This window comes from Podarcis cretensis (assembly GCF_951804945.1).
Source record: "Podarcis cretensis genome assembly, chromosome: 14".
NCBI lineage: Eukaryota > Metazoa > Chordata > Lepidosauria > Squamata > Lacertidae > Podarcis > Podarcis cretensis.
Window position 1 is genome coordinate 52,565,738 of NC_137183.1, and position 265,146 is coordinate 52,830,883.

The 265,146-nt window shown below is 45.5% G+C and overlaps 5 protein-coding genes, 1 long non-coding RNA gene and 1 pseudogene across 14 annotated transcripts; 4 read left to right on the plus strand and 3 right to left on the minus strand.

Annotated features, from left to right (window-relative positions):
• Positions 1 to 5,202: 5,202 nt before the first annotated feature.
• On the minus strand, positions 5,203 to 9,029 carry LOC307203374. Its single transcript, XR_013833204.1, has 3 exons — positions 8,700 to 9,029; positions 7,618 to 7,731; positions 5,203 to 6,443 (listed from the first exon to the last, which is right to left on the minus strand). It is a non-coding gene; the product is annotated as an uncharacterized lncRNA (long non-coding RNA).
• A 12,765-nt stretch (positions 9,030 to 21,794) lies between these two features.
• On the plus strand, positions 21,795 to 54,607 carry LFNG (LFNG O-fucosylpeptide 3-beta-N-acetylglucosaminyltransferase). Its single transcript, XM_079953949.1, has 8 exons — positions 21,795 to 22,387; positions 44,132 to 44,180; positions 45,600 to 45,699; positions 47,224 to 47,377; positions 48,615 to 48,700; positions 49,478 to 49,643; positions 52,349 to 52,434; positions 53,466 to 54,607. The coding sequence occupies exons 1-8, from the start codon at positions 21,959 to 21,961 to the stop codon at positions 53,530 to 53,532; spliced, it is 1,137 nt and encodes a 378-aa protein (XP_079810075.1). The 5' UTR covers positions 21,795 to 21,958; the 3' UTR covers positions 53,533 to 54,607.
• An 11,245-nt stretch (positions 54,608 to 65,852) lies between these two features.
• LOC307202387 (large ribosomal subunit protein eL27 pseudogene) lies at positions 65,853 to 66,307 on the plus strand (annotated as a pseudogene). Its single transcript has one exon. The product of its transcript is annotated as a large ribosomal subunit protein eL27 pseudogene (transcript).
• Positions 66,308 to 68,506: 2,199 nt separating this feature from the next.
• Positions 68,507 to 151,680, minus strand: TTYH3 (tweety family member 3). 3 transcript variants are annotated; one of them, XR_013833147.1, is made up of 16 exons: positions 151,329 to 151,680; positions 117,284 to 117,453; positions 109,730 to 109,841; positions 108,085 to 108,305; positions 107,601 to 107,696; positions 102,964 to 103,036; positions 101,449 to 101,524; positions 92,381 to 92,436; positions 91,186 to 91,278; positions 91,001 to 91,093; positions 89,502 to 89,638; positions 85,801 to 85,977; positions 84,568 to 84,643; positions 82,522 to 82,625; positions 69,085 to 76,173; positions 68,507 to 69,047 (listed from the first exon to the last, which is right to left on the minus strand). XR_013833147.1 is itself a non-coding variant. In XM_079953843.1 (15 exons), exons 1-14 carry the CDS (start codon positions 151,467 to 151,469, stop codon positions 82,545 to 82,547), a joined length of 1,602 nt encoding a protein of 533 aa, XP_079809969.1. In that variant the 5' UTR covers positions 151,470 to 151,680; the 3' UTR covers positions 68,507 to 76,173; positions 82,522 to 82,544. The 3 variants fall into 3 exon arrangements, 2 of the variants coding, with proteins under 2 accessions (XP_079809969.1, XP_079809970.1); XM_079953843.1 differs by having other exon boundaries at positions 68,507 to 76,173; XM_079953844.1 differs by lacking the exon at positions 82,522 to 82,625 and having other exon boundaries at positions 68,507 to 76,173; positions 151,329 to 151,677.
• A 13,266-nt stretch (positions 151,681 to 164,946) lies between these two features.
• On the minus strand, positions 164,947 to 201,858 carry IQCE (IQ motif containing E). 2 transcript variants are annotated; one of them, XM_079953804.1, is made up of 21 exons: positions 201,692 to 201,858; positions 197,165 to 197,212; positions 196,054 to 196,096; positions 195,499 to 195,639; positions 194,623 to 194,757; positions 194,036 to 194,106; positions 192,698 to 192,811; positions 191,749 to 191,799; positions 190,319 to 190,389; positions 188,668 to 188,740; positions 188,055 to 188,104; positions 181,513 to 181,664; positions 178,589 to 178,644; positions 177,450 to 177,631; positions 176,156 to 176,258; positions 174,094 to 174,258; positions 173,334 to 173,357; positions 172,657 to 172,779; positions 170,842 to 170,969; positions 168,087 to 168,208; positions 164,947 to 166,824 (listed from the first exon to the last, which is right to left on the minus strand). In XM_079953804.1, the coding sequence occupies exons 1-21, from the start codon at positions 201,731 to 201,733 to the stop codon at positions 166,661 to 166,663; spliced, it is 2,058 nt and encodes a 685-aa protein (XP_079809930.1). In that variant the 5' UTR covers positions 201,734 to 201,858; the 3' UTR covers positions 164,947 to 166,660. The 2 variants fall into 2 exon arrangements, with proteins under 2 accessions (XP_079809930.1, XP_079809931.1); XM_079953805.1 differs by lacking the exons at positions 173,334 to 173,357; positions 174,094 to 174,258 and having other exon boundaries at positions 176,132 to 176,258.
• A 2,464-nt stretch (positions 201,859 to 204,322) lies between these two features.
• Positions 204,323 to 228,992, plus strand: BRAT1 (BRCA1 associated ATM activator 1). Of its 3 annotated transcripts, none has more exons than XM_079953766.1 (14): positions 204,323 to 204,345; positions 205,002 to 205,192; positions 206,774 to 206,928; positions 207,786 to 207,933; positions 209,649 to 210,021; positions 211,915 to 212,034; positions 213,185 to 213,276; positions 214,070 to 214,176; positions 214,618 to 214,804; positions 216,636 to 216,715; positions 218,074 to 218,176; positions 223,336 to 223,434; positions 225,584 to 225,765; positions 227,283 to 228,992. In XM_079953766.1, exons 2-14 carry the CDS (start codon positions 205,066 to 205,068, stop codon positions 227,994 to 227,996), a joined length of 2,487 nt encoding a protein of 828 aa, XP_079809892.1. In that variant the 5' UTR covers positions 204,323 to 204,345; positions 205,002 to 205,065; the 3' UTR covers positions 227,997 to 228,992. The 3 variants fall into 3 exon arrangements, with proteins under 3 accessions (XP_079809892.1, XP_079809891.1, XP_079809890.1); XM_079953765.1 differs by lacking the exon at positions 204,323 to 204,345 and adding an exon at positions 204,352 to 204,726; XM_079953764.1 differs by lacking the exon at positions 204,323 to 204,345 and adding an exon at positions 204,352 to 204,653.
• Positions 228,993 to 236,183: 7,191 nt separating this feature from the next.
• Positions 236,184 to 257,678, plus strand: AMZ1 (archaelysin family metallopeptidase 1). 3 transcript variants are annotated; one of them, XM_079953870.1, is made up of 7 exons: positions 236,184 to 236,261; positions 242,348 to 242,687; positions 243,815 to 243,982; positions 245,738 to 245,866; positions 253,961 to 254,127; positions 255,151 to 255,327; positions 256,942 to 257,678. In XM_079953870.1, exons 2-7 carry the CDS (start codon positions 242,384 to 242,386, stop codon positions 257,509 to 257,511), a joined length of 1,515 nt encoding a protein of 504 aa, XP_079809996.1. In that variant the 5' UTR covers positions 236,184 to 236,261; positions 242,348 to 242,383; the 3' UTR covers positions 257,512 to 257,678. The 3 variants fall into 3 exon arrangements, with proteins under 3 accessions (XP_079809996.1, XP_079809997.1, XP_079809998.1); XM_079953871.1 differs by lacking the exon at positions 236,184 to 236,261 and adding an exon at positions 236,324 to 236,459; XM_079953872.1 differs by lacking the exon at positions 236,184 to 236,261 and adding an exon at positions 236,587 to 236,719.
• Positions 257,679 to 265,146: the final 7,468 nt, after the last annotated feature.

Below are 265,146 nucleotides of genomic sequence, written 5' to 3' on the forward strand. Positions count from 1 at the left end.
ATGACTTGAAGGAGAAGATTCCACCAAGGATTTCTGCTTCTCGAAAGCCCTTAAAAAACGTTGAAGGTTAGCATGATTAAGGGAGAACGCAAATGTCAGCCCTCCAGTGTAATCAGGGCCCAAGTATCTGCCAGGAACTGACTAAGCCCCTCTTGAAGGCAACAGTTAAAGTGGCCCGTTGCCCACATTCCAGTGTTAATTGCTCCCTTTGCTTAACTGCGCAGGCGAAATGTGCTCCGTGGGCTGGGCTGGGTCCCAAACAAGGGCTTCCTCATGGAACTGGAGAAATGCAATCAGAGCAACGGATCCAGGCTTGGGCAAGGAAGAAGCCAGTAGATCTGAAAATGACCTGGAGGTCCATCCAGCATGGAACACATTCTTAGTCAATGATGGTGCAGACAACTAAAGGCTGCACCTATCAAATTTCCTGCATGTGTTGGGAGTTTGGGTGCAACTCAGATCGTTGAGATGGGTTTGCAGATAGAGCACGGAGCCTTCAATTTTCCAGATTATCCCTGTACCTTTATTGCTATGCTGTCTTCTCTTTATCTCTTTGGTGTTTAGACTGATATGTCTTGTTTCTGAAAAATTGGGGGAGAAATTCATATATACCGTACTTTTCCGTGTATAAGACTAGGTTTTTTTATTTAAAAATAATGCTAAAAAATGGGGGTCGTCTTATACACGGGTAGTGCATAGGGCGGATGTTTGATTGGTTGCTGCCACAGCTGTTAGCGGCCATTGTGCATGTGATTGGTTGCTGCGTGAATGGCTGGTGTTGATTGGCTGAAGCTGCAGTAATTGGGTGGTTGGTTGGCAGCTTGTGTTGGCGAGGGGACAGACAAGAGGTGGATTTTGCAACATGTGTGGGTGAGCTCAACAACTCAGGGCAATCCTCCGCAAGAAAAGATCAACAACTCTGTGCCACCTCCCTCCATTTTCTTAAATTTGAGTCCCCCAAAATAGGGGGCGTCTTATACACGGAAAAGTAGGGTAAATATCTGGACAAGAGGAGAGAGGTCATTGTGGATCTGCCTTCTGAGAACAAAGGGGCAAGCATGGAACTCTTTCCTATCAAGAATGAACTTCCTTTAGTCATGTTGTTGTTTAGCCATGTCCGACTCTTCGTGACCCCATGGACACCAGACACTCCTGTCTTCCACTGCCTCCCGCAGTTTGGTCAAACTCATGCTGGTAGCTTCAAGAACACTGTCCAACCACTTCGTCCTCCGTCCCCTTCTCCTTCGTCGTCCTCTTTCCCAACGTCAGGGTCTTTTCCAGGGAGTCTTCTCTTCTCATAAGGTGGCCAAAGTATTGGAGCCTCAGCTTCAGGATCTGTCCTTCCAGTGGGCATTCAGGGCTGATTTCCATAAGAATGGAGAGGTTTGATCTTCTTGCAGTCCATGGGACTCTCAAGAGTCTCCTCCAGCACCAGAATTCAAAAGCATCCATTCTTTGGCGATCAGCCTTCTTTATGGTCCAGCTCTCACTTCCATACATCACTACTGGGGAAACCATGGCTTTAACTATACGGACCTTTGTCAGCAAGGTGATGTCTCTGCTTTTTAAGATAGAATCATACAATTGTAGAGTTGGAAGGGACCCTGAGGGTCATCTAGTCCAACCCCTGCAATGAAGGAATCTTTTGCCCAACCTGGGGCTCGAATCCATGTTCCTGATATTAAGAGCCTCCTGCTCTACTGTCTGAGCTATCAATGGCTACTAATAAACATACGCTTTCTTGTTTTATGGGAGGGACGCAGGTGGCGCTGTGGGTTAAAGCCTCAGCGCCTAGGGCTTGCCGATCGAAAGGTCGGCGGTTCGAATCCCTGCGGCGGGGTGCGCTCCCGCTGCTCGGTCCCAGCGCCTGCCAACCTAGCAGTTCGAAAGCACCTCCGGGTGCAAGTAGATAAATAGGGACCGCTTACCAGCGGGAAGGTAAACGGCGTTTCCGTGTGCGGCTCTGGCTCGCCAGAGCAGCGATGTCACGCTGGCCACGTGACCCGGAAGTGTCTCCGGACAGCGCTGGCCCCTGGCCTCTTAAGTGAGATGGGCGCACAACCCCAGAGTCTGTCAAGACTGGCCCGTACGGGCAGGGGTACCTTTTCTTGTTTTATATTAAGCCTGAGTCTGAATACTTTTCAACCTAAGGTGCGCTCCGAGCATTTAACTGAAGTTAACTTCTGCCCTTGCATTTAAATGCTAACAGTTTATGTTTTGTGTGATCTGTACTGTAATTCAAGGCTCACCCATTCATCCAACTTTCATGCTTTGAAGTAGCCCCCTGCCCCTCCAGCTTTTTCACCTCATCAACACCTGGAAAAGCGAAAGTTATCCAAAGACTCTTCAGATTAAAACATTATTACCTCTGGGGAAGATTTTAATCATGCTGTAGTGTATATCAACCTTCTTACTATTTACAGCCTACAAAGATTTGTTTATTTCATTTCTAACATTTCGATCCCTGATAATAGCCTCCAGCCCCCAAAATTAAATAAGATGGAAAGCGTTTATATGAAACGTGCTAATTTATGTATTGGAATTATTTTAGCTGTGAAGTACAAATCGCACACCTTTTCATATTAAATATGTTCACTGAACTATATAGCATTGTATTATAATAATAACAAGTTGTAAATCAAAGGAAATGTGAAAAGTTAATTGGAGCGGAGGAGGATTTCAAAGAAGCTCGCAACATGTGTGCTGTACAATGCAAACATTCCAAGAACCATTGAAGACCATAAATGTACAGGGAACCCTTTGTTGCTGAAGGTCCGGGGTGTAAATATTTGTTTTGTTTATTTAACGCATATACATACAACCTTTCCTCTGAGGAGCTTGGAGCGGTGCACAAAGTTGTTGGGTCTGCTAATCAGACCTTTTTATTGTCCCAGGCGCTGCTAATGCCAACAAGAGCCTGTAGACAGGAGATCCAATATACTTTTGTTTATTCAATTGAATAAAGCGCACAAACATCTCCAAAGAAAGGGGAGGAAAACAGAGACAGCAAGCACAATTTCCAGCAGGGAAACAGAGACAGCAAGCACAATTTTATACAGAAGCGAATATATCTGGTTATTTTATATAAAAACAGGATCGCTAATAATTTCTGACCCCACATAGTTCTCCTCCTGCCCTGTTTATCCTCACGACAACCCTGTGAAGTAGGTTAGGCTGAGACTGAGTGACTGGCCCCCATGGTCACCCAGCTTCATGGTTGACATGTGGATTTGAACCCTGTTCTGCCAGGTCCTAGTCCAACGCTCCAACCAGTAAACAAATCAACAAATTTATAGAGAAACATACATTCACAAAACTCTCAGCAGAACTCACACTCGACTCCTTCCAAGGCACAACAACAAAAGGAAGGCTGCCCGGTCCTCAGCCACACTATTCTTTTAAAGCAATATCATTCCACTTTAAAAACTCATAGAATCATAGAATCATAGAGTTGGAAGAGACCACAAGGGCCATCGAGTCCAACCCCCTGCCAAGCAGGAAACACCATCAGAGCACTCCTGACATATGGTTGTCAAGCCTCTGCTTAAAGACCTCCAAAGAAGGAGACTCCACCACACTCCTTGGCAGCAAATTCCACTGTCAAACAGCTCTTACTGTCAGGAAGTTCTTCATAATGTTTAGGTGGAATCTTCTTTCTTGTAGTTTGGAACCATTGCTCCGTGTCTGCTTCTCTGGAGCAGCAGAAAACAACCTTTCTCCCTCCTCTATGTGACATCCTTTTATATATTTGAACATGGCTATCATATCACCCCTTAACCTCCTCTTCTCCAGGCTAAACATGCCCAGCTCCCTTAGCCGTTCCTCATAAGGCATCGTTTCCAGGCCTTTGACCATTTTGGTTGCCCTCCTCTGGACACGTTCCAGTTTGTCAGTGTCCTTCTTGAACTGTGGTGCCCAGAACTGGACACAGTACTCCAGGTGAGGTCTGACCAGAGCAGAATACAGTGGCACTATTACTTCCCTTGATCTAGATGCTATACTCCTATTGATGCAGCCCAGAATTGCATTGGCTTTTTTATTTTTATTTTTTTATAATATTTATTAAATTTTAGTTTAACAATAAAATACATAGATAATAACACAATCTTTTCCAATATCCACATTTCATATTCATCTTTGGACTTCCTCACAACCCTTGTTCCTGCTTTCTAAACTCATAAATTTTACCAGCAAATTATTAACTTGGTTTAATTCATATAATATAATTTTCCAATATTAATATCTCAAATTTTGGGATTTAACATACTCTTATTGAAACTTAATCATAAAATGTTACTTATCCAAAATTTATCTTTTCGTCTTCCAATTAAATTTAAATTTATATTCTTTATACCTAGTTTGTTGAAGCCATGTTTTTGCTAATCTTACATCTTTCTTAGCATTCATACAATTTACAATATTTTTGTAGATAGTCCTTAAATTTCTTCCAGTCTTCCTCCACCAGTTCTTCTCCCAGGTCTCGGATTCTGCCAGTCATCTCCGCCAATTCCATATAGTCTATCAGTTGCATCTGCCATTCTTCCAGTGTGGGTAATTCTTGAGTTTTCCAGCTTTTAGCGATGAGTATCCTTGCTGCTGTTGTAGCATACATAAAAAAGATTCGATCCTTCTTTTGCACGCTCTGATCAACAATGCCTAAGAGAAAGGCCTCTGGTTTCTTAAGGAAGGTATACTTAAATACCTTTTTCAGTTCATTATAAATCATTTCCCAGAAAACCTTCACTCTAGGGCAAGTCCACCAGAGGTGAAAGAATGTTCCTTCAGCTTCTTTACACTTCCAACATTTATTATCAAACACATGGTATATCTTTGCAAGCTTGACTGGAGTCATGTACCACCTATATATCATTTTCATAATGTTTTCTTTCAAGGCATTACATGCCGTAAATCTCAAACCTGTGGTCCATAACTTTTCCCAGTCAGCAAACATGATGTTTTTTTGCTTATTAAGTTTAAATCCCGCCACTCGACCAAACTCATAAATCAGTTGCAACACCCTTTTAGTACTAGGCTCTGGCTCCTGTAGGGTTAAAACTAGGTCATCTGCAAATGCTTTCAGTGCATTGGCTTTTTTAGCTGCCGCGTCACACTGTTGGCTCATGTCAAGTTTGTGGTCAACCAAGACTCATGACTTCCCCCAAAGAATCTTGGGGAGTGTAGTTGTTAGGAGCACTGAAGGGTGTTCAGGAGACCCCTAATCCCTTCCCAGAACTACAATTCCCAGAGTTCCCTGGGAAGAGGGATTAGTTGTTAAACTAAATCTGAATAGGCATATGTTTAAAGGTTAATTTGCCACCGGAATGATTTTGAAGAAAGCTTTTTTTTCCTTTTTTTTAATTGTAAAATTGGCTTGGGGAGATTTCCTGCTGACATCACAGCAGACAGCCAATCGGCACTGGGCACAGCTGGTGGAGGCTTCAGACTTGCAGAACTGTGACTTGTTGTTATTCCAAACTTGACCCTGGAGAGGTCAGACACATCTGGCTTGACTACAGCTTCTAAGTTCGCCCCCCACCCTATAAAAACATTATACATCTCCTTTCACACTGTGGCAAAATGGAGATAGGAAATCGTCAGGAGAAGGCCGACTATTCTGTCTCTTGGAAACAGAGTGGTATTTGGGCTGCCTATCAAGTGTAGCCGGCAGGCTCTGGATGCAAAAATAAAACTATGAAAGAGCCTTTATCTGCTTGCAAGACAGAAAAAGGAAATATCTTTTCTTAAGGAGAAGCAGGCCTAAGGATTAGGCATGTCTTCCCAGATGTTCTGTTCATCCCTGTGAGTGTGATACAGGATTCGGCCCCCTTTGGGAGCCCTTGGACCCATTTGCAACAGAATTAATTAATGGGCTGGGGGGAGGGGACCCTGCGGGTGGCACATTAGCAAATGCTGGCATACATCAGCCTAGAGTAAAAGGTTTATTCTGCAGAGTAAATACAGAATTTGAGTGTGTTCAAAAAAAGGCTTTAGGACAGGCTGTTCCAGTGGAAACATTATACAAAGGAGAGTCAGGAAATGGCTTTTGTTGAAAAAGACCTATATTTCCTAATGGGGGAAAAATTCACCTCATTCATTTGCTGGAACAAGGGGCGGTCCATTGAATACTCTGGCAAATGGCATCACTGCTATTGCCCTATTTTTTTTTAAAAGCCCTGAATCTGCATTCCCTCCTCCTGTACAGCACTGATACTGCGGCTCAATGGACTGGTGATTTGCCAGTATAATGCAGCTTTGTTGTTCCTAAGCAGGCAGCTTCCCCAGAAATCTGAGCTTCCTTTGAAAAGCACAACTTTCTAGTCCTTATGGATGCTCGCTGAAAGCACTGCCGTTTTCTTCTATGTTGGGGGAGCCATCGTGCCACAGATGCAAGCTGCATGTGTGGACAAGGCCACCGGTATCTCCCACTTGGCAACAACAGAAAGCTAAACAAGTTAATTAAGGCAAAGAATGAAGGACAGAGAGCGTTTCCTTCTAAGCAACGTGCTGCCTTTGGATTTTGCTGCATGTCCCAGCAGGGCTGGGAGCATGCCTTGGGATCATTTCAAGAAGGCGGTCACTGTTGGCTGAGTTCTTTGCTGTCATTCTTTGCTGGGTGAAAACACTCATTTCCAAAAGGAAACTGTTGGCAAAAGGCGCAGCTGGATTAACCCCCAATAAACACGGGCACTGGGTTCTTAAGAAACTCTGCTACAGCAGCGCAGACTGCCATGGCATTGCCCCTCCACCCAACCCCAGATGGGAAGAGGAATTTGCCTTCTACCAAATGTGGCCCCTGGGAGTCTCTTGAGGTGGCCCTCAGATCTCTCTCCAGCCCACACCCCTCACTGGCCCATGTTTTTGCTTAGAGCATGCACCACTCTGGCAAGACAGTCTGCGGGCAGGTAGGGTCTCATCCTGCGTACCAGATGGAGCTGATAGACAGCTGCCCTGGACACAGAATTAACCTGCACCTCCATGGACAGCTGTGAGTCCAGAATGACTCCTAGGCTGCACTCCTCATCCTTCAGGGGCACAGTTACCCCATTCAGGACCAGGGAGTCCCCCACACCTGCCCACCCCTGTCCCCCAAAAACAGTACTTCTGTCTTGTCAGGATTCAACCTCAATCCATTAGCTGCCATCCATCCTCCAACCGCCTCCAGGACCTTCACTGCCTTCACTGGTTCCGATTTAAAAGAGAGGTAGAGCTGGGTATCACCCGCATATTGCTGGACACCTAGCCAGCTCTACTCCCTAGTGGAAGCTCAGATGGCCTCTGAGACAAAGCCAATATTCCCACAGCATGCTGGTTAAATAAATTGTTGATTCCAAACCAGTTATCTGAGAGTGCCAAGCCTTATGTTCTCGTGAGCAAAAAATGAATGGCTGTAGCTCAGTGGCAGATCACTTGCTCTGACAGCAGAAAGGACACGAGATTCAACCATTGGCTTCTTCAGGTAGGGTTGGGGAAGTCTTCTAAAACTGTGATGTCATGAGAAAAATTATAACAGTGACTAGAGCTGTCAGCCAGCATAGAACAGGAACAGGGGAACCTCTGGCCCCTCCAGATGTTGCTGGATTATAAACAGGGGTCAGAAATCTATCTGGGAAAGGATACATCAAAATGGTGTGCTCAACACACAATTTTTTAGCTTATAGCTAAAACTGCATTCTGTTGGTTTCACTGTGACATTCCTCTGCTATCTCTCCTTTCCGCAACACTTCATGCTCCCTTTGGAAGGTTGAGTTGGGAGTGCAAATGCATTATGAAATAAAACTGTCTTATTGGACAAAACCCTTAAAGGGATGAAGCATAAGCTGAGCCTGCTTGACTAGGAGCCAAATCGCATGGGACGTTCCAGTAAGGGCACTGCTTCTGACACAGGGCAGGTGATGGCACAGTGATGGCACTGGAGGTCCCCACCATATTGCAGAAGCACACAAGAGTGTCAGAAGAAGCAGGGGAAAATTCTGGAGCCAGCACTGGCTGGCGGCAGTTGTCTCTTGATAGCACCCAGCTACGAAAGTGTTAAGGCAGAGCAAGCGAAGCCTTTGAGATACCAGGCCAGAGCATCTGACAGCCACCATCTCCCTCCTCTTCCCCCCGCTTGCCTATTTATTTTTCCACTTCTGATGTGAAAAGTCACCCTGAATGACATGCATGAGAAACCAGGCAGGGCGGGGGACCCCCACCTTACGCCACCCGCTTTCAGGCGGGCTCAAAAGCTTTCGTGGGCCGATTTGCGCCCCTCCGACCCACCTCTCCCCCGCCCCACGGCAACAATGGCGGCCGCAATGGCAGCTCTGCGAGGGGCTTGTTTGCCGTTGCCGGGGAGAGAAGAATGTGCTGGGCCAGGGGGCTGACCCACTCCTGCCACCAAAGAGAGAGAAATCTTAGCCTTGAAGGAGTCACCACTGAATTCCATTCAAGGGACAGAAAAGAAGCGAAATCCTTTTAAAGAGAGACCAAGAATGCTTCTCTCTGGCTTTTGTCTCGCTCTGCTTGGCTTTCATGCAAGGATGCTAAGGAAGCCGCCCCAATACATTAACCAGTTTAACTTGTTGGTGACCCTTTTTTTGTGCTGAGGACACAATGGGGATCCTCTCCAGCTTTTTCTTCTTCTCCTTTTTCAATAGACTGCCCCCCCCCCGTTGTTCCCTCTCCCTCCTGCCTCCCTTTCTCTGGGTCTCCTCACCAACCTTTCTCAGGCTCCTCTTTGAGGGGCCTATTCAATGCCACCACTCTGCGTTTCCGTAGAGAATTTTCCCCCTCCAGGAACCTTCCCTTCATACAAGGACGGATTGTTCCATTCACTGCTGCCCGTTGGGACATCGCCTCCCATTGACATGAAGGAAGTTTAGCGGCAGGATCGAAATTTGTAAGTTTATAAAATGACACCTGGCATGGAGAAAGCAGGTGGAGAAAGGTTTTCCTCCCTCTCTTCCAACACTAGAATTTGTTGGCATCCAATCATGCTGAATGTTGGAAGACTCAGGAAAGATAAAAGAAATGGCTTCTTTTCTTTTCTTTTCTTTTCTTTTCTTTTCTTTTCTTTTCTTTTTTCTTTCTTTCTTTCTTTCTTTCTTTCTTTCTTTCTTTCTTTCTTTCTTTCTTTCTTCCTTCCTTCCTTCCTTCCTTCCTTCCTTCCTTCCTTCCCTTACTTACTTACTCTCTCTTTTTTTCTACCTACCTTTCTTTCTCTCTTTCTTTTAAAATACAGTCGAACCTTGGAAGTCGAACGGAATCCGTTCCGGAAGTCCGTTCGACTTCCAAAATGTTCGAAAACCAAATCATGGCTTCTGATTGGCTGTAGGAAGCTCCTGCAACCAATCAGAAGCCTTGTTGAACGTCGGGTTCCAAAAGAACATTCGCAAACAATCACTTCCGGGTTTGCGGCGTTCAGGAGCCAAAACGTCCAAGTTTCTGGGCATTCGGGATCCAAGGTACAACTGTAAAGTTATATCAACACTTTTCACAACACGAAAAAGGCAAGCTAATCTACATGGAAAATAACAAAGAAAAGAAATAGGAGAATACAGGAAGGATCCTATCTCGCAAATGTTTCTTAACTTTTGTCCCATACAGAAAAGGTGTGTCCTAGCTGTTACCTGGGAGCCTCCCTCTCTTCTCCCAGCCTCTCACCCTGAGAGATCTCCCCTTCCCTATGTCTCACACAGCCTCCTTCAGACTGAGAGCCAGTGTGGTGTAGTGGTTAAGAGCTGTGGACTCGTAATCTGGTGAAGTGGGTTTGATTCCCCGCTCCTCCACATGCAGCTGCTGGGTGACCTTGGGCCAGTCACACTTCTGTGAAGTCTCTCAGCCCCACTCACCTCACAGAGTGTCTGTTGTCGGGGAGGAAGGAAAAGGAGATTGTTGGCCGCTTTGAGACTCCTTAGGGTAGTGATAAAGCGGGATATCAAATCCAAACTCTTCTTCTTCTTCTGTACATCCCCTTCATGCAGTTCTTACCTAAATACAACAAGAAAAAAATGATGAATGTTGGAAGACTCAGGACAGGTAAAAGAAACGATTTCTTCATGTAGGCCAGAGTTGGCCTGTGGAATCTGTGGAATAGGAGGCACTGAGGACCACCAACCTAGATGGCTCTCAAAGAGGATTGGACAAATTCATGGAGGTCTGTTGATGGCTCCTAGCCATCATGGCTGTGCTTTGCCTCCATGGTTGGAGGCAATATTGATTCTGAATGCCAGGTGCTGGAGACCCCAGGAGGGGAGCGGGCTTCTGTGCTCAAGTCTCGCTTGCGGGTTTCCCACAGGCATCTGGTTGGCCACTGTGAGAACAGGATGCTGGACTAGATGGGCCCTTGGCCTGATCCAGCCAGCAGGCTCTTCTAATGTTCCTCCTTGGAAAAACCCCAAAGGCCCATTAATGATGGGATTGCAAGGGAATGTTTGAGTTCTGGCTCTTCCCGAGCATCTAATGCAACACAGAAGGGTTCTTAAGAGGCCAAGCTAAGCACGATCCTTTTGATAAGGTCTGGTTCCCATGTATCTTGCTATGTAAACAGAAGTGATGTCAGTGTCGGACCTCCAGACTCTCACACTTAATTAGGCCATCAATAGCAGAAGCCTTGGTGCTGTATTCAACGGTTCAGTTCTTTGGCAGTGCCCCTGATCAGGTTTCTTTCTTGTATATGTGATTGGCAATAAGCATGTCACACTCCACAGGTCTTGATCGATGACATTTTATTGTAAAACCATATATATATGGATTGTTTGGAATCCAGTTGTGCTTCCAAGTTCACATCTGACCTCATCTCTGGTTCGCTAGCTGTTTTGTCTTTATTACCTGCTCAGCAGTTTAGAAACAACCACCACCAAATTGAATTATTTGTTGTTATACAGTGGTACCTCAGGTTGTTATACAGCGGTACCTCTGGCTATACAGTGGTAACTTGGGTTAAGTACTTAATTCGTTCCGGAGGTCCGTTCTTAACCTGAAACTGTTCTTAACCTGAAGCACCACTTTAGCTAATGGGGCCTCCCGCTGCTGCTGCGCTGCCGCCGCACGATTTCTGTTCTCATCCTGAAGCAAAGTTCTTCACCCAAGGTACTATTTCTGGGTTAGCGGAGTCTGTAACCTGAAGCGCCTGTAACCCGAGGTACCACTGTATTTTAATTCCATGCAAGCCGGTGGATGGGGTTCTCTCCTTGCCTCACACACACACAAAAAGCGACTCTGTGAGGCAGGTCAGACCAGGGGGGCCAACTTGAATAAAATATTGGAGGGCCCAGGTAAGCCCTGTCACAAATAGTCAGTCACATGATGTGGCACACATAAACCATTTGAATGGCCATGCTGAATCAATTTGGGGGAGCCCAGCCCCTTGAAATATTTTATTGGGGGAGTGAAGGGGCCCTGGTCCCTAGAAGTTAGCTCCTATGGGTCAGACTGAGAAACCGGCCTAAGGGCACCCAGTGAGCTTCATGGTGGAGGGGGAATTTCAGCCCAGCTCCCAAAGTCTCTCTCCCATATGTCTTAGTTGCTTAACAATCCATCCCTCTTCACAGGGTATTCTGGGAAATTGTAGCTCTGGGAGGGCAATAGGAAGGTCTCCTAACAACACTCAGCACCCTTAACAGACTACAACTCCCAATATGCTTTGGCGGGGGGGGGGGGACCATGACTGCTTAAAGTGGAATTGGAGAGTTTTCAATATACGGTCATACCTTGGTTGTCAAACAGAATCTGTTCCCGAAGTCCATTCAACTTCCGAAAACATTTGACAACCAAGGTGTGGCTTCTGATTGGCTGCAGGAGCTTCCTGCACTCAATCGGAAGCCGCGTTGGACGTTTGGGTTCCAAAGAGCGTTTGCAAACCAAAACACTCCCTTCCGGGTTTGTGGCATTCGGGAGCCAAAATGTTTGAGTCGCAAGGCGTTCGGGACCCAAGGTATGACTGTATGGTATAAATGTGGCCTCTAAGATACGCAGCCACAATCTGTGCATCGTTCTCCACCCCAAACGAGAAGGCAAAACTCTAGGAAGGCAGAAATAAATATATAAAAATGTCCTTCCAGATAAAACGCACACAAACATTGCACATGCATTCAAAATCCATTGTTCTCTTTTACTCTCCTTTCCTTTCCCAACCAGGCCAGCCACATCCACCTGTTCTTTTCTAATCCTGCACTGAGCCACAAACCCCTTTTGAAGCAGGACAGGTGGCAAGGAGGCAGCAGGCAGGGTGGGGCAGGTGGGGGCCATTTGCGTTCCTTTGTCTCGTGTCCTGCGTGCGGCTCCACACAGAGAGACCCATGTCTCCAGCCGCCCCGTGTGGGCAAACAAACAATCCCAACTAAAATAACAACAAAGTGAGCAGCATATTTGGGTGTTCGGATACGGAGTAGAGAACCAAGTGGCTTCATTTGCGACGTTTTTGCCTTTCGTGTGTAAGGTACAGGATGAGACTCCACTTACAATCCAGGCAGCTGGTGTGCAGGGAGGAGAAGCCTTATCCCTGCGTGGGCCACGAAATAAACATTTTTGCTACAGGGAAGGGCTGTCACCCAGTAAACAGAGTATCTCCTTTGCATGCAGAACATCCCAGGTGGAAGGCACCATGCTGGCTTTTCCTCCAATAGCGCAGAACAATAGAGTTGGAAGGGACCATGAAGGACATCTAGCCCAACCCGCTGCGATGCAGGAATGTTTTGCCCAAACCCATGACCCTGAGATTCAGAGTCTCATGCTCTACCAATGGAGCTATGCATAGTTCCCTGCTGCTTATGTATGTCAAGCGGTGGCCTGCATCATTTACGAAATGCTTTAAAATGGGATTAAGCCAGACTTTACCAATTCGGTGCCCTCCAGATGTTTGGCACTACAACTTCCATCACCCTGACCATTGTCTGTTGTGGCTGAGGCTGATGGGAGTTGTAGTTCAAACCATCACAAGGGCACCAGGTTGGTGAAAGAGGTTCAGCCTACTAACTGTTATTACCTGTGGTGGCTATATGGACCCCCCTCCCCACATTTTTAAAGGCAGTGTACCTGGAAAGTAGCCTCAAACCCTACTTGCAATTGCGCTGCCGCATCAGGTCGAACCTTGGGTACCGAAATCAGATTTCACACAGGTGCCTCTTGCTAGATTTACAAGGTTATATACAGATCCCTGGCAGGGCTCCTAATACAGGCCTGCCTCAGGTTTTCTGCTAGGCCAGGGATGGTGAATCTAAGGAGCTGTTGGCCTTCCAATGCCCATCACTCCCATGTTGGCTGGGGCTGATGGGATTTGGAGTCCAACAGCACCTGGAAGGCAACAAGTTCCCCAGCTGAAGGAAGAGAGGCAGCAGAGGAATCTGGAACCTGGGTCATTGTTCAAGGTACAGTGCACAGTTATCTCACAGTAAAGGTAAAGGGACCCCTGACCATTAGGTCCGGTCATGACTGACTCTGGGGTTGCGGCACTCATCTCGCTTTACTGGCTGAGCGAGCCGGCATACAGCTTCCGGGTCATGTGGCCAGCATGATGAAGCCACTTCTGGCAAACCAGAGCAGCGCACGGAAATGCCGTTTACCTTCCCGCTGGAGCGGTACCTATTTATCTACTTGCACTTTGACATGCTTTCGAAATGCTAGGTTGGCAGGAGCAGGGACCGAGCAACGGGAGCTTACCCCGTCGTGGGGATTCGAACCGCCGACCTTATGATCAGCAAGTCCTAGGCTCTGTGGTTTAACCCATAGTGCCACCCGCATCCCTTATCTCACAGTACCTGAATGCAAAGTGTTATCTCTGTGGCTGGTTTGGGTCCTGAATTTCGTGCTGAAGAAGATGTTCTGCAGGGAGAAGAGGCAACGGCCTTTGCTGCATGCATTCATCTGCTCTGGGTTCAGCAGACAGTCACATTTTCAGCCCAAGCCAAAAACCAGAGCCGACGCCTGGAGGGGAAGTCTGGGGAGGGGACGTGCGCCTGGAGTCCACCGTATTCTCTAGGGAGCTGCCCTCTGGTGAAACAATTAGTCAGAGATGAAAGGGGGTGTCTCCTGCCCTCCAGAAGGGCCTGCTGCTGCTGGCATGCGTGCTCTCCAGAGCCAGCGCAGTAAAAATACGGTCTGCACACCAACCGCAATCACTGTCTTTTGCCTGCAGCCAAAGGGGGAAACTTTTGGTAATTCATTTATGTGGGGCCTTGAAGACTGGAAGGCTTTGTGGAGCTGACAGCCCACAGACCGTGGACATGCCAAGCTGGACAGACAGGGCATTGTGGCTGACACTGTGTAGCAACGGCAAGGAGCAGGTTGGCAATGTGGCGAAAGCAGCAGCTGGCCTGACAGGGACCCAAACATCTGTCTGATGTTTCTCCAGTCATTTGGGAGATTTCCAGAGGGCTGTTGCCAAGGCACTGGGAGAGAGGACGTCCTTTTGGTCTGGTGTCCTTTTGAAAAGGGTCTTTGATTTGTATCTGCGTTCCTATTTCAGCATCTCTGCAGATAAGGCTCCATGCAGTGTGTTTCCTCCAGGGATTTTAAGCATTCTGAATACAGAATCCCTAAAAATTAAGATTGCACCCGTCTCTCTCTCTCTCTCTCTCTCTCTCTCTCTCTCTCTCTCTCTCTCTCTCCTTGACCCCAGCTTGCTAAAAGAACCAGCATTTTGCCACAATGAGTTTAGATTAAGTGAAAGGTTAATGGCTTTTAAAATTCCACATGGAACCACCTTGTGTTAAAATCTCTTACCAAAAAAAAAAGCACTTCTGTTTCATATGTGAAAATTCCCACACCCTTATTAACTGGACAACATTGGTTTCCAGATCTAAGCAGCCCAAACCTTCATGTGGACATGAACTTTTCGTCCAATATATTGTTGCAGGCATTGTATGAGAGAATCTAGGCTTTTGTTTAGCACATTGATTTGTTTGATACACCGTTAAGATTGAATCTGCTTGCCTAAATGAGCAGCGATGGCCTTGGACGGCTGATAGTAATTCTCATTTGCTTTGATGAGGGCTAGAAAGGAGTTTGGAATGCAGCCACCCAAGGAAACATTAAATATTGTTAGAAGCGTGCTACATATTGTTAAGGCACTTGGGATATTTTGTGGATTTTTTCCCAGAGAAATAAATAAGTCTGGGCTTTATTTCCCTAACTGGTTGGCAAGAAGCCTGCTTGGGAATAGAAACCTCAAAAGCATGCTTTTTGCTTTTGAGAAACTGATGCTGTTTCCAAAACAGCTTGTCTGCTTGACTACACTCTTCAGCTTATCGGCATGCATCCTCAGGACATGCACTCATTTATAACAATCATCATTCAGTGTGCAGAATCAGCAGTAGATAATGTAGTGTCTAGATGATACCCTGGCTGGGTCCCTTCCAGACCTCCTTAGAATCTAGTAGAAGAGGCTGCTGAACAAGTTCCTTTGTTACGATAATGGCTTTGGCTGGCCAGTTAAGTATTGTGATTTGACATATCCAAAGAACTTGCTCTGTTGCCATAGAGACAAAGGGGTGGGCCTTTTCCCACCTCACCTAACTGGATGCCACACCATCCTAGGATGGAGAACAAGAGGCCAAGAGACCTGTGTATAGGAGAGTTGGGTGTGAGTTTTGAGCAAGGCTGGAAGCTGGGGACATAGAGACATGTCTGCTCCGTGCTGAACCCAAGCTTCTAGCTTGGGGTTCCCTTGGAACCCTTATGGGGAAGCAGGATCTTTTTGGGTGTTAATGCTGTGAGCCCTTCCATCCTACACTCAGGCTGTATATATGTATAAAGAAAACCATGTATCCTAAAGACTCCACAGTCTCCATTGACCTTCATTCCAAGGAAACCAAAACTGCAGTAATCGTAGGCACTGCTGGAGTCTCTTGCTGCCTGGAGATTGGGGATGAACACAACAGTAGATTACCAAACACAAGCACACTCACCCACATGGTGCCGTGTTTGTGCTTTCCCTCAGGAGCTGTCTCTTATCCCAATGTTGCTGGACTCCAACTCCCATCAGCTGCATCTACCACAGCCAACTGTCAGGGATGATGGGAGTTGTGGTCTAAAGCACAGAGATGGCACCAGCTCAGGGAAGGGCTGCCTTATAAGAACACAACTGGTTCTGTGCTATTTCTGAGCTTGAGGCCGAACCAAAATGTGTTTGGCAGCACAGCTCATTCTCCTGCGTGAATTATCTCCGAGCCTCCCCACTTGAAATGTGCGTCCAGCTCATTCCAGGAATAGAGTCCACACTTGTGACTTGGCTCGTCATGAAATGTTCAACTCCCAGGGCTATCAACAGACAGTGTGCTTCTAGCTAGCAAACAGCCCTGCCTTGAAAGGATTTATCAAGGAATTAACCCAGTTAACAATGCAGTACTATGGATTTTTACCCAGATGTGCATCCCACTGAGTCTAATGGAGCCTACCTCATTTATTACAACATTTTGACAGAGGTAGCGTTTGGCTAAAGGTCTTCAGAACACGGCAGTTTCTTTCCGCTCAATAACAAAACACAAAGCTTTTTATGCATAGATTGAGAGATAATCTTAAAAACATTTCTCCAATCAGAAGATACACCAAGATTCTTACAGGGGGAAGTTTGGCAATCCAACATCCTTTGGGGGCTTCCTATAAAGGGTAGTCGCTTAGGCATCACTTAAGAAGAGACGAAAGGACGCAAACTTGCAGAACATTAGTGTGTGATTGTGTGCACGCATGCACACAAAATTTAGAATACTCACTGCCTTTTAAATAGAAATGCATGACATCTTGCCATAGTGGGGAACTGTGTGCCATAGAATCATAGAATCTTAGAGCTGCACCTACATGGGTGGAAATGATCAGGAAGATAAAGAAGCCTCTGACTCAGATGATGAAGTAGATGGCGTTGATGTTTAGTCGTGTCCGCCTCTTCGTGACCCCCTGGACCAGAGCACGCCGGGCACTCCTGTCTTCCACTGCCTCCCGCAGTTTGGTCAAACTCACTTTCATAGCTTCGAGAACACTGTCCAACTACCTTGTCCTCTGTCATCCTCTTCTCCTTGCGCCCTCCATCTTTCCCAACATCAAGGTCTTTTCCAGGGAGTCGTCTCTTCTCATGAGGTGGCCAAAGTCTTGGAGCCTCAGCTTCAGGATCTGTCCTTCCAGTGAGCACTCAGAGCTGATTTCCTTCAGAATGGAGAGGTTGGATCTTCTTGCAGTCCATGGGACTCTCAAGAGTCTCCTCCAGCACCAGAATTCAAAAGCATCAATTCTTCGGCGATCTTCCTTCTTTATGGTCCAGCTCTCACTTCCATACATCACTACTGGGAAAACCAGAGCTTGAACTAAACAGATCATGAGTGAGGAAGCTGTGGCCCAAGATGCTGCTGGACTCCAGCTCCCATAAGCCCCAGCCAGCACAGCTAATGAAATAACACGATACCCTCACATTTTATTTGCTTATTTGGATATCTAAACTGCTTAAAGAGTACATAATTTTATAGCTTGGAACAACAAACCTATTGAGAAAAGAAGGATACATCAAATAGAAGGCTGTCCTCTGTAAAGTAGGATACAGGGCCATCCTAGGCACACCTCTGGCCGTCTTTAGTCCGAATCAATGCTGTTCTTACATCATAGTATTTTAATGAGTTTGGCAGGGTCAGTTTGGATGATGCCATGGGGTCCCTTCCAAACTTGCTATCCTGAATCTGTGAGGGCAGGGCCTATAAGAGGAAACCTGTCAGACCAGTTCCTTTGTCTAAGTACTGACATCTGCATCTTAAAAGAGTGAGTTCTGTTGCCATAGAGACAGATCTGTGGGCATTTCCCCACCTCACCTGGCTAGATGCCACAGTCATCCTAGGATGGAGAACAATGGGGGGGGTGGAGTTGTTGTTGTGTGTGAGCTTGACTGATGCTGGAGACACAGAGGCCTTGCTCCCTGCTGGGCAGTGGTCTCCTCTGGAAACTTGAGGGAGAAGCAAGATCTACTGAGGGGATAATGCTCTGTGCCCCCCCCCCCCCCCCGGAGCCTCTTGGAACTTGGAGATTGAGGTCTGCACAACAGTATTTTAGCCAATGGCAGGTGGCAAAAAAGATAGTAAACATTTGGAAAACTAGTTACAGGTAGGTAGCCGTGTTGGTCTGCCGTAGTCGAAACAAAATAAAAAAATTCCTTCCAGTAGCACCTTAGAGACCAACTAAGTTTGTTATTGGTATGAGCTTTCATGTGCACACACACTTCTTCAGATACTGGGCATGTGGCAGGTGGAATGGGAGTAATTATGGGTCTAAAAACAGCCAGTTCATCAACATGCCATATGTCTACCACATTGCTGCAGCTTAATATATTTTTTTTTCATTCATCACAAAGTGACTGTGCTCATTATATCTATCTCCATTTCCACTGAGAAATGATCTTCGTATAACACTGGGATGCATTAAGGAAGAGACATCTGTTTGCCAGGCTGGTAAACGCAAATGTTTGGTTTACACTGTGCCTGCAGATTTCTTCTTTTTAACTTAAAATGGCACAAGTCCCTTGCAAAGTGCCCAGCAAGTCGTTTAAGTAACAGAGTCCTGGTCAGTTCAAGGAGGACTATCAGGGTCTGCCTTTGGAGAGATGATCAATATAAGGTTGGTGTCTTATGCCAACTGCAAGCAGCTCCAGTCACTAGGGTCAAGCCTGATAAAAACTGTGGTCCAAAAACATCTGGGTAGCCACATGTTCCCTTATGCAAAAGGGGCTGAGGTTCAACCACTGACATCTCCAGGCATGTCCCAAATGAAACTCTGGAGAATCAGTGTAAACAACACACAGGGATGGATTAAGACCTTTAGAGGCCCCAAGTACCTAAAATATTTTGGTGCACCCATATATATATCTATTTCAAATTGTAAACAATAAGAAACTGAAATATACTCAGAGTCGCAAAGTGATTTCATGCTCTTTATTCAGCTCATGGTGTGAGGAGGAATGAATGAATGTCCCCTCAAAGTATCTGCTTCATATACATTATTTACACAATGGGCTGCACATGATTGGCCAATTTCGGAATTCTACTGTAAGCCAATCAGGTTGTGGATTCACTTATATCTGGAGCATGATTGGGTGGTTCCTGCCAACCAATCATACTGCTGCATTGTTCTAGGACCAATCAGACTGCTGCATTCTGAATCCTATTGTTCTAGGACCAATCAGACTGCTGCAATTTGGATCCTATTGTTCTAGGACCAATCAGACTGCTGCAGTTTGGATCCTATTCAACTCAGTACATAACAGAAACCATAAAATAAAATTTTATTTTTTGAAATGAAATGAAACCTACAGTAAGATGGAAAATGTTTGGTTTTATATACTTCCACTTTATTTATATTTAATAATTTTTCTCCTACTTTCTCTAATTGCAAAGTCTTTGATTAGATTCTCAAAACTTATGTAACACATCTGCTTCTATGCTTGGTAGAGATAAGGCACCCAGCCTGCCTTGTTGCATAGTTGTTCTGTTGGGATTTTTAATAGACTTCAACTGAGAAAATGAACGCTCAGCTGAGCAACTTGTGACCATTAACGTTAAAAATCTGGCAATGGGAAATTTCTTTGGTGCCCCCGCCCTTCCCTTGATGCCCTAAGCATGTGCTTATTTTGCTTAATGGTTAATCCAACCTTTGCAACACTTAGTTAGGTGAACCAATGGGTCTGACCGCATGCAGTTCTGGTCGCCTCACTTGAAAATGGATATTGTAGAGTTGGAAAAGGACAATGAAAATGATCAAGGGGAGGGCGTGACTGCCTTTTGTGGGAGCCAGTTCCATAGTTTAACTCTGCACTATGTGACATCATACATTTGTATCTTGCTTTTCCACCCAGCTGTTCAAGGTTGTGAACATTATCCTCTTCTATCCCCGCTTTTATATTTGCAGCAGTCCTGCAAGGCAGGCTTCACTACAGTTGATGCATGTACATTTGTTGTTGTTTAGTCGTGTCCGACTCTTCGTGACCCCCTCCCTGGACCAGAGCACGCCAGGCACTTCTGTCTTCCGCTGCCTCCCGCAGTTTGGTCAAACTCATCCTGGTAGCTTCGAGAACACTGTCCCACCATCTCGTCCTCTGACGTCCCCTTCTCCTTGCACCCTCCATCTTTCCCAACATCAAGGTCTTTTCCAGGGAGTCTTCCCTTCTCATGAGGTGGCCAAAGTATTGGAGTCTCAGCTTCAGGATCTGTCCTCCCAGTGAGCACTCAGGGCTGATTTCCTTTAGAATGGATAGGTTTTATCTTCTTGCAGTCCATGGGACTCTCAAGAGTCTCCTCCAGCACCAGAATTCAAAAGCATCAATTCTTCAGTGATCAGCCTTCTTTGTGGTCCAGCTTTTACTTCCATACATCACTACTGGGAAAACCATAGCTTTAACTATACAGACCTTTGTCGGGAAGGTGATGTCTCTGCTTTTTAAGATGCATGTACAGAAGCAGCAGTTATTCTCAATAGGGTGGGATGGGGAGTGCAGGGGCCCTAATCCACATACAGCGTCTGACGCCCAGGAAATCCTGTTGGCAGCCTTGGAAAGACCTCCTTGGGTGACCTAATCACACCTTGTTTGCCTCTTATGCTGAATCCTCACTCCGCTATGAAACTCACTGGGTGACTTACACCAGTCACATCTCCCAGACGAATTTACCTCGCAGGGTCATGGAGCGGGAATAAAATGAAGGCGGAGGAAAACCATGCAGCCATCCATGGTGACCATCATCCAGCCAGAATCTGACCCTCTAGCCCCAGAGTATGGCCTACTACTCTTTCCAGAGGGATGTTTTCCAACCTGCTGAGCTTCAGAACATCTGGACTGCCTCTTCCTCACCTCCCCAGAAGGACTTTTTGGGCAAGGAAATTGAGGCATCCTTTCCCCCCAAAGCTCCTGACCCTTAACACGCAGTCACACCATTTGCAACAGCTATCCAAAAGGGCACAATAATAATACACTGCACATCTGGCTGGGTTTCCCCAGCCACTCCAGGCAGCTTACACATAGCTGTCAACTTTCAGATTTGAAAATAAGGGATCAGCAGCCTCACCTGTCCCGGGGACAGTCTATGGGATCTCTAACAATCCAGGATAGCAGTGGGAAAAGGCGCTGGAATAAGGGAATTTCCTGCAAAAAAGAGGAAGGTTGACAGCTATGGGCTTACAGTACATATAAAAGCAAAGTAAAACGTCAAACATTAACAACTTCCTGATACAGGGCTGCCTTCAGACCAAGCTAATCTTCTCTGTGTCCTTCCAATTTTAGTGTATGTGCTGCCAAAGGGAGCACATTTTACACATGCTCAGAGAACCGCTCTCCACCGAGTCCAGCACAGAGAACGGGCTTTTAGCTTGCAGGGTGTGCGTGTGTGTCTGTTTTCCCTGTTTCAAAGCAGACAAAAAAATAAATAAAAATAAAAATTCTAGTGGCTGTTTTGCGAATGGAAGGCGCGAGGAAGAATGCCTTTCCAAGACGTTTTTTAAAAGCACGATTTATCTCCAAACGTGGGCTGGTCCCTTTCCGCATAAAAGCCCACCGCGTCGTTTTGCCTTGTTGCAAGCCGAGCTTTACGACCAGGGAGACCCTCCCTCACTTTAATAGCCTCCGTCCCCCCCCCCGCCCCCCCCGCCCCGCTTTTCCAGGCTAAGCCACGTGGGAGACCCGCCGCTACCTTCCAGCCCGGGGGCCCCGCGTCCCGCAATGTTGCAACGTTCTGAGCCCGCCCCCTCCCTCGGTGGGCGCGGCCTAAGCCAGCCACTCAGAGCAAAGGGGCGGGGCCGCGGAGAGAGGAGTTTTTAAATCGCGGCTGAGTCGCTGCCTCGAAGCGATCGGCGCTGAGCTTGAGGAAGGGGAGACCCGGGGCGGGGTGGCTGGTGCTGTTTCTGCTGGAGCGAGGCAGGGGAAGTCTTGGCAGGGCTGGTGTGCCTCGCGCGCACCTGGGCAGCGCTTGTCCCCCTCCCCCCGCTCTTTGCACTTAAATCTGCAAAACCTCCTAAATCCGCGATGCTGAAAAGCTGCGGGAAGAAGCTTCTGCTATCCCTGGTGGGCTCCATGCTGACCTGCTTCCTGGTGCTGGTGGTGGACCAGCAGAAGGGGCAGGTGCTGAGCCTGGGGGGCGGCGGCGCCGGCCTCCTCCTGCAGCCCTTCGAGGGCTCCCGCGGCGACGCGGCGGGCTTGCGAGCTGCATTGCCCTCGGGGCAGAGCCACCACGACGTGCGGAGCTTCAGCGCGTACTTCTCCAAGCTGGCCCGGGGGAAGGCGGATGCGGCCCCGCCGGTGGGAGGCGGCCCGGAGGAAGGGAAGGCGGCCAGGCCGCAGCTGGAGGACATTTCGCCCCAGGATGTCTTCATCGGCGTCAAGACCACCAAGAAGTTCCACAAGTCGAGGCTGGAGCTGCTGCTGGATACGTGGATCTCGCGCAACAAGGACATGGTAAGGAGATGGGGCCGCGGGTGCGGGTCTCTTCCCACCTCCCAGTTATGGGATGGATGCTGTGCGTTTATTTTTAAATAAGATGACTGCCAACAAAACAAAACAAAAACCCGATCCCCTGTTGCTGGAAGACTTGTGGTGGTGTTGGATGAATGCACTCTGTGCATGCTCAAGGGTACACTCGGCTTCGAGCATTGCTGGCGGTGCCAAAGCTGAGCTTTGGGTCGGGAAATAGGTTGAGGGGTTGTGCTGTGGAAACTCCCTCTTTTGGGGGTGCTGTGTTCCCGGGCAGCGTATCTTCCAGGCTGAGCCTTGACCTGGAAACGAGTTTGTGGTGGTGGCAAGGAAGCCCCGGGGAACCCGCTTCCGCGCGCGCAGAGGCCCCTCGGATCGCTAGCGCCCATCCAGAAAGCGCGGGTTGCCTGCAGCGAGTGGGCGGCTGCTGCACGGTGCCAGCCCGTGCCAACGGCGTGCTAATGAGCAGGAAGGATGCGGGCTGGCGAGTAACTGCAAGCCCAGCGCCTTGATCTGTGCCGTCTCCGCCCTTGCCCCCCAGGGAGGGAAAGTGAGGCACGCTCCTCTGCCACAAGCCCACACAGCCAGCCAGCCAGCCTCCCTCCCTCCCTCTTTTGCTGCCCCTCCTATAAATGGTTTCCGTCAAGGGAGGCTTATTTCGCTTGCTTGAGTGCACACACACACAGGTTTTTGTTTTGTTGCTTTCATTGTTTCCACGCGTTGCAGCAGTGCTTGCTTAAAAAGAGAGGTGTGTATCTGAAACTTGACATGCAATCCCTACTCTGAAATAGGCAGAACTGCTCTGTGGTTGATGCAATGGTGAGAGAAAGGCACTCTGCACATGCTCAAGTGGTCCCTTCCTCCCCGACTAACCCTTTTCAGAGTGTGGATGCCCTGTCAGTTACTCTAAATGCATTTCCCCCCTGCAAATGGAGGCAAAGGGGCAACATAATGTTATCAGTTGAGATTCTCTGATAAATTGAAAAGGGTGTTGGACGGGGTGAGAGATGCCATGTTCTCCCTTCGAGTCTAGTTTGCTCTAGGCAATTGCTACAAAGTTGGTCAAGGGGAAGTGTATGCACCCAAACACCCATATTGGATACCTGTTAGGGCAGACAGGTGTGCAAGGTTTTGAGCAGAAGAGGTTTCTATTCAAAACTTTGCATGCCTGTCTTTTCTCCCAGCAAGAAAGCATTGCACCGCACCACTGCAAGCAAATGTGCATGCAATTGCCCCACCTGAGCCTTACGAGGTTCTTGCCACTGTGGCTGTGAATGCTACCCTTGAACTGCTTTGCTAGTTTTCCAGCAGCAGCAGATTGAAGTGCCTCCTGTCCTAGTACAGACCAGATGTGATAATAGCACTTCAGAGACAGTGTGTGTCGCTGCCAGGGCCAGTCCAAGACATTTTGGCACCCAAGGTGGACCCCAAACTGGTTCCTCCCCCCTCCCCACCAGAGAAGAAGGGGTGAGGGAAGATCTACATCAGGATCTGCTGTCCCTGTGGATCCTGCCACCTGAGATGGTCACCTAAATTGTCTCATGGGTGGATCAGCCCTGGTTTCTGCTACATTTTAAAAACCACTTTCAGGCTTGATTGAGGGAATTCTAGGGGACTGTCTGTCCTTCTGTCAAACAAGGCTTCTCAGCATGAAAGGGCAATTCTAAGGGGAATGGCTAACAGTTTGAATCTGGTGTCAGACCACAAGGTGGAAAGTAGAATGATGATGATGATGATCATGATTTTATTTAACACATTGGCTTGTGTAGCTGAGCATTCCTGTGATTGTTAGGTTACGTGGAGCTGGCCTCATGTCCCTTAGTTCAGGCTTTGCAACGTGGTGGTGCCATCCAGATGTTTTGGACCACAGCTCCCATCAGCATCACCAAAACATCTGGAAAAGGCCAGGTTGGCAAAGCATCTCTGCAACGGGTTCCCCCTTGGTGTGACTGCTGGAGAGCAGCTTTATTATTTAAATCGGCTCCCTAACAAACTGATGGCTTTAATGATTCCCTCTTCTCAGGTTCTGGTGCCTGTTTATTCCCTCCTCCCCAAATCTTTCCCTCCCTCTTTCTCTTCTCTGTGTTCTCTCTCTCAGGAAGATTGGAGACTGAGGAGCATGAAATGCAATTTGTGTCGCTGCACTGGGCTTTGTCAGATGTAAAGCAGAGACTTAAGACCAGCCTCATTTGCATAAAGAAAAAGGGGAGGGAGGGGAAAAAAAGAATTCTCAGGCTTGTTTTAGAGCCAAGAGGGGGGGGATGTCTTCAGTCACCAAGTGCCCCCCTTTCCTAAACTGTGACTGGAATTCCAGGATGCCCCCAAAACAATTGGAGATGAATAATTGGGAAGTTTCGTGGCTTAAAAAATTAGCATTAAAGTGCTAGCGATTCTCAAAAATTATTATTTATACAACCATCTTAATTCTCCAAATGCGGGTTCTTTTTTCATTCTGCCCCTGTACACCAACACAGGATGGGTTTTCTTTTTACAGGTGGAGAAACTAAGGCAGGACAGAGAGAATGACTAAGCCCATTGCTAATGGTGAATTTTAGCACTGGTTTGATCCACTTTTGTCCTGTGGATCAAATTAGTGCCTGATGTTGCATCTATACAAATGATAGCCTGGGAACCTGAAGTGTGCATGTAAACTACTTGGTAGCTTGCACACGTCGGCCACAACTCCAGAAAAATCTTACTGCTGCCCTATTTTTTTTAAAGAAACCAGGTGCAAAAGAGACACGGAGGCAGTCACTTGCGCAGTACTTTGTAAACCCCCAGTTTTACAGTTTCCCCCGAACTCAGAGGAGTGCAAAAGCCAAAGGACAACTGCTTTCTGCTCCATGTATTATCCTGGAGAAAGCATCTATCATTGACCACAATCCACAGTATCTATGATCTCCCTCTGCTGTTGGAGGCTGGGAATCCAAGGTGAGCAGAAGCACAGAGCTGTCGCTCCTTCTTTCTGACTTCCCACAGGCACCTGATTAGCTACTGAGAGAGCAGAATGCTGGCCTTGATGGGCATTTGATCTGGCAGGGCTCTCCTTATGCCCTTGCGCAGGGAGTAGGAATTGGGTCTGTTTGCTTCAAACTGAGGAACGAGCAAAACATCCCTAGTGGTTCAAGCATCCCTAGTGATAACTCCCTTAGCCTGTGGCAGCAGTGCCTTGCTATTGCTGAGCCATTGGTGACCCAGCTGGGTACCTGGGTCTTTAGAGCATCCTCCCATCTCTCTCATGGGCCATTTCTCATGGTCACTTTGCGTCTTGGCCACACAGCAGAGACGGTCCAGCATGGATCTCTAGCCGCTACACATGTGTGGGAGCCCAGAGGTGGGCGATGCCCCAAACACCTACCGACAATCCTGGGAAAGGCTGGCCCCCTTTCCCCCCTTCACGGATTCCGTCTTTCTTCTGGGTTTTTTGTTCCGCCTTGTTTGTCCTCTCGGCCTTCCCAGAGCCTAGCGGCTCTGCTCTCACGCTGTCTCCCCAGGCAAGCTAACAAAGCCCCTTTTCTCCCGGGGGCTGAGAAAAGACTCGGCAGAAAGACTCTGCAGCCGCTTGTGTGGTGCTTTTCCGTGGGAACGGAGCGGAGGAGCTCGCCGGAGCTCACAGTGGCCAGGTCAGGTTGCCTAGAGATGTTGTGGGGTGGGGGTGTCGGGGCGAAGTGGGGCAAAAATCCAGATTGCCTCTTCTTGGCGGGGTGTCTGAGTGACACCTCTCTCCTCCAGTGCTTGAGGGGTAGGCAAACTGAATTTCCCAAAGCCCGTCTTGCATCACAGCAGAGAGGGAGGGGAATTGGTGATATGTTCCAACCTCTCCGTGCAGATTTGCATTCTCAGGTTCAAACGCTGAGTGACCTTCAGAATCCTGAAAGTTTTGCATAATACAGTGGCCTCTGGGGAAGACGGTAAACTCGCCTTGCCCACCCTCCAGATTATTTTTGAGGCTACAGCTCCCATTAGCCCCAGGCAGCATGACCAAAATATCCAAAATATCTGAAGGGCACCAGGATGAGGAAAGTGCTGTAAGCCAAAGCTTTGTTCAAAGGAACTCCTTTGATGGATGGCGCTGGGCTGTGAAGGGTCAGCAAATCTTGGCCTTGCTACAGTGCAGACTTAGACTAGTTTAGGGGTGATTGGCACTGTAGTTTTGTGCAGGGGGGGGGGGGAGGACCAGAGCTAGGGACCTCTAATAGAACGATCAGCTGGCTGCCTTGTCAAAATGCCCGGCATTCTCTGGGATAAACTCTTACAGTTAAAAACTAGCCTGTAAGCTCCACTGATTTGTAGCGTAGATCAGTGTTTCCCAACCTTGGGCCTCCAGATGTTTTTGGCCTACAATTCCCATCATCCCTGACCATTGGTCTTGCTAGCTAGGGATGATGGGAGTTGTAGTCCAAAAACAGCTGGAGGCCCAAGGTTGGGAAACACTGGCGTAGATAGCAGCTGACTCTTTGCTCGGAGGTAGCCTAAGTTTGCAACAGTGTTTTCTCTCTGCACCCCAATATGTGTTCTGTTTTTAAGTGGATCGGGGCTCCCACACTTCCAGATCAGTGCTGATGTGCTGCAACAGTAGCAGGTGATGGTCCTTTGTGGATATATCTAAAACTTGAGCATGTCACATTGTGAACTGGATCAGACAAGCGGCCAGGCTCACAGACTTTTCTTCCTCCTTTTTCCTGGAAGAGGTTCAGAAAAGGGAAAGCCAAATGAATCAGGTTGGGGAGCAAACTCTGCTGGGGGGAAAGGTTACAACATCTTGGGCTTCCTGGTTGCTGGGGGGAAATGAGGTGAATAAGGGAACATGGTGGCAGAGGTACGTAGAATGAGGCGTGTCGTGGTGAAAGTGGATTGGGAGAAGCTTTTCTCTGCATTGGAGGACAACCTGAACACTGGGAGATTCAGCACAGACCAAAGGAAGTTCTTCACAGAATGCTATTTTGTTGTTGTTTAGTCGTTTAATTGTGTCCGACTCTTTGTGACCCCCTGGACCAGAGCCCGCCAGGCACTCCTGTCTTCCACTGCCTCCTGCAGCTTGGTCAAACTCATGTTGGTAGCTTCGAGAACACTATCCAACCATCTCGTCCTCTGTCGTCCCCTTCTCCTTGTGCCCTCCATCTTTCCCAATGTCAGGGTCTTTTCCAGGGAGTCTTCTCTTCTCATGACGTGGCTATGGAATCTGCCAACACCACATGTAGGGATGGTCGCCCACATGGATGGCTTTGGAAAAGAGTATTAGAGCAATTCATGAAGGATAATCAGTGGCCATTGGCCATGATTGCATCCTGCCTCGTCGGTCTCAGGCTGAATGCCAGTTGCGGGAAATCTCAGGTGGGGAGACATTGTGCTCCGGTCTCACTTGTGGGCTTCCAAGAGGCACCTGGTTGGGCCCCCGGGAGAACAGGAAGCAGGGCTATGTGGGCCTTTGGCTGGATCCAGCAGCCAAGCTCTTCCTACAACCTTTTAACAGTTGATCTCTTGCTAATCATGATGTACCCTCTTTCTCGGGGGGGGGGGGAATCGAGTTGACTGTAGCCGTGGGGCCTCTCTTCCTCCTCCTTGTCTTCTCTGTTCCACATTCGCACAGCTTCTCTGTGGCATGGAGCCTTTTACAGGCTTCAAGCAGAGCGGGGAAATTCCTTGGGAATTGCCACAATTGCATCTTGCCATTGACATGTGGGTGGAATCCCTTTTCACGTTCTGTAATGATGAGGGGTGTCTCCCCTGGACTCAAGACACGCTTCAGTTCACGTACGTTGCCATTGTACACATGTTCTGCTTCAAAAGTCAACTCTGCCATCATAAGAGCATGAGAAGAAGGTCCATCCGGTTCTCACAGTGGCCAACCAGATGCCTTTGGGACACCAGCAAAGCCAGACCTGAGCACAAAGCAACTCTCGTCTCCTGTGACTTCCAGCAACTAGGATTCAGAAGCATCACAGCTTCTCACCATGGAGGCAGAGCACGGCAGCCCAAGACATTTGGGTATCTGAGGCGAACCACAGAATGGCAGCCCCTTTCCCTCCAGGGATGGTGGGGTGAGTGAAGATCTACTTCAGAGCATGGAAGGAATGGCTGGCTAAATGCCCCCTGTGAGAGGCAGGGAAGGAAAGATCTCCCAGGGGGAAGGAAGAAAGGGAAGCTCTCTTTCTGCGTGAGACGAGGGTCTCAGACACTGAAGTCCAGCTCTGAGGGCCTTCTGGCGGTTCCCTCGCTGCGAGAAGCCAAGTTACAGGGAACCAGGCAGACGGCCTTCTCAGTAGTGGCACCCGCCCTGTGGAACACCCTCCCACCAGATGTCAAAGAGAAGAACAACTACCAGACTTTTAGAAGACATCTGAAGGCAGCCCTGTTTAGGGAAGCTTTTAATGTTTAATAGGCTTATTGTATTTTAGTGTTCTGTTGGAACTCGTCCAGAGTGGCTGGGTATAAATAATAAAATATTATTATTGTTGTTGTTATTATTATTATTATTAAGATTTACCATTGGGAGAGGGCAGAGCCTAGTCTAGTAGCAATTGATAGCCTTCTCCCTCTTGAGTTTGCTCAATCCTCTTCTAAAGTTATCCAGTTTGGTGACCCGTCGTTGCTTCCTGCGGGAGTGAGTTCCACAGTTTAACTAGGCATGGAAAAAGAATCTCTCTCATCCTGGATCTTCCAACTTTCAGTTTCAATGGATGTCCATGATTTGGAGTTCGAGAGAAGCTTTTCTCTGTCCACTTCATCCATGCCCTGTGTACATCTATAAACTCCCACCCATGTTGCTTCTTGCTTGCCGTTTCTTTGAACAAAAGAGTTCCAAGCACTGCAACCTTTTTTCACAGGGAAATCTCTCCATGAAGATTGTGTCGATGAAACAGCTTTCCCCCTGGCCTGTCCCAGCTGCTGACCTACACTGTTCTTCAGCTACACTGGCACACTGCCCTACCATGGTGTGTTGGGTGGCATCCTGGCATGGCCCTCTCCGCATTGCCTCCTCTTTAGCGAAGCCAACCAGCCGGCTAGGGGGGGAAATCATGTCAGCTTCACTGAAGTTCCTACACTGTCTTGTTTTCAAACTATTGCCGTGTGTTCCAGTTCTGATGTGCCTACCTGCCCTTTCCTTGTGTTTGTGTGTAAAGGGAAATGACTGGTGCGTAGATCATAGGGAGCTATTTTGGAGTCGAGACCAAAAAGAAAGAGCTTAACATGTGGAAAAAAAGCCATTTGCAAATGTTTGAAGGGAAAAGCTGCATGTTTGTTTTCCAAGTATGCACACTGGAAGCAGAAGGTGGGGGAAGTCTGTCTTAAGGGGTTTATCTAAAGCACGAGGTCTTTCTGCCCTCCCACATCAACCTGCCATTTATTAAACATCTCCCTAAAGCTTATCCTTCCTCTTTTAGCTGCATTCAGGCTGTTTGCAAAAGTGGTTGCGAGATGTTAAGATCTAAAACTGAACATCCTTCCTTCCTGTAGTTTGAATGCAAAGAGTAGGCAGCATGTTCAGGTCTTAGCTGTGCTTTAAAACCCACAAACGAGCCGAGTGCAGTTGACTTACCCTATTCATGCAGAATGAGCAAAATGTGTAATTTGGCAAATGAGTCCTCTCTCCATTTGACCTGGCATTCCTAAGAACCAGTTAATTCCCCAAATCATGAGAAGGGCTTCCTAAACCAGCCTTTTGGGGATGCTGGTTCACATGGTCTTTTTTTAATTGCACACACATAGGTAGGTCAGGAGAATGACCTCTTGGTGCCCTGTTGGTTGAGACCATCCCTGAGCAGGCCTGGACAAGTGAGCTTTGTGACCGTGGTCAAAAAAGAGGGGGGGGGAGTAACACAATGAACTTTGTTTCAGGCTTGTAAGTGGTGACTAGCCTGATCGCCTGCATGGTGAGTAAGAATCTCCTCTGGGTGACTAGGCAGTGAGAGCTTTACAAGAGCGTCCTACTTTGGCCAAATACCAATAGCTATTTCCTGCAGATGCTCAGTGCATTTGTATTTACAGTGGTACCTCGGGTTACATACGCTTCAGGTTACATACGCTTCAGGTTACAGGCTCTGCTAATCCAGAAATAGTACTTCGGGTTAAGAACTTTGCTTCAGGATGAGAACAGAAATTGTGCTCCGGTGGCATGGCAGCAGCGGGAGGCCCCATTAGCTAAAGTGGTGCTTCAGGTTAAGAACGGACCTTCGGAACGAATTAAGTACTTAACCCGAGGTACCAGTGTTTTTGATGAAATTTATATACTGCTTGATTGTTATAAAACCATGATGGTTTACAAGAAATAGGAAAATTTTAGATAAAAACCAGTTAAAACCAATTTAAAACACTTAAAGGAATTTTCAGTTAACAGAAGAAAAGACTGTTGTACCTGTATCTGAAGAAGTGTGCATGCACACGAAAGCTCATACCAAGAACTAACTTAGTTGGTCTTTAAGGTGCTACTGGAAGGAATTTTTTAATTTTGTTTTGACTATGGCAGACCAACACGGCTACCTATCTGTAATTGGGGGAAAGAGTTTGTGGTTCTAGTCTTACCAGCTGGTCTAGAGAAGAAGAAGACAGCCATGCTTGCTCCTTTGCTCTCTGAAGACTGAGAAATGTGAGGAGGAGGAAGTTGTGAGCAGGATGCAACCCGAGAATATCGGTGTCATATGAGAGAGGGAAGGAGAGGGTTTGTTTCAAGAGGTTAAAGATATCTGTCCCTCACCCCATCGGTTTAAACCATGGGTAGGCAAACTAAGGCCCGGGGGCTGGATCCGGCCCAATCGCCTTCTAAATCTGGCCCGCAGACAGTCCGGGAATCAGTGTGTTTTTACATGAGTAGAATGTGTCCTTTTATTTAAAATGCATCTCTGGGTTACTTGTGGGGCATAGGAATTCATTCATATTTTTTTTTCAAAATATAGTCCGGCCCCCCACAAGGTCTGAGGGACAGTGGACCAGCTCCCTGCTGGAAAAGTTTGCTGACCCCTGGTTTAAACCCATGAGAAAAATCATATGCTCTAAAGTGAGTTGTACCCAAACTTCCAACAGCTGGACTACTTAACTCCCATTTCTGCAACACACACCAGCCATCATTTCCAACTTTACCATTGTGAGCCTTGGGATGTTTTGGCCTACACCAGCGTTCCCACTTGGGTCCCCAGCTGTTTTGGGACTACAACTCCCATCATCACTACCTAGCAAGACCAGTGGCCAGGGATGATGGGAATTGTAGTCCAAAAAGCAGCTGGAAAACCAAGTTTGGGGGACAGTGTTCTGCAGTGTGTCCATCGATGCCGGCTGGGGCCGATGGCAATCATAGTCCAGAACATCTGGAGGGTGCCAGGATGGTGAAAAGCTGGCAATGAGGGCTCACATTTTCTCCCCTTCCTAGCTTCTCTTCTGCATCCCCCTGTAAACCAACCCCCGGCAGAAGCTCTTCCAATGATCTAGCCCCGAGGGGAGAGTCCAGACCGTGGTTTTGGGCTGCTGCTGTTGTTTTTTGGAAGTGGTTTCTTAAGAATTGTGGCCGATTCAGTGTGGAAATACTCTGGAAGCCAGAGGAGAGGGGAGAGGACTGCAATGCCAGGGAGCAGTTGGGGGGAGCGAAGGAGATGAATACAGAGGCAAGCTAATCCAAACTTAGCAAATTCCTGCTGAGTCGAGGGATTTGCCTTAACAGGATCACACAAGAAATCGTCTTAGTGTGCAGAGCCGAAGAAGAGAGACCTCAGCACCGAGGAAAGCGGGCGGTCTGGGTTTTCTGCCACTTGCAGGCAGCGCCAGCTACAGATCTGGGGCTGCCCCGGGTCCAGTGGTGTGGAAACAAAGCTGGCACGGCCCTGGGATAGCCAGCCCTCCTGGCATAAGATTTGGTCGTTGGAATGGGGTATTGTTCGATCTTTAAGCAGATTTTTTTTTGGACTAGATTCTCCCTGGCTGCCATGTATATCTGCTTCATCTTCTTGAAAATGAGCTGCCAAGAGTCAGGCCTGCAGAGGATCCCTGCTGCCACCCCCAAAGCACATTTGCGCTCCTTAGTCCTAAAATGACCACTTTAACTGTAGCTCAGCAGAAAAAACCACCTGCTTTGCATGGTTCAATCTCTAGCATCTAGGGCTGCGGAAGACTCCCCACCTGAAATCCTGGGGAGCTGCTGCCGGTCAGTGTGGGCAATGCCAGCTGTCTGATCCAGCATAAGGCAGCCTTATGGGTTCCTATAAAGAAGGGCCCATAGCTTAGGGGTAGAGCATCTGATTTGCATGCAGGAAATCCCTGGCATCTCCTATGGGGTTGGGAATGTCCCCTGCCCAAAACCCTGGCTGCCAGCCAGTGTGGTCCCAACTGAGATTGGTGCAAGAGCAGCCTTTAGAAGCCATGAGAGCTTGAGATTTTGCTTTTGTGTGCATTGATTCAGTCCCACATCCTATGCTCATCCAGACACGTGATGGAATACAAGTGTACACACACCCGCCCATCATGACTGACCTGCTCCATGTTCTCTTTTGCCCTCCCCTGACTTTCCTCTCTCCGCAAGCCATGCATTTGCCTTCGGGACAGCGCATTCCTAAGCAGCTGCAGCTCCCAAATTTTCATAGGGCCTTGGCTGGAGTCCCTGCCCTGGGGGTTAATAGCTAGCTAGGGTGCGTGCCATGCGCTCCGCACATGCCCCACAAAGCCTGGTGCGCTTCTGTGTACAGAAGAAACAGTGCTGTGTTTACTGTTTACACTCCAAACACAGGTGTGGGCCCTGCCCGACCGGATCCAGTGACTCGGTGCTCCCAACCAGTTCTGGCCACTTTGCTGGTGCAGAGTAGGAAGGACTTTTCAGTGGGAGCCCAGATCCTGTCTCCCTACAGTCCTAGGTCTGGGGGTAGGGCAGGGGGGTGCTGAGTGCCAGCGATTCCAGCTAAATTTAGGAGTGGGAGATTCCCAGAGCTGCGCCCCCACCCTCATTCCAGGATAATGGAGAATTTGCATAGATTGCACCTCCCTTTTGCACAGCTCCAAGCCTGGCCTGCTTAAAAGGGGGGGGGGGGAGATAGGAGATCTGGGCAGGCCAAGGGAAGGGCTTCTTTGCACAGTGCGGAGTTAACCCTATGGAGTCCTTTTCCCACCTGTGGTGGAACTGCCCACCAGTATTCAAATTTTGGACTATAGCTTGTCACCAAATGAGCAAAATGATCAAGGATCCCAGTCCAATTTCATAGAACTGTAGCGTTGGGAGGGCCCCCCCCCAATGCAGAAATCTCAACTAGAGCCCCCATGGCAAATGGATTTGTTTAGTAAGTCTATGAGGGATGATCAGCTGAAAGCTTTGAGCCCTCAGGAGCTGTTGACATGGATGCTGGCAGCTGCCAGAACCTCAGTTGCCCCCAAATGGAAAACCTTCCTGGATTTGCGACTTTTGCTTTGTTGTGTAAATATGTGGAGTTTAGCATTAGCTGAAAAAACAACAACTCATAAATGACATGTTGCCCAAAGCTCGGAGGACCTGGAAAAAAATAATTCTGGGATTTAATTTTACATGCAGCAAATAGACACATAGCACTCCCTCCCCACGACAAAATGTAAAATTTTGGCTTACCCAATGGTCTCAAGTCCTTTGCCGAACGAATATTAAGACTCTCACAGGTATACTGCACTGCTTTTTTGTAGCTGTAGTATTCCTATTGTATTAATTGGTCGGATTTACTTCAATAAAATATTTCGTTTAGACACATCTGTGGGAAAGAGAAGGCTACCTGTGACTACTGGTCACATTCCCACTGGTCCATCTGCAGCTCAAGGTTGCTTACACTGGCTGGCAGCCGCACTCCAGGCTTTCAGGAAGTCCCTGCCCTGATATTGAACCCAGGAGGTCTTGCATGTGCAGAGCAGGTGCTGGACTGCTGACATGCAGTTTGTTCAGCACGGTTGGCTTGCCACAGCCTCCCCTTCCAGGCTGGCTTCCTGGCCCAGTTCTCCCATTGCCTTTATGCTTTGCCAGCACCCTATCCATGGGGGGCGGGGGGCAGAAGGGTTTGATCTGTGCATAGTGTCAGCGCTGCTAATTGGCTGCCCTAGGCGATGTGGCATTTCCATTCAGGGCTCCATAATAGCTCTTGAAACCAAAGTCCTGGAGAGGCATCTGTGGAGTGCGGTGTGTGTGTGTGGGAGAGATGTGTGGGCATCTAATTGTACAAGGCCCTTCATTGTCCTGCACTGGGGGTGGGGGGTTATTAAACATAATAGCACTTAAAATTAGAGGGTCTTCCAGCTTCTCAAGAGCAGAGGAGCAGAAAGAGAGGGAGGGAGGCAAGGATCAGGGGCACCTGTGTCTCTTTAGCAATGCCTTGCAGCCCCATGGCTCAAGATCAGAGCCTGAGCCCCTCCCCGCTCCAAGGGCCTGACAGGGGTTGCAAAAGGGTTTTGCCTTTTGCAAAGAGAAAACGGGCTGCTCCAAAACGGATGTCTGCGTCAGCCTGTTTTGTACACAAGGGCTGGGTTCGAGTTCTGTCTTTTCAGTAAACAATGCCCCGGGCAGAATACTTGGTTCCTCCAGCTGCTGATGTCTTCCTCCCGCCCCCCCTTTCTTGGCACCAGGGACTTTTCCAGCTGTCCGGGAGAGAGACTGCAAAAGGGACTAGAACTATCCAGCCCGACAGGTCTGCCCATCCAGTGGGAATTTCAAAAGTGCAGGCATTATTGTAGAAATATCTGCTTGGAGCCATTTGGGGCTTAAATCTGCAGCCTCCCCCCACTCATGATTAGTGCTAAAGGTGTTAGCAGAGGTGGGGATAATCTTCGGAAATAATAATTCTGGGAGAAGTCCAGACTTTTCTTCTATGCAGGACTGCACAAATCAGAATACATATCCCCCTTCATCTTTTTTGTTATTAGGAACTAATTTCACTGGTGGAAAAGCTGCTTTCAGGCATGTGTGGGTGATTGTGGGGTTCACAACTGAGGGAGTTAGTGTGGGGGTGCCTTGATCTGAGGTCGCGGGAGGTCAAAGACCCAGTACAATTTCTGCAGCAGGGTCTAGGGCTGGTATTTTCCCAACCATGAGGTCTAGAAAGTTTTGTCCTTTCAAAACCAAAGCAGATTCTCCGAGAGCCAAGTCCTTTGCCAGCCCCTGTTCCAATTTGTTTCAAGCATCACATCCGGTTCTTCTCGGACCTCGAGCACAGACACTACAGATCTACAAAGTACAGTGGTACCTCTGGTTACGGATTTAATTCATTTCGGGGTGCTGTGCGCACCCTGAAAAATCCGTAACTAGAGGTGCCGCTTCTGTGCACGCACATGGCGCGATAGAGCGCTTCTGCGCATGCGTATACACTTCCAGGTTTGCCGTGGCCGTGACCCGAAGATTCTGCAACCTGGAGGTTACGCAACACGAGGTAACAGCAGGCAATTTTGAGCCCCTGGGGCACTGACAGATCTAGCTGGGAGCACATTCTCCTCCCCCGGAGATCAAAATGGGGTGCGCGAGAGAGACTGTGCGTCATGCAGTTCTGCAGAAAGGCTGGTCATGGGGTTAATTTCATCACACTAAATTGCTTCAGTTCCTTAAACTGAGATTGCTGTCTCTGCAGAAGTGGGCGAGGAGGGGGAAGATTTCTGCAATCGCAAGCTGGTCACATGGCTTGATAAATCTTGCGTGCGTGTTCCACCTTCCTGTAGATACTTTCGATGGCTGCTGTGAAATGTGACCGCAAATGGCAAGAAGAGGAAAAATCCCACCCCCCTTGTACCCGTCTGCTGCCGCCTCCCTGGGCCTTCCCTGCTCCCTGCCCTTTGCCAGTCCTCTTGCGGGACTTTTTCTCTACTTGCAGCTTCTTGGCCTTTCCCTCTGCCAGGAAGGGGAAATGAATCACAAACCAAAAGAGAAATGGGACCAGTACAAGGGCAGGGGGAGAGGGAGGGAAACAGGCTCTCATTGCTCAGCTGGGCCTAAGTCATTCTCCTGCTTACCTAGTGGCAGAGCTGGTGGAGCTGTGGTCCTGCAGCTGCTGTCTGCCAGACACAACTGAGGCAGCCCCAAGTATCCCTGGAGGAGCTTCTCCACCCCCACCGTCCAGCCCGGACACTGAGGTCCAGAGCTGAGGGCCTTCTGATGGTTCCCTCCCTGCGAGAACTGAGGTTACAGGGAACCAGGCAAAGGGCCTTCTTGGTTGTGGCTCCCGCCCTGTGGAATGCCCTCCCGTCAGATGTCAAGGAAAGAAACAACTATCTGACTTTTAGAAGACATCTGACGGCAGCCCTGTTTAGGGAAGTTTTTAATGTTTTATGTTTTTTCGTGTTTTTAATACTTTGTTGGGAGCCACCCAGAGTGGCTGGGGAAACCCAGCCAGATGGGTGGGTATAAATAATAAATTATTATTTATAAGTAAAGGACTGGTTGATCAACCAACCAACCTTGTCCTTCCTGGGGTTAACAAAGAACACTGCTGAACGGCAGTTGATTGAGGGCAGCTAGGTGCATCATCTATAAGTTGTCACCCCCCACCGAAATATACCATCCTCTTTTCCCTGCCCACTTTCAGTATAGATCTACTATTTCGTGTGTGTGTGTGTTGGGGTGGGGGTGTTAATTTACTGTTTTTTCTGCAGAAATGACAAATCTGGATTAAATGGGGAAATAAAGGCACTTTGATGCCGGTGACATTTGCAAGAAAATGTGCATGCATGTGCAGCCCCCAGGTCCAGGATAAACTGGCAAGGAGTGTGGATGCTTCTGGTCCTGTTCTTGCAGATCCACGCACCCAATGTAGGCACATCAGTGCACTATGAAGACTACAGCCTGCCGTTTCAGCAGGCAAGCCTTCATACAACTGTGGCGTATGATAAAAGGTAAAGGTACCCCTGCCCATACGGGCCAGTCTTGACAGACTCTGGGGTTGTGCACCCATCTCACTTAAGAGGCCAGGGGCCAGCGCTGTCCGGAGACACTTCCGGGTCACGTGGCCAGCGTGACAACCTGCATCTGGCGAGCCAGAGCCGCACACGGAAACGCCGTTTACCTTCCCGCTGGTAAGCGGTCCCTATTTATCTACTTGCACCCGGAGGTGCTTTCGAACTGCTAGGTTGGCAGGCGCTGGGACCGAGCAGCGGGAGCGCACCCCGCCGCAGGGATTCGAACCACCGACCTTTCGATCGGCAAGCCCTAGGCGCTGAGGCTTTAACCCACAGCGCCACCTGCGTCCCCACGTGGCGTATGATACAGCACACCATATAGGAGAAGGGGCGAAGTGTTGTCTTTGCCTCCTTCTGGCCCTGCTCTGCGCTCTCTCCCAATCCTTTTGCCTGGCTGGAATGTGTCCTTGAACTAATGCCCCTGGTTTGCCTGGATGGAGAGAGAGTGAGAGTGAGAAAGAGTGTAGAAACCTTTGTGATTTTTGCAGGGCTGCTGCATGAAAGTTAAGAGATGCATCCATTGCTCTGCTTCAGATCTGGCACACAGCCCCGCAAAGAGTTGCCCCACAAGCAAACACAGCCCTTGGGCTGAAGGAAGCTTATCCCTTCCTGGGCTGCTCCCTCCTGTTGCAGAGAAGATCCAGGCAGAGAGGAGCTTTTTGCACGGACAGCAGCGGAGGTGGAGTTCTTTGGCCTGGGAACGTGGGTGCTCAAAGCGTGCAAGAGAGGCCCATTGCTTTACCCGGCCAGGGATTGACCACCGTGTTTTCTTTTATATATTTTAGAAAATGCTTGGTGGTGGAAAATGCTCCAAGCAGAGTTTGGAGCAAAGGAACAAGAAGCTGGAAGGTTTCTGCTGCTTTAAGAGAGCGCAGGGTCTGTGGGTCCTGGCATCTCCCTTCAGGCCTGCTGCCCCAGTGGAGTCCGGCTGGCTCTGCAGCAGCATTGTCGTGGGCTTTATTCTGGTGGGTGTCTGCTATTGTTCCTCGGGGCTCTTTTCTTTTTTTGCATCCTGTGTTTCTTTAAATTGCAGCCTTCAGAAACAATGAAGTTTCCTGTGTGTCCCCAGGCCAGGGTCCTCAGACAATGCCGCCCAGTGAGTAAGCACCAGAGAGGAAAGAGAAACCCTTTTTCTTAAGCTTTAAAAGCTCGCTTGGGATGGGGAGGGGAGAACAGCAGCAGCAGCAGCCGAGAGCTGCACCAGGATCCTAGCTGGGAGGGCCCTGGCCTCCAGTTTAGAGGGTGCTTCCCAGTTGGGAAGCTGAAAAAGCTGCCTGAAACCTCCCTCACGCGTTGGGTCAGATCCAGAGCAGCGACAGTTGCATTTGACTTCAATGGGACTTAAGTCATAACTAACTTCCCCCCATTAATTTCAGTGGCCTTCGCTTGGATTCATTGACGGGAGCTGGGTAGAAATATGCTTTAAAGAAACTTAAATTTAACTTTTTATTTGGTGGGGGAGGCTCAGTGGTAGAGCATTTGCTCTGCAAGCAGGAGGTCCCAGGTTCGATTCCTGGGGACTGTCCCCTGCCTGACATCTGTTGTAAACAAAAATCTGCCCCTTTTCCCTTATGGGGTATCCAAGAGCCCATATAGAGTCCTTACGTGGGTTCCCTATTGGTAGGAGAAAACAACAGAGGCCAACCAGAGAATATTGAGGAGCAGCTAGTAAGCTTGATCTTTATTGATCTGTTGAAACAGGGTGCTCCCCTCTCATGCAGGAAAGGAGGAGGAACCCAGAACAAAGGTGTGCCTGCCCTTATATAGAAATTTTAAATTCCCTGCCCTGGAGCTCCAGACCACCCCTCCATACATCATGCATACATCACAGAAGGGGTGTAACCCAAGACCACCCCCCCCCCAGATACATCATACCTACATCACGGAAAAGGCTGTCTACAGCAGAAATCTGAGTGCTTTGTTTATCTCAGATTACCTGTAAATGCTCACTTGATTGGATACCCTGGGGAGACTGGCCAGTCTTTTGTAATGATACATACTTAGTTCCTGAGCCAGATCACAGGCTCACCCTATTCAAACACAGACAGACATACCCTTAAGACAGGATTTATGAAGGGAAAGAAAATGGGGAGGCTTTTCCATTTTCATTTGACCTTGCAGAGAAAACATTTAGTCAGTTTGGGAATCAAAAATGGTTTCATGTCGGTCTTCCTGTGCTGATCTATGTACGTGCTTGGTTGGTACATTTATGAACATTTATTATATATCTAAGACTTTAAAATTCTTATCACACACCCTGGACAACTGCTGCCAATACTGAGCTGGATGGACCAAGAACCCAGACAATATCCTGTGTCCGTTTAAGTGCATGCTTAAAAATGCATGTGCATCATCCAGGTATATTTGTTTGAGTGCTGGGCTGGATTTGTTGCTTCATAAAGTCTAACTGGCTCTCGTAAGCATGCCAGGGCCGGCTGCCTCTTGCATTTCAGTCCAGTTGCATAATGTTGTCATCTCCCCATCTTCGGGACAACAAAGGAGGCCCAGGTTAAGTTTTACCTGCGGCCTTCAGAATTGCCTGCATTCTACCTGCCTGTGTGTAATGGCTGAGCTGTAAGAAACACAAGTAAATGACATGTAAAAGAGTGGGTGACATTGAAAGAGACAGAGAGAAAGAGCAATTGTTCAGATTTTAATTGAATTTCCTGGCTGGGTTCCTACTGAGCGGCAGGAAGGGGCTGGATGGAGAGGGTGGGAGGCAGGGAGCCTGCAGAGACAAGATTGTTCTCAGAGGTGACACTGAGGGTTGTGGACAGGCTGTACCCTTCCTGTCCAGGCAGCGGGGGAGCCAAGCAGGGAGGCTGCTGCAACTCTCCAGCGCTGGCTTCCAAAGCCTTGCAGGGTCTCTTCCTGTTGGAAGAACTCGACAGAGGGTCCTCTTGCCCCATTGGACTCTCCCAGGGTGCAAGTTCGGTGCTGCTGGTGGCATGTTCAGGATGAACTGTTCCAAAGCAGTCCAGTAAAAAAAAAAAAAATGGCAAAATAGTAATCTCCTCCTGGTCTTTTTATAGCAGCAGGAGGATTAGCTAAGGGGCTATTTTGGGAGCAGGCTAACGAAGACACAGTCGCTGGAGGAGACGGCACATGCCTGATCTAACCATGTAAACATTTCCCTGTTTTTTCAATGAAGTTCCCAGTCAAGGCTCGCAAGCTGATGCTGATCTCTGATCTCTTTCTCCCTGCTGCTGTTTCCGCTTTCCCCATCCATGTTCCACATTTTGGGGGGGGTGTATTTTAACCCCCCCCCCATGTTGAAAGAATGTGCACTAACCCACACATTCAGTAGACATCAGGTGCCACATCCCACATGCTCCTGTGGGTTGTTGTTTTTTTTTTGGGGGGGGGGAGAAGAGCCAAGCCAGGCTTCAAAGGGTCTTCTCCCCCTCCACCTGGTACCAATGGGGAAAGCAGAGTCTGCATTGCCCCCCCCCAGCAAAATTGGCTCCTGAGATATTACTAGGTCCTGTAGCCAATAAGGACTAGAACCTTAGATTTTTTTAATAAAGGGGGGGAAGGAAAGGAAGAATCATTAGAATTGAGACAGGAGGGCAAATTCTGTACCCACAATTACCAAATTCCACTCCTGGGGGACACACAAGAATTGATACATGCCACTGCTGAAGATAAGCTACTGGTTTCCAAGTAGGATGAAAAAAGCACCATCCTATCTTCCTAATGGGACGCGGGTGGCGTTGTGGGTTAAACCACAGAGCCTCGGACCTGCCGATCAGAAGATCCCTGCTCACTCCCGTTGCTCAGTCCCTGCTCCTGCCAACCTAGCAGTTCAAAAGCACATCAAAGTGCAAGTAGATAAATAGGTACCGCTGCGGCGGGAAGGTAAACGGCATTTCCGTGCGCTGCTCTGGTTTGCCAGAAGGGGCTTCGTCATGCTGGCCACATGACCCGGAAGCTGTACGCCGGCTCCCTCAGCCAATAAAGCGAGATGAGCGCCGCAACCCCGGAGTCGGCCACAACTGGACCTAATGGTCGGGGGGTCCCTTTACCTTTACTATCTTCCTTATATGTGGATCTGTTCCTTGGAAGTCACTTTTACCTTCACCAACAAGTCCTGCCATACCCTAAATCCGCCTGAGTGTGTACTCATAAGGACTAGAATGTTGCTTTTAAAAGAAAATAGAACTGAGAGTTGCAAGGGTCAGGCTGCTGAATTCTGTCTGGCTCTGGCCCATCTGCACCCCCCTCCTTTGTCTCCATGTCTGGGGTGGGGGTGGGGAGTGTCTGCTCTCTTCCTCCTCTCCCCACCCTCCCGATGAAACCAAGTTGCTTGAATGCTGCCTCTCCTCCCCCCCTCCCTCAGCCCAACCCTGTTAACCAGCCCAGCTGTATGCTAATGGAGAACAAAACCATCTCAGCCTCCAGCTTGCATTAAGTTGGCTGCAAGAATCTATTGTTAACCAGCCCCTTGCTTCCCTACCCCCTGCCAGCTACATTCTTCAATTGGGGGGGGGGGGAGAGAGAGACCACAAAGCAAGCTGGAGTGAATGATGTTTGGGCGCAGGCTGACAGCTCAGATTGTACTCCCCCTCCCCATCTACTTTTGTGTGCCTCCCCCTTTTCGCTTTTAACTATTTTTTTTTGTGGGGGGTGCATCTGGCTGCTGTTTCTTCCTTCCCTCCCTCCCTTTTCTGTCCTTTGTTTTGTGTTGCTCTGAATTATTTGAGATTCCCCCGCCCCTCCCACCAGGCAGCACACACAGACAGGCAACAGATGCCAGGAATTACCTGTGTCAATAAGGAAGTGCAGCCAGGCAGGTGGCAGGGCTCAGAAGGCGGGGCAGAGACTGCTCCCTTGGCTCAGGTTCACCTGGCAGTTGGAGCTGAATCAGTTGCAGGCGAGGGGGGGGGCTGTTTTGTGGTTCTTGTTCTCCATCATGCTTAGGGGGCAGGTGGGGAGAAGCCTCGCAGTATGGAGAGGGGCATCTGGGCAGGACTTTGGGGGCAGGGGCCTGCGACCCCTCTTGGTAGAATGAGCAGTCTGCCAGCCTCATAGATGCAGCACATTTTGAGGGGTGAAGGAATGCACATTCCTATCCAGGTTGCATTTACAGAGCAGTTTATTCTGTAAATTCACACACCATGTCTGAGCTTTTGCACGGCCTGAAAGCCACTTCTGCAAAGCCAGATGGATATTGTGGGAGTTTTGGAGTGTGGAAAGAGCAGGAAAGCACCACAGCGCAAAGTTCTGTAGGCTTGCAGAAGGCTTGGACCAGGGGTCAGCAACCTTTTTCAGCCGTGGGCCGGTCCACCATCCCTCAGACCTTGTGGGGGGCCGGACTATATTTTGGAAAAAAATATGAACGAATTCCTATGCCTCACATAGAGATGCGTTTTAAATAAAAGCACACATTCTACTCATGTAAAAAGACACTGATTCCCGGACCATCTGTGGGCCAGATTGAGAAGGCGATTGGGCCGCATCTGGCCCTCGGGCCTTAGGTTGCCTACCCCTGGCTTGGACTCTGCTATTGCAACAGGTGCTCTTAGTATGCAGATGTATTAATTCAGAATGTTTCTGGGATAGCTCAGTAGACATGAGATTCTTCATCTCAAGGTTGTGGGGGGTGGACTAGATTGGCTCTTGTGGTCCCTTCCAACTCTACAATTCTGTGATTCTGCAGATACAAGTTGCTCAGAGCTGCAGGAGGCAATAATGCTCTTGTGCTTGCGCAGGCATCTGGTCGGCCACTGTGAGAACAGGATGCTGGAATAGATAGGTCATTGGCCTGATTCAGAGGTGGTCCCTATGTCCTAATGAGCTCAGGCTGAAGGGCGCCGGAGGTGGTGGTTGGAGGAGCAATGATGAACAGGTTGTGTGTGAGAGACACAAGACTGAAACATCTACTCAAGGGCACTTTGTGAAAATTGTTGGAGGCTGGCAGTGGGTGGGATGTTTGCATTCTCCTCTGTTACATTTAGGGACGCAGGTGGCACTGTGGGTAAAAGCCTCAGCGCCTAGGGCTTGCCGATCGAAAGGTCGGCGGTTCGAATCCCTGCGGCGGGGTGCGCTCCCGCTGCTCGGTCCCAGCGCCTGCCAACCTAGCAGTTCGAAAGCACCTCCGGGTGCAAGTAGATAAATAGGGACCGCTTACCAGCGGGAAGGTAAACGGCATTTCCGTGTGCGGCTCTGGCTCTGGCTCTGGCTCTGGCCAGAGCAGCGATGTCACGCTGGCCACGTGACCCGGAAGTGTCTCCGGACAGCGCTGGCCCCTGGCCTCTTAAGTGAGATGGGCGCACAACCCCAGAGTCTGTCAAGACTGGCCCGTACGGGCAGGGGTACCTTTACCTTTACCTTTACTGTTACATTTAAGATCACATACCCCCATTTACCCTCCTTACAGTGATTTCTCTTTCTCCACCCCAAGCCACAGGCAGGAATGAGAAAATTCCAAAAAGTTGATTGCCATTGTCTTGAAACCTCAGGGCAACCAACGCCCTACACAAAAGGGGGAAGTGAGCTCAGGCAAATATTTCTCTTGCCTGAACTGCATTTTTATAGCCGGGTAGATGTTAAAAAATCTGGGTGCATTCATCACATCCAACTCCAGTGCTTGGTCTCTGTCTGGGCTGATGACTGGACAGAACAATCTTTTTATTTCTAGTTAATAAAATCCAACCTTCCTGCAAAATTGCATGTTGGCGTTTAGGTTGCACCAATTTCCAGCAAGGTGAGACATGGTTGTTTGCACAGTGTTATCTAGAAAGGTTTGGGGGCATTCAAAAGTTATAGCGGTTCAGATAAAACTATTATTATTATTATTATTATTATTATTATTATTATTATTATTATTATTTTTAAAAAACTCCCTTTCTCTTTTAGACATTTATCTTCACAGATGGTGAAGACGAAGAACTGAAGAAGAGGACAGGTGAGCTGGTTGAATGCATTTTGGCAGATGGGGAAGGGAGCTTCTTAAATATCGCTTCATCTGGAGGCTGTTCACGGGAGGGTGAAGGAAGATAACCTCCTGCTCATTAACTCTCTGGAGTTGCTGGGGGGGAGAGGGGGGACTTACTCAGCTATTTATTAAGCCGCCCTTCCCCTGCCCTTGGGAGACTGGATCAGATCAGTCTATTCTTATGCTAATGCCTCTATTCATGATTCCCCTCAAGACATCCCAGAGAGTAACAGGTGGCAGCTGATGGGAAAATGCTGGTTGAATAGGCAGATGAGAGCCTCTCCTTAGCATTCCCCCAGCCCATCAGGGCCCAGTTTGCATGGAAGGCTTTCTCCCCCTCTCTGAGTTAACACTCAGTGGAGTGAAACAGCCTAGCAGCCTTTAGATGTAGCCCGTAATCCCTTCTTCCCTGACATTTGTTTATCCAAAGAATTTTTTATCCTGCTCTTCAGCCAGAAAAAAGGCTCCCAGAGCAATGTATAAATTACTAAAAGGGAAGAAGGGGGGTGGGGAGAAAGGCAGGCTTCTAGTCTTTAAAAAAAATAAAGGCATGGCACAAAAAGAAAGTGGAGGGGAGGGAGAAGGAGATAAACAAACTCAAGTTCGAGTTGCAGGTTCTTCTAGCGACCTGCTGGGGTGGGAATATGAGGGGAGAAGGTTTTCTCACACGGAGGCCCATGTTTGCATCATGGATTGGAGAGTTGGAAGGGGACCCTGAGGGTCATCCAGTCCAGCCCTCTGCAATGCAGGAATATGAAATGAGCCCAGTGTCTGGTACCTGGAAAAGCAGCGAAATGCTTGGCATGCGGAAGGTTCAGTCACCAGTAAAAAGGTAAAGGGACCCCTGACCATTAGGTCCAGTCGCGGACGACTCTGGGGTTGCAGCGTTCATCTCGCTTTATTGGCCGAGGGAGCCGGCGTGCAGCTTCCGGGTCATGTGGCCAGCATGACGAAGCCGCTTCTGGCGAACCAGAGCAGCGCATGGAAACGCCGTTTACCTTCCCGCCGGAGTGGTACCTATTTATCTACTTGCACTGGCGTGCTTTTGAACTGCTAGGTTGGCAGGAGCAGGGACCGAGCAACAGGAGCTCACCCCGTCGCGGGGATTCGAACTGCCGACCTTCTGATCGGCAAGTCCTAGGCTCTGTGGTTTAACCCACAGCGCCACCCGTGTCCCCCAGTACACCTAGCTAAAATGGATCCGGTAACAGGGCAGAGCAGGGAATGAGCCAGTGGTTAGATTCAGCAGAAAACAGCTTTATATGTTAGTAGGGTTGTGGTTGTGCCTCTTGCAATGCATTTTGTTGACGTATTCATATTTCCAAGCAAGGCACAAACTTGTCAGGCAAGCCATATACTTCCATTCATTCTTCCTCCTCTCTCCTTCAGGGAATGTCATCAACACCAACTGCTCCGCTGCCCACAGCCGCCAAGCCCTGTCCTGCAAAATGGCCGTGGAATACGACAAGTTCATCGAATCTGGGAGAAAGTAAGTGCAGGGAGTGGGCTGTGGGGGAAAGGCAACTTCGTTAAGCCAGTGTAAGGAGGGGCAGTGTAGAGGGTGTGCTCTGCAGGCTGATGGGGATCTCCAACTAGGCAGGAAGGGTCTATAGCTCAGGGGCAGACCATCTGCCTTGCAAACAGCAAGTCCCAGGTTCAAACTCTGACATCTCCGGGTGAGAATGAGAATTGTCCTCTGTGCAGGCAGTACTGAGATAGAGGGACCAATGGGCTGACTCTGTATAAGGCAGCTTCCTACGTCTTGGCTTGAATCATAGAATTTTAAAGTTGGAAGAGACCACGAGGGTCATCTTAGTCCAACCCTCTGCAAATTTGGACCTTTTTTTTTGCCCGGTGTGGGGCTTGAACCCATGACCTTGAGAATGAAGAGCCTCACACTCTACTAATGGAGCTATTCCTCATCTTGTTGTCCTCCAGATGTTCTGGAGTGCAACTTCCATAAGTTCCAAGCCAACCTTAAGCAGGCTAACAGGACCAGTGGTCAGGGATTATGGGAGTTGTAGGCTAGAACCTTTGGAGGACACCAGATTTTGGGAAGACTGGACAGTCCTGAGCCTGATGGACCAGTTGTCTGGCTCTGAATATGGCAGTTTCCTAAGATGCTAATTCTTTCTGAAATTGCCCAACTGAATGTAGTGTGTAAGCTTTTTAGGGTAGGTGGATCACGGCCTCGGTTGTAGTGAAATTTTATTGCATCCTTGATAGGTCCCTTTCCCAGTTAGTTGTCCTAAGTGATGTTCAGAATTAAAACCACCAGTAAAAGCATTTTAAAAAATTGCAACCTTAGATAAGGGTTGCCATCGTTAACCAGCTGAGGAAAGGGTCTTTTTAAGGCAGGCATGGCCAAACTTGACCCTCCAGATGTTTTGGGACTACAGTTCCCATCATCCCTGACCACTGGTCCTGTTAGCTAGGGATGATGGGAGTTGTAGTCCCAAAACATCTGGAGGGCCAAGTTTGGCCATGCCTGTTTAAGGAGTTGAGTTGCCCACACCTGGGAAAAGAGACTTTTTTGCCCCATGAAGCTGCCTCATGATAGGCAGAACAACCAGTTCCTGTTGAGATAAAAACTGTTTGTATATATAAATACCTATAAATAGTTAGAGCTTCATCAGTACCAACCCAGGAAAATATAGCAATTGGAATCGATTGTGAATTCATTAAGACTCCTGGTGTAAACATGCAAAAGGAAATAATTCGGTTTGGTTCTTAAGGCTGATGTTTAAGCCTGTGAAAAAGGAGTGTCCCCAAATTTGCTTACAAATCTGAAATAAAATGTCTATATTTCTGTTCTTTTGTCTTTTATGATTCATTCTTGGAATGTATTTAATCCCAGCAATAAAAATAAATAAAGCTAAGACACTCCTGTTTTGCACTAAAGTTTGAAAATGCCTTTTGGCTACGAATCCTGGTCAACTCATGACAAACCGAAGTTGAATTTATTTCGCCCCCTCTTAACCTGTTCACCTCTTGTTGTCATTTGATGCATCAGGTGGTTTTGCCACATGGACGATGACAATTATGTCAATGTTCGAGCGCTGATCAAACTGCTCTCCAGTTATCCTCACACGCAAGACATCTACATTGGAAAACCAAGCCTGGATAGGCCCATCCAGGCCACGGAGAGGATTAGCGAGAACAAGATGGTAAGCGAACAGGGGAGCTGGAGAAAAATAAAAGGCTGTTTCCCTTAGACCACATTCGCATTCCTCATACATTTAAAGCACTACGATACCACTTTTATATAGTTGATTCTTTAACTGTCAGGTATCTATAGAAAATTATTCTAAAAAACCATTCCTGTGGGGATGTTCAGGGAGGCAGGAGAGGATATATTGCTTATTAATATCCTTCCTAATTTACACTAGCAAGTTCTATAATTTAGCAGAGTTTTACACTCCCCCTTTTAAACGTACAACAGATAGCTGGTTACAGGCTTAAGCCTTTCACTATTATGTTCCTGGTAAGTTCCCTTATGGGACGCGGGTGGTGCTATGTCTAAACCACAAAGCCTAGGGTTTGCCGATCAGAAGGTTGGTGGTTCGAATCCCCTCGACAGGGTGAGCTCCCGTTGCTCGGTCCCTGCTCCTGCCAACCTAGCAGTTCGAAAGCACGTCAAAGTGCAAGTAGATAAATAGGTACCACTCTGGCGGGAAGGTAAACGGTGTTTTCATGTGCTGCTCTGGTTCTCCAGAAGCGGCTTAGTCATGCTGGCCACATGACCTGGAAGCTATCTGCAGACAAACGCCGGCTCCCTCAGCCTATAGAGCGAGATGAGCATGCAACCCCAGAGTTGTCCGCAACTGGACCTAACGATCAGGTTTACCTTTACCTTTACTAAGTTCCCTTATATCCCTCTTAAAAGAATGAACACGCCACAATCTTGTATAAAGTACATAAAAGAAGTTTACTCACATCATCAGTTCACAGTTGGATCCCTGAAGGCAGACTTAGTTACATATACATGTGGGTCTGTCCCATATGGAGATAGCCCCTTTGTCCTCTGTTGGCTGAAAGCTGAGCCAACAGAGCATCTCTAGCTAAAAATCTGCTGGGCCAACGATGGAGGAAGTCAAGGAGGAGGGGTACTGCTGCGTGCCTTGTCCTTTTTGTTACCTGGACAGGTAAAGGTCACGCCCACCTCTAGTCACATGCTAAAGGAAGTATGTCCCAGTCAGGAGGAAACGGGAAGTTTTCGACTGACTGGACCAAACATTCCCCCCGCATGTCCACTCTAGGAAAACAAGGAATGTTGTACTTGACTGCTACTTGTGTATCACATCCCATAAATACAAAATGATACCCAACACATTCCACTTTCTCTAGACCAGTATTTTCTTCCGGATTGGTTTTGACTCTTGACCCTTTTCTTACCCCACACAGCATCCGGTCCACTTCTGGTTTGCCACGGGGGGCGCTGGTTTCTGCATCAGCCGTGGGCTGGCCCTAAAGATGAGCCCATGGGCAAGGTGAGCGGCTGACATTTGGAGGGCGCTGTGTTTGCTACCCTGAGCTCTCGGATCACTACTATTTATGCCTTAGCTGGCCATGAACATGAGTGCTCGTTCCCACCTTGCAAATGTAAAACACATCGGTGGGTCAGGGGATATTTTTTTGGGGTACCACCTAAGAAAGAGGTCAGCCCACCCCTTTACTTTTTATTGCAGTTGTTAGAATTATTTTTGTTACTATTTAACACCCATAAAGCACCTAATATTTTCTTAAGTGCTGTACGTGTAATAAATTTTATACAGTCGTACCTCGGAATCGGTTCCAGAAGTCCGTTCGACTTCCAAAACATTTGGAAACCAAAGCGTGCCTTCTGATTGGCTGCAGGAAGCTCCTGCAGCCAATCGGAAGCCGCGCCGGACGTTCGGCTTCCGAAAACCGTTCGAAAACCAGGACACTCATGTCCGTGTTTCGATCGTTTGGGAGCCGATCTGTTCAGGAGCCAAGGCGTTCGAGATCGAAGGTACGACTGTACAGGGGAATTCCCCGCTTATGTGAGGGTTCAATTCTGGGTTCCCCTGCAAGTCCTTTGCCCCTGGAGGTGCTTGTAGATGTTTTTTTAAAAAGCTGTATGTAATATTGAAGGTTTATATGTTATTTTTCATATTTTAAAAAATAAGGTTTTGGTAAATTGGGGTGGGGGAAAGCAATTCTCCTCCTATGTTCGTTAGGGAGCCTTGCCCGTTGTTAAGTCCCCCACCATACCAAAGTTTTGCTTCTTCCACAATCCTCTACAGTGGCGGACACTTTATGAGCACCGCAGAAAAGATTCGCCTCCCAGACGACTGCACCATCGGCTACATCATAGAATCTGTGCTGGGCGTGAAGCTGATTCGGAGTAATCTCTTCCATTCTCATTTAGAGAACCTCCACCAAGTGCCCAAGACAGAGATTCACGCTCAGGTAAAAAACGAGAAATAATAGACCAGTGTTTCCCAAACTTACGTGTGATTGTGTACCCCTTTTGAGTTTTTCCGTCTTGCCAGTGTATCCCTTCCCAGGTGTGGATAATTTGAGGGCAGTTTCAATAATGCTATTGTTTTCTGTAGGGGGGGAAAGCTATGGCAAAGTAAAATAGAAAATTCAGCTGTGAAATGCTTAGGTGTACGTCTGCCTCTGAAGATGCCTGAGATATATTACAACAAAATGGCAATCTGTGCGAGCCTGGAGGCTTTCTCCCCCCCCCCCCAAATGCCACGGTGCTTTACAATATCTACGCTCCTTCCTGCCTGTTCTAGTTGTCATGTTACATGGGAACTGTGAGCACAGGGTGTGGGTAGGGCATGTGCACACATCTTTGTGCGCTGCTCATGGCTGCACTGTCAGTTATATCCAAGGCAACACGAAGACCAAGTACAACAATGCAATATCAATATAAACTCTTTATAATGTCTATACGAAACATTGAACAATATGAGTGTTATGTACTGAAGTTCTCACCCTGGGCCAGCAGGGGGATACTGTAGATAGTTATGCAAATAAGGGATCGAAAGTGACGTTCAGTGATTGGATAGTTTTAGAAAATTGTTACAGTTAATGTTGTACTGGAGCGCTATATAAGCAGGCTGACTGAATCCTTCAGTTCAGTTCTATTCTGGCCTGTGAATAAACAAGAGCTGTTTGAAGAATCGCTGTGTCGTCTGATATGTTCACCCACAACTTAACAATGAGAAACCAAATAAACAGAAATCTTATAAATCTCTGAAAGTCACTAAATGTGAACTCTTGATGGATTCTCTTGAAAACATAAAGGTAAAGGTAAAGGTACCCCTGCCCGTACGGGCCAGTCTTGACAGACTCTGGGGTTGTGCGCCCATCTCACTTAAGAGGCCAGGGGCCAGCGCTGTCCGGAGACACTTCCGGGTCACGTGGCCAGCGTGACATCGCTGCTCTGGCGAGCCAGAGCCGCACACGGAAACGCCGTTTACCTTCCCGCTGGTAAGCGGTCCCTATTTATCTACTTGCACCCGGAGGTGCTTTCGAGCTGCTAGGTTGGCAGGCGCTGGGACCAAGCAGCGGGAGCGCACCCCGCCGCAGGGATTCGAACCGCCGACCTTTCGATCGGCAAGCCCTAGGCGCTGAGGCTTTAACCCACAGCGCCACCTGCGTCCCCTTGAAAACATAGAACCAAATAAACATAAGTCTTATAAGTCTCTGAAAGTCTTTGTGGACTATGCAAGTCTCTGAAAGAAGCGATGGGTCAGATTCTTATCTGATGAAAACAAGCCGTAAAGCTTTGTTATATGACGTCCAACGCTGCTGAAGTGGTCCGCAAACAGACGTAGTGAACAGTGATTCCGGATATACCCACTGTTTCATAGAATTCTTCTTCAGCACAGCAGAAGGATTCAGAAATGCTTCATAAACCCATCTATATGGTGAATGGAATTCTATAACAACAATATCTATGGAGCAGTGGTCATAAAGTGTTGTACTTGGTCATTGTGTTGCCTTGGATACTACTGACAATTGTTTGCAACCCAGGTGTTTAATTGTTTGGTTACTTGTGGCTGCACTGTGTCAGAATTATCCTCAAACAGAAGTTTTCAGTGGTGCTGCTTTAAATCACAGGGGTCCAGTGTCCAAAAACTGGGACCCCCAACATGGCAACTGTGGGCACCGTGGTACCCTCAGACATACCATGATGCCCTCCTAGCTCCCTTGCTCATTACTATTTTTAATTTTTTTAATTAAGCTCTTTTGGCTCTTGTTTGGTTGGCAGGGGCTGGAGGGGTTGTTATTTTGTCTGTGTTACATTTTGTGGTTGGCACAGGTGTTTTGCCTATTTGGGGAAAGGGCTTCCTATCAGTTTTTCCTTCTGTGAAGTGTGTGTGTGTGTGTGTGTGTGTGTGTGTGTGTGTGTGTGTGAGAGAGAGAGAGAGAGAGAGAGAGAGAGAGAGAGAGAGAGAGAATGAATGACACATGGAAATCTTAGGAGCTTTAAACATATATACAGCCAAGGACCCTCGTACCTACGGGACTGCCTCTCCTGGTATGTCCCACAGAGGACCTTACGGTCTTCAAATAAAAACATCTTGGAGGTCCCGGGCCACAGGGAGGTCAGACTGGCCTCAACCAGAGCCAGGGCTTTTTCGGCCGTGGCCCCGGTCTGGTGGAACACTTTGTCACAAGAGACTATGGCCCTGCGGGACTTGACATCTTTCCGCAGGGCCTGCAAGACAGAGCTGTTCCGCCTGGCCTTTGGCCAAGGCACAGCCTGACCCCCTCCCTCCTCCTGTAATCCTCATAGAACTCTAGCCCAATGGTTGCCATTAATTTGATTTTGAATTGATTTTAAATTGAATTGATTTTAGAATGCTGTGTTACTTTTATTGTTGTTAGCCGCTCTGAGCCCGGCTTCGGCTGGGGAGGGCGGGATATAAATAAAATTATTATTATTATTATTATTATTATTATTATTATTATTATTATTATTACTTTATATATATTTAAAGCTCCGAAGATTTCCAGATGTATTCTTTCCTTGTTCCCAACATGTCGAGAACCTTAAGTCTTGAGAGAAAGATCTTAATTCAGCCAAGTGGACATACGAGCCCCTTCCTCATTTCATCAAGTCAATCTTTGTGTGCTCTCTCCCCCCTGCCCAGGTGACCTTGAGCTATGGGATGTTTGAAAACAAGAGGAACTCCATCCATATCAAGGGAGCTTTCTCCGTGGAGGAGGATCCGTCCAGGTGAGCAGCAGGGGTCCCCCCCCCCTCGTGCATACTAGTTATTTGTTTAGAGATGTGGATCAGTTGAAACAGTCCCTGTCCACAGGTTTGCAATCTGAAAATATACACGACACGCAAGGAGAAATGGACAGTTAGGGAAGAGCTTCCCATCTCCACTCGGCTGAAAGACGGGCCATATTCACACCACACTTTTAAAGCACTAGAACAGGCACAGGCAAACTCTGGCCCTCCAGATGTTTGGGACTACAATTCCCATCATCCCTAGCTAACAGGATCAGTGGTCGGGGATGGTGGGAATTGTAGTCCCAAATATCTGGAGGGCCAGAGTTTGCCTATGCCTGCACTAGAATATCACTTTGAGCAACTGTGGCTTCCCCCAAAGAATTCTGGGAGTTGTAGTTTATCAAAGGTGCTGAGAGTTGTTCGGAGGCTCCTATTCCTCTCCCAGATCTACCGTTCCTCTGGGAGAGGAATTGATTGTTAAACAGCTCTGGGAAGAGATTGGGGCCTCCTAACAACTCTCAGCTCTGACCAAACTGCGGGAGGCAGTGGAAGACAGGAGTGCCTGGCGTGCTCTGGTCCATGGGGTCACGAAGAGTCGGACACGACTAAACGACTAAACAACAACAACAACTCTCAGCACCCTTGATAAACTACAGCTCCCAGAATTCTTTGGAGGGGAAGGCATGGCTGCCTGAAGTGGTATCATAGTGCCTTAAATGTAGGGTGTGAATGCGGCCAAATCTCTTAGCCTAACCTACCTCAAAAGGTGATTGTCAGGAATAAAACAGGGCAGGGGAGAGAGACAAAGAACCACGAGCTCTTTAAAGGGGAAATACTGGATCTGAAAGCTATAGATAACTTGCTCTATAATTAGAAAGGTGCCCCTGATTTTCATCAGGGAGCAGGTTTTAAACCTGCTTGAACCACCCCCTGGCTAAACATTACAGCCCTAATCAATACTGTGCCACTGATGATGGGGATTATAATTTTTGGGATGTCGCTGATATACCTCCTTCTCTCTCTTGCAGGTTCCGTACCGTCCACTGTATGCTGTATCCGGACACTCCGTGGTGCCCTCGCAATGCAGTTTACTAAGAGACAAGGTGTCCCCTTCTTAACCTCGTCCCGAGTTTTCCCGGTATCCGAAGAGCTCGTGGGACCTGTGCATTTGCGTGTGTGTTTGTTTCCTTTGCTGTGAGGCTGTTGGCGCTTAATTACTGTGGTTAATTCACAGTGTGCGTGTGTTTTATAGGCTGCTGTGCGGCCCCTTCTTCTCTCATCCGGCCCTGAGATGCTGAGACGTTTTTGGGCTCCCCCTGCTATTTGCCCCTGTTGATGGGGCAAGCGGGATTTACTCTGGGCAAGAAGGAACTGCCCTTACAACCCTCATTTCATAGGTGAGTGGTTCTGGCTGTTTGTACAGGTGTAAACTGACCGAAACCAGCCTGGGCATTTCTGAATATTGCTTTGCAGTGTTCTTGTAAGAAGTTGTTTGTTTGCTTTTCCACAACCACCATTACTGCTGTGTTCCCCCCTCCCCCCGCTCCCTTGCTGCTGAATTTGTAAAAGCAGTGTTGGAATGAACGAACAAAAATACAGGGTGCAGTTCAGCCCAGATTTAAAGCACCAAAGGGGAAAAAAACAAAATCAAAACCTATGGACTTCACGGGGAAAAACTGAGCATCTTCATAGATCTCACCCATTAACGATCAATTGGGTACTTCCCAAGTGCCAAACACTGAGCTGGGGTATGCCCTTAAGTTGGTGGCAGAGAACCTATGGCCATGTCCCAGATGTGCTTGAACTCCCAACCAAGAAGCCCAGCAGCCAACATGGCCAATGGGCAGAGATGATGGGGAACTGAATCTAGCAACACCTGTAGGACCACAGGCTAGCCACCCGTTGCTTTAAACCAGGTGCAGGGAATCTGCAGCCTTCCAGATGTTGCTGGACTACAACTCTCAGTCAGCAAGCATAGCCAGTACTGATGGGAGTTGTAATTCACCAACATCTGGGGTTCTGTGGGTTCCCTGCACCTGCCTCAAACCTTTCACTGCCCTTCCCCTCTCCACCCTGGATTCCTAAATGCCCCTTTAATTGTTCCTCCCTGCTTATTAGGCTCCGGATAACTGTTCAGATGAAGGTTTACAAACTAAAGTTTGTAAATTTTTTTTAAATGCTCCTTTTTTGGAATTTCCTCCCTCTCCATAGTGAATGAGTGAGTGAGTGTGTTCTGTATTTTATACATATAATGCTCAGTTTTCTGAACTGTTGCTTCTAGAGCTGGTCCCTTGGACTCCCAGCTTTTATGGTTGCACTGAAAGGAGAAAGTCTGGACTCAGCCTCTTGGCAAACTCTACTTCCTTACCTACAGCTCAATTGTACGAGGATTTATGCTCCACTGAATATGGCGGGGACTTCCTTGGAAGTAAACAGGCGTAGAATTCAGTGTTTCTCAAACTTGGGTACCCAGCTGTTTTTGGACTACAACTCCCACCCTTCCTAGTGATCTGGACCAGTGGCCAGGGATGATGGGAGTTGCAGTCCAACAACTGCTGGGGACCCCAAGTTAGAGAAACACTGAGTTAGCTTTATTGAAGCACTGTAATGTTTAGCAGCAGAATTTTGTATACGTTTACTTGGAAGGAAGTCGGGGGCTGTTGACAGGGACTTAGTCCTAGGTAGGATTGTGAATTCCATACCAGTGACTTAACTTTACCCAACGGGTAAGGTTTTTCCTTTACGATTTAATGAGAAGTTGCTTGAATTACTATTTTTCTGCCATGCCTTCTCATATGCGATGAAAACCTTTGGGGGCCTGGTTTTGTGTGACTTCTGCTTAGCAAGGACATTCGCTTGCCTTCACTTTCTCTCTTCCTTCAGAGCAACATCTTTTGTCCACCTGTCGTTTCCTCTGGAGCATCTTCTCCAGGGGCGATTAAAAAACATCTTACCTGGTTGTCTCTCCTCTTGATGCGGAAACTGCTGCTCTAGCCCAAGCGCTCAACAAGAGGTCACATTCTCGTACGCAAGTGTCCAGCCTCTTGTGCAAAAACCAGGGGGAGTGTTTGCTTCCTCGATTCTTGGGCATGTTCAGAGAACTGTAAGCTTCCATTCCAAATGGGAAGGAAAAAGAATTGGCCCACACTGGGTAGTGTTTGTAAATATCTTATTGCAACAGTGTTATTTACTGTGCCCTTTTTGTGTAGCTTTTGTAAATTGTGGATTTTTTATTACATATTTTTTTCCTGTGGATCAGAAAAAAAATAATTTTATAAAATCTGTTTTTAAAAAAATGAAATGGGGAGGGCCAGGGCGTCTTTTGTGACTATCACTTATCCTTAATTTATATGTCCCAGTATCTGGGAATTTGTTTGGGGGGGGGTGTATGTATGTTGTGTGTGTTTTTAAATGAGGAAAATAGAGGGGGGATATAACAAGGACAAATGTTCTCAGGGAATTAAACCTGATTGTTACCATGGAAACTGTGGTAACCATCCTTTCTTTTGCTGTTAATAAAGCAGTTTTTTGGCTGATTAATGTCATTTGACTGTGGTGTTTTGTGTGTGGCGCACTTAGGGAATAAGATCACACATCCTTTGCTGCAAGATGCAACGAGAGTAGTGGCCAAACAACAGAAGCTGCAACACAGTGTTGCAGTACTGCCTTTCAGGGTCCCAGCCAGTGGTGAGCAGGGTCCAGCCAGTGGAGAAGGAACATTTTTTGGGGGGGTTTAGTGGCTGGAGGACTGCAGCAGATATTTCACCTACAGGAGAAATATCTGACTCTATTGTAAGCTTAGAATATCGGGCTGCCTGTACCTATTCATTTACCTGGCAAGAGCCTTGCCTGCATTTTATCTCTTTACATCAAGTAAGGTGCAATAAGCAGAGATGGTTCTAGGTTTCAGAGGGTCTCGGGCAAGGTGTGCACCATCTTCCTGTGCTTAACAGACCTGGTCAGAAGTAGCCGGGGTGGGGGTAAGGGGGAACGAGTGCCTTTTTTCCTGGTGGGTGAATGAAAAAGGGAGCCATTAGCTCCTGCTCCATGTTTACTGCCCTATACGAAGGGGTGGAGAATGGCTCCCTTTTTCTTTGACTGATCAGGAAGAAGTTGGGATTCCTTATCTTCATCCTCCACATGTTCTTACCGCCTCCTGGGATCCTGACCTAGTGATGCCACTCAGAATCTGACACAATTGCCTTACAGCCCACTAGTTCTGAATGGGCCTCACCAATATGTCCACATTTGTAGCCCAACCATCCTCAGTTGATAGCCCAGCCACAGATTGCTACACCACATGGACCGCCATCTCCTCCTAATAAATGGTGCGCACACAGCTACTTTCTCTGTTCCATTTACAGAATAATACCATATTTGCACAATAATAAATAAATAAAATATACCCCGCCCTTCCCGGTTCAGAAAACCAGGCTCAGGGTAGCTAACAACAAATTTAAAACACTTAATTGATGCAACAAAAAACAGCATAAAATAGTATAAAACATGAATAACAATACATTCAGAATAAAAAAATCAATTTAGGGGGGAAATCCATCCAATAAACATTAGATGATCACCAGGGCTAGCTGGCTAAACTAGTCCTATTTGGGCCAGTGAGGAGACCAGGGCAGAATTAGCTGTGGGATCCCAAAGCAGGTAATCTTCATAAAAAAGGGAGAGGGAGGGAAGGAAGAGAAATAAAAGATCAGGCTAAGTTCAAATTGAAAACCAGGCATAATAGCTCTGTCTTCCAGGCCCTGCGGAAGGAAGTTAAATCCTGCAGGGCCCTGGTCTGATGAGACAGAGCATTCCACCAGGTCGAGCCATCACTGAGAAGGGCCTGGCCCTGCTGGAGGATAGTCTGACTTCCTTAGCGCCTGGAACCTCTAAACTATCATTATTCATGGACCTTAAGGTCCTCTGCGGGGCAGATCAGGAGAGGCGGTCCCTTCCTGTGGTTTCCAGCAACTTGTATTCAGAAGTATTGCTGACTCCAATTGCAGGGGCAGAGCAGAGCCATCACAACTAGTAGCTATCGCTAGCTCTCTCTCCTCCACCAATACATATAATCCTCTTCAAAGCCATCCTAGTTGGTTGGCCATCACTGGTTTCTGCAGGAGGGCGTTCCACAGTTCAACTACATGCCCTGTGTGAATAAGTGTTTTGCTTTATCCATCCCGACTCGTCCAACGTTGAGCTTCATGGGATGCCTGCAAGTTCTGCTATTACGACACACACAGAAAAATCTATATTCTCCACGCTATGTGTCCTACAAACTTCTGTGAGTTGGGGCAAAACTCTGGTGCCGTCCCCCCAACCCCACATTCCACCTCTGCTCTCATTTCTCAGCTAAAGACTGGTAGAAAACAACAACAATGCGCACACAGAGGCACAAGCACAGAGAGCTCATTTCAGACACCCATTCTGGGTGTATGGATTGGCAGTAGCCAATGTGTGTTCCTTTAAAACTGAGACTCTCTGCAATGCCTTTAAAAGTAAAAAAAAAATCGCACCCATAAGAAACTATTGCATTATGCTGCAAAGCACACTTTCATTCTCGCATGTCAGTGGAATGGTCTGCATGTGGGGTGGTGCTGGGGATGATATATGGACTCTGGCTGGGAAAAGCCAGCTCCTGTTGTTTGCTTTGTAATGGTTCAGCAACCCAGAACAGCCATGATAACGGCTGGGCTAGCTCTCCACGGTCCAGCAGTGAGGGTTGGGTGCTTGCCACCGGAGGAAGCCGTTTTTCATCACTGTCTGGCCAGCGGCTGCAGCCTTTGGAATAAATCTTCTGTCCCATAGTGAGCCAGATTTGATGGCTAGCCAGCAGTGTTATCAGAACAGCAGTATATCCTGGAAAAATCTACCTTTGGCTCACATTAGAAGTAGACCTCACAATGTATTCAAGAGGCAGTAATCTACAGAGAGCAAAAGAGCAAACCTCTTGAGCGAGATTTAAGCCATCCTGCCAGGCAGCTGGATTGGGATTTGTGCTCTGGCATTCCAGTGCCAGTCAACCTCCAATTTCCTCTAACCCTTTATGATACAAATATCCATGAGTTAACCCCTAAACTAATACTTTCAGCTATGCAGAACAGCTCTATCAATGGCAATTGGTCATGATGGCTATAGAGAACCTCCAGGTGAAGGGGCAGGCTATCTTAAGAGGACTGACATGCATAGTATTGCTTTTAGGTCCTGCTTCAAGGGTTGCTGGTGGTCATCTGGTTAGCCTCTGCATTAAATGGGCCTTTGGCATGACCCAGCAGAGCTCTTATACCCCAAAGGGTACACAGTCTGGCAGCACATGATGTTCATCGTCTTGCTGAAGCTAAGCAGCTCCAGGCCTGGTCAATGCTTGGAAGCTCATGGACTCTGCCTTGGTTTCTGCTCCAGAAGAAAGGTAGAAAATAAACAGAAGGGAATAAATAAATGTATGTACCAAGATTTCACATCTCACTCCCTGAGGATGCAGTTATGCCCTTCAGGAACCACACATGACACTGGCCAAGGGATGCCTCCACTCTCTCATGGTTTGCTCCCCAGTCATAGCATCAAGTTGAGGTGCAACACAGCTTACACTTGAAAGCAGTGCACATGAAATTGCTGTGCAAGGTACTGAAAATGCCTAAAAAGAGCTTTGAGGTGTGTGGGGGCCGATGGCCCTCCAGGTGTTGCTGGGGAATCATAGAATCATAGAGTTGGAAGAGACCACAAGGGCCATCGAGTCCAACCCCCTGCCAAGCAGGAAACACCATCAGAGCAATCCTGACATATGGTTGTCAAGCCTCTGCTTAAAGACCTCCAAAGAAGGAGACTCCACCACACTCCTTGGCAGCAAATTCCACTGTCGAACAGCTCTTACTGTCAGGAAGTTCTTCCTAATGTTTAGGTGGAATCTTCTTTCTTGTAGTTTGGATCCATTGCTCTGTGTCCGCTTCTCTGGAGAAGCAGAAAACAACCTTTCTCCCTCCTCTATGTGACATCCTTTTATATATTTGAACATGGCTATCATATCACCCCTTAACCTCCTCTTCTCCAGGCTAAACATGCCCAGCTCCCTTAGCCATTCCTCATAAGGCATCGTTTCCAGGCCTTTGACCATTTTGGTTGCCCTCCTCTGGACACGTTCCAGTTTGTCCGTGTCCTTCTTGAACTGTGGTGCCCAGAACTGGACACAGTACTCCAGGTGAGGTCTGACCAGAGCAGAATACAGTGGCACTATTACTTCCCTTGATCTAGATGCTATACTTCTAATCATGCAGCCCAGAATTGCATTGGCTTTTTTAGCTGCCGCGTCACACTGTTGGCTCATGTCAAGTTTGTGGTCAACCAAGACTCCTAGATCCTTTTCACATGTACTGCTCTCAAGCCAGGTGTCACCCATCTTGTATTTGTGCCTCTCATTTTTTTTGCCCAAGTGCAATACTTTACATTTCTCCCTGTTAAAATTCATCTTGTTTGTTTTGGCCCAGTTCTCTAATCTGTCAAGGGAGACTCCCACCAGCCCAAGCCAGCCTGGCCAGGGATCAGGGAAGAGGAGAGTTGCAGTCAAGTAGAAACCAGAAGGCCACAGGTGCCCCATGCCCTGCTTTAGTGTCCCCTACAAGAAAAACAGGGAAGTTGTACCAATACATGACCATCATACAGTCAGAAGCAGGGTGGGCAACTACCAATTTTAGTTTATTTTACGTTCCAGTTTTTCCGCATCCTGAAACTAGTTTTCCACATTGCCACTACAATCTACAATTTTTTAAAAAGAAATCCTTCAGAATATTTGTCAGCATTTTGCTGCAAATTTGCCCCAATAAACACCTTGATTAAAACACTTATTTTCTGCAAGCAATTTCTCCTAATGCATTTTTGTACGCATCGTTTGGGTGGAGACACGCATTGCAAAATTTGGAGCAGTGCAAATTTCAAAGGATAGCTGTGCTTTGGTTTGCGGCATGGTTTGAGATTTGCAACTTAGGTAAGTTTATCCTTAAATGCAATCAAAACCACATTTCTCCCTACTGAGCACATATTGTTTGCCTTGATTTCATTGAAATCAGCTTAGCTTTGGCCAAGCTGTAGCCAAAGTTTTGTTGGTCTACTTACTAAGATCCTGACACCCAACTGTCAGAAGAAGCCAGTCCTGTTTAACCATCCATGCACTGGTGGAACATGTAGACCCTGCCACCTATGGGCATCTCTGCAAAACAATTCTACAGAGGTTTTGGACAATACTTCAGGTTGCGTGTTTATTTCTGTTACAAAGGAAAGGCCCAAAGGGGTCTTATGAAGTAGAAACAACATCTTTGTCTGTATGGAGCCATTACAAGTAAACAGGATGTCCTGTCCCAGAAAAGAGCTGCAAGATGAAAGCCTTTAATTTTATTTTATTTTTAAATTGAAGCTTTTTTAAAAAAAGCATGCGACATAGATACCAAAGTAGAAGATGGCCGCAGAAAAGGTTCTATTAAGAAAAAGAAAATGGTAGCCATGGCTGCTTATGGAATGAATCAACACTATAGAATTGCAACATGGCAAGAGAAGTATGGCATTCAGTAGAGACTTAAAATTAAGTTGGAATAAAAAGGCCATGCAACACTCCTCGGGGTCACATGTATGCTGCCCTGACTTCCATGTTGGAAGTAAGGCAGAAAATGTATCTAAACAAAGCACCAATTTCAAGTATTGCTTTTAGTTGTCAGAAAAGACGTCACAACATAGTTCACACAAGTTCTGCAAGCAGGGGGCAGAAGCTATGTTTTTTTCTACTGCATTCTTTTACAGGGACAAGAAGGTCACAGAATTGTAGAACTGGAGAGCTGGAAGGAACCCCAAGGATGATCTAGTCCAGTGCAGGAATCTCAACTAAAGTACCCATAACAGATGGCCACCCAGTCTCCTCTTTTCAAGGCTAAACATACCCAATTCCTTCAACTGTTCCTCGTCAGACTTGGTTTCCAAACCACTGATTATCTTGGTCCTCCCCCTCTGTACCCATTCCAGTTTATCAATATCCTTCTTAAACTGCAGCGCCCAGAACTGGACACAGTATTCCAGGTGTGATCTGACCTGGAATAGAGTGATACTATTACTTCCCTTGATTGGGAAACTAGACTTCTGTTGATGCAGCCTAGAAGCGCATTAGCTTTTTTGCTGCTGCATCACACTGTTGACGCATGTTAAGCTTGTGTCCTAGGTTCGATCCCTGACATTTCCAGGAAGAACCAGGAACGCTGACGAGCCACTCTCTGGCAGTGTGGACTGTGCTGAGCCGGTTGCAGCAATGGACTGACTCAGTATAAGGTGGCTTCCTCTGTCTCTAAAAGCAGCGCCTGGATTTAACATTGGTGAAAAAAGTGAAATACCTAGGGGTGAATTTGACTTCGAAGAATGTAAATTTATTTAAAGATAATTATGAGAAGTGTTGGTCAGAAGTGAAAAAAGATCTTGAAATTTGGACAAATTTGAAACTTTCCTTACTGGGTAGAATTGCTGTTATCAAAATGAATGTACTGCCAAGAATGTTGTTTTTGTTTCAGACGCTACAAATCATTGACAAAATGGACTGTTTTGAGAAGTGGCAAAAAGAAATTTCTAGATTTGTCTGGCAGGGCAAAAAGCCCAGAATAAAATACAAAATTCTCACTGACGCAAAGGAAAGAGGGGGGTTTGCCCTGCCGGACTTTAAGTTATATTATGAAGCAGCAGCTTTTTGCTGGTTGAAGAATTGGCTACTTCTTGAAAACACGGACATTTTAGATTTGGAAGGATATGATAACGTTTTTGGGTGGCATGCATACTTGTGGTACGGTAAGGCTAAAGTGTACAAGACATTTAAAAACCATATTGTCAGGAAAGCATTGTTTAATGTCTGGATGAAATACAAAGATTTATTGGAAAATAAAACCCCTAGGTGGCTCTCACCTATGGAAGCAAAGGCCTTAAAAAAGCTTAATATGGAATCTAACTGGCCAAAATATTGGGAAATTCTGGAGCAGGAGGGAGATAAAGTGAAATTGCAAAGCTATGAGAAACTTAAGGATAAGGTGCGAGACTGGTTACATTATTTTCAAATAAGAGAGGCCTATCACTTGGACAGGAAAATTGGTTTCCAGGTGGAAAAATCAAAGTTGGAAACAGAATTGTTAGAACCCAATGCTAAGATATTGTCGAGAATGTATAACCTGCTGTTGAAGTGGAATACTGAGGATGAAACGGTAAAATCTGCTATGATAAAATGGGCACAAGACGTTGGTCATAACATTATGTTTGTTGACTGGGAACAGTTGTGGACCACCGGTATGAAATTCACGGCATGTAATGCCTTAAGAGAGAATATTATGAAAATGATATATAGGTGGTACATGACCCCAGTCAAACTTGCAAAAATCTACCATTTGCCCGATAATAAATGTTGGAAATGCAAAGAAACTGAAGGGACATTCTTTCACCTTTGGTGGACGTGCCCAAGGATTAAGGCTTTCTGGGAGATGATATACAATGAACTGAAAAAGGTATTTAAGTATACCTTCTTGAAGAAACCAGAGGCCTTTCTTCTGGGCATGGTCGGCCAATTGGTGCCAAAGAAGGATAGAACTTTCTTTATGTATGCTACAGCAGCAGCAAGAATACTCATCGCAAAGTATTGGAAGACACAAGATCTACCCACTCTGGAAGAATGGCAGATGCAAGTAATAGACTATATGGAACTGGCTGAAATGACCGGCAGAATTCGAGATCAAGGAGAAGAGCAGGTGGAAGAGGACTGGAAGAAGTTTAAAGTCTATCTACAAAAACACTGTAAAATCTTTGAATGTTGAGGACATTGAAAAGGAAAAGAAGGGGTTCTAGTGACTGAGTTAAATAAGAGCACAAAGGGAGGGATCAAGAATCAAAATGAACAAAGATTGAGCTTGCTGAACTAATTATTACATAGAATACAAGATCGGGAGGCGGGTGGAAGTAAGGAAAATAAGGTTTTGAAGGTTATAATTGGAAAGTGAGTTTTTTTTTATGTTAAAATCTCCTTTTTTCTCTTCTTTTTTTGTCTATGTTTTCTTTTTCTTTTGTAATGTTTGTGAAAATTCTTCTTTTTGTAACGTTTGTGAAAATTCGCTTTTTTGTTCTTTTTTGTGAAAAATGCAATAAAAATTATAAAAAAAAAATAAAATAAAAGCAGCGCCTGGAAATGGCAATGAGAGAAGCAGAGTGACAGGGATGAAATCCTCCCATCTTGCTGGGAGGAAAACGAAAGGCAGTCTAAGAGGCAGCTGAATGGAGAAGCAGCAAAGGTCACAGAGCTGTGGTTCTCACGTTCTACTCCTTGGCGGCTGGATCATGTCTAGTAAACTATTCACCGACCCGCAGTTGGAACACCGTCCACGAAGAAGCCATCCCACTCACCCAGCTGCTTTGTGTCCATCTCCATTGAAGATGAAGAATGATCTGTGACCAAGTCTGTGGCCCCGACCTGACGCTGGAGCGTAGAAGAAAAAACCCTAACCAGCACCAAATTTGTGTGTTGTGGGCGAGGAGTAAATGTTTTCAGCTGAGCAAAGCTTGAAGCATTGACTGATGAATTATGCAGAATTGGCAAAACTGATGGCTAGACTACGAGAAAAGGACAACAGTGACTTTGAAAAAGAGTGACTTTGAAAAAGAGTGGGAACCTCTTATATTATATTTGCAGAAACAAAAAAAGAACATTGACTCGATGGTAGGATTTAAATAAACATTCACACCTTTATTGATAGAGAACAATTAATGTGATGAAGGAATAATATGGTGGACTGTAAAAATCAGCAGTATATAATAAGGAGGACAACAAATCAGAAATGGAAGCTGAGGGAAGTCCAAAGAGAGGGAGGGGGTGATGATGTGTAATATGTATGTTATTGATATGAGATGTTTGTAATGATAGAAAAGAAAATCAATAAAAAATCCGGGGACTGTCCCCTTACCTTAATCTCGAGTCAGGGCATTTGGCATTGCAGTTCCTTTAGTTTCCCTTCCCAAGTAGAAATTAAGATATCATTTACATACACAGCAAAATGAGTAGACTATACCTTTCAGAGTAGTGTGGGAAACGATCCCTCACATCAAGAAAATCAACCTGCCTCCAACGACAAAGAGAAATAACCAAGTTCTGGCGCAGATCCTTCTCTGCAATGTTATTTTCCAGGGTTTTTTTTTTTGCTGCTACAGCAAAATAGCTAGAATTACTCTTGCATCACCTCGAAAGACTGGTTGAATTGGATGGAGGCAGTGGGTTTTAATCACGCTGCATGTGTTAACTGACTTACAAATGGCAGGATGTCTGGATCATCAACATAACTGGCTGTGTGTGTGTGTGTGAATATAACACCTGAACTTTACTACATTTCATTTCCTTTCAATGTCACAGCTTACAATTCACCCCTTCCCCGCCCATGCAATCTCTCTGTCTCTCTCTCTCTACTACACCAACTCAGTATAACAATTCATGCATCTGACAAAGTGGATTCTAGCTGACAACAGATTTTGCTATCATGAATTCCTTAGTCACTGCTTCAAGGCTCTCTCTTGTTTTTGCCTGGAGGTGCTTAAAATTTTACAGGGGACACATAGGGTGCTGCCGCCACCTGGTGGAAGCAGTGTGACACAAACACTTGAAATGTGAGTAAGCAGAGATAGCATTATGGTCTGCAGCTGAAAGCTGTGGAAACAAGATAGGATTGATGCCGAATGCAAATAGCAACTGGAAGAAGCAGAGATGGACTCCTTTCACAGAACCAAGTTAATCTACCCGCTATCCCACTTGTTAAGGGGCGTGGGTGGCACCACAGAGCCTAGGATTTGCCAGTCAGAAGGTAGGCGGTTCGAATCCCCGTGACGGGGTGAGCTCCCGTTGCTCAGTCCCTGCTCCTGCCAACCTAGCAGTTCAAAAGCACGTCAAAGTGCAAGTAGATAAATAGGTACCACTCCAGCGGGAAGGTAAACAGCGTTTCCGTGCGCTGCTCTGGTTCGCCACAAGCGGCTTAGTCATGCTGGCCACATGACCCAGAAGCTGTATGCCAGCTCCCTTGGCCAAGAAAGCGAGATGAGCGCCGCAACCCCAGAGTCAGTCACGACTGAACCTAATGGCCGGGGCCCCTTTACCTTTATCCCACTTGTTCCTTGTTTGTGTCTTTTTAAAAAAACCTGCATTATTTTCTAGTTCCAGTGTGGCTATTTCAGTTTTGGCTAACCTGATGTGCTCCAATTGCTTTGGATGGCAACTCCACCAGCACCAACTAGCACAATCAGGGAAGGCTGCCTGCACCATGAGGGGCAGACGGGGAAAGCAATGCAGATATTCCGGATATTCCATATCCGGAAACATCATCACTGCACCCTGGGCACCTTCACTGGGTCAGGGTCCCACAACAGGGTGTGGGTGCCATCGCCGCTGCAGCTCCAAGTTTATGAAACCAGGGAAAGTCGTCCTTGTCCTCGCTGGGCATTACTCCGGACACAAAGCTGTTATTGTTAAGAATATTGATGATGGCACCTCTGACCACCCCTACAGCCACGCTCTGATGGCCGGCATCAATCGTAACCCACGCAAAGTGACAGCAAGCATGGGCAAGAAGATTGCCAAGAATTCCAATATCAAGTCCTTTGTGAAGATCTACAATTACAGCCATTTGATGCCTACCAGGTACTCCGCTGATACTCCCCTTGACAAGACTGTTGTCAACAAGGATGTCTGTAGGGACCCTGCGCTGAAACGTAAAGCCCGGCGGGAGGCCAGAGTGAAATTTGAGGAGATATACAAGACAGGCAAGAACAAGTGGTTTTTCCAGAAGCTCAGATTCTGAGTGGCATGCATTTGCACCAATAAATATTTTTTTGGGGGAAAGAACAATGGGGGGGGGACCAATCCAGGCATCTTTTGAATGCAGACGAGAGAAGTATTAACCATCCTGAACAGGTAAGGCGGTGAATTTCACTTTCACTGTCAATACGGTAAACAAAACCCGATCAATATGGCTTTCCCTACAAATGATGGGTCATCATTCCACACCTTTGTGGCAACAGAGCCCACAATGGTTTTTGACAAGAGTTATAAGGTACGACGCAGGTGGCGCTGTGGGTTAAAGCCTCAGCGCCTAGGGCTTGCCGATCGAAAGGTCGGCGGTTCGAATCCCTGCAGCGGGGTGCGCTCCCGCTGCTCGGTCCCAGCGCCTGCCAACCTAGCAGTTCGAAAGCACCTCCAGGTGCAAGTAGATAAATAGGGACCGCTTACCAGCGGGAAGGTAAACGGCGTTTCCGTGTGCGGCTCTGGCTCGCCAGAGCAGCGATGTCACGCTGGCCACGTGACCCGGAAGTGTCTCCGGACAGCGCTGGCCCCTGGCCTCTTGAGTGAGATGGGCGCACAACCCCAGAGTCTGTCAAGACTGGCCCGTACGGGCAGGGGTACCTTTACCTTTACCTTTTTATAAGGTACCACATTTGCAGCTATTGCATCAGGGAAAGTTTTCGTGGCACTATGACTTGGGAGAAGCCTCCCCACAAAATCATGAGCTTTGTCATGCTGTGCATCAGGGCACACTTCCCCATGTCCACATATAATAGTTGAGTTGGAAGCGACAGCAAGAGTCATTTGGTCCAACCCCTTGCAACGCAGGAATCTCAGCTAAAGCATCCAAAACAGAGGGCCATTCAACCTCTGCTTTGAAATGCCCACCGAGTCCACCTGCTCCTGAGGGATTTCGTTCCACTGTCAAACAGCTCTGATGTTTAGTTGGAATCTCACTTTTTGTTACTTGAAGCCATTGGTTCGAGTCCTACCCTCCAGAGCTGGAGAAAACATCCAGCACTGCAGTGCAGAGGGTTGGTCAGCAGGAAATGTACCTCACACAGGCCAAGAAAGGTGAGCCACCCATTTTATGGAGGACGGGTCCCTGCTCTAAGGAGTTCTACCACCTGAAGTTCAATGCAGGGGAAACAAGAGGAAGCAGAGGCAGCAAAATACAGACGGCTGCTTCAGTAACCCCACTTAGACTCAGTTACAGCAGGGCAGCCTTTGCCAATAGATATGCCGTCTACAGTGGATGGGAGTTGTAGTCCAAAAACATCTGGACTGCACCAGGTCAGGGAAGGATGCCATGGACGATGCCAAGGACTGGAGAAGGGGGCACGTCTGCAACCAGTGCTGGTAAGCTATGCCCCCTCCTCTTTCATCCTCTCTTATTGCAGAATAGTAAGGGAGTGGGTGGCACTGTGGTCTAAATCACTGAGCCTCTTGGGCTTGCCAATCGGAAGGTTGGCAGTTCAAATCCCCACAACAGGGTGAGCTCCTGTTGCTCTGTCCCAGCTCCTGCCTACCTAGCAGTTCGAAAGCTTAGCAGTGCAAGTAGATAGATACCGCTGCAGCTCTGGCTTCTGTCAGTGTGTCCCGTTGCACCAGAAGTGGTTTAGTCCTGCTGGCCACATGACCCAGAAAGCTGTCTGTGGGCAAACGCCGGCTCCTTCAGTCTGAAAGTGAGATGAGCGCTGCAACCCCATAGTCGCCTTTGACTGGACTTAACCGCCCAGGGGTCCTTTACCTTTCATTGCAGAATCTAAGCAACCAATTGCATGTTTCTCCCTCTGTGTGTACAAATACATAAAACACAGTCCCCAATGCTAACAAACTATGCCCAAACTTAAATATACAGTGGTGCCTCGCAAGACGAAATTAATCCGTTCCGTGAGGCTCTTCGTATAGCGGTTTTTTCGTCTTGCGAAGCAAGCCCATTGACAGCTTAGCGGATTAGCGCTATTAGCGGTTTAGCGGCTTTTAGCGGATCAGCTGATAAGCGGCTTAGGGCTTAGGAAAAGGGGGGGGGAGGGAAAAAACCCCGCAGGAACTCGCAAGACATTTTCGTCTTGCAAAGCAAGCCCATAGGGAAATTCGTTTTGCAAAGCGCCTCCAAAATGGAAAACCCTTTCGTCTAGCGGGTTTTCCGTCTTGCGAGGCGTTTGTCTTGCGGGGCACCACTGTAAAACAAAAGCCGCAAGGAACAATGGCAGTGATTTAAAATTAAGACACGTAACTCCAGGGCTATGCGTTTTCAAAGTTTATTTTAAAACATTAAACTGAAGCTGAATAGAAACCACAGAAATTACATTTAGAACTTTTTGTTTAGCATTTGCTGAACAAGGGGGGAAAGAAAACCCAAACCAGTAAAAAAAATTAAAAAATGGTTACAGTACAATTTAATAAAACTAATGAGAGGAAAGGGAAGGATACAAAAACAGGCTCACTCCTCAGTTTATACTCCCACAAAATTTCAAAACATTTGGGGTAAGTGCAGAACACTTGAAAGCAACTAGTCATGTTCAAAGGCTTAAAAAAATTACACACATATACATGTGTATCTTTATATAAAGTGGCAGGATATACAGTACAGCCATTGTGGTTTTAAACAAAACCAAGTTAGGAGAGAGAGAAAATGTCAGTTTTGTCTTCACTGGTATGTTTCTGTGACAGTAAGTCAAAAGGTGAGGGAGAGAAGTCCTCAGGCAATTCCCATGTTGACTCTTGTTAACAAAGGATCCAGGACCTATGTTACAGCTAGGAAAAGCAGCCTGGCCTATTCTTGTGCCTTTCCTTGCAGATCACTGCCCAGAAAGCAGAACCACCTTTTTACAGCACGGGGACAAAGACAGTCATCTCCCAATTGTGGCTGCCATTGGTCTGCTAATGAAAAGCACAGCTACCATAGCTGGATCATTCTGGTTGGCAAATCCCAGAAGCAAATTTAACAGCACCAAAACACCTGATGCTGTGTGTGTGTGTGTGTGTGTGTGTGTGTGTGTGTTAGCAACATTCTTGCCAACTACTTCCAACGCTCTCTGGAGATGGAGCCCTTGTGGTGGAGAAATTCAGAGTATAAGAATCCTAACGTAAAATAGAAAAAAACCAACATTGCATAGAGAGGACAGTGGTGTTGTTCTTGTTGTCGAAGACACTCAGCACCTAGAATGATCCTGAGGGAGTAGAGCAACCCCTCTTTAAATATTGAAAGGAATAACGCTTTGCTTTCCTCATAGCTGCCTGCTTAAAAACTGGCCTTTTCTTCCTTTTTTGGTCCAAGTGCACCCAGAAGGGGCAGTTTTCTGTTATAAATAAATAAATAAAAGCCCACACCTCTGCATCTTCCTATGCAGGACGTCAAAGCAAAACTTCACCTAGTTGGGCGAGAGGAGAGTCGCCTCGTTTACAGAGGAAAAACTGAAGTCTAGTGAAGCCAAGCCATCTCCCCAATCCCACCGCCAAACTCTCATCTGACAACTGCATGTCAGTCAAGAATGAAAAAAGTCTAGGCTCTAGGGGATCCCAGCTCTCACCTTTAATGGTCCCATCAAATTTCCCACTCCTGATACAGCGACTCCTTTAATCAACCACCCCACGCTTTAGAGGTTATGGGAGCTTAAGCCATGGGTTGCCAATGAAGCTCTTGAGATCTCCCCCTGCAAGAGCCTCTGAGCCTCCCCACTCGCTCCCCCACTTGATCATTAGGCAATAAAGGTGGTTAAAAGTACATAGAGCTGAAACAGGAAGTTGGAAGAGTGGCTCTCTCCCACTTCCTTTTCAGCACTGTGGACTTCTCAAGGCTGAGATTAATTCTACTGGGTCATTTTTTAATTGGATCCCTTGGAAAAGCAAAGTGTGTCTCTGCATCTTCTCTCTTGGGCAAGCTCAAAAATAAAGATTAGCAGCAGAGATTCTTTCTTGTTTTAGCAGATAACATTCCAGGAATCAAACTCTGCAGTCCTGCAACTAGCTGTGCATAGTAATTTCTCTCTCTCTCTCTCTCTCACACACACACATAAATGGCTAAGATCCAAGAAGCTACTCTAGAACAGGCTCCCTCAGTCTTGGCCCTCCAGATGTTTTGAGACTACAAATCCCATCATCCCTGACCACTGGTCCTGCTAGCTAGGGATCATGGGAGTTGTAGGCCAAAAACAGCTGGAGGGCCAAGTTTGAGGAAGCCTGCTCTAGAGGTTTCCAAAGGCTCTCACATGCCCTGTAGACTCCTTTCAAACAGCAAGCTCCCATGTGGCTCAGGGCCTGCTCCTCAAGACATGTTCAAACTGGGTTAGACTTAAGGTTTTTGAGGTCCTGGCCAGCCATTAGTTAAAACAGGGTGTGGAAAGCCCTCCAGATGTTGTTGAATTACAGTTCCCATCATCCATGATGATTCGAACCATTGGCTGGGGCTAATGGGAGTTGGAGTCCAACAACATATGGACACTGGTTTCCCATCTAAGTTACAGATTAATCGTGAGTAACAGAAATGGGAAATATCTAAGGTGAAGAAAAGGGGAACCCAGCTGATTTAATATTGCAGGCAATTCAAAGAGAGCACAATGAATTATAGCCTGAAAATTCAGGAAATGTATGAGATAAATGTTTGTAAGGAGTTGAAATCCAAGCCTCCTAGCTATTAATCCTCATGGGATGCTGGTCCTGGAAAAGAAAGATCTTGCCTGATATTCAAAGCCTTGCTAAGGATGGCAGAGAGTCTGTACGCTCTCCTGAAACACTGGCTGAGAGCAGGCAAGAACAGTGTAAGTTAACACTGGCTTGTATCCGTGTGGCCTTTTAAGAAGTATTTTTTGCATGTGAATCACATAAGCTTGCCTCCAGTTCATGAGTACCACACAAAAACTTACGCATGGGACACATTTCACACAACCAAAACTATCCCACAGTATCTCTGCTACAATCAGCATTGCTACAATCTCTGCTACACAGCATTATGTGAAACGGTCCTATGACTTTCAGCCTTCCATGCTGAAGTAGGAACTTGAACTGCAGGCTAAAGCTGTGTCAAAAGAGAGCAGCTCAACTTCTTTCTCATGGCCACTGCGACACTGATTACTGCAAAATGTAGGTAGTATTCTTCCCCTTTGTGAACACACACAATGCTCATCCTAACAGGGGATAAAGAGCAGAGGCGGCACAGGCTTTCTAAATAGTGTTTAGCACCAAGAATTTCAAGACATGCACGAATTCAAGCCAAGTGAAACTGGCTCCCCATCTGCTTACAGTAAGTAGCCCGCCAGGAGTTTCAACACTGCCATTTCTGCACTTCCAGGCAGGCAGAAAAACAAAAACAGGAGGCTTGTTGAGTGAGGTGTGCTGTTTGGCTTGGTAGGTCACAAGCTGTATGGCCCAGATGCATCTAGATGCCACCAAGTGTCTGGGCTAAGCAGTAATGTGGAAGCTTTAATTATTCTTGGAAATCGTACCCTGAGCACACACACACAAACACCTTTCCATGAACATGCAATCTGCGGCTTAGGAAATTCTGGGCCTCCCTCTCCTTCTATCACTGCTAAGCTGGTCACACCCGAGGCACTAAATTAAAATATGTTTCCATTGGTATTTAACAAGGAATAGGGGACAACAGAGGAGAATCGAACTCCTCAGATCGGCATACGTGGATGAACGCCAAGTTCGTACACTGAACCCTTCTTTTTTCTTTTTCTTTTAATAAGCAAAAATGAACTCAAAATGGAGTCAGCTAACATTAACATACAGGATACAAAACACTACACTTATTTCCAGGACAGCACACATACAAAAAAAATAAATTCACAGCCAAGTCTTGATTCAATTTCCTTTTTTTTTTTTAACAATTACAATGCAGTCTTGAACACTGGACGCAGAGAGTCCAACATGCTATATACATTTCACATTGTGGAGATGTTTGTGTGCTTGACAAGGTTCTTGGTTCACAATTGGTTTTTTTTAATAAAAAAAGTGCTGTGACAATGCCATGGGGGTGTTTTTTTAGGGGGGAGGGGAGGAACATGACCAAATAAAGCAGACAAGCAGATGGCCACAGATGCACTGGGGGTGGGGGAAGAGAAAGAAAATCAAAAGGAGAGTCTTTACCACTCCAGTTTCCCATTCCGTTGTCTCACTGCTTCATTTAGATTCTGATCAGACAGTTCTAGATATTAGTCTTCCTCCCTCTCCAGAATTTCAGAAACTAAATCAAAGTTAGGGCGATGGTTCTGAAATGATTTGAGAGTCGCTGAGGAAATCAGCCAGGACACATTCCAAGCAATATGGTCTTGAGATTGTTCCCCACCCCCACCCCCATCACATTACTTAAAAACTCATACAAATTAGGACAGAGAAAAAATAAAGTTTTTGTGGTTTCACTTGCTATACCAAAGATATTTAAGAGCCCCAACAGGCACCAAAGCCAGCTAAAAGATAAAACCGGCCAGTCAGCAATTTGGAATTACCGTAGTCTGTTCGGAAGCTGGCCTGGAGGACAGGGCAGAGTGGGGGTAGAACAAATGATGCAGAGAACTCCTGAGAAGCCGATTCCACAGACATGCTGCAACCATAGATGGTTTGGGATTGCACAAGAGACTGCATAGAGAAGTCACCTCACTTGCCGGTCACCACTGTGCGCACTTTTCCTCGTGCCAGTGCAAATGCCCCCACACGCAAGCTTCTTTTTCAGAAGTAGGTCCACTTAAACTAGCCTTGGAAAATCCCCACGTGCTGTTGGTGTCACTCAGGAATCCATATCGGTGTTGTTCTTTTCGTTTTTTTAAGAAAGAGGTTCAATTAAAAACCAAGTTGAGTCTTGCCCACGTTAATTAAGATATACACCAAGGTCCTGCATTGCATGCAACGAGGCAGTTAGATGCTGCGACTCTACGGAAGTTGGGAAAAAAGTCACAGCAAGTCCAGAGTCTCCCAATCAAATCCACACAGTTGAGACCTTGCAGCTTTGCCTTATAGCATCACTTTTCCCCAAATGGTCTCCTTCTAGAAATCCAATGGAAGATACTAAGCACACCTCCATTTGGCAATTCATGATCCACCAGTGTCCCCAGTTGCTCCTTCCTCTTCAGAGCGTAAGTTGCAGCTACACCTTGGACAAAGGCAATTTCTATAGTGGTTACTGTAATGTTGTTGTTGGTCCCTTGGTTAGCATCAGTATGGACAGACAGCATTTACTGGAGCATCTGCAGGGGGTTGGGCTACTTGACCCTTCGTGTCCTTTCCAAATCTACAGCTCTATGATTTCATACTCTGTGAATCTCTTCCTTTCTACACTAGTGGGCGTGGGGTGGGAGAGACCTCGTTTAAAGGCTTGCCTTTCTCAAGCCATTAAAAATCATGGCTAGGCTACCAAGGCTGATATTTAGGGGCTGCTTCTCCAGTACAATCTGAAAACTGTTCCATAAATTTAAGGTGTTTCAAGTGTACACCTACATTTTTTTTTGTTTTAGAAGCATGAACAAACAAGGTGTTTCAAAACCATGTACCTAAGCAGAATGAGGATTAACTCCCAACTGAGTGTGCACTCAATGGCAAATGTGGGTTTGCTGCTTTGCAATGCACAGTATGGTCCTTAGAGTGGGAAAAGAGACAGTTTTGGAGCTAGCCAGATGGAAAGTAATTATCAAAAGGTTGCCGGATGGCAGGGAGGATATAAACATTTACAGTCTTTAACTTTTTAGACCCCTCTCCTAATAGTATTGGGTAGCATATGACCATAATCTATACCCAGAGGTAAATTTAAAGGCTTACTATACTGTTCATATACACGTAAATCTTTTGGACAACTGACTGAAGACTGTTTCAGTCTTTTCTTTCTATCCTTCTGCAGGCAGCACCCAAAGATCCCATGGTCCTCCACTTTCTCAGTAAGCAGACTGCAAAAGAGTCACACCCTTGTAGGAAGTAACCTATTTCCAAGGAGAAGGCATACAGACCTTCCCCTGAGAGCAGCCCTTTGCTAATGGAAGAGATACGGGTTATCAAGGGGGTGAACAGCTCAGCTGATTAGAGTGTGGTGGTGCTACTAACATCAAAGCTGCAGGTTTGATCCATATGGGGCAGCTGCATGTTCCTGCATTGCAGGAGATTGGACTAGATGATCCTCAAAGTCCCTTTCAACTCTACAATTCTATCATTCTATGTCTGGAGGAGTTCTCCTCCAATACTGTCCTAGGTGATGGGACAAACTCACTGTGGCTTCTCCGTGAACTTAAATGAGGACCCCCCAAGTTCTGATAAAGGTGCCACGCAAAAAAGTGATCTGGTATCCCAGCTGACATTGGAAGGTATTTTACCCTGTCTCTAGTCACTTGTTGCGGGATAAGTTACACAGAAATGAAAAATCTAAGTATTAAATAAGTAAAGGCCTTCCCTGTCCAGTATTTCCTGTTGTCACCCCCCACCCCTGGACCCCCATGGTGTTTTATCAAATAGAGCACCTTCAGTGCAGCAGCTGTGGGACTGGTGCAGGCATCCCTGAACTTTGATCTCTCTCAATCTGCTGCTGATCTTTGTTGCCAGCACACATCATTTTAAGAGGCAACTGGAATGTGGTTTGTGCAGCCAATATGAGAGATTAGCATGACGGGCCAAAGAGGGTGGGTGGGAGAAAAAGCAAATATCAAACCTGTTCTGACATTCACAGTATTTTTGCTCCCCAATTCTGGGATACAGGAGCAGCCTAAATCTGTAGATTGATTGTGGAGCTCTCCCAAAGGTCTATATCTGAATCCAACGCTTCTAGGGTATTGCATGTCCCAATGCTCAGAAAAAGCAGTAAGTCCATCTTGCCACAGGGGAACATTTGCACCGAACCTGGCTGGCACTCTTAGTTGCGCTTTTATCATGTTACACTCGTGCCATGCGGGCAACAGCAGAGATAAGATCCTTCTCTCCCCCGTCTAATGCTTCTTAAACATTGTCCTGAAATATTTTGGCACCAGAAGGAATGCTGGCTCCAGTTTCATGTCTGTACATCAGTGTCAAAGAACTTCTGCTGATTGCTATTAGAAAGTCTAGTGGCAAAGTAGAGTGGGAAAATTCAGCACAGCCGATGTGAACTCATCCATGCATGTGGGTGCATGCATAGCGTGTGGGGAGTGAAAATACAGCAGTTGGCAAGGGAAGCCCCCTACTTCTCCCCAGGTGTTTGCACCTAGGTCTAAATAGAGGGAGAGAGAAGTAAACTTGTACTGGAAGAGGATGATTGAATCAGCAGGCCTTCTCATTCTAACATGGAAGGAAGAGGTGGCCTCCCAGATTTGTCGATCCTGGAATGAGGAGACGCTTCTCTAGGGTAGCATAGAGATGAGAGATATGCAGTAGAAGCTGAGTGCACGTGAACTTTATGACAGTGTGCGCATTAAATATGGCTTCCTCGGATTAGTATGTCGCATCCATAGTACTTCTGTAAGATGATCCACTTTTTCTAGGCTTGACTCACAACACCATTTTCGTCCTCAATGAATTAGACAGAGGCCTGGCAGAAAAGGTGGCAAGCGGCTTGCAATTTCCTGATTGGCGGTCAACAAAAGCTGATCCCACACATAGCAGGGCAACATGGGTGAACTGGCGAGTCTCCTGCAGGTGTGCACAGGACCTTGCTTCTCTGTCCACTCCTGCACACACAGGTGCAAGTAAGTATAGCCTTAATCAGTAATAAGCTTCCACCTAGCTTTGCCCCAAGTGCACTCCAAAGGGGTGGAGAAGCAAGAAAAGCAACTGAGCTGGATTCAGGACAGAAAAAAAGCAGGGCTGTTCTGCGAGGACAACACAGGATGGCAGCAGTTGGCACGTTTTGTTCCTTTTTTTTTTTAACTTAGACCACATTCTAGTTTTTAATGCACACTGCCAGAGTCTGGCCGAGGCTGGTTGGTGGCGAGGTATTTGGCTCTCATGCTGGAGGTGTACTGGAGAAAGAGAAAAAAACACAAAGAAGATAGTAGATCAATTCAGAGTAATCGGCAAGACCTTAAGACTCAAGTATTGCTTGATACATCCCCTTGTATTAAGATTTGAAGTTAGATATCAAATGGTTAATCATCCTTTCCGACGCCTTAACAAAAGGTTCACCTAGGCTTCTGACAGATGCCAGAACCAAAACTCCTGGGTGTAGAAAAGGGCTTGGAAGATATATGCATAACAAATCCCATGATTTTTTGAAGGAAAGCCTCGGCAGTTAAGCTGGTATAGAAACAAACCTAAATTTGGAATTTAGACAGGCCATGAGTGATACGCCTATTTACAAAATACTTGCAGTGATCAATCCAAGTGCTCCCTGATTAAACAGTGAGGAGAAAAAGCAGAGATTTGGCTCACCAGATTTCCTCTTTCAATCATGCAAAGAAAGGAAGAGATGAGTGGCAATATATAGATACATTGCTATATCTATATTTTTTACTATGAAAGAAAAAAATGGAAAATTTAAGGGCACCATATGTGTTGCAAACTGAGGGCTGCCCAGGAACCCATGCTGGGAGATATAAAGCAGGGTCAGGTCTTCTAGAGGCATTGCTACAATCACTGGCACAAGGTGGGAAAGAGGAGCTGGTGAGGGGGACACAATCCTACCTTTCTGTCATATAATGCAACAAAACACATTGATAAGAAGCCAATTATGCATATACAGTGGTGCCCCGCAAGACGAATGCCCCGCAAGACGGAAAACCCGCTAGACGAAAGGGTTTTCCGTTTTGGAGGTGCTTCGCAAAACGAATTTCCTATGGGCTTGCTTCGCAAGACGAAAATGTCTTGCAAGTTCCTGCGGGTTTTTTTTCCTTTCCCCCCCCCCTTTTTCTAAGCTGCTAAGCCGCTTATCTGCTTATCCGACAAGCCGATAAGCCGCTAAAAGCCGCTAAAAGCCGCTAATAGCGCTAATCCGCTAAGCCGTCAATGGGCTTGCTTCGCAAGACGAAAAAACCGCTAGACAAAGAGACTCGCGGAACAGATTAATTTCGTCTTGCGAGGCACCACTATATATATATATATAGAGAGAGAGAGAGAGAGAGAGAGAGAGAGAGATAGGCATTTGTTATACACACTTGAACCAGCACATAATAAAAATAACCCAACATAAAAACCAACAGTCCAAACATTGATACAGTCCACCCTACAAATCCATCCATCCATCCATCCATCCATCCATCCATCCATCCATCCAGGAGCCAGCTAAAACACAGCAGAGCACCCTTCAGCTGCAGGGCCCTGCCTTTAAAAGTGACATTTTCGCTTGCCAATGGAAGACCGACAAGGAGGAAGGAACCCAGGCAGATATGCCAGAGGATGGTCTGAGGACACAAGATGTAGTACCCTGAGCTCCCTACTCTGGCAGCTGGTAGTTCTGGGTCTGGGTTGGTACCTGGGCAGTAGACCACTGGAAATCCTTTGCATGCTGCTTTGAGTTCCAAGGTGGAAGAAAGGCACAATATAAATGAAATGAAATAAAGTAAAAATAAAAGTGTCTCCCAAGGAAGTGTGTTTCCTCCTTAGAGTCAACTTGGTGTTATCCCAGAGTCACTGTTTTACTCCTTAGCAGCGATCAAATCAACTTAGCTTGCTGAAACCAAGCATGGCGATGGACTCAAGTTAAAATCCAATGCTCAAAAACACAAGATCAAATATCGCTGAGTGAAATGAGGCTTACATCTGAGTAAACATGGATAGGATTGGAACACCTGCCTCAATGGGATTAACACCTGTTTTTACTGGAAAGACAGATGTTCTTCTGGGACAGGTTAATGTTCAGCTATAAATGTCAACCAGATCCTGTTCTCAAGGTTGTTGCAGTAGCTCCAGAAGTACCCCTTGCTGGGCAATAGGCAACACAGAGGATAAAACAGGCAAGGTCGCTCATGATGTGAAGTTTCGCACTCTCTCTCTCTCTTTTTTAAAAAGAACAGTGTGAAATCTTAGTGTGTACTAAGAGGTACAGAGCAAGTTTACACAGAGCGCAAGGCAGACACCACTACATTTATTTCTGATGTGTTCCCTAGGGAAGAGAACATTGATTCTGTAAAGCAGAGCAGGTATTAGGATAAGAGAGGCAAAGTTAGTGATTCAATGGCATTCCTGATGCCAGCTCAATTTCCCATACATGCCCATGTATGAAGACATCTTTCCAGTCAGGTCTTTCACTGCAGATGACTTATGGACAGCCAACCCGACCTTTCAAATTTAATTAGATAAATACCTCCTGGTTAATATCTGTGCTGTTCCCACTGAGATAGATTCCTTTGATTCCCATCTTTCTAAAGAAAAGTTATGTCCTACAGACAAAAATATTACTCTCAAAGTTCTCTTGAAAGGAGAACCAAACCTTTCATTTATTATGCTTTTATCACACCCTTTCCCCACGGAGCTCAGTGTCTGTGTACATTATTCTTTCATCCTCTCAACCAACCCTTTCAGGTTCAGCTGAAATACAGTGCCTGCTCCCCCACCCCCAAATACCCAATGACCTTTAGGTCTACACCATTTCACACTCACATATACAGCACAAAGCCATTGTGGCTCAGCAAATGATTGTCTCACAGATGAACAACAAATCAGTTTGTTCCTCCAAAGCTTGGTTTGCTACCCAACTACTCTTGCCTTGTACCTGTGTAGCTTGGTGAGCATATGGGGGGGGGGGAGTGGCCAAACAAGCCATAGTTAAACAAGGCTGGTGGGTTCAAACAAGATACCAAACCATAGTTAAAACATGCCACAGTGCACAACTCAACCTGCCATCATGGTTTGCTGCTGGGTTCAGACATTCAAACAAACCACACTTTGGCTAAACCAACCACGGCTTAAAGTTATGAGCGTGTGGACCAGGTCTTTGGCTGTCTAGCTGAAGTTTAACTTGTGCAGGTCTACAAAACAGCACTACTCTCTGGATCACCTCTCATTTTATTTATGAAGTTAGCTTGTTAAATTAACCAGAGTTGTTTTAAATGGAGATCTCTCATTCGAACACAATGCTAAGCTGGGATTCTGTAAAAGTGAAACAAACTCTGCCCCCAAGTCTTCCTCCTAGTTCCGTGGGAAGAGAAGGAGAAAACAGGAGAACCTGACGCTTGGTTCAACTTTTATATATTATGGATTCATTCACTTATGTAGGCAGTTAATATTTCTAAGAACTAGTCTATTTTATTCCTCACCTGAATGACACTGTGAATGTGGGTAGCTTCAATATCTTGCAACTGCCATAAATATTTTGCTGATAACCTTTGGCCCCTTCTCAGCAACTGAATTTAAGACAAAATATTCATGTCCTGTTTTTTTGAGCATGAGCCAGCCTGATTGGTGCTGATGTTCTGGTCAACATGTACACATTTTTGGGCTGCTGGAACATGTATCCTATCTTCACTAAACATTTTCACCTGGGAGGGCTCAGTCTGCTAAATACATTTTAGGGACTTTGCTGATTTTTGGAACAATCCCAACCAAAACCTGTGCCCACATGTTCCCAGGAGACGCTTCTTCACAAGGTGACAGTTCCACTTCTCTCTCCCTCTCCCCACCAATCTTCCTACTGCAAGATCTTGAGCGGGAAAATGTCTAGCCCCAACCTGTCTGCATTAGCTGCAACATACATTTTTATTTAAAAGCAGTTTTACTCAGAATTAAATATAAGAGCTTTCCCTTGATTCCCCCCCCCCCAAATTTTTTTCAAGATGTGTTGGGAACAAGATTAGTTGTTGCAGCTACTTCCTGTATGTGGTGTTTCTTCCAATTGTTTCTTGCTGTGTAAAATGTTAAGCAGCTCTTTCCCCCTGCTGGTCCTAACCTCAGAGGATTTTTTTCCTTAGAAAGCAAAAGGGGGAAAAAACAGCAGACCTACGAGGGACAGCTGGACTGGTCCTTAGTGGAAATTCAAAGTTTTTCTCCAGCAGAACCACACAAATACTACAACATGTCCTTAATCTAAATCAAGTTTTGGGGTGAGGGAAGAAGGATGACAGGCATTTTATAGAGGCCAACCACTTAAGGAGGGCAGTCTCTGCCACCCACATTCAAAATTCATGTATTCTTTCTAGTTAGCTATTGTTATAAACCATTGCAGGCCTACAGAGTAAGTTATGCATACAAAAAGGAACAAACATTTTTGCTTCAAACATAAAAGAGGGTGAGTATTTAGCCTGCGCTGATAAACTTGCAGTACTGATCATGCAATTTAGCCTTGTTTATGGTCCCACCAGAAAGTTCTATGCCCCCCTCCCATCAATGCAAAATGGTACCCCTGATTATATTCATTTCTTTGAGGTCGTTATATACCGCTTAATTAATCGTAAGCATTCAGTGTAACATTTCTTTTGTTTTTAAAGTTCAGATAGTGCTCTAATTTCATGAAGTATATTCTGCGCTGTAAAACTATCCTGGGGTGGGGGTGGGGGGAATTGCCTGAAATACAAAGTAGGTAATACAGAACATTAAAAATACACAATGCAATGGGCAACTGCATACACCCATGAGAATTAGGAAATGCTGCCTCCGGGGCTTGGTTGCCCAAGCAAGGCCAATGCAAGACTGCTTACAAGAGAGGAAGATGCAGTGGCATTCTGGAGAGTACAAGCAACATGCATTGAATGACGCACACACCCATTCATGCGCTTGATAAGGAGTGCGCCGAGCCAAGGCTGTTTCCTTGACAGGCCAGCCATCTCAAGAGACCCACAAGCATTTGCCAAAGCAGAGCAAGCCAATGACAAGGAGGTGGCAAGAATGAAGACCAGGCAAGTGACACCGGAGAATGGAAGCCAGCGCAGCACAAAAGCCTCAGCAGGGATGGGTGATGTGGAGGTGTAACAACTTGATGTATACAAACAGGTCTAGGAACAGAATGCAGACTGTGGCTAGTGGGCTGTGCTAACCAACCAACCAGGGAAACAAAAGAAGAACCCGCATTAGGGCAGGCACTTTTTCCAGGGCAGATGTCTTTCAGTTTGCTTCAGTAGATAAAGAGTGCAGGTTGGTTGGTTGGTTGGGCGTGTTTTAAAGGGATGAACCGCACAGGATTAAGCTCTCCCCAAATACCTGCCTCTAGGATTCAAAACTACACATGGCTCTCAAGAAGCTACTTTGTACTTAAGTCAGACCATAGGTCCATGTAGCCCTGGGCTAGCTACCTGCTACTGCCCGCCAATACCTGAGATCTCAGGCAAAGGCTCTTTCCAGCCACACCTACTTACAATGCTTTTGTTATGGATATAAGGAAGCTTTATACAGAGTCACACCGTTGATCCATCTAGCTCGGTATTATACACTTGAGTGGAAGCAGCTCCCCAGAATTTCCAGCAGGGCCATTTCACTGTCCTACCTAGAGATGCTAGGAACTGAGCAATGCATATGCTCTAACTTTGAACTACAGCCACTGTAGTCCCCTGTCCCCCCCAGCTAGGATGCTAGGAGTTGAATTTGGACCCTTTGGTATATAAAGATGGTCTCTTATCACCAAACTATGCTTATTCCCCTTTCCCTTTAAGATTCTACAGAAGTTGTTTTTTGATGGATTCTTGCCACTTAGCATCATAGGAAGAAGGAAGCACCACATGGCAACTGTGCTTGCTTGTTACTGATTAAGAAAACTCTATGGCTAATTTGTCAAAGCCAGAGGGGAACCCATTTTTAAACAGGAACCAGAGTAGCGTTCTTCCTGTCAAACCTTGCCTACAAACATTTCTAATAGTAGAAAGATTGTACGTGCAACACAGCTAGGAAGCTATTTTGAAACATGCAATGGGCAGAATTTAAGTGCTTTGGATTATAGATTTGTTAGGAGAAGCTTTAGTAGCTGTTCTATGCTGGTGGCATTCTTTTTTTTAAAAAAAAAATGTGTGTTCCACAGCATCAGCTGTGATGCCAAGAGATTCACTGAGGAAAGACAAATAGGCATTTCATTAAGATGCCCATGTTAGCTAAACTGGATTCTCTCATGTTTTCAGTTTCAGACACTTGGCAGCATCCAAACTCGAGGCCTAGTTAAAGAAGAGGAGATTCCTCTCCCATTACAAAACTCCTGCTAATCTGTTCATCTCCAAGAGGTGCGACTGACTGCCATGAAGACCACAGGAAGCTTTGCCAAGGAAAGATGTTGATGTTGCTCCATTACTAAGCACCAGGGCAGGCCTAGCTAGCGTAAACTCTGGGCAGGAAAAGGATAGGGTGGGAAGTGCAGGGAGAAGGAATGTGAATACTTTGGCACTGGCCTGGGGAAATAAGTGCAGGGATGGCAGGGTGTGGGTGGGAGTTCAGCGAGAAGGACCTTATTTCAGTACCTGTTCCGATTTTGCGGGCGCTGTTACCAGTACGTCCGAGCACTGTCCGAGGGCTTAAGCTGCCAGCTCATATGGCTGCTACTGTCCATGGCAGCCAAATACAACTGTGATGATGCAGGAAAGAGAGAAAAAGAGAGAGTGCAGCCTCAACGTGCATGAAAAACACAGTGCAAGCAAGTGAAACGCTGGGGTGTGTATGTTAATGACAGGGAAGGCTCTACTGTCCTATGGGAATAGACTCTGGAGCGAGGAGGAGGAGGAGGAAACAAGGGAAGGTATGACCAAGGGGACAAAAAGAATAGACAAACAATGAAGAAGACGACTCCAGTTCTAGGAGTAGGTTTCCTTGGTTTCCACAACAGAAGCTGAGACAAAATAGTATGAGTACGGACTACGCAACATCATCTTAAAGACTTCTTAGGCACCTCCTATTTACAGATTTCTTACTCCTAAATTGTGGCCAAAGCTGAGTAAAAGGCATTTCCTACGGCTGTGGATTTGAGCCTTAGCTGGAAAAGGCCAATGGGCCACATGGCTCAGGGGGAGGACTCACACCCCATCCTCAAAGATTCTGCCTTCTCTTTCTCATCTGAAAGTAATTCATTGCATAGATAACTGCTGGGAAGAAGATGTCTCTGTTCCCCCCACAACTCAAAAAGCAGGAACCCACCTGAAGTCATTCTTTCTTGTACTAAAAGTATCAATTCAAATGCATGTAGGGACATATTCTCTTTCCTTCTTTCATTGGGACAGTGTTATTCTGTCTTCTCAGAAAGTTCAGGTAGGAGATGAAGGATATTCTGCCCATCCCCCATCGTCAACAGCGCTCCCACCACACCTGTCTGAAGTCCCCCATCTCCCTCTCCCAAGAAATGCAATTAAGACCACTGCTAGTGACAAGGGACATTTCTTAATTAGAGAATGAAGACTCCTTTTGCCAAAGAGTAAGAGCTTTGCAGCAAGCAAAACTATGGTTTGGCTGAATTCTACAGGCAACTAAGATGATCAGGCTTAGCATGCAGTATTAGGGAGTTATAGTGTTTGCAGCTACAGATCCCACCACCACGCTCCCAGTCAGAACAGTAATCAATTCCAAGAACAGATGTTTACATTTCCTCTGGAACGGTAACACCATGGCTGAGAAAACAGTGTTCTCTGAAACGATATACAAAAAAAGAAAAGGGGGGAAAGGCTAAAAAGGAGAATTCTGAAGTTCGTTGTTGAGAGCTGGTCAAAGTAATCAACTAGGGCTGGTAGCACAGACTGTCACAAGTTGTTCTTTTAAAATTCTCATTGCTTTTCTTTTATATTTTAGGGTGTATTTGCTTTCAGGAATGGCTAAAGGCACTCCCCCAAGACAAGTTCAGATATCATAAGAGTGCATCTTCTTAAAAAGAAGGAAAAAAGATGGATTTATGTCATTCATATCTCAATTGGGTGCTAAAGCACACTATCAACTCACCAGTGCAAAGGCTGATATACTGCAGGTTATTACAAGCTTGAAACCAAAGAAACTAAGCAGTGAATGAAACAAAGCTGAGCCTGAAACAGCTTCCAGGTCAATCAAAACCTTTCATGAAAGACATTTCCCTATTCTGAAAGTTTGATACAAAAAAATGAAAAAATTACCAATATTGTAACAGAAGACAAACCCCCTAAACACCTGTATATCTTAAAGGCAGATTTTGGAGAAGGATTCAGTGTTAATGTCAAAACACAGTTTCCACTACAAGCTCAAGAGTTACTATGGTGATATATCTGCAGACTTACTAGCAGAATATATTTGCAGAATTCTTCTAAAGGTTCACATCTGTGACAACAATCCTCATGTTCTAAGCAACATGAATGTTTGTTTTCCTATATGAAAAGGTACCTAGACATTTTACCAGGAGACAAGTTGTGTTAATGTGTATGGGTGCAGGAAGAGCTCATGTTTCTGTTCTAAACAGATGCTTATTCATGAAGTAGCATATAGGAGCTGACTAAACATATCTCCAAAGCAGATTTCCATCTTACCCTTCAAAGCAGTAATTAAAACAGACTTACGGAGGGAGGTGGAGACTCCCGGCCAATCAAAGGTGTGTTCTCACATCGGGGGTTCTGAAAATTTGCATTCTGGCTCCTGAGGGGAAGGCAAGAAAGAGTAAAGCGTGAAAAGGTCATTCACTTTCTGGTTTACAGTATTTGTGGAAGTCAAAAATAAGGTGGCTGCATTCGTTGTGATCTTGGAATTGTATACACAGAATGTAATCTGTGAACTGAGCCTTAACAGGCAACTGCTGCTCAACAGCAGATTAGGCTGGCGGATGTTATTTCCTTGGCTCAGTAGGCAGGCAAGAGATGTACCACTCCCATGAAGAGTCCTAGCCCTGTGGTTATGTCCAAAGATGCGCATCATATGCCAGTCCAAAACACGACCAAAACCTGCACATTATTCTGAGTTGTCTCTAGGCAAAGAATTATCTCATATTCCATATTATTAAAGCTTATGGAAGATGTTCCATTCATTCTATTACAGAGACAATGGTGGAAATACATTAAGCCAGGGGTGGTGGAGCCTTTTTCAGACCAAGGGGTGGTTTCATTTGGGTGGCAAAAGGGGGCAGGACAACAAATGCAATGTATCTTTGTACTACAGGCTACTTTCTTAACATATTCACACACCTGCTTATAGCCCCCATCCAGAGAAGCAAGAGGCAAAAACATTCAGTGTACAAAGCAGGGCCAGGGAGGAGGGTGGCCTGGGGTGAGTTCTGAGGAACCAGACAGTGAGGCTTGAGAGGCCACATTTGCCCTGGGTCTGAGGTTTTTCACTCCTGTTTTGAACACACAGCATCTGTTTCCAATCTTTAAGTACCACTGAGTCTTATCCCATTAAGCTCTGCAAATATCAGTTTATCCACTTGCAATACAGAAAGATATAAATAAACTGGCTTGCAGCTGCAGTCACATACAACTCCTTTTTGGTTCTCCAGTAGTAAGTAACTGCTGCCTTCAACTGTATCCATACATTATCTCTTAAACCAAATACCAGGATCCACTCAGGTACAGAGAGTTGCAGAACAGAGCCTCCCTCCTTCCCTCCCTGTTCATCCTCCCACTGCGAATATGTGAAACTGCCAGACCACAGGCCCATTCAAGGACAGTACTACTGACTGACAGAGCAGTGGCCCGCCCTGGGTCTCAGGAACAGTCCTGCTACTCAGCTAACACTTTTCAGTGGAGATGTCCCTGTGCATGCACATTACCCACTCTATGCACTGAGCACCATCTACTCACATGTACTCTGTGACGGGAGCATTGCTGACTGTGTGCGCCGCTGCTGGGATGCTGGTCTCGCTTCCATAGCTGCTCCCACAGCTGTAAAGACTAGGCATGTGCACCCTGTACAAGTTGTCATGCGTTTGCCTGTTCCCTTGAGCAGTCGATTCATCCTCTCCATCATCATCTGAACTCCTGCAGACGGGAGGAAAGTTTCTCTTCAGGGCTGCTGCAGAGCAAACCAAACCAAGCACGTGGTGTTGCTTCTCCTCCCCCCTCTTTCCCCTGCTTCTGAGTAGTTCAGTACAGCAACAGCTTCCTTCTCACAGCAACCACCTCCCCCCAGAAAACAGAATGACTCAGACCTCCCACAACTGCAGCCTGGGCTTTCAAAGCCTGTCACATTTCTTCCCACAGAGCCTGCCAAATAACTCAGAACCAACAAAGCAGTCTTCCAGGAGCTGGTGCAGGATAGCTGGGGCTGATGGGAAGTGCAGTCCAAAACAGCTGGAAGGCATCAGGCTGGGAAAGGCTGGAATACAGGGTGGCAATGAACACAGCCACTGGATGCATAACTAATCTAAGGGGCCAGTGTAATATTAAGACTGTGGGGTAAGGAGGCGGCCACACATACACAGTCACCTTTTTACAAGTTAGGAGATTGCCACATTCTGTTAGTATTATTAACCGGTACTGAAGAATCTCGGGGATGTTTTATATGAAGACAGGCCAACTTCTAGCTTACAGGATCTATTTTGCGTTTGTTTACTACAGTGTCTACTAACTGGAACCTGGGCAAAAATAGTGGTAGTGGCAGAGACAGATGCCAAATGGTGGCTCAAAAGCTGAGGCCAATTGCCTACTGTACTCCAGGAGCCAGCCTATATCCAAGTTGCTGCATTCCAAAGATCCTAGCACAAAACACAAGCTGCCTGGCAGAGTCTCACAGACACTTGGTCAGAAGCAACTAATTCATATCCCTATTTTATAGAGAAGGCATTCTGAGGCTAAGAAAGAGGTGATTAGCACAAAACCAGCCATGACAAGTTTTGCCAGGTTTTAATGGGTCCATTACTGAGTTAGAAACCCTTGCCAATCCACTCCAAATCACCCAGAAATCTACCAGTAGATCCCAACTTACCTTCTTTCTATCCTGCTTTTCCTAACCACAGGATTTAATATTTGTGTCTACACCTGATATGATAGACAGGGGAAGTATTTCCCTCCTATTTGCAGGGTTTTTTTGGTACAACAATCTAAGGAACTTTTTCAAAGCAGCTTTGTAGATATTTAAAGAATAAATGCAGACTCCAAAGCTCACAGAAATAATGAGCAAGTGATAGAGACACTTTGAAAAGTAAAGCTATAACCAACCAGGGTGGGGGATGGACTACATTGTATTCTGAAAGAAAAGTCACGAGAAAAAACCTACGCAACACAGGCCACAAGTGTGTAAGGGGTCCAAAGTAGGCAATGATTAGAAACTTTTAAGTAACAGACATAATTGGCATGTGGCTTTCGTATGTCTGAAGGAAGAAGAGGAGGAAGGGCAAAGACTATGGTGCCAGCAAAATTCTGCCTGGGCTTACATAACCAGCAGCTTCTCTGTGGGACTCAATAACCTTCTCAGGTGAAAGACTGAGATCATTCAAAGAGTGATCAAGGAATTTGGTTTCCAGACAACAGTTAATTGGGTAATTTGAAATGTGTTCCACAAGGTGGCAGTGAACATTTGCTGAACAACAGGAATTAAGGGTCAGCAAGTGAATTAAGGGACGCAGGTGGCGCTGTGGGTTAAAGCCTCAGCACCTAGGACTTGCCGATCGAAAGGTCGGCGGTTTGAATCCCTGCGGCGGGGTGTGCTCCCGCTGCTCGGTCCCAGCGCCTGCCAACCTAGCAGTTCGAAAGCACCTCCGGGTGCAAGTAGATAAATAGGGACCGCTTACCAGCGGGAAGGTAAACGGCGTTTCCGTGTGCGGCTCTGGCTCGCCAGAGCAGCTTCGTCACGCTGGCCACGTGACCCGGAAGTGTCTCCGGACAGCGCTGGCCCCTGGCCTCTTAAGTGAGATGGGCGCACAACCCCAGAGTCTGTCAAGACTGGCCCGTACGGGCAGGGGTACCTTTACCTTTACCTTTAACACGGCATTTTATGTCTCCTGAACATTTTACAGGTCAATCTTATTAAGTGGTCTTTTTGACATTAAAGACAATCCTAATCACTCCAGGAAGACTTGCCATCCCATACCAGTCAGTCCTTCCCAAACTGTCATGACATTTCTCTTTTAATGCGTATTTTGCAGCCCATGGACGTCATATCCTCTAAACTTAGCGTCTTGAATAGTTCTATTGGGTAGTGGGAGGAGTTGTGGCTAATAATGTTTGCTTGAGATGACTTAGTGGGTGGATTTTAGTCCAAAATCTAAAAGACTGCCATGCATAACACTTCCTTCTCTGCTCCATTTGGCCAGTTTCTCTTCACATTGCCCTGCCGTGTACTGCTTGGGTAGTTTGCTTACATCACACAGAGCTGTCAGCTCCTTTTCCTCAGCCTCTGGAATCCCAGCATGTGGATGACACACAACTATTTTTCCTTTTTATCTAATACCAAAGGCGCTGCTGTGGTTTTGAATCGCTGCATGGAGACTGGATGCGGTTAAGGGCTAATAAACTGAGGTTTAATCCAGATGGAGACGTTCCTGTTTAAAAACGAGATGGACCCTAGAAAGGAGATTCACTCCCCTTGAAGAATCAGATTCGCAGTCTGGGAGTCTGCTCCTAGAGGTAGCTTTACACAGTGATACCTCGGGTTACATACGCTTCTGGTTACAGACTCCGCTAACTCAGAAATAGTACCTCGGGTTAAGAACTCTGCTTCAGGATGAGAATGGAAATCGTGCTCTGGCGACGCGGCAGCAGCAGGAGGCCCCATTAGCTAAAGTGGTGCTTCAGGTTAAGAACAGTTTCAGGTTAAGAACGGACCTCCTGAACGAATTAAGCACTTAACCCGAGGTACCACTGTACCTGGATGACCAGGTGACAGCGATGGTTAGAAGTGTCTTTGGCCAGCCGAGGCTGGTACACCAGCTGCACCCATTCCGAAGGAAATGGACATCCAGGTTATTGTAACACAGTCTACATGGGGCTCCGACTGAGGAAAGTCAAAGTGTGGACAATTAACCTTTAAAACTTTAAATCGTTTCTGTCCAGGATACCTTAGGGATCACCCTCTCCCCATATCATCCCGCTTGCTCCCTAAGGTCTGAAGGAGAGGCTCTTCTGTGTCCCATCTAGAGTAGAAGCACGTCTCAGCGGTATAAGATAGGGGATCTTCACAGTGACGGTCTCCAGATTATGGAATGCCTTGCCCATTGTGTATTGTTTACACTGAGTTGCAACAGCTCTTCAGTGTTTCAGACAGGGGACACTCTAGCCCTACCTGAAGACGCCAGAGATTGAAAGCTTCTGAATGCAAAGCAGGTGTTCTAGCACTGAGCTATGGCTGCTGATTCCTGTCTCTTTGATTTGTAAACAACTTAAGACTTTTTCTTAAAAATACTGGGAGGCATATACAATTATCTAAATAAATAAATGCATCGTTTTATACATTGTTGCTTTTTATAAAACTGAACTTTAAATGTTGTAAGTAGCTGCGAGTTGTGCTCTTGTGCCAGAAAGAAGAGATATAAAGGCACCACTGTTCCCTCTGTTTGTGTGCATACCTCTTTTGCTGCCAAGTGTGCGGAACGCTGCACACTATAGAACTGAACATGAGGGCAGTGACAAAGGAGAAGAGAACCAGATAGATAAGCCCTTCCACGCCATCATAGCAGAAGCCCGTCAGAGATTGTATGTAATCCTAAAAGGAGAGAAACAGAGCAAACTCCTTCAAGCTCAAGATGGAAGGCAAGACTGCTGCTTGGCTTCCCACCTGCACAATTCCTCCATTCAAACATGTGTAGTAACACTGTGTTTTATCTTGTGAGACTGCTAAGGGAGCTTTTTTAAAAAATGGCTCACTTTCTAAAATTGCACTTTTAAAAATGCAAAAATAATGCAACAGTATAAATAATAAGAAAAGAAAAAAGAAATTCAAACCCTATAGTTCTTGGATGTATTGCTGTAATACATTAAGCATGTTGTTACTGGTCATAGCAATAATTTATAAATCTCATCTATTTTTATTTTCCAGGTATCACATGAGGATGCTCCAAAGGAAATCAGAACTGAAAGAACTCTAACAAGCAGTAGATGCTGACTTTTCATCCTAATGCTTTCTACAGAGACAAATACATTAAAGTCAACACACAGTTATACACTTGAGAGCTACCATGGCATAGTAGCCAAGAAGTGAAGACAGGAACCAGGAAGTCACCAGTTCAAGTCCCACGTCTGCTACAGACTGAGCTAGGTAGTCTTAGGTAAGCTGTTCTCCCTCAGCCTCAAAACTACTCACCTGCAACGTGCAGACAATGATAAACCTTGCATGGTTGTTGTAAAGATTACAGAGCTAACACACGCAAGGTACCCCTGAACACTACTAAGTATTATTAAAGTTACAAGCACACCAGAAAGAAGAGAAGAGGCACACTTCTCTCTCCGGCTATTGCTTTTCAAAATCAGTCTTAGCTAAATATGTACATCATAATCCAGGTGTGCTGCTGCCCTGCCTTCATGCCTCTTCAAGCTTTACACAGAACTATTATCAAATCGTTTCAGTGTATCTTTGCTGCCAAGGAAAGGCCAAAATGGCATGCTAACATTGTTTTTTCCTCTAATGGGGAAGGCCACCAGATTCAGCTCATGTAAAAGTATGTGCCGCTCATGGTGTTCGAATGCCCTTGTTGCATAGTGAAGCTCAAGATGAGACAAGCTGCCTTGGGCTGAATGCAGAGTTCTCTGTTTGCAAGTGCTCTTGCGCTAGTGGACAAGTGAGTTTTAATGTTGTGCAACAAAGGAATCCTGCTTATGCATTCTTGCACAACAACATCCCACTGGTGTGAAACATATCATGAGCGGAACAAATATACTACTACGTGACTTTAACTTAGCGCTACATTTGATACAACCTCTAGTTTTCGTGCAGAAAATACAATCAGGGCCCACCTGGTTTTCTATATTCTGTCCTTTCACAGTACACCATATCCCAGCTTTTCACACCACAGCTCTATAGCTACAAGCACCAAGTGATTTACTGTATTTCCTGCCCATTGGTACTCACCAAATGCAGACTCCGACAGTCCACCAGGGCAGTCAGGTGCTGCAGGTTGCTTTCGGTGGTATTCAGAACTCCCTGGATTTGACTGATGTGCTCCTAAAAGCAAAGATGTTAGACAGGAATTGGAATGCAAAGCTGGGCATTTTCTTTACTGGGTTTGTGGAAAGGAATAATTCATCAAGCTTTACCTTGGAAGCGGGGTATTCTTTGACGGCAGACTTCATCAGCTCTAGCACATCATCCTGCATTTCTACCAGTACCTTGTGGCTTCCCGACAGCTTCTGCTCAACACAAACATCATACCTCAGTCATCAGGGCCAAGGCAAGTCAGCATGCATGCAATGACTACATCTCGATTTGACAAGCTGCCCTAAATTATTGAAGCACTGTCTAGAAGAGTAGCCACCAGTATCCTACGCAGGAGAACCGTAGTGTGTCACACTGTGAATTAGAAGCCGGCAGGATGCGGGTGGAAGGCCCCAGGTTCAATTCCCCCCCCAGGCATAAGGCTTACAAGGTGACTTGGTCAGCCTAAGCTGCCTCATAAGCTTTCTGAGAGAGGAAAGGCAAAGCCCTTTTGTGAAAACAAGACTCCGAAACAAAAATAAGTCAGTCTTTATTGTGGAATTTTGTGCTTCTTTCCAGGTCTGCAGGTTTTCTATGTACGTTGGAAAGTGGGTGGCAAAATTCAGAGTTGGTGTTCCATGTTTGTAAAGAAAACACACTCCATTTAGCAAACTACAGGCACACCAAAGTTTTCATTATATAAACACACCCTGTGGTTTGCTTGTTTTCCTTGTATTATGATTTATTTTTTAAAATATGTGAAGGAGACACAAATTTCGAAGTCTAAATTGTTTTCAGACGTTGTGCCAGGGAGATTAGCTTTATGTATCAGGCCTTTGGGCTTTTGCTGCAATACCCTGTGTGATTGCTACTCAGATAATTTACCAGAGAGCCTGACCTCCTGAGAGAAGACTGGGTGACCAACCAGGTTGCTGTCCCCATAGGGATCATTTTTGGTTTCTGCGCCTGGAAGGGGGTTGTGTGGTGACCTGAATTTGAAGACATGGGTCAGTTTCCATAGCAAATAGCTGTTTTCACATTAATTAAGAGCCCTTCCTTGCTGCTCCCCTAATCAAATATTGGCGAGTGTTTCCTGGCATTTGCTTTGAGAGCAGATGAGATCATAGTGAGACATGGTGAATGGCCAATCCTCCTGCCCATTGTTCTCACTACATTCGTTTGGGCTCTCCTTTTTAGCAGCAGATGAAAAACGCTCTGACGTTTTGGAGAAGCTAGCCTGGAGACTTGCTGTTAAGACTCCTGGTCATGTCAAAGTACAGCTTAGCGAAAGAGAAGTGTGTGGGCTGAGGAACTCACCTGCTGAAACGGATTTAGGGAGCCAGCATTGCAGACAAGATAATAGTTCAGAGTATCTGTCAAAAGGGAAGACAAAAAAAGGGGTAGCAATCAAGGCTTCATATCTGGCTCTGGTTACAGCTTGCTATTCCTGTAATACCTGAATATTTTGTTCTGAACAACCTGCCAAACAGGTATGCCCTAGAAAAATTGCCAGAGGGGTGGGAGGATGTGGCATGAAATGAAGCTCAATGAATCTTCAAATACGAATAGTTGCAAATGTGATGGTATTTTAAAAATATTGCCACCACACAAAATTTCTCTCCTGCAAGTCACATCTGTGGCACCGTATTAAAAAGAGACAAGGCTATTTTAAAAGAAATTTTTAACTAATCACTTGACTTTTCTGGAGAAGCTGTTCAAAAGTATCACACCACTAAGAGCCGACAGTCTTCCTCTAAGCTCTGCATCAAACATAATGCATGATGTTCTCCCTCCTACTCCTCATGGAGTGTAAAAAAGGCTTTTAAAAGCAAATATTTGAACAGATAAAAATGCTGGTATTGGGATGGGGGGACAAAACAGGTAGGCTGGCTGAAGAACTGGATGGGGGGCAGAAAAGAGGCAGGAACAAAGTGGAGGGGGGGGGACAGAGTTCAACCTGCACCAGACACCCTGCAGATCTCTCTCTCTCTCTCTCTCTCTCTCTCTCTCTCTCTCTCTCTCACACACACACACACACACACACACACACACAAAAGTGTGAGAAAGCAGACTTTCTTTTACTCTCAGGTGTATAAGAGACTGAAGAAAAATTGATTACTTGAACATGAGCTAACTTGAGCTGGCCAGTCATTTCTTGCATGCAGAAGGACTGACATTCCCCACTGTGTAAAGGACAGTGTGCCAGTGGCAATAAACGCAACTGCCAATCTGATAAAAGGAAGCCCAACAAAGAGCTGCTTCTTGGGCACCAGCTTCAGATAATTTTTCTGAGAAGGCAAGAGGTGCATTAAGGCACCTAACTTTGGTATAACATCCAGAAGAGGACCTACCTCAGGTTGATACAATACAGAATAAAGTCCTTTTCAAAACATGAGAAGGGCCCTCACACTGCTTTCTCACCCAATCGCATATTCAAGCACTACAACTACTACTAGGTTTCTACATCATTCCTAAATACTGTCACTGAAAAGGAAAGGAAAATGAGCTCATACAACATTTCACAGCCTGGCTTTTAATCATTTCTTGATACAAATGCAGTGGGAGTGAGTTATGCACAACCAACCATTTTCTCCCCAATTTGCCCTGTCAGAGCCGCTCTGAACCAGTTTTAATGGGATTCCCATTTCTCACCCTTAGTCTCTTTGGCTCAGCTTCCATGCCTCCTTCATAAGGCACGGTCACAGACAACAGCCACAAGCAAACAAATAAAAAATAAGGAAGCCACAAGGAAGCCTATGGGACTTGTATTTTGGTCTACACACCCTGCAGAAGGTGAAAAGGAGGTGGGGAGGAAGCAGTTATTCTAACTGACCATGGTTTTGTAGGGGAAGAAAAAGAAACAGCCAGAAAAGGGGGCAGCAGCCAGTGAACAGAGCTGGCTAGACTTTCTCCTTGTTTCACTGCACTTACCATTAATATTGAACACAGTTTCCAGAAACCAGTGCACACGCTGGAGAGACAGCTTCGTATGGGGCTGCCTGCCTGCTAACCAGGGAACCTGACAGCTGTTATTTATAATTCATTAGCCCACTTTGGGGCTGCTTCCAGCTGCTGCACCTTCTCATCCCCCACTGAATTTCTCTTTGGGAGGACTTGCACTTGCAGCTCAGCTGAGCCAATCCAGTGGCAATCAGCAGAAACTGGGAAAGTTGCATGACTCCTACGTGTATTACCTAAAAGGGGTTTTGCCATGAATGACTAGGAATGGACAGCTATCCATCAGACTACTAAGCATTTGACCCGAAGAAAAAAACCCTGTGTATCCAGGTCTGTATTCATGAGCAGGCCTTTCCAGAGAAAGAGCAGAGTCAACATACTAGCATTGTGTCCAAAACTATTCCTCTACACATGGCAATGTACTCTCATGTATGCATCAAGCCACAAGGGGAAACAGCAAATTCCTGTGAACCTGAACACCCCTAGATTCTACTGATGTTAACTCCTTGGTAAGGCTATGACTTGGGGTAAACATGTGTATGTCAATTCCAACCTCTACTGTTAAAGTCATTTATTTACAGATTGCCCTTCATCCTACAGGATCCCAGGGCTGTGAACACACAAGACAAAACAATGCAACAATTAATTAAAAATGTATTTGAAACACCAGACTTGGCTAATAAAACAATTCAGCAGGAGCACAGCCATGCCCACTTACAGGCCGCCAACAAAGGTTGTGTGAACAGATGCGTTTTAAGCTGTCATCCACAAACCATCAGTGCCAAGGGCAGCCTTTAGAGCAGAGGAAGTTCCACAAATTGAAGGGCTGCAGCCCATGATAACTGATTCATCATTCCATGGTTATGGGAATGCTGCTCCAGCCAAGAAACCACAGGACTGACTTTAGGGCACAGACCAGACATTCTTTCAAAATGCCACAAGCTAGATTGATGCACACAACACACCCCTTGGATGAGCTCACAGCCAGACATGAATGGGGAGTGCTGCAGAGAAGCATGCAGGCTTAGGTAGTCTAGACCTGCCTTAGGTGACCATTGAACGCATCAGTGAAATAAAGACATGCTGCTCCACACAGCATTGGATTAGTAATATGAAGGAGTAGCAGCATCCCAGCAGTGATCAACAGATTTGAGAAGCAGGTGCACTCTATTCCTGGAGCATTCATACAGCTTGAATTATATTGTCACAGGCCAGACTCTTAGGTATGCCAAGAATAGCTTGCTATACTTTTCATTCGGTGCTTGAGCACCGAAGCAGAAACATGGGAAGTGGGTCAAAGCAAGTACCTCACAGAATCCATGTCACACAAGCCATGTAGTCCATACTGATCCTGTATATTGCCACATGTGATGTAGACATGCAGGGATGGGCTCTGGATGCACACCCATCTAAGACAGTGCAGATGTGTCTCTACTGCACACAGACAACTCTGGATGACTTCAGGACACTAGTGTGATTGCCTGCACCTCAGTGATCCAAAGAGAGCGACAATTCTGGAGAGAAGGAGTGAAAAGTCTCTGTTTAATGCCAGTTTTCTGAGAGGGGCATATCAGCAAAGTGGGCTGCTCTTAGGCGAGCCTGGAGAAATCAATAATTCAGTGCAACTACCCAATGCATGAAGAAGTTGTGCTGTGCGTGCGTATGACTTGTCTATTGGGTGGGGGGAAGCCACAATGACAGTTCTGGAAATTGAAATCCTGTTCGCAGAACGTGCATAGCATGAGTGGATGGGAGAACAGGCTGCCCTGTCAGCATCCCTCAGACACCACCTAGAAATCCCCCACCCCCACAATAATTCAGTCTATGCTGTCTATCTGGTACAGTGGTACCTCGGGTTAAGTACTTAATTCATTCCGGAGGTCCGTTCTTAACCTGAAACTGTTCTTAACCTGAAGCACCACTTTAGCTAATGGGGCCTCCCGCTGCCGCTGCGCAATTTCTGTTCTCATCCTGAAGCAAAGTTCTTAACCTGAGGTACTATTTCTGGGTTTGCAGAGTCTGTAACCTGAAGCGTATGTAACCTGAAGCGTATGTAACCCGAGGTACCACTGTATTGGGTTCAACATCCAGGGAGACCAGAAAGGGGTTCCGGAGAAAGGGTTATTTTACTTTAAGAGGTTGTTATAATAGAGTGCAAACCCTGATTGAAAGGGGATGGGGAAAGATTCAACAACCTAACAGGGGTTAACAACCTGGCCCCCACAAAGCCTTCCATGGGTGAACTTGGGCAGGCTCCTCAGCCTCTGAGCTTTCTTTTCTGTTTTTTAAGTAAATCTCTAGCCCTCCAAGAAAGTTATGGGACAAAATGTGCAGGCACCTTCCAAGTGATTTCTGCGAAATGAGAGTGCAGCCACCTTGTATATCTGTCCTGGTACTAAGATCGCCAGGCGTGTGGTTCTCTCTCAGTTGCACAATGGGATAGACAAAGGCATATTTAATCAACCCTCATCCTATTCACGCTACATAGGGAGCAGAGGTGATTAAAGTGACCCCCTGACTCCATTTCAGAGGGAATGGCTATGATGGGACCCATGAAGCTTAAGCTTATTTTATTTATGTCATAGAATTTGTACACCATTTGATTGTAAAGCACCTCCAAGCGGTTTGCAAAAATACAGAACAATATGGAGACAAATCCACAACCATACTTTAAAATATACAGAAGTTTAAATGTTGGTGTTCACACAGCACAGGAAGAGGTCCAAACACCAAGAAGAGGTCTGCTTGTGCCTTGCACCTGTCAAAACTTGTTTGCTGCTAAGGGAAGATGGTAATATGGAGTAGAGAATCAGCAGAGGGAAGAGGTTTTTAACCCTTTCCCCACTTGTTGCTTCTCCGCTCCAGATCACTAGGGAATGGGGTGTCCTGAAGTAAAGGAATGATGGGGTGGTGGTGTAAACTAACCACTCACTTCCCCACTCCAAATCAATCCCTTGCAAAATGAAGGTTCTCCTTTAGAAGTAGTATATTGGTTTTTCCGGCTCAGAGGGGATTATGACAATACATGTATGAAGACCAATGGTGATGAGCTCAGAGACTTTGACAACTACTAATTAAGGGAAAGCGTCCCCACGCTCTCTAATTACTTCCCTCCTCCGCCCATCATAGACCTGTTAGAAATGAGAGACTTTTCAGCCCAGATACATGGCGTCTGATGCAGCATCATTCCAGTCAGTTATCCAGACACAAAACATCTTATTGTACATCACCCCTGAACTTTACTGAATCACTTGATAATAAAACACAATCAGCTGCAAGGACTGGGGCTGGCAAATGGCCTCCTGCCTTGAAAACAAACGTATTGGCTGCACTGGGGTTCCCCTAGCAGTGCAAGATGATTATCCCATCAGCGTCCAACTCTATTGGCCTTATCATACTTAATGAATACTAGATGAGCTGAGCATATAATAATCTAGCCTTCCAGCACACCAAATTGCTTCATTTCCCTCTGCTCCATTCCCCCCCCCCTCCACGCAGCATGTGGAGAAACAAAACAAAAAGAATCTCATCTCATCTCTAAACTGTGAGTGGAGAAGATGATACACTTAATCAGATTATCTTCTGCGCCATTTATTCTGCTTAGATTTGAAACATGCCAACATAATTTGGGTATATTTAAAAGCATTTCAATTTCTGCTATTCATTGTTGTTGTTTTCCAACAGAAGGAAAAATGTCACACTATCCTACAATTAAATGCAACTATGGATATAAGGATCATGCATCATACAGAAGATCACATCTATCGGTCTGGCTGGGATGCTATCAAAACAAGCAATTTATATCCCTGATTAGGAAAAGCAAGCTTGATTTTAATTTCAAATTTTCTTCAGTCAAGTTACTTATGGAAAATTCCCCTATCAAAAGCTCTCTAGCTCAAGGATCTCTTCTGTATTTCTTAAACTCAAGTTGCCTTAGCTAGTCCTGGGTCTTGGCAAAGGGGAGACACATCTGGCCCCATCCATCCACCAAAGTAGGACTAGTTTGCTTCCCCATATCCTGCCAGAAAAACAACAACACACTGAGCTCCAAATGGTATTGCAGAACTGAAGGGAAGCATTTCTCTGGGGAAATGTGTGTGCATCTTATGGAGCGAATGCATGCTGCGCAGCTATCCCAGAAGCCAGAACAGCAAGAGGGATCGCTGCTTTCACTGCGCAGCGATCCCTCTTCCTGTTATGGCTTCTGAGATTCAGAATATTTTTTTTCTTGTTTTCCTCCTCCAAAAACCAGGTGCGTCTTGTGGTCTGGTGCGCCTTATAGAGCGAAAAATACGGTATTTTATGGAATCAGAAAAGCTTCCAGGGCAAAAACAAGCAAGAAAAAACTGTTACTCATGTAACATTTGCTATAATTCTATGGACATTTACCTTCTCTTTCAAGGTATATATCAGGGACTAGCAGCTGAATGGCACACTGAAGTTTCAGGGGGGTTAAAAAAATAATCAAGAGATACATACCACTGAGGAACACCCAGCTGACTTCCCCATTAGTCAAGTGGGGGATATATGTGGATGGAGTGGCTGCAAGGGAACCTCTGGGCAGCCCACCCTTGGGGGAGGGATAGTGCCTGGCCTATCCCAAAATAGCTCTTCCAGAAAAGCTAGTCACTGGCCAAAATTTTATATTTTCCCAAATTGCCCCAAAATGCTTTGCAGTGCTTCTGCAATTGCTGTGCTGCCCCCTTGTGCACTTCTAGGCACCTTAGCCATAGTATGTGGCTTGGCACTCCTGTCTTGAGTAGATTCTGGGGACACAGTTAGGGAGGCCCCTTTCCACAGCACCCCTACTCTCTTGCTTGCAGCACAGAGTTATTTGGGGGGGGGGTGGGAAATAGTCCCTGCCTTTTGCAGCATGGACTGAATGCTTCCCCCACCCCCACCTTCCATGTCTAAAGACATGGCTATATCATGTTTATTTTTACAGATGGGTTAATAAAACCAGGAGTTGTTTATGCATTATAAAGAAACAAATCTTTGTTGGCAGGATTAGGGGATAATCTTAAATCACCAGTTACTAACAAATGTTGCTTCCGTGTACACAGTTAAGATATCAATGCAGATATATAGTTGCTTAAAAATAAATAAATAAATAAATAAATAAATAGGAAGCTAAACCACACTGTTGACAGAGCTATCCCTGCCATGAAGGAAGTCTGCAAAGCCCCATTAGAATCCTGCACAAGCACCACAGCTGTCACTTGCTCACCCAAGGAGCAGTTCAGCCATCTATTCTGCCTCCCCCTTTCCCGCCTCGACTGCTATCGAAGCACCGTTTTGTCAAATGGACCGTTACCTACCGAGACCCAAATTGAAGGCATCATTCATCTGCTACCTTTCTCAGTCTAGATCAGGTGAGGCAAAGCCCAAGAGAGCACATTACTCAGCTAAGGTGTTCAATTACCCCTTTGTCACAGATGTGTCAAGAACCTCTGCTACTAAGCCTAACAAATTAGTACAGAGAGCTCAGGCTTCCCAGGGCTAAACACAGCTAAATGCTGAGTTTATACAAAGACCCTGAGGCAGGAAACCCTGGATTTCAGCATTTGTGAACATGCATGCAGCTTACTGGGGGAAGGGTACAGAGATTTCAGTATTTCTCTACCCTATCCCCAATTTCTTTGAATTTGTAGAGCAGAAGAACAGAAACATCAGTTAATGCCATCTAACAAATAATCACCGATTCAAATTTGAACCAATTTTAAATCTGTGGTGTCTCCTGCAAAAGAGGGTTTGTCTATAAATAAATGTCTCTTGATTCTGAAAACACATAATAGATGTTTTTCTTATGTTTTGTTCAGAATGAAAAACATTATTTGTTATATGCCTTCAAGCTACAAATTGTATTTAGAAATAAGAATATATTCACTGTTTTATTTCTTTAGTTATAAACAGTGTTAGAAACTCAGATATATCAGCTAGGCACCAAATGGCTCCTTATACCGAGGTGTGTGAAAACCTTCAAGATCCAATGATCTCCAGGCAGATGTCACCAGCAGATGTCAGGCACCATTCTGATGCCCAGGCATCTTCACTTGGTTGCAAGTGGCTGATAGCCAGGTGCAAAATGTGCCTGGCACCTGGCTAATTTGGAATACTGGTTATAAGCAAGGATTTTTGCACTAGAAATCATGGTGGAATGATGGTGCAAAAACTATTAGCATACTGGAAATGACAGTGGCTGAAACCAATTTATTTATTCTTGGATTGTAACAAAAAATTCATTTTCTACATCAGGGGGAGAACTGGACAGCTTATTGTAGAATGTCTATCACCTGCTAGTTGAAAAAGCTCTTGCAAAAAGGTGGATCTTGGATAATCCAGCAAGGCAGCTAGGTTAATCTGTCTATTTATTTTAAGAATCATGCAAGTCATAGTTAATCTGTGTTAACTGTTAAGAGACCCTGAGCACACAGTTTTGTGTTGTAGATTTAAACACACACACTAGTGGTCTACTGGGATTCTTTCGTCGTCTAATGTTTTACTGCTGTTGCACTTGAATCTGAATTTCCAAAAAATGTCAATACAGTCCCATACGACACTTTTAAGAAAACATTATATTTCTCTCTTTCTTAATGTTCCAGCCTATTTAACTGCCCTGTCTGGCATGACAGGGGACTGGATGCTTTTAAATTGAGATGCTCACTTGTTCTGGCTTTTATTTTGCTTTCAAAAGAGATCTCATATTCCCAGAACTACAAAAAGCCAAGATCAATCCACAGAAACACGAATCACAGTTTCAAGACATGAATGAATTTCCCATTGTTTACATAGCCATCATACCAAATCCACTTGCATCTATTTGTGTGGAGTCACCAACACGGTATGAGCAGTGACTACTTTGAATTATATTTCCACCAACTGGGCTTCTTTCCTTATATACAGAACTCATTTAAGCAATCACAGGTTCTTTAAGGAAATTGGTCAAGGCTGAGGCACAATCCCTCAATCAGTCAACCAGATTCTCACACAGATATCCACACACTCATCCATAAAAACCAAACCTTGCATATCCCCTGTCTCATATGCTCCCACAAAGACCTTGGACAACCCTTTGGTCACATACTGTTTTATTGGTAGAGCTGGGACTTGGGGGAAGAGATGTTACAATGCCCATGTCAGAGGACCTTCTTTGAAGATGTCAACTGCCATTGCCTTGCTGTTCTGCTGCACTGGAAGCCAAGACATCCGGGTCATGCCATGGCATATTCAATGGAGACAAAAGGGTCAGAGGAGGGGGAAAGGCAAAGGGGGAATACAGTACCCTGACACCACAGCTTATGCCAGATCTCGGTTCACTGAGATGAACCAAGGTTCTGGTGACACGGGCCATCCTCACACCTCCTACCCTCTTCAACCTAACCCTCCATTTCTTGCCTTTCTACAAAACACAAAATGCAGTCACTTACCTGTACTTAGCACCGCATAATCCTCTACCACTCTGGAGATGTAGGCATCAGGGTTAACGCAGAAGTCACTGGAACCCTAAAGGGGAGCAGAGATGACACAAGTAGTAAGAAACACAGGGGGAGAAATAATAGCCATGCAGAGCACAAAAACATTTTATCCCCTGCCCCGATATTACTCTTCCCAATTTGATCTTCAAACGTATCTTTTAAATTATGATTTTATAAAAGCACCCAGCTCTAAGAATTTATGGCACTCCTGCAGAAGATCTACATGTTCAGGATGTCAGATTTCTATCCAACCATCTGGATATGATGAAAGATGCACTGCACACCCCATCTCATCTACCTGCTTTCCATCCACCCCAACAAATCTCTCTATTTGTAGAAGATAGCAGATCTAGGGGAAAATCAGCCAGTTTTTTATGTTCAGGAAGGAGTTTTCGTGGTCAAGCATTCAAATATGGAAACTCCCCACCATCAGCACTAACACATAAACTTTAAGTAGTCCAGTCCAGGAAAAACTTTGCCACTTGATTCTGCTGCAAGTATAAAATCTCTCTCATTTTAAAAGGAGGGCACTGGTAGTAGCAACCCTGTTTCTCAAAAGCTTTTTGTCAGTGATACATATCAACAGCTCCTTGAAAAATAAGGCTTCTAGTAATTTTTAAAGATAAAGGCAAAGAAGCTTCATTGTCTCTACACAGGAACAGTGTGTAAACCACAGTCCCACATAACTGCTACTAGAAGCTGCAGCCTTGATTCACTTACACCATGGGTGCAGCGCTTGGAGCTAGAGCAGCCAACATGATGGTGTCAGACTACACCTTCCACCACCCCGACCACTGGCCAGACCAGCTGGGGCTTGTGGGAGTTGTAGTTCAGCAAACATCTGGAGGGCTTCATAATACAGTGGTACCTCGGGTTACAGATGCTTCAGGTTACAGACTCCGCTAACCCAGAACTAGTACCTCGGGTTAAGAACTTTGCTTCAGGATGAGAACAGAAATCGTGCGGCGGCAGTGGGAGGCCCCATTAGCTAAAGTGGTACCTCAGGTTAAGAACAGTTTCAGGTTAAGAACGGACCTCTGGAACGAATTAAGTTCTTAACACGAGGTACCACTGTACTTATCCGTAGCAAGGAGGAATCCCATTATTCCTGCCCCCCCACATATGGGCAGAGGAGAATTTGAGAGATCTCCCATTCTCCCTGCTCTGAATGGCTTGTGCTACCTTGGTAGGTGCGGGGGGGGGGGCAGGGAAGAGGCATGGGCCTATTGGGACTTAATTTTTTTGATTGTTAATTGTTCTATCCAATTTTAATATTGTGATTTTGCAATGTAGTAATAGTAGTGATAAAAATAATAATACACATGGGTGCTGCTCCTGTGGTACAGGTGGACTGCACCCTTGTTGTTTTTTATCTAGCAGTAAATAATGTGTCAGTGGAGAGAATGGTTCACCTGTCTGCTTAAACAGCAGTGCAAGGTGTGTGAGTTTTGTATCATAGCCACTTACCACAGCAACAGCTAACTCCAGACCCAGGGACCCCCAGCTCACAATGAGGGCAAGCACCCCTAGAAGACACACTCTGCAGGAGAAAGAGAAACAGGCTCAGTTTGGCAGACACCTTGGCTCCATTCTAATACCTTAATCTAAAGTGTAACTTCTAATTTAGAGTTCAAAGCAATAAGGAGGAGGAAAAGTTGCCAAACAATTTATGTTTCCATAACTGGAAATCTGAAGGAGTAGCTGCTTCGATAAGCATCCTGACCTCTTTGTTGTGGAATAACAGCGCTATATAAATAATTATCTCCAGGAAACCTCAAAACAAGCCACTTATGAACAGAACAGTTACTCTGCAGGCAACATGAGCAACGACTGCAGTTCATTTTTTGCCCTATGCCCTATGCCCTTCATATTTGGCATCGGTGAACTTTCTTTTTTCCTTCTAACACATGAAATGCACAAGACCAAATGCTGCTGGCTCACTACTTTGACGGGGATTTGAGGATTGAATGAGCAGGACAAGTAGTTTTAGGTTCTCTTGTCCTGAAGATTGGCTGTGAGGAGACACTGCCCAAAGGGTCTGGGACTGCAGTCTAAAAGTGCGAACAGCAAACATACATATCGTTGTGCAAGGAGCACTGTGTGGTCCAGCTACTGGCCTGGAGCTGTATTTCACACCCCCAACTTTTAAGAGTGCCCATAAGAAGCCATCGGCCTGACCATTAAACACCAAGCACAACAATAGAGAAAATACTGAAGTGTGAGAGACATCTCATCTTCTCACACATTTTTTCTCTTCTTTGCAAGTGAAACTGTTAGCAATTTTTAAAAATACATATCTTTTGTAATTCTGTAGGGCAAGAAAAAATGTTTTCTGCTTTGTGACTATTTATATCCTGCTTTTTTGCCTAAAGACTCTCAATTAACAATGTAATAAAATGAGGTTGTGTGATCAAGCAGGCACTCAGTCTCTTGGTAAGCAGCCCTGATCCATGACCATCCCGCCATTTTGAGTTGCAAATGCTACAAGGATGATAGGCAACAGAATAGACATATTGCAGATTGAGGAGAATTTTTTCTAGAAAGCTAACAGGTACCATAATTTTTGTGTTTTAATATTTTGTTGAATGCCGCCCAGAGTGGCTAAGGCAACCCAGTTAGATGGCCAGCATATAAACAATATAATAAATAATAATAAATAAAATAAAAATAAGTCATTCTTAAAAGTAGCATAAGCAGGATCTGAGTAGCATAAGCCAATTCTGCATGCTCAGGATGGCAGTAGATTTGTATTTCTATTCCACTCTCACTGGCAAAAAACCCCCCTGAAACTAAAGGACATTAAAAAAATTGCTTTGATTGCAGTGTATTTCTAAACTGGCCAGAGAGCTTTGATGTGCAAACAAACAAACAAACAAACAAACACTGCACTGAGGGGGACAGTCTAAAAGGGAAAGAGAGAGCTATACACACATCCTCTGATACTCTTACATTAGTTCTTTGGATCTCAGCCCTTATCATTGCTGAAAATCCTTAGAACCGGCGTCTAATTGTTAAGTCCAGGTCTCTGGAATTCTTGAATATTGCCAGTAAAACACCCCAGAACATACTATGTTAAGAACAGTCTTTTGAACACTAAAACACAGGTTTTCATTATTGTGTATACATGACAATAAGCAAATCCTGTTATTAAAATGTAGGCACTCCTTTATGCATAGCTAGCTACTTTGGAAAACTACACCCAAGCATCAAAAAACCCACTGCACAAATAGAAAAAAAAAACCACAACAGAAATAAAGAGATGGGACAATTAATCAAGATGATGATGACTTGGTTTTGGCATCCTACTGAGTCATGACTGTGATATCTGAATTGATAAGCCATGGATTGCAAACAGCCTGCAAACCATGGTTTGAAGTGGGTTTAAAGTCATAGTTTGTATGAGCTATGGTCTGATGTGATGATGACTGAATGGACTAACTGTGGATGTTTATTTATTAGATGCATTTACTACACTTTCTTCACCAGTGGTCCCTAAGCATGTTGCATCATTACAAAACAGTAAAACACAATACAAAAATAACGAATCACCAAAACAGCTTATTCTTTTTTTCCCATTTGCTTTCATGTTTTATATTGCATGATTAAGACTGTATTTTGTTTTAATGGATATTGTTTTTATATTTTACATAGTGTACACTACTTAAAAATGCTTTTAAATGAAGAAACAAGCAGTAGTTACTGCCTCTGCTCTGCCTCCAGAGGCTGCTGCACCATGGATACTGGAGTGAACACTTGTAGGGGACTGCTGAGATAACAGAAATCAAAACATGTAAGAAGCTCTAAACTACGGTTTGCATTCTGGTAATTTTGGAAGCTCAAACCATAAATTATGGTTACCATACACCAGTGCTTTTTTCTAAAAAAATGTTTAGGGGTACTCTCATTTTCCTACTCATATTGAAATACTACCCTCATTTATTTATTTTTAATAATTTTTATTGAATTTTCAAATTATAACAACAAATTTTCCACAAATCTTACCTGAATAATTTATATATCCATATTTCTCCCCTCCCCACTCTTTGGCTTCCCCCGTATTTCCGTATTGATTTATTAAACAAATTCTACACCCTGCTGATTTTGCCTCTTATATAGTTGTGAAAGTTTAGTCAAAACCTGCCAATGAGTCCAAATCTTTATACTGTATTTTTATATAGTTTATAAATGGTTCCCACTCTTTTTTGAAACCGATGTTGTCTCTCTCATGTATCCCCTCTGTCAGCTTAGCCAGTTCCGTGTAGTCCATAAGCTTAGCTTGCCATTCTTCCTTTGTTGGCATTTTTTCTGTTTTCCATACTTGTGCTAATAAAATTCTTGCTCCTGTTGTCACATACATAAACAATCTCTAATTTCCCTCTCTTATATCACGATCTAAAATTCCAAGCAGGAAAGATTCTGGTTTTTTAACAAAGGTTTTTTTCAACATTTTTTTTCAATTCATTATATATCATTTCCCAATATTGTTTAACCTTCTTGCATTCCCACCATACATGAAAAAGTACCATCTCCAACAAAAATACTACCCTCACTGAGGCCTAACTTAAGATTGTTTAGGGGTATGCGTACCCCTGCATCCCCCCGGAAAAAAGCACTGCCATACACCATGATTTAAAAGCTGCTTTTGGTATGATGTCTGAATTGGACCAAAATATACATACACTGGGTTTAAATTCTTCGCAGGGTACATTGTTATATGGTATTGATGATACAGCTATGGGCTATCACCTGGTCTCAAGTACTTCCTTTCCGGGTAAGATGACTGAGAGGGGCGTGGAGGAACAACTGCAGATATTCCTGGATGACACTGCATCCATGCCAGTCTGGGGTCAGGCCTGAGTTTGGGGCTCAGTTGTCACCCTGATGGATGACCTTTGTAGAGAGGAGGGCAGGGGGAGTGGATGCTCCTTCTGCTCAATTTCTCAGCTGTTTCAAAATCCCCGCCTCTTGCACACACAAATTGTGACTTTGATCTGCCATATGTATTTGCAGCCTGATCCTATGTATAGTGACCCACTGATTTCATGAGCACATACTCCCAGATCACAGAGGAAAATTTTGTATTTAGATCAACAGAATTATGCAGTACCACCAAAGCACCAACTGCGTAAAAGAGGTATGCAAATCCTTGGAAATGTCAAGCTCTAGCCACATCTTGTGACTTCCCAAGTCATAATGAAAACCATCACGTGTTATTGTATGATTTTAACTTGTCAAAACAAGGTATTTAATTTACACAGCTTGATCTTTTTTGTGCAATACACTTTCACAAGCAATAAGGAAGCTACAGATATGAAATCCTTCTGACTCCATTAATCAACTGTGTGGATAAGTTTCTCCTGAACCACAGAATGGTAGCTGCTGTTTTGCATTTTGTTTAAGCACCTCAATGCCTTCCTTTATCAGTTTTACCCTTTTGTTTCCAAGAAACACATTCTTCATGGTAAGCATTCCCTGTCCTGCCCCCAAAATGCCTGGATTTAAAGCCTCTGTAATGTGAGATCCATCTCTAAATTAAATACACAAGTTCAACTTCTGAGTGCATAAAGATACACTGCAAATGACCAATATGCAGGTGAACCGTGCACTTGAGGGGCCTTATCATCTTAACCATATTAAAAGGTCTATTACGGTAAGATCAAAGCACACCATAGGGACTTGGCAGTTTTTAAGATGTGGCATTTCCAACCCATATATGCATGGGTCTAATTCTGCACCACGAGGAGACATCTTCAACCAGAGACACAGTACTGCATTCACCTTTCTTATCCATGGAGGGTACACCAGCGACCATTAGAATTACATTCACTTTGAAGAACATTTTCTCATCTTTCCAAGTTCAAAGATGGACACAAGCACAGTGCAACTGTGTAACTGTTACATGAATGCACTTTCTTGTTAATGCCTCCCAGAAAAAGCCATGGCCCTGTCAGAAAAAAACTCCAAATGACCTTTGTGAATGCAGCAAGCATCGCTCACTGAGTAAACACTACTTAATAGTGTATGGAAGACTTGAAGGGCACAGAACTGAAGATTAAAACAAGCTCATTTTAATACCTTCACATACTGTTTCCACATCAACCTACCCCACAAGAATGGCCTTTGAGTTTCTAATTAGTCCAAATAGCACCAGCAAACAGATTAGGACATGGAACATGAGTAAGCCCAGGTATCCCAGCCACCTGTAGCAAAACCAAAAGACAGATTAAAAAACAATACAGGAGACAATTAAAATGCGGAAAAGTGAAAAGCAAGTCTTGGACAAGCAATGCAATCTTCTGATTCCCACACCCACTACAGAGATTGAGAAATGAATGCTACAAAGCTCATTTGCTTTGGCTTGGAGCTACATGCCATTGATCATTATCATCACATCAATATCAAGGCAATTCAGAATTGGGCTATGATTATTAGTAAATGCTCAAAAACCTTTCTATTTAAAAGAGTGGGGATCCTAGCACTTCTAACTACAGAATCATAGCATAGGAAGCTGAAGCTTGAACACTCAGCTTGAACAAGCACCAAAACAACATAAAAAAACACACATGTAAGAGTACACAGCCTGCTTACCTGTACCAGTCATACAGATCAATACGACCTGCCAGCAATTCTAGAGAGACGTCATCATTCTTCCAGAAAGGAATCTCTGTTGTCTGCCTCACAAGTTCATCCAAGAGTCCTTGGAGCTTTTGAACCACATGCAGGTAATCTGTCTGTTTAGCAAACATTACCTCCAGGAACCCCAAGTTGGGCTCTGCTGTTTTGTTCAGAGCAACTGCAGTGTTTTGCACCTGTGGAAAAAGAAAGACAGGAATGAGTTCTCCACATCAGCACAGGCACACACATAAAAGTAAAGGGCTAGCAAGTTGGTCAGCTTCAAGTGAGATGCGCTAAAGCAGCTTATCTATCATATCCAAAAACTAGCAAGGCAGCTAATTGCAATGATATAGATTTGTCCCATTAACACTCTCACACAAATCTGACAATGCATGCAGAAATACATACTAATAATCTCTTCAGGACAGGGCAGGCAGGAAGAGATGCTTTGTCTAATAGAATTTCACCAGGCACTCAGACTGCTGCTATGTGGCAAGGACAACCTGCTACCACAATCTTCTCAAGCAAAATTTTGGTAAATTCAGCCTGTCTCTTTTACAGGGAGGGTAATTTATTGCTCAGTGGTTGAGGGCTGCTCCAATGAAAAGAGAACATTCCCTTTTCTTTGTGGGCTTGCTGCAGCAAAGTGTATTTCTCAGTACACAGGGGTGGCACTGCTAGAGCTAATTCTACTACCACAGATTGCTGTCGTGCTAAAACAGAGTCTGCGAATCAGCTCAGAAAGCACACCCTCAATTCCAAGTGCGGTCAGATTTCATAAGTAATTTATATACAAGTGGATCTGAGCAAGGCTTTCATTCAGTGGACGCAACCCGGGTTTACAAAACCAAACCTTCCTTAACTCCATCATACCATAATAGACTACTGCTCACTTGAAGACAAAGCAGGCGATGTGCTTTCACTTCTGTGTGACTGCCTCACATGTTGCACTGAGAAATTATTTGGGATTATTTGTTCCATGAGGACAAATTCCTACTTTCTCTACAATAAAAACAGGTGCTAGAGGTGCCATTTGCAATATCTCCACTTCTAGACTTTCTGAAACAGGAATCCTTCCCACTTAACAATCTGCAACTTACCCTGCAAAAAAGAGGGCTAGCCCTGTTTTTAAGGGTTTAACCTAAGCATCTTCATGTAAGGAATCTCAGATAACTAAGATTGGAAACGGCGCAGGATTGTTGCTGCTAGAGTATTGGGCTAACTGGATTATTGGTATGGCTCCCTAAGAGGCAGTTCTTTATACTCTCATTATCAAGCAGTACAGGTGTAAATTAACATTGTGGTTTTGCTGTTTTTTTGTGTATTGTCGCTGCTCAGGAAGGTTGGGGAAAGCATTAACATGCAGAAGCTTGAACCAAGCATAATCGTGATGGAACATTACTTTATTTAACAGGTTTGACTTGCTTGGATATTTTTAGAACAAGGAATGAAAGGAAATAGAACTGCATTTCCTTCTGCTAATGGAAGCTGTCAAGGACCTGTTGGGAAGCAGATAAGAACAGAGAGGCAGACACACAGGTGGGTTCTCACCTGAGGACAAGGTTTCAACAACAGCTCTCTCCCTCTCTGTCTTTGGGGGGAGCCTTCTTCCACTTACCCGGTCTTGGACCCCTGCAACAGTGAGATTGGCGTGCCGCAGTGAAGATGTTAGCCGATGAATGCCATCACTGGTCTCCCCATTTCCATAGAAGCCAACAGCTATGCCAGCACTGTGGGGAGACAAAATAGGAAAGAGATTGAACATTTCAATCTATGCAGGCAGCTGCAAACTTATTCCTCATATTCTGAAGTTCTCCACAGGAAGAGAACAATATACTCTGGGCTCTAAGAAAGGTTGCAACTGGTTAATTATAATCCCCAAAAGAAAGAATAAGGGGGAAAAACACTTCTTGTTTGTTTGCATGCTTTAGCTCTGGATTCTAGCTAGAAGTGTAATATACAAAGCTGATGGCCCACTCACTACTGAGCATTAGTTTTAGGACAGGGAACATTTTACTGTTACACCTGCTCAAGTGTTCCAGCACATTGCAGTTCACTCTGAGGCACCTCCAAGGGTGCAGATAGTTCATGTGGGATAGGGAGTAGTAATAATAATAAAAATAATTTTAATAATATTTTATTATTTATACCCCAGCCATCTGGCTGGAGAAGCCTATTGAGTCTGCATGGACTGATTCACATTTCAGGGAAAGACAGGAAGTTGTGGCCAGGCTGCCTTTCAGGGAATGTTGCCCACCATTGCTGATGTCATTGAGGAAGTCCCGATAAACCAAAGAACTCCAGATGACAGCTCAGAAACCACTGCTTTAAGAGAACAATACAGGAGGTGTGGGCTTTCTAGATTTCAAATCAAGGCTTCCAGGCTTTCTACCTTGAACTTTTGGCAGGTTACACATTCTATCCACCCAATTGGTAGAAGAAACCACCTACCTAACACAGGATTACCAGAAATCTTTCAGTTTAAAATGAGACAAGAAACCGCCCCATTCCAAAAGAAAACCATCAGCAGCATCACATTTGCTCAACACTGAACGATGACCCACAGGGGAAGTTATCTTCCTAAATCTATACAATGTGATTCACTGCTGTTTTAATTTTCCTCATTTGATAAATTGCAACTTATTCTTTGGGGAAAAAAATAACTATAAGCCATTTCAAGTATCAATAGAAATGTGGCATAGAAATATTGTAAACAGGAATGAAAACTGTCAAGTTGAATTGACTCAGGACAGAGAAATTACCCACAATTAATTAAAACATTTCTATACTGCATCCCGGGGACGCAGGTGGCGCTGTGGGTTAAAGCCTCAGCGCCTAGGGCTTGCCGATCGAAAGGTCGGCGGTTCAAATCCCTGCGGCGGGGTGCGCTCCCGCTGCTCGGTCCCAGCGCCTGCCAACCTAGCAGTTCGAAAGCACCTCCGGGTGCAAGTAGATAAATAGGGACCGCTTACCAGCGGGAAGGTAAACGGCGTTTCTGTGTGCGGCTCTGGCTTGCCAGAGCAGCGATGTCACGCTGGCCACGTGACCCGGAAGTGTCTCCGGACAGCGCTGGCCCCTGGCCTCTTAAGTGAGATGGGCGCACAACCCCAGAGTCTGTCAAGACTGGCCCGTACGGGCAGGGGTACCTTTACCTTTACCTTTATACTGCATCCCATGTTGGGATTCAGCAATACTGAAATGTGTATCAAAATACCTAAAGGGTGAGCAGGCAGACAGCAGGAACAGTCCTTAGGCTGCGTATTTAGGACGGTGGAAGGTCTAAGAATATGAGAATGTAACTATTATAGGTTGCCATCCCAGCAGATGGAGAAAAGCAAAAATCTGTCACCTGAGGTGACACAAGTCCAAGGGCTGAAATAGGTACAGATGGCCCTGTAAGATCACAATCTCCTAACTTACCTTTCTCTAGCAAACAAAGGCACATATCTAGTGACGAGATAAGCTTTCATCTTTGTGTCAGGCAAAAAGCGGATAATCCCCACTGATTGTAACTGATCCATTAAAAAAATTTTTTTTAAGGGTTTAACCCACACAGTTGTTGTATGAATTAGACAGAGGTCAGATGGAGGTAAAATAATGGGCCGCATGGGGGAGGAAAGCTGTCTTGCCACATGAAAAGGCAAGGGACCCGATGAGATCATTTAATAAGATATGGCATCAACTTTGGAGGTGTGGCTTGTTTAAGAGACACAGTAGAACTGCATTCTGTATAACAGTATCCAAAAGCAATACATAAAATCACAATATTTCAAAAGTTATTATATCGTCATGCCAAGATTGTTATTTAATGGTGATTTCTAAGCCCTTATTGAGGTCCAGCTACAAACAGTGAGGTTAGCTTGGGACTGAAAAGAAACACTCAAATTTTATGCTATCCTGTGTGGTTCGGGTATTTCTGCAGTCACCATGTTTCCAGTGACAGCAGAGCAGGAAAGGTTCAGTACCTTCTAACAGCAGCAACCAATAGTCCCACACACCATGATAGAAATTGGAGGGAAGAGATAGTCACTGTATATAATGCTGCTGCGGTAGATGGACCAATGGTTAAGCATAAGGCAGACTCCCATGTTCCTATGGTGGTAATAATAAATAATAATAATAATAATAATAATAATAATAATAATAATAATTTATTTATACCCTTCCCATCTGGGTAGCTTCCAACAGAATATTAAGATATCCAACAGAATATTAAAATACTCTGGGCAGCTTCCAACAGAATATTAAAATACAATAGTCTATTAAACAGGGACGCAGGTGGCGCTGTGGGTTAAAGCCTCAGCGCCTAGGGCTTGCCGATCGAAAGGTCGGCGGTTCGAATCCCTGCGGCGGGGTGCGCTCCCGCTGCTCGGTCCCAGCGCCTGCCAACCTAGCAGTTCGAAAGCACCTCCGGGTGCAAGTAGATAAATAGGGACCGCTTACCAGCGGGAAGGTAAACGGCGTTTCCGTGTGCGGCTCTGGCTCTGGCTCTGGCCAGAGCAGCGATGTCACGCTGGCCACGTGACCCGGAAGTGTCTCCGGACAGCGCTGGCCCCTGGCCTCTTAAGTGAGATGGGCGCACAACCCCAGAGTCTGTCAAGACTGGCCCGTACGGGCAGGGGTACCTTTACCTTTACCTTTTATTAAACATTAAATACTTCCCTAAACAGGGCTGCCTTCAGGTGTCTTCTAAAAGTCTGGTACAGTGGTACCTCGGGTTAAGAACTTAATTCGTTCGGGAGATCCGTTCTTAGCCTGAAACTGTTCTTAACCTGAGGTACCACTTTAGCTAATGGGGCCTCCCACTGCCGCTGTGCCGCCACCCCACGATTTCTGTTCTCATCCCGAAGCAAAGTTCTTAACCCGAGGTACTATCTCTGGGTTAGTGGAGTCTGTAACCTGTAGGTGGGAGGGCGTTCCACAGGGCGGGTGCCACTACCGAGAAGGCCCTCTGCCTGGTTCCCTGTAACCTCACTTCTCGCAGGGAAGGAACCACCAGAAGGCCCTCAGAGCTGGACCTCAGTGTCCAAACAGAACGATGGGGGTGGAGACGCTTCTTCAGGTATACTGGACCGAGGCCGTTTAGGGCTTTAAAGGTCAGCACCAACACTTTGAATTGTGCTCGGAAACGTACTGGGAGCCAATGTAGGTCTTTCAAGACTGGTGTTATGTGATCTCGGCGGCCACTCCCAGTCACCATGTCAGGGTTGAAACAAAGTGAACCATGGTGGAGGCCATGGTGGAAAGGCGGCTGTCAGGCACATGGTTCACCCCCACTAACAGAAAAAGGTTACCCATTCCCAATAAGTGAGTGGCTGCCACCTGTTCCTAGAGAAGAAAAAAGCCTATCCGCTGCCAGTGTTTTAACAGAGAGCAAAACCAAATCACCACACCTGACACCAGCTGTGGTTCAGACATAAATAGAAGGAACACTTTATGGGAATGGGGGATAGGAAACGCTCCATTGCATTTATCACTAAATTACTGTTGTATAAGTTGGAGTAAATTGTATATAGGCTTGGTTTCAAGAGCTGCCCCTCCCCTCAACCCAATTATGTCCATGGGATGAAGCTAGATTTTCCATTTGGTGGAGGCAATTGAGGTTGTGGAAAAGCCCCCCATACCCTTCATTGACTAAATTTGACAGGCTTTTCACTGGTATTCATTACTGAATAAAAGCTGGGATTTTCAGAAATGAAAATTCCTGGAGGCCACATACAGCCCAGTGAGCACAAATTGCCTGTTGGATAAAAGAAGAGCAAAAGAGAACATGGTTGTATTCTGTTAACTATAGTTTTGTGTTTAAGAACTTTGTTCTGAGCAGGACCTAGTAGCTATCGGGGGCGGGGGGGGGGGCGGAGTTAGGCTGAGAATGTGGCTGGATATGATTAACAAAGTTCCTTAAGAATCACTGAAATCTGGTTTTTTTCTGAATAAGGGAGTCGATATCAAAAACACGGAAGCAAAGTTGTATGCATACAGGAGATGCTGTGTGTGGCCACTCAAATGACCTGTTCCCCTTATTTAGCACTAAACTGAGGCTTCAAAGTAAGGGCCCAGCAATTAATATATACATAGCCCCTCCTCCCTTTCCGAAGAAGAGACTCACCATCCACAAAAGTCTCATCTTTACAAGTTAATATTGCAGTGGCAGCAAGACATCTTTAATTAAAGGGACTTTACAAGCTGAATCCTTAAAAAAAAAAGAACCTTTGTTACTCCTGGGGACGAGTTAATATTCCCATCTAATTACCACCTTATTCTTCAACATTGGGAGAAAATGCTATTTCTGGCAGAGCTGTAAAAGCCATATTTCAACATCTGTTTGCATGTTATTTCTGCTAAATGCAGTTGTTCAAGACATTTCCCAACGATCAGAACTAATCTGTCTGGAATTTCCTGGACATATCCAGAATCCTGCAGCTGCAAGCAGTGTCCCGTGTGGAAATCGGCTAAATATTTGGAGGTATGGCAGCCATGCTGGCAGTGTTGTTTTTGCTGATTCTCTTCAGAAATAGCTCAAAAATGTCCTATTTTGGCAAAAAAGCTTAACAACTTTGGCCAGAACTACAAAAAACTCAACAACCTTTCTGTTGTGGAGAACCGTAACTTTCTGCTCTTGTTTCTCTGGTGTTTTTTTATTATTTATTTATTTATTCATTCATTCATTCATTCATTCATTCATTCATTCAATATATATAACACCCTTCATCTGAAGATCTCAGGAAGTTTCACAATATATAATGATGATGATGATGATGATGATGATTCTTCCAATACTTTCCACTATTTCCAAAGATCACAAACAAAGCAGACCTCAGAAAATCTACAGTACATTAAAAGTGACAAATGTGTTTTTGGAGGATTGGAATCGGAGTTGGAAGGTGTCCTGGAAGTCCAATTCCCTCCTTAATTCATGATCTACCATGCAAGTCATTCCTGAGTCCACCCAGGCTCTTCTTTAATACATCCAGCAAAGGGGAAACCAGCTCCTAAGGGAATCCTGTTCCACAGTAGATCAGTTCTTACCACTAGGATGTCTATCCAAATGTTTAGCTGAAATCTGCTTCACTGCCATTTCTACCCATTAGTTCTAATCCTGCCTATGCATGGCAGCCGCAAGAACACCTGCAGCCCAGACACATCCCACAAAAGAGAACAGAGTCCCTTTATGGCTGCACCCCAAGTCTCTGATGGCTACCTATGAGAAACCCTAGATTAGAGCCATGGTTAGGAACACTCTCCTAAGAGACCAAAAACAAGAACCCTCAAATCACAGTGCTTAATGGCCAAAGTATTGGAGTCTCAGCTTCAGGATCTGTCCTTCCAGTGAGCACTCAGGGCTGATTTCCTTCAGAATGGATAGGTTTGATCTTCTTGCAGTCCATGGGACTCTCAAGAGTTTCCTCCAGCACCAGAATTCAAAAGCATCAATTCTTCGGCGATCAGCCTTCTTTATGGTCCAGCTTTCACTTCCATACATCACTACTGGGGAAACCATAGCTTTGACTATACGGACCTTTGTTGGCAAGGTGATGTCTCTACTTTTTAAGATGCTGTCTAGGTTTGTCATATGCGGGATTAAAAGTCTGCAAATGCAATGCTTGATGGTAGATTGAGGAAAGGGGCTAGAGGATAACCCAAAATAACATTCAGAATGGGCAAGAGTAAAGGCAAAAGTTAATTGTGCTATTCAAAGCTGAAATGTTTTGCCCTCTCCAGAGACCCTGACTCTCTCATGCACCAAGGTGCTGCAGATCTGTTGGTCACACAGCAATGGGTTGGTTGCCAAGAAAGGTCTGGTAAAAGGGCTAGAAATACCACTGTTTAAAAGACTGGCAGTGAATTTTTCTAATTGCTCAAGGTGCCAAGAGATCAGAAATAGCTACAAGGACCATTGGCTGAAGTTTTCCCTTTGTAAACTGCTGATCAGTCTTTTGATAAATGCAATTTAAAATGCAAAGAGGCATCAAAATAGCTCTGTGGATGGACAGAGGTCACCCCTGTGTGCTGCAATATAGTTTGAAAGCAAAGCTATCTCAAGCTTTCATGCAGAAAGTGCAGAACTTCTGCCCTGTTCACTTTAGAAAAATGCTCCATGAAACATACCTGTCTTTGGGCAAATAAGCTCATTATTACTCATGCTAACAGAATAACCAATTTGTACCGATCATCATGCCCAATCAAGAGCAGAGAGGTGAGGAGCCCCATTCCCTCTACTGTCTACCCTGTTCTAAGTCTCAGGTGGTGAACAAACTTGCTTGCTTGCACTTCCAGCTTTTCCCATTCAAACCCAAGCAAATAAACTCTCCAAGGAATCCAGGTTTTTTTTAAATTGTGTGAATTCCTTTTTTTTTAATGGGGGTAAGAAGAGTAGCTTACTAGCTGTGCTTAGCACAAAACTAGCAAACAACAAAAGTTTTCCACAAAAATCAAGTGGGGAGAAGACTATAAGGATAAGGCATTTGAAGGATATTTCAGATATTCCTGAAGGTTAGAAAAACAACAAAGACAGAATGCCAACTTGACACTGCAGAACTACATGTTTGTTTCTATTCTAAGGACAATATGACCTTGAGTGGGGGATTACCTCCACATGCTACTCTCAGAGGAAAGCATTACAATCACTCTTGCAGATTTTAGTATGCTCTGTGCATGCAGATAACTGATAATCAGGTTAGCACTTGGTGGAAACAATTTCCCCCTGCAAATATGGGCCCATTCAGCTGGCCTGCCCCCACTGATGGATCCTGGTGGATTCCTGATTTTCTGGGGGATGTGTTGTAGGATCAGTTTCATTTTACATACTCTGATGATGTGGATTTCTAAGTAATATACAAAGCTAAGGTAGGCCTTGCCCAGAGGTTTATGATCTAACAGACACAATGCTAAGCCAACAGTTTTGCCACAGATCTAGACTGACTTAAGCAGCCCAATGAGCCTGGATCAGGAAGAGACCAAAAGTTTATTTACACTTACTATGGAGCCTGCTAGGGAAGAGAATATTATCTTGAATCATAGACCGGTGAAGGCTATGTTTGAAAAGCTACAACTTTGGGTAGCTGGTTGGGTAAATGTGGCAGCAGTGGCAGAATGAGAAGGCAACTTTATCTCTGCCTTTGTCAGATTAGTTCTGTTTGCCCCTCTGTTAGTTTGGAGGGGGAGGACTTACCTGCAGACCAGAGTTGCAATGATGACACACCAAGCTGTACAGCAGCAATCTGCATTCAGCTGTTCTTCAGTTTTCCGATGGCGACAACATAACCAGAAGGAATAGAAAAGGAGGAAGAGGAGATCCAGAGCAAGGCAGGACAGAGCAACAGCACCCAACAGCAAGAGGGCCTGAGGAAGAGAGAAAAAAACAGTTAACTGAGAGGCATTTCCATAGCAGGAATATACAAAATCACCTCTGTGGCCCAATTGCTGTGATCCCCACAAGTACTATTGCTCACAAAATCTTGAGAGGCCAGCAAATAAGGAATTCCCTTTAGAATCATAGAATCATAGAGTTGGAAGAGACCACAAGGGCCATTGAGTCCAACCCCCTGCCAAGCAGGAAACACCATCAGAGCACTCCTGACATATGGTTGTCAAGCCTCTGCTTAAAGACCTCCAAAGAAGGAGACTCCACCACACTCCTTGGCAGCAAATTCCACTGTCAAACAGCTCTTACTGTCAGGAAGTTCTTCCTAATGTTTAGGTGGAATCTTCTTTCTTGTAGTTTGGATCCATTGCTCCGTGTCCGCTTCTCTGGAGCAGCAGAAAACAACCTTTCTCCCTCCTCTATGTGACATCCTTTTATATATTTGAACATGGCTATCATATCACCCCTGAACCTCCTCTTCTCCAGGCTAAACATGCCCAGCTCCCTTAGCCATTCCTCATAAGGCATCGTTTCCAGGCCTTTGACCATTTTGGTTGCCCTCCTCTGGACACGTTCCAGTTTGTCAGTGTCCTTCTTGAACTGTGGTGCCCAGAACTGGACACAGTACCCCAGGTGAGGTCTGACCAGAGCAGAATACAGTGGCACTATTACTTCCCTTGATCTAGATGCTATACTCCTATTGATGCAGCCCAGAATTGCATTGGCTTTTTTAGCTGCTGCGTCACACTGTTGGCTCATGTCAAGTTTGTGGTCAACCAAGACTCCTAGATCCTTTTCACATGTACTGCTCTCAAGCCAGGTGTCACCCATCTTGTATTTGTGCCTCTCATTTTTTTTTGCCCAAGTGCAATACTTTATACATTTCTCCCTGTTAAAATTCATCTTGTTTGTTTTGGCCCAGTTCTCTAATCTGTCAAGGTCGTTTTGAAGTGTGATCCTGTCCTCTGGGGTGTTAGCCACCCCTCCCAGTTTGGTGTCATCTGCAAATTTGATCAGGATGCCCTTGAGTCCATCATCCAAGTCGTTGATAAAGATGTTGAATAAGACCGGGCCCCAGACAGAACCCTGTGGCACCCCACTAGTCACTCTTCTCCAGGATGAAGAGGAACCATTGATGAGCACCCTTTGGGTTCGGTCAGACAGCCAGTTACAAATCCACTGAGTGGTAGCATAGTCAAGACCGCATTTTACCAGCTTTTTTACAAGAATATCATGGGGCACCTTGTCAAATGCCTTGCTGAAATCAAGGTAGGCTACATCCACTGCGTTCCCTTCATCTACCAGGCTTGTAATTCTGTCAAAAAACGAGATCAGGTTAGTCTGACTTGACTTATTTTTCAGAAATCCATGCTGACTATTGGTGATCACAGCATTCCTTTCTAGGTGCTCACAGACTGTTTGCTTAATGATCTTCTCCAGAATCTTCCCTGCTATTGATGTCAGACTGACTGGGCGGTAATTATTTGGGTCCTCTCTTTTCCCCTTTTTGAAAATAGGGACAACATTTGCCCTCCTCCAGTCTGCCGGGACTTCGCCTGTTCTCCAGGAATTCTCAAAGTTGACTCCCAGTGGTTTTAAAATCCAGATTCAGTCACAGGGGGAGGAGTTTACCTGGACTGTTCTTTAAGTGAGGGCTACTTCACATTTGCATCACTGATTAGCACCGATTAGCACTGGGGGCATATTTTTGAAGTATGGAGGGCTGAAGGCCACAAACATTGGCTACCACATGAGCTAAGGCTCCTGTCACATGAAAGGGGCTCTTAAACTAAGGTTACCAGATTTTTTTCAATGAATCCGGGGACACTTTTCAACTTCAATGGATTTTGTATGGGGACTGATATGTAAATCTGGGGACTGTCCCTGGGAAATGGGGACGCCTGGTAACCTTATCTTAAACCCACTCCTCCTCAGTATGAATAGATGAGGCTTTTGTAAAGTCCTTCATTAATGTGCAGTTTTAAACTGAAAGCTAAGCCTGTGAGAAAACATTTTTCTTCATACAGAGTCATAATTTAGGCTGATGGTTAAGCACACTGGTAGCATACACTGTGGCCACAGAATTCACTGTGCAGCCAAATGAGTCTCTAAACCTCCAAATCTGGGAAGAATGTATGTAAGTTAGACTGCTTTGCTTTTCTCAGACTGCATGCATGTAGACCACTGAAAATGCATAGTAAGAGGAGTGCCATCACAGTAGAAGATAAAGGGCTATTCTGGGGGCTACATGGGGAATTTGGGGAGCCTATCCCTCCCAGACTTATCTTTATTAGCTCTAGGCCAGAGTGATGCTTTTAAGAAGTTGAGATCTTTCCCCATAACCCTTTTAAATCATCATACTGTTCTTCCCCTCCACCCAAATTACTTCCCTTTTCTCCTCTTTTTCATTTCCCCCTACTTCTAAATTACCATGCCTTCTTTCTAGATTTGCTACAAAGGTTATTTAAGACAAGCTGATCAATTGCATCACATCATGAATGGGATAACTTTGGCTATGTAACATCACTGAGGGCAAAACAGAGCCAACTGAGAAAACGGGTCATGCTGGAGTAGTTTCTGCAAAGTCCTAACCCCCACACTGCAGCATCTCATTTCCAGTGCAGGAAAAGTGCGAATCACCATTTGCTGGGTGAAATGGCAAGCAATGATTGGCTGCAAGCCAGGGAAGGAGGTAATGCATGAGATTGGGGTTCCTTTAAGGCTTGTTCAGGTAGTACCAAACCACAGTTTGGTATTACATCTATACCAACTCAGTATGAGGAACTCAGATGTCATTCTAGCATGACTTATTCAAATTCATTCATTTTCTGCAATTTAAACACACACACACACACACACACACACACAAATACTTGAACCAATTGCTTTTTGGACACAAATCTGGAGGTTACTGACTGTAAAATGACACTGAATTGCAAGTCCTGGAATGGAGCCCAAGAGATTTGTGCCAACACAGTAATGTTCGTAACCTTCACTCCACAGACAAATCTGTCCCAGAAATGTGCAATAGAAGGGATTTTATTTTTAATCAGTTACGTCTCTTTTGCCCTTCCTGTCCTCTTGCAATCCTGATAAAATTACAGAAAGTATGAATTTTTAACAATAAAAACTCTCCCTTAGCCTTGGAAATGACATTAAAAATACTATAATTAAATGAAAAGTTAGTCTTAAAAACAGGTTGGCTGCCACTATACAATTGAAATACCACAAAAATGCCTGCTAAAAAGAAAGCACACCAAAGCTTTCAGATAAGCAAATACCACTGATTGCAGAATGACAGGTTGCCTACTACACTAGATACCACTCATGTGGCAAGGAGTTATCCCAGGATTTCAGAATACAACTAGTTTGGAACAACCTTACCTAAGGTGATGCCCTCTGGATGCTGTTGGATTCCAACTTCCATCAGCCCCAGTTACCATGACCAAGGTGTACTGAGGATCGGATCTGAAGTCCAACATGCAGGCTACCCCTTGCCCACTCAGACCACGAGCAGCACCCCAGTGTCTTCAAGCAGAGAGAGGATTCTCCCATTTGTGGTCCATTTACCTGGTGATCCCAGGGACTAGAACTGCAACACCCTGCATGCAAAGCATATACCCTAATACTGAACTAGAGTTCTGCCTCAAGGAGGAGTAAAAATGATAAATTCTCAAATCAAACCTTTTGTTTGTTGCTCCTGCTTCTCATTTCAATGCAGCACTGACCAAAGTTATATTTAAAAACAAAACACGCTGAAGTTGTGCTAAGGCATTTATTACAGAACCTGTGGTCTGCAATAATCATTTTGCAGCAAGCTCATCTAAAATAGCATGCTACTTCAAGTTCTCTCTTAACCATGGTTAAGACAGCAGCATTGAGCTGCAGGACTGTGAAAGATTTGAGAGAATTCCCTCCTTTCACAAAAGAAAAGAAACAATGATCCCTCAATTGATCCCTACCACAGAAGTCTGCATGCACATACACTCTTAGGAGCTTACTAGAGTTTCCGCTGTATCATGCCAAAGGGTGACATCATCTGCTCCTTGCTCCTTTGCAGCCATTCTCAGAGGTGTATTAAAAGGACCAGGAGACGGTGAAATGTTTTTAGAGTTCTACATGCCACATTTACCCTTTGAAGGCAGTGAAGGGCGTTTTATGTTGCCAAAGTGAATGGTAATTCTTTGTAAGATGCACATAGGCCAGACATAGGCAAACTCCGGCACTCCAGATGTTTGGGACTACAATGCCCATCATCCCTAGCTAACAGGACCAGTGGTCAGGGATGATGGGAACCGTAGTCCTAAACATCTGGAGGGCCGGAGTTTGCCCATGCCTGACATAGGCATTCACAAATATCAGACCTCTCCACAAACCCAGTCAAACACTAAAGAGCAATGTAGCATGTGGGCAGGCAACCTGGGTAGTCTAGGAGCTAGCACACTGAACAAGGTGGGGAGACCCTGGTGATCTACCCCATAGGATTTCTGCAAAGGTAAAAGGGAGGAAGCATACATACGTGCCCTGAACCCACTGGAGGAAGGGTGGAACAAAAATACTGTTAATTGTTATTATTATTTAACAACTTCCTACATAAAATGGTCTCAGAATTGGACCGAGAGAGCTTTCCCCATAGTTGAGGTCCTGGTATGTTAACAACCTCCAAGGAGGGGTCACAGGTACCCGATTCTTTCGTCACTACCCTAATTTCAAGTATGAACCACTCAGGAATTGTACATAGACTCCTGCAGGGAAGTTGTTCTTTTCCATTTTATCAGTATACTTGCTGAAAGCTTCTCTGCAGAACAATGATTTAGAAAAGGATAATCTCTCCCGCTCTCCAAATGCAGTTTGTACTGACACATCCCCACAGACTAAATCTTTATTAAATGAAGCTTAGCTCAAATTTGGCAGGCTGTCAACTGAGCATGCTCACTGAAAAGACAGATTTCCTCACAGAAGCTGCTGCAAGTCCAACAAAATGGATGCTTCAGTTGTTTTGCATTAACTGTGTCTAAGGCTGCTAACCTGTAAGGTAGGAAATGCAGAGTTCAGCAACAGCTTGTTTACATCACTCTTTGAAGCAGTAAAGCCTCAAATAGATGAACAAGAACCACAAAGATTACCTTATCAGCCTCAAAAGAATTTACTCTCAAGCAGATAGAAAACAGAAGGTGTCCCAATGGCATGTTTACATAACATGGGTATGGAAAAACAACATACATCTCTGCTATCAGAATTTGAAATCAATGGGATTGGATTGTGGTGTATCACAGTTATCTATGCATCATGAAGCATTACACTGCACAGTGTAAGGAAAGATCTGGCGCACCTCCAGATTCGGGGGTGGGGGGTGGGGAGAGAAATATTCCTCTACCAAAAAGCTTTGAAAATTCCCTCTGCACCAAGTATTCTGGGATCGAACTGGGAACCTTGAGCCTAAGTCTTAGTCTAGTGAGGTAACTAGGGAAAGGCATGGGGGAGGGAGAGGTATCCTTTTTCTTTTCATGTATCTGATATGTCCCTGCAAAATACGAGTTTTAACTGTACCTGGACACATATAAAACAGGCCTCGTTTTCTTTTTTTCCACTGGATGCCTTCAATCTCCAACAACTCAGTTGTTCTCAACATTCTTTTGGCCCTTGAAGTCACTGATCATAAGTCCTTGCTAGGCTATACAGTTCTCTTTTAATTTATAAATTAATATACTTCTGTAGACCTGTGTCCTCAAGTACATAGTAACTCAGCACAAACAAATTTTTGTGGTTTCATTTGAAATACATCTGTTAAAGCTGAAATGAAATTGTCACAGATATTCATTTTAGTGGGTTTTTTTTAACTTTTCTAATCAAAATGTCAGAAGTACTGTAGTTAAGAGTTGTAAGGGTCTTCAAGTTGGTGGCCTGCAGACGTTTCCAGCTGCTATTTGTTCCGAAGTAAATGAACCAATACTGCAATAGAATAATGAACTGATACTAGTACATGAAGTCAATATATACATTCATGCACCAGACTCAAACAAATCTTCATCAGTGGCATCCACTGTACTGAAAATAATCACAGGATAATTCACTGACATGCTAGCCTGCATTTCCTCCTGCTATATCCAACTAAAGCATCAAATATAGCCGGCCATTTTCTTCATGGCAACCAAATTCAGTTGGAGCAGGTATGAGGAGCAGCAAGCACTCTCAGAAAAGGAAAGATCGGTGTGTTGCACATTGTTCATGTGAATAAAGTGCATTCAATGTTGAGGATAGATTCTTGTTTCTGTTGCCTCATATTATTTCTTTTGACTCAAAGTCCTAAACTTGGCAACTCTTGCCTTCAGCAAGATGCTCTTTTTCTGTCTTTCTCTGTAGCCTAGATGTCACTACAATGAATACTTCGACCCATAATGAGGTCTCTCACCTTTATAAAGAACAACCAACAATGACCCCAGCAAGGGAGGTAACTCCATCCATGTCCCCAGCTCCCACCTGTGGACACAGTATTCAGATTCTTAGCTCAATTACTGCCAAAGGCTTTATTCTAAACATCACTACAATGACCAAACATGATCAGGTTGCAGGTTACATGGTTCTGAAGTTTACAGCACAGTTCTAAGGTACATGGCTAGGCATAAGCTAAGATGCTGCCCCACCACTTGATGTGGTCCCTGAGCTTTGTTTAAATGCCTTAAACAAAGCAAGTAAATAAACATGTGTGCCCACACACACACAAATATTGACCAACTGGTTAATATTTCAATCAACTCTAACCATTTCCAGCATTTAGATATGAGTGAAGGTCAACAAAACATAGGCTTGAGTGACATGTTCCCATTTTAAAGCCTGTTTTTGTTACTACTAATTTATGGAAAGATTTTAAAAAATTAAAATTCATTAACATCCTGAGTGCATAGATGTGAATTGAGGTTCTTCAAAATACAGGGAACCTTTTAAGATAGCTGCTGCCGCTCCCATTAGATGAACAGCTGGCATTACTAAAATGCCAGGGGTGGGAATGCATTATCTAAATAGCCATTTGTTTTTCCAAAGCCCACAGGGCACAACAATATGAAATTACTGGAAATTTATGTTAAAAATAAATTGCTGGGGAAATCGAAAAGGAAACAATCCGATATATGGGGGAGGGGGGGATGCTATGCGAAAACTGGAAGAACATGTCAGTGGAAAGCTATCAAGCAAGAATATAGATTTCCTGTTAAAGGTGAAAACAACAGATGATCCTCAGGGTCCCTTCCAACTCTACAACTCTTATGATTTTATGTCAGGAGAGGGAGAATTCAATTTGGGGAGAAGCAGCTATGTTAGACTTGCAAGGACAGTGAAGCAAACAGGGATCTGAATCTAGGTTGCCCAGCTCCAAGCGCAGCAGAACCACACTGGTTTTCACATCAGCAGATGCTGCCTCTTAAAAGATCTAATGTGCTTTTTATAAACAGTGAGATGAGCTAATCTGCTGGAATATTACCAGAAGCAGCTGAAATAAGTGGCTTGAATATTTTAAATGCTCAAAGAAGAATTAAAAACAGAAGCAAGCAGTAGATATTAAAAAAAACAGCTCAAAGGGATGCTCCAGTCTACAACCTGACGTTGTGTCACATCTAATGTCCTCAGGCTGCCCTAACCGCTACAATTGATTTGGGTGGTGGAAATCTCTCCCTTTAATGTCCATGTTTTCCAAACAGGCTTTAGTACTCAGTCAACCTGGGAGCCCCCTCTTTGTATCACCAACTGCACTGACTGTTGCAAGGACTGTAAGATGCCCTTAGCGACACAGAGACAAAATATTCAGTTGTATTGTGACAAATTCCAGAAGAAACAGCCATGTTAGTCTGTGGCAACAATACAGCCTCTGAAGTGCTGCAGTGCTTTAGAAGCTAATTGGTTTGCTGTAGCCTGAGTGTTTAGCAAGCAACAGCCTACTCGTCATTTTAACCAAGCCACAAGCACAAGAAGAATCCCATTTGAGTGTTCTGAAGATTGATTGGTTTGCTAGATTGAAAAGAATTTTAAAGAGGAAGTATTCATGTGTAACCACTGGAAAATGACATATGAAAATGATTGTGTGGAGGACAACTGCCAAATAAGAGGGCCGCTTCACATATTAGCTGCTTTCAACTAGAACCTATTCTTTTGGCAGGGCTCATTTCAGAAATCTAAACAAGAGGCTCCATTACGAGGATGGATTGGGACCCACAGCTGGGCTAAGCCCCAAGCTAAGATCAGCAGCCCTAGCACAACCCATTTTTCTTTTCAGAAGAGAAGAAAATGCAGACCAATACAGGGAGAAAATCAGAAGTGGGTACTGTGTTGCAGGTTGGATATTCTGGAATATGGAGAACATACACGACAGAAAAATGAATTCAGCCTGAAAACTATTGTAATTATGAGTCTAATTGTTAGAGGATAAACTATTATTCATTCATTCAATTTTTTACCTGCCATTCACCATCAGGTCCCAGGGAGTCACAACCATTCAAAATTCAACATTAAAAACAGATTGAACAAATTATAGTGGCAGGAATAGGGTGGGTCTCAGGTGTCGAAGACCAGGGTAAAGAGGTGTGCCTTCAGCAAACATTGGAAACAATAATGAAGGTGCCAGACACACCTCTGTGGGGAGGGAATTCCCAAATGATTTTGCTATTTTGGGATACTCAACTGGGAATGGGAATACTCCCTTAAGTGGATTCATAGGTGGTATCAACCTCCACCAAGGCTAATCGATATAATAACAAACCAAAGTTTTCAGCGTTGGAGGGGATGGGGCATAAAGAGTTCTTTATAAACATGCCTTGGGACTGCCCTAAGATTCTTTATAATGGGAGATGATTTTCAGAGAAATTACGGTAATGCTGCCACCGACCGAACTTAATACGCACTCCTGCAACTGGCACTTCAAAACCTTTGGAAGGGTGAAAATTAAGATTTAATACATGAAATGTTGATTTCCATTGCTGCTAGCAGCATGAATTGAAGTTGCAAAAAGTTGGAAGACAGCTGACAATCATTTCAGTTGTAGATCCACAGGAATATGGCTATGGTGGAAAAATTTACCTTCAGTATAAGACTTTGTAAACTGCTTTCAGGTTGTTGTTTTTAATAATCAATTGGTATATAAATAATGGAGCCCAAACATAAACAGAACCTACACATATCTAATGCTTTCTTGAAACTCTGGGGCCATAGCTAAAGTATGTTTCGTCATACTTCTTTCTTTTTCAAATGATGTTGTAACTAGGTATACATCCATTTTTGGGTGCATGTGGAAGAGATCTATTGGTTACCTAGTTACAGTAATTGCCTTGTTATTTTGGTAATCAATAAAATATAGTTTTTTTAAAAAAAAACACCTGCAAGCAGCCCCAGCCAGGATGATGGGAGTTGTGGTGTATCTAAAGGGCCACAGCTTCTTCAGTTCTGAACTATATGCAAACTGAAGCTGAAAGCTGAATGCACTGAATTTTAAAATAAACTATTTCAAATTAAGAGCATATCCCTAACGTGATCAAAAGCCAAGTTCCTTCAAGCATTCACCCCAAAAGCAATGACTGCATATATTGCTGTCTCTTTCCATAAATATCCCCTTTTCTGGCTGTTCCCTCGGTATTTCTTAAAAAGAAACATTTGCTTAATGCTGTGTATGTGTGCATCCTTTGAATTTAATAGGGTGCATATGGATTCATTACATGTGGAGTTGTGTGTCCATATACAAAAAGAGAGAAAATTGTTCCTGAAAGCAGCCTGGTTGCTGTTGCTGTTTTACTGGTGTCCTTGATTCCAAGTTCATTTCTATCACCATGAACACCAAATACTATTCATCTTCCTTCAACATTAAAGGAACTAACACTCAAATTAAAATCGACAACATACAGGAAACAGATAAAAACCACCCAAGACCTACAACAATTATAGCTGAAGACTGCATTTCTGAACCACTGAGACTCAAACCACTTTCCTCAGTACTGCAGGACCTGACAGGGGCAGCCACTCAGCTAAGAGACCTTGTTCAGAAACCTTTTTAAATATTTTCAAAAAAGAAATTACCAGTAACTTCTAGCTTGCTTTAAGGGATTGTGTGCATTGTCATGTTTTTCAAGCTGACCATACGAAGTCTAGGTGGTTTGCTGTAATCAAAATGGAAGTAAACATTTTACCGTGAAGAATATTCTGAAAATGGTAACAAGGCATAGGTGGTCCCATCTAAGATACAGGGACTTGGAAGGATACTGTTATGTGGCTCTTGAAGGGATGTGGGATATTTTTTTCCGGGTTATCATTTGCCACAGACGATATCTATGTCGCATGGGCCACTAGAAAGAATAGTCTGAGTTAAACAACTGCAGCATTCTTTGAATGATAAAGAATCAAAACTCTGAAGCCACAGTATGTGTGATGGTCCCTAGTTCAATCCTTGGCATCTCTGGGTAGGAATGGCAAAGACTCCTGTCTGAAACAGTGCAGAGCCCATATAGCAGACAATACTGAGCTGGATGGAGAAATAATCTGACCTGATTCCTTGATTATTTATCCTCGGAACACATTAACACCCAGGGAACATCGGAACAACTGCAATAGCTAGCAGCTTTTTGAAAAGCAAAACTTGTTTTATTTCTAAGAATAACCACCAGCACATGAATCATTTTCCACATTTAAAGAATGGCAAAGCTGCTTCCTATACTATTTGGAAACTATGTGGAAAAACAGCTGCACCCAAAATTGGCTTTCCACAACAAAGAGTCCGACAGTTCATATATTTAAATCCCACCTTTCAAACCAAACAGGAAGCTTAAAGCAGATAACAATCTAAAACCTATAAGTTAAGGGGAATCTAATTTGACTGGTTAATGTGCATAACAACTGGACATTGTGGACATTCACCAGGTTTCATGGTGAATGTGCACATAATCCTTCCATGAAGAGAGAACTGTACCCCAGTCAATATACATAATCTCCCACAGACCTCGGTAACTGTGCATATATCAGCTGAATTTCATATATTTTCTTATCATTATGCATAATCCCCAACAGGCTCTGAGAAATGCATGTATCTCAACTGCAATTTGTACATCCACCAGGTAATATGCACATTCTCCTATTAGTATGCAGTCTCAGCTGTTTCTGCTCTAAGTTGAGCAGCTCAATTCTGATGGAAATTCCTCCATTGAGTTTTACAGAATCACAGAACTGTAGAGTTGGAAGGGACCTCAAGGGTCATCTAGTCCAACCCCCTGCAATGTAGGAATCTCAACTAAAGCACCCATGACAGATGACCATCCACCCTCTGCTTAAAAACCTCCAAGGAAGAATCTACCACCTTCCAAGGAGGTCTGTTCTACTGTCAAACAAGTTCTTCCTAACGTTCAGTCACAATCTCCTTTCTTGTAACTTGAAACCATTGGTTCAGGTCCTAAACAATCCTTATAGGGGCAAAACTAGTTTGCTAGACAGCTATTTAAATGATGTGAAATGGCAAAAACTCGCTTTAAGTTCAAGGAAATCACTGAATATTTTTTAAAAACAACAACAAACAACCACTTCCATGTACAATACTATTGGACCAACGTGAACTGGAACTTCCCAAAACAGGCAAATCAGACATCTTCACTCAAGATGAGCAGAACAATATATGGAGACCTGAGATAAAAAGTTCTGGATCTGTGAAGTGAAAAATCCACTTGAAGATGCCAATGCTTTTACTTTGAGGTACAGACTATTTTAGAAGAGGTGAGCACTTGGGGCAAAAGCTTAGCTCCATTCCTCCAAGAGGAAAAGGGTGTCAACAAAAACTGTTTATGCTTCAATCTTGTAAGACATGTCATCTTAGATTTATTCTCTATTACCACACTTGCAAGTGGCTGATGAATTTCACAGTTGCACAGCAACATGAAAACCTAATGAGGCGAGAGGTTGACTGTCAAAGAAAGCTCAGTGCTTCATCTCTCCTCCACCCAAGGTCTGTCAGTGGAGAAAAACAGACACTGAAATGGCTTCAAACACACTGACTAGAACTTTGCACATGGTGTTCTTTTTCTTTCTAAATGGTCAGGGAATACCAGCAAATACAAAAGGGGGTGGGGTATGCAGTAAGGTAGTTTCACCTTGATTTTATCTAGTCTGTCTCTCCTTGCTGAGTAGAAAGCTGAAGGGCCTCAGGGTCCAGGTTGGTTCATATGGGGAGAGGCAGTCCTGGAGGTATTGTGGTCCTGAGCCATTTTAGGCTTTATAGGTCAAAACCAGCACTTTTAAGCTGGCCTGGAAACTAATCTGCAGCCAGTGCAGTGGAGCCACAATCAGTGTAATATGCTCAAACCAACTTGTCCGAGTGAGCAACCTGGCCGCTGAATTCAGCACCATCTGAAGTTTTCAATCTGCTTTCAGAGGCAGCCCTACATATAATAAATTGCAATAATCTAACCTAGAGATCACCAGAGCATAGACAACAGAAGTTAGGTTATCCTTGTCCAGATAAGGGCCACCAGCCAAAGCTGATGGAAGGCACTTGGTGCCACTGAGGCCACCTGAGCCTCAAGCGACAGCAAAAGATACAGAAGTACCCCCAAGCTACGTACCTGCTCTTTCAGAGCAAATAGAACCCCATCAAGAACAGGCAACTTCCCATCCTTCTAGTCTAGGCAATGATCCACTAACAGTGCTTCAGTCATATCTGGATTGAGCTACAGCTTGTTGGCTCTCATCCATACTCCAAACCTCTGGATAACTCCATTCAGTGGTTTCATTTAGAACAAAGAAAGTTGCACCTGCCAAAATTCCTGCTTCTGCACAGCTAGGGGCCCTGTCCTTTGTACTTGGTCACTCCAAACACAGAAAACAACAGATACAGTGGTGCCTCGCAAGACGAAAAGAATCCGTTCCGCGATTCTCTTCGTCTAGCGGTTTTTTCGTCTTGCGAAGCAAGCCCATTGACGGCTTAGTGGATTAGCGCTATTAGCGGCTTAGCGGCTTTTAGCGGCTTATCAGCTTAGCGGATCAGCTGATAAACGGCTTAGCAGCTTAGAAAAAGGGGGGGAAAGGGGGGGAAGTCGGAAAAACTCGCAAGACATTTCGTCTTGCAAAGCAAGCCCATAGGGAAATTCGTTTTACGAAGCGCCTCCAAAACGGAAAACCCTTTCGTCTAGCGGGTTTTCCGTCTTGCGAGGCATTCGTCTTGCGGGGCACCACTGTACGTGCTGTAAAAAGTGGATCCTGTGCTGCCAATTGGAGTTGAAAGGGGACAGAAAAGCTGAAGGTTAGTAAATACTCTTAAACATTCAGACAGAGCCAATATTCATAAGTGCAAGCAAATAGAATGGTATTCTTGGGCATATTTATTTAGTAAAATGGGAGTCCCGTAGCACCTTAGAGACCTGCGAAGTTATTGTGGCTTAAGCTTTCAGAGTCCCCCAACAGTGTCTGTACCTAAACATGATTATCAGGGGAGAAGGGGAGTGGAGCCAAAAGGCCAAGCAATGCAATTGATAGTAGTAACCATACACAGTAGAGCCAAAGGGTGTTTTAAAGGCCATCTAGTCCAACCCCATGCTTTATGTAGGAAATTCAACATAGAGCACCCCTCAACAGGTGGCTGTCTTGCCCTACATTCTGTCCAGTTTGCGCAACAAACCCAGGGACACACAAAGCACAACCAGCCATTGATTAGAGCGTAGAGCTGTGCCTGAGCAGCTGCACAGATATCAAGATATATGCACAGATCAGCCTTTTCCCTTACATAGACAGAAAAAAAGATGATGGTTGATGGAAAGGCAAGGTCCGGCAAGTGTCGTAAGATTACACCACAAACATATGCTTCTTTCTCAATGTTACATTGCTATCCAGTAGTGAAATGTGTTTCAGAAGCACTATGGAGTAGAAGAAAATATTGTTGGTATTCAACATTTGCTACTAAGCCTACAGCTGAGATTACAACTGACAGGGAATTCTGTCCCACCCCACCCCCAGCACATGCAAGCATGTGGGGGATGAGAAGAAAGCGCTGCGTTTTAACAACTACTTCTTTTAATTAACAAGCAGCACATGCTGCAAAGGTTCATTAAAGTCTTTCCACAATCACCCCTTTGCATTACCACCTGCTCTTGACCCCAACAAATAAGCAAGGGCAGGAAGCAGTCTTTCTGCCACCAGTTTTCAGATTCATATAGAAACAAGTGACATAATTTACCCAAGTCATATAGGGTGTTGGAAGTCAAAATTACCACTTTGAATTGTGCCAAGAAACCATTTGGCAACCTAGGCTAAAATTCTCCCTTTAATCCAGTCTCTAGTTCTGTATGTCAGTCCCTTCCTTCCGGATCCTTGATAATGCTGATCATGTATGAGAATCTAGCATTTTTTAGGCCCTCCAAAAGGTGCAATGCAATCCACTACCTCCCCTAAAATGACAGTCTTAGCGGAGGTAAGTAATTTTCTAGCTGTCAGACAATTGTATTGTATTGTATCAATGAAACTAAGCACAATTTGCAATGGTGGGGAGAATGCCTAGACAGCACCGAAAAGAATATAACAACAACAACAACAAAAAAAGATCAAGACTGGATCTCAGACTCTCTTAGGACAGTTATATATAAAAAAAGAAGAGATTTGTAAGCACAATATTATAGAAAGAAAGTGCTGTAAACACAACAGAACATGATGCACACATATATTTAATTAGTGTGTCTGAAGATAAAGTAGGTTGACCTTCTGCCACAATGTTATTAGGTAAGTTCTCAAGACTCAAACCATAAATGAATTAATGTAAAATATGCATGGTGTGTTTTAAACAGGCTTCTGACCTCAGGATTATTGAGGTGTTCAAGCTGTACAGTCAAATGTTAACAATAGGAGCAGCAGTACACAAAGCCCTTTTTTGAACAATTCACATAAGCACTGAGCAAAAAACAAGTTGAAGCTTTAAAAGTGAAGAGCTTGATTTGCAATCCTTGTTTTGCTGATTTCATTTAATGTTCTAATTTTCTGAGATTGTTAATTTGGGGTTTTCATCAGCTGTACGCCATAATCATCACAATTATAACAAATAAAGGCTTGACACATCTCGCTTTGCATGTCATGAATCTATCTCATATTAGTTTCACCTTTTAAGTTGAATTACTGAAATAAATGAACTTTTCCATGATATTCTAATTTTTTGAGTTTCACCTGTATGTTAGAAAAATGGGCTTGGTTCATAACTTATCAAATGCTACACCAAGTACAAACTGTGTTGTTTTTATATGATGAGTCCTTATATTTTGACAAAAGAGAAGGTAAATACAGTAGCAGTCTGCCCCTGCCTAGGACAATCTCTCGCGATCAACACACACCAGGCACAGTCTGAACTGGATTTGCCTCATGCAGGAAAAGGCAGTATGCAAGGTGCCAGAAGCATCTGAAACCCCACCTCCAATCTGGAAGGTATTTTTAGGAATGCAGCTCATGCCTCCCAAGATACTTCATGCTGCCACCACTAGAATAATTAGCAGCTTGACGCAGGTGCAAGGTAATCTGCTGTTTTGACAGAGCAATACTTCCTATGATAACATGTCAACAGCTCTTCAAAGAAGTGCAAGACCTACTCAGAGCCATACCCTGAGGCAATACCATTCGTGTTCACCCAATAATCGTGATTTGCTAAGCTTTTAAAAGTTTATTTAATTTCTTGTATTTCATAGATATTTAACAGATTTTCAAACCACCTTTCAAGATACATTATCCTTCCAAAGTGGTTTTTATTCTACTGTTTATCTGCTACACTGAGAACCAGTTTTGATGTTAAAAGTTAAAGTTAAAATATAAATACTGTTCCCTGGCAGTTTTTTAACTAGCCTGACTTTTTAGGACAATGAATTAGGTTTTTTCTCACAAGGGATTTGTTTAAGCTTGTATATAGTTTAACTATGGATGCTTTGCTTCTGTATAAAAGTGATCACAGTGAATGTGCAGAGCTAGCCTAAGGGCTTGTCTACCCAATACATCAGTTTTTAAACTGTACATAATACAAACTAGTTCAATTACAAGTACAAAGTCAGCTTGATCAGTGTTAGAAACAGATATGAAAGCTAAGAGCTAAATGACACCTTAAACCTAGGTTATGGGCGCCACAATGGAATGTCTAGGCGCGCTTTACTTATAACAAGAATACAAAGCTGAAAATGAATGAATTGCAGCTAAAATCTTATATTCATTTTTCACATGGTCTAGTCCGCATCTGAAGACTGAAAAAAAAACATGCTTCCCCTGCCCACCCCCCTAATATTTCTATGAGGGTCCCTTCTCCAGTCCTCAGAAAGTGACTGGAAGTGGGGAAGGAGAAAAAAAAGTCCTCCTTTCATTCCAGCAGTGGCAGTTTTAATCTGAAATCTTAGGGGCAAAACGTGCCTGCCGCAAAACGTGCCTAGAAGAATGGGAGTTTCGAACGCTGAGCTTGATCAATCTTTCTTGCTTTCGGAGTAGCTTTTCTCCATTTCAACTAAGTAGTTAAATAAAACATTAACACATTGAGTTCAACAAGTGCCAAATTTGTGTGTAGTACTAAACAAAAAGGGGATGCAGGTGGCCGTGGGTTAAACCACAGAGCCTAGGACTTGCCGATCAGAAGGCCTGTGGTTCGAATCCCCGCAACGGGGTGAGCTCCCGTTGCTTGGTCCCAGCTCCTGCCAACCTAGCAGTTCGAAAGCACGTCAAAGTGAAAGTAGATAAATAGGTACCGCTCCAGCGGGAAGGCAAATGGCATTTCCGTGCACTGTTCTGGTTCGCCAGAAGCGGCTTAGTCATGCTGGCCACATGACCCGGAAGCTGTACGCCGGCTCCCTCGGGCAATAAAGCGAGATGAGTGCCACAACCCCATAGCTGGTCATGACTGGACCTAATGGTCAGGGGTCCCTTTACCTTTACTAAACCAAAAGGAATGTCTCTGAGATGAAAGTAGTGTGAGTTGTATTTGCACACTGATTTCAGGAACAACGCCATTAATATGTGACAGTTACGTAATTACTGAACTAACAGTTTCTACAAAATTACATTGCATTACTCAAAACTGCACCTAGTTTGGCCCAGTACATATGCACCCAATACAAATAGTTGCATGTAAGAACTGGTGGTGATGTTGTCTTAAATGAAAGAAGCTGTTGGCATGGCACATACATGTGTTTATCTCTCCATTATTTATTTTGACTTATAGCCCACAGTATCCCCAGCAATTTGGGAAAGATGTGAACCTAGGAAAATATATCTTATCCACTAGATCAGAGTTCATTTTCCTGACATGATGGAAATTATGCTAAGGGCTTACAAAGCAACGTTTTGCTTCAGGTTGCATCATCTACTGTTTCCCCCTTAAACATAAAAATGATTTCTATATTACAAGCAAAAGCATGTTTGGAATCTCTCTCTTTTTCACTCTAGAGTCCTAAAGGATGAAATAAACCAATAAGAATAGATCATATATTTAACACTCTATATAAATTCCCTTCAAGCTTCTCTTTAAGAATGTGGATTTCTACTGTAACACCTCAGAAGTGTCATCTCCTGTTGCAAATGCAATTAGCAGGAACTTAAATTTACATCCAAACTACCCTGTTTGCTTCCCAACACATTTCATGCAAACCCCACATCCTATCCTGCAAAATGCATTAAAAATTATCAAAATAGCCAATTTATTACATGTATATCCCACTTTTCTTCTAAGCAGTTTAAGGTGGCATAGAAAGTTCTCTTCCTCCCCATTTTATTCTCACAATAACTTTATGGGGTAGTTGTCAGAAGGAAACAATATCTTACGAGAAATTTTAAGATGCCATGCTGGGATAAACTAGTAACTGGCTCATTTGTTAAGGCTTTAAAAAGAAAAACTGACATTTTGACACACACAAAAATTGGCCTTGTTCTTTGAAGGGTACATATATAGTTCTCATACAGCAATGGCCTATATTTGCTGTAACTCACAAGAATACTTTCTGGGTCTTTGGAAAGATATAACCCACAAGCGAATAGAGAGGTTTCCTAGCGAGCAAGATCGAAATTTTATGGACCCTGGCCCTTCAAATGAGGTTGATGTTGTACCAAATATCCAGATATGTACTGAGTCAGATCAACTCTGCCCAACTTGCGACCAGGTCTCAGTAATAATACAGGCCAGATGGGCTACCTCATTTCCAATGAAGCCATGGATGAGTGAAGTATTAAGGTAAAACAGAGCAATGGAGAGGGCAGAATAAAAGTTGAAACTGTGGAGTATGCATCTGATCATAGCCTTAAGACCTCCTTCCCCTATCGATCTTAAGACTATGACCAAATGCAGACCCCTTGGCTTCAGCATCACCCATCAATCCTGCCCACGGCAACTCTGCTCTGTTCACTGTCTAGTTCAGTGTTTCTCAACCTTGGGTCCCCAGATGCTGTTGGACTACAACTCCCATCATCCCTGAGCTCTGGCCTTGCTAGCTAGAGATGATGGGAGTTGTAGGCCAAAAACATCTGGGGACCCAATGTTGAGAAAGACTGATCTAGCAGTGGCATAGCGTGGGGGGTGCAGGGGGGGCCGGCCGCACCGGGCGCAAAATCTGGGGGTTAGGGTTAGGGGGTGTAAATCCACGGGTTAGGGGGCGCAAATCCATGGGTTAGGGGGTGCAAATTACTTGCCTTGCCCCGGGTGCTGACAACCCACGCTATGCCACTGTGATCTAGTACATCCTTTCTCAACCTTGGGTCTCCAGATGTTGTTGGACTATAACTTCCATCATCCCTGACCACTGATCCACTAGCTAGGGATGACAGGAGTTATAATGCAGTAACATCTGGACACCTAAGGTTGAAAAAGCCTGAAAAAGTTATGGAGGAACTCAAAAGCTTGCACATTATTTGTGATGTTGGGGCTGCCCTCATATGAATATTGGATTTTTATCACAACAGAATTCCTGTAGTTCAGTGTTCCCCAACCTTGGGCCTCCAGCTGTTTTTGGACTACAACTCCCATCATCCTTGACCACTGGTCTTGCTAGCGAGGGATGATGGGAGTTGTAGTCCAAAAACAGCTGGAGGCCCAAGGTTGGGGAACACTGCTGTAGTTGATTGATACATTTTTATCTACAAAGTAAGGGTGCATATTTAAGTTTTCTCAATATTTAAGGCATAATTGGTTTATGTGACCCTGCAAAGACACTGCTGCCCGAGAGTATAAATACCTCCTTGCTAGATCAGACCTAAGTAGCATTCTTTGCAACAATTCTAGCAGTCAGGAAATAGGTGATGCACCAGAATAGGGTAGCGGTCCATTTGTGAATAATAGTATCTTCTGTAAGCTATAATTAGGTAAAGTGATGTCAAAGACCATGCTAGGAGTACATGCTGAGAAGCAAGAAAGAAAAGAACATTACTTTTATTTCCCTGCAACAGCAGAAGGTAGACAATACCTAGATTTTCCCTGGCATTTAATGGGGTATTTTAAGATAATGAAAGCAGAAACCAGCTCTCTAAAAGGCTTTTCTAAAGATCTCTACACAATGTCACTCCCCACTCCACCTTCTGATTAGAGAATAAGCAGAGAACTAGCATCTGAGAACCTTGGCTGTGCTACGTTACCTATCCCCAAGCCAGCTTTTAAAAAGGAAAGGAAAGGGATTTTAACTGTTGCTCCAGCAAAAGTTCTTTTGTTGAAAAATGCCACACAGGTGTACTATACAATAGAAGTCAGAGAGAGACAGAAAGCACACACACCACACAGACCTTTGGTTTTATATTCCATTTTATTAAGACCTTGAAAGTCATCTTGTTCCATTACACATAGGCTTCCTGAAAAACGGTCCCATATTTCCTCATTACTTCATGTTCTTCATACTGTACATTCAGTCCAACTCTGAAGACAACCCAAAATATGGTGAACAGCTTTTCATTCAAGTTATGTCCCTTCCAGTCAGATATCAGAATGCTCACAGTTGTTGCTCTGGGATGAAAATAGTGTACATCTGCAGTTTTACATATACCAGAGATCTGGAATTCCAATAATCTTTCTTTTTTCAGATTATGTTTTTTACCTCTTGCAGCTGAAGAAGAATTTAAACACACGTTGACTAAAGCAATCAAATTCTCAGGCAACAAACAATGTTGTACTGAACTTTGCAAGGATCTAAATTCTAGCCAGGAAGGAACGAAAATCAAGAAGAGTTCTAGATGCTCAACAAAGCTTCCAACTCGGAACAGTAATCCTACTTGTTGCCACAAGTGAAACCAGTAAGACAGGACTGTGGACTGTCAAGGTGGACTGTGAAATCACATCCAGCTCTATTATTTAAAGTAAAAGAGGAAATATAGTGGGACACATGCAAATCATCACTACCCCTCCAACCATGATTGGTAAGCCAAGAACCATTCTTGACTTCAAATTATGGTTTGTTTGGAGTGAAATAAATCACATCCCCCAGTTGATGTTACACTAAGTCAAGGATTGTAGCTTGTTGCTCCTGATCACTATTCTATTATACTGATGGAATAATTTTCAGAAGTACTTATCAGATGGTTTAGCGAGTTAATTCCATTGGATATGTATTGAACAAAGAGTTTTACACTAGACTTTGATTTAACAGTTGCTAATCGCTTTCTCACTTCATTATTTAAAGGAATGATAGAAGGCTTCAGAAACAGGTCCACCCATTCTCCATCATATTATAATGCAACATGACATTAAGGTTCTGCCCCTCCATCAAGTGACAGGTGGATTGAACCTGGTAGGGAAATGCCACTTCAAGTCAGGCAGCTGAACACAAAAGCTTTTGGATGAAGTCATTAAAAATGCCTTTGAATACACAGCAGCTAGATAAAAGTCTGCAAAGTGCTTACTCTGTACATTTGCATTCACTATCTGGCTCCGCACTCCCACCCTACTCTGCAAATTCTAACAATTATAGTTCAGTTTGAGTCTCCCAGAGACCAGGCAAAAATTGAAAACAGATTTCCTCCACAGCACAGCTTGAATTTCATAAATTCCATCAACTTTCTCAGGCTTTCTTAAAAACTGAACTGGAGAAAGAAGAAAAGCAGCAGCAGCAAACACATTGCACCCTTGTTCTACTTCAGCAAACCAGCACAATTAACAATAGTCAACACTTCTGGCAACCCACCACCACACATACACAAAAGTGTGAGAGAGAATTCTTACTGTAACTTCTTATGAACTCTCAAGTTCAAACTATTTCTTAAGACAGGGGTGGTGAACCTTCCAGGTGTTGTGGGACTAAAACTCCCATCATACTGCTGGGGTTAGTAGGAGTTGAAGTTCAACAACATATGTGAAGGGCCATGCAAGTTCCCCATCCTAGCCTAAAGGAGTAAAACATAAAACTCTGAAAATCTGAATGTGGAACTCAAAAATGCAGTTGAAAAGATCACACGCTGTCAAGCCAAGATGAAGGCCTTGATTGCAGGTAATCGTTAATAGCACCATAGCACTTCCTAGATAACATCACAGATTAGAGAACCTCTCTGCCATGCCTCAGGATATAATTAAGGTTGCAATCCAGTATCCTCTAATTTACACGTAAGTCCCACCACAACTCAGTAGGGCTTATTTCAGGATAACCATTTATAAGATTGCAGTACAAATAGTGTAAAAGCTAAAGTGATTCAAAACACAAGGCCTCAATACTGTACATAAACCAGTGCAAGTGTCGTTTTCAATCATAGTAAAAAGCAGGCTATGATTTCCCTTATGCAAAGACTGCTGTAGTAATACTCAGAAAGATTCAACAAGAGGTTATTCACATTACATTAATGTGGAGCTGGCACTGTTCCAGGTGCCACATAATATTTGTTCTGTTCCTGTAAGAAATGGATCTAACAGTGTGGCAGCACCCACACTTTGGAAATTCCTACCTACTGATATCAGGCAGGTGCCTTCACTGTACTCTTTTCAAGGTGAGCTAAAAATATTATTGTTTACTCAAGCCTATCCAAACATGGAAAAGTTGACAATGTTTTAATTTGTTTTTAACTATTGCTTTTAATTATATTTTGAATTTTTCCAAATACCTGTTTTTAACCTTGTATTTTATTGACAATTTTAATTATATATATATTTGTATACCACTTGCTAAAGAATACAGTACCAGATATGCCTTGTAGGATCAGCTCCAACATGCTATACCAGAAGCCTAACAACCTGCAGGTTCCAAGTGGTCTACCAATGAACTATGGTCTACCCTTTTCTCATTTGTGTTCCACAGACCACACGCATAATGAAAATGGGAAGGGGAGAACCAGAGCTAACAAAAAAGACGACAACCATCCCAATTCTGTCAGTATGAGGCAGGCGAAGGTCAGTTTTCCAGCACAGAGTATAATTCACTTTAAGTGACTACTTTGCACCAATTGAGAGTACTGTTTGCTAAAGATTGATGCATTCAAACCTACTGGTTTTCTAATTAGCAGACTCTGAACTACAGTCTTGAGTTTCCAGTAGTAGACAGCTCTCAAGAGAGTATTTCAGCACACAGATACAGTCTGACTGAAACAAGTCGATTTGTACTTCTCTTTTTTAAAAAAAACAAAACAAAACCTTTCACTTCCCTATGTCTGCACACCAGATGCTTGTGGAAGATGTGTCAGCTGATACAAACCTGCACTTGAATGAGCTTCCCAAATATATTTCTTTCAACATATGAATTTGGAGAGGCAAATTCCTGGCTATGTGCTCTGCCTCACTGTTGTCACTTTTCCAAGAATACGAAACAATCCTTTATCAGGCATCACCACATTTATCTGTTGATAGAGGGAGAACATCAGTTCTCATTGGAAAGTTTGAGGCAGGAGGGTAGAAGAGCACATCATGTGGGAAATGCTAATGAACTGGAAATCTAGTAATGCTGGGGAAGCATAAGGGAGGGGAGAGTCTGGAAACTGACTTGGCAACTTTCACATCCTCAGCACAGAATTATGCCTGCAAAACATGAAAGTAGCAAACTATCAGAAAGAACACAATATTTTAAACATGTTTTGTATCCCATGTTTGGAGACAGATAACAAGAGGATTTTGAGGAGCTCCAAAAGGTCTGTCCCAACTGAGAGAAAGGACATTAAAATGGCAAATACAATTCACTATAAGAAAGTACAAAACAATGCACACTGACACAAAAAAATAAAAATCCTAACTTTGCTTATCCAATTCCAGGGTTTTAACGAGGGAGAAATATCTTGGGGTCATGGTGGATAGCTCATTGAAGATGTTGACCCAGCATGTGACAGCCATGAGAAAGGTGACTTCCATGTTGAGAATCATTAAAAAAGGGACTAAAAATAAAACTGCCAATACTGTAATGCTGTTATTCAAATCTATGGTGCAATTGCACTTAGAACACTTTGTACAGTTGTGATTGGCACACTTCAAAGACGATTCCGTAAAGCTGGAAAATGTCCGGAGAAGGGCAACCAAAACCATCAAGGGGCTGAAACAACTTCCCTTTGATGAAAGGTTGCTACATTTTGAGCTCATTTAGTTTATAGAAAAGGTGAGAAAGGATGCAGGGATATGACAGAGGTGCAAAATGATGTGTGGTGTGTAGAAAGTGGATAGAGAAGTTTCCCTTCCTCTCATAATACTAGAACTCAAGGTCATTCAATAAAGCTGAATGTTTGAAAGATTCAGGACAGACAAAAAGAAAGCACTCTTTCACACAACACAGGGTTAAACTATGCAATTTGCTCCCACAAGATGTAGAGATGAACACCAACTTGTATTGCTTCTAAAACGGGATTGGAGAAATTCATCAAAGATGAATGGATCTATTCATGGATCTGAGGCAGTATGCTTCTGAATGCTAGTTGCTGGAAAGTACAAGTGGGGAAGAGTACTTTTGTAATTGGATTCAGCTTATGGGCTTTCCATACACATCTGGTTGGCCACTATCATAACAGGATGCTGAACTAGATGGGTGTTTGATCTGACCCAACAGGGCTCCTCGTAGGTTATTTGGGAAGATCTCTTAAAAAGAAATCAAAGACCCAAGGATGCTTTTGCAGCGAATTTACATGGACTCTTGGGCTGAGGTATATTCGTCTAGGGCAGGGGTAGTCAACCTTTTTATACTTATCGCCCACTAATGCATCTTTCTTGATGGTAAAATTTCCTTACCGCCCACCAGTGCTCAATGAAAAGAGGATTCAGCTTGTGCCATAGAACCCCCTACAGCCCACCTAGAGTCTTGAAACCCCTGGTCTAGGAGGTTCATGGGGGGGGGCGTTGTTACTGTAATTGATATGACTTTTTTGTATCTTTATTTAGATATTCTTATGATTTATGTAGAAATTGTTCTATGTGTACTTTTTGATGTTTTATTTATTGTTTATGACTACTCTTGTTATGTTTGCAATTACGTGATTTTTTACATGTTGTAAGTCACCTTGAGCATGGTTTTAACTATGGGAAGGCAGCATACAAAAATAATAGCTGACTGACTGGTTTGATTGAATGCAAATGGGAATTACTTTGGAATTCAGAGTACTAAAATGCAATATACTCAGTCAAAAAACAATATTAGTGCAATACAAGGGAAAGTGTCAACTCCAGCAAGATCTATAACTGTAACTAGCCTGACATTTTGAAACTTTTTTTAATACTGTTTCATAGCTACCAAATGGATACATATTTTAAGGCAAGCACCACAGTGCAAGCCAGCATGGAAACTGTAGTTACTTAGTTGTATGAAAAACCTGCTACTGTATCCATGTTCAGCTGCATTCCAAGTAATTTTTCAAGGTAAAAGCAGACTTTTTATTTTTAAGGTTCTGCATCTTGAGACTTGGTTCAAATTACACTTTGTGCTGCTTAAGGAAATCCTGGCAGCTATTAAGGACATTGAGCATTCTATAGAGATCCCTAGCTCGCTCAGTGACTGCAATTCTCAATATTTATTTGGGCCTAAGAGTTATGACAAATGGACTTCAGTGATAGTTTAAATTTGCAACCTATGGACTCAGTGCCAGATGCAAAAGTAGATGCAAATTATCTACACTTGAAATAGGTGCTCGGGAGTTGAAGTACCAGTTGCTTAGCAGATAAGATGATACTCTTTTGCTTCCAATTTATTATTCTATTTCCAAAATGTTCACCCTGTGTTATTAGTCCGCAATGCTCTTGAGGTAGTTACAGAAAAACAATGTTCCTTTAGGGCAGGCACGTCCAACAGGTAGATCGTGATCTACCGGTAGATCACTGGACGCCTGTGGTAGATGACTGGTAGATCACTGGCTCCCCCCAAAGAAGCTCAACAAGTTTGGCTCCCCTAAAAAAAGCTCAAAACTTTTGTCCTGCACCCCCAAAAACAGGGTTTTTCTCCTCCCTAAAAGAAGCTCACCAACTTTGATCTGAACCCCCAAAAGGGGGTAGATCACTGCCAGTCTTTAACTCTGAGAGTAGATCGCAGTCTCTTGGGAGTTGGCCACCCCTGCTTTAGGGAGGGCACTTAGCTTAAAATGAAAATGGGGTCAGTTCAAATTCTAACATCTTGTTCCTGACTTAAGGAGAAAACCCACAGCACAGTGGCTGAGTACACAGTTGCATGCAAAAAAGTTTCGCTTCTCAAATCCAAAGAAAGGATTTCAATTAGAAGGGCTAGGAAAGACTTCCCAAGATGCAGACAGTCCTGAGCTGAAAAGTGATGGCAGACTCTGGAGTTCAACTGTTTCAAGACTGAAGGCAAGGTGTCAGCAGTGCTTTATTGCCATTTTTTTATTACCATTTCCCCCCTGGTGTACAGAATGCTTTTATAATTCTCATTTAGTTTCTCCTCACAATTTACTTTGGGTTAGCTATACAGGACTTGCCCAAGACCAGCCAGCTGAGAAAAACCTGGAACCCTGATGCCCTGTGTTTAAACACTACATAGCTACTTCATGGCATTTGCTCAGTACAATGAAGACAAATTCCCTGGCTAAAGCCAGACAGTAGAGACAAAATGTAGTACAGAATTTGTAGCAGCAGCATTTTAAATCTATCTCCAGACATGGTACACAATAGCAGAAATTTTACAGCAACTACTGGTTATCACACACTTGTGCAAGCAATACCCAGATTTATATTATTACCACATTTAAGAGACTGACACCCACCATATATAGGGAAACAGAAGAATTTCCAGAGGATAAAAACTGGCCATTTAATCTCCAGTTTGATAGCCAAACAAAACTGCAAAGGAACATAATTTGATAGTTGTGGGCAGACCTCAAAGTCTGGGCAAAAATTGTATTATCTAATCCCATGAAACAAGCAGCCCTTTTTACACAAAGAAACTAAGTTGCACTGACAAGCTTGCATATGGCAAATGCATGGCCCCTAATTAGCTTAGGAGATTTATAAAACGCCATATATCTGGGCATAGTACTGTAGATAAAAATACAATTATAATGAAATATGTAAACAGCTCCTGCCAGGACTCCTGTTAGAAAAAAATTGGCTTAAAGCAGCAGTCACTCTTAAGATATTCCATTAGCAACTGCTACACTGATTTTTTTTAAAAAAACAAACTTCCTGAACAGGAGCTACTTGCAACTACGGTAATCTGACCACATCTGCTGGAAGCTTCTGTACAGTTATACTCACAGCAAATCAACAGAATCCAATTCACTTTAGCAAAAATTGGGGTGGGTGGGGAAAAAATTTATTTGTGTGCATCCCTAGAGGTTGTCTAAGCCCAACAATGTAAGGCTTGTCATGTCCTACAGATTTTTAAAATCTGTTGGTAAGAAACAGAGCAGAGTATTATTGGCACAAAGTTCTCAGAAGCACTGGCTCTGCACTCCTTTTTATCTTTATCTTTGGGTTTATGATTCACTATTAAGTAAGAAGCCTTGCAGCATGACTCAGAGATTAAACTGTGGAAAAAAAGGAAAGAAAATGACTTACATCTCATGATACATAAATGCCTATACCATAGTGATTCATACCAAATGGGAAAGAAGGCAGAGAAGGGGTAGAGGTTCGTCTTTCAGAATGTTCTACAGAATATGATCATATAATGGGACCATAATATGGATCAGATTCTTAGTCCAATATTATCAACACCAGAGGATACCCAACATGTTGCCCTCCAGATATTATTGGATGCCATCATCCCATACAATTTGGCAAGCTAGCTGGGGCTGATAGGATTTGTTGTCCAAAAACATCTGGAGGACACCATATTGACTACTCAGATCTGGCAACTGCTCTCCAGAGTTTTAGGTACAATCTTTCCCAGTCCTTTTGCAACAAATTCTTTTTAGCCAGGGGAACTGGGAATTAGGGATGTATGGGGAGTTAGGGGAGGAGTAGTACCTCTGGTGAGGGACAGGTGATGTACTTTCTGAGGTAGTTTGGGTACTTTAGGGGTGTATGGGGAGTTAGGGGAGGAGTAGTATCTCTGGTGAGGGACAGGTGATGTACTTTCTGAGGTAGTTTGTCCACCTTTGGTCCCCATCCTTCACTTAGATCCCACATGTGGCTCCTAGAGGCTATCAGCACACAACAGCAGCCACACCACGGGAACGGCTTGGACTGGCCGGCTAAACCAGGTGAGGGTAGCCAATGGGTCTTAAATCTTTGATGAGTAAGGGAATTCCCCTGCAGGGGAAGACAGGCTCCAGTGGATTAAGCGGACAAGATGAATAGTGGGACCAATGGTCAAGAAGGAAGTTTCTGCATGTGCTGTAGAGGGTAGCAAGGATCAATGGGGTTCATCAACCTGGGAAAAGAGCCCATCGAGAAGGAAAACTCTGATCCTAATCCTCCGCCAGTGTTAGAAACTCAGGTATATAAGCTAGGCGCCAAATGGCTCCTTAAACCAAGGTTGCAGTCACCCAAGTGATATGTGTAGTTGCTATTTTGGGGCAAGATGACTCTAAAGTCTTATTTTTCAAATGATGAACTGACTGTGGTTGATTCTCAGTTAAACATTTGGCTAGTTGAGATGACAACCTTGAGCTAGGTTAAGAGCTTTGAGAACTTCAAGAAAAGTCACTTGATCCAGGTACAGTCCACATATATACTGGCCTATTCCAACCTTTTTCTTAATGGTGACTGCTGCTGCTCAGGCTGCACAGAAAAAGCAATTTGGTTCCAGAAATTCATTCCGATTGTGCAGATAAAATATAACTAATAGAATTCTACAAGATGGGGTATTAGTGTGTGAAACGAGTCCAGATCCAATGATCCTCAGGTGGCGAAGATGTCAGGTGCCATCTTGGCACCTAGTCTTCTTCACTTGGTTGCAAGTGGTCAAAAGCCACTTCACAAATCTGGACTCTGTAAGACTTCTGGGTGGTGCCTTGCATGCCTCCTTCCGGCAACTCCTGCAGCCAAGCTGGCCCCAAACGTACTTCAAAGTTCAGCAACATCATCTGTCAGGTGAAGCTTGGAGCTTCTCTTGGAAAAAGGGGAAGGATTAAGAATAGCTCCACGAGTTTCACCTTCCCACACTCTAACCCTCTAGCGATGATGGATGGAAAAAAGGACGTGACTATGGAAGCTGGAGAAGCGGTAAGAAAGGAAAACAAAGGTGTGTGTTCCCAGATTAAAGGGAGATACCTTCATATGTAGGTACATATAAAGATGAAAACATAAGGTAGAAGAACCCTACTCATTTGTACTGGCAGGGATATGAAGATAGTTTCAGGGGCTGCTACCTTTGAATCAGCAGCATCACCTTATATCAATGAAAACGGGAGATATTTTACATCCTTATACTATATGGTCTTGCAGCAGCACACAATGTAAATGTTGTGTCTGAAACACTGACATTTTGACACATTCATACTGAGGTGAAAAAGAGTGAAGGGACAGTCCTGGGGAAGCCATGTGGGATGGAGGTGTGGTTGTGACAAGGAAAAGAATCAAAGGCAGTGCTGATGTTGACATGTAAAGCTTTCACATAGCTTGGATCAAACAGACTAAGGGGACTAGGCTTTCACAATAGAAAAGGTCAACCAAGAGTCACCAGTTAGTTTGCAACTTCATTTTTACAATAAAGATCATATCAGGTCTCAATAGCAGAATGCAGCAGAGCTAGATGCTTAGTACACAACTGTCTCCTCTTTCTCCAGGCAAATTAAAGGCTGCTATGTAGTCTCTCTGCAGAGAGGAGAAACAGAACTAAACGCAGTGCAGTCATTCCATTCCATGAGGGGTTTATCACCAGTTAAAAGCTCAGTGTGCACGTGCACACACACAGAGAACAGCCCCAGGACTTCCTTAAAATAGAGGAAGGGTGCTTACTTCAAAGCAGTAAAATGAGTACAACATTAAACCCCACATATGGTGGGAAGGACATCCAAACTCATTCAGTAACTATATGCTATGCTGGCTGTTTCCTTTACAATGAGGCAAAATATGTTAAAATGATATATTTTACAAACGTGAACATTTATGCCTTACTATCACTTTAGGAGTTGCAAAAAAACCAAACCAAGCTTTACCTAAAAAGCTGCTTGCAAAATTCATGTCTACACTATAGTTCTCAGGAGATAAAATTGGCTCACTTATCAATAAAAGGCATAACTGAAACCTCAAGCCCAGTTCTAGCCCATAGCTAGATTTAAAAACACTACCACCATATAGAATGTTTCCTGCCACCTGAAGAGACTGCATGAACCATATTTCCTCAAGAGATGAATGAGTGAAGGGGGGCCCTTTCCACATCCTCTCGACCCCCTGGGAAACTCAACAAACGTGATACACCTGTAACTGGGTATGGAGACTGCTGTGGGCAGCCTGAGGAAGGACCATCCACTATAGGCTGGCCATAAAAAGCAAGTTTAGAGTGAGAGACTAGAGAGATGACTGCTATTTCCAGGATCTCTTCTCATTCTGAGACTTTTGTGGGTGAGGTGAGAACCTGGACCCTGGGTGAGAACCTGGAGAATGAGAGGGAGGGTGAGTCAGAAGAAAAATGAATTGAACTTGATATATTGGTAACTTTGTAACATTTTTATATGCAACTGTATTTTTGTAATATTTACAGTAAGCTGTCTGTTGTTGCTTAAGTTTTTGGCACACTGCTAAGATATATTTTTAAATATATTAAATGGTATAGAAATTAAACTAAAAACTAAGTAAAATAAATAAAATAAGAGGGCAGCCTTTTTTCCCAGAGTTTGCAACTTAATAAACCCTTAACACACTTTAAACTTTCAAGCATTCAGTGACAATCAGGGGTTAATTGAGGAGAAAGAAGGTATTATTAACTTTCCTGTTTAGATATACTTGCTTGGTGTGCTTGTAATGTCAACAGACTGATCTTTAAGGTGGTCTTCTATTGTCTTGCCCACAATGCATGACAGGACATAGAACAGGAAAAAACAGTGCTAGATCTGAAACAGCAAAATACATACAACTGCATCCAGCAGGAAGTTCAACAGAAAATTTACAGGAGATGCAAATACTTATCTCACTTAAGTGCACAAAAGAGCATCTGAAAAACTGACCCCAAATTTCTCAGCAGGCCAACTTAACTGAAAATTTTCTCTGCAATAGAAACCTAGTTAGAAGTGTTCAGCACAGAAAAGTTGCAAGGGTTTATCATTACAGTACACAAATACACAATCGCACCACTGCAACCACATTCTTCTCTCCTGTAAGGAGATTTTACCCTCAATTTATCCTCTCACCCACCCTAGTCTGGTACTGTTGAAGTAAGGTACAACATACTAAGAATGGGCAAAAGTCCTGAGTTTTCAATTGCAATCACAAATACAGTATAGGTATTTTTTTCATGCACCAATTATTGAAATTGCATTCACACTTGTTCAATAGATTATACACATTTTTAATCTTCATAACCTAACCAATTCTTTATATCCAGATCCTTCAAAGGCTCACGCACTTCAGGATCTTGCAATACATTTATCGCAACAGAAAACATGAACCATGGAAAACAGCCTAGAGAATCAAGTGTCATATCAATGTAAAATATCAGTTGGGCTATCTAATTCATTCCCCCAAGAAGGTGCCACTTTTTTATCAACGACAGGCTATAATATTTAGGCCACACAACTGGTATCAAAACAGAATAAGAAGAATTCCCCTTCACGTGCCTATATTCCTCCACATAGCAAATCATTGGAATAAATGAAAGCCACAGAATACACACAGAAAAAAGATTGGGCTGGAAGCGAGGTTCTTAATTATTTTGCACTTCATTTTAAATTTTGTCAACAGATTGCTTTAATGCCTTTATGCACGAAACAAGGTTCAAGAGGGAGGCATAGATACACAACCATTTCCATGCTTGGTTTTTGCTGAACCTTAGGTAAAGTGCACTAAGAGGTGCAAAATGATGTTTTCCAAGCTAAAGATCATGGCTATACAAGGCAGCAATCATGTTAGCTCCACTCAAAAAATGAAAGGCAGGAAGAAGGGTGCAAAAGTAAAAGGCATTTCAGTTAGAAGGCTAGTCAAACCAAGAGCAGAGATTTCAGATCCAATTTTTTTGTGCAGGTGAGAGAATTAAGTGTTCCATTAATAAATCCTTGCAATTTCAACACAGAGCTATAATATAGTAAGTCATCCATTTTAATAAAAGCAGTATACAGCAAGCTGTTCCTAAGAGACAATAAATACGAAGGAGCCAAAGCAGAACTGCCCTCAACTGGAACTGCTATAAGAAAGAGAACTGGAGAATTGTAGGAGAAAGATGTGGAGGATCAATACAAGAACTGTTCCAAACTATCCAGGCTTGAAATAGCCTTCTCCAACCTGGATTCCAACTCTCACCATCCCGGCAAACGGTTACAATGATGGAAGCTGTATCCCAGAAACATCTGCAGAGCACCAAGTTGGGGAAGGCTGTTCTGAAGCCCACATTTTTATGTCTGACAGTCAGGCAATCAGGAAACTGCCTGCCAGAATTTGCTCTTAACAAACAAAACTCCCTGCATATAGAAAACAAGCATGCCATGGGGAAAAGGTAAATTTAGCTTTTTCCTCCTCCCCCCCCCCCCAGTTCAGTGTGCAATTTGTTTGTGGGAATGGTTTGAATGTGTAAACCCCCACTTGGACCTTCAAGTGGTACAGAGAGGAAAAGGGTTTATTCCTTGATTTTGCTGAATATATTATACTTGCCAGACAGGGGTGGGTGGGTAGGAAACTGAAATGATGGAGATCTATGGAGGACAGTGAAAGGTGAAGGTGCACATAAATGCAGAAAATTGTATTACCAGGAAAATGTCTCCTCAGCCTGAACCACTATAAGAAAGTGAGTGGGGGGGGGGAGAGGGAGAGAGATATATATATAGAGAGAGAGAGAGATGAGGTTTGGAAAAGATGATTAAAAAGGTTATGGCAAAATTCATTTGAAACTGACTGCATGTATAAAAGCCTATCCTCAGATTATAGAGGTTCTTTCCTTTTCTGACAACCCCCTCAGTTATTATTTTTTTAGAAGGAATGGAAAGGGACTTGTCAGTTTCACTATTGCCTCTCCCCTCAAAATTCTAACATTAATTAGGGGAATATGTGGAGGAAATGTTGGTTCTCTCTCTCTCTCTCTCTCTCTCTGTGTGTGTGTGTGTGTGTGTGTGTGTGAAGTGTGGACAGAGAAGAGACCAGTATGGAGGAGATTGTACATGTGGGGAAATGTGTGCAAAATGGGGAAAAATGAGAAAATATGAGGTGTGGATGAGAGGTAGATGAATATAAAATGGGGATAATATGAAACTCGCCTCTGTCTGAACTGAGGTTCCCTGCCTGCATATACGGGGTTTGGGTGGTGGGGGGGGAGAAGGTACAGAGTTAAATGAGGATAAATAAAAACAGGGGAGTGAAAAAGAAAGATTTCCAGGGAGGGGGGCCATATGGGATAGAATGAGGTAAGTGGTGAGGTTGGAGGTTGAAATGAAGGGATGTGGATGGTCTTTGCCCCACACTTCAGCTGCCACTCACATGGGGAAACGTTATCCTATTTCATTATATGGTGCTCTTATTACTGCATTGTATTTTTTATTATTACATGCAGTCCTGGAAACCCTTCGGATGAAGGGTGGCTTAGGATCTTTTTAAGCAATGGAAATCAAATCAAAGGAAGGGGCTGTTAGAAGAAGATAAATAAAAACAGAGCCTGCCAGTGCTTTCCCCACCAGCAAATCCCTATATGAAGAAAACCACACAGTTGTACAAAGCCAGGACATTGTGTTCTGAAAAATCGCTATTAAGTACAACGATCATAAATAAACGAACATATAAAATCAAAGGGAGAGGAGGGTAGGGGAGAGAGAAGTCCGATAATGAATATGCTGTAAATGTATAAATATAAACAAAGTGGAAGGGTGAGATGTGCACTTGGACAATACAAACAAATAAACATAAATAAATAAAGTATGCATGGGGGGGGTCGGAAAGAGAGAGCGAGAGGCTGGATAATTTAAATAAATAAATAAGGCAAGCACGCAAAGGGGGAGATTAAGTGGGTGGGCAATGTAAATAAATAAATATAAACAAGTCTGAAAAAACAAAGCGGCGGGGGGGGGAAGGGGTTGGGAGCGTGGACTGATAATATAAATAAATATAATTGAATAAGTAAATAAATATAAACCAAGCAAGCACGGAGAGTGAGAGAGTGGAGGGGTAATGAATGGAAATGAATTAAATATAAAGAGATGAAGCCGGGGAGGGAGAGAGAGAGAGAGAGAGAGAGAGGGGAAGGGACTGACAATATATAAATTCGGCTCTGCAGGTCTCTTTGGGTTGGCTCGGGCGAGGGGAAGCGGCCGGGGAATCGACTAATGGCTTCTGTGTAGGTGCATTTCACGGCGCGTGTTGCGGGGACACACACAAAACACCACAGCCACACACCCAGAGGGGGAGCCGGGTGCGGAGTCGCCCCTGCCTTCTCACCTGCTGGTACTCGGCCTCCTCGGGTCGGAAGTCGTCGCCGACGGCCTCCCAGCGGAGGCTGAAGTGGGGCAGGCGGTGCAAGAGGCTCACCCACCACGGAGGGGAGTAGCTCACCCCGGCCGCCGCCGCCGCCGCCGCCATGCCCGGCCTGAGGAGAGAAGGCGCCTGGCCTCCTCCGCTCGCCTCCTTCTCCCCCTCAGGGACGACGCCGCCGCCGCCTCCCTTCCTTCCTTCACCCGGAGGAGCTGCCCCTTCCCGCGGCCATGAGGGGGCAATGCCAGCAGCAGCAGCGCCGCCTCAGCTCCGCCGGTTCAGGAGGCCCCGCGGCCCCGGCTTCCGAGGCTCCGTGCCCGACATGGCCCCCCTGCCCCGGCGGCCCACACGCTCCCTCCGCTCGGCGCGGCTGCCGGCGCTCTTTGTTCGCCTCGCCGCCGCCGCCGCCGCCGCCTCTTCCTCCCCGGATGGCGCCGCCCACAAGGACCCCCTTTCGGCGCCGCCCGAGTCGCCCGCCCGCCCGCCCGCCCGCTCCCTGCCTGCCTGCCTGCCTCGCTCCCTCGCCCGCCCGCCCGCCCGCGCGCGTGCGCGCGCGTGTTCGTGGGCTGGCGGAGGGGGCAGAAATGGCGCCTCAGGGAGCAGGCCCTCGGCGCCGCCAGGCCGCCATCCCTGATGCTGCTGCTGCTGCTGCTGCTGAGCCTAGGGGACGGAGGGGCAGAAATGGACACACACACACACACACACGGGCATGGGCACAAAAGGTTCCCCCTACACACACACACACACACGGTGAGAGGGTAATATGCACTAAAAGCTCTCTCTCTCTTTACACACACACACACACAGGCATACAGTATACACAAAAGGTATCCCCTACACACACAGACACAGAAGCATGAGGGGGATATACACTAAAGGCTCTTATACACACACAAACAGGCATGGACACAAAAGGTTCCCCCTACACACACACACACACACACACACGGTGAGAGGGTAATATGCACTAAAAGCTCTCTCTTTACACACACACAGAGGCATACAGTATACACAAAAGGTATCCCCTACACACACAGAGACAGAAGCATGAGGGGGATATGCACTAAAGGCTCTTATACACACACAAACAGGCATGGACACAAAAGGTTCCCCCTAAACACACACACACACGGTGAGAGGGTAATATGCACTAAAAGTTCTCTCTCTTTACACACACACACACAGAGGCATACAGTATACACAAAAGGTATCCCCTACACACACAGACACAGAAGCATGAGGGGGATATACACTAAAGGCTCTTATACACACACAAACAGGCATGGACACAAAAGGTTCCCCCTACACACACACACACACACACACACACACGGTGAGAGGGTAATATGCACTAAAAGCTCTCTTTACACACACACACACACACACAGAGGCATACAGTATACACAAAAGGTATCCCCTACACACACACACAGAGAGAGAGAGAGAGAGAGAAGCATAATAAAAAAATTCCTTCCAGTAGCACCTTAAAGACCAACTAAGTTAGTTCTTGGAAGAAGCATGAGGGGGATATACACTAAAGGCTCTTATACACACACAAACAGGCATGGACACAAAAGGTTCCCCCTACACACACACACACACAGAGTGAGAGGGTAATATGCACTAAAAGCTCTCTCTCTCTTTACACACACACACACAGGCATACAGTATACACAAAAGGTATCCCCTACACACACAGACACAGAAGCATGAGGGGGATATACACTAAAGGCTCTTATACACACACAAACAGGCATGGACACAAAAGGTCCCCCTCCACACATGGCGAGAGGGGGATATGCACTAAAAGCTCTCTCTACACACACAGGCATATACACAAAAAGTATCCCCTACACACACAGACACACAAGCATGAGGGGGATATGCACCAAAGACTCTTACACACACACACAGAGGCATATACACAAAAGGTATCCCCTACACACACAGGCACAGAAGCATGAGGGGGATATACACTAAAAGCTCTCTCACACATAGGTAAAGGTAAAGGTACCCCTGCCCGTAGGGGCCAGTCTTGACAGACTCTGGGGTTGTGCGCCCATCTCACTTAAGAGGCCAGGGGCCAGTGCTGTCCGGAGACACTTCCGGGTCACGTGGCCAGCGTGACATCGCTGCTCTGGCGAGCCAGAGCCGCACACGGAAATGCCGTTTACCTTCCCGCTGGTAAGCGGTCCCTATTTATCTACTTGCACCCGGAGGTGCTTTCGAACTGCTAGGTTGGCAGGCGCTGGGACCGAGCAGCGGGAGCGCACCCCGCCGCAGGGATTCGAACCGCCGACCTTTCGATCGGCAAGCCCTAGGCATTGAGGCTTTAACCCACAGCGCCACCTGCGTCCCTTCTCTCACACATACATACACACAAACAGACAGGGACACAAAAGGTCCCCCTACACACACACACACACACACAGTGAGAGAGGGATATGCACTAAAAGCTCTCTCTCCACACACAGGCATATACACAAAAGGTATCCCTTACACACACCAACAGGCATATAAACAAAAAAGGTCCTACCTACACACAGGCATGTACACAAAAAGGCCCCCTACACACACACACACACACACACACACGGGGTGAGGGGGATATACATTAAAAGTTCACTCTACACACACACAGAGGCATATACACAAAAGCCCCCCCCCCCCCGCTTACATACACAAACAGGCATATAAACAAAAAAGGCTCTACCCACACACACAAACACACAGGCACGAAAGGCCCTCTTACACACAAGCTCTCCCCACACGTACACACCAATGGGCATAGGCGTATAAAGGTCCCCCTTCACAGAGAGACATGTGCACACAGAGGCATGCACACGAAAAGTTGCATCTCCACACAGACGTCATTGTCCACATCCATTCGCCTCGGGAGACAATGGGGTGCACCTCCGGGGTGAAGTGAAACCGTTGGCGTTTGCAGCACCAAAGTGACCTCTCTCAGGGATGCAAACCTGGGCAGTGTGTCTTTGGTCTCCTGGAGGGCGTCTTTGGGCTCTGCACCCACCACAACAGCCTTTGATTCCCAACCATCAAGTAAGCTTGATCTGGTCTTGCGCCCTGTTCCCAATGTAGATGTTCACTCACCCCTTCTTCCCTGGCATTGGGCATTTGTGGTTTGCCGCAGGTGCCAAAATGTCTTGGGCCAGCCCCGTGTGTTGGACACCAAAACCCTACTTTTGAAGACACTGGAGGTATTCAGAAAAGCGTTTTTGAAGAATATTTTAAACCCTGACAGGTTCATATAAGCAGTTCTTCAGGTAACGATGTTCCAATCTTTACAGATAACCAAGATGAGGGTCTAAAACTTCCCAGCAATTCCCTCTCCCCCCTACTTATCATGCTCTAGTTTTCCAGACTCTGTTCCAGCCCATAAAAGTCTATTTTGTCCCAAAGCCAATGTTTATTATTTATTTATGGCTCCATAACCAGAGTTCTCTTGGTGACAAATTAAAATCCGAAACCATCAATCGATATAAGCAACAGCAGGGAAAACCATATAGAAAAGAACCAAACCACTTCAGAGCCAAGGTTAATGTACGGTAGGTTCGGCCACATTCATATAATGAGAACCACAAAGCACCTCCCAGAGCTAAAACCAAATCCTAAAATTTAAGTGAATTGTAGAAATTAAACTGCTCATACAAACAATTTTAAAGAGCCTAGATTATTATTATTTTTAAGCTATTTCCCTGGTGCTGGGCACTAAGATCTACAGAGGAGTTTTTCTTTGTCCTGCCACATCTGACATGTTTGGTGGGAACTTGAACAAGAGCCTTCTCAGTGGCTGAACCCAGACTTTGGAACTCCCTACCAAGAGAAGCTCACTTGTTCCCCTTGATGGTCCTTCTGCCAGCAAGCAAAAACTGAAAGTTTGTAGTCACCATAAGATTTGGTTTACTGATCCTAAGATTCGGTGCTTCAGAAAACAGGTCACCTTGATCTGAGGTGCTTCATGGGCTGCCTGATTTGGCTCAGAGACTGTCCAAGTCTGCTCTGTTCCACCCCAGCCCTGCATTTCACTACAGGGAAATTTAAAAACAGCTATAACTTCGCTTTTCTTTTGATGGAAGTGGATGGAATTTGCAAACATATTATCCTCTTCAGAGTGCATAAGGTTTGCCAAATTACAGGCAAATAGGCTGAGGGTTAGGGTTGGGAGCGGGGATAATACTTTTAATGTTTTCTTTAAGAGAGATAGAAATGAAACACCTATAACTTTTTATTTTGGAGGGCAGAATTGGACAACATTTTCAGGCACGGCTGTCCCTTTTGGGAGCATGAAATCAGCAGAATTTCAGGTTAGCTGCAGTGGTTTTCCTGCAAGGGCAGCCATTATTGTATCAGCACAGGTAAGAAAAATCACTTAATCTCTCCTTCGTAGTGACTAGGCTGAACCAGCTAGGATCCTATCATGCTGAGGTGCTAAGTCTGACTCTCACCTAAAACCCATGTCCTTTGACCTGGAATTTTTCTCCCTATCAGTGTGGGACCCGATTCTGCATTACCATTCTCTACAAAGACTTAGGCACACTCTCTCCTTCCTTCCTTCCTTCCTTCCTTCCTTCCTTCCTTCCTTCCTTCCTTTCCCTCTCTCTCTCTCTCTCTCTCTCTCTCCACACACACACACACACACACACACACAGAGTCCTGGCACAGAGAACGAACTCTGGGCTTTGGAACCAACTCATATGCACCCTGGCTGAAATTAAGCCCTGGTCACATGCTTATCATGGACTCATGGAACATATATGCAACATAAAATTGGCTCTAGGCCAGCCCATTGCTGGAAAAATCCAGAGCCATTCCCAGCTGTGTGAAATTAACCTTTGTTTCAGAATGTAAGGGAAATATATCCTCTTAGGACTAGAAATAAGTTAGCTCTGATTAGCTTCAAGATGGCATAAAGAAACAGAACATGATAACAAGTAGTCATTGTTTTAAAAAATCCCAAATTTACTGCTGGGCCTCTTGCAAAGATTAGTGTGGGCAGGGGGAGGTGGGGAGATTCTTTGTGGAAATGTTTTGCATTAGGGAAGAATGTGCCAGATGAAAATTAAATCTGGCTGTATAACATGAGAATTCTTTAAACTTTTCCAAAGTGTGGATCCCATCTCACAGTTCACATGCTTTTCTGCTTGACTTACGGACCACATCTCTTTGTCTTCAGCTGCTTAATAACCCTGTATTCATGTGTTGTGGTGGTGACATACTTAGCTACAGTTAGCACACTGTTGCCTGAGGGGGGAAAAATAGTAACAAAGCCCATACAATGAGATTAGTCAATTTTACATGGACCACGTTCAACTGTTCTACATACTAAAATTGGAAAACTTCTAATCTAATTAAACCAGCCTCGGTAAGAGAACCAGCCAAGCCACAGCAGTCTCTGTCTACCATTGTGGAATTTTAAAACTTTTGAACCATCTTTTAAACTATCAGAAGTTGGTACCTTTGCACAGCTCTTTATTTCTTAACAGTCCCTTGCAGGCAATTAAATGTCAGAAAGTACTACTAAAGGTATATGGGGATATTAGTCCAACAACATCTGGAAGGCCGCAGTTGCCTCCCACCCCAGTTTTAGAAGGAGAGATCACTGTACATTTCTGTGGGGGGGGGGGATATTTGGGTTTACTTTCAAATATACAAATAGCACACAGGTGGAAGTATGCAGCATATCACTCTTAACAAAGAGCAATTCCAGTGTCCACACAGCAAATTTCTACAGACAGGTCCAGATGCTTAGATAAAGATCTGCACTTCCTGGTAAAGGAATTAATTCAGACTCACCTGTCACTGATCAGAAAGTTGTTTTAACTCTGATTGTTACCCTGCTGTGAAGAATCAATGAAATGCCTAGGTATAATTTAAGAATGATTGCCCATAATACACAAGAACAGACAGGGCCATGAAAAAGTGGCATTATATTACTCCCAGTGGCAAAACATTTATTAAAATCTTTACCAGTCTGCACTTTAAAGGCAGCTTGCAAAAGATTAAAACAGTCTCAAAACAGGGAACACAACCTACAAAGTCTATCAACACAGAGAGTGACAGAACACTGTGACATTACATTACATCAGATGTCAACCCAGCTGCAGATTCAAGAGCCCACTCCAAAGACCTTCTGAGGAGCCCAAAGATCCCAGGCTCAATCCTTGGAATCTCAAGGAAGGGCTGGGGGAGGGCCTCTCCTTAAAACACTGGCAAGTTGCTGATCATCCATGTAAAACAGTAATTAGATGAGAGCCAGTGTGGTGTAGTGGTTAAGAGTGGTAGTCTCGTAATCTGGTGAACTGGGTTCGCTTCCCCGCTCCTCCACATGCAGCTGCTGGGTGGCCTTGGGCCAGTCACACTTCTCTGAAGTCTCTCAGCCCCACTCACCTCACAGAGTGTTTGTTGTGGGGGAGGAAGGGAAAGGAGAATGTTAGCCGCTTTGAGACTCCTGAAGGGGAGTGAAAGGCGGGATATCAAATCCAAACTCTTCTTCTTCTTCTTCTTCTAGATGATGCACCAAGAGTTCTCCATCATCACCTTCCAATGACCATCTTCCTGCTCAACTGCTTTATTAGCTGGGGTAGGGTAGGAGAGGTCTTCTCATAATGGTTTGCATACCCAGAACCCAAACATTCCTCACCCTAAGTCAAGAGGTAATGATGGCTGTGCTTAATAGGCTTGGAAGCAACAGGTCAAGGAAGAGTTTGGGAACACCGAGGCGAGCCGTTCAACAGCATCCCCACTTTCTGGTGGGCATTTTGTCAGACTGCATCATCAAAGGCCCATTCTACACCATGTGGCAAGAAGTGGGCAGCCAGATATGGCGGGGGAAGGGATTCTAATCTCTCGGATCAACTTGATCCTATTTGGGAAATTTTGCTTACATGAAAGCAGATGGTGAGCAATCCCATACCAATTATGGCTCGAGGATGCGTTCCATTCTCTATAATTGTAAAGGCACTTCCCACGTTGCCACCCTTCTCCATCCACACCTCCTGTCGGTTTTGTCTGAAAACCAAAATGGGAAGCAACAGTTACAGAACGGGGGGGGGGGGGGGGGGGCGGTCCTTGAGGCAGCCTCTCTGTCAGCATGTTGAAAAGCAAGCCTAATTTGGAGGTGGGGGTAGGTGCACATAGGAATGACACTCTGAAGTGTGTCAAATTAGAAGCTGCAATGGGAAAGAGAAAGGAATACAAAACTCATTGGCATCATTTTAAATGTTTGTCTCATTCTCATAAGAAAAGCCCTGCTGGATGAGACCTGCAGGTGGTGAAGGCAATGTCTGCTCCCAGGTCACCTAGGTACTAAGGCACAGCCTCCCTTACTATGGCAAGGCACATTGTATTTCTATTTAATTCATTTACCTCTATGGCTATAAATTAGCATATGCATTTTTGTAAGGCAAATCTGTCTCATTTGCGGGGGGGGGGGGGGGAGGTTGATGCATTTCCTCTTTTTTGGCAGTATGCAAGCAGTTACCCTGTACACACCCAACTTGCTCCTCCGCTAGCGATGGATAAGGTAACAACATTTGCAAGATGGCTCCATTTGCGCACCACAGACATGCATGTGGTTGCAGAGGAATGTCTGTGTCTCTCCCTTAGAAGCATAATGACCTTGTTGCCTTCCTTGATGTCAAGATTTTTAAATGGACTTCCACCTTTGAGGAAAAGCCCTGTCGCAGCAGTGGTTGTAAAAACTCGTGCAAGATGATGCCATATGGTGATATGACTGCTGATGAGTTCTTTCTGCATGATGTGCCAAAGGCATATTTATTCCCTGTGCGCCCCCCACCCTCACGCGGACCAGCCATTTGAGGAGTGGGTTTATGTGTGTTGTGATTTCTCCATGAGAGTTATAAAGATTGCAATTCCACTGCAAACAGCCCACATTTGGGAATGATACATCGTTATTTCCTATGGGTTTGTCCCTATGGTATTGTACAAGGCCAGAAAAACAAAAACAAAAATGCACACTCTCTTTTGTGTTTATTGAACGTGACTCTTGTTCCTGGAGGCAGGGAGCAGTGATTCCATAGCAGCAACCTCACACAATGGAAACCTTCAGCCACCTGGACATGGATGTCTGTTTTTAATTAAGACCCCTGAAATATAGTTCATGCTACATCAAACTATCTAGCAGTTGCACAAAGTGGAACTGAGATCTCGGCAAGCAAAAAATGGTGAGGTTGATTATTTATTTATTTGCATGCTGTTCCCCCGTTTGTGGCAAATGCCAGAAAGTCAGGCTATGACCTTAGCTGCGCCAGGGGATTAGTCGACAGGAAGTTAGAGAGAGGTCAATGCACCAGATGTCACCTCAGCACTGCTTTTGGCACCCTGTTCTACTCTTACAACAAACCCAAAGGTTGAAAAATTTCAGCTGTACAAACCAGTCCTTGGCTATTTACACTACCAATTTTTTGGGGGGGGGGTCACATTACTCCCTACTGAATGAAGCATCCTATGACTATGGATTTCACAGGGCTATCCAACTTCCCACAAGAGCTCATGCAAGTATCCGTAGCCTCCAGGGTAGGGGCGCCCCAACCAAGGCAGAAAGCTTAAAAGCTTTTTCCATGCTGGGTACTGCTTTGGTTACATGGTGCAAAAAGGGTTTATAAGCTTTCCACTTCGCCTTGGGGAGCAAAGCCTGCTTGGCACACGGCCTCTGGGAGTGCTGGGCCTGCTCTCTCTCACCCCCCACCTGCGGGGCAGTTCCAATATTTGGGGTACATGCTGCTTGGAACCATACCTTCGTGTAAGACGTGATTGCACTGTGCATATAGTCCACTCTGGCCCTGCCTGATATCTTGGGATTTTGGGTGTCTGTATCTTTGCCCTATGAGAAAGGGAGGCAGGCAGCCTAGTGGTGTAGATTATGTGGGTCTAGCTACTGATCTGAAAGAAAACGTTCCTTGAAAGTCACAGAATCATAGAATTGTAGAGATGGAAGTCAGTGGTCACGGGTTCAATCCCTGGCATCTACAGATAAGACAGGAAGACACTCCTGTCTGAAACCCTGAAGATGATGCCATTCTGTGTAGATAAGACTGAGCTAGATGGGGGGCGCTGTGGGTTAAACCACAGAGCCTAGGACGTGCCGATCAGAAGGTCGGCGGTTCGAATCCCCGCAACGGGGTGAGCGCCCGTTGTTCGATCCCAGCTCCTGCCAACCTAGCAGTTCGAAAGCACGTCAAAGTGCAAGTAGATAAACAGGCACCGCTCTGGCGGGAAGGTAAACAGCGTTTCCGTGCGCTGCTCTGGTTCACCAGAAGCGGCTTAGTCCTGCTGGCCACATGACCCGGAAGCTGTACGCTGGCTCCCTCTGCCAATAAAGCGAGATGAGCGCCGCAACCCCAGAGTCGGCCATGACTGGACCTAATGGTCAGGGGTCCCTTTACCTTTACCTTAGATGGGCCAATGGTCTGACTCAGAATATGCCATCTTCCCGTTCTCCAAGCGTGTGGCACCATTTGCTGCTCTGCCTCAGTAAGCACAATGTTCTGAGTTGGCCTTCACCCTCCCCCCCTCCAAAAAAACCCCCACCATCACTACCGGGAATAAAATCCACTTTCTGTCCCAGCAGCAAGCCAGTTTACCAGCTGGCCATTCTACCTACACCTTTATAATGTCAACTCTCTCATAAACCTGAAAAGATTAACAAGCACCAATCTGAAAGCGACTCAGCTGTCCTGCGGAAATGCAAACCTCTCCCCCTCACCTCTCGCTCACACAAGCTTTGTTCATAGCTCTCTCTTACGGCTTGCTATTGTGGGAAGGAAGATCTGGTTCCATCAAATTACTCACACTAGTAGCTCCCCAGGGACTGGAGTCTGGGAAACATTTTGCTCCTGTCTTGGCCTTTGTACACACTCCGAGTTTTGTATGAAAGCCTGGGGTTTTGCCATGGACTGCGGAGGTGCCTCTGAGCCTCAGTTACAGGCTTCCAGCCTCCTCTCCCTGCACATCAGATGTATTCAGCCTCTAGATGCAAGTATCCCCCCCCCCCCCGCTTACGTCATTGACAGTGCTTAGCCGTGTATTCAGAGCTGTTCAGGAATCATATCCAGCCTGCGCACCAGAGCTACCTTCTGCGCCCCTGACAATGTGACTGGAGCAGCGGATGGAATTAATTTACCTGATGGTGTAAACCTCTCTCCCGATTGCCTGGGCTCTGGACAGCTCCCAGCAGCTGCCTCTGGAAGCCCTACAAACAGCGTTTCCACTGATGGGATTAAGCAAAAATCATCTGCTCTGTACCGTGGCCATCCTTTTTGGCTGCAAGTCCTGGCATGAATGATAGCAAGTATCAGATAGAGAACAGATTTCTGTCCCCGACTTAACAAGCATTCAGCATAAGCGAGGGAGCCAATTTCTCTCTTTTATGTAGAGGGGCGTGGGGGGGGGGCAGAGAGACTCACTGGAAGAAGAACAAGCAATATCTTCCAAAGGACAGAGCTCTGGGCTTCATGGACGCATTAACGGTAACCACTTGCCACTAAAGAAAGGCTACCTTTCCCCCTCCTGGCCAGCGATGCATTAAAGTTGTCGTAATGACAGCCCAGAAAGTTTTCCTCTTTTGTCTTTGAAAAACAACGGAAATCTCACAAAGGTTGAGGAGCCCCAGCCAAGATGCAACGTTCCCATCTTGATTGCTAATAAGCAGGCCGGTAAACGCAGCAAAACCCCAAAGGGGAAAGACTGCAGCCAGAGGGCAATGTTCCAGGAATGTCAGTCATAATGGTGGTTTGGAATCTCCTTCTTAAGATGCTGCAGGCCAGTGAAAGCCAGTTGCTGAGAAGCAACACTCGAGAGGGGCTATTGCATTCCAATCCTGTTAGTTAGGCTTCCCAAATGTATTGGACTGGCTACTGGAGGGAGAAGACTGCTGGTCTAAGGGGCCTTCAGCCTGACCCCGTAGGGTTCTTTTTATGGAGGAAATGGTACTTAGTTTCATGATAGTGCAAGTGGCAGCATAGGCCCAAGTTTTCGCAGAGACTATCAGCAACACCTCACAAAGGTAAAGGTAAAGTGACCCCTGACAGTTAAGTCCAGTTGCGGACCTCGGGGGTTGTGGTGCTCATCTTGCTTTACTGGTTGAGGAAACCGGCGTTTGTCCGCAGAGAGCTTCTGGGTCATGTGGCCAACATGGCTAAGCTGCTTCTGGCGAAACCAGAGCAACGCACGGAAATGCCGTTTACCTTCCTGCCACAGCGGTACCTATTTATCTACTTGCACTTTGACGTGCTTTCAAACTGCTAGGCTGGCAGGAGCAGGGACCAAGCAACAGGAGCTCACCCGTCACGGGGATTCGAACCGCCGACCTTCTGATCAGCAAGCCCTAGGCTCTGTAGTTTAGACCACAGTGCCACCCACGTCCCTACACCCCACAAAAGAAGGAAGCATTTACTCCAAGCCGGTCCTGAAGGGCTGGGGACAGGTTTATACACAGCAGGTTCCATCCTGCTTTTGCTGTGTGGGCACGCAGGCATCTTTGCTTCCAATTTGAAGAACTAAAAAAATCAGGGAGATTCTGTGCATTAACTCACTCTCACACACAGAAACTCCACTGAATGTATTGTACAAATGGTTACTGGTTTTGCTCAAAACAAATCCAACTCTGGCTGCAACCCTAAATAGGAGCAATCCCAACTTGACTCAATGGGGCCTGCTTCACATGCATAGGATTGTGCTGTCGGTTTACCGGGCTTCACCTTCCCAAGATCCACTTGAGTGTTTGCAGATATCCATTGTGCCAATATAATAGTTACATCCCTGGAAAAGACCCTGATGTTGGGAAAGATTGAGGGCACAAGGAGAAGGGGACGACAGAGGACGAGATGGTTGGACAATGTTCTCGAAGCTACCAACATGAATTTGATGAAACTGCAGGAGCTAGTGGAAGACAGGAGTGCCTGGTGTGCTCTGGTCCATGGTGTCACGAAGAGTCGGACACGACTAAACGACTCAGCAACAATACAGTGGTACCTCGGATTACATACGATTCAGGTTACAGACTCTGCTAACCCAGAAATAGTACCTCATACCTCAGGTTAAGAACTTTGCTTCAGGATGAGAACAGAAATTGTGCTCCGGCGGCGCGGCAGCAGCAGGAGGCCCCATTAGCTAAAGTGGTGCTTCAGGTTAAGAACAGTTTCAGGTTAAGTACGGACCTCCGGAATGAATTAAGTACTTAAGCTGAGATACCACTGTAGTTACATATCCTATGGCATTATTTTCCCCCAACTGGAAAGAATTTAATCACTCAGCTAATGGCTTGGCAGCCAGATCCATGCACTATAGTGCATGACACAAACCATGTAAAGCACTGCAATATTTTGATATACGTTTTGATTTGTAAACATTGCTGGCAGGGGGTAGGTAGCTTTCTCTGATCCCTACAATAAGACAGATTTTTGTTGTCATGCAAGTGGATCATATATGCTGCCACCCCACACACCGAATCCCCCAAAGAAACCATGTTGATTTGTTCCAAGGAATGATGTACAGCAGAGGAGGCAGCCCTTGGCTTGCAGGGCAAATCTGTGCTCCACTATCCCTACTGAACTTCAAAAATGGGCACCACGATTTTTGCTCAATTTCACTTGTAAGGACAGTAAGTCCCAAAAGTGTTTGCTATGGCGTTGTTTTGCTGTTTCATGCTCGTTCTGGAATGGTAAAGGGCCATTTCAAAATATGAGGTGATCTGTCAGAAAGCATCCATTCAGCAAAATCATGTGGCAGATATCTTCTTGGGCTGTGCCACTTTAAAATGCAAACGAAGGGTTACTTGTGCTTTTTTTTGAATGATACACTCAAAACAAACAAAAACCCAAGATTTCCCACATGTTGGAAACTTACACATCCGAGAGCTATGCCAGAGGTGTGCGGCACTAGCTTTCTGCTTGCAAGTGTGCGTGCAGGAGCAACCCCACATTTGCAGGATGAAATTGTACAATCCAGGAAGAGTTCTATGAAGAGATTTTTGTAGAACATGTAAGTTTTGCTCCAAGATTTGGAAAATAGCTCCCCACAGCTTCTCTCCCCAACATACCCCTGCAAGAGGTAACGGGGAGCCTCTGAGTGCTACAGGTAAAGAGAGCAAGGCATTTCATGGTACTTTGCAATAATAAATGTCTCTTAAGGGCACAGGCAGCAAAGCTAACGCCACTACGCTGATGGCAACATTCATCCTTTCCTCTGGTATGAACTGGAAAGGCATTTCCAAGATCTTGCAGCAATTTATGCTTGTCTGCCACTTAGGAAGTGGTCTTACTACTGCAAACTTGTGGCTTAGAATAGGGATGGGCATCAGAGTATCTGGGACTTGCTTTTTGGTCAGCACAGGGCAAAGCAGGGGCTTCTTCCTCCTCCATTGCAAATGTGGGTGTCTGATAAGTGGCACATGTACAATCAGCAGGATGATCAATGGGCAAGAGCAGCCCTTCCATCTTACACTCCAGAAGGCGAGCAAAGAAGATGAGTGATTGCCATGGCTCCTGAATAAATCTGAATAATTCATCAAGTCACAAATAATGACAAGACAGGAGACTGAAGCATTCTCCTCCAAGCAGGAACTGTAATTTAGATTCCCAACTTTATCTGCAGTAGCAGCAGCAGCGTTCAGATGGACTATAGCTCAGGGGCAGAGCTGGGCAGGCAGAAGGTCCCGGGTTCAATCTCAGGCCTCTCCAGTTGAAAAGGAATAAGGAGCAGGCAATGGCAAAGACTTTCTCTGCATCAGATCTTGGAGAGCTGCTGCCAGTCAGGGTACCCTCTCTTGGGCTTTAGAGACCAATCATCTGACTGAGGAACCTAGGAAATTCTTTCATACAAAGGTGATCACACAAAGCTACCGACTGAAATGCAAGCGCAAGGCAATTCTTGGTTTGGCGCAAAATGAACACTTCTGAGAAAGAGAGAGAGAGAGAAAGAGATTATCTATGTCAGTTAAGTATGCTTGTTCATCTACCACAGGTTTGGAGATAAAGGCTCATCTCCAGTGAAGGAGCTGGGAGTCTTGCGAGAGAGCCAGAAGATAATGAAGTCTGGAGCCTGTTGATTTTATATTACAGTGGTACCTCAGGTTACATACGCTTCAGGTTACATACGCTTCAGGTTACAGACTCCCCTAACCCAGAAATAGTGCTTCAGGTTAAGAACTTCGCTTCAGGATGAGAACAGAAATCTGGCTCCGGCGGCGCGGCAGCAGCGGGAGGCCCCATTAGCTAAAGTGGTCTTCAGGTTAAGAACCGTTTCAGGTTAAGTACGGACCTCCGGAACGAATTAAGTACTTAACCTGAGGTACCACTGTACTTAGCAAAAAGCCAGACTTGACTCCTAGCCCCTTCATCTTCTACAATTTCAGTAAGTTGTACAGTGGTGCCCCGCAAGATGAATGCCTCGCAAGACGGAAAACCCGCTAGACGAAAGGGTTTTCTGTTTTGGAGGCGCTTCGCAAAACGAATTTCCCTATGGGCTTGCTTCGCAAGACGAAAATGTCTTGCGAGTTCCTGCAGGGTTTTTTCCCTTTCCCCCCCTTTTCCTAAGCCCTAAGCCGCTTATCAGCTGATCCGCTAAAAGCCGCTAAACCGCTAATAGCGCTAATCCGCTAAGCTGTCAGTGGGCTTGCTTCGCAAGACGAAAAAACCGCTATACGAAGAGCCTCACGGAACGGATTAATTTCATCTTGCGAGGCACCACTGTATCTCCCCTTCCTGGACATATCCTTTTGCTCTGGAGTCTTTGAACAAATCGGCTCCAACTGATTTTGTTTCAGGAACCAGTCAAAGCTCAGAAATTCACAGGGTTCCTGTGTTTCGTGCCAAAGCACTGGCCCCACAGAACTGTTTGTTTAAGGGCATCACTACCTATTACAAGGAAGGTGCCCTCACCTTTTAAGGACCTTGTACTGGGGCGTCCAATTGCAAGGTGAATCGGCATGGCCAAAAGTTGGGAACAAAACATGAACTGTGGGAAGCAAGAATAACTTAGAAACAACAGCTGGAGATGGCTTGGGGTACCAAAACAAGTTTGAATTCCTACCATGTGGACCAGCAGGGGCAGAATTTGCCAGTACCTGTGAATTATAGGGAAATGGATCTGCAACAGATGCTTTCCCCTGTCCCTTAGGAACCACCTCGCAAATGTGGCCTTAATCATCTTTAGCTCTTTCTCTCTCTTTCTCTTTTGTGAAAAACTAAGCTGAGTAGCATAGCCTGGACAACTTCAACTTCACCTCACCAAGCAAGACTAAAATGTCCTTCATTGTCACGCTAGGAGTGCAATAGAGAATGTGACAAATGGCTGGTGAAATCATGAGATGATGTTTTCTTCACTGGTGATGGAGACACCGTGATGATCTCATCCGAGTCATCCGACTGAACTTCATCTGCAGGTGGGGAGGGAGAGGGCTGCAGCTGATCATGGGAGGGTGTGGCTGAAAGAAAAACGAACGAAACAGGAGAGTGGATAAAAATGGCCAGTCTTTCTGTTAAGAATAACAAGGTTTCAGAATGGGTTGTGAATAATTTTGATTGCCCTTTTCTGTTTCCACACTGACACAACCTCTCATGCACAAAAGTAAGGCAGGCATTGAACCAATCATCAGGATTTACATGTAAATGAGAGTGTACGCTCCACCTTCTCTCCTATGGTACTGCACTACTTCCTCATTTTGAAATATATCGCTTTCCACTGCATCAAAATACAGTAACCTATGACTTGATCAAACCATGACGCAATGCATTAAGCCCTACGACACAGGAAGGGAGGAGGGAGAGAGAGCATGCAGGCACAGGAAGTCTCCTGCATGACCCTCCAAGCCATGGTTTGGAAGATTACCCCCAATGCACCCACAGGTTCTTCTGGGACAAGATAAAAGCAGACTCTAAGCAGAAACAGGAGGAAACCACCAATGAATACTAATTAGAAAAGTCATCCATTTGGACATTAGCAATTCAACTCCAATTCAAGTAATAAATAGCAGTAGCACAATAGACAATCTATTTCCCCCCGGTGTGATGGCCCCCTTTATATGTTTGAATTACATCTTGGGCTGCTGTTTTCTTCTGGAACAGTTAAGCAATTAAATAATGATAGTTATTAACCTTCACAACAACCCTGTGAAGTAAACAGTAATTGATACCTAACTCAGAGGCCTGTGCAAAAAATAAAAATCAATGTGATGGAGTGGCTGTCGACAAATAAAAGTTATAACAACTGAAAATCAATGAAGCCGTCACTCTGCTGCAAGATTGAATACTGAGCCCCTACTTAGCCTCAGGTTTGTTTTGAACTCCGTTGAGACTGAAGACTTGGATGATGCCTTTCTAGAACAGATTGCCAAACATTCAAAAAGGAGAGAGATAGTAGTCATGGGAGACTTCAACCACCCCAATATCTGCTGGAACTTAAATTCTGCCAAGAATGTAAGGTCCAACAAATTCCTCCATTGCCTCACTGACAATTTCATTTCCCAGAAGGTGGAAGAAGCAACAAGGGGATCATCTATCCTGGACTCGGAACTCACCAACAGGGAGGAACTGATTGACAAAGTGGAAGAACTGGGAACCTTGCTGAGCCTACTGCACACAGCAGTCCCCTTTTGGACAAGATTAATTAGAACCAAAGTTCAAGGGAGACCACTGCAAAAACGTACAATTGACTTTAAGCCCAGACTGGGGAAGTAAATGAGATTACCATGAACCGCTGAGGTGAACACTAGAGGCGAATATTTGAATGGAGACCAGACTGGCTTCTTCTTTCCACTGTCAGGGGCTGCTAGGCTTGCTCTCTCATCTCCAGGACCAAGGATCAGAGGCCTGCAAAATATGTGGAGAATTGGCAAGAGTTGTAAAAATAGCTCCCAGCAGAAACTGGGCCCAGAGTCCGAGAGATCCAGCCATAAAGGAGGAGACCTATGATAATAACTAGCACAGGCCTGAGGCTTTAAATCAGATGCAGAGGTTCACTGGTACGCAGGCAGGCAAGCATTCTGTTACATTCATCGTTTTGTTTAATCTCCATGTGGAAAGCATCTAACGTAACTTAACACTATGTTGGGCGGTACATTGTGGAACGGGCATAGAGAAACAGAGCAGGCCTGAAGAACCCAAGTCTCTGCGTTCCTGCTATTTGAGAAAGAGGCTCCTCAAAGACAGAAGACAATTTAGTAACACCTTAAGTGGTGAGGTTTTTCTGGCATAGTCTGTTAAAAGGCTCCTAAATGTAACACACACCTTGGGAACTCAGGATGGGCCACCTGCTTAAGACTCAAGCATTATACTGCTAAATTTATTTTTTTATTGCCTGGGTTTTGGATTGCCTTTCAAGATAAAAATCACCTTTACACATAGGTAAAAGGCACAAACAATGAATGATAATAAATACAATCAGTGCTTTTTTCCTGAAAAAAATATTTAGGGGTACTCTCATTTTGACTCAAGAAAATCACCATTTTATAGTTCAAATCAGGAAAAATAAATACAGTAAGTGGGCAAAAGTACAAAGATTCACAAAATGTTTAGGGGTATGCGTTCCCCCCAGAAGAAAAGCACTGAATATAATACACAAGCAACCCTCCCGAGGTAGTTTATGGTAGTCAGAAAAACAACATAATATGCTTAAGATAACAAAAGCAACAGCATTAAAAAGTTAAGGCAGTGGCAGCAAATAATTAAATTAGATAAGTATACTAGCAGTAGAGAAAACAGCTTTAAATAGTGACAGCAGGTACAGCACCACATACCACCCGAAAGCTGAGTGGAGTAAAAAAGATCTTCAGGGCCTTTCTTTAATACCACTGAGGAGGGTGAGGCAAAGGCAGGAGCTCTGACCTCACCCTGCCAAGCACCAGTGATGGAATGGGATGCAGCATCTTAGAGCAAAGATGCTGTGCTGACACATTCTGCTGTGTTGCAGAATAGCTGCATGGATCACATCAAAGGTCCTGCCACCTCACTCTTTTACACAGCACAAAAAAGTGTATTGTCGTTGTTTCAACCATAATGGTCATATCAACTACAGAAGAAAATTATATGCAATGTTGTTTGCAGATGACACGGCCTTGACATTATACGCTGAGGAGGCTCTACAGAGACTCAGCAACCGTTTTGCCCAAGCCTGTGGGGAGTTTGGCCTCGCCATCAGCCCGACGAAGATCAACAAAGATCAGGACGTCGCCAGCTCTCCACGCATCCGCATTGGTGGCCACACGCTTGAAGTGGAAGACAATTTGGTCTACCTGGGTTCCACCATAACCAGCAACCTGCCCATTGATGCTGAACTGCACAAGCATACTTGCCAGGCGGCTATGCTAACAAGACAGGCAGATGCCAGCGACAACATCAATATTTAAACACAACATCTACCGACATTTATCTTTATATTAAAATAATAATATACAAAAGGTTAAAATGTATATTAAAATACAAAAGGTTGAAGGGACTAATTGTTGTTGGCACCTGTCTGTCTTGGGAGATATTGGAAGAGTGCACCTTTGGGGGGTGAAGTCAAACCACTGGAAGGTTGCAGTGCCTGCTGTGGCTGTAGAGACTGATGCAGGAGAGACATGTTTTGTTGCAGCTGGGGCAGATGAAAGCCTCTGGTTGTGTTGATGCAGCTGTACCATGGCATTACAGTAAAATCATCCAATCAAATGTTAACAATTCACCATATTGCCCTTAAAAAAATCACAGCTTTTGGGCAGCTACAGCAAATCCTGTAACTCTGCCATGAATTTATCAGACTCAAACAAAGATAAGTGATTTTCGCTTGATCATCCCCATGAGGTATCTTATTTAACAAATTCAGAATATGTACAGCACTTGAAATCTTCAAGGTATTGCTCAACCTTTCATGCGCTTGCCACTATTATTTCCCGTTAGCAGAGGCCAGCTTGCCTACTCTAAGGAGCACAACAAGATCATTGTGGGGCACATGTGGGATTGGGACCTAGGCCAGTTAGGGCTGATCTACGCTGTCAACAGGATCACATGGAATCATAAAAAAGATGGAAATAGCCTGGAATTCCTTGTGCAGGTAAACAAACCATTTCTGATCCAAAGTTGTTTGGAACCATTTCTGACCCAAAACTTAGTGGGGCATATGAAGGACCTTCAGAATCTTTTAAATCACTTCAGAAAAAGCTAATGTGCTCTTGTTTTCCTTTTCAGCCAAGCTGCTTGATGTTCTGGAACAATGCTGCCTGGCATCTGGGCTAGACTGTGGAAGACTAAATGGAAATACAAAGGAGGGGGAGAGGGTGAAGACAGCAGAAGAGTTGAATAGCATGGGAGAAGTCAACATTAGCCTTGTCGCCTGCAGCTCCATTTTGCTGGTGCAAATATTGTTACACTGTTTGGCCCAACCTGGGCTCCAGCTCACGTTCTTCAAGCCATTGACATCAAGCTTTGTGAAACTCAAATCTCACTAGAACAAGCCACTCCTGCCTTACCTTTCCTCAAGGTGAGTGCGTGCCGTGTGAGCCCTGAAAACGGACTGCACAAGCCTCACAGCATCTTCTTCCGCTTTGTAATCAGAAGCTGTTTGTGAAGAGCTGGACCCACGAGATGAAAGTGAATTCTAGGAGCACAAATAGGAACAAGGTGTTGGCATTCAATATGTCAATTGGCAACTTAACAGATTCTGCTGTTTCTGACCTCAAAGCATTCCTTATCCGTCAACAGAAAGAAAAAAGAACTGGCCTGCTTTTCAGCTGTAGTAGTTTGGGAATGCCAGTAGATTCCTGGGGCTGCCAAGGCAAAGTTGATCCAGCCTTCTTACCGCTTGCTCAATGAGAAATTTGGCATCGTTGATATATAAATATGGGAGAACAAAGGAGCAAGGATGCGGGCTATCAAATATTTTGGCCTTTAGATGAGACACCTCTGGGTTGAGAAGTAGCAGCTTTCACTAGGCTGGCTGAATATGGAAGGGATTCAGCAATTTCCCAACAATGAACATTCACTTTAAAAAAAATGTTTGCGGGCAGATAAATTAATATATTAGCAACCACATACTGTATTGTCCAGGGTTATCAAGCACTGCCACAAATTCCAATCAGCCAAAAGCAACAGCCAAATCAAGTTCAAAAAAGGGACCTTATTTTCTTTTTAAATTTTTATTTGTTCAAACTACTTATAAAGAAAACATTATTTTCTTAATTTGGTCCTCCTCCTGCATAATGCAAGAGCAAAATTAGGAAATACTGGCAGGAAGATTCAGACATTATTCAAGCTTGTTTCACAACAAGATCTCAACAACAAATTTGGTTGGTCACTTGACAGTAAACATCAGAATGAGTTTAGCTTTAACTTTTTAGCAGCGGAAAAGCCATCTGTTTTATAATGCTGGAAAAATGCTTTGACCCATAGATTTTGGTTAAGGAAAGAATGGAAAAGTTAAACATGGGCATAAGGTGAACAGCCTTTAGAAGGATGGGATAAAACAGCGACTTCCAAGGATTAACATTGCAACAGAAATGCTGTCATCTTATGTCAAGCGAAGGGACACAAAATGCTTATGCAAAAGTCTAGAAACAGTTTATACTTAAAAGGAGTTTATTGGGCATTGATGGCTAGAAGCCCCTAATTCAAATGGCCTCTGACAGCTTCTAATGGCTGGTAGTTTCTAAAGTCCTTGACAACTATAGCAATTTGGGCGCAGCCTAATTCAGAGGCCATCTACCCTCTGAATACAGGCTGCTGCCAGGCAACTGAGGTGTCCAAGTGGGGGGGGGGAGAGAGGAAAAAAAGGTTTTATGCCCTGTTTGTGGGCTGCCTAGAAGCATCTGGTTGGCCATGGACTGGACTAGATGGACCTTTGGACGGATCCAGACCTTTGGCTCTTCTCCTGTTAAAAGGCCAGCTTGCCCTCCTGGGGAAGTGGGGAAATGTCAACAATAAAATAGTAAACTGGCTTGATAGAGACGCGGGATAAATTTGTTCATATTTGTTTTAAACTAAATCTGTGTGGTTTGATTTTATTATTAAAAGGTAAATAAAGATAAGAAGCAAAGCAAAGCCTATAGTCGAAGTTCCAGTATTATAGCAGGACTAGCACTTGGGACAGTGTTCTCGAAGCTACTAACCAAACTGCGGGAGGCAGTGGAAGACAGGAGTGCCTGGCGTGCTCTGGTCCATGGGGTCACGAGGAGTCGGACACGACTAAATGACTAAACAACAACAAAAGAGCTTGGGATCCTGTTCCTTTGCCCTGCAGACCATCTGCATATCAGGGGAAAACATACTGCGGCTACATCTCTACTTGCCCTGATAGTTGCCTTGTGTCCTGTTCGAGGCACGCTGGGAGAGTTTCGACCTTGTGCGTTAATTGATAATAGTTTCTGCCGAGCCAGGTGTCCCCTGAAAGCTGCCTGGAGCACAACAACTGCCTGAGAGAGAGCACAGGGTGAGAGAATAACATGAATGGATGTTAAGTCCCTTGAAAGATGGCAGCTACACATTCCATGCACAGCCCCAGGAAGAAATTGTGTTCTAGTAAAGGACTATTTTCTTGGCTCTATAAAGGTATTCCTTTATAGAGCCAAGAAAATAGTCCTTTACTAGGTATTCCTGCCAATCAAAAGGCAAGCTGAACTACTGATCTCCAATTCAAAAGTTGGTCCCGGCCAATGAAAGATAAAAGAAACCTACTTATGCACAGGTTTATTTGGAAATTCACATACAATCAAATCTGCTGAATGAAATCACACCTCAGCAGCTAACATTTCATTGGCAAGGCTACATTAATGTCTTGGGTCTCCAACTACCCATTAGACTTTGCCACTGATATGAACATGTTTCCAGGTGATGCAAATTGCAGAAAAACTGCACAAGACCTGAATGACTGAGAACAGAAGCAATTGAAACTATTAGTTGTACGCCTGCAACCATTAGATTAACTTTAAAAAAATCAATTCAACTAAGAAGAGTTTACATTACTCACCTCATCCAGTGCGGCCCTGTCAATCTGAAATGGATAAACATTGGACAGAAATGAGGCCTTTTCCATTCTTTTAAGCTAAACTTGGTCATTCTACTTTTGGATTTGGTGTATGCCCCGGTGCTCAGAGGCTCATCAAACATTTTGCGTTTTATATCACTACAATTATTTATACCTTGCTTTTGCGAACAATGTGTTCCAAAGCAGCTTGTGAGGAAATGCACAAATACAACAATAAAAGAGATTAAACGTATATTGACCTTAGATTAAGTCCAAGTCGTATTCCCACCCGGTGTAATTCATATTCCTTGATATTATCTGAGCAGTTATGTATGACCATGGGACTTATGTGGAGTCAAGCCACTGGTCCACCTAGCCGTGTCTGGCCAACTCTGACTGGCAGTGGCTCTCCATGGTCTCAGACAAGGGTATAATGTCTGCCTCTCCTCCAGGACATCTTTGTAGATGAAGCGTGGGACCTTCTGCATGAAAAGTGTGAGGCTCTGGTAATGATTTAAAGCCCATTTGCTATATCCAGCATCCTTAACAACTGCCCTGTACAAGTACAGAAATCAGGAGTGGATGGCTTTTGCTTTTAAAGGATAGATTTGAAAGCATGTTGGCATTTGAGTGGTGAGGAGGTGCAGAGTCTCACATGTCAAAGGGTGTCACTATCATCCCGGTTCCTCCTGTCCCCCGATTTCTGTACTCTTCCGCTCCAAAAATATCCCTCCCCCTCCCTTTGCAGCTGAAAGAGCATCACCTTGGTGTGGTAGGCCTTCCATTGTCTCTGGATGAGCCGAGCAGCTTGTTCTTTTCTGTGATGCTCAGGAGAGCAAGGAGGTGAGCACTCCAAATCTGAACCTCTGAACTTTAGCATGCATGCTGGATTCAACGGTCGCCAGCTGGGCTGACATTTCTGCAGGCCCTTAAAATAACATTGCAGGAAGTATGAATGGAGAAGCACAAATCCAGAGGAATGGTGATTGCTGCTGTCAAAGGGACAGCTTGGAGGAATGGAATGCTAGCACCAATGAGCAACTGATTGTGCCAGTGCTGCAAAAAACAAATGTTTTCATTGTAACACACACACACACACACACACACAAAACCTTAAAAAGGTAAAGGACCCCTGACAGTTAAGTCCAGTTGCGAACGACTCTGGGGTTGCGGCGCTCATCTTGCTTTACTGGCCAAGGGAGCCAGCGTTTGTCTGCAGACAGTTTTTCCAGGTCATGTGGCCAGCATGACTAAGCCGCTTCTGGCAAAACCAGAGCAGCGCACAGAAACGCTGTTTACCTTCCCGCCAGAGCGGTACCTATTTATCTACTTGCACTTTGACGTGCTTTCGAACTGCTAGGTTGGCAGGAGCAGGGAGCAAGCAACGAGAGCTCACCCCGTTGCGGGGATTCGAACCACCGACCTTCTAATCGGCAAGCCCAAGAGGCTCCGTGGTTTAGACCACAGCGCTAGCCACGTCCACACAAAACCTTAAAAAGCCCCATAAACCTCTCAGATAAGTGAAGATAAAAGGTTGGCATGCTGACCAGTTCACTTGACTACTATTCAGGAAATTTTTGAATTATATAGAAAGAATGGTTTGTTCCTAGCTCAATGGTAGTTCTGAGTCACGCACTGAGGGAGGCACCTTCTTTGGAGCCTACTCTCTATTCTTCATGGTTCAGGAGCTGGGGGTCCACAAAAAATATGGAGCAGTGCCGAAGGAGGACTCTCCCTCAACTGTGCTCTTCCGCAGAGACTAAGAATTAGTATGTATCTGTTTGGACACACTTGGTTCTTTCTGTTCAGATGCAACATTAAGCCATAGTTTGATGGAGGGGTGGGAAATAGTTCCAGCTGTTGGGCCAGATCATTCCTCTCACACATCCTGCTGGTCAACTGACAGGTGGGCAGGATCCAGGTCAAGCCTTTACCTGGCAGGTGGGCATGGCTTGGCTGAAATAACCTTACAGCCCCAATTAGGCCTATAAGTGGAGGTTCGGCATCCCTGGTGTAGTGTTTCATAAATGAGCTTGCTTGAGTCTTGGGCTTGCATGCTCACTCCTTCCACCCTTCTCCTCTGATGCAGGCATGAGAAGATAGGTAAGCACCTGCTTCCTGGCTTAAACTTGTTGCAGCTTCTCATTATGTCTAAACTAGGAACAGCAGTTAGTTTGTAAGAATGAAGGGGGGGAAGGGGTAGAGACATATGCAAGAAGCAAGAAATTGGAAGGATCAACAAATGAATGAGGGAAAAGAAGTCATGCAAACATGGAGGAAGAATGTGGCAAAGAACTGAAGGAGCACAATATGGAAAGAAAGGATTGGGACAATGAGATAGTTAGTGGGGGAGAAGAGGAAGGAATAGATGGAGAGAAAGAGAGAATAACTGCCAATTCCAAGCACTGTGAGAGCCAAGGCAAAAAGATGGCGTTGTCTTTCAGTACAGAGGACTTTCCTGCTATTAACAAATCAGTGAAGGAACAAGTGAGGACAGAGATTTCCCAGCCAAGTTACCAGCAATTAAGTGTTCTGTCTCCACTCGCATCCCTAAGCTACACATTTCCTCCAAGCCAGCCTTAGCTATTAGGAGGTCATACATCATTCTCCTTTAGCCACCTAGAGTAAGAATATAAAAGGCTCCCCCCGCCTTTCTTTCTTTCATACCCATAAACATAAAATCCAATACTTGGCTGGAGGAAGGGTTTAGGAGGGATGCAATCTCTGAAATCCATGCCAAGCAGCCTGCACAGAAGTTTCAACAGAAGTCAATTAATATTAGGTGACCTGCTGTACCAAACATATCGAACTGTGGTTTTTTTTACCTGGTTGGGAGGTTCTGTGGCATCAATTCCAGCCAGCCTACAGTTTGCTTCTTGGTTTCCCTCCAATTCTCCCACCTTCTCTGTCAGCTTCTGGATTTCTTCCCTGCAGAAGTACAAAACAAATCATTTGCACAGAGTTTCCAGTTCCACAGAACTCTGAAACCTGCAGGCGCCTCTACAGAGCACACAATGCAAGGAATTGTTTGGGGTGTCTACTGTTGGAGGGGCGCACCAAGGAAGTAGCACGTGCAACATCATGAATGGATCCTGAGGCACACCACTTGGATCTTGTGAATCTTCCAGTGCAGCAGGAGATTGGGGAAGGTTGGAGTAACTTGCAGAAGGACCCCTGAAACAAAACCAGGCAGGGCAACTGCTCTGATCCTCAAAGCAGAGGGAGGGACCAATCCTGCTACATTCAGTCCCATGTTCAAAGTGAGGGTGCACGGCCACCACCTAGCCACAAACCTCTAACTCGCCAGCAGAGTCTTGCAAGAAAGAAGACGGGGGCAACAGCTCAACAACCTCAGGGATTTGCCAAGAAATTGACAACGAAAGGACATGGTGCTTACAGGTCAACAGCTTTGACTGTGCCAAAATGGGAACATTTTGCCAGCTCTGCTGATAGCGCTTCTGGGCCAGAGTCACATTTGCTATGAAGTCATGCTCTTGCGCAACTCCTGCTAAGTCTCTTTTGCAACTCCTTGTGGGTCCGACTCTGCAGGGTCACAGGCTCCACCAACTTGTCAAGGTTGTGGAGGAGGAACGACAATAATCCTCTGAGTAAGGAAGGCACGTCTGGCGCCACTTTTGTTTTACTTCTGGCACCAGATCAAGACGTGGTCGTTCTTGCAGCCGTTTATGATTCATTGCAGATGAAAATGGTAATAAGAAACCACTTTTGTCGTTGTGTGGTTTTTAGCATTATCTGCTCTGCATAACAATGAAAGTGTTCTTTATAACCTGCATTTGTGTACCCTGCTCCTGAGATCAATATGATATACTGTATAGGGCAGGCTACAAAGATTTTTAAATAAACAAACACACTTACAGCTTCAGGTATTTGCTAGCAAATCTGGCTTTTGCACATATTTGCTGTAAGGAAAGCAGCATTCTTAGGACCTGGATTTTTTAAAAGCACTTTTTAATTTTAACTGGGGAAAATGGCAAAATTAAAAATGCAGAAAGATTCTTGAATAGAGCACCAAAAGATATTCACATACATATGACTGTATCACCCAAGATTGCAACCAAAGGCAGCTGCACTGTTTCTGGCGATACCTAGAGACTTAACTCTTTAGCAGCCAGTTGGTTCTGAAGGACGTCCTTTTGGCCTTTCAGCTTGTTCACTAGTCTGCGAAGACGCTCACGTTCTTCCGGAGGGTCACCTTCCTCAGCAGCTGACTGACCCAACTGGGAGAGCAACGTTGAAGTGCTACTTTCTGAAAGCCTGCCATTCTGCATCTCATCCATTTTCTGGAAATATGGAAAGGGAAAAGAGTGAGGCACATTATAGCATTATAGCAGTCTACTGATCTAGGGGCACACAAAACCCTGCCCTGGTGTGCAGAAATCATCTGTGGTTGTAGAACATTCAACCAGTGGCAACCACCAGCTCAACCCTCCAGAACAGCCATTCTCAACCTTAGGTCCCCAGGTATTGTTGGACTACAACTCCCACTGGCCACGCTTGGCTAGGAATGATGGGAGTTGTAGTCCAGCAACACCTGGGGACCCAAGGTTGAGAAAGGCTGCTCTAGAGATTCAAGAAGTTTCTGTGGCTAAGAGAGGGTTGACAACTGAAGCTGCTTATAATCTAGACTCTCCTCTCAAAACATCACCACCATAAGCACTTTCTACAAAGAACTTTTGTGATTTTGGAACTAATCCACCCAGCCCTAGAGACTCTCCCCAAATCTTGCCCCATCTTCTCAGGCCACCTCCTACACCAGCCCTATACTATGCCCTCCTTGGGTGCCCTTGTTTGCCTGCCTGGGGATGTGCGATGATGCCTCTTGGTTGCCTGGATGGAAAATGCTTCTCTCGCGCTTTTTGCGTGGCTGAAGTGTAGGTAAGAGATGCATCTCTTGCTGTGGCTACCTCTGCACCTGGCCAGGTTCACTGCTGGCATGCGGCTCCCCAGGAGGTTGTACAAAAGGGGATGCATCCCTTAAGTTTCTCAGCCTTGTCCTACGTAGTCTATTCAACGAAGATGCCCAGTGACCCCCAAACAACTGCTCGGTAATGGTAATGCTCACATCCTAAAAATACGCCAATCAGCATCTCTCTCACACACACAAACACCTATATAAGCAAGTTCCTTGGGTCTAGTCCCTTTGCAATAGACTGAAGCAAATGGACCAAGGGATTCAGCAACTGCAACCGTTTCTTTCCCAGCAGCGCTAAGATAGCGATCGGGCTCCCATCACTCACTTTCTCCAGCCTTGAAATCCGCCGAACCAGCCTCTGTCTGCTCCACTCAGTGTAATCTGGAGGAAAGTTAACAAGGTTTTCAAAGTGGAAGTCAGATTGCGAGAGACACAAATCCCCAAAAGGAGAGGCCCACCAAGCTGCAGGGCATCCGAGAGACGCTATTTATAAAAGCCGGAGCAGCAGATTAATCTTGAGATGTTTTGACATCCAATCAAGCTGCCTCTTGTTGGCTGAAGCTCAGGTGGGGCAAGGGAGCGACATGCCCCATGTGCAAAAATGGACAAAATACCAGATAGTGTATTGGCAGCTATTAAGGCAGCCGTCTCTGGTAGTGCACTTGCTTTGGCAGGAAATAGTTAAGCAGGTTTTTGAGATGGGAGAAGAAAAGCAAGGCATCAGCCTGCACTGAGGGTTGAGTAGGGGCCAAAGGAATGTGTGGGTCTTCTGCTCACTTCCTATGGCTAGTGCTAGAAGTGGCAGCCCATGAAACTGCTTTTGTCTGCTCCCTAGTTGCCCTGATCATTTCTGGCTCCACAAAAGCTTGTTTTCCCATGTTCCTGTTTGGACTCCCACCCACCCTACGTAAGAACAGTCTGGTCAATTATGCTCCGATTTGCTCAGAGCTGTAAGCAGCCGTCAGGACAGAGGCAAGAACAGCGAGCCAAAAGTCAATGCTGAAGGATATGACTTCTTCAGTGTAAAGTGTGTGGGGATGGTGAGGGGAGAGACTCCACTAGGCAAGGCCTCCTTCCACCTGCCTTGCCCCACCCTCCGGCCCTAGGAGTCCTCATAAGGGAGCTGTTCTTGGAGGAAGAACTGTGAAGGGGGAGACTCCATCAGGCAAGGCCTCTTTCCACCTGCCTTGCTCTACCCTCTGCTTCTCAATGTGTATTGTATTGTTTTATGTACTGTGGCTTGCCGTTGTTTTATTGATTATAGTTTAGAAATTATTGTAACTATTGAGTGGACTTGTGTTTAACTTTTATATGTTGATATTATTATTTTATACTATTCTAATGATTGTTGAATGTTACTTTTTTGATGGAGGTTGCCTATTTTAAAGTTACGTTATATTATCACATTTTTGTACTGCATTAGATTGTTATAAGATGTACATTTTTTGTTTCTTTAGCTTGTAAACCACCTTGAGTATTGTAAGAAAGAAAGGCGGTATACAAATTAAAAATGATGATGATGACAGAGGTCTATGAGATACTGCCTGGCATAGAAAGAGTGGGCCCTGAGAAGTTTTTCTCCCTCGTAATGCTGTAACCCAGGGCCATCCCATAAAACGGAATGCTGGAAGATTCAGGACAGGCGAAAGGAAAGTGCTTCTTCACACAGTGCATAGTTTAACCAAGGAATTTACTCCCTCAAGAGGTAGTGATGGCTGCCAACTTGGATGGCTTTAAAAGAGGATTAGGCAAATTCCTTGGGGATAAGGCTATCAATGGCTACTAGCCACGATGGCAAGGTTTTACCTCCACTGGCACAGGCAGGATGCCACTGAATGGCTGTTACTGTGATTGGCAGATGGGGAGAGTGTGGCTGCTGCCCCCAGGGCCTGCTTGGCCATTTCCAATAGGCATCTGGTTGGCCGCTGGACTAGATGGTCCTTTGCCCTGTCCCAGCAGCCAAGCTCTTAAGGACATAGGTAAAGGTAAAGGGTAAAGGGACCCCTGAAAGTTAAGTCCAGTCGCAAACGACTCTGGGGTTGTGGCACTCATCTCACTTTACAGGCTGAGGGAGCTGGCGTTTGTCTGCTCTGCAGACAGTTTTTCTGGGCCATGTGGCCGGCAGGACTAAGCCGCTTCTGGCGCAATGGAACACTGACACCAGAGCAGTGAACAGAAACGTCATATACCTTCCCGCTGGAGCAGTACCTGTTTATCTACTTGCACTGGTATGCTTTCAAACTGCTAGGTTGGCAGGAGCTGGGACAGAGCAACGGGAGCTCACTCTGCCGTGGGGATTCGAACCGCCAACCTTTGATCAGCAAGCCCAAGGCTCAGTGGTTTAGACCACAGCACCACCTGCGTCCCTTAAGGGCAAAACCAGGAGTCAAATAAGGAAAACGCACCAGAGCCAGGAAAACTGGAAGCACCAGACAAAGTTTGAGTCCAAACAGAGCCTTTTTTTTTGCTCTTTCTCCCTAAAAGTCTACTTGAAAGACCGTATTCCCTTGTACGAACCTGCCCAGGCTCTGAGACCTTCCCACCACCCTCACAGGCATGTTTGGTGGGGATGCAGGATTTGGCCTTCTTGCTAGCTGCTCCCAGATTCTCGAACTCCTTCCCTAGAGAAGCTAGACTGGCTCCCTCCCTGCTGTCCTTCCGCCAGCAGGTGAAGATCTTTCTTGTTCCAAGAGGCTTTTTGGCAACTGACTGCTTTTAATGAAAGGGATGGTGCTGCGCTGTTATTACTGTAATGATCTGTATGTTTTCAACAGCTCTTTTAATATATTTATGTAGTATTAATTCTATCAATGTTTAATTGTTTTTGAATGATTTCTTTTCTCTATGTTGTTAGTGGTTCTTGTAAGCTGCCTTGAGTCCCGTAAGGGAAAAGGTGGGATAGTGATGATGATGATGATGATGATGATAATAATAATAATAATAAGAAGAAGAAGAAGAAGAAGAAGTCATAATAGCCAGTCTGGACAGACAACACTTGACCTAACCCTCCAGACTACAGTCCTGGTGGCTCATCACACAAGGCAGTCATGCCAAAGAGCTGAGTGGCTCCCAGTTTTAACCACAGCAGCTCATGACAGATTCTCCCTGGGGGTTGGGAGATTTCGCATGCCCAGACGCTTCCACTTGCAGGGACCTGGGCGGGGGCCACCGCATGAGGACCACAGCACTGCAACCCACCCCTCTTTTACACAACAGAATCAAAACAGTTGGCATTCTCGAGAAACTTACTCTTTGCTCTGCCGGAGGCAGGGGAGCTGCTCATCGCGTGCTCTAGGTCTGCTTTCAGCTTCCGGTTCTCATCCTGCAGCTCTTTGATGCTCCTAGATAACTGCAAGATGGCAGCGTTGAGCACCTTCTGCTGTTTGCTCTCGGGAGGGGACCTGCGTGTGGAAATGGGGGGAAGGGAACAGCTGTAGCCAAGACTGAAAATGCAGGGGGGTGGCGGCATCTAACTAGACTTGGGATCAACAAGCTGACTTGACTCTTGGATGGGATGTATGCACAAGTAACAGTGCAGCAGCACAGCGACCAATGGCAAACATGCCCCCCTGATTATTTTCACACCAAGGAGACTTGAGCACCAGTGCAGTGAAGCATACCGAATACTGGATTCAGTATACAGTGTACAGAATCAAATCCACACCAAGCCATCCAATTTTCAGGGTGGCATTGGGCCAGTTATGCTCTATCAGGTCATTACAATATTTTTACTCATTTTATTTATTGATTTATTAAATTTGCATCCCTCCCCCCCCCCACAAAGGATTAGCTCCAAGTGCTATGCCTTGTGTTCCTTAAAGGAAAAGACAGTCTACTTATGCATTTATTTTATTGTTGCGGAGTTGTCACTGATAGGACATTAACAGCAACAACAACCAGTGACTCAGGCAGGAGCTCATGCTATCAGGAAGCTGTTTAGATTCAGGAAAATCAGTAGAATGCAGGACAAGGCAGCATTCAGGGACATGCTTCTATCGTGCACCTTAAATCATACATCACAAAGTCAGCCCTTTAATGGCCTGGTGCCCCTATACCTGCTTTATGGAATGCAGAAGTATCCAGATCAAAGGGAAGAATAAATTCTTGCTTTTGACCAACCTGGTGCCCTCCAGATGTTTTGGACTAGATGGCTGTGGCAGCTGGGGCTGCTGCAGCTTGTAATCCAACAACATCTGGAGGGCACCAGGTTGGTGAAGGCTGCTCAGCTTATTTAATAATGGGGAACCAACGGGATGCATCACAACAGCTGAGGTTGGGAGATGGTTCATCCGAAACTTTTGTCCCTTGCAAGGAAAAGTGGCCTCTCAGTTAAGTAGCTTTCTGCTTGCAGATAAGAGTTGCTTGTCTCCTGCTGCCGTGTCTCATATTGAGAATAGACTTTATAACACTTTGTATGTGCAGAATATCGTTTAATGATAAAATTATACAGTTTCCAGATTGGGGCTTCCAGCTCACAAGCACACTGTAAATTTCATTTTAAATAGGTGTATCAGATTCTAATGGGGGGGGAGGGGGGAAAGCCAGGATACTGAAGGCTGAGAAGGGAAAGTCCTTTCTCTGGAGGTTGCCCTTGATGAAATCATCAGGAACTGCTCACCTCAAAAGTGATACACAACACAAGCCAAAGAAATGAAAAAGTGTAATGGCTTCAACTTAAAACTGAGCCCAAGCAACAGCTGTATCAACAAATGTGCTGCTGAGCTCAGATGAATCCTGCATCTCTTTCAGACAACTTAAAATCAAAATCCTTTTGCGGACGCCACCTCATAGCTGACTATACCTCTGCTTGTGATTTTAATTTTTGCAGCACCCAGAGCTCTCCTGCTCTCTCAAGGCCATTTCTCCCTTCCTGCTCCTCATGCTTGGAACAGCCTCCCAGAATACTGTACCTCCTTCTTCCTTCAAACTGTCCCTCAAAATGCCACCTTTCCACCCCAATTCCTTTGGAAATAAACAACAACTCTGGTCCTCACACTAGGAATAAATATTTGTAACTGTAGCAATAAGAGATTTCAACATGTTGGGGGGAATAATCATGTTAGCCTCCTTCCGCAGGAAGTCTTGCAGAACCTTAAAGACCAAAGCATCTATTATGCCATGAAAAGCTTCCATTCACTTCACGGGATGCCGGATGGAAGTCCACGAAAGCTTATGCTCCAAGACTCTGTTGAAATAGCTGAATGTCCTCCCCTCTTTACTCCAGACTCCATTTCCCTCCCAAGTCAAATTGTAGGGGTTAAATTCATTGGGGCAGGAGCCTGTCCTCTTGTACTGTGCAAAGCGCAGCACACATTGCTGGTAACAAGGGGCAGTATAGTGCAGTGGTTAGAGTGCTGGACTAGGGCCTAGGAGCCCAGGGTTCAGCTATGAAGCAAACTGGGTGATCACAATATCTCTCTGCCCAACATACTTCACAGGGTTGTTATGAGGATAACATGGGGAGGGGGAGAGCTATGTGCAGCTCCTAGGAGAAAAAGTGGCTATAAATGTCATATTATTATAACACAGTTCTTAATCCCCCCTTGTTCCAACAAAGTGTGGGAGCATAGGCGGGTGCAGCTGATGAATCTATTATTTACACCTGAGATAAGGACGCTGGTCCTAAAAGCCTCTCCCTTTCAGAGATTCAGTCTGGAATCCCCACCCTTGAATTTTTTCAATGGTCTTACTGTGATTTCAGTCAAATTAGCAGCATTCAAGACACAGAATAATGTTAATCTTACTCGACGTCTTCCCCACACTACCTTGAGCTCCACAATCCTCCAGTCTTCCTCTGATTGCACAGACCTCTCTCTCTCTCTCTTGCCTCTTCCTTCAGAACTTCCAACATTTTCTTCCTCCTCTGGATCTTTCACCTGATGTCTATAGTATCTGGGCAACTTTTAGAGTTAACGGTCTTTTTTTTCTAGGAACAGGAAGTCCTGCTAGCATTCACCTCCAATCGGACTCCCCAAACACTCAAGTTACAGAAGCACTCCTATTTACCAAGGGCTCAGGGTTTGAAAAAGGAACAGAAAAATAAGTGCTTATTCTACTTTCAAAACTATCTCCATTTCTCTTTCTTTCTCTGCTTCTGCATGTGGGTTTTAAGTGCTCTTCTCAAGACTGGGTTGGTTAGTTCTGCATTATTGTCCTCCCTCATTGCAAGAAGCAAAGCTACAGGGAACCAGGCAGAGGGCCTTCTCGGTGGTGGCGCCCACCCTGTGGAACGCCCTCCCACCAGATGTCAAAGAGATAAGCAACTACCTGACATTTAGAAGACATCTGAAGGCAGCCCTCTTCAGGGAAGTTTTTAATGTGTGACATTTTAATGTATTTTAAATCTTTGTTGGAAGCCACCCAGAGTGGCTGGAGAAATCCAGCCAGATGGGCAGGGGTACAAATAAAATAATAATAATAATAATAATAATAATAATAATAATAATTCACAATATCAAGGGCCAGATTATCTGTCTATCCCGGGGGTAGGCAACCTAAGACCGTAAGCCAGATGCGGTTCAATCACCTTCTAAATCTGGCCCGTGGACAGTCTGGGAATCAGCATGAGTAGAATGTGTCCTTTTATTTAAAATGCATCTCTGGGTTATTTCTGGGGCATAGGAATTCATTCACCCCCCCCCCAATATAGTCCAGCCTCCCACATGGTCTGAGGGACGGTGGACCAGCCCATGGTTGAAAAAGATTGCTGACCCCTGGTCCATCCAGTAAGAACACAACACAACACCTGGGTCAGACGGAAAGCCGGTCTAGTCCTGAATCGTGTTCCCACAGGTGAACCAGATGAGCAGGATAGCGTTTTTCTGCTCATATCCTTCAGCAACTGGAATTCAGAACTGGAGCTTCATTGCCTCCAGTACTGAAGACGACACAGCCTTATGACTTGTAGCTATTTGTCTAATCCTCTTTCAAAGCTATTCAGGCTGACAGCTATCACTACATGGCAACAAATTCGACTGCTTAACTATGCACTGTGGGCAATCATAGAATCAGAGAATTATATGGCATTGGAAGGGACCCTGAGGATCATCTTGTCCAACCCCCTTCAATGCAGGAATATGCAGCTGCCCCGTATGAGGATTGAACCTAGTAGTGTCTACTCGGACGGGCAGCAGCTTGGAAGGGTTTCCTTCTCCAGCACCTGCTGTCTGAGCCCTTGTAGGTGGAGAAGCTAGGGACTGGATCCAGGAGACATTTTGCATGCAAACTTGTAGTCTTATCACTAGGTTGGGGTCCCTTCTGGGTTAACCTAAAGTTCTGCATGCTGAATGCAGACTAAAAATCACCGCTAGATACTTCGGTTTGATTGAAGTGACAGCCCAGAACCTTAAGCCATTGATTTGCCCCCTTCAGGGAAGCTGGGATTGAGGCAGGACTCGGAGTTTGTATGCATGTGTCAGTATGTGTATTTGCAAGTGCTCAAGGTGAGATGTGAGGGAAGCGCAGAGAGGTGCTGCATGTATGTGTAGTGGGGAGATTATGCAAAGCTGGTAAGTGGATTTAGGTGGGGAGAACTGCAACCCGCTAGACTAAACCAAAGGAGTGGTAGAAATGTGGCATTTGAGGAAGAATCACATAACATGGATTTGAGAACCTTCATTCAGTGGAAAAAAGGATAAATGCTATTTCCACCACATTTATACAGAAGCCTTCACTTAATCTACCCTCTTTTGCAATGTGCTTTGGATCTGGGTGCAGGATGTGCACCCCGACCCCCCAGATCAACTAACCTGGGATAGTCCCAAACTTATTGGCGCAGATTAAAGTGGTACCTACTTGCTTATAGGCTTGTTGCAAGCATGGCATGTTTTTAACAATATTTAACTACCCTAAGGGTAGAGGGAGGAATAATTGTACAGGACTTGAGACTCTGCCCCAAACGCTGGAGGTGCTGCCCATGTCCTAGAGCAGGGGTAGCAAATCCAAGGCTCTCCAGATGTTGTTGGACTACAATTCCCATCATCCCTTGCTATTGGCCATGCTGCCTGGGGCTGATGGGAGCTGAGAGCCACAGGTTCCCCATGCTGGTCCTAGAGCTTCAATTGTTTCCAAGACATGGGTAGATTAAAATTTGTTTCCAATCTTTCTCTTTTCGTAAGCATGTGGACTGGAAACATGTATTTCTTTTTAACCAATGAAAAATGAGAACCTCAAGTTTCCACACCAATACTTATAATTAAGCCTGCAGAATACATAGAGAGCCCTGACTGTTGGATTATTTTTTGTTGGAAGGTATGTAATTTCCATGACACATTCACCTGAGAACGCTTAAATGATGAGATGACTACACAGAATCCTATCAATTTCTAAAGGCAGCCTTCTTTGGGGTCAGGACGAGGGATTATTTGCTGAAATTAAAGGCTATCTCAGAATTCTGCTTCACTGCTTTTGATTGTTTTCAAATGGTTTACAACTTGATGCTGCTATGAAATATATTTTCCTGTTCCATAGGAACATGTTCTTAAAATTTAACTTGATAATAATCCAGTGGAAAGGAAGTAGATAATTTCAAAATGGTTTAGCTACAGCCTGAAGTGCTTTCACTGGAGCTTGGAAAATAAGGTGCAGTAAAATCAATAGGGCTTATAGGATCAGGGAGGGTACTGACTTCAGTGTGACTTGAGCCTCAATATTAAAAGTAAATCCTACTTATTTCAGTGTACCCATTTCTACCTAAGCAGGTATCAAGGCTGCAGCCTTAAAAGGTAAAGGTAAAGGTACCCCTGCCCGTACGGGCTAGTCTTGACAGACTCTGGGGTTGTGCGCCCATCTCACTTAAGAGGCCAGGGGCCAGCGCTGTCCGGAGACACTTCCGGGTCACATGGCCAGCGTGACATCGCTGCTCTGGCCAGAGCCAGAGCCAGAGCCAGAGCCGCACACAGAAACGCCGTTTACCTTCCCGCTGGTAAGCGGTCCCTATTTATCTACTTGCACCCGGAGGTACTTTCGAACTGCTAGGTTGGCAGGCGCTGGGACCGAGCAGCGGGAGCGCACCCCGCCGCAGGGATTCGAACTGCCGACCTTTCGATCGGCAAGCCCTAGGCGCTGAGGCTTTAACCCACAGCACCACCTGCGTCCCTTAAGTACCTTAAATTTAATTGTCTCATGAGCTGGAATGCCAGCCAACCAACTAGGTTTTAGCCTTTAAAAGACCATTGTCTTGACTTAAGAGTAGTTTTCATAATATGAGGATGTGAATCTAAAACTGCAACGCAAAGGTCAGAAACTGCAGTTCTCTGCCTAATTTCACGAGACTCTTGAATTAATTTCAAAAGCCCTCTGCAAGTTCACACCTCTGACAAGAGTAACCTGTTCCTCTCCCCAGCAGCCCATTAAGTGGGAAGAAAGAGTAAGAGACAGCAAAGGGAATGTCAAAAAGAAAGAGAAGGGGCAGCCCCACCCACTATTGACTCTGGCCCCACCCACTTCCGGCTTCTGCTCCACCCCTTATTAGCATACAGCCCTTGGCAGATTACCTCAGAGATAAACTATTCGTCAGAAATATGGTTCCCCACCCCTGCTTTTCCTGGTGACATACCTTAGTAGGAAATACCTTCAACAAACTTCATTTTCTCTTTAGTTGGAAATAATGAAACATAGGTAGGACATGAAAGATCCATCGTTGGGGAAAGAAACCCAAAACAACGTCTAAGTGATGAGATTTTTTTTTAAAAGCTCTTAACATCTTCTCACTTCACTGCTATTAGTGAAGTATAAAAATTAGCGAGCAAAAACTTATACACATGCATACAGCCCCGAAGAAATAAACGTACTTTCGTTGCGCCGTCTTCGATTTTGCCAGTAGGGTTTGGAGTCGCTGGATCTGTAAAAGGATGGCTTGCGTTAGCAGGGAGACAGAGCAAGGACCAAGGTGCGAAGGAAGCGGCTTCATAAGCATTTGCTACCAAGTTGCATCAGGTGGGCGAAAAGGAGCGAAGGAGAGCAGGAAGATAGGATGGTGACACTCTGGTAACTAAGAAGTTGCACCGTGAAATCAACTAGGAAGCCTTGCAATTTTGCAGAGGGTTCCCAGAGCACAGCTCTGGCATCGTCTGTGGCCATCTAAGTTTGCATTGCCGTATCTGGGTGTGCATACCTCTCAGGTTGCACAATGCTTTTCTGGCACCCCTATATATCACAGCCCTAAGAAACTATTTGGGTTGCCTATGTAACGGAGAAGCATTTTCTCCATGGTGAAATTCTGTTGTAAGAAATGCATGAGATCCAGCAGCACGAACAATGGACACATTTACCCATCATTCATTGGGAGGGAAACATGGAGGGCCCATTTGGGACACAGAATCCAAACCTATGTTGGTTCCAGGTTTTTATTGAAATTTTCTAATTATGTTCTCCCCCTTTAGCACGAGCAAAAGAAAAATGTACCTCCTCGTAATAGGTCTGCAGGGCAATTTTCATTTCTTCCACATTAGTGCTTTTCACATCTGTCTGGAGTTTGCTTTTTAGGGATAGAAAACACACATTAGAAAAATAAAAGATGTAGAAACTGGCAGAACAGAAGAAGAGACATAAATTAACCATGAACATTTGTTAACGGTGAAGGCAGCAGGAATTCCTTTTTCGCCCCTTACTGTAAAACAAAATTATCACCAATAGTACTGATCATAACCAATGTTTCTGGTTGCTTTAAGAGGGCTTTTGGAAAATTTCCACCAACTGGCCTGTCATCTCCCTGGTCTAGTCTACTGACTTGCACTAGATTCTCGTAGACAATGTGCGAGGCCACCAGGCCACTCAGGCTGCCCTGAGGAACCAAAGCACATCACACTTGTAAGAGGATGTTCCCATTCATTTTTTTTTATATATATTAAATTTTTATTGAAATTTCCACAAATTTTTATCACGACAAACAAGACATTAACAAACAAAACATAACAATAAAAACAAACAACACATATAATTTCAACTCTTAATTTCTTATAACTTACTTTCCCGACTTCCTCGTACCTCCCCTTTCTGTATTCTCATGTCTAATTAATTTGTCAACAAATCCTTCCCTTACTTTCAACTTAATTTTAATAACACTCATTTTCTTTTAACTTAACCATTACCGCTATTAACCGCTAATTTTCTCATCCAGCGACAATCTAGCATTCATTAATTTTTGAATATTTCTTTAGATAGTCCTTAATTTTTTTCCAATCTTCTTCCGCCAGACAAATTTAGAAATAGAGGATGTTCCCATTCTTCTCCAGCAACTGCATTTTCATATAATTCATGGCTGCCAGAAATGGAGCAATCATTCGTGGGGCAATCTATATTTCAGCAGCATCAGAGAAAGTCCACTTGCTCCAGAACAGGATTGCTGTGGCCATAGCATCTGCCTCCGACACATAATGGTTTTGCCATCTCCCTCTGCCCAGCACAATACAATCTTCAACGCAAGCGCCATGCTTGGGAACCTTAGCATCGTAAGGACTGCCTCCTCCCCTATGAATGCTTAGAACTTCAACAGAGGCCCTGTTCTACAACCCACAAGTGGTTTTGCCATAGCAGGTGTGCAAGCAAGGCCTTCCCATTGGTGGCGTGTGCTGTGAAACCCTTTGCCCTGGAATGCCTAATTGGTCCCCCCCCCAGGACGAGATGCTGTTTTTTCAGGATGCTTTGGGCCTGTATGGTAACTATCTGTTTCAGATTGTGGGGAGGGGGCTGGTGTCATACGCACGTGGTGCCACAAAACCAGGAGGAGCCAAACATGGCGCCAGCACGGCTTCAATGGCTGGTGGCTCCTCCTCTCTGCCTCCTCCAGCTGCTACTGGGGGGGAGGGGATGGCTTCCCCCCCAAATTATGGGGCGGGGCAAAGGAGCTCAGCCCCTAGGAGATGGTGCCCCTGATCTGCTCGGTCCTTTCATGGGCTTCGCTCCTGGTTTAGCTCAATTTTGCTTGCTGGTATTGTCACCTATGTTTCCAACATGCTTTTGTAACTGATTTATTGCTAGCAACCTTGAACTTCTGCAAGGATGGAAAAGCAAGGTGAAAACTATTAAATGAACAAACAGATGGAATTTGGCATACTTAATAGTGTTGTCTTTCTCCTTGCACTGCTGCTCCAGTTTGAGGATCTTCTGCTTCAATCCATTGAGCATCTATCAAAGAGAAAGCACACAGGGCCGCTCCTGAAGCACACGTTGCCTAAGACATTGTGCGTACCCAAGTCACCATTTGTCTGCGCTGGCTACAAACCCATGAGAGGCAGGGCAGTCTCAGCAAAAGGCAGGTCAATATGAACCTCCTGAGACAAAGGGATCAACTGGGAATACAACAAAATAAAGGAAAGGAAAACAGAAACCACATTTCCCTCTTTCTATCAAAGTTCCCCAGCATCCTCTTCTCTAGGTGCTGTGTCTTGGTCTCATTATCTATTTTCCTGACCTTCGATACAACCTTTATGCTGTTGACCTTTAGCTCTGCTGTTCTTCACTCAACCTTTCCATTCCTCTCTTGCCTCAATCTCTGCTGCTTTCTTCACCACCTCTCATTGGACGGGTGCCCATTTCCCTCAAGCTTAGCTGTACTAAAATGGAGCTGTTTTCTTCTTGCTTATCAGCCCTTTTTAACCTCACATTGAATCTGGTTCTCTGTTTTCCTCCTCCCTTTTTTATTTTTTTTAAAAGCCAGTCTCTTCCTTTTTCTGCTGATGTCCAGGCTCTTGCCAGGTCTTGTCTTTTCAACCACTTAATACATCTGGCATTTTCTCTTTCCTTTTTACAGACATTGCCAACACTTTAATCCACCCTCTTATTATTTTCTCCTTTGATTATTGCAATTCTTCTCTTGCTGGTCTTCCTACGCCAACCCTTAGGCCACTTCACTCTACCATAACATGCTGCTGCTAGTTTGGTATTTTCTGTTTCAATCCTATTATTTTGTGCCATTCTCCTCGCTGGCTCCCCCCCCCCTTGCATTTACTGCTGAGCACCTTAATGTTCCTGCCCCACCTTCTTTCCCTAGATGCTTTTCCTTGGACCCTTTGCTCTGCTACTCTTCTAGTTTTGTCCCCCATTGCCTTCTCTATTCCCTGCCTGTTTCTCTCTGCATCTCCCCAGGACTCAAATTAGCCTTTCACCTGACACCCACCTCTCTTCCGCCTTAGAACATCCATTCATCCTGGCATATTCTGGCCTCTCCTGCCTACTTACTTGATTTTCCTCTTTAACGTTTCTTGTCTTTATTCTTTGGCTGCAAGCCTAGAGGAAGGTTCTGTGTTCATTTTTGTAGTGTGCTTTGCAATTCAGGGCAATTTAATAAACCGAGTTCCGAATCCAGATGCAAGCACATCCACATTAAAAACAAAAGAAAACCTTCTGGCATTTCACGAGCACTTTCACTTTGTGTACTGTAATACACAGTTTAGCCACTTGGTCACTCTACAAACCCAGTATGTTCTGGTCCACCAACGATTCTTAAGCTAGAAAGGAAGATAGGGAAAAGAGAAGGCACAATACCGAGCTGGTATCATTTTTCTGCTCTGTCCGCATCCAGCCAAATTCAGACCACTGTAAAAACAAGAACATTAACATTATTCACTATTCACAAGGTGTTTCATGAACCCAAGTGCTTTGCACAAGATAAAAAGTGAAGATGGACCTTTTTCATAGCAGTTCATGTCCTTTTATTGTGATCCTCACCAAAAAAAATTTATCCCCAACTTGCAGATTTGAGGGGAGTGGGGTGGCTGAGGCTAAAAATAGAAATTGGCTTGCCTAAGATCATCTAGTGAGATCACGGCAGAGGAAAAATTTGAACCAGGCACCTTCCTGGGTCAAAATTCAGCCACCATGCTTCTAGCTCTCACTGACAAACTTTCACTATGTTCCTCAAGCTGCCATCCTCCAGACTTTCTGGCTATAAATAGACCAAGGTATGGTCTGAGGGCACATAATGCAGCTCTCTTTGTGAAGCAAAGCAGGTCTGGTCACTGCCTGGATGAGACACTAGGTGTCTGCTGCCTTGAGTCCGATGGTGAAAGGAAGGTAGGAAGTGAAATAAATTTTTAAAGGACAAAAATGTACCCAGAGTTGTGCAACTGGAATCTTTAATTTTGTATTATTATTTTTTACAGAGCACCCATTATATCTTTTTGGGGTGTAAAGTTGTTTTTATTATTATTATTATTATTATTATTATTATTATTATTTCATTATATAATGTATCTAAAACAGTGAGCACCCATTACATCAAGGTGATTTACAACAGTAAAGCAGGCGTTTCTCTCTATCCTACAACTGTACAAAAACAAACAAACAAATACTACAGACAGACAATACTGTGCCTTTCTTGCCCCAGTTAGGAAGTATTTCCCTTGTCCTGTTTAGAAAACCAAGAGCGAAGTGAATAGATTCAAACATTCTCCCTTAACTGCATTTTTTTTTTACCCAGGAACGCACAACTCACCCTGGAGGGATCCAGCAGCTGTTCAATCTGTTTGTCCTTTCGGTTATTTTCCTCTTCGAGTCGCCGAAGCTTGGTTTTCATCCGATCTGCTTCACTTTTCTGGGCTTGTATTGTCTGTAACAAAGAGGGTTTATGTGCACTACTTGTGCTGACTTAAGAGGAGCACAGCCGGATCAGGCCCATGGCCCATCTAGTGTAAGGTTACCAGATTTTTTTCAATGAATCCAGGGACACTTTTCAACTTCATTTGAATTCAGTGGATTTTGTCAGGGGACTGATTTGTAAATCCGGGGACTGTCCCCAGGAAACGGGGACGCCTGGTAACCTTAATCTAGTCCAGCATCCTGTTCTCACAGCAATCTCCGCTCCTGCAGTTTCCAGCCACTGGCATTCACAGCCACACTGCCTCTGACAGTGGAGCCAGAACATCCATTCCAACAAATTTCTCCTTGTAGCTCCATGGTAAATAAACATTGGTGACATTCTTCCTTTTGCATTTGCTTGTTGTTGTTTTTTTACAAATGCAAAACAGAACTGCCAGCCCCCAGATCTCAAAAATCAGAACACAACAAACTAACAGAGAGAGTAGATGAAGCAATAAACCCCCCCACAATTCTTCACCCAGGCTCCCTGCCCTGCGCAGCATCCTTCCCCCATTCCCACAGCTCCATCTCGCTTCCTCCACTGTGCCAGAAGGCCTTCCATGCCACCAGGGAATGGGAAACTGGAGATGATGTGCTAAATGACAAGGCAGTGGAATTCAGAATATTAGGTCAAGGAATACGAAAGTAGAAGGCAAACAGGAAGGGAAGGTAGTGCAGCCAAAACAGGGACCCTGGGTGGGAAACCCAGCCAGATGGGCGGGGTATAAATAATAATAATAATAATAATAATAATAATAATAATAATAATAATAATAATTGGAGCCCAATTACTATCCCCTCCTGGAAATCCTGCCAGCAGCTGTTCAGTTCCTGAGCAGATACTCCCTAGAGATTTGAAGATTTCTTTGCATCCATTAAGACCAAACTCCTCGCCCCCCATTACAACTGAGAGTCTTCAGAAACTGCATTTTGCATGGTGCAGAGACAGAGGCATCAAGTCAAGACATACTTGTTTTGTCAGGCCTATGAAAATGGCTGAAGTAAGACCTAAGGTGCTGCTGGATTTCCTTTTGACTTTGCTTAAAAACAAAACAACCTACTTCATGTATATTGTCGATTTTCTGATCACTGTACTAGTGCATGCATTTTATAAAATATTGCGTACCACCCTGGACACCTTTGGGTTGAAAGGTGCAGTCGAAAAAAATAAATATGTAGAGTTTGTCATTCATACCTTCTTTAATTCAATTATCTCATCATACATATCTTCTTTTTCTTTGTAGTCTGGAGTTCCAGGGATGTAGCCTGGAAAAGAACATCCCCAAATAAATAAATGGGAGCCGAAAGGAATGGTAGAAATATTCCAAGACTGCAGTGACTTCCTGTCCATTATAAAAACCCCAGAAAACAACAGAGACAGTTGATTTTTACAATTTGTGCAAGTTTAAAAAGATGCACCTGTTGCAAACTCACTGGAGCATTTACCTTTAATTAAAATCGTATACCACTGATATTTGCTATTGCACCTGGACTTATTGTCATTGAAAGTTTACTAAGAATGTTTTAGTTGAGATTCCTGCCTTGCAGGGAGTTGGACTAGATGACCCTCGGGGGCCCTTCCAACTCTACAATCCTTTGATTCTAAGAATTTATCTATGTCACAAGTTTATTGATGGGCACCGCAGGACCAAAACAGATTTTCCTTGCTTCAGAAGTCTTTGAAAGCACACAAAGGTTTTCTCAAGGTTAAGCTACTCTGAAATGCAACCTGTTCGCTATTACGGATCGTCCTAAAGCTGCTATTCCCTTTTTGTGACTCACCACTGCTGGCAGAGCGAGCGTGTTTTGGCTTCTTCATGCCCAAAGCTTCCTTCAGATACTCTGGTGTGCTGCCAGGGAGAGCGGTCAGCATAGGACCCACGTCAGGGTCCGACTTCGTCTGGTTCATCCAAGCACCTAGTGAAAGGGCAAGGGGAGAACGCAGCAGAGTTGGCTGCACACATATCTGAATTGCTGTAGAAAGACAAAAGCAGCACAGCCCAGGAGGTGTGAAGGTTGTGAAGTGGCTGCCATGTTAGCAGTGCTGAAAGAGTGGCAAGATGGAAAGGATTTGCTGAAATATCTAATTGAACTAGAATACAAAAAAGGGAGGTGTGAGGAGGTCAAGGAAACAAGCAGATGAAAAATAAGTTATGGGAAGGTTTGACTTGTGTTTTTTTTCTCCTTTTTCTTAATTGTTGGCATTTTTCTGTTTTTTTTTTTTTGGGTCTGTATGTATCTATGGTGATGTATTGTTTTGTTTTTTCTTGTTTAATTTAGTGTTTTCTTTTTGTAACCTTTAAAACTGGAATAAATATATTTTATTTTATTTTTTAAAAAAGAGTGGCAAGTCACAGTAACCGGACAAAGCAACGTGTAATCTACATGCGGCAAGAACAGAGCTGGCAGAGGTGATGTGTCATCCTATGGTGAAGCAACTGATATTCAAAGGTAACAGAAGAACCCCTAGGTCACTTGGGAGGAGCCCATTGGCAGCTCCTCCCAGAAAGTGGGACAGGGCTGGCAGGAGCTCCTCCCACCTCGGATACTCTTTTTTACCTTCACGGCATGGGAAAGAGATATATTGCCCTTGTTCCCACATCTCAAAGATTATGCAGTAAGAAGCTTGTAGAAGGAACTGATTTTGAATGTGGATACCTTGCTTGAACGATCCGTGCCACAGCTGCCTTGATGCTTTAACCAAGGGGATTTCAAAGTGCTTACTGTCTGTGCCCTTCAAGGTTCTCAGAAATCCAGCCTTTTTAGAATGGAAACATGTGCTAGAGGTGTATGGAGACTCTGAGGCAAGAAAAAAACCCCTGTCAGTGCTATGGATTAAAACTGCAGCAACAACAAACTTCTAACATTTCATCTGCGTAAAGCTGCAAAGGATGTATAAACTAATTGCCTTAGAATTGCTACTTGGATATAGGAGGCTATTGTTCAGAGTAATGTACATATAATGAGAAATATGTAAACCACAAGATAATAAAAGTCTGAATTTCTTAGCCAGGTAAGAAAGCAGCCAGTAATATTTATCTTAAAGCTTATCTTCCTATCTTAAAGCTTTTTTGGAGAGACCATTCAATTCCCTATCCCAGCACTCTCAGACTCTCCTCCCCATTGCACTAAAGCATATTTCATGCTAGAGAGCGACAATCAGATGTCACATTGTCATTAGGTGGTTTCAGGGAAAGGTCTAGTCATGCTTACTTGGTGATTTTGGAGGCTTGCGAGATGTTTTCTTCTTCAGTTTCTGAAAAAAATATTTATTTGGCACTGAAATTCACCAATTTCATTGGTTTGGAATAACATGATGGCTACAAACAGTATATTTATTTTCTGAGCAGGGAACAACAGTGTCACTTCCATTATACATATGTAGAAAGTGGGGTTCTAATTAGCCAGCCAGGTTTACTAAAGTTCCAAAACTTTATCAACAAATCGCTAACCTGAAAGCTGAAATTTTTATCAAAATAAGTCAATAAAATAGGAATAGGGAACTTGCGGCCCTTCAGATGATGCTGGACTCAGGAGCTGTTGTTGTCCAATAACAGCTGAAGCACCACATGCTCCCTCCCTGTGTAATAAACAAGACAATATCTTACAGTGCTGTAAAAGTAAAAAATCTAATTTTGTTCCTTGTCCAGGTTTCTCAATTAAACTTCCATATTACAGTAGCATTACACACACACACACACACACACACACCCCAGGGACAAAGTAAAGCCCACTTATTTTTGTAAAAAAGGCTCACTACTAACAGCTTCTTATATATTAGCAACTACTACTAGAACAATGAATGCTGCAGATTTGGGATTAGTGGAGTGGTCCAGAGAAATACCCAGATGAGTCCAGAATTGTTGCCTGGAAACAAACAGTCACAATAGATGAAGCAAATTCACACCTACATGCCTGATATTAAGTTTGCTGCTGGGGGGGAAAACTACCACACTATATAACAGGAGAAAATTCCTCCCAAGGTGTTTTAAAAACTCAAGATGACCTGCATTAATATCACCATGCTGTACACAAATCAGTCCAAATGGAATATTATGAATACTGTTATGAAACTAACCATAGTTGGTTTAAAACCAGGATCCCTTTATATGGCCATGAGGCTAAGCTGGGATTCCTTAAAAATGAAACAAAACTCTGTCAAAAGTTTTGCTTTAGGTCACGGGGAGGAAGGCAAGTGCCAGCCTGACAATCTGGCTTGCTCTGGGCTCATCCACAGAGCGCTTGAGCCTGGTTTACCATTGTAGCGCAGTCACTGAAAGGGTATGTAAAGTGTACAGAAAGAGAACATTCTTGTAAAACTCACCGTTTCTGTGTCAGATTCAAACGTCATTGCAGAAAGACTGTCCTCTGCCTGCAGGATAAAAATGCATACGTATAGGACTTTTTTTGCATGCGCACCTGCGGCTTTCTAGATACTGTTGGACTCCAACCCCCACCAGGCCCAGCCAGCATCTCCATGCTCAGGGATTATGGGAGCTGTAGTCCAGCAATTTCTGATCGGCCCTGGGTTCCCTATCCCTGAACTTCTTCGTAATGTCCTGGCATCATTCAGAGGCACCAGATTTCAACTTAAATCTGCTTGCATGAATTACCAGGAGAGCTGTGGAAATACATGACACAATGTATTAGTAAGGGGGGTGGGGTAGGATTTAGTCTCATTTCCCAATATTTTTTTTTTAATTTCCTTTAAAAATAGTGTTGTCCCCCACCTGTTTTTTGCAAATAGGTCACTCTCTAAGGAAGTACTTTGCAGTTCATTTCTGCTGATGCTTTCACCAATACTTACAAGCCCCACCAGTCTGGTCCTTAGGTTAGATCTAGATTTCGCTTTGTGTGAAAGGCAGAATTGCGGCGGCGGCGGGGTGGGGGGGAGTCTAGGCTGGTATTTACAGCCTGGATAGCGGCATGAAGAGATAAACTGGCTTCCTGGTGGCTCACTGCAGGCAGACACGGGCCACACAGCACATCACAGAGTTTTTAATTTCCTGAAGTCCCATTCTTCAAGGCATACTGGCAGATTATTTTTTTTGCTATCCTTCAGGCATCTGATCTCAGGCTATATCTCCCTCCTATCCAATTTGCCCTGCAATGTTAGTGAGTGATCAGACTGCGAAAGAGGCAAGGACCGCAGAGCTTGAAGGCAGATGGATAACCACCTCCAGGAGAGTGGAGCATAGGCAGAAATTTCTAAGAGCTGGTCTCTCCCATTACCTGGGAGGAATTAAATGAAAGAGATATAAATCTCAAGAGACAGTGATGGAACAACTTTCAGAAGAAGATTTCAATTGTGCTAATGCTAAGAACAGAAAACACAGCAATCTGCACGTCACAGATAGCTTAGACAGAAGAACTAAGGGTGTGTTTGACTGGTTTAAGCAGCAGATTAATCAACTGAAACTTTAGGCGATGCCTCTATTTTATAGTGGTCAGGAAATTTTAATCCATGGAGTTATAAATTATGCCTATGGGGACATTTTACTTCTAATAAACATTACAATAACAATAAAGACTGATTTTGTTCTTTTTGATGTGAGCCACATTTGTCTGAAAAGGAGAAGAAAAAATGCAGTAAATAAATTGTGAGGCTTCACTTTAATTCCAAATCTGGACATAAATGATAAATAAACCACCTAAGACTGCACTCCTATGCATGCTTACCTGGAACGAAGCCCCACTGAACACATTGGGAATTACTTCTGAGTGAACATGCATAGGACTGAGCTTTCCCTCTAATCTGCTCATAGGACATTTGAGGGTAAGGCTTGCACACAATGTTATAAAGATAACATCTGAGACGGTATGACAAAGTTATGGGATATTCCTAAAATAAGCTCATTCTAATTCTTGCACAGGGCTCTGGTAAAAGGCACGGCAATTTAAAGCTAGTCCTCTTATCACATGATAGAAATGCAAGGACCATATTCACAGCTGTGTAGAGTAGTGGTTAGAGCAGCCATAGGTAAACTCGGCCCTCCAGATGTTTGGGGACTACAACTCCCATCATCCCTAGCTAACAGGACCAGTGGTCAGGGATGATGGGAGTTGTAGTCCCAACATCTGGAGGGCCGAGTTTGCCTATGCCTGGTTAGAGTGTCAGGCTAGGCCCTTGGAGACCAGGCTTCAAATCCCCACTTGGTCATGAAGCTCACACCTGGGTGACCTCTGGACCAGTCACTACCTCTCAGTCTAACTTAACTCACAGGGTCATCGTGGGGATTAAATGAGGAGGGGCCGAACCATGCACACCACCTTGAGCTCCTTGGAGAAAAACGTGGGATATAAGGGCAATCAATAGAAATAAACTCAATGAGAACTGTGGAAAAGACTAAATTCAAGACTAGAAGGGGCAGAGGATTGTTGCCTTTGTGTGATCCTGGGATCACTGGCACGCACAAGAAGGTATTTGTCATAGAAGATAGGTCTGTCAATAGCTATAGACCATAGCAGCGGAAAAAAACCTGCTTTATGTACCAGATACTGAGGACAAACAACAGAATACGGGCACGGCTTTCAAGTCCAGCTTGTGACTGGTTGCCGTTGGAAGCAATTCTGAACACAAAAGTTCCATCTAGTTGTAGAGAAGCTCGTCCAAATTTGCATAAACCTTTAAGCCACCACCACACCTTGTAGTAGGAAGTCCCACAAATCAATATTGCATCACCTATTGTCCTGGGTGACCGCGATGGGTTATTACAAGGGAAGCAGAAAGATTTGTCTTTGCCCATGTCCTCCATAAACACATTGGCCCCCCCACTCCATATTTTTTCTCAGCTAAAAAGCTCCAGTTTCATGCAGGTCAATGTTTACTTGTAAGTTCTTGTGAAGCTTCTCCCACAAAATCCTGGGGGCTGTAGTCTGTTAAGGGTGCAGAGGTTTTGGGATATGCCCGTTTTCCTTTCTACAGTTACAATATCCAGAGTTCTCTGTGAAGGAGAGAGACTGTTAAACCACTCTGGGAACTGTAGTTGTAGGAGGGGAGCAGGGGGGCTCCTACTCACTCTTTGCATCCCTAACAAACTACAGCTCCCAGAATTCTCAGTGAGAAAGCCACAACTGTTTAAAGCAGCATCGCGGACTTTACATGTCCAGTGTGAATGTGGCCTTAGCCTTTATGAACGGTGCATATCAGTTTTGAAGGCTGGATTCATTTATTTCTTAGGTTTGCCAGCGCAGGTGGGTGGGAGACAGAGATGAGGAGGAGGAGGAAGCAGCAGCAGGCTACGGTTGCCACCTGTCCTGTATGGTTCAGGAGTGTCCCGTTTATTTCAATGTAAAATGCTATGTCCTGTACTGATACAGTTTTGCCCTGTATTTCAGGTCTTCTCTCTCTCTCTCTCTCTCTCTCTCTTTCTCTCTCTCTCTCTCTCTGCCATATTAGGGACCTTCCCCGAATGCACTTGTTGGAAAGGGGGCGTGAAAGGCTGCGTGTTATTTAAGCTCTGGGTTGCAAAGCACAGGCGGATTTACAAATCCATGCGTTTGTGTGTGATAAATTCCAGAGGAGCCATCCTGTGAGGCTGCAACAGGTTGCTTTTAAGTCACTTTGTGACCCCCCCCTCAAAAAAAAAATCGTCCACCCACCACCCTGTCCTGTCTTTTGCCAGAGCAAAGGGGGCAGTTCAGGGCCGGATTGAGGTTTGATGAGGCCCTCAGCTACTGAAGGCAATGGGGCCCTTTCTATGTCCAGCTGTCCATTGTCAACAACAAATTGTCGCTGTTTTTTGTGTTGAATAGATGCTATATGGTAATTTATGGACCTAATAGGTATCTAAAGCCATTTGCACATAACAAAATATCTATTTTATCAAAGTAATTGTAGAACTGAAATACAGTTTTGGAAATGTACATCCAGTTGTTTTTTTTTTCCTTTAAATTTTTTGGGGTCCCCAAGAGAGTGGGGCCCTAAGCTATAGCTTGTTCAGCTTATACGTAAAGACGGCACTGGGGCAGCTGAGGGAACCCACGCAGGGAACCCATGCAGGGATGGGCCAACCCATATTCTGCTCTGGTCAGACCTCACCTGGAGTACTGTGTCCAGTTCTGGGCACCACAGTTCAAGAAGGACACTGACAAACTGGAACGTGTCCAGAGGAGGGCAACCAAAATGGTCAAAGGCCTGGAAACGATGCCTTATGAGGAACGGCTAAGGGAGCTGGGCACGTTTAGCCTGGAGAAGAGGAGGTTAAGGGGTGATATGATAGCCATGTTCAAATATATAAAAGGATGTCACATAGAGGAGGGAGAAAGGTTGTTTTCTGCTGCTCCAGAGAAGCGGACACGGAGCAATGGTTCCAAACTACAAGAAAGAAGATTCCACCTAAACATTAGGAAGAACTTCCTGACAGTAAGAGCTGTTTGACAGTGGAATTTGCTGCCAAGGAGTGTGGTGGAGTCTCCTTCTTTGGAGGTCTTTAAGCAGAGGCTTGACAACCATATGTCAGGAGTGCTCTGATGGTGTTTCCTGCTTGGCAGGGGGTTGGACTCGATGGCCCTTGTGGTCTCTTCCAACTCTAGGATGATTCTAGGATTCTAACCCTTGACCCGCCTGCTGCTCCAGAGGAAGCCCCTCTGAGTTCAATGGAGGGGCGGAAAGTGGGGGCATCGCGGGGGGGGCGGGGTGGAGAGGGAGATGTTGCCTCCCCTCCCTCGCCATAAGGCTTGGCTGGGCCGCAGCTGCCCCCTTCCTCGACCCCCACCAGGCCTCCCCTCCCCTCAGCCGGGAGAGAGAGAGAGAGAGGGAGGGAGGAGAGGCTCCCTTTCCCCCCAAGGCCTGCCGGCCTGCCTGCCTGCCTGCCTGCCGGGAGAGCTTTCCCGCTTCCTCGCCCCTCACCAGCTCCCGCTCCGCGGCGGCCTCGTCGGGGCTCTGAGACATAGCGAGCAAGCGCCGGCCGGGCCAGCGAAACCACCATTTCACCCCAGGCGGCAGCGGCCCTTTCTCCGACTCCGGCGGCCTTTCCTCGCCACTTCCGGGTTTCGGGCTCCATGGCAACCTGCCGCGGCAACCAGGACCCGGATGGGGGGGGCGGGGCGAGCCCGGGCCGAGAGGCTCCGCCGCCGGAGTTGACAATCAAAGGCGCGGGCCGAACGAGAGCTTGCCCGAAGTGACGCGCTTGCTGTTGGGGGAGAGGCGCGCAGGCGCAGAAGCGAGCGCAGGGGAGAGGATGACCCGCTGTTTCTGCTGCTCTTGGCTTGGGCGTGCAGGGCAATGGGGAGACGGGAAGAGAGAATGTGCACAGGATCTGGCCGCGCGGCTGCCCGCTGTCCCGATCCTAAGTCAATTCCTTCCAGTAGCACCTTAAAGACCAACTAAGTTAGTTCTTGGTATGAGCTTTCGTGTGCATGCACACTTCTTCAGATACACTGAAACAGAAGTCACCAGACCCTTCTATATAGTGAGAAGGTGGGGAGGGGTATTACTCAGAAGGGTGGTGGGATTGGGTGATTGGCAGATAGCTGTGATGAGCCTGTTGACGACTCTAAACGACTGCAATAGGTCTTACAGGAAAAAGCAAGGGGTAAAAAGGTGAAAAATGGCTTTGTCATGTATAATGAGATAAGAATCCAATGTTTTTGTTCAGACCAGGTCTCTCCATGGTTTTAAGTTTGGTGATAAGTTGCAATTCAGCAGCTTCTCTTTCCAGTCTATTTCTGAAATTCCTTTGTAATAGAACAGCTACTTTGAGATCTTGTATAGAATGTCCTGGGAGATTGAAGTGTTCTCCTACTGGTTTCTCTGTCTTGTGGTTCCTGATGTCGGATTTATGTCCGTTTATTCTTTGGCGTAAGGTTTGGCCTGTTTGTCCAATATAGAGAGCTGAAGGACACTGACTATGGCAGACCATCACGGCTACCTATCTGTAACCGATCCTAAGTGTTTAAATCCCCCCCCCCCCCGCTTAATGTGCTATCCTTTTATTTGTATGTGTGCTGCCTTTCGGCCAAAGAAGCCCCGCCCCTAAGGCGGCTCACAAAAATAAATAAATCATCATCATTTTATTTGTAGTTGAAACTATGCTCAAGGCGGCTTACAACATGACAAGATTTACAGAATTACAAACGTAACAGAAGCCATAAACAATCAATCAAACACATCAAAAAGGACACAACCAAATGGAAACAATTTCCAGGTCATTCGTAAGATCTAAAACTAAAGATGCAACAGTAATATCAACCCCACCCCCCCAAACAATACTCCAGCCCAAGAATCTGTTCAACAGCCTCAGCTTTGGTAGCTGGAGTCATGTGCATGTAATCGGGGCCAGATTTAGGTCTGATGAGGCCCTCAGCTACTGAAGGTAATGGGGCCCTTTATATGTCCAGCTGTCCATTGTCAACAACAAATTGCCACTGTTTTTTGTGTTGAATATATGCTATATGGTAATTTATGGATCTAAGGGACGCAGGTGGCGCTGTGGGTTAAAGCCTCAGCGCCTAGGACTTGCCGATCGAAAGGTCGGCGGTTCGAATCCCTGCGGCGGGGTGCGCTCCCGCTGCTCGGTCCCAGCGCCTGCCAACCTAGCAGTTCGAAAGCACCTCCGGGTGCAAGTAGATAAATAGGGACCGCTTACCAGCGGGAAGGTAAACGGCGTTTCCGTGTGCGGCTCTGGCTCGCCAGAGCAGCGATGTCACGCTGGCCACGTGACCCGGAAGTGTCTCCGGACAGCGCTGGCCCCTGGCCTCTTAAGTGAGATGGGCGCACAACCCCAGAGTCTGTCAAGACTGGCCCCTACGGGCAGGGGTACCTTTACCTTTACCTTTAATTTATGGATCTAATAGGTATCTAAAGCCATTTGCACATAACAGAAAGGAGCCTACACAACACAAAACACTTTTGCTGTATGTAGGTTTTATTTTATTTTATTTGTTTTTTATCTTATATTTTGGAAATGTTTACCCAGGTTTTTTCCTTTTAATTTTTTGGGGGGCCACCAAGAGAGTGGGGCCCTAAGCTATAGCTTGTTTAGCTTATACGTCAGTGATGGCCAAACTTGGCTCTCCAGCTGTTTTTGGGACTACAATTCCCATCATCCCTGACCACTGGTCCTGTTAGCTAGGGATGATGGGAGTTGTAGTCCCAAAACAGCTGGCGAGCCAAGTTTGGCCATCTTGTCTTCCACAACTTGGTTCCCTCCAGACGTTTTGGACTATGACTCCCATCAGCCCCAGCAAGCTACCACAGGCATTATGGGCATAGTCGCAGGGGCTGATGGGAGAAGTAGTCCAAAACATCTGGAGGTTGGAGAAATTCTCTCTTTATAAACCTCTCTGACCCGACTCCGGCAGATCCCTCTGGTGCAACCCATGCCCTGCAGTCCCGCCTCGGAGAAAGGCTCTCCTTGCTCTCCACAGATGCTTTGGCTAGCGAGCCTGCAGAAACTCATGCCAAGTGCTGGCAAGGCAGGACTTCGCTTGCGCTACTGAGCATGCTCACTGCCGAAGATGAACTGAGCATGCCCAGTAGCGCTTGGAAGGGAAACCGGGCAGGTAAGGGGTTTGCGATAGCAGCGCGCGGGGATTTTCTTGCAACCCGATCCAAGCCACGTTTGCTCGGAGAGCAAGTCCCGTTCTGTTCAGCGGGCTTCCTCTCCAGGATCGCGGCGTTTGCGTGCTTGCTTGGTGGACTCTCCAGAGATTCCTGTGGCTTATTCCCAATTAAAGCAGAAGTGATAGGCGCACAAACTGTTGGGGAGGCTAGTTCTGTGGAAGTCGGTGGCACTTACTTCTGAGTAAACGCTGATCGCGCCGGCCGAGCTGTGCGTGCGGAGAGCTGCATTCCTAGGGGACTCCCAGAGGTGCACTTACTATACTTGATAATAAACTCAAGCTGAACTCGTTGCTGCTGCTGCCTTACTTCCGAGTAAGCAGGTTCAGCACTGAGCTGCAATGCTTTGATCACGGAGCAGGAAAGGAGGGAGACTTAATGGAACCCGGGTGTCCCACCCCCTGATGCTCCCCAGTTTTGGTCAAGTCCTCCTCCATAGCCCTCAAAACAGTAGCTTTGGGTCCCATCCTAAGTGAGAGTGGGTGAAACCAGGTCACTTTGCTGTCATTTGAGTACAGTTGGGCCGTTAGATTTAAATGCAAGATCCCATGTTCCGGTTTAGTTTCCTCTTCAAAAACATGTTTTTCCTGCGTTGTAGGTTCTGCCTTGTTCTTACACTCGTTCATGAGGAAAAAAACAGAACGGAAAAACTGAGACTCGCCATGGATAGAAAGTGCTCTCAACTTTTGCCTTCAGTATGTACGATTCTGGCAGATCCAAGACACCCCCTTTCAGATGACACTTGTTTGGAAAAGTTGCTGGATTGGTTTAAGATGCTGATTAACACTGGTAAGTTCCACGGTTAGATCTTTATTTTGTAAGGTTTCTCTAAAATGTCACACACGTGTATGGAAAGGAACCCACCTCTTGAAAAAAACTAAACAAGGGGCCTTGAGACCATGTGGCCCTCCATATCCCATCAGCTTGGTAGGTGGTGGACTGTCCTCCCTTAGAAGTTTTTAAACAGAGGATGGGTGACCATCTATCTTGTGATTTTGGTGTTAAGTGGTATAGAAATGGTTTAATTATTGCATTTAGATCCTACCTTTTTCTCTAAGGAGCTCAAGGTGGCATGCAAGGTTTTCTCTCCCCTCCCCCCTCATTTAAGCCCCACAACAACCCTGTGAGGAAGGTTAGGCTGAGAGGCAGGTCATCCAGTGAAATTCATGGCTGAGTGCGGGTTTGAACACTGGTCTTGCAGGTCCTAATTCAACACTTATAAATATCTAACCTAGAAAAGAGATCATAAAGAGGTGATAGCCAAATAATAATAATAATAATAATAATAATAATTTATTTATACTCCACCCATCTGGCTGGGTTTCCCCAGCCACTCTGAGAGGCTTCCAACTGAATATTAAAAACAATACAGCATCAGACATTAAAACTTTCCCTAAACAGGGCTGCCTTCAGTTGTCTTTTAAAAGTAAAATAGTGGTTTATTGCCTTGACATCTGCTGGGAGGGCGTTCCACAGGGCAGGTGCTACCACCAAGAAGGCCCTCTGCCTGGTTCCCTGTAACTTGGCTTCTCCCAGGGAGGGAACTGCCAGAAGGTCCTCGGAGCTGGAACTCAGTGTCTGAGCAGAACGATGGGGGTGGAGATGCTTCTTCAGGTATACAGGACCGAGGCTGTTTAGGGCTTTAAAGGTCAGCACCAACACTTTGAATTGTGCTTGGAAACGTACTGGCCAATGTTATATGGTCTCAGCAGCCACTATCAATCACCAGTCTAGCTGCCACATTTTGGATTAATTGCAGTTTCCGAGTCACCTTCAATGGTAGTCCCACATAGAGTGCATTGCAGTAGTCCAAGCGGGAGATAACTAGAGCATGCACCACTCTGGTGAGACAGAAAGTGAAACCAGTGTTCCCCTGCCTGGTGCAATCTGCCCACTCGCCCACGATGTTGTTGGACTCCAACTCCCATCAGTTTCCAGCCAGCATGGTCAACTATCAGGGATGATAGGGGTTGTCGTATAAAATGTAGTGAGGGCACCAGGTTGGGGAAGCCTGTTGTAGTTGATGGAGCAAATTTGCAGCTCCAGAGAACTCAAAGCAGCTGGTTCAAATAGCAAGAAAGGAGATTTTGCTTTAAATGTTTGGAAGCACTTCCTGAGGGTATAAGGTGTGGTGGGCTGGGGCATGCAAAATTTCTTAATAGGTTGAGACTGTGATTCCAGGTAGGGCTGAGGAAATCCCCTGCCTTAAAATACGGAGAGTCAGTGTGGAGAAGACTAAGCAAGGCAGCTTCCTATTGCATCACCAGGACTTAATTCTGAGTAGACCGCAGAGGCTTTGCCCTACATAAGTTTTGTCTTCGAATTAAACATCTGGTCATTCCCTGCTGGCCCCTCTTTTCCCCCTCCCAGGATCCAGCCTGCTGCTGTTGGAAGAAAACCCGTGTTTGAAAGAGCTGGTCCTGGCTGTGCTCAGACAAGAGGAGCCAAATCCCACCATCCTTTCCTTCGTCCTGAGGCTCACTGGGATATTTGCTGCCTCTGAAAGTAGTTTCCAACACCTGCAGGTCAGTAAAGTCTTAAGCAGCAGCTTGGCTGCAGGAGTTGCTGGAAGGAGGCGTAGAAGGCACCACCCAGCCGTCTTAGGAAGTCCAGATTTATGTAGGGCTTGCTCCTTTTCTTCCCCTGAAGATACCCCGCAAGGCAGTGGGGGGTTCGGACCTGAGTTTTCCTTCCCCTGAATGGGCTCCCTTCCCAGGTGGACGAGCCCCATCTGCCCCTCACTTCCTTCTACAGCACCTGCAGAAACTGCCTGGACCCACTCTTGGTCTTGCCCGCTCCATCCACCAGAGCCTGTCTTTACATGCAGAGGAAGCCCCTTACTCACTGAGGGTTTCGGACCCATCGGTCCAACCCTTAAAATAAAACCACCAAAAAAGCACAAGGGACGCGGGTGGCACTGTAGGTTAAACCACAGAGCCTAGGGCTTGCTGATCAGAAGGTTGGCTGTTCGAATCCCTGCGACGGGGTGAGCTCCCGTTGTTCAGTCCCTGCTCCTGCCTACCTAGCAGTTCAAAAGCACGTCAAAGTGCAAGTAGATAAATAGGTACTGCTCCGGCGGGAAGGCAAACAGCGTTTCCGTGCACTGCTCTGGTTCCGCCAGAAGCGGCTCAGTCATGCTGGCCACATGACCTGGAAAAACTGTCTGTGGACAAACGTCGGCTCCCTCGGCCAGTAAAGCGAGATGAGCGCCGCAACCCCAGAGTCATCCGTGCTAATGGTCAGGGGTGCCTTTACCTTTAAAAAGCACAAAAGAGCAGCGCTAGGTTGCATGTGTTTCAGGATTCCCCCCCAGGCAGAAATGGGCGTTAGTCATAGGTCAGCGACCGTGAGAATCTCCCGCTTTCTTCTGTTCTCACTTCAGCAGGGAGAAGTTGTGTTTGGTGCCTTTGGGGAAGCGGGGCCTCTGAGCAGTGCATTGTGGGAGGACATGTCCATCAGGAGCGGCTGGGTGCAGGGCGTTTACAGCATGCTGCAGCACTACAGCGCCTTCCAGTTCTTGTGCAACTCTGGTAAGCGCTGCTTCTTCTGCCAGAATTTATACAACGTACCTGGGCCTGCCTCTGAGGCACGAGAGGCATCTATGTCAGGCCATTACTCCATCCCACTTAGTATTCTCCACACTGCCTAGCAACATCTGTCCAGGATTTTGGAAGAAGTCTCTCTCTGTCTTACTGGAGAGGTGATCTGCTGGTGAATCGTGGCCGTCCGCCTAAAGGAAGGCAGTGGGGCTTCCTAAAACTGAAAACCCATGGCTAACCTGCCTTTTGAGAACGTTTTAGCTCCCAAACCTGCAGGGTTGGGGAGCCAGATGCTGTAGGACTACGATTCCCATCATCCGCGGTGATTGCTCACACTCACCCGGGGCTGCTGGGAGTTGTAGTCCAACCACATCTGGAGGGCCACAGGCTTTCTCCCACTCCGTCTCCCCCTGCTGCCCGGGCTCCCCTTCCTCTGTTGTTTCTCCTCTCTTGGTTTGTAAGCTCCTTGGGGCAAGGCCTTGTCTTTTGCGAAGCATCATGTGTCCTGATGGCTCTGACATGTAAATCATCACACTCGTAATTCCAGAGCAGATGTCTGGCTTGTAACAACGAGAAAGAAATGGACCTTTGTCTTGGGCCTCACGCTGCAGCACTCTGATCTCCCCAGCCTTCCTTGGGCTGTTTGTTTTCTGGGTCGGCATGCTTTTTCGTACTTATGGGACCGCCTCTCCCGGTATGCCTCGCGGAGGACCTTAAGGTCCATAAATAGCAACACCCTAGAGGTCCCGGGCCCTAAGGAAGTGAGATTAGCCTCAACCACGGCCAGGGCCTTTTCAACACTGGCTCCAGCCTTGTGGAACGCTCTGTCTCATGAGACCAGGGCTCTGCGGGATCTGATTTCTTTCCGCAGGGCCTGTAAGACAGAGTTGTTCCGCCTGGCCTTTGGCTTTGAGTCAATTTGATCCTCTTCCCCTCTTTCCTTTCACCTTCTGTGATGGAACTGCTATTTGGGGACTTCCCTGGCTTTTTTCTAGCCCACGTAGGACCAGTCTGAATAGTTGGCCTTGGTGAAGATTTGACGTTTTCATCCCCAAAAAGTTTTTGATTTGAGTTTCTACTGAAATGAGGCTGCATTTTAATGTTGTATTTTAATCAATTGTTTTTACCTGGTGCTAGCTACCCTGAGCCCGGTCTTGGCTGGGGAGGGCGGGGTATAAATAAAATTATTATTATTATTATTATTATTATTATTATTATTATGCCATGTCTGCTGCCCCTTATGGCTAGTAGGGCCATTGTTGGGCTATGGAGCTCACTATCGATTAGAGAAACGCTGCTGAACAGAAGGAAGCTGCCCCTTTTTGCTTTCTCCCTTTCCGATGTTTGTGCTGCGAGTCCTGTTGCTTACGTAGCCAAAACAGCACCACCCACACGCACAAGGGAAGCATCACCCAGATGAAAACGCTGGACGGGAGTTTTTTGTTTTGTTTATGACATTGATATCCCACCTTTCCTTTCAAGGAGCTCAAGGTGGTGTACATGATTATCTTCCTCCCTCACAACAACCTTGTGAGGTAGGCTGGGCTGAGAGTGACTCACCCAAATTCACCCAGTGAGCTTCATGGCTGAGTGTGGGATTTGAACCCTGCCCTCTGGTCCTAGCCCAGTGCTCAAGCCACTCCTCATCATGGACCTCATTACAAAATTATTCTGCATCCTTCTCTCTCTGTCTCCCTCAACACCAGGTTCCCTAGATGTGATTTTCGCTCTCCAAGGAGACCCAAGCCTGTTTGTTGCTTCGGGAGCCAACCGCCTTCTCGCTCGCGTGCTCATCTTCTCCGTTCAGTCCGAACCGTCTCGCCTCCTCAGCTCAATGGACTGCGATTGGCCGGCTTGCACTCGAATGATAGTTGCTCGCGTCGAAGAGTCCCTCAAATCCCACTCGGCCTCCCGGGCCAAGCATTCCTTGCAGCTGCTGACGACGTTGTTTGAGCACAACCAGGACGCCTGGACTGAACTGCTCTGGTCGCGGATCGTAGGAACAGTGGAGTCCCTCCTGACAGAGGAGCTGCTCCAAGTTGGGCACCAGCTGGTGGATCTGTTCCTCAGCATGGCAAGGTAGGTGCCTGCACAGTGGCTTTCATTAATGTGAGGGGAGGCGAAGGATGGAGAACTCTGGTTCTCCAGAGACTGATGGACTCCATCTTCCATCAGCCCCCAGCCAGAATGGCCTGCGGTCAGGGAAGATAGAAGTTGTAATCCAGCCATGGCTGGAGAGCCACCAGTTCCCCAACCTTGATCTATATCAAAGAAGTCTTCCAAGGTTAAAACCAATAGTTTGAGCTATGCTTGGAATAGAATTGGGAGCCATTGGGGAAGAGGAAGACCTGTGGTCCAGCAGCCGCATTGCCAAAAGAAGCTCCTGAGTTCAGTCTCTGACATTTCCAGACCACTGACCAGAAACCCCGGGGAGATGCTGCTAATTGGTGGGAACCTATTGTGGAGAACTGAAGTGAAGGCATGAGCCGGGAGTTGGTAATGCAGCTGAGCTATGCACTGGCAAGCAGCCAGCTAGCTCTGTCGAGGCTCTTTTTATTAGCACAGTACAGTGGTGCCTCGCAAGACGAAAAGAATCCGTTCCGCGAGTCTCTTCGTCTAGCGGTTTTTTCGTCTAGCGAAGCAAGCCCATTGACGGCTTAGCGGATTAGCGGCTTTTAGCGGCTTTTAGCGGCTTTTAGCGGCTTTTAGCGGCTTTTAGCGGCTTAGCGGCTTAGCGGCTTAGAAAAAGGGGGAAAAAGGGGGGGGGGAACCGCAGGAACTCGCAAGACATTTTCGTCTTGCGAAGCAAGCCCATAGGAAATTCGTTTTGCAAAGCACCTCCAAAACAGAAAACTCTTAAGTCTAGCGAGTTTTCCGTCTTGCGAGGCATTCGTCTTGCGGGGCACCACTGTATGCAAAACCAGTCAGATGCATTTTGGACTGTGCCCTTTACACGTCTTCCAATCACGCGATTGTGGGGGGGTACAAAGTTATTTTGGCACCTGTTTCCACTGTTTCATTTTCCCCTTGAACAATGTATAACGAAGGAGACAAAGGTCACAGACAGGGCACAGCAGACCACTGAGAAAGTCAAAGGTTAGATAGAGGGCATGATGTTCAGACAGTTGTGGCTTGTCTGCGGGTGGAAGTGTGCTCCACAACCAGTGGTCATTCCTTCAGAGAACCTTTCCCATCCATTTGGGGCAACCTTCTGGGACCAACTAGCCAGAGGCAAAAGTGGGCAGGGCAGCAGATGTCAATTTTACCTTTATAGATTAGGCCAGTTTCTGGACACACTCACACACAACTCTCTATCCTGCATCCAAGCAAGCAAGAGGCATCATCAGAGGTCAGGGACACATCCCACCCAGCCAGGCAAAAACGCTCCAGGGTGAGGAAGTTATGAAGTAGGGTGGCTTGGGGAGAGGCCTTCATTTGCCACAACTCCACCTGCCCCACCCACCCCTAGGAAAGTCACTCATCTAGGAGAAAGAAAACTCAGATTCTAAATCTCCACTACATTCTTCAGGAGAAGAAAAGGCTGAGGAGTAAATCCTACACAAATCAGGAGTGGCGTCCCTAAGACTCTTGGGTGGCGCCTTGTACTCCTCCTTCCTGCAACTCCTGCAGCCCAGCTGGTGCCAAACGTCTTGCTCTGCTTTCCTTTGGACCACTTCAGCAAGGCTTGGCCAGGGGGACGGGCCTTATTGCCTGGGCAGCCCAGCACCTCCACTGCCCAAGATTGTGCCTAGGGAGGTTACTTCATTGCTGCTAACACAGCAAAAACAGCACGGGAGGCAAAAGTTATGAGTTCCAGGTTTCTGCAGCCACAGCAGGCGCCGCGATTCTCCAGCAGTTTGATTTCACCCCCGGAGGCACATGCCATGGTCTCTTGAGACAGACTGCTGGCAACAACAAATACATATCTAAAGGTTATGCGTGCACACTAATGCATCTTCCTCCCTCCTGTAGGTCTCCTGCGTTCAGCTGCCCCGAATGCAGCCTCTGGAAGCTGGTGGCACTTGCTCTGAAGACCTTGAGCCTCTCCCAGTCAGGCCCTCTGGCCTTGGGACTCCTGAAACTTGAAGCCTGGTAGGGATTTGTTCCCTTCAACATTAAAGCCTAAGCCATTAAGTATTTTGTTCGACCTTGTTTTCCTTTAACAGATAAAATAATAATAATAATAATAATAATAATAATAATAATAATAATAATAATTTATTTATACCCTGCCCATCTGGCTGGGTTTCCCCAGCCACTCTGGGAAGCTCTCAACAGAAGATTAAAAACATGATAAAACATCAAACATTAAAAAATTCCCTTAACAGGGCTGCCTTCAGATGTCTTCAAAAAGTCAGACACTTGTTTATTTCCTTGACATCTGGCAAGAGGGTGTTTCACAGGGCGGGCGCCACCACCGAGAAGGCCCTCTGCCTGGTTCCCTGTAACCTCGCTTCTCGCAGTGACGGAACCACCAGAAGGCCCTCGGAGCTGGACCTCAGTGTCCGGGCTGAACGATGGGGGTGGAGATGCTCCTTCAGGTCTACTGGGCCTTTGAGGCCATTTTGGGCTTTCAAGGTCAGCACCAGCACTTTGAATTGTGCTTGGAAACATACTGGGAGCCAGTGTAGGTCTTTCTGGACCGGCGTTATGTTTTATTATCACATTTTTGTATTGCATTAGATTGTTATAAGATGTATCGGTACATTTTTTTGTTTCTTCAGCTTGTAAGCCACCTTGAGTATTGTAAGATAGAAACATGGTATACAAATTAAAAATGATGATGATGGTCTCGGCGGCCACTCCCAGTCACCAGAATCCCTCCTCAAGCTGGCCTTTTCTATGAAGCCATGCTTAACCTCCTAGCTTTCACCCGCAGAGGCAACGAAGTCTAAGGCTGCAGCCCTGTGTACCTTTCGCCGAGGAGTAAGACCCATTGAAAGCAATGGAACTTACTTCTGACTAAAATGGCAAAGGATTGTGCCCCAAGCACAGGAGAGAGCTGCACTTTCCTTGCTGTTCTTGCCTCTCCTGCCCTCCCCCCCTCTCCCCCCCTCACAAATTGCAGTTGCAAGCTGGGCTGATACCCAAAACACCTGGCTGAGGAAGGCGGGACTATTGCGTTGGTGCATGCATTTGCATTAACATACGGACTAAAGCTTTAACCTGCATCAAAACCCTAGAGATGCTGCCTTGCTGCAGATGCAAGAGAGATCTAACCTGCTCCCTCTCCTCCTTCAAGCCCACAGGCAATCCAGGTGCAAGGTCTGGGCCTTTTGCTGCAGCCAATGGGCTGTGTCTTGAGAGGCGCTTCTCCATCCTTAGAATTCCCAGGTGCGTTGCTGAGTTAGGATGCGACCTCAGAGCTCAGTGCTACCAGCCACAGTGGCTCGGCTCTGCCTCCGCGGTAGGAGGCAGCAATTGCTTCCGAATACCAATTGCTGGACGCCACAGGAGGGGAGAGGGCGCTTGTGTTCGGGGCCTGCTTTGGGGCTTCCCTTGGGGGCATCTGCATGGCCACTGTGGGTACAGGATTGGGGGGGCCATAGGCCTGATTCAGCAGGCTCTTCCTAGTTTCTTATGTGCACATATTGCATTAAGCGGGATGGGTGGGTTAAGGCAGTGTGTCCCAACCTTGGGCCTCCAGCTGTTTTTGAACTACAATTCCCATCATCCCTGACCACTGGTCTTGCTAGCTAGGGATGATGGGAGTTGTAGTCCAAAAACAGCTGGAGGCCCAAGGTTGGGAAACACTGGGTTAAGGGAGCAAAGTACAGTTGACAGGCCCTGAAATACTTCGCCTGGGCCCCAATCCAAAGAACAACAGGCCTTGCTGGAATGTCCCAGGTGGATTCTGTCCCCTTCTGTTTGGGAGTGCACTGGACAAAAAATAACTTTCTTCCCCCTCTGCGTACGCTTAGCCAGCCTCTGCCATCCTGGTACCCTACAACTGCTTTACACTACAACTCCCATCATCCCCAGCCAGGCTGCTCTAGCTGGAGCTGTTAGGAGTTGTAGTCCAGAATATCTGGTGGGCACCAGGTTGGGGAAGGCGGCTTTTGCTCGCCATGTCAGAGAAGCCTTTTGCTCTCTTGGTGTCCTCTGGCTTCCCTTTCTCCACTTCCAGGTTTGCCGCCTGAATCTGCCTCTGTGGAGTCTCTTCTGTCCTCCAGGGCCTCGTGTGTCAGTTTCCTGTGCCAGACTCTGGCTCATCTGGAGGAAGTCCAGTATGTGGTAAGATCTAGATAAGCAAAGACCCAGCCTCCTTTGGCTCCTCCTTCTCCCTGAGCTTTTTATAGGGAAAAGGTCATTAGAAGAACTTTTAAGAACTGGTGCCTGTACTTACTTATTTTCCTCTTCCCTCCTCTTCTCTCTTTCCTTTTGTGCTGCATCTTTTACATTATAGGCCGAGTGGGCAGGGACTCTCTTGTTATTAATATTTGTAAGCCACGCTGGGAGCCTTTCCTGCTGAAGAGTGGAGGAAAAATGCAGCTCCCCGGGCTTTAAATGTACCATCCCTGTGCAGTATCGAACTGAATCTCTTGAGATGCTGAACTCTGGCTTCCTTACCGAATTTTGCCCCTGTGCAGTGGGGCTGCCGCATACCCAGAAGCCTGTGTATAAGACACCTCTAGCAAATTGGCTGAGATTGCATTTATCCCTTTTCTTCACCAGGCCTCTCTGGCAGTGGAGTTTCCCCATGAGCCTTTGCTACAGTCCGTGGTGACTGTTCTGCAGTTCTGTGTTGGCCTCGCCGTTCCGGTCTCCTCTCTGGCAGCTAAGATCGGCAACTTCCTGGTCGGCTGCTTCCGAGTTCAGCGGGCAGCCATGGGCCTCCTGGGAGCTCTGTCTCGCTGGGCAAGTAAGTACATGGAATTTATTACGGTCAGAGACCAGCTTGAGAAACACAAATGGAACTACAATCCCAATAGCAAAACAAACATTTAAAACAATATACAACAATGGATTTTAAGTTTAAAAGTGTGATAGGCATATAAACACATAATTTTTTTTAAAAAAATACCGTATTTTTCACTCTATAGGACACACTTTTCCCCCTCCAAAAATGAAGGGGAAAAGTGTGTGCGTCCTATGGGGCAAATGCAGGCTTTCGCTGAAGCCTGGAGAGCGAGAGGGGTCGGTGTGCACCGACCCCTCTCGCTCTCCAGGCTTCAAGCAGCTATCCGCAAGCCCTCTGAGCACGGCAGGAGTTCTCGCCGGGCTCCAAAGGCTTGCGGATAGCAGCCTGTTCTCCGCAAGCCCTCTGAGCGTGGCAGGAGTTCCCGCCGGGCTCCGAAGGCTTGCGGATAGCAGCCTGTTCTGGGGGCTGGAGTCGGGGGAAGCTCGGGCTTCTCCCGCCCCAGCCCCGCGGCTAAAAACGAAGCCGTGCACAACCTCTCCCGGCTGGAGAGGTTGTGCGTAGCTATAGAGGAAGCCAAAAAGTCTTGGCTTCTTTGATCTTTCGGGCTTAGGGGGGGAATAAATTTTTCTTTATTTCCCCCCCCCAAAAAAAAAAACTAGGTGCGCCCTATGGTCCGGTGTGCCCTATGGAGCGAAAAATAACGGTAGACTACCTTAGAGAAATGACCCAGAGTCGCCCATGGATCAGAATTTGAGAATTTTCTTAACAAACTAGATTGAATCAGGGAATGGTCTGCACCTACAGATCTGTGTGCAGAATCTGGCAACAATCTGGGTTGTCTTGTGGTCTTTGCCTAACAGCAGAAAATCAAATTTTTGCTTAAAAACCTCCAAGGAAGGAAGGAGCAGTCAAATACAACATTCCTTGTTTTCCTAGAGTGGACATGCAAGGGGATGTTTGGTCCAGCCAGTCTGAACTTCCTGTTTCCTCCTGGACTGGGACATACTTCCTCTTGCATGTGACTAGAGGTGGGCGTGAGCTTACCTGTGCAGGTAACAAAAGCACAAGGCACGCAGCCCTCCTTCTCCATCTTCCTTTCATCATCTGAACTGCAGTGACTGCCAGTCTGCAGTCACTGGGATTAAACCCCCCCCCCCATGTGGGGTAGATCCACATGTATATATCTTTGTAACTAAGTCTGCCTTCTGGGATCCAAATGTGAACAGAATATGAGTAAACTACTTTTATATACTTAACACAACATTGTGGCGTGTTTATTCTTTTAAGAGGGAAAGGATCTTACCAGGAATCTATATTGAGAAGCTTAAACAAGCTGGCAACCAGCTACCTGCTGTGCATTCAAAAGGGAATGTTAAAACACTGTTAAGTTATAGATCTTGCAAGTGCAAGTTAGGAAGGATATTAATAAACAATATATCTTCTCCTGCCTCCCTGAACATTCCCACACCCACCACCTCCAGAGAGAGTCTTTTCTACAAGCTGGCTCCATCTTCCATGTGGCAGCCCCTGAGACGTTTGAAGCTTGTAGCACAAACACAACAGGTTGCAAAATTAGTTGCATTTTTTATGGTGGGGGGCAATTCTAGGACCCCCCATTTGGAACCACCCTTCCCTTTAAAATAGATATGCATATTCATATTTGTAACTGCCGCAGTGAGTTCCAGAGTTCCGTGTAGTTCCTGATTATATATTTTTTCCTTAGTGTTGTACACCACCCTGGGATCTTTGGTTAAAGAGCAGTGTATAAATTGCAAAGTAAATAAATAAGTAAATAAAATAACTCCCAGCTGTTCTTCTCTGTGTGTTTTAGCTTCAGTTTCTGACGAAGTCATGGAACAAATCTTTGACATCCTCCTTGTGTACCTGAAGAGTCCAGATAGCAGCCCCGCTGTAAGTTTGGATTCTTGAGTCGGAAGCAGGGGCTCAAGGTGGGGAAGGTTTTTCTCTCCCTCCTTGGTTAATCCGCACAGCAACCCTGTGAGGGAGGCTAGATAGAGAGGCAGCGACTGGGCCCCCCAAGGCCAACCAGGGGGTTTCATGGCGGCTGAGCCCTGGGCTCCTAGGTAGCAGCCAGACCGTCCAGCCGCTACACCACATTGGTTCTTGGTTGCAAAAGGAGTGATTTGGGCATGGCCAGAGTCAAAGTAGCAGGATATTGGTCATCCTGGGGGGTTTCTTTCACGGCATCCCCCTTTTCTCTCTTTCAGGTTTTGTTTTTGTTTTTTTTAAAAATAATATTTATTCCAGTTTTAAAGATTACAAAAAGAAAACACTAAATTAAGCAAGAAAAAACAAGACAATACATCACCATGAATACAGACAAGCAAAAAATAAAAAACCCAGAAAAATACAAACAATTAAGAAAAGAAGAAAAAAGAAAAAAGAAAACAAATCAAACCTTCCCGTAACTTATATTTCATTTGCTTGTTTCCTTGACCTCTTCACACCTCCCTTTTTTGTATTCTAGTTCAATTAGATATTTCAGCAAATCCTTTCCATCTTTGTTTTTATCCTAATAATTTATCTTAACATACTGTAATTTTACACTCTCTTCTTTCACCAATTAACTATCCATTTTTGCTTAATCCTTTATATCATTTCTGCTAAAACTACATAACTTCATTCCAACATCCTTCTAACATTCCTTAATTTTACAATGTTTCTGTAAATAAACTTTAAATTTCTTCCAATCTTCTTCCACCAACTCTTCTCCTTGGTCTCGGATTCTGCCAGTCATTTCCGCCAGTTCCATATAGTCCATCACCTTCATCTGCCATTCTTCCCGGGTGGGTAAATCTTCTGTCTTCCAGTATTTTGCAATACGTATTCTTGCTGCTGTTGTGGCATACATAAAGAAAGTTCTATCCTTCTTTAACACCAGTTGGCCGACCATGCCCAGGAGAAAGGCCTCTGGTTTCTTCTGAAAGGTATATTTAAATACCTTTTTCATTTCATTATAAATCATCTCCCAGAAAGTCTTAATCCTTGTGCATGTCCACCAAAGGTGAAAGAATGTACCTTCAATCTCTTTACACTTCCAACATTTATTATCGGGCAAATGATAAATTTTTGCAAGCTTGACTGGCGTCATGTACCACCTGTAGATCATTTTCATTATATTCTCTCTTAAGGCATTATATGCCGTAAACTTCATACCTGTGGTCCATAACTGTTCCCAGTCAGCCATCATAATGTTATGTCCAACATCTTGTGCCCATTTAATCATAGCAGATTTTTCTCTCTTTCAGGTTTTGAAGAAGGCATTCCAAGCAACGCTGAAGTGGTTTCCAAGCACCTCAGAAGCATCTGACTCCGCAGGCGACTTCCAGCGGCACAAACAGTTTCTCAGAGGTAAATTTGCAGGCCTGTTTCTGGTGTATGGAGCATTACAGCCAGTGTACTGGACATCCGGTGAATCTGATGACAGAGAAAAGAAATTACAGCGGTACCTCGGTTTACGAACTTAATCCGTTCCGGAAGGCCGTTCTTAAACCAAAAGCGTTCTTAAACTGAGGCACGCTTTCCCTAATGAGGCCTCCCACCGCCGGTGCCCTTCCACCGTTCGGATTCCGTTCTTAGACTGAGGTAAAGTTCGCAAACTGGTCGTGGAAAGAAGCTTTCATCACATTGATACCCAAACTAGAAACTGAAAAGACACAACTTAAGAATTACCGCCCCATCTCCCTCCTAAATGTGGATTATAAAATATTTGCAGACATTTTAGCAAGTAGATTTAAAAAAGTTTTAAATGAAGTAATTCACAAGGACCAGGCAGGCTTTCTCCCAGGTAGACATTTGTTTGCAAACACAAGGAACATTATTGATATTTTGGAACTCTTGCAAACAAACATTAATACAAAAGCAGTCTTGATATTTATAGACGCGGAGAAGGCCTTTGATAATATCTCCTGGAAGTTTATGAAGAAAAATTTGGAAGGAATGGGAGTGGGGCGGGGGTTTTACAATGGGATAGAGGCAATTTATTCAGAGCAAAAGGCAAAACTGATAGTTAACAATGTGGTGACAGAAGAGTTTAGAATTGAAAAAGGAACACGACAAGGTTGCCCTATATCCCCTTTGTTATTTATATCGGTCCTAGAAGTGCTCTTGAATATGATCAGAGGAGACCGGTTGGTGGAAGGTATCCAGGTCGGAGCGAAACAATATAAACTGAAAGCATTTGCAGATGACCTAGTTTTGACCCTACAGGAGCCAGAATCTAGTACGAAAAGGGTATTGCAACTGATTTATGAGTTTGGTCGAGTGGCGGGATTTAAACTTAATAAGCAAAAAACCAAGGTCTTAGAAAAAAAATTGACTTCTTCAGAATCAGAAAGGTTTCAGAAAGAGACAGAATTAAATGTGGTTAAAAAAGTAAGATACCTAGGAGTAAACATAACAGCGAAGAACAGGAATTTATTTAAAGACAATTATGAAAAATGTTGGTCTGAAATTAAAAGGGATCTAGATGTTTGGTCAAGATTGAAACTTTCCTTGACAAGACGTATTGCTGCTATTAAGATGAATGTATTGCCAAAAATGTTGTTTTTGTTTCAAACTTTGCAGATTGTGGACAAAATGGAGTGTTTTGGGAGGTGGCAGAGAGATATTTCAAAATTTGTCTGGCAGGGCAAAAAGCACAGAATTAAGTTTAAGATATTAACTGATGCTAAAGAAAGAGGGGGCTTTGCCCTGCCAGACCTAAAGTTGTATTATGAATCAGCAGCTTTCTGCTGGTTGAAAGACTGGCTACTTCTTGAGAACACTGATGTTTTAGATTTGGAAGGATTCAACAATGCGTTTGGTTGGCATGCATATCTGTGGTATGACAAGGCTAAAATACATAAGACTTTCAAGAACCATGTTGTCAGAAAAGCAGTATTTAATGTCTGGTTGAAATATAAAGACTTATTGGAAAACAAGACCCCAAGGTGGTTATCACCAATGGAGGCTAAGGCCCTGAAAAAACTCAATATGGAGGCCAAATGGCTGAAATATTGGGAAATAATAGAAAAAGATGGAGATAACTGGAGGTTGCAGAGTATGGAGAAAATAAAAGATAAAGTGCGAGATTGGCTACATTATGCTCAGATTAAAGAAGTTTTTAAGTTGGACAAAAAGATAGGATTCCAGGTGGAAAAATCAAAGTTAGAAACAGAACTGTTAGAACCCAGCTCTAAGATACTTTCAAGAATGTATAACTTGCTGTTAAAATGGAATACACAGGATGAAACGGTCAAATCAGCCATGATAAAATGGGCACAGGACATAGGGTATAACATCATGTTTGCTGACTGGGAAAAGTTATGGACCACAGGTTTGAGATTTACGGCATGTAATGCCTTGAAAGAAAACATTATGAAAATGATATATAGGTGGTACATGACTCCAGTCAAGCTTGCAAAGATATACCATGTGTTTGATAATAAATGTTGGAAGTGTAAAGAAGCTGAAGGAACATTCTTTCACCTCTGGTGGACTTGCCCTAGAGTGAAGGTTTTCTGGGAAATGATTTATAATGAACTGAAAAAGGTATTTAAGTATACCTTCCTTAAGAAACCAGAGGCCTTTCTCTTAGGCATTGTTGATCAGAGCGTGCAAAAGAAGGACCGAATCTTTTTTATGTATGCTACAACAGCAGCAAGGATACTCATCGCTAAAAGCTGGAAAACTCAAGAATTACCCACACTGGAAGAATGGCAGATGCAACTGATAGACTATATGGAATTGGCGGAGATGACTGGCAGAATCCGAGACCTGGGAGAAGAACTGGTGGAGGAAGACTGGAAGAAATTTAAGGACTATCTACAAAAATATTGTAAATTGTATGAATGTTAAGAAAGATGTAAGATTAGCAAAAACATGGCTTCAACAAACTAGTTATAAAGAATATAAATTTAAATTTAATTGGAAGACGAAAAGATAAATTTTGGATAAGTAACATTTTATGATTAAGTTTCAATAAGAGTATGTTAAATCCCAAAATTTGAGATATTAATATTGGAAAATTATATTATATGAATTAAACCAAGTTAATAATTTGCTGGTAAAATTTATGAGTTTAGAAAGCAGGAACAAGGGTTGTGAGGAAGTCCAAAGATGAATATGAAATGTGGATATTGGAAAAGATTGTGTTATTATTTATGTATTTTATTGTTAAACTAAAATTTAATAAATATTATAAAAAAAAAAAGTTCGCAAACTGGGGCACTACTTCCGGTTTTGCAGAGTTCGTAAACCGAATCGTTCGTAAACAGGGCTGTTCTTAAACCGAGGTATCCCCTTTACTTCTTTGTCCAGCATGAAGTTAAACTACAGAACTCACCCCCCCGACACAGGAAGCAGCGATGGTAACCAACCCAGGTGGCTTTAATAATAATAATAATAATAATAATAATAATAATTTATTCATTATTTATACCCTGCCCATCTGGCTGGGCTTCCCCAGCCACTTTGGGCGGCTTTCAACACAATATTAAAATACAGTAATGCATCAAACATTAAAAGCTTCCCTAATCAGGGCTGCCTTCAGATGTCTTCAAAAAGTCAGACACTTGTTTATTTCCTTGACATCTGACAAGAGGGTGTTTTACAGGGCGGGTGCCACCACCGAGAAGGCCCTCTACTTGGTTCCTTGTAACCTCACTTCTTGCAGGGAGGGAACTGCCAGAAGGCCCTTGGCGCTGGACCTCAGTGTCTGGGTAGAACTGTGGGGGTAGAGACGCTTCTTCAGGTATACTGGACCGAGAAGAGTAGACAAATTCTTGGAGGGAGAGATGGCTCTGGGCTGCCTCCACAGTCAAAGGCAGCGGGGCATCTGAATCCCAGTCGGTGGAAATTGCAGGAGGGGAAAGGGCTTTTGCACTCAAGTCCTGCTTGTGGGTTTCCCACACGTGTCTGGATGGCCACCATGAGAACAGGATGCTGGACTAGATGGGCCACGGGATTAAGGCTTTCTGGGAGATGATCTATAATGAATTGAAAAAGGTATTTAAATATACCTTTCTGAAGAAACCAGAGGCCTTTCTCCTGGGCATAGTCGGCCAATTGGTGCCAAAGAAGGACAGAATTTTCTTTATGTATGCAACAACAGCAGCAAGAATACTCATCGCGAAGTATTGGAAGACACAAGATTTACCCACCTTGGAAGAATGGCAGATGAAAGTAATGGACTATATGGAATTGGCGGAAATGACTGGCAGAATCCGAGACCAGGGAGAAGAGTTGGTGGAAGAGAACTGGAAGAAATTCAAAGATTATTTACAGAAACACTATAAAATTTTTGAATGTTAATGATGCTGGAATGAAATGAAGTGGTTTTAGCAATAAGGTAAAATAGGAGTATGTAAAATTGGATCGATATTAGATGAAAATTTGAAGTTATATTAGGTGAAGACAAAGAATTAAGAGTTAATAAAGAGTAAATAAAGAGGGTATGGATTTGCTGAACTAACTATTTAACTGGAATACAAAAAAGGGAGGCGTGAGGAAGTCATGAAAATAAGCAAATGAATGATAAGATATCAGAATGAGGGATTTTTATTTTTTCATCTTTTCTTTTTATGTTAAATTTTGGGTTTTGTATTCCTTTTGTGTTTTTTGTTTACCGTGTACTGTTTTGTAACCTTTTTTCTTTTTGTTAAAAACCTAATAAATATGATTAAAAAAAATAAATAGATGGGCCACAGGCCTGATCCTGCAGGGCTCTTACTAGATTCTTATTTATGGCAGGGGTGGGGAATCTCAAACCCAGAGCACGAACCTGCTGTAAAAAAACGCCACACTGTTCCCCTTCTTTTGTGATCTTCCTTCAAAGAGTTCAGTGTGGCCTGGGGATTTTCACTTGTCTTCCCCCCCAGATGCAGATGGGGTTGTAACTTACAGGGCTGTTCTACTCAGAAGTGACCCCCAGGCCACTGGGTTAAAGCTGACCGAAAGTCCAGAGGCAGCATTATCAACAATTTACGATGGGGTGGAAGGTATATAGGCTCTGAAGGGCTTGCTCACAAATTTATTGACAGCTGCACAAGTTATTATAGCTAGGTAGTGAAAGGGGCAAGCAGAATATAAAATGGAAGAACGGTATAAAGAGGTGTGGGGTATAGCTATTAATGATAAATTGACATGTACCATTAAGGTAAGATGTGGAATACGCAGGAAAAATTATTTTGAGGAGATATGGAGGGTGTTTGTAGAATTTGTACTGTTAAAACAGAAAGGGGGTCAAACCATCGCAAGAGGTGTTGAAATTTTGGGATGTTGGGTAGTTACAATGGAATGGTCTTGGTGGCGGGGAGCACATTTTTATTCTTATTTATTTATGATTATAACTTTGTCAAAATAAAATTAAAATTTAAAATTAAAAGGGGGGGAGGAAAGAAGTGACCCCCCCATTAAGTTCAATGGGACTTTACTTGCAATGTGTAAAGTGTGGCAGACTTGATGTTGTTTTATAAACTGCAACAGTTCTGTCTGTGACGCCCTCTCTGTCTCCCACCCCTTTGGAGCAGACATGCTGCCTGTCTTGCAGAAGCGCATGCACAGCCCCAGCTGGGAAGTGCGCGACTCGGCCCTGGAGCATCTCACGCAAGCAATGAAGCGCCTGAGAGGTAAGTGCAGGGAAGGCAGAACCTGTAGGTGGGGAGCACAGCTGGGTGACGAAGGAGCAGTCCGCCTTAGAAGCATAGAATGAGCGGCAGGGACCCTGAGCATCCTCTGGTCCAACCTGCTGCAATGTGGGAATCTCAGCTAAAGCATCCGTGACAGACGGTCATTCAGCCTCTCCTTAGAAACCTCCAAGGGAGGAGAGTCCACAACCCTCAATGGGCTTGATGAGCTAAAGCAGGAGACACGGCCGTCTTTACCCAGGTGTGCAAGGGGTGCGGGGCACCCAGGCGCTGAATTCTAGGGGGCACCATCCACCTGCCACTGAAGCCGCCTAAGCTCTTAACTATCTACTTGTTACAAAATAATAAATAATTTTGATCGAGCTAGAAAAACAAAACACATACCGTATTTTTCGCTCTGTAAGACGCACCTTTTCCCTCTTAAAAAGTAAGGGGAAATGTGTGTGCGTCTTATGGAGCGAATGCAGGCTGTGCAGCTCTCCTAGAAGCCAGAACAGCAAAAGGGATCGCTGCACAGCGCTCCCTCTTGCTGTTCTAGTTTCTGGCTTAGCCCCTCAGTCCCTTCCCCCACCTCCCGGAAAAGCCCCCAAGAGCCGCACTCCCTTTCACGAGCCGTGCGGAAAAGCCCCCAAGAGCACATGCTCCGTGCGGCTTGTAAAATGGAGCGCTGAGCAGAGCCTGGGATGCATACAGGCTCTGCTCAGCGCTCCCTTTAAAGAATTTTTTTTTCTTGCATCCCCCCTCTAAAAACTAGGTGCGTCTTGTGGTCAGGTGCATCTTATGGAGCGAAAAATACGGTATATACCTAGGTATTACCGAAATGTATAACCTACTGATTCACTACAGGACTTTTGACTTTTTGCGCTCATTTACCAAAACCGCGCCAGCAGCAGCGCTTGTCATTCACAACGGCAGCGCTTGTCAGACTCAACGGTGCCATGCACACCAAACTGACTAAATTTGGGGGCGCTGGGCACATATGCTAAAGACGGCCCTGACAGGAGAGGAGGACTGCTGGCCCAACATAGTTTGCTAGGCCTTTCCTTGTGACTCGCCGGGACATTTTGGGCTAGCCCTGCTCTTCTGCTCTACACTTTGTGTCATGTGTGGTGGCCAGGCTAAGTGGGCATGATGGGAGTTGTAATCCAAACCAGCTGGAAGGCTTGATTAATCCTTGCATTCATGGCAATTTTAGAACGGAGGGGTTTTTCTCCCCCCCCCCCAAACCTCTGGGAAGATTGTTTTCATGGCTCCCTGTATTATACAAAATATTTCAAGAGCCATGTTGCTATCTGCTAAGATAAGGCTTTTGGCTTCATGCGTTTTATGTGTGCTGCTACGGAAAGGGTGTTTTAGTGGAGCTGTGTTTTTAATTTCTTTTAACCAGTACGTCACCCAGACAACTTCACTTATTGGGTGAATTATAAATGGAGTCAGTGAATAAAATGCATGCATTGATTGGGGGTGGAGAAGGAGGGATAGTGGGGAAGTGGGGGCTCTCACACTTCATGAGCTTCTGGTTGGGGGCTTTCTCTGCCCATGAGCTCCCGGTTAGCTGACACTTCCTTGCCAGGAATGTCTCAGCAAAAAGAATTCCTGGCTGCACAACTGCCTCCACCCCTGCTTTTGGGTTTTGCAATGACAACATAACGGGAGTCTAGCTGCTGGACCAGGCAAAAGGCCCACTGAGTCCAGTATCGTGTTCTCTCAGTCGGTCAGCTCGTAAGTAATGAGTAAAAGAACCCTCTCCCTGCTTGTGATTCGCAGCAACTGGCAATCAGAGGCATACAAACCATCTACAGCTTTATTCCTCCGTGATTTTGTCGCCCGGTTTTAAAGCCATTCCGGTTGGTGACTTTAAATGCAAACCAGAAACGACTGCAACAAAACGTTGCAGTGTGGAGCGCTTCCCTGTTCAGGATTCCAGGCATCAGTACATCTGACGGAGCAAATTATGACCTCTGTGCGCTGCGGGGGCCAGTCTGGAGACTGTGAGCCTTCCCAGGAAGCCTGTGTGCTCTTGGCAAGATCTGTCCGGGGCCAGGCATTTTCTTTAATGGTAGGGACAAAGGGCTGGTGGGATCAGGCACTGTTTATTCCCCCCCCCTTTTTTGTTTTCATCTCTACACAGGACAGGAGTGGTTCTGGCAAGAGCTTCTCTCTTCAGAAGTGCTGCCACTGGCAGAGGGTCTCCTGGCCGACCCAGAAAGCTACGTGCGAGCCAGTGCAGTCGAAGCCTTGGGGCAGTTTTCCTTGCTTACTAGCGCTGACTCAAAGAAGCCTGGCACAGAGAACAATGGCAGCAACAAAGAGGTACAGTCCTCTTTGCTGAGCACGTTTTTGTCCCTGCCTTTTCACGTGGCAAGGCGGGGGGGGGGGGCGCATTCAGACCAGAAGACTACAGCTCTGTTTACGGGGGTGGGGCGGCTGCTTTAGGTGGGTTTCCCCTGAAAGGGCAGCCTAGAAATACAGTCATACCTTGGAAGTCGAACGGAATCTGCCCCGGAAGTCCTTCCAACTTCCAGAACGTTCGAAAACCAAAGCTCAGCTTCTGATTGGCTGCAGGAAGCTCCTGCAGCCAATCGGAAGCCCCATTGGACGTTTGGCTTCTGAAAGAACATTAGAAAACCGGAACAGTCACTTCCAGGTTTCGATCGTTTGGGAGCCAAAATGTTTGAGAACTAGGCTGTTCGACTTCCAAGGTACAACTGTACTAAAAGCAATAGATAGGATATTGAAACAAAATCCGGCTGCTAGGAGGTCGGTAGGTGTGCAGCGATCGGAGCTCATCGCACCAATCTTACACCAACTGCAATGGTTAGTTCTTGAGTTTCTGGGCTCAGTTCAAAGTGCTTTTAGAATCATAGAATCTTAGAGCTAGAAGGGACTCCCGAGGGTCATCTAGACCAACCCCCCTGCTGTGCAGGAATCTCAACTTAAAGCATCCCTCCCAGGGTATGAAACCTTGCAGGGCACAGTACTCCTGTTCAGCGTTCCATGGCCTTTGCCACAACATTCCATTCTCTCTTCCCTCTGGTTTTCTCTTCACCCCCTTCCCCCCAAAAATCAGCCAACATGAAATAGCCACTCAGCACACTCAGTCCTCACAACCTTAGGGTTCAACACACCCTGCAAATACTTCTTTATTTCTGCAGACCTTGTGGGGTGATGGTTTTGGCTGTATAAGGAGAATGGATTCGGCTGTAGTAATTATAATTATAATTATAATTATAATTTATACCCCGCCCTCCCCAGCCAAGACCAGGCTCAGGGCGGCTAACAACTGATATAAAAACAAATTGATTGAAATACAACTTAAAAAACAAGATTAAAATACAACATTAAAATATTAAAACATTAAAATGCAGCCTCATTTCAATGGAAACTCAAATCAAAAACTTTTGGGGGGGATGAAAACGTCAAATCTTCACCAAGGCTAACTATCCAGTCTGGTCCTACATGGGCCAGAAAAAAGCCAGGGAACTCCCCAAATAGGAGGAGAAAGGAAAAAAGAAAGAGGGTAAGGGAATCAAATTGATTCCAAGCCAAAGGCCAGGCGGAACGACTTTGTCTTACAGGCCCTGCAGAAAGAAATCAGATCCTGCAGGGCCTGGTCTCATGAGCCAGTGTTGAAAAGGCCCTGGCTCTGGTTGAGGCTAATCTAACTTCTAACTTGTATAAGGAGAATGGGTTTGCTTTGGTAGGGGAAGAATGTGCACCATGTTTCCCTGGTGCCGCGGGAGTTAACACGATGTGGGTTTCTCCCCCCACCTAGCATAGCTTGCAAACAGTGTTCAAATCCCCCCCATCTCTTCTCCTTGTCCTTCAAGGCCAGCGTTGGGGCTCGCTTGCAGGAAATCCTGTCCGCTGACTCCGAAGGCTTCCCCCGCAGAGCTGTGATCCGCGTCTTCATTGACTGGCTACGGGACGGCCACCCGGAAGTCCTGGCTGACCCTGAGCAGTTTGTTTCCAGAGCGATCCAAGCCGTGGACAGAGACTTGGACTGGGAAGTCAAGGTCAGCGGCTTGGAGCTGGCCAAGGTTTTTGCTGCCCAAATGTCTGGCCGGCTTGGGCTCTCCGACTGCCCGTACGCCGCTGACTCATCACCTGCCAGCCAGGCTGCCCGTCGCCTCAAATTGCTGGAGGCGTTTTGCCGAGTGAAGCTCTTTGAGTTCCTCTTTGGAGCCCTGTATGACTGCGACAGGCCAGTGGCGCTGAAAGCCTGCGAGATCCTTTTAGCCGTGAAATCCAAGATTTGCAAAGACAGTCGCCTGGAGGAGAGCAGCTTGGAACTGGGCAGCACATCTCAGCAGCGGGAGGAGAAACAGAAGGAAGAACTGATCCTTCCTGTTGGAGAGTCGGCTAAAAGGATTTCCCAGGATCCAGAGTGCCTGATCCTTTTCTTAGAGACGACGGACCTGGAGGGTTTGCAGAGATCTTTAGACAGGAGCAGCGATCACCTGGAAAAGAGCCCTCAGTCGCTCTTGCAGGATATCCTCTCCGCTGCAGGGAATACGGAAGATAATGAAGCAGATTGCTACTGACGGCTTTCCAAAACAGAATTGATCCTTGGGGAGGGCTTGACCCTGCCGACCTTCCCCTGACCCCAAGAACTTAAAAGGCCACTTTGCAAAAAAAACCACACGTCTTCCTGCTTGTTTGGGCACCGTCATGTAGGGATTAGTATGAAACTCATCTGGAGGAAGACAGCTCTGATGCAAATCTGAGAAGGGGGGTGGGAATCAAAGCGGAGCTAAAACTCACACAAGAAAATCAAGAGATGCCCAAGCCAGGAGCAACTGACGAGATTATGACAAGCGCACCGTTGTTGATTTGTAGAACATCACCCAAGTCTGGTGAGGATGTTGTGGCCCTCCAGATGTTGCCGGACTGCAACTCCCATCATCCCTCACCACTGGCCATGATGGCTGAATCTTATTATAGTCGGGAGTCCAGCTTTTTTTGGGGGGGGGGCACTGGCTCTTCACCCCTGGTTTAAAATGCAAAACTCAGTCAAACCCTATGTATAATGGTGGATCCGCCTTGAAATAAGGAAACTGCGTCGCATTTAAAACCAGCACCACACAATTAATAAAGTCTTCGGGGGCCCATACTGCCGAAAGCTTGCAATTTCTAATGAACAAACTGTTCAGCGCAGATACTGAGAAGTTTCAGGGTGGCTCTGCAAACGACATGACTGGATTCTGTACTTGTGCGCAGTGAGAGTTCCTGACGTCTCCTTTCGATGCACACAGTTGTGCGTAAGCAGCGTTTTACTACCAAGTTCAAGTCTAGAGGCCCCGTGTGTACCTTTCAGACGTAAGGCGCAATTGCACACGGGTTTCCAAGTGTTTTCTTTGGCCGAGCAGCTTTGTACCTTTATAACTCAGGCCTCCCTTTTGAAAGCATCGCAGCCAGGTTGGTCCAATTGAGTTTGAGGCTCGTTACTTGCTGGCTGTTGCCTTTGCAGAGCAAGGGAACAGATTAGCAAGGGAGGATTTGTTTTATTACCAATTAAAGTTTGTTTTAAAAAACCCAAAGCTTTTGTCAAGACTGGATGGCTTGTCTGTGCATGTTCCAAACCTTGCTTTCTGCGGCTAAGATAGTAAGTTCTTTCAAGAAGCGTTTTTTTTTTAATGAATATTTATTAGCATTTTCAATAGCAACACAAAAACAAATATAGACACAAAAGGAAAAAAGACAAAAATACAAAAATACAAAATTTAAAAACCATTAAAAAGAAAAAAACACACATAAAATTTCAATTGCTTATTTTCTTTTAACATGCTTCTCACACCTCACACCTCCCCTTCTTGTATTCCAATTTAAATTATTAGCTCAGCAAATCCTTATTACTTATTTCTCAATTTTAACTTGAATACTTTATTTTAACATGTTATTATTTTGCTTTTTCTCTTTCATCCATTTCCTCAGTTTATTTTTACAAAACCTTATTTTCATTTAATTTAGATCGTTTTAAAGACCAGTTATAACTTATCCAAACTTAAACATCAATACTTATACATCAATACTCATTCTTAAACATTTTTCCTAAAGTCGACCAAAATTCCCTTCCACGACTTTCCCAATTTTCGTACAAATAACAAAAGAAAATGAAAACAAAACAAATTATATTTATATACCCTTTGGATTCCCAAACTCCACCCACCCCTTTCCCGGTTTCAGTCCCCAGCAAATGTCCATCAGTCTCAGTATACTATTAGCCTGGAGATCTCACGTCCGAGGCTCTTAACTCTCTCTCAATTCCTCTCTGCCGGCCTTTTTGATAGTCCTTAATGTTGAACCCCAAATCTCGGAGAGGCTCCGGCCCAACAGGATCCATGTTTCTTCCAGCCAGACCTCCATACTTGAAAGTAAAGCCTATGGGGTGTTCCAACTCTTGTTTCATACTCCTTTCCAGTCCAAATGTCCCCAAAGCTCCAACTTCCACCTTAATCAAATTTATAATCCTTCGGTCTTCAGATCTCCACATAAGGAGATCTCTCAATTTTTCACTCTCCAGTTCAGGCCAGACTTTCCACATCAAGTTTTTATTTTCCTTTGCTGCTATCCTGTCAGGCCTAAAATTACAGCTCTCCTTTGACATCTGCAAAATTACAGCTCCTCCTTTTCTTCAGGGGCAACATATGTCTCCTTTTCTATGTTCTCAAAACTCTCAGGTTTCTCTATTTGTCCAATTGAATAGGCTTCCTGTTTCAAATCCTTATCAAATTCAACAATGTTATTTACTGTTAAGCCCAAAGTTGTAATGTTTGTAGCCAAAACATCAATTTGGCCTTGTAACTTTCCCAAGAGAACAAATGCTCTATCCAATTCAGGCTGGATTTTCCCTCCTCCAGCCATTCTTGTAGTGTCCCTAAACCCCCTCTAGAGGGATTTTAGTTCTTTAATGTTCCTTTCAGCTAAATCCAAAAAAACAGTTAATTTGTATCAGCCCTTCCTTATTTACAACAAATTGTAACAAATATAGCCAGCAGAAACAAAGTTCTCTTTTTCCGTCTTGACAGCTTGACAGCTAACTTGACAGCTGTCAAACTCCTCAATACTTCGTCAACAGGCTCTCTCGTGGGGCACTCCCGGGTCCGGAGTGTGTGAAACTTCAACTCCCAAAATTAATTCTTCATCCTCCAGTAAAAATTATTATAATGCCAAACCGTGAAATTACAAAAAAGAAAAAAGATTCTCTTGACCTTAGTTGGCAGGTCCTTTGCTTTAAATTATTTACAAGGGGGGGGGCGACTTCCTTTTTAAACCTTCCCCGCTCGTGCCTAATTCATCAAAAATTTCCTTTGAGATTCCAATTTCCGTACTACTCACGGGTTGTTGCTTTAGAGTCCAATTGTTCCAAGGAGAAAGTCAGCGCTCTCCGACAATGGCGTTGCGGCTTCACTCTGCAGGAGAAGCAGTCTACTCTCAGCACCGGCTCCTTCGTGGCTTGGGGGGGGCGCAAATGGTGCCCGCCGAGTCACCACGCTCACAGGCATCCGCGCCTGTGATTTTTGAGGGTCCCCGCGTCGCCGCCACGGCAAGACCCGATCCTGCGGAGCCGGTTCCCTACTGAGCTCAGAGGGAATCCGCCATTAGTCGATGGCGCTAACCCGGAAGTCCTCTTTCAAGAAGCGTTTTTGGGGAGGGCCAGCTTTGAATGCAGAAGGCATGCAGGTGTCACTCTTTGACATCTCCAGGTAGGGCTTGGAGAGACCCTTCTGACAACCTTGGATAGCATCTGTCATTCAGTGTAGACAGCCGTGAGCTGGATCGATCAACGGTCCCCCTTGCTATAAGCTTCTTAAATTGCTAAGATGTGGGTGCATTTTGAGTTTGGACCATGGGCGTAACCAAGAGGGGGCAGGGGGGCAGCTGCCCCACCTAAATCAAGTAAACCAATAAAAATACTTAAATTAGCAGGTTCTTGCCACCTAACATGAAACCTGCCCTCACCCCCCAAAAATCCTGGCCTATATGCCCATGGTTTGGAGGCCAGCTTACCAAGAGTTTTGGGGGTTTGAAGGATCCTCAGTCTGAAACCTTCAACATACTCGCTAGGGAGCACGTCCCATTGCACTCAGTGGGGCTTGCTCCTGAGTAAACCTGTTTATGCTTGCACTGGAATAGAAGCCACATCTTGATCCTGCAAGGAGCACGAGTTGCCAGCTAGTTTCTTTTGCAGAATCAAACGTGGGAAGGGTGGCAATGCTTTTCCAAAGCTCCGCTGGATTTCGGTGAGGGGCGCCTAGGGAAATGCCTCCAGCCGGGTCTGTCATATCTCAATCAGCTTGCAAACACGTGAAGATCCCTTATGCCAGCTTCTCCAACCTGGGAAATACATTGGGCGGGGGGGAGTTCAAAACATCTAGAGGACACTAGGATGGAGGAAGGTTGCCTTGCAGCTTCCATGCAGCCCAGCATTGCAACCAGAAACAGCTGTCCAAAAGGGTTTCCCCCTCTTCAGTCCTTTAAGAGCATGAGAGGAGCCTGCAGCTGGATCAGGCCAATAGCCCTACTAGTCCAGCATCCTGTTCTCACAGTGGCCAACCAGATAATAATAATAATAATTTATTATTTATACCCCGCCCATCTGGCTGGGCTTCCCCAGCCACTCTGTGTGGCTTCCAACAAAATATTAAAATACCATAATGCATCAAACATTAAAAGCTTCCCTAAACAGGGCTGCCTTCAGATGTCTTCTAAAAGTCTGGTAGTTGTTGTTCTCTTTGACATCTGGTGGGAGAGTGTTCCACAGGGCGGGTGCCACCACCAAGAAGGCCCTCTGCCTGGTTCCCTGTAACTTGGCTTCTCGCAGTGAGGGAACCGCCAGAAGGCCCTCAGCTCTGGACCTCAGTATCTGGGCAGAACGATGGGGGTGGAGACGCTCCTTCAGATATACTGGACCGAGGCCGTTTAGGGCTTTCAAGGTCAGCACCAACACTTTGAATTGTGCTCAGAAACCCGCAAGCATGGCCTGAGCAAATGAGCCACAGTCTCCTCCTGTGCCTTCCAGCGCCTGTTTTTCAGAAGCCTTTCTGCCTTCCAGCACAGCCATTGTGGATAGTAGCCACCACGATAGCCCTCTCCACCACAAATTGGTCCAATCCTCTTCTAAAGGTTCTGGTGTTGACTGTGGAATTAATTCCGGGGCCGCCTGCTTGAGAGAATGATGCCCTCTTCACTGGGCTACAGCCCTCCCCAGTTAGACTACAGCCCAGGTCAGGTACCCAAATAAACTCTCACAAAATGAGTAAGCTTCTCCAGGGTTTGCGACTGGACATTCCTAGCCCTCGCTAGAGTTCATGGTGACGGAATATGGGAACATCTGCATGCAAGACAGATGCTCTAGCAGTAAGCAGCAGCCTCTTTCTGTAATGCAGGTGGTTGTTTTGGAAAGGGAGTGGGCTGGATTAGATCATTTCCTAACGAGACCTACATTTTGAAAACGCGCCTCCTCAGAATCGCAGCCGAGCAGAAAAGATCAAGGATTTTAAGTGTCTGCAAAGAATCCCCTCAACCTCCAGTCTGCGCACTTTGCTGGTGCATTTAATAAGATGCCAGCAGAGAAAAAAGCCAGGGGGAGATTTGGGCTCGCACCACCCTTAGAGGCCGGATCCTGCCCCCGCTCTAGTCTGCGGGGCGTTCACAGCCCACTTCAACAAGAGCTGGGTCTGGCTCCTCGTTACCAATGCAGATTCTACGTAAAATCACATTAAGAAATCCTAAAGCGCAAAATGATAATGGTGTCTGTTCATGCTGCCAGGATTCCCCAGGCACGGGAACAGCCACGAGGCATGAATTAATACCCAGAGAGATGAACCCTGCTGCATCATGCAGTTTAATTCTGAAAGGGCAAAAGCTAAGCCAATAACAAGCAGTCCCAGAGACTGAGAACGACTGCATCTCTTAAACCGCAGAAAGCAGAGAGGCAGGAGAATAATAATAATAATAATAATAATAATAATAATAATATGACTATTTATTTGTAGCATTTCTATCCTACCCTTAATTCAAGGGTAGCATATGTGGCTATCCCTCCCCAATCCTGTTTTATCCCTCACAACAACCCTGTGAGGTAGGTTAGGAGACACTGACCGGTCACAGACTTCCAGTGAGCTTCATGGCTGAGCTTGAAATTGGGTCTCTCTACTCTGAGTCCATTTATATACTATCATAACCATCCATAAGTTCATTGTGCTAGCCAAAGGCCATGGCAATTTCATAATTACCAAACTGCAACCATAGTAAAAACATACACCAATAATATAAAACAAACACCAGTGATAAGAAGAGAGGTCAGAAAAACCGTCAGCTAGCTCAAAGCTAGCTCAGCTTCAGATCAGTCCCCAGAACAACTTACAGCAATGTTATCTAAGCCTCTGTTACAAATCTTTTTTTGTGGGCAGTGCATAAGGAAGGCCTTCATGTGTCACTGAGCTATTAATGACACTCAAGAGAAACTGAACCATTTGCACTGAAGTGCACCTACTGCCATGTACAAGCAAAGATTCTGGAAATTGATCTCTTGGATCCCTGTATAAGGGGCAAATTAACCAAATAATGCGCAATGTATTCCGCCTGTAGCTGACCATGAATACAAAACCTGCCATCGTATGGGACCTTACGATAGCAGCCATCCAAGACTGCAGAAGGCATCATTGAATCGCATCTCAACAAAAGCATTTCTTACAAAGAAAGGCTTGGGTTTAGTCAAATAATAGGCTCCAAAATACTCGGATTTCAAAAATGGGTACTGTGGAGAAAAAATAATTGCATGCCCCTTCCAGATTCTATCTATGTATATATCTACCAAGAAGAGCTGAATTCTGCAGTCTGTACAGTAAGCTCACTAAGCAAATGTTCATGTTTGCTTATCTTCTATCTTTATTTAGCTTTTGCTAACAGGGAGGAACAAGCCACACACCCCAATCACAGGTTATCCTACCGATCACACGCATACAATGTTTTCTGAGATTCCACCAGGTAAAGGCAGTTTCAGGTTGCTCTTAAGAGGGTAGTAAGAGTCCTGTGGCTGGATTAGGGCAATGGTCACTGTAGTCCAAAATCCTGTTTTCATGGTGGCCAACCAGATGCCCCCAGGAAACCCACAAGCAAAACCTGAGTGTCAAAAACCCTCTTCCCACATCTCTCTCTCTCTCTCTCTCTCTCTCTGAGAGAGAGAGAGAGAGAGAGAGAGAGAGAGAGAGATAAAGAAGACTGTGTATGCAGCTTGGAAACTTCAGCCTAGCAGGAGCTGGGTGCAAATTACAGCATAGACACTAGGGGGGGCTACCTTCCTCTGCTCCCAATTAACCTCCATCTCCAGTGCCTGCCCTGTGACAGCGCCAGTGGTATGCCCTTAGCTCTCAGGTTTGGGTTCTGAAATATCAGGGTCTGGGATGTTCCTGACCTGGCAACTCTACACTGGTTTCCAGAACTGAGCTTCCTTTTCCGAGACAGTAACGCGTAGATCAACAAGCTGCTTTCATTCAGGCAGAGATTATTAACTGGGCAGGAGGAGATGATTCAAAGCAGAGAGACATAGCCACTTAACTGCCTACTTTCAAAGGCCAGAAGAGACGAAGCAGCTCAGCAGTCCCTGAGGGACAGATTCCAAGCCCCCACAACAGCTAACACCCAAACCTAACACTGGACCAGACCAAAGGTCCATCTAAGTCCAATATTCTGTTTCCAATAGCAGTTAGTTACAAATTAATTAATACAAAATATAAACTAAAATCAACAATATTTTTTTTAGCATCCTTCTGTCTGAAGCGCCTCCAGGGGTGAAGTCAAACTGCTGTGTTAACCGGAGATGGAATTTGTCCTGGGACAGATGTGCAAATCTGGGGACTGTCCCTGGGAACCAGGGACGTCTGGTAACCCTACTTTGGGCATTTTCAGCTGGTCACTTTCTCTTACTCCATCCTCACTGTCTTTTAACGGGTGAATTTTGTGGCTGCATGACCCTGATTGGTTCCATTTATTGTTCACTCCAGTAACTTTGATGGAAGGGTGGTTTACCTGTATCTTAATAGATACATAATGAATTAAATCTGAGCGTCCAGACTACAAGAACCACTGCCCTACAGGTATCTGGTTGGCCGCTGTGAGAACAGGCTGCTGGACTAGGTGAGCCATGGGCCTGATCCAGCAGCCAGGATCCTCGTACGTTTTCAGTGCATTTGAGTACCAGTTGCTGGAAACCCCGGAGCGGAGGGTGTTCTGGTCTTGCTCACGGGCTTCTCTCCATCTCCTTGGCCACTGTGAGGATGCTGGACTAGGGGGGCCCCTGGCCTGATCCGGCCCCAGGGCTCTCCTAACGTCCTTCCCGGCTGCAGGGATAACATACTTGGCTCCTAACCTTGAACGCTCTTGGGAGGAAAAGGCTTGTTAAAAGCATTTTCCGGATGCCAGGGATGCAAAGGCTGGAACGCGCAAGACTTGCCAATATGTTGTGAGGAAGGGCCAGTCAAATTGCAACCGGGGTGGTTTGTTTCTCCTGCGGTTTGTTTTCCTATCACGCCCCCACTTTCCCCAACACTGCCCCCCTCTTTCTCATCGGAGCCCCCCACCCCTCCTCCTGCCTCGCCTGATCTCTCCCCAGTCCCCACCCCGCCTCTCCAGCCGGCGGCGCGCAAACCCCATCGCCCGGCGCGTCACGGCTTCGCCAGCTGCCCCCGCTCCCTCTCCAGCTCGCCCCAGCCGGCCTCCCTCCCTCCCTCCCTCCCTCCCTCTCTCTCCGTCTGCAGGAAGGGAGATCCCCGCGCAATCCCAGCTGCGTTTGGAGGGAGAGCGAGGTAAGTGACGGCCGCTTCGCCGCCGCCAAGCGCTGCAGATTTGCAAGAGAGGCGAGCGAGCGAGCGAGCGAGGAGGACCCCTGTTGCAAATCGCGGAGGAGGAGGAGGAAACGCGCCTTTGCAAAGTGGCTTCTCCAGATCCGGGGAGGTGGCGGGAGGAGTTTGGGGACTCCCCACTCCCTGGGGAGAAAAGGGCAGGTGCGTCGCGCACAACTGCAAGAAACGCTGGCGAGCCACGTCGTTGCTCAGGCTCAGCCAAGTGCCGTCTTCGGAAGGGGCTTCGCTCAGATCCGCGTCGACGCGGGAGATCCGCTTCCCGCTCGACCGGGAGAATTCAGTTGCCTGGGGCTCCCGTTGCCCTTCGCCTGTCATCGGACGGGAAGAAGGACAAGCGTCGAGCAACTTGCGACAGGCTCGGGGGCAGAGGCGTTGCAGATCGGGAGGTGCTGCAGCGGGGTGTGAGTGAACGTGAGAATGAGCCCGGGAGTCGCGTTCCGGGGTCCGGCGCGCACGCGGGTCGGGAGAGCGTGACGGGCGGGCACCCCTCGTCCACAGTGCCAGGCCGAAAAGGGGAAAGGGGTCCCAAGGGGAGGGGGTGCGATCGGCGCCAGGGTTATCTCTAAACTCGCAGGATGCGCCAAGAGTGGCTGGTGTTCTGCAAAATAATACCGCCGCCCGCCCTGGTCCTCTGGAGGCCCTTCCGTTAACCTTTACATTCATGTAAATCCCGTCCCGCCTTTTTAAAAGATGGAGTGAGCGCTTCTGAAGCAGGCAGCGTGGTTTAGGAGCCTAGGAAGCTGCGTTGCCGATCTAGATCAGTGATGCCAGCACTGGCCGGCAGCAGCACTCCAGAGGTTCAGAGGAGGCATTGCCAGCCCTAGACGGAAATGCTGGGACCTGTTGCATGCAAGGCAGGTTCTTTAGCGGTAATCTACAGCCGTTTCCTAGGGTATCATTAAACAAAAATACTGTCCCTCCCAAAAAGTGATATAGAATCAGAATTGTAGTGGTGGAAGCCACCCCACAGGTAATCTAGTGTCTAACCTCCTGCAATGCAGGAATCACAACCAAAGCATTTATGACAGGTGGCCATCCAAGGTCTGCTTAAAAACCTCCAAGGAAAGGAAGTCTCCATCTTCTGAGGAAGTCTGTTCCACGGCTGAGCAGTTCTAGCTCTTCCAGATGTTTAATCTGAAGCTGCTTTCTTCTAACTTGAATCCACTGGTTTGGGTCCTACTTGCCAGAGCAGGAAAAAACAAGCTTGCTCCATCTTCCATGTGGCAGCCCTTTAGGATAGCCATCAAATCCTCCTCTTTTCCAGGCTAAACATACCCTGCTCCTTCAACCGTTCCTCATGAGGTTTGGTTTCCGGACCCTTGATCATCTTGGTTGCCCTCCTCTGCACACCTTCCAGCTTGTCAACATCCTCCTTAAACTGCGACACCAAGAACTGGACACAGTACTCCAGTTGTGGTCTGACCAAGGCAGAATAGAGCAATACTATGACTTCCCTTGATCGGGGCACAATGCTTCTGTTGATGCAGCCTAGAATAGCATTTGTACTTTTTGTTGCTGCAGCGCACTCCCAGCCGTCATTCCTTCTGTGGTCACTGCTTTGGATGGACGGCCAGAATGACCATCAGGCACTGTGACTGTCTGCAAAGCATTCCCATACGGCAGTGTTAACGTTGCCAGACTTCATGTCGCGTTTGCAGACATCTTTGTAACACAGAGTTGGTCTGCCGTTGGGCTTGGTGCCCAAAACCAGCTCCCCATAGAGCATGGGATGGCAAACTAAGGCCCGGGGGCTGGATCCGGCCCAATCGCCTTCTAAATCCGGCCCATGGACGGTCTGGGAATCAGCGTGTTTTTACACGAGTAGAATGTGTGCTTTTATTTAAAATGCATCTCTGGGTTATTTGTGGGGCATAGGAATTTGTTCATAATTTTTCTTCTTCAAAATATATATCAGCCCCCACAAGGTCTGAGGGACAGTGGACCGGCCCCCTGCTGAAAAATTTTGCTGACCCCTGCTGTAGAGCACGCCCCTGGGGATCCTGCCATCTTCCATTCTGTGGACATGGCCGAGCCAGGATAGGGGTGTGAACACACTGGGAATGTGGGCTTGGAAGAACACATCTTGGTTTGAGACTCTGCCCTGCCATGTGAAACCCCAAATCTTCCTGATGCAGCGCATATGAAAAGTGTTGAGGCATGCTCAACAGGCAAGCCTGGTAGACCTTCGTCTTGCTACTGGATTTTAGCATCACCTTTCCCCAAAGCCTTTTGGAGAGGCAAGCTGTGGCCGTAGCTGCCTTACTGGTACTCTTCTCCAGCTCTTCTCCTGTGATGCTGGCGCTGGGAGGAGAGACAGTTTGGGTTGCTTCCCCAGGAAACAGGAAGGAGCCTCTGCAAACTGTGTGTAGGTAGACTCTTACTGCTTCTCATCACAGCACAATTCCTAGGAGCCACACACATCCAACTGTGAGTTACAAAGGGCTGAGCAATCACGTTGCAAACCTGCAGCTTCGCAGGTAGATTAAGGTTACCAGATGTCCCCGTTTCCCAGGGACAGTCCCCAGATTTACAAATCAGTACCCATATAGAGGGATTAGGGATGCGGGTGGCGCTGTGGGTTAAACCACAGAGCCTAGGACTTGCCGATCAGAAGATCGGGGTGAGCTCCCGTTGCTCGGTCCCTGCTCCTGCCAACCTAGCAATTCAAAAGCACATCAAAGTGCAAGTAGATAAATAGGTACCGCTGCAGTGGGAAGATAAACAGCATTTCTGTGCGCTGACCTAATGGTCAGGGGTCCCTTTACCTTTACCCATATAAAATCCATTGAAGTTGAAAAGTGTCCCCGGATTCATTGAAAAAAATCTGGTAAAACCTTAGGGTAGATCCATGTTCAGCTATGTCACAGTGCTCCAATTTCCCTACGCCTCTTTTTAGTTGCCTGTCGTGTGAACACGGGCCCCTGGTGCCACACAGGCTCCTGCTTTGCTTTTTAAAATCTTGTCTTGCATTAAAAACAAGGCCCATTTATGCAAAGTATCGGGTCTCGCCGGAGAAATGTGAACAAGGTGTCCCTGAGCAGTGTGGAAAAGCTGCCGTTCACCCGTGGGTTTTTATTCAGAATGGTTTTTATTCTGAGAAGCTCTGCATGGTGACGGTCTGTGTGCATTTCCTTGTCCTCTGTTCTGGGCACATGGGAAATGGCAGGAGAAGGAGGCTCCTGAATGTCTGCCAGGGCTGGGGGGCACAAACAGAACGGAGAGATCACTAAAATGAACGGCCAAGTGGAATATGCAGCTTTGAAACAGAGCGACATAGTGGGGGGAGGGTGGGGAAAGGAGCCCCTGGCAGAGTTGCAAAAGCACCTGAACCTGTGAGCCAAATACGGCTTGCTTTAGCAGAGCATCATTATGAACTTCAGTTCATAATGTCCCACTCATTGCACTCTCTGATTTACAAATGGAAAATGAGGACTGAGTGGGTGGCTTTGCCCAACGCCTTTAGCGACAAGCGATGCTAAACTGGATTTAGTGCTCCTTGTTTTCAAGGGGTTCAGCCAGAACACAGTAGAATGCGGCAGCTAGACTGGTGACTGGGAGCGGCCGCCGGGACCACATAACACCGGTCCTGAGAGATCTGCGTTGGCTCCCAGTACGTTTCCGAGCACAATTCAAAGTGTTGGTGCTGACCTTGAAAGCCCTAAACGGCCTCAGTCCTGTATACCTGAAGGAGCGTCTCCACCCCCATCGTTCTGCCAGGACACTGAGGTCCAGCTCCGAGGGCCTTTTGGCAGTTTCCTCCCTGTGAGAATTGAGGTTATCAGGGAATCAGGCAGAGGGCCTTCTTGGTAGTGGCACCTGCCCTGTCTGACATTTAGAAGACAACCGAAGGCAACCCTCTTTAGGGAAGTTTTTAATGTTAGATTTTTTAAAATATTCCATTGGGAGCTGCCCAGAGTGGCTGGGGAAACCCAGCCAGATGGGTGGGGTATAAATATTCTTATGCTTATTCTTATTAATTAAGCCACTGTGAGAACAGGATGCTGGACTAGATGGGCCACTGGCAAGAAGCTGCTAAGGCAGAGTCCCAGAATCCACGGCCTCTTTCTCACTCCCTTGAGCCATTCACTTGCTGCTGCCTTTTCCTATGGAACAGGTTGCCAACTCCCCCTGCTCCTAGTGTAGCAGCCCAGAGTGTTGGACTGGGGCTTAGGGGTCCCGGGTTTAAACCACCCCCTCAGCCATGAAGCTCATTGGGTGAGAGTCTCTCAGCATAGCCTACCTCACAGGTTAGCTGTGAGGATGAAAAGGGGAAGGGGATAATGCCCTTGAGCTCTTTGGGTGAAAGGTAGGATATAAATGCAAAACTACAGCAATTAAAGAAATGGGATATTTTATTATCATTTACAGTGGTACCTCAGGTTACATATGCTTCAGGTTACAGATGCTTCAGGTTACAGACTCGGCTAACCCAGAAATAGTACCTCAGGTTAAGAACTTTGCTTCAGGATGAGAACAGAAATAGTGTGGTGGCAGTGCAGCGGCAGCAGGAGGCCCCATTAGCTAAAGTGGTACCTCAGGTTAAGAACAGTTTCAGGTTAAGTACAGAACTCCGGAACAAATTAAGTACTTAACCCGAGGAACCACTGTATTTCCTAATTGCTTTCTAAGCAACCGTCTCAAGCTGATGTATGCTAGAGATAATTAAAAAGACAAAAAAAGCAAAAACTTTTAAAACGAACCTTAAGCCATACAAAGCAGACATTATGGTGAAGAGCCATTTATCCCGCTGGGAAGCAGTCAGAACAAAAATGCCTTCAGTTGCTTCCAGAATGTGGGCTCCTGCAGGGATGCTATTCCACAGAACAGGGACAGCCACACTAAAAGCCCTGTTCCGAGTTACTCCGGAGGAGGCTTCTGAGATCTTTGGAACTTGCAGGAGAAACTTTCCCACAGACCACACAGGGCTACTGAGTATATAAGAGATAAGGGGAACTCGCAGGAAACCTGATCCTGAGTTGTACAGGGACTTGTACTACTGTTAAACCACTGGAAGCCAGACAGCTTTGCAAATCACCTGGACATTCACCAGTAGGCCCCAGTCTTCCTTGCAGGCACTCGTGGTTTAAAGCAGTAGGGAGCAAAACCTTTTGACGTCCCACGGTTAAACTCTCGTTCTGCCACACAGTTGTGCCCTATTTTATTATGCTGCTCGTGTTTGCTGCTGTTGCTCCAGAATACGTCTTATCCAAGGAGGGTGGTGGCAGAGCTAAGCAGAGAACGAGAAAGATGGAGCTGAACCTTCAAAGAGAATAATTCATGGGTGCTTGTCGGGGAGTCGCTTGGTAGTAGCTGACTTACAAAGGGAATCATTTATGAAGAGATCATTGAAAATTGCACGTGGTGTAATTTAGGGGTGCCTGGCATGATGGCAGCCGTAAGCAATGCATTGTATTACAGGAAGGAAGTTCCACGGAGCATCATTTTGGATGGAAACGCTAAACCAAACCATTCTGCAACGGCAGATTGGGATTGAGTTTTCCCAGGGGATGGAGAAATAATCACTATTTTTAAAAATAGGCAGGTAGATAGCGCCTTGCACCAATTTCACTTACGCGATGGCAGACTTGCATGGATCACTGCCAACAAACAAACAAACAAACAAACAAACAAACAAGACAGAGAAAAAGTAGGCGGGAGAGCAGGGGGAAATGGCTGGCAAGTCTAACCCTTTGCAATGCAGGAATCCTGCCAACACTTGTCCCTGGTTGGGCTCGAACCACCAACCTTCTGGTTAACAGCCAGATGCACTGACCCATTGTGCCAAGGATTGCGGGAGCAATGATTAAATACTTACATCTTTCTGGGATATGATTATTTAACAGACAACAAAACAAATGTGAAATGGTGCCCCCTGGCATCTGGGCTCCCAGCTTTGACCTCTTCTGAACCACCATCCTACAACACCTTGAGATGTTTCAGGTGATCCTCAGGGCTTGCTGGCTCCCCTGGCAAGCTCCCCTGAGAGCAGAGTCTAGTTAGATGCTGACCATGGTCTCTTCTCCTGGCAGAGGGCGGCACCACTGAAGCGGGGTCTGCTGTCAGCGATGTTGCAGTGCAGACATGCCCAAGAGTTCAGCTTTGGGCCCCGAGCGCTGAAGGACGCCCTGATCTCCACAAACCCTGCGCTGCAGGAGCTCTATGCCAAGGCCTTCTCCAGCGCCGAAAAGCTCTTCCTCTCCGAAGCATACAACCCGCACAGGACACTTTTCTGCAGCCTGTTCATCCGGACAGCTTTCGACTGGCTCCTCAGCCACCCTGATGCCCCTGAGGACTTTGAAACCTTCTACTACTCCCTGCTGAGGAGGAAGCAGAGAGTCTACCGCAAGCACATCTACCTGCAGCCTATAGGTAATGCACCTGCTGGGTCTTTGGCACCAACTAACAAAGAGGACAGGGATGCCGTGTGTGGAATTGAGGTTGTGATGGGAGAGCTATGCAAAGGAGGCAGGGAAAGAGGGATCTGTGGCTTTAGTGCCTTTCCTCTTGGTCAGGGCACCTGCTTTGAATTCAGAAGGTCTCAAGGTAGGGCTGGGGGAGACCCCTGCCTGAAACCCTGGTCAGCTGCTGCCAGTCAGTGTAACCAATGCTGAGTTAGATGGACCAATGGTCTGAACCTCTGTATAAGGCAGCTTCCTATGTTCTTTAGAAGGGTGCCAGCCCTCCTATCAGATGTCAAGGAGATAAACAACTACCTGACATTTAGAAGACATCTGAAGGCAACCCTGTTCAGGGAAGTTTTTAATGTGTGACATTTTAATGTCTTTTTAATCTTTGGAAGCCGCCCAGAGTGGCTAGAGAAACCCAGCCAGATGGGTGGGGTACAAATAATATATTATTATTATTATTATTATTATTATTATTATTATTATTATTATAGCAGCAACAGTAGTGGCTCTGACCACAACAGTACATGATAGTCTGACTGATTTCCCTGTAGTTCCTTTCTTCGACCAGGGCTTGGTGGTGACCGAATCTTCACCTGAAATCCCTTAGGAAACAGATTGAGAGGCCACTCTTGTCTTTGGAGTCCTGCTTCAAGTCCCCATAGGGACTTCACCAGAGCCAGTACCCATCTCTAGTTTTACAATGGACCCTGTCCAAAATCCCCTAGAGCCAGTCTCGCATATGGCTTTGGATGTAGTTGAAGACCCTGGATGTGTCTTCAACAGATTTTGAAGATGCTGGATTTTCCTTGGTAGACAAGCAAATTGTTTTCGCTTGCAGTAAATCTTCAGATACAGAGTGCCCTCTCCCTTATTAGTGATATTCTTCTCCGAGGAAGGCAATGACTGCTCAAAAAGTGCAAATGCCAGGTTCTTACAAAACATATACAAATAATAACATTGGAGGTTCGTGCTCTGGGGATTCTTCTGCTTCCTTGGGATTTTTCTCCTTTCTTGCATTCCTGTAGGGCATAGTCCCCACCCCCCTCAGAAAGAGCCCCAGAGGAACTGACTTGATGCTTTTGCTCTTAGATCTAAGCGACGGCCCTGCTGGGATCTCGCTGCTGGACTCCCTCTGTGGCTGCGTTGAGTCTTTCTTTTGGGGTCTCCGAGTCAAGTGCCTTCCTTCCGTCCCAGTCTCTTCCATCCACTGCTGCTACCGTCACAGCCAGGATTCGGACAGAGTGCAGCTTCATACAGGTAACTGCTCCATAGAGGGCAGATCTGGGAAGAGCATAGTAGATGCGAGACTGCTGTGTGTGGGTATTCAGAGCTGTAGAGGTGACTTTAAGTGTGATCTTTGACAATTAAGAGCTAGCTACCACCCATGTAAGGGACACAGGTGGTGCTGCGGGTTAAACCACAGAGCCTAGGACTTGCAGATCAGAAGGTCGGCGGTTCGAATCCCCGCGACAGGGTGAGCTCCTGTTGCTCGGCCCCTGCTCCTGCCAACCTAGTAGTTCGAAAGCACGTCAAAGTGCAAGTAGATAAATAGGTACCACTCCGGCGGGAAGGTAAACAGCATTTCCGTGCGCTGCTCTGGTTCACCAGAAGTGGCTTAGTCACGCTGGCCACATGACCCGGAAGCTGTACGCCAGCTCCCTCGGCCAATAAAGCGAGATGAAGACCGCAATCCCAGAGTTGGCCACGACTGGACCTAATGGTCAGGTGTCCCTTTACCTTTACTTCCCATGTGCATTTTTTTGGCTGGGAAGTGCCTTTGACAGTTACTGGGAACTTGAGGTCATCCTTGCCCTCTTCCCTTCTCCCTTGAGTACGTCCTTGAGTCCCCTCAACCCTCTTAGGCCTGGGATAGAGAAGCAGTGTGGCCCTCCAGAGGTTGTTGGACTCCAGTTCCCATCATCCTTGGCCACTGGCTGTGCTGGTGGAGCTGATGGGAATTGGAGTCCAGCAGCTTCTGGAAGGCCGCACAGCTTTCCCACCCTGATTTAGGCAATGTTTCCCTTTTGCCTGCACAGTAGAGGAGGAAAGGCGTGAGGCGGGGGGGGGGGAGAATAATCTTTCCATGGAAAATCATTCCATGACTAGCAGCTGCAACAGTAAGCAACCAGATGGAGGATTGCAACCACATTTTCCTTTTGGAACACCACCCCCCCAACCACCACACAAACATATTTCCATCCCTTTGTTTTCATGGAAAAAGGTGCTAACCCAAATTGGGTGTGGATTCCTGATTAGACTGATACCCTGTGGGTGTGTTCTGTTCATCCTGTTCCACCCCAGCTACTCAGGAAAGGTTGCAATATATTTAAACTAAGGCTTGAAAATAAACGCTAAAAAATCTCATTGGAATAACAAGTCATTACAGAATATAATAGTTTTGGTCCAAGCTACCTGAAAGCTCCTATTTCCCTATACAAACCCATCCAGGTAATAAGATCCTCGAATGAGCATCTTCTCCTGGCACCATCAATATAAGAGGCACAGTTGGTGGTGACATGGGAGAGACAGGGCCTTTTCTGTGGCTGCTCCCATACTGTGGGATTCCTTCCCAAGAGAGGTCAGTCTGGCTCCCTTTACTTTATCTTGTGAACCTCCCTGAGATCTTCAGATGAAGGGCAGTATATAAATTTATTATTATTATTATTATTATTATTATTATTATTATTATTATTAAAAATACTTTAATGCTAGTTCCAACTGTGTTTCTCATGTATTTTAACTGTGTTTTTCCATTGGCTAGTTCTATTGCTTTGTATTTTCCAATAGTGTTTTTAAATGCTGTCAGCTGCCTTGAATCCCACCTTGGAAGAAAGACAGGATATAAATACAGTACACAAACAGACAAACAAGCCTGAAACAGGGTAGGCTGTACTTGCTGCTGAAGGGCAGGGAATAGGTTTCTAAATTCTCTTCCAAGGGAATTGAATTGACAAGATTGACAAGTTTCACTGGATTGTGTCTTTTGTTTTGGCATCTTCCTTCCCCCCGTAGATGGGATCCTGACCTTTCTGAAGAACAATAAGCCCATGGATGCCCTCTGCGTCTTGGGTCTCACCCTTGCCGACCTCTACCCCTGTGAAACATGGAGCTTCACCTTCAGCAAGTTCTTGCCTGGCCAAGGTTTGTCCAGGGATGGGGAGGAAAACACCTCCATAGTTCTCTTAAAAAGAGAAGCAGTGTGGTGTAGTGGTTAAGAGCGGTAGTCTCGTAATCTGGTGAACTGGGTTCGATTCCCCGCTCCTCCACATGCAGCTGCTGGGTGACCTTGGGCCAGTCACACTTCTCTGAAGTCTCTCAGTCCCACTCAACTCACAGAGTGTTTGTTGTGGGGAAGGAAGGGAAAGGAGAATGTTAGCCGCTTTGAGACTCCTTAAAGGGAGTGAAAGGCAGAATATCAAGTCCAAACTCCTCCTCCTCCTCCTCCTCCTCCTCCTCCTCCTCCTCCTCCTCCTTCTCCTCCCCTTTGCAGGCTGCTTGCATGGAAGGAGCCAAGCTGGTTTAACAGGACGCCCTAGCCTGAATCTGGCTCTCACGGCCAACTGTGTGGTGTAGTGGTTAAGAGTGGTAGTCTCGTAATCTGGGGAACCGGGTTCGCTTCCCCGCTCCTCCACATGCTGCTGCTGGGTGACCTTGGGCCAGTCACACTTCTCTGAAGTCTCTCAGCCCCACTCACCTCACAGAGTGTTTGGGAAGGGAAGGGAGGAAGGGAAAGGAGAATGTGAGCTGCTTTGAGACTCCTGAAGGGGAGTGAAAGGCAGGATATCAAATCCAAACTCTTCTTCTTCTTCTAGTAGTGACGAGGCCGTATGCTATGGTTACCAGATTTTTTTCAATGAATCCAGGGACACTTTTTTTTTTGAAGCTGAGAAGCAACAGGGAGTCAGTAGTGGGGATGGTGAGGCAAAAGAACGTATGCATATTGTATAAAGGTGCAAAGCCCTTCTTTCGCACCCTGTGAAACATAAATGCACAGTTTTTAAAAACTGGGCAACAGCATTCCACACGCCTGTGACTCCCAAGCCTTCCCCAATCTCCTGCCTCCTTCCTCCTTTGTTTTGACTGATTGGGGCAGGCTTGGGAGTCACAGACGGGTGGCTGTTTCCCAGTTTTTTTTTAAAAAAACCTCTGCACATTTATGTTTCACAGGGTGCAAAAGAAGGGCTTTGCACCTTGCCTGGCAAAGAAACCATGTGCCTTGCACTCCTCCTGGGCAATGCCCGCCCGCCCGTGACTCCTGAGCCTCCCCAGATCTGTCAAAACAAAGGGGGAAGGGGGCAGGAGATCTGTACCACCGGACATTCCTGGTTCCCCTTCAGCAGTGAAGGTGGCAGAGAGCAACTCCTGAAGCCAGCCAGAGCCAACTGCGCTACCAGGCTGGCTCCAGGCTGCTGAGGCTGCCACTGCCACGTTTCCCAGACACAGATTTGCAAATCTGGGGACATTCCAGGGACGGAATTTGTCTGGGGACAGATTTGAAAAACTGGGGACTGTCCCCGGGAACCGAGGATGTCTGGTAACCCTACTGTATGCCCTCTGGGGAGGGAGCTCCAAAGATGCGGAGCCACCAGTAAAAAGGCTCTGTCCCTGGAACCCACCAGTCTAACAGCACAGATGTAGTAGTATCATCTCCCTCTCGACAGGAAAGGACCGTAGTTCAGTGGCACAGCATGTGACTTGCAAGCTAAAGGTCCCAGGTTCAACCCGCAACATCTTCTGACAGGGCTGAGAGAGACACCTCTCTAAAACCCTGCAGAGCTGCCAATCTGTGTTGACAGTACTGATTTAGATGGACCAACCGATGGTCTGATTTCGTTGCCTATGTTCCTGTGCTCTTCTTTCAACTTGCCACACCCAAGCCCACCTTTTCCACGAAGCACTTCCTTAACATCCACACTCCAGTCTTCATTCCCAGAATAAGCACCTCTGGCTTTATCTGCTCACATCTATCACCTGTTGCCCTTGGCTCTCACCTCCGTTTGCTATCCCAGGGATGGCAGAAGTTGCAGTCGCAGGTTGACCACTCCCATTGGGGACTGTGAGCTCCTTGGAGTGCGGGGTGTGATGCTGAAGCCAGATGCACACAGGTGGGGAATTCATGGCTATAAGTGGCTACCAGGCACAATGGCTCTGCCCTGCCTCTACAGCTGGGAGGCAGCAGCAGGAAAAGAAGAAGAAGAAGAGTTTGGACTTGATATCCCGCCTTTCACTCCCCTTTTTGTTGTTGTTTAGTCATTTAGTTGTGTCCGACTCTTCGTGACCCCCTGGACCAGAGCATGCCAGGCCCGCCTCTCTTCCACTGCCTCCCACAGTTTGGTCAGAGTCACGTTAGTAGCTTCGAGAACACTGTCCAACCATCTCGTCCTCTTCCACCCCCTTCTCCTTGTCTATGGAGACTAGCCCAAGGTCACCCAGCAGCTGCATGTGGAGGAGCTGGGAAGCGAACCCAGTTCACCAGATTACGAGTCCACCGCTCTTAACCACTACACCACACTGGCCCTCTTCTGTGCTTCTGAATACTGGTTGCTAGAAACCGCTCTTGTGCTCGGATCCTGCTTGTTGGTTTCTCACAGGCAGCTGGGAGAAGAGGATCCTGGGCCAGCAGAGCCACTGGTCTGGTGCAGCAGGTTCTTCTTAAGTTCTTAATGCGTTTGCCCCTCCCTGTATATTTTTGACGATTAATTTAAGAGCGAAACAATGATCGATTGTGGTCCTCTCCTCCTGAAATCCCGCCAGTTCTTCCGCTATTCTGCAGTTTTCTATAACTTGTTGTTCCGGTTTCATTAATAGTTGCCAAGCGTTTAATGTGGCAAGGATATCAATGAGGTTCTTTGGGTGGTTAATTAGTTGGACAGCCTCCACCCCACTTTCTGATATAGAGGAACCCTGGTAAACCAACCAGATGGACATTAGGCAGTTTGCTTCAAAAATAAAACAAACAAACAAAGGATCCTAACAGATTAATTGTAATTTAATTCATTTAGCTCTACCAGCGCTTTTTTTTTTTTTGCAGCACAGTTATCAATCCTGCTGCTTTTCCAACTGCTTGTTTTTTTGCTTTTAAAATTGGGTTTTATTGCAGTTTAGTAATCTGGAATTCTATATTTTAAGCTGCCTGGGAATTGATCTGAAATAATAAAATAATTACTAACGAAATGCCTGTGAGGGTACACTAGGCAAAGCTACCTGTGGCAGAGCATCTTCTTGGCTTGTGCAGTCAAGTGCCAGGTGCCTGGGTGGTGCTGTATAAACTCTGCGGCTCAGTAGGCCAGATCTTTCGGTCCCTCCGTGGGCAGGTAGGTGAGTCCACCCACTTGTCAATCATCTGGTGTTATAATGACATCAAAGTTGACTTACGGGGGTCAGGGAGGGGTTTTCCCACCAGCATGTTCCCCATAGCAGGGGTGCCATCTCGCCCTCTGGATTGTGGATGCCCGCCGCCGTAACATGGTGGCTGGCGGCTCCTCTTCTGCCTCAGCCAGTGATGCACCCTTTTCCACGATGGAGGGGCTCTGTGTCCAAGCTCTCCCCCTGAAAAGGGTGCGTTGCTGGTTGGCTGTGGAGGGTGGAACTGAACTGTTTCTCTCTCAGTGGCAGCACCACAGCCTAACAGCAGCTTTCCTCATTGACTTTGTGGGTGCCCAGCCCCCACAATAATATTATTGTGGGTGCCCAAGCACCCACAGCCCCATGGAGTTGGCTCTTATGCCCCATAGGGAACACAGTGGCAAACCAGCATCTTCTTGTTGTTTAGTCGGGTCCGACTCTTCGTGACCCCATGGACCAGAGCACGCCAGGCCCTCCTCTCTTCCACAGCCGCCCACAGTTTGGTCAAACTCATGCTGGTAGCTTTGAGAACACTGTCCCACCATCTCATCCTCTGTCTTCCGCTTCTCCTTGTGCCCTCCATCTTTCCCAACATCAGGGTCTTTTCCAGGGAGTCTTCTCTTCTCATAAGGTGGCCAAAGTATTGGAGCCTCAGCTTCAGGATCTGTCCTTCCAGTGGGCATTCAGGGCTGATTTCCATAAGAATGGATAGGTTTGATCTTCTTGCAGTCCATGGGACTCTCAAGAGTCTCCTCCAGCACCAGAATTCAAAAGCATCAATTCTTTGGCGATCAGCCTTCTTTATGGTCCAGCTCTCACTTCCATACATCACTAGCAGGGCTGAATTCTCTGTTCATCAGTTAAATGCTACTACTTTGGCTGAATGTGCAAGTTCCCTATGGGGAACTGGTGGGCACAGCCAGTGCAGAATTGAACTCTGTTCCCGCAACCATCAGCTTATGTCAGCTGTTATGTCAGTTGATTAACAGCCGTGCCTGGTTTTGGAGAAATGGCCTTGTGGGCAAAACTGGACACCCTGGCAGGCCAAGATTGGCCCAGAGGCCAGAGATGCCCAACTCCTGCTATAATGGACTTATTTGAATATCAAATTTGCATACAGCAGCGTATTAAAAATTGAGTAATTATGAACTTTTTTTTTTCCCCTTCATGGATCACTGCCTTGCAGTGGCGAAGGGGCTTGAAGAACTCAGAGAAGCTATGAACTATGCCGAGCAGGGCACCCAAGATGAACAGGTCATAGTGGAGAGTTTTGACCAAACGTGATCCACCTGGAGGAGGAACCGGCAAGCCACTCCAGTATCCCTGCCAAGAAAACTCCATGGACAAAGACAACAGGCATATAAAAGTTATGACGCTGGAAGATGAGCCCCTCAGGTCGGAAGGCGTCCAACATGCTACTGGGGAAGAGCAGAGGGCAAGTACAAGTAGATCCAGAGCTGATGAAGCGGCTGGGCCAAAGCCGAAAGGACGCTCAGTTGCGGATATGCCTGGAAGCGAAAGGAAAGTCCAATGCTGTAAAGAAAAATATTGCATAGGAACCTGGAATGTAAGAACCATGAACCTGGGTAAGTTGGATGTGGTCAAAAATGAGATGGCAAGAATAAATATTGACATCCTGGGCATCAGTGAGCTAAAATGGACGGGAATGGGCGAATTTAGTTCGGATGACCATCATATCTACTACTGTGGGCAAGAAACCCGCAAAAGAAATGGAGTGGCCCTCATAGTCAACAAAAGAGTTGCGAAAGCAGTACTGGGTTGCAATCTCAAAAATGATAGAATGATCTCGATACGAATCCAAGGCAGACCTTTTAACATCACAGTAATCCAAGTTTATGCACCAACTACTGGTGCGGAAGAAACTGAAATTGACCAATTCTATGAAGACTTACAACACCTTATAGAAGTGACACCAAAGAAGGATGTTCTTCTCATTATAGGAGATTGGAATGCTAAAGTAGGGAACCAAGAGATAAAAGGAACAACTGGCAAGTTTGGCCTTGGAGAGCAAAATGAAGCAGGGCAAAGGCTAATAGAGTTCTGTCAAGAGAACAAGCTGGTCATCACAAACACACTTTTCCAACAACACAAGAGACAACTCTACACGTGGACATCACCAGATGGGCAGCATCGAAATCAGATTGATTATATTCTCTGCAGCCAAAGATGGAGAAGCTCGATACAGTCAGCAAAAACAAGACCTGGAGCTGACTGTGGCTCAGATCATCAGCTTCTTATAGCAAAATTCAAGCTTAAACTGAAGAAAGTAGGAAAAACCACTGGGCCGGTAAGATACAATCTAAATCAAATCCCTTATGAATGCACAGTGGAAGTGAGGAACAGGTTTAAGGATTTAGATCTGCTGGACAGAGTGCCTGAAGAACTATGGATGGAGGCTCGTAACATTATACAGGAGGCAGCAACGAAAACCATCCCAATGAAAAGGAAATGCAAGAAAGCAAAGTGGCTGTCCAACGAGGCCTTACAAATAGCGGGGGAGAGAAAGCAAGCAAAATGCGAGGGAGATAGAGAAAGATACAGGAAATTGAATGCAGATTTCCAAAAAATAGCAAGGAGAGAGAAGAAGGCCTTCTTAAACAAGCAATGCAAAGAAATAGAGGAAAGCAATAGAATGGGAAGAACCAGAGATCTGTTCAAGAAAATTGGAGATATGAAAGGAACATTTCGTTCAAAGATTACCATAATAAAGGACAAAAGTGGTAAGGACCTAACAGAAGCAGAAGACATCAAGAAGAGGTGGCAAGAATACACAGAGGAATTATACCAGAAAGATATGGATGTCTCGTACACCCCAGGTAGTGGGGTTGCTGACCTTGAGCCAGACATCCTGGAGAGTGAAGTCAAATGGGCCTTAGAAAGCACTGCAAATAACAAGGCCAGTGGAAGTGATGGTATTCCAGCTGAACTATTTAAAATTTTAAAAGATGATGCTGTTAAGGTGCTACACTCAATATGCCAGCAAGTTTGGAAAACTCAGCAGTGGCCAGAGGATTGGAGAAGATCAGTCTACATCCCAATCCCAAAGAAGGGCAGTGCCAAAGAATGCTCCAACTACCACACAATTTCACTCATTTCACACGCTAGCAAGGTTATGCTTAAAATTCTACAAGGAAGGCTCAAGCAGTATGTGGACCGAGAACTCCCAGAAGTGCAAGCTGGATTTAGAAGAGGCAGAGGAACCAGAGACCAAATTGCAAACATGCGCTGGATTATGGAGAAAGCTAGAGAGTTCCAGAAAGACATCTACTTCTGCTTCATTGACTATGCAAAAGCCTTTGACTGTGTTGACCACAGCAAACTATGGCAAGCTCTTAAAGAAATGGGAGTGCCTGATCACCTCATCTGTCTCCTGAGAAATCTCTATGTGGGACAAGAAGCTACAGTTAGAACTGGATATGGAACAACTGATTGGTTCAAAATTGGGAAAGGAGTACGACAAGGCTGTATATTGTCTCCCTGCTTATTTAACTTATATGCAGAATTCATCATGCGAAAGGCTGGGCTGGATGAATCCGAAGCCGGAATTAAGATTGCCGGAAGAAATATCAACAACCTCAGATATGCAGATGACACAACCTTGATGGCAGAAAGTGAGGAGGAATTAAAGAAGCTTTTATTGAGGGTGAAAGAGGAGAGTGCAAAATATGGTCTGAAGCTCAACATCAAAAAAACGAAGATCATGGCCACTGGTCCCATCACCTCCTGGCAAATAGAAGGAGAAGAAATGGAGGCAGTGAGAGATTTTACTTTCTTGGGCTCCATGATCACTGCAGATGGTGACAGCAGCCACGAAATTAAGAGACGCCTGCTTCTTGGGAGGAAAGCAATGACAAACCTAGACAGCATCTTAAAAAGTAGAGACATCACCTTGCCAACAAAGGTCCGTATAGTAAAAGCTATGGTTTTCCCAGTAGTGATGTATGGAAGTGAGAGCTGGATCATAAAGAAGGCAGATCGCCGAAGAATTGATTCCTTTGAATTATGGTGCTGGAGGAGACTCTTGAGAGTCCCATGGACTGCAAGAAGAACAAACCGATCCATTCTTAAGGAAATCAGCCCTGAGTGCTCAATGGAAGGACAGATCGTGAAGCTGAGGCTCCAATACTTTGGCCACCTCATGAGAAGAGAAGACTCCCTGGAAAAGACCCTGATGTTGGGAAAGATGGAGGGCACAAGGAGAAGGGGACGACAGAGGACGAGATGGTTGGATAGTGTCTTCGAAGCTACAAACATGAGTCTGACCAAACTGCGGGAGGCAGTGGAAGACAGGAGGGCCTGGCGTGCTCTGGTCCATGGGGTCACGAAGAGTCGGACACGACTAAACGACTAAACAACAACATGAACTTTTATTTTTCTGGTTGTCAGTCTTTTATAAATTTAATGAACTATTTTTTTAAAAAAAGAAGTCAATAAGATATACTACTGAGCATTATTCTGCCTGCAAAGTTCTGCACAATTTGCTTAATGCAATCTGAGGCAGCAAGGCTCCTCAAGTACACGTTTACCACACACTCTCCAGCAACAAAACCTCCTATAAATTGGTACTTAACCCCTCACTATTCTATATAGGCATAACACTGGTTTGCTGTGTGTGTAATGAAACCAAGCCGCAGTCATCCTCAGCTCCATCTTTCTCTTGCTTAATGCTTAATTTTTAGAAGATAAAACAATGCTGGGATCAGACTGACATCTGTCCATCTTCTCTATATATTTCAACAGACTTCATTATATGACAGATATCTCTATACCCAGATGTGTAAGGGTGGTTTTCCTATCTGGGTGGGTTGTCTGGGCGTTTGAGGAAACGAGGCTGATCTCTCTCTCCCCTCTTGTTTCCTGCCTCTGCAGAGGTGGGGGTCTGCAGCTTTGCCAGGTTCACGGGCGACTTCCCCCAGATGGGTTGCACCACATTAAACCCAGCGCCATGGAGACAGGAGGTTCATGACGAAGTTATGGAGCACGCCAGACATCAGGCGTTGCTGTTCAACATGCTGGAGATGCTCCAGTGTTGCAAGGTGAGGCGTGCAATATTTTCCCAACAGTAGAGCACCTGTGTTCCATGCAGAAGGACCCAGGTTAAGTGCCCGGCAATTAAAAACACACACAAAAGGATCTGGTACAGTGCTGGATTTACATATAAACTAAACAAGCTATAGCTTAGGGCCCCACTCTCTTGGCCCCCCCCCCAAAAAAAAAATTATAGGGGGAAAAACTGGATGTACATTTCCAAAATATAAGATAAAAAACAAATAAAATAAAAGCTACATACAGAAACTGTTATGTACTGAAGTTCTCACCCTGGGCCAGCAGGGGGATACTGTAGATAGTTATGCAAATGAAGGATCGAAAGTGACATTCAGTGATTGGATAGTTTGTATGCAAATGAAGGATCGAAAGTGACGTTCAGTGATTGGATAGTTTTAGAAAATTGCTACAGTTGCTGCTCTATATAAGCAGGCTGACTGGGCTCTTCAGCTCAGTTCTATTCTGGCCTCTGAATAAACAAGAGCTGTTTGAAGAATCGGTGTTTCATCTGATATGTTCGCCCACAACTTAACAGAAGCAGTGTTTTGTGTTGTGTAGGTTCCTAGTAATGGGCCCCACCTGCTAGCCTGCTCCCTCAAATATCACTGGTTTGCTCCTTTCTATATATAGGGTGCCTGCATTCTGCATGGACTGGTTGCATGTCAACATGTAGCATGCAGCTGCAGACTGCAGTGCAGCACAGTTGAATGTAGTTCAAGCTGTTGTACCTGTTATCTAATATTAAAGAGTGCTTGCAGAATGATGCTCAGGCAGCATAGACTAAGGGTATGAGCATATATTAAACACACAAAAAACAGTGGCAATTTGTTGTTGACAAAGGACAGCTGGACATATAAAGGGCCCCATTACCTTCAGTAGCTGAGGGCCGCATCAAACCTAAATCCTGCCCTGGTGATGGTGGAGGAAAGGAGAACCAGTTCAATGCAGGAAAGACAAACTCAATAGTGAAAGTTCAGCTTAATCTGCTTTTGGTTTTTCTCCCCCAATGAAAGGTCACATGCCATGAAATCTGCCACCTGATTGGCTTGGGGAATTGCCGTTGGCTCCAGTGCATCATGCAGGGGGCTCTGAGTTTGGATGAAGTTCTGCTGCGGCCGCTGGAGCCCTGCCCGATATGCCTCCGGAAGCTGCAGTACGTGGTGGGTTTCAAACTCATTGAGCGCTACAAGGTAAGAGACTCAGAGAGCAAGATGGCTCCTTCCCCTCCTCTCTGCAAGTCAGGGGTTCGTCTGGTCACCTGCTCTAGGCTGCTCATCTTACATTCCCCATCAGAGGGAGATGGAAGCAGAGAAGTTGTCTGGAGAGCAGAAACCTACAGGTGGCTCAAGAGAGTCTCAGGCCATTTGCCATGTAGGAAATGCAAGGGATCAGCTTGTCTGTGTCCCTGTGTGGCTCTCCTCATACAGGTCCTCATTCTGGTCAGGTTATGCACCCTAAGGCACAGGATAAGGCTGAGAGAGGACTGGCCATGGAGCAGGTGCTCATTCCTGAAGCTGTGCAGGGGCTCTGCAGGATCTGTGGCCACACTCAAGGGAAATGCTTGATGCTTTAGTTCAGCTCTCCATAGACTTTGGACTGCTGTTCCCATCAGCCTCAGCTTGTGCTTGATGGGGCCAATAGGAGTTGTAATCCAAAAGATCTAGTTGACAAAGGCTGCTTTAATCTGACCTGAAGCAAATGCTTCAATAGCAAATTAGACCTATAATAATAATATATTATTTATACCCCGCCCATCTGGCTAGGTTTCCCCAGCCACTCCGGGCGGCTCCCAATCGAATATTAAAAACACAATACAGCATTAAACATTAAAAACTTCCCTAAAGAGGGCTGCCTTCAGATGTCTTTTAAAAGTAGGATAGTCGCTTATTTCCTTAACGTCTGATAGGAGGGTGTTCCACAGGGCAGGCGCCACTACTGAGAAGGCCCTCTGCCAGGTTCTGTGTAACCTCACTTCTTGCAGTGAGGGAACTGCCAGAAGGCCCTTGGTGCTGGACCTCAGTGTCCGGGCAGAACGATGGGGGTGGAGATGCTCCTTCAGGTATACTGGACCAGGCCTTTTAGGGCTTTAAAGGTCAGCACCAACACTTTGAATTGTGCTCGAAAATGTACTGGGAGCCAATGCAGGTCTCTCAGGACTGGTGTTATATGGTCCCGGCGGCCACTCCCAGTCACCAGTCTAGCTGCCACATTCTGAATTAATTGCAGTTTCCGGGTCACCTTCAAAGGTAGCCCCACGTAGAGCGCATTGCAGTAGTCCAAGCGGGAGATAACCAGAGCATGCACCATTCTGGCGAGACAGTCTGCAGGCAGGTAGGGTCTCAGCCTGCGTACCAGATGGAGCTGGTAGACAGACACAGAATTAACCTGCGCCTCCATGGACAGCTGTGAGTCCAAAATGACTCCCAGGCTGCGGACCTGGTCCTTCAGGGGCAGTTACCCCATTCAGGAACAGGGAGTCCTCCACAACCACCTGCCCCCTGTCCCCCCAAAACAGTACTTCTGTCTTGTCAGGATTCAACCTCATGTTAGCTGCCATCCATCCTCCATCCTGCACAAACCAGGAGTGCCCAACCCTAAGAGAAGGTCCTAGGTAGGCATCTCTAGGTAGGGACTTCTGCCTGGGGAGCTGCTGGCAGTCCATGTAGACAAGCCCGAGCTAGGTAAACCAACGGGTCTCGCTTGGAACAAGGCAGCGCCCTCTGTTTCTGTGCTCCCTGATTATCAGTGCCTTAATCTGAAATGGCAACAGAAGCAGTCACCCCGTTTTATGTTCTCTGGTGCAGAAACTCTATGCCTGGATGCAAACTCTTTTGTCTACCTGGCCCAGCCAAGACCCGGCAGACTTGTCCGTATCGGAAGACGTTTTGCCATACAGCGCTGACTCTGGGATGGGTGGCGAGAACGATTCCGAAGCGGTGACGTCCCTCTCGGAGCCCATGACCCCAGATACTTGCAGCCAGGCGGTTTCCACGTTGCAGGATCTTGACCTCGACGAGCCGTCTTGTTCTCTGGCCGATGCTCCCAGCCAGGAGCGACTGGGCGCTGCTCCCAAGCCCTCGGACATAATTAAGGAGTACACCCTGTGGCTGGAGATGTGCATCGCCGCTCTCGAAAAGGACGTATCCGAGGAGGATCTCTTGCAAGTAGACAAGGCGGTGGATGCCCTGGCCCGCTGGGAAATGTTCACAGGGGAGCTGCCCAGCGTCCGGAGGGACCTGCCTTTTGCCAGTGACACTGTGGGGCTGAGGAAGGTCCTTGGAGACAAATTCTCCTCCTTGAGAAGGAAACTGAGTTCCAGGAAAGCAGCCAGGGGAGAATCTTCCCCTTGTCGCTGGAGATGGGAGGACAGCTAGCCCCACGGAGACGCACTGCCTGTTTCTCATATTCATTAATTGTGGGTTTTGTTAGTTCCCTTTCTTCTTGTTATGCCTCTCGTCCTTTCCACTGCAAGTTCTCGTTGATTTATCAGAGAAAGAATCAAGAACTCTCCTAGTGCAATTAAAAAAAATCTTCTACTGAAGTATTTCTTTGTCCTTCCTGAAGCAAGTCTTTGGTTTGCTGTATCCAAATGTGCAAATATGATCAGAAGAGTCTTTCAGGTAACCGTTGTAAGTCATATAGGGCTTTAAAAGTTTTAACCAGTACTTTAAATTGGGCCTGAAAATCAACCCAGGTAGACTATTTGGTCCAAACTTAGCATTTTTCTTTTAGGGTTTTGAGAGGTAAATGTATTTTAAGACAAGCACACTCTCCTCTCTCCCACCTCCCATCAAGTCATGAACTTTGTTCTATATAGCTGCACTCAAATTCCAAGGCTAAACCATTGACACCCACCCCCCAAATAATGTCACCTTTTTAAGGATCTAGCTATAAATAACTTGAGCTCCTTTGCTGCATAATAAAGCAATTGAGAGGAATGCATGCTTTCCTGGCAATCTCTAGAGACACTTGGGCCTTTTCAACCAAGGAGAAGAGGAGCCGGTGTGGAAATTGTCCCTCCAACGTACACAAAGTTTGAAAAGTATCTGCAAGTGTTCCTTTAGAAACAGGAAGCCAGGATGTAGTTCTTCCAAACAAATGCAATTTAAAATTTTTAAAACCATAATCTGGCAAGCACTGCTTTAAAAAAAAAAATTAAGAAAAAGTTCTGGTACTCACCATGAAGTTGTTATACCAGAAAAAAAGAACTTCTTGCAACCATGCTATATCTCAGCTGTTGTGCTAACTTCTTGCACCATGGTCCCAGCACATGCAGATGATTCTGGAAGATGTTATGATCTTCAGGACATGCAAGACACAGGCTGACGGAACTGAGAGAACATGACTTTGAGCACAGCCAGCACTCTCTGGCAACCTCTCCACACATTGCAGTGTAAGAAGATAATAATAATAATAATAATAATAATAATAATAATAATAATAATAATATATTTATACCCCGCCCTCCCCGGCCAGAGCCGGGGTCAGGGCGGCTAACACCAGTAAAATTACAATAAAAACATAATGGGGGGGGGGGACCCAATTTAAAATACAGGTTAAAAATACAATTTAAAATGCAGCCTCATTTTAATAGTAGCCCATAGATCAAAACCATAAGGGGAGGGAAACATAAGGGTCAGACTGAGTCCAAACCAAAGGCCAGGTGGAACAGCTCTGTTTTGCAGGCCCTGCGGAAAAATGTCAAGTCCTGCAGGGCCCTAATCTCTTGGGACAGAGCGTTCCACCAAGTCGGGGCCAGTACTGAAAAGGCCCTGGCCCTAGCTGAGACCAATCTAACCCCCTTGCAACTTGGGACTTCCAAAGTGTTGTCATTTGGGAGTGTATGTCTGTGGGACATACTAGGAGAGGCGGTCCCGTAGGACCTTAAGATCAGTGGCGGTGGGCAAGCTCTCTTTTGAGGTAGCTATTCGGCCATTTTTATTGGCCTTTTCTGTAGCTTCAGGGAATTACAAATTGGGAGAGTGCTGTTGTGTTCAGGCTCTGCTTAGGGGCTCCCTACAGCTATCTGGCCGGCCACTGTGAGAATGGGATGCTAGACTCAATGGGCCTTGGCTCTCATCCAGCAGGACCCTTTCTGATGTTCTTAGGACTGCTGTGAAACGTCCAAATAAGTGGAGCGTTTGCTGGAACACGGTTGAAAAGCCACTGCTGTAATAATGTGCATCTTAGCACATTAGACCAAGACAAAACCAAGGGCTGAGTAATAGTGTTTTCTACATTCAGATTGTGTAATCATAGTAGACGTTAAAAGAAAAATGAATTGCTCAAAAGGAAAATATGGAATCCAGTGTTGTGTGAACACAGGAAGGCGAGTGCTGTTGATGACTGGGTGAAAACAATCCCTTCCCACCAAAAAAAAACCATTCACATCTGAAAATGGTGCATTGAGAGTAAACCAAGTTGCTGCCACCTGCTGGTTGCTTAAATATTGCTGTTTCAATGCTGTGGAAACATCCGTTCTGGTTTGTGGAAAACAGCCACTCAAAACATAAACATTATATATTCCTTTTTGGCACTTAAAAATAAAACAGCAGCTATATGTAAAAAATGGGAATGTCACTAAGGGAGGTGTGGGGGGGGGGAGAGAAAGACAGGGAGAGGGAGGGAGGGAGGCAGGGAATGTTTCAAAGTAAACATTTAGATTAGATTCTTTCATTTTTATCAGCAAGTGATAAACGAGAAGCAAAAGCAAAGATGTGTCTGCATCTCCTCCGTCAGCCAGCAAAAGTGTTTGCAGCGCTCTTGCTGTTGCTATGACAACTGCTTCACCAGGCTGAGAGAATCTATCTAGCACCTCTTTAAGCAAGAAGTGGTATGCAGGAGTGTTGGAGAGTGTGCAATATTGTGTGTGTGTGTAATCTCTCTGTGTGTATGGGTGGTATTCAACTCAGTTTCATGCAGAATCGATGTAACTTAGCCACGTTCTTTAACTTCTCTGGGTCTAATCTTGAGTAAAACGTAGGTTGAATAGGTACACACACAATTTCACACCATGTTATCCCAGGGCTTAACTTGGCACATTGGAAAATTTTCCCAATGCTCAAGCAATCTGGATTCAACACAAATGCAAGAAGAACAGGAGAATTTGCATCCCAGGCAAGCGCAGGACATTTTGCTGTGTCAAGGGAAGGTGGTTCCTCCACTCCTTCCATATACAGAAGATGCCCGGGTTGGCAGTTGAATCTTACTTCAACAGGACAGTTGCTCCACTGCACATAAGGGTATAAGGCTAGTTTGGGCACAGGGCAGGCCATGTGCTCCCTGCCCCTCAGCATCTCCTGCCTGAAGCAGATGCCTCACTCCATGTAATGGTAGGGCCGGTGCTGTTTGTATCAAGAGCCTGTTGTGTATTAAGAGCCAATGTGTTTTTCCTATACTCACTGCAGGTCAGCTCTGAAGAGTGAAGCAAAACACACAGGGTTAACAACCCCACATGATGTGACTTTGTTGGGATCTGAGCAGATGTGACAAGGCCTTGTCTCTCCCTTAGGTGTTAGCTTTCTAATAGACAGCAGCTAGCTTTCTAATGGATAGCAGAAGTGTCACTGAACATGACTAGGTGACCCTTATAAGGACATAAGAGGAGACTGGCTGATGGTTCAGACCAGAGGCTCATCTCATTCAGCATCTCACAGAGGTCAATCAGATGCCTATGGAAAGCCCACAAGTAGGACTGGAGTGGGACAGTACTCCCCACTTCTGATTCCCAGCAATTAGCATTTAGAGGCCTACTGCCTCCAACACTGTGTGTGTGTGTGTACATAGCCATTAGTATGTAGCCACTGAGAGCCATATTCCCCATGAATTTGCCCAAAGCCCACCATCAGGTCAAAGGGGCAACACAGAAGGAAGACTAGGATGGCCATATGGCCATTAGGAAGAAGAGACAATAAGGGTCTTTACAAGCCAACAGAGGCACAGGCGGGTGGGCAGGGACAGCCCCCTTGGTTAGAGTGGAGGTCTCAGGTTCTCAATGACTTTTGTTTTTGAACATAGGAAGATGCCTAATCCAACTCAGTATTGTCTAAGTGAAGGACATGAGGCAGGAGTTGATAATGCAGGTGAGCTGTGCACAGGTGAGCTGCAAGCAAGCTGCTGGCCAGCTCTGTGGAGGCTCCTTTTATTGACACAATATGCAAACCCAGGCAGATATATTTTGGGCTGTGACCTTTATACATCTTCCAGTCCTGAGATCGTGGGGTGGTACAATGATGGCACCTGTTTCCACCGCGTCATTTCCCCCTTGCACAGTGTATTGAGAGCCAGTGTGGTGTAGTGGTTAAGAGCAGCAGACTCGTAATCTGGTGAACCGGGTTTGCGTCTCCGCTCCTCCACATGCAGCTGCTGGGTGACCTTGGGCTAGTCACACTTCTCTGAAGTCTCTCAGCCCCACTCACCTCATAGAGTGTTTGTTGTGGGGAAGGAAGAGAAAGGAGAATGTTAGCCGCTTTGAGACTCCTTCTGGTAGTGATAAAACGGAATATCAAATGCAAACTCTTCTATGACGAAGGAGACAAAGGTCTCAGAGACAAAGGTTACAGACAGGACACCGCAGACTACTGAGACCGCAAAAGGTTAGACAGAGGGCAAGATGTTCAGACAGCTGCGGCTTTATCTGTGAGGGGGAGCGTGCTCTGCACCCAGCGATCATTCCTACAATTGCCAACCCTGATTGGCAGCCTCTCACCAGGCTTTCAGTCGTGGAATATTCCCAGCATGCTGGGAGCAGGAAAGAGTTCCAGTTGTTTCACTGTTGGGGCCACTTAGAAATACAAGCTGTGCACACACAGGGGTCTACTGTTATTCAGCATAATAGGGAAGAGGCCCTCCATCCTGAATTGGGAGCCTGCCTGCTGAATTATGGCGATGCTGCCGAGTCACAGCCCACTCACGGGGGGCGGGGGGCACTTTGTAAACGGCTTCAAAGTGAAAAAGGTCCACTTGCACCTCAGCAGCCTTGAATCCAAGAACCAGACAACTAAGAGTTATACATCAGTGGCAGCTATCCAGTCCTTGCCAGGCAAAGCTCATTCTGCTGGCATCCATGCTGCAGATAGCTTTTGACAATTTCAAGCATTGGGAAATGAGGTGCTTCACAATAATCCACTCTGTTCAACCATTTGTAGGCTCTCAAAACAGCTACATGGAGAGTGTGAAGGCTGACAGGAAGCATTCAGCAAGTGGGATGCAGAAACCGCTCTGCTCCTGCTTTTCAGGTCATTGTCTAAAATGGAGCAACAACTAGAAGCCACATCTGACCCAAGTGCCACCAGCTGGCACACAAGGGCCAAGTGAAAGTCGAGAAGAGGCGTAATGGCTGCAGCAGTAAAGTTTAGTGGCCTGCTCTTAATACAGGGTCTCCTAGTTTTGGCTCTCCTAGTTCTACCTGGCCTAGGTCTCAAGTATCTGAAGGTTCCCCTCTCCCATTACCTGCCACCCTGCAGGAGAGGCTCTGGTCACAGCTCTATCAACATCTGCAACTCATGGTGCAACAATGCACAACAGGGCTTCTCTTTTGTGGCACACTGGATCTGTAAGTCCCTGTCCTTAAAGATCCAGCTGATCCCCACACTGTCTGTTCTTAGACATCATGTTAGATTTATTCATTTCCCCGGGCTTAATCTTAATAATAATAATAATAATAATTTATTTATACCCTGCCCATCTGGTTGGGTTTCCCCAGCCACTCTGGGCAGCTTCCAACAAAAGATTAAATATACATTAAAACATCAGTCATTAAAAACTTCCCTAAACAGGGCTGCCTTCAGATGTCTTCTAAACATCAGATTGTTGTTTATTTCTTTGACATCTGATGGGAGGGTGTTCCACAGGGCTGGCGCCGCTACCGAGAAGGCCCTCTGCCTGGTAAGAGATACATGAATGTAAGAGATACATTGCTGCTGGGTTATCTGATTTTCCTATTTCTTGATATTTTGGAATCAGAAAGGCAGAATATCCCCCCAAAAGAATAGACTCTCCTCAGCATGCCCAATAGCCAGGGATAATGAGAGTTGTAATCTAGTAACATTTGGAGAGCCACCCTTGTTTTAATGTTCGTTGCTGAGTAGAGGCCTAAAGCACCCTGGAAATCCTGTTCCAATGTTGCTGGTCTGGATTGACTGGCTTCCTAGAATCATAGAATCATAGAGTTGGAAGAGACCACAAGGGCCATCGAGTCCAACCCCCTGCCAAGCAGGAAACACCATCAGAGCACTCCTCACCCTTTCTCTCCCATCACTTTGGTTAAGTAGGTTGTGCTACATCCTCTATGCGGCAGCATCAGTCCTAGCCGTGGCCAAACTTTGTTCTGGTTACTCACAGAGCTAACACTGAAAAAGAAAGTGAGATGGCAAGGTAGAAAGTTTCTCAAGTCTCCCAGTCCTTTAGGACCCGAGTGAATACATTCAACTGTACATGAGGAACCTACTCACCCTGTAATCGGATGGCACAGCTTGTTCACGGTAGGGAAAACCTCAGGCGGTAGAATAAGGTGGAATCTGCACTACTGTGTTCATGTCACCATCAAGTGATTTCCCCCCCAAGATGTGCAACAGGTAATGTTGTGAAAATCTAGCTACTCATTTGGAAGACGTTTTTAGCTGCTTTAGCCGAGTTTTCTTGGGTCCCTTCCAACTTTAAGATTCTACAATTTCCGTACATTTTCCTCCAGAAAAGTGTCATGAACAGAGCAAGGAGTAATGTATGAAGAACCGTACAGTGTACAGTGAAAAGCCATGACTGACATCAAGGAAAGGGAGGCAGATGTAAGTCATGTTGCTATTATTGGATGCTGTGCAGCAGAAGAGAAATGACTTAACAGGTGCCATCAACTAAGTGCAACTGCAGCCTTAAATCCATGGCGCAGCATGAAATGCCTCTAAAGAGGAAGGGCTTCTGGCTACCCTCCTTGCATCTGCTGAGGTTCCCTGTCCACTCACTATTTTTTAAAAGTGCTTAAACTTTGTTGTTGCTGTTGTTTTAGGGAGTGTTTTGTCTGGTTCTGTGTATTTGGGTGGTGCTTTGTCTTTTGCGGAGGCCACGAGTACCAACAACTTCTTTACACATGTAATGGATATTTTGTGGTACCCACAACCATTTTAGATTTCTAAATGTGCCTCCTCAAACCAAGCCCAAAAGGGAGTCCCAATTTACTGCACGTGTCAAAGTCTTTTACCTTCTCTATTTTTAAGAGAAAGTGTCATGGCTGTAGCACATCTTCAATGAGCTCCTGGAACCCCTGTTGAATACCAGTGACATGCAACAGTATCTCTGCATTTCATTTTTAAAATATGTGCTTTGAAAACAACATTTTGCCTCCGAAAGATGACTAAGTGTACAGGTAACTCACAACTTGCACTCATTTAACTTGTGTGTATTCAGCTTTATGCACTTAGCAACAAACATTAAATTTTATTAAAGGTGGTGAAAAGGGGGTGGACATCTAGGAAAGAAGACTTTGGTAATCCCACCCTCTGGGAATGACCACTGGGAAGAATGCAGTAAGAAGAAACACCATGGTACACCCGCAGTAGCACAAATGGATGCCTTCATCTGCCCCAGATACATCTCTCCTGTATCTTTCTCTACAGTCACAGCAGGCACTGTAACGCTCCAATTTTTTTGACTTCCTCCTGAAGGCGCACACTTCCATTGTTTCCCAAGACAGATGGATGCCAACCAATCCCACCCACCACTGATCATAGTATGTTTGGTTATACATAAGTTTGGCCTTATGCGCTTGTAACCCCAGCGTTGAGAGTTGTCTGTATATAATTCCAAGAACTCACTGCCTATTTATTGCATCTGATGAAGTAGACTATTGCTACAAAATCTCATACCACAACATATTAAACTTTGAGATGCCATATACAGAAAGTTACTGCTGTAATGAATTGTTGCTCTTCTGGAATTCTTTAAAGCAGCAACTAGATTTATGAAGGAGCCAACAGTAACACAGCCGTAGCAACAGGCCAGCTCTTCCACTTCCT

Coding starts and splice junctions, on each gene's coding strand:
- BRAT1 (XM_079953766.1), top strand. CDS start 205,066: ATGGATAGAAAGTGCTCTCAACTTTTGCCTTCAGTATGTACGATTCTG. Junction 210,022..211,914: donor CTGTTCCTCAGCATGGCAAG/GTAGGTGCCTGC, acceptor TCCCTCCTGTAG/GTCTCCTGCGTTCAGCTGCC. Junction 212,035..213,184: donor CTCCTGAAACTTGAAGCCTG/GTAGGGATTTGT, acceptor TCCTCCTTCAAG/CCCACAGGCAATCCAGGTGC.
- LFNG (XM_079953949.1), top strand. CDS start 21,959: ATGCTGAAAAGCTGCGGGAAGAAGCTTCTGCTATCCCTGGTGGGCTCC. Junction 45,700..47,223: donor TTCATCGAATCTGGGAGAAA/GTAAGTGCAGGG, acceptor TTGATGCATCAG/GTGGTTTTGCCACATGGACG. Junction 48,701..49,477: donor AAGATGAGCCCATGGGCAAG/GTGAGCGGCTGA, acceptor AATCCTCTACAG/TGGCGGACACTTTATGAGCA.
- AMZ1 (XM_079953870.1), top strand. CDS start 242,384: ATGTTGCAGTGCAGACATGCCCAAGAGTTCAGCTTTGGGCCCCGAGCG. Junction 254,128..255,150: donor AGATGCTCCAGTGTTGCAAG/GTGAGGCGTGCA, acceptor CCCCAATGAAAG/GTCACATGCCATGAAATCTG. Junction 255,328..256,941: donor AACTCATTGAGCGCTACAAG/GTAAGAGACTCA, acceptor TCTCTGGTGCAG/AAACTCTATGCCTGGATGCA.
- TTYH3 (XM_079953843.1), bottom strand. CDS start 151,469: ATGGCGGCGGCGGCGGCGGCGGCCGGGGTGAGCTACTCCCCTCCGTGG. Junction 103,037..107,600: donor TCAAAGGCCATTCTTGTGGG/GTAGGTTGATGT, acceptor TTTCTCCTGCAG/AGTGTGTCTTCTAGGGGTGC. Junction 91,094..91,185: donor AAGAATACCCCGCTTCCAAG/GTAAAGCTTGAT, acceptor CTTTGCTTTTAG/GAGCACATCAGTCAAATCCA.
- IQCE (XM_079953804.1), bottom strand. CDS start 201,733: ATGTCTCAGAGCCCCGACGAGGCCGCCGCGGAGCGGGAGCTG. Junction 188,105..188,667: donor TGCAGACCTATTACGAGGAG/GTACATTTTTCT, acceptor ATCCTTTTACAG/ATCCAGCGACTCCAAACCCT. Junction 178,645..181,512: donor TGCCTCCGGCAGAGCAAAGA/GTAAGTTTCTCG, acceptor ACTTTCCTCCAG/ATTACACTGAGTGGAGCAGA.